General features: G+C 48.1%; 1 protein-coding gene and 1 long non-coding RNA gene across 10 annotated transcripts; one reads left to right on the top strand and one right to left on the bottom strand.

The window, feature by feature from the left end:
- The first annotated feature begins 51,590 nt into the window (after positions 1 to 51,590).
- On the top strand, positions 51,591 to 125,734 carry LOC139361166 (disco-interacting protein 2 homolog C-like). 6 transcript variants are annotated; one of them, XR_011618716.1, is made up of 6 exons: positions 51,591 to 54,062; positions 54,685 to 54,851; positions 54,954 to 55,042; positions 55,907 to 56,032; positions 60,600 to 60,697; positions 70,259 to 70,374. XR_011618716.1 is itself a non-coding variant. In XM_071089642.1 (4 exons), the coding sequence occupies exons 1-4, from the start codon at positions 56,011 to 56,013 to the stop codon at positions 124,023 to 124,025; spliced, it is 504 nt and encodes a 167-aa protein (XP_070945743.1). In that variant the 5' UTR covers positions 55,916 to 56,010; the 3' UTR covers positions 124,026 to 125,734. The 6 variants fall into 6 exon arrangements, 4 of the variants coding, with proteins under 4 accessions (XP_070945743.1, XP_070945745.1, XP_070945746.1 ...); XR_011618715.1 differs by lacking the exon at positions 70,259 to 70,374 and having other exon boundaries at positions 60,600 to 61,336; XM_071089642.1 differs by lacking the exons at positions 51,591 to 54,062; positions 54,685 to 54,851; positions 54,954 to 55,042; positions 60,600 to 60,697 and adding exons at positions 72,961 to 73,095; positions 123,889 to 125,734 and having other exon boundaries at positions 55,916 to 56,032; positions 70,259 to 70,468.
- On the bottom strand, positions 55,719 to 261,202 carry LOC139361167 (uncharacterized). Of its 4 annotated transcripts, none has more exons than XR_011618719.1 (7): positions 261,073 to 261,202; positions 183,401 to 183,518; positions 182,568 to 182,674; positions 59,529 to 59,886; positions 58,829 to 58,988; positions 58,399 to 58,567; positions 55,719 to 56,116 (listed from the first exon to the last, which is right to left on the bottom strand). It is a non-coding gene; the product is annotated as an uncharacterized lncRNA (long non-coding RNA). The 4 variants fall into 4 exon arrangements; XR_011618718.1 differs by lacking the exon at positions 261,073 to 261,202 and adding an exon at positions 206,896 to 207,273; XR_011618720.1 differs by lacking the exons at positions 182,568 to 182,674; positions 183,401 to 183,518.
- Between the last annotated feature and the right edge of the window lie 18,454 nt (positions 261,203 to 279,656).

Raw genomic sequence — 279,656 nt, 5'->3', positions numbered from 1 at the left:
CAGGTTGGAGACAGAAGTGCTCCTCCTCATGGGTTCTTTCTAGTTTGTGGATTTTTCCCAGTTTAGCTGAGCAGCCTGTCAGTGGAAATGTCGGGGATTACTAACATGTCTCCATTCTACAGAGCAGTCGATCAGCTTCCGATCCTGTAGTTGTTGGGGGCACCATTCCCGTCCTGTCAGTGCCGGCCCAGCGTGGAAGCCGCAGCCCGAGGCGCTGGGAAACCTGCGGGGCTGTCGCTGCCGGGGTTCTGATGAGAGTCGTGGGCTGGAAGAAAGATGTCCTTAGGGCAGAGCCTGGTGAGGAGGGGGTGCTGCTGTTGTAGCAGTACATGGAATTTCAAATGACAAATGAAACAAGCTTTTAATTATGACCAGAGCCCTATGCTCTGCATTTCTTCAAATGGAAATGTGCTGAAATGAATTTGCTCTTAATCGGTTGCCTCATGCAAGATGCAAGACGGAGGGCTGGGAGCAAAGTAGAATGTGGACTTCTCTACAGAGCTTCCTCCTCTCAGACTATAATCAGTTGGATGGTGCTACACAGGAATACGTGAGAATTCATGTGAGAAAGGTGATGGGTGCAGACCTGTGTGACCGGCAGGTGTTGGGGGGAGGTTTGAGAGAAGCTTTTGGCTGAAGTGGTGTCAGGTGCAGGTGCTGAAGTGTGATGTCTGTCTGGATGGAAGAGCATATGACTCTGGGCTGCGGGAAACAGATAAAGGAGGAGGTGGGCAGACGTGAATCGTGTCTTAGGAATGGTAGCAATTCAGGCAGACCCAGGATCAGGCTCCCACGGGGGGGAGGAGTGGATATCAGGTCCCAGGGAGCGTGGGGCGGGGGTCATGCCCAGGCCTCTGTGGGTCTTGCTCTTGTGTCAGCGGGACCCTGTGCTTGCCCTCCTTAAAACTTTCCTGATCCATAAAACGGGCATGACAAAATCCACCTTGTGACACTGAAGCTTAAATGAGATGATGTACATGGTGTCTTCCTTCCCTTCCTGACACATCCTAGACTCACAGCTATGGTAGCAGCGACAGACTGGATGGAATGCTGGAGCCGCTTTGTGCCTGGTGAAGCCACATGGATTTGTGCAGTGCTGGTGACTGTCTCTGAAAGCCTTTGGTCATGGCAGTGGCAGCCTGGAGTGGCTCTTGGCATACTTGAGTCTGTGGAGTGCAAGGTTGACTGGAGCTCCGAGGCCATTGATACTATCCAGGGGTGAGCTGATGAGGCCCTAAAACATGGGGGAAGGCCGAGAGGACTTGGCTGCCAGAAGCATTGTAGATTTCTGGCTTCGAGAACTTGCTGACTTATGGACATAGGAAGGTAAACCCAGATGGCTCCAAAATTGCAAGTCCAGAAGAAAGGTGGGAGGGTACAATTGCTGACTAGGTCATGGTTGCCCTGTCCCTTTGTTTCTGGCCATCGTTTCTCCTCCCTCCCCCTGCCTTTGTGGGCTGGAGGGCCTGAGCCTGCACAGCGGTCTATTTCATGATGACAATGGCCGATTATTACCCTGCAGTAAGAAGTCTCTCCATTTTATTTGGCAGCAGTAGTTAAACAAATTTAAGGAGTGATAGTGTAGTAGTATTTGGTTTCTTTGTGCTTTTTTTTTTTTTTTTTAGTGTCATTTAACTGAATGTTATTTCCAATTTCACTGATCACTTTGAGAGGCCAAAACATGCTTTGATTTGTTATTTTGTGTTTGAGCTAGTTTATTGCCTCACAGGAATGCCAATTATTCTGTTGTCACACATCATTAAGTATCTCAAATTGTGTTACTATAATACTTAGCTGAATTACCTCCCTTATTTTGGCTTTTAAAAATCTAAAATCTGTGTGAAACACAGCATGGTGCATCTCCATTGAGGGTTGTTGAGAAGTGTGACTTTTCCTGGCATGCTTGAAAATCAGTGACATTATTTTATAGAAACACTTTGTAACTGACAGCAAAGCTAGAAGCTCCTGTAAAGGGCAGGGTAGGCAACGTGTTATGCTTTGAGGGCCACAGAAGTCTCTGCATATATTTCTTTTGTGAAAACGTCAAAGTGTAAAAATCACTTCTGGTTCCCTGGCCAAGGCTCGGTCGGGGATCATGGTTTGCAGACCCTTGAGAGCAGCTTAGCTGAAAGCTGGTCTCCCATGGGGTGAGCAGGAGCCCACCTCATTGCTTCAGCCAGAAAGATGCTGCCCTCATGCTGGAATTTACTTCAAACAAACTTGAAAGCTCTGGCACCGCTGCTCATTTCCATACTGGTGCAGGCTATGTAAAATACAGAGGAAGCCTTGGCGTTTTGATTTTGTTACTCCTCTTGAAGGGCTCTGAGATGGCTCATCGCGAGTTAGAGATTTGCAGAAATGATCAAGCAGAGCTGCAGCCATCTTGCAGATCAAGTGAAGTTTTTTCTGAAAGCTTGTTACAGGCTTAAATTTCTGATCCCGTTCCATCCACTGATCTTGTATGATTGGTTTTGTTTTGCACCCATTTGGGTCTGTGAATCGTCTCCCCACCGTGGTAGAACTTTAGCTCTGATTTCATGTGTGAGTCGGTATCCTCACTCCTCTTCTGTGAGAAGAAAGCGCTGTAGCTCCTGCGTGGTTTCCGGCCCCTCCCTGCACGCGGATGGATTGGGAGGTATTTGTGGTGTGTGAACTAGCTACTCCCAGAGGCTCCTTGTTCACTCCCCTGGACCATACTCTTCCCTACTCCCATGGACTGCACTCCTCCCTCCTGGGGACGTGGTAGTTTCTGCTGTGCTTGTGCCAGCACGATAAGGCTGAGTGGCAGCTCCAGGGCTATGGCTGCTCACACAGCTGTGGCGTTAGTGCCGAGAACTGTGGGGATGCAGCTGTCCTTGCTGTGATGCTTCGAGTGTCACAGTCGGTATGGGAAACTGGGTGGGATGTGGACGTCCCAGGAAGGGACAGGAGCCTCCCCTCAGCCTCTGTCAAACACTTCTCAGCCAGGCATGGTGGCTCATGCCTGTAATCCCAGCGCTTTGGGAGGCCGGGGTGACCTGGCCCTGGTCTCAAGTTGTGGAGACCAGCTTGACCAATGTGGTAATTTTTGACGCATTAAGGATTAAGGAAAATGACTCTCACTCGTTCGCCTTGCTTTTCAATTGACGATTGGTATAGCCCAGTAGTCTGAACTTGTTAAGCAACCATTCTTACTGAAAGACTAATGTTTAAAAGTCTCTTCTTCTGGACATGTCTTTGGCTGCTGTAATCAAATGCAATGTAATCAGCACTGGTTAATGGCTTTCCTTGCTTGGCTAACAAATGCTCCTCAGAAACTTTGGTTTCTTGTTATTTTCATTTATAATTATGTTTTAAGCCTTCTAATTTTTCTAGCTTTCCTGTGAGTTGAGAATAATTGTGATGGGTGCTTAGTTTGGGATGTTGATGTACACTCTATGCCCAGCTACTATGCCATTGTGTGAACACTGGTTTGTCACTTTCTCATGAAGACTGATTTCACCTAGTTTGGTAAATTCTATTAATTTTAAGGAAGGGGGGTGGAATGCAACTTTACCATTACAGAAGGAACATAAAAACACGTGCTGCCTTCAGTCATGATGAATATGTAAGTCCGCGTCTGTGACTGCAGAAAACAGCAGCCCCAAATCTTAAAATCATGTGGATGCACCAAGCCCATCTGCAGGGCACTGTGGAGCAGCCTGCATTAGCCGAAGTTGGCCCACAAGCCCTGAGGGATGGTGTCAGAGTTATGATAAGGCTCTGACTTGGGATTAAACAGATCTCCAAATACTGTGATATTCTAAACAAAGACACGATACTGCCCAGGGAGCCCAGTGGGCACCTGTAGGCAGTGTAGGTGAGAAAAGGTTCCAAAGAAGATTCCTGCAGCTCAGCTAGGAGGATTCTGTAAGGCAGTAGACACATCAATGTTCACATAGGAGTGTTGAGCTATATTCATTCCTTTTAAGCAGCCAGGCTTGTGTGTGTCTTTAGGGGCACTCACATGGCGCCCCTTCCACCCTCACTGCTGGTTGTGCCTGTTTGATGTTGTGGATTTCTGTGTTAAGCGTGTCCACTCTACAAATGTATCTCTGTCTCCAGAATATTTTAGAGTAGACCATTTATTGTTTAAACGCTTGCTTTTAGTGAGGAAGAAATCTTTAAAACGGGCCATACAGACCCTGCTATAAATGTTGAACAATGGAATGTGTAATGTTTAACACGTAGTGTTTAAAGTAGAAGACAGTTTAATTTAGAAATCCTGTTGGAATGCCAACTTAAATTACCACCATCCGTACGCATATGGAAAACAATGAGAGTGAATGTGCAGAAATGGAATTTTGTCTATTTTGTAGAGATTCTGTAATGTATCAGGTACAAGCCTCACTTCATGATTTAAATGCATGAAGCTGAAATTACAAAACTTGACAAAAACATGCCTTTGAATAGTGAGCCTTTATCCTCCTTGAAATAGTGATTCATTCACTAAAAGGTCCACCTGCAACTTGGTCAAACACATTTGTTGCATTAGTTCTCAAGCGAGCTCAGTTTTCCAGACAGGGAGATTATTATTGCTTAAAGTTTGTCCTGATGATGTTGGTGAACAGGGAAAATCCTATGATGTGGATCCTCTGTGTGTGTTACACAGCAGACGCGGCCTGCCCAACCCTCTGCCTGTAACTGGGAACCTTGACTGTCAGGATCATTGTAGAGAACCTTGAGGAAAGCAAAACAAAAAGCCTCTGGAGTAGCAAAAGATGTAGCTGATTTCATGCAGTAAAACTTACACATTTTTCTTTAAAATGCATCCTTCGGAACCTCAGTTTGCTGATTATTTTAGAATCACTGTAGTCTGCTGACAGCAGTCGTGGGAACAGATGCATGGCCTGGCTGGTGCAGGAAGGTCTCAGAGCGGAGTCACACTGCTGACACCGAAGGAGGGGCTGGAGCCATCATGCTTGTGACTCGTGCAGATGGCCTTGGCTGACCTCCAGAAAAGGAAACGTCAGTATCCAAGGAGGAAAAAGTGTATTAATTTCATGAGTGTTTGCCTTCGCAGTGGCTAATACCCTGAGTTTGTGGCACCTACTATCTCTGGAATGAGGAGTCTTCCATTCCTGGCAGACAAGCTCTAGATGGGAACAGGAGCTGTGATTGCTGGATTAAAGAGGTTTCCTTCTTGGGGAGGTGGCCTTCGAGCCTGACATGAAGGAAGCTGTGACTGGCGGGAAAGGGCCTTGGAGACAGTGTATTTACCAGAAGGGTCAGTGACTGAGAACCATCCTGTTCCGAGTGTTGCCAGTCTGGTTCTAGAGTAAACTTGGGGAGAAACAGCCAAAAGCCTCGAGGAATATTCTGTGATGTTGATCACGTTTGGTAGATTTGTTGCTGAGACTCTGAAATGAGAAGCCCGGGAGGTGCAGGTCTATCAGGCCGTGGGACGTGGGGGAGCTGCTGCTTCAGGGGTTGGAGTCCCCGTGCCAGAGGCTCTGTCCCGTAGAGACTTTTGCACAGTGGGCAACTGCTGCCTCTGGTTGATTGTGAGTCCCCCAGATGAATACCCATGAAAGGTACCATGTCAGTAAAGAGTCAAACACTGGGAAGCATTTGGAGATTTATTCTGAGCCAAATGAGTTACCATGGCCCTTGATACTGCCCTCAGGAGATCCTAAGAACGTATTCCCGAGGTGGTCAGAGCCCAGCCTGGTTTTATAGCTTTTAGGGAGACATGAGACAATCGAGCAAATAAATGTAAGATGTACATGGGTTTGGTCTGGAAAGGTGGGACAACTGGAAGCAGGGGTGTCCAGGTCATAGGTAGATTCGAAAATTTCCTGATTGACAGTTGGTTAAGAGAGTTGTCAGATAAGGGATTGTGGAGACCAAGGCTTTGTCATGTGGAGGAAATCCTCCAGGTAGCTTTGGAGAGAATAAATTGTAAATGTTTCCCATCAGACTAAGCGTCTAAGTTCTGTCTAATTCCAGAAGGGAGGTGGGGTGATGAGGCAAGTCCGACCCCCCAGCGATCATGGCCTGGACTAGTTTTTCAGATTAGCTTTGGTATGCCCTTGTCAAAAGCAGGAGCTGTTCAGATGGCAAAAGTGGCTTTGAATTCTCATGTTTTTACAACCAGAAAGTGATTGTGTTTTTTTCTGTGGATGACAGCCAGTGTGGTAATTAATATTTTATTAGCAGATTAATTTGGAAGTCAATGTATTTTCAAGTATGTTAATTATTAAATCATCAAGAAACACAGAAGGGCTTGCTTTGAAACCAGCCTGAGAGTCAAGAGGCTCATCAAAGAAAACGATGGACTTGGGAGAACTGATTCACGTGTTTACTGCACCAAGTTTCAGGCATTATGAGAAGTCTGTGCTGGTACATTGTGACTTAAGAACTTAAAATTGATGGACTCTTAAGAGTGAGGCTTTTTTTTTCTTTCTTTTTTTTAAACGGTCAGCGTTTCTGTCTCCTGTGTTTTGTCTTCCAGCTGCGGAGCACTTTAGGTTTGTGTTCACGTGGTGTTGTTCCCTGAACCACCCGCTTTGCGGCTCCTCTGTCCTGCCCGCCTTGATCGCGTCTTCCCCGCCCCATGGGTTTTATCCTGAGGACTGTTCTCTGCTGCGTGGAGTGGAGCATCAGTGGACACTGGCTTTACCGACTCATTTTCTATGTAGCTCCCAGTTTCTCAAAATCATAATTGTCTTGGATTCCCTGTGAAACTGGGAGTCAGGCCTTGGGCACAGTGCTGGGTGGCCTTGGGTGCAGTACTGGGGCAGGAGGGAGAGATGAGAATAGGAAGCACGGGTTTGTCAGGGGAAGGAACCCTTTGCCACATTCCTGTGTCTGTTTTAGGTTAAAGATGAATGGCCGGGTGGTGGATGTCTCACCTGCTGTGGCTGGACCTCGCTGTGCTAAACCCTGAGCAGGGGCCCCAGCAAATGCCTCCTGCCAGGCCGGGGCCATAGGGCTGGGCTGCTGCCTCTGGGGTGGGTTGCCAAGTTGCTAGGGTCTGCACCGCTCCTGCGTGACCTGAGGGGCATGGGGGAAGCTGGTCTGTGCTCCTTACCTGGGAGAAGTTCAGCTCACCTGGGCCAGAGCCTCTGGGGAGGTATTAAGGCAGAGGCCTGGAATTCCTGCTTTCCCCAGACAGCAAGAAAGCTCAGTGTTGCACCTGCTCTGAGATGCCGTCAGCAGCCATGTACAGTTGACTTGAACATGAGGGAAGGTGCCAATTAAGCCGGCTCTGTGGAGAGCTTTGAGGAGTCCAGGCCCTGGGCCCCGGGCTTTTTAATATGTTCCTTCCTGAACAAAAAACAACAAAAGATCACTGTGGCTGATGCCGACTGCGTGGGGTAGGACATGCCGAGCTTGCGTGGGGCTTGCCCCTGAGTTTCCTTGGTGCTCCTCCCAGGACCCACGGACACCAGCCTTTCCAGGCCGAGGCTTGTCCTGTTTAGACCCTTGTTGGTGGGGTCTGTGGTCCTGGATCGAGGGCCCAAGCACTTCTTTCATGATTATAAATGATTCACCAGAGACGCAAGGCTGCGCCCAAACATCTCACGAGCATGAGATACAGCCAGTGTCGCTGCCGTAGGCTCATAATTCCAGTGGAAAGAAGAAATTTTACTTTTAATGTGCTCATGTGACTCAGATGCAAATATTTAATTCCCGTTCAACTTTCAAGACCTTGAGAACCTCTGAGATTCCTTGAAAGCTGTTCCTTTGCCCCACGACTAACTCTCCTGTGGAAGGAGGCTGGGGTGGTCCTCGGGGTCTGGAGTCCTGCTGCGTTCTCCAGGATCCCTTAGGTTTCATCATTAGTCCCAGCTCTTCAGCAGGTGGAGCTGATTGACTGACATTTCCCTTATATTGTTCTTGTGTTGCGTCAATTAACTTAGAATAATCAGTATTTACCAGAAATAATTGGCGAGATGGGAATTATTGGTGATTCCCTGACATAGGCATCCTGTATAGATAAGCGTGTTACACGGTGTCTGATTTCTGAGATGTTGGTCCAAACCTTCTCAGCAACACACTTTCAAGGGTAGATTCCTGTGCAGGAGCAGCTGCTTTTCCCCGAGACGCGGTGGCGGCCCCTGCACTGGCATGGCAGGGTGGGTGTGTGACTGGGCAGGGCTGGACCTGCTCCTGTCCGCCCCTGTGCTGGGCGCGTACCTCCGCACCACATGTGTGTCGAGGGTGCCTGCCTTTGTTCCCCCAGCTCGAACTCATAGAGTTGTATACCTTCCTGACACATTCCTGCACAGAGATGATTAGATCTGGGGGCTGAATCTCAATCTCACATGCATGTAGGTAAATTATTCACGTGAATGACTTGGGTGTTCCACGTTCAGGGTCAGGAGGCGCGGGGTGGGTTTGGAGACAACTGCCTGGCCTCAGGAAGTTTCTCTCAGAGCCTGTTTCTTTCTCTAGCAAAGTAAATGATGCCTTCCTCACGGGGCTTGACACACGCTCAGTACTCAGATGCTGTCTGGTCTTTATTATACTTGGTATTTGGGGAACAGCGTGGCTGGTAAGAAAATGCGTTATCTTTACAATTTATAGAATGTCACACAAGGCAAGCGTGAAACCGGGACTCTACCCTAATCTGAAGATGCTGGTGCTTACTCTTCTCCTGAAGCATTTTGTTGTCATTCTGGCGTGTGTCAGCCAAATCATATGACAGCACCGCATGCGTGATGCCAGCTCAGTTACCTTGGAACGGGGAGTCTGAGGTTGCCAGGGAGCATCCCTCCTGCTTCCAGCCTTTGGCGCTTTCTCTCTCTCCTTCCCTCTGTCCCTCCCTATCCCCCACTCCTCCTTACCACTCCTGCTCCCCTCCCTACACCCCTCACTTACTCTACAACAGACACCCAGACTTTGACAAATCCCAGCTGGGCCTATTTATCACTCAGTTGGGAAACCAGAGGGAAAGGGGCCCAGTCAGTTACTACAAAAATAGAGAATTGAAATAGAATGTGAGCTACTTTTGCGTATTTTTTATTTTAATCTGAATATAAAAGGCAAGTATCGACACAAAATGGGTGCTAACTGCGCCGCACTGCTCCAAGTCTGCCTTGTCGGGGCTCCGTGGGTTCCCACACCCTGGCCTCCTCTATGAGCATCTGGACACGCCGTGGCTGCAAACAGAGCATTCAGTTATGGTCCTTTGAATGTTGCAGAGTCATGTTTAATAAAAATCTTCACGTTTACCCACAGCCAAGTCTTGATTTAATAACAGGTACTGCAGGTCTCTGGGTGGGCCTGAGCCTCTGTTTTAGAAGCAGCCACACCATCCAAGGGTCAGGTCCGTGTGGGCTGGCAGGCGGCCTGGTCCTTGGAGCACAGGGTGGACCTGACCCAGTCCTGGCAGTGGGGGGCCTTGCAGTTCTAGGATGTAGTGATGCAACCTGTGGCATAAATAAAAAGCCTCATGTGCCCCCATGAGAAGCTGGGGCTTCCCCTCAGTACTGTGGTGTGCTGTGTTTGTGATCGTGCAGATGTAAAAGGGTGAGGGAGATGTCTAAAAACTAGGCTCCCAAAGACAGCCTTCATGTCTGGTGGTTTCATGTGTGTATGTACACCTGTTTGACGAGTGTACACCTTCACGCGTGCACCTGTTTCACGCATGTACACCTGTTTGTGCATGCGCCTGTTTCGCACTTGTGCCTGTTTCGCGTGTGTATGTGCCTGGGCGTTCACCTTGTATCGCGTCATACGTTGTATTTTATAGATTGGTTTTTTTCAGTTTGTATCGTGAGCTTGTAACGACTTTGTGAAGAAAAGAGGGGATCCTGGCAGCCTTTGGCTCTGAGAAACGTGATGTCACGGGAACAGATGAGACAGCCTGAGTGAGGCCAGCAGAGGCCATCGTGGCCTGGGAGTCCGTGCACATCCACTGTCTGTCACTGTGTGACAAGTGACCCCAAAACCTTGGGGCTTAAGACAAAGTACACATACGACTGTACAGCTTCTTCAGGTTGCAAATTCAGGGCAGCCTTGCTGAGCGGCTCTGGCCCAGTCCCCCGGGTCACTGATGTTGTCCAGAGCTGCAGCCATCTGTAGGCTCAGCTGGGCTGGAGGTTCTGCGCCAGGATGCTGTGCTGACGTGTCTGCGGGCAGAGGCCTGGTCCTCCACACCTGGTCCCTCCCTGGGGCTGCCAAGTGCATTCCTGCCCAGGGCCGCTCCTTTCCCCAGAGACGTAGCAGTGCTGGTCTTATGCCCAGCGTCAAGGTGGCCGGGTCAGGAGCAAAGACTTGTTTCCCCTACTCGGCGGCTACTCCTGCAGGGCTGGGAGACAGTGGAGGTCGCGCAGGAAGGTGTTCGCTGAAGACCGTGCTCTGTGACTTGACGGGTGTTCCTCCCAGGAGGGTGAAATGGAGACTGGACGCTGGGAGCGGCATCCTGCGTGACCCCACGTGTAGTGGGCTCACAGCAGAGCTAAGTCCTTCCTTTACAGATACTTTTCAGAGTTTGCCCGTCTTTAGATTCTCTGATTAACATATCTGAGGAGGGTCCCAGGAGTCTGCCACCTGCCAGGCCAAGGAGGTTCCCTACATGTGGCTGGTCACCTGACACCCTGAGAAACGTGACTCGAGAGGATCACCCGAGTTTCCTAAATGAGTCACCTGCCTTCTCTTCCCTTTGCTTTCATGCCTCCCCCAGGGTGGGTCAGTCCTGTCAGCCGCAGCGATACCTGCATGCTGGGGTTCCAAGGAGATTGGGGGTGTGTGTGGTCCCCCAGGGAGATTCGGTGACTGAGGATGCTGTCATAGCAGCCAACATGTCCTTATTGTTTTCACTTTGAATGAAGTTCAGTTACTAGGTTTTCTGAGGCACAATGATGTCCTTGTGAAAAATTGGTGATCAGGGAAGCAAGCAAGTGTGGGAAAATGATCCTGCCCTTAAATCTAAAAAATGATGAAACCGCAAAGAGCCCTGAAGAGCCCATGAACCTCCTCATGGGGCAGTGAGGAGACCGCTCAGTAATGGCTTGAAAAAAAATGAGATCATACTGAAGAAAAGGTACACTAAATTTTGGGTCTCCTATGGGTAAAGAGATTGTGGTTTACTTTTTGGAGGCATGCATTTATATACTTATTTTTCTTTGTTGGATTTAGAATTAGTTGAAATAATTGTGTTTTTTTAATTTAAAAAAATGGGGTATACGAAGTCTAATCCCTTTGTGATATTTCTGTACTGTGAGACTCCACATACAAAAGTGAAGCCCAGACTGTCTGTCTCTAACGAACCAGAGAGAGGTGGTCATCTCCTGCAGGCCGGTCTGGTCTCCAGGCATCTGGCCATCCTCCCAGTCTTGGGCACACCTGCATCACTGGTGCTTCCTGCCAGACTGTGACTCTGCCCAGGTTTCAGGAGCACCCGGAACTGTTTTCCTAGGGGCTCCTGCTTTGTCCTGGCTCCTGGAAGCACAGGCTATTGATGAAGGACTCTCCCCACTGCCAGGTAAATTGGTGATTGCCCCACAGTCTGTATTTCTTGCATGGGGCGCAGAGCGTCTGGGCGTGGTGTCCTGGCCCTGGAGCCAGATCTAGGACTGCCCGGCGGCCTTGCCTCCGCCCCTCATCTGGGAACAGGGTGGTGGGGAGGAGAAGGGAAGCAGGGTCTTGCCCCTTCTGCGTCTCGAGAACACGGGAACACATCGTCCCGTTGCCTCGCACCATTCACAGCCCAAGCTTGTGTGAAGTATTATTTTATAACCTCCCCTGACAATGATGTATTTTATATAAGCAGCACATAAAGTCATAATTTAATACCCTATCGAGGAGGATTAAACAATAAGGAGCAGATATCGCTGTAGAAAAGTTACTTTATCCGGGAAACATTTATCTACTGCAGGTGGATATGAACCATGGCTTCCTCCTCGGTGGCTCCTGACGAACCTGTGAGATTCTGTCCTGTTCGCCACTGTTAGTTATAAGCTACACCTTTCCTTCTATGATGTTAGTTACAAGCTCTACCTTTCCTTCTATGATGTTAGTTACAAGCTCTACCTTTCCTTCTATGATGTTTATTTCTTGCCTGTTCACCACTGTTACAGTTACAAGCTATTGCTTTCCTTCTGCGATGTGTATTTCTTCCCTATTCACCATTGTTAGTTACAAGCTATACCTTTTCTTCTGTGCTGTATATTTCTTGAAGGCATGGACTAAATCCTAATTCCACAGTATTTGATGCACACAGTCAAGAGATACTTGTTTGAATGAATGGATTAATGGAAAATAGAAGTGGTGACTTCACTTTTAATTCATTATGTCAAATTTTGTTTACACGGAAAATTTTATGGTCCTTTGGATAAACAGGGCCTCTGTGCAGGGTTGTTAGAGATTGTGAGAGTGCCTCAAATGGCTCTGTGGCTCTAGGCTCACAAAGGTCTTTCAGGGACTTGGTGGCGGCACCTGTGTTGAAAACTGAGTTCTGCAAATCCATTCGAGTGACCTGCCAGCACACACAATCCTACTTCCCAGTTGATTTCTGCACAGAGGCTTCTCCTGAATGCCCCAGGTGAACGTGGGTTTAGCCAGCACTACTGGGCTTCCACAGCAAGCCAGGGTGCTGCAGGGATGAGAGAGAAAGAGGGGCAGGACCAGGATCTTCCTGAGACCCAGTCCCCATGTGGGGACGCTGCCTGGCCTGGCTCTTCTGGGGGAGGTCAGGGAAATGATGGCATGGAGGGACTGTTGGCACGAGCTGCTTGCTCAAACATAGATCCCAGTTCTGTGTGAGAGGCAAAATAGAAATTTATGTGGATATCATCAGTAACATAGCAAATATGGGCTTCTTCACTAGGGTGGCTGACCCTCTTGCTCATCTGCTGAGCAAAGGCCAGGCCCAGCCTTCTGGGCCCCCATAGTGAGCTTTTCCCAAGCTCTGTCCACTCCGTGGAGATGGCCGGAGCCAGGGCAGACATGGGGTGTTTGCCACTTTTTTTTTTCTTTTTTGACATGGAGTCTTGCTCTGTTGCCCAGGCTGGAGTACAGTGGTGTGATCTGGGCTCAGTGCAAGCTCCGCCTCCCAGGTCACGCCATTCTCCTGCCTCACCGTCTCGAGTAGCTGCGACCCACAGGTGTCTGCCACCACACCAGGCTAGGTTTTTGCGTTTTTAGTAGAGACGAGGCTTCACCGTGTTAGCCAGGATGGTCTCAATCTCCTGACTTCGTGATCCACCCGCCTCGGCCTGCCAAAGTGCTGGGATTACAGGCATGAGCCACTGCACCCAAATATTTGTCAGTTTTTGAAAGCTACATTTAAAGAATGAAATAGAGCAAACAGAATTACTTCCTTTTGAATGTTTGATACTTAATCTACCAGAATACTTAAATACAGTTAATGTATTCAAATAATAAGAAAGAACTTTCCCTCCGCTTCCAAAGCAAAAGTATAAACAATCTTTTACTTGGCAGGGATTTCACTATGTTTCTTAAAAGCCAGCAAGCACTTTTCCTGAAATAGACCCGTCTCTTCCTCTGCATAGACCCTATGAACATTTTAGCTACATTTCTGCTGTATCTTGATGTGATAGATTATAGAAAATTCCTTGCTACTGGAACTTCACGATGCTTTCCTTTGAAACATCAAATAGAAAGTATGGATAGTAAATCTCAGATGAGATGCCATTCTCGGTCTTGGTAGAGCTGCCACCAACAGCCTCTGCCAATTACAACAGAGTGTGTCTCCCCAGCAACTAGGCTTAGATTGCAGACCGAGCCAGGATCACCCAGGATTCAGTGCAACATCTTCCAAAGCTGTAGCCACTGCTCTTGGAGGAGACTTGAGAAGCCCTCCCTTTGATGCCTGTGCATGGCTGTTCTCAGATCACAGCAGCTGCAGCAGCCTCTCGGAAGATGCCGGCAGGGGTGTCCTGGGTATTGACACCATGGCATGCGCCTGCAGTGTCTGAATGAAATGGGCCGTGAAAGTGAGCACCCTAGAGGAGTCCACAGCCACGTTTCAAAGGTGCAGTGGCCCGAGGTGAACCCCAGAGCACTGAGGAGCCTGGAGTTGACCTGTCACAATTCCATTGAGATAGCTGACTGAATTCCGTACCTGTGCGGGCAAAAGATGGCTATTTGCGCTTGGCCCCTTCCCAGGACAGGGCAAGGGAGGTTGTCTGTACAGCTAGTGGGAGCTTGACTCTGTTCACACTCGGGGCTGAGTCACGCTCCTTTCTGTGAGCCCAGGGAAGATAGACATGCCGAGCTCTCCTGGAAGAGGGCCCTGACGAGTGGAAGCTGAGCTTCAAGATGGTCGGCCTTGTGGTGTGCGTGGCGTGTTCGGAGTCGGTGTGTGCTGAGTGGGGGCCCGGCTGCTGCTGTCGCTATTGGGCTCAGCAGACGCTGCAGGGGACGTGGCTCCTGTGGTACTTGGTTTTCTCCTCACAGAGGTGGGTTTCCCTGCGGTGAAGGTGTTGGTGCTGTGGCAGGCAGCCTGGCAGGAGGAAAGGTGCTCGTGGGGTTATGCCCCGAGGCCCCCTTCCTCTTGAGGAGCAGGAAGGGGGTTTAGGACCCTGCTTCCAGCTGCGCTCCTTTGCTAGGTTCTTGGCCTCGGGGGCCGGGAGAAGCTGAGTGCAGGCCTGAAACCTGGACCCCTTCCACAGCCTCCGCGGCACTTGTGGTGGTATGCGGGACATGGCCCTTGGAACTCCAAGCCCTACCCTGGCATGCCCGCCCGTTGGGGCGTCTTGGGCCCCTGCTGTGTGCTAGGCTCCGTGGTGGGGTGGGCGGTAGCAAGGGCTGTGGGGTAGAGTGGACACGGTACGCGGATGATGATGAGAAGCATCAGGGAGGCAGTGAGAGCACAGCTGAGACTTGCAAGGAGGGGACTGGCTGTGGGTGTTGGGGCTCAGGGAGCTGCCTCTACCCAGAGCCACAGTGGCCAGTGAGGGCAGAGCAGGGGACCGAGGCCCAGGGAAGCCGTGTGTATGGTTCGCATCAGGTGTGCAGGTCTGCCGGGCTGTGCTGCCCTTCTCAGTCCTGGCTGGGCCTGGGGTCCCAGAGGGAACGGAGGGTCTTCGCATCTCCCTCCTCTTGCTTCCCTGCTGCTTCCTGGTCAAGGGATGCTTCTTTATTGCAACTCTGGCAGTTATTCTGCATATTAACAGGAGTTTCACAAAATCATAGGGGGAGAGGTGGACTAGGGATTCATTTTTTTTTCTCCCCCTGATTTTACACGGAGGCTTCTACTATGTCTTAGTGTGGAGGCAGAGTGCAGATGCTCTACAGTTCTCTGTCCAGGAAGAGAAGAGCTGCTGGGAAGTCACAGATCTGATCATTGCAATAGCACTGACATTTTTAAGTGGGAAAATGCTGATGTCTATAATAATCAGAGTAAAACTTCAGTAGCTTCAACATAAAGATGTCGAGATGATCTTAGAGCCATTTCGTCCCTAGATCCTTCTACAGTGTGGAGTGTGACATCTGTACCAGCCTCTGGTCAGTGGCCACCTGTGGGTAACTGAATGCTTGAAGTGTAAATGAGAACTTCTAATTTTATTTAATTTTAGTCAAATTTAAATAGCTATATGGGCCAGGCACCGTGGCTCATGCGTGTGTTCCCAGCAGTTTGGGAGGTCGAGGCGGGTGGATCATGTGAAGTCAGGTGTTCAAGACCAGCCTGGCCAACAAGGTGAAATCCCATCTGTACTTAAAAATATAAAAAATGAGTCGGGCGTGGGGACAGGCGCCTTTAATCCCAGCTACTCGGGAGGCCAAGGCAGAAAAATCACTTGAACTCGAGAGGCAGAGGTTGCAGCAAGCCGAGATCGAGCCACTGCACTCCAGCCTGGGTGACAGAGGGAGACTCTGTCTTAAGAAAAAAAAAAAGATTTTAAAAAACCCTACATGCCCCTAGTTGCTTCTGTAGGAGACGGCATGGTTCCCGAAGGTAGACTTTGTGTTGAGGACTCTGCAGCGTCAGGCTGGAGACAGTCTCCCTTCCTAGCAGCGTGGGCCGCTGGGCTGCTCTTCTACCAGAAGGGACAGTGGCGTCTCTGGTAGGTATCTGTGGACTCAGATCTGTGTGGATTAGTGACTTGTGTTACTCACAGATACATAATTTTATGGGTAAATGAATACCTGGACTGGCTGCAACTTCAGGGCGAGATTTGGGAGTAGGGAGTGAAAAGTGACGATGGAACCCTGGGCTTGTCCTGCCGTCCCCAGGACCCGGTCGGGGCGCCTTCTCGTCTGAAGTCCCAGCACGTGGTCAAGGTACCCCTCCCCTCTGAACCCCCCAGGAAGTGATCGGGGCACCAATCCCCTCTGAATCCCCCAGCACCTGGTCGGGGCGCCCCTCCCTTCTAAAGCCCCCAGACCTTCCTGGACTGCGGTGCTGCTTCTCCAAATTCTGCCCTTGGCTGTTTTCTAGGAATCACCTGTACCCGAACAGGCTGCGTGTGTCACTTCTTGTCGGATCTGGGGTGACGGTGAAGCTCATTTATCTTGTCTTCCTCCTCACGTGCCATATCTCACCTGTTGTCTGTCTGAGTTTGTGTGAGTGCGTGTTGTGCGTTCTCAGGCTGTACTCGGTGCTTAGGTGACAAGAACGTCTTAGAGCAATGGACTGTCTGCTCCAAAGGACGCTGTGCATGAATCGAGACACAGTTTACTTGTGGGGTTTCAATTTCCTGGGTGTTGGAGGCAATTAGGGGGAAACAAGGTCTAAAAAAGCCCCTGGGGATGAGGAAGGCAATAATGAAAAAAATTACTCTATACACACTTAGCAGTTGATTTAATTTGTAGGTGAATTTTGCATTTTGGGAACTACTAAAGCTATTGTTGGTAGGGATTCCTTGATGAGCTTCTTGTTTTCTGTCAGTAGAAAGTAAAGTGGATCGGTTTTGTCTTTAATTCTGACTGACTAGAATGTACTTCCTTTTTCCCCCCATTCACGTTAGGGTGGGGATTGGACTAGAAGAGCTGTAGGATATCTTTATTTCTGATCTTAAATGAATTTTTTCTTTACTCAGTTTTTTTTTGTTTGTTTTTTTTTGTTTTTTTTTTTTTTGGTGAGCTGTTACTTTTTCCTTCAATGCACCGTTCTTTGGTTTGGGAAACGGGCTCTATTTGTACCGCGCTTTAAATGTACACAGTGGTTCTAAATTGCTACTTTTCATTAAAGTTCGATATAACATCTTAAATAAAATGTCATCCATAATTGAGGCACAGTCTGAGGACTGGAGACCCCTCTTGTCACTTCCAGCCGTGTCTCCTTCCCTGGCCACGTTGTCCGTGGCCACATCTCCTCCCCCCACCACGCCGTGTCATCCCCCCACCACGTCACCTCTGGTCACATCAACTCCCTCCCGGCCACATCACCTCAGGCCTCACTGCCTGCCTCCCTGCCTCCCTGGTAGCCTCTGTGATTCCTGTCTACCCTCCCGTGGATCTGTTCAAGGCTCCTTCCCCGTTTTCTGCTCCTGAGTGGGTCTCGGGGCCTGGATGTTTCAGAGGATGCAAGTTTCTTCCCTTCCAGCAGCGGGTCTCTGAGCGAGAAGTCCAGAGAGGGCACTAAGCTCTCCTTACCCACCTGGGGGCCCCGAGCCCTGACCGCCGACCACCAGGGCTTTTCTGCAGGGTGTGGGGCAGACTCATGCGTGAATTGGACTAAAAAGTTGCTTCCAGGAATCCTTGTTTTAAGTGCTTTGGAGCAGAGATGGGGAGAGGGGACCACCGGGTTTGCTCAGAATTTGGCCCTGCTCACAGCCAATGAGGCAACATAAGCACCTCCTAAATGAAGCATTCCATACACTGATTTTACACATGACGGTTGTGATGACTGGAAAAGGCTTCACACAGTGAGTGAGTTTGAGCTGCATTTGAAGGAAGAACAGGTCCCTGTAGGTGGAAATGAAAGATAAGGGTGACCCAAGCCATCAGCAGCAGCGGGGGTGGGGTGGCGCCGACTCCCCATGGATGGTGGGTATGGCTGAAATGCAGGAGAGGGCAGGGGTGCGAAGGAACAGCAGGGCGGCAGTAAAATTCCCCTGCAGAGAGGGGACGTGACTGAGATATTACCACATGTATACAACTGAGAGATGATCTGAGGATGATTTCTGGGAGCCTATGGGAAGAGCACGTGGTCATCATCAGTTCCCGGGATCTCTTTTTATGAAGTGAAAACAGTCATGCCTCTGCCTATCTTGTGAGCTGTTAAGATCAAATCGGATAATCTTCAGCGAGCCTTGTAAATGCTAAAGGTTATGACAGAGTGTTCCAGCCCTCTTGTCTCCACCCTCCTTTCCTCCTGGGTAATGTGAACCCTGCTGGGTACCTCACTATCTGCCTGGCTTCCTGCTCCATAACGTGAGCCTTGAGTACTTGCTGGGTACCTCGCTGTGCACCTTCCTTCCTCAGTAACGTGAGCCCTGAGTATTTGCTGGATACCTCGCTGCCTGCCGTACAGCTGGCTGTAGAATTGTCAAATGCACTTGACTGGCACATAAACAAAAGTGCTCGCCAGGCCTTGGGAGGGCTTTCTGACATGTGGGTGCCTTCCGTTCCCTGTTAGGCTGGAGCTGCAGGAGCCCTCCTAGACCAGACAGAGGACCAAGGCTGTGGCCTCGGAGTGGGGACTGGGGAAGCTCCCTGGGTTTATTGTGTGGGTGAGAGCAAGCTTCAGTACCGCTGCGGCATTGGGATTCAGGGTTCCTTCTGGAATATTTTGAGTGAGAAACCTGAAGTGTGCAGAGGTGCGTCTTCTGTGGATTTTATGGTTATCTCTTGGGAGAGCACTGGTGCCTCTGAGCTATGAACCTGCAGAACCACTTCTTCCACTAACGGCCGCCTTTATATAAAGAATGACTTACAAAAGATGCCACTTCAGATGGAGGTATTTGCAGCTGTGGCCTGAAAAATGAACAAAATGACTTTCATCTCAAGGAAAGTACCTTACATTATTCCCAATGATAGGCATGTGAGTTTTCCAGTGAATATTAAAATATAAAAATCTTGTGTCTACCACTTTCTCATGTGATTAATGATGATATTGATGCGGTTTTTTTTCTTTCATATAACGAAATGTGTAAAAAGACAACCCACAGAACAGGATACATTATCACGATAAGGACCCGATATCAAGAATATATTTAAAAACTCTTAATAAAAATCCAGTTTAAAAATGGACAAAGGATTTGAATAGACATTCTCCAAAGAAAGACATATAAATGCCTTAAAAAGCACATGAGATGTTTAGCAGAATTCGTCATCTTAGAAATGGAAATCAAAAGTGCCGTGAGATACCACTTCACAACCACTGGGATGGGTAAAATCCCAGTATTGGACAGTGACATGGTGGTGAATTTGGGAAAACTGAAATCTTGATATATTGCTAGTGGGAAGGGAAGTAAAATGGTACAGTTGATTTGGAAAAGTCTGGCAGTTCCTCAGAAAAGTTAAGCATGAAATCACCGTACGACCCAGCAATTTCACTCCTAGGCATATGCCCAAGAAAATTGAAAACATTTTTACAAAAAAAAATCTTATGCAAGAATCTTCATAGCAGCATTATTCGTAGTAGTAGAAACAGTCCAGGTGTCTGTCAACAGGTCACTCACTGAGATTACACTCACCTTGGACGTGAAAGATGCCAGCACCGAAGGTCACGCCAAAGGTCACGCACTGTACGACTCTCCTCACAACAGGTGTCCAGAATGGGCAAATCGAGAGAAACGGAAGTTGGCTGGCGATTGCCAGGTGCTGGTGGAAGGAAGGAGCAGGTGCTGACTCTTAATGGGTTCAAGGTTTCTTTGGCCCGTGGTGAAAAAGTCCCAGAATTACATACTAGTGGTTGATGTGCAGTTTTGAGAATATGCTAAAAAGACTGAATTGTATCCTTTAATATTGGGGCTTTTGTGGTTTGTAAATTCCTTTCAATTTAAAAAGGAACTCAAGAACTTCTTTAGTGTTGATATTTACATGGTGAAAGAGACAGTATCCAAAACAAGTTACTATGTAACTCACGTCGCCAGAGTTAAACTTCATTTTCTGAGGATCTTAAAGGAAGTGTGTGAGCCTAGGAGACACAACGATCCTATACTAGATGTTGCACCCCATCTTACTGATTTCTATCTCACATAACCATATTCAGGGAAAACCGACATGTAAACGTGAGCTGAATGCTATGCAGAGGCACACTCCTCTTACCCGGATGATCTTTAGTGGCACAGTAAGAGATGAGGTCATAGCAACGTTAGTTTAGTTAGTTTAATTTCCATGGCAACAGGAATTTGGCACATCGGATGAGTTAGATCTCTCTGCACAGCTCCTAATGGGGTTGCCCATTTCTGTGTGGTGTCTGTGTATATTCTCGCTGTGGAAATAAGTGATAGCACCTGCACAAACACTGGCCCAGAAACGCGCACGAAGCTGGTGAAGGCAGAGGACAGGCAAGAGGGAAGCATGGCTCAGCCCTGGCAAAGAAGACCGTTATTCCGAACGCAGAAGATTCAGGAACACAATCTTTGGGAAGACTGGTGATGTCCGTGGATCTCACCGCTGTTGTGTTGTATCTCTGCAGCCAGTTACCGGAGCTGTGAGAACCGCACGTGTTGGTATTGGTGTCATCACTCAACGCTTCTGACTTTTCCTGGTGCTGAGGATGACTGCATGTGGCGGAAGCAAAGTACTGACCTAGCATGGATCATCAGATCCCAGTTCTTTTTTATGAAGGGGGGGGTAGGATTAGAACCACTCCCCCACACACACACTCCTCAATCCTATAAGAACTGGGATCTGATGATCTGTGCTGTCGAGAGAGGCAGGGTTAGAACACCCCACTCCCCAATCCCATTGTTGAAAAGAATAGTTGGCTTGGCAGGGTTTTTACTCCTAAGGTTGAAGCTGTGCATTTCTGGAGCCTGGGCTGTCAGTCATGGTGGCTGGGGAATGCTGGGGCTGTGGTCGTCCGGCCGCTGGCAGCCCTGCTGGTGGGTCCTGCCTCTTTGACACCGTTCATTTCTGAAGCTTGCTTTCCCCGGTGTTGGAAGTAGCAGCACTGGAGGAATGGCCGCCTTCCTACAGCGAAGCTCTGCCAGGAGAGGAGAAGACACGGAGCGTCTGTTCAAGGACGTGACGTTCTGGGCACCGCACTATGCGTTCTGTTTCTCAGCGGTGCCTCCTGGTTGATGTTACCATCACCTGGCATTTCCCAGGAGGTAACTCGCAGATGTCACACTGATGGAAAGCCGCAGCAGCGCGGTTCGAGTCCAGGGCCAGCTGGAGCACATCAGCAAGGTCAGGCTGGACACATGTGCTTGCTGACAGGAAAATGACAGGAAATATGTCATTTCAGGGAAATGACAGGAAATGTGCTTGCTGACAGGAAAATGAGAGGAAGACGACAGGAAAGAGTCCCATGAGGAGAGGAACCAGTGGATTCAAGGTAGGGAACCGAAGGAGAGAGCCATCACCGGGTGGGAGGCTCAGGAACCAGCAGGCAAGTGGGATGTGGCCTCAGGGTGCTGCTGGGTTGGTGAGGGGCCTTCTGTGACTTTTCTAAGAGTGCAGTCGGTTGTAGGGGTGGGTGCCGGCTCCCGCAGCTAAGAGCCAAGCGTCTTGCAGGAGACCAATGTGTGCACTGGGAGTTCCTAGTTGCGTGTCCCAGCATGTGGCCCAGAGGCCCCTGACAAGGCTCAGTGCACCAGGCACACAGTGGACTCTTGGTTCCTGACCCAACGAGGAAGTGAGGGAGTGAGTGAGGGCCGAGACACAGATGCAAGGATGCACAGGATGGGGTGCAGTCAGGTGGAGAGTCATGCTGTGGGGTCCGGGAGAGACGGGTTCGAGAATAAATGGGACTGGGTTGCAGTCAGGTGTAGAGTCATGCTGCTGGGGTCTGGGAAATGTGTTGTGTTTGCTTCTATGTGAACAGCGGGACCTGAGCATGTCTGTGCTTTGACATTTAATCTGTACACTATCCTTGGCAGGGTGTGTATCTCTGTGGCAGAGGACACCCCGGCCACAGTGGATGTCAGTGGCGGTGGCTGGACTCACGGTCCGTGAATGTTGCGTGATCGAACGTGTTTCGTACTTTCTCAGCTCCTGCCCAGGTGCCTCCCGAGTATCGGGTGCTATGGCTCCCCACACCCTTCCCATCTGTGTGTAGCATGACCACCATCTTCCTACCATGTGTTTGTGCTACCACGGCTGCCATGTCTAACGGGCGCTTTGCTTTCCAGCTACTTTCCTATAATCAAACCCTTGAACGACTTTGCCTGCGTTTCAGAGATGATAGGGTATTAGTCTTTCAAGATTGCTTTGAGGATTTCCAAAAGCAAATGCAACTTACAGGGTACAAGATATTGGAAATGACAGTAATTATAGATGACTTTTCTCAGTTTTTTGATTGTGGTAAAATTACATAGCACTCTATTTTTAAGTGTATGGTTTGGTGGCGTTAAGTGTGTTCACACTGTGGTGCCGCGATCACCGCCATCCATCTCCAGAACTTCCTGGTCTCCCCACGCTTGAAACTCGGTCTACCCAACACCAGCTCTCCTCCCGCCCCAGCTCTGGGAAGCACTACAGGTTGCTTACAAAATAGGCTTTTTCAGTAAGAGAAGGGGAAGGAAAAGAGCTCTAAAGACTGTCTTGAGATTTGAGGAAGTGTTTTAGGTTTTGCTGTCTGGTTCCCGGTGTAAAGGAACTATTGAAGACGTGGGAAGGTGAAGGTCTGTGATCTCAGGAAGTGCTGGGCTGGGCAGCTTTCCCGCTGTGACGGGGGCACTTGCCCTCAAACCTGCCTGAGATAATCGCGTGAGGATGATGCTGCCTTGTGACAGCTCTGAACTTGGTCTCCTTGAACGTTGCCAAGTACATAAGCTTTGGCGGTTACCGTCTAATGTCTTAGGGAGACCTAGAATTTGAACACTGTTGACTTTAGGACACACTCATTTTTATAACACTCTACCTGTTCTCATCAATAGGAAATATGCTGTGTCCTTTTTTTTCAATGCGTTAATATTCTGTGTTGTGGTGGCAGTAGTTGCAGCGGACGCTACTTCTGGTTCATGGTCATCGCCAAACACAAGCTTCTGGAAACCGTGTGAAAAATGAAGGGGAAAGTGCTTTTCTGCAAAGGGCTTTGTTGAACATCTTGTTTTTTTCTGGAATATCTGTTGTGGTGTAAAACGTTTTCATATTTAGGGGTTTGTAACGTGTTTTATACTGGTTAGCTTTGAAACCCCAAGTTTTTGCATGTCATGGGGCTGCTTTATCCTATTCTGTGATATAGCTGGTTTGCAAAACTATTGGTTATTTCACTTTAAAAACCAAAGCAACTTACAGATTGAGTGTGATTCCTGTAAGAATTTAATTGTAAAATTGATTTGTGTTCAATAAGCTTACTGGAATGGCTAGATCCGTGGACAAAAAGATAAGAACATGTCAAGTCTCTGGGCCAGGAAGGACTTCCAAATAATACAAGTGATACACAGTAATTTCTTAACAAATGGTTAGATTTAGTATATAACTGTTTAAAACCTCCATATTTTGTATTATAGCCATTCCACAGTGCCCATGGGGGTGGGCTGCAGGACTGCCTATGGAATCCAAGGTCTGTGGGCACTCAGGTCCCTGCAATAAAATGGCATCGTGTTTGCGTATGACATATGCACATCCTCCTGCAGACAGTCATGTCAGGGTTGCACGTAACAGCTATACCATGCACATGCCATGCGAGTAGTTGTTTAATGAATAATAAAGTCTGAATGCTTAGTACAAACACATTAAAAAAAAATCTTGATCTACGGTTGGTTGAATCCACAGGCCTGGAACCCCGGGAGAGAGTACAAACTCTAGAAGCAAAACGAACAAAGCACTTGAGGTCAGCAGTGACGGGTGTGGGATCACACTGAATCTCATGTGTTTTGCTGTCTGTGTCACTGTGTCCCGTGTAAACGGGAATCATTTGTAGCTTAAGGTAAAATAGGTAACAGGAAACACTACAGATTGGGCACGACGGCGCGCTCCTCACTACCCCGTGTTACAGCCCAGCATCTGCCTCCTGGGGAAGGATCTGTTCTGTGGGGAGACTAGATGTTGATGATTTCCAGATGTGTGAAGGGAAACGCCCTCCGAGAAGCGTGGCTTTGGCCGGAGCACATCAGACGAGAGTTAGCGTGGCATGGAGTTTCCACAGTGCCCCTCAGGCCTGCTGCTTCTCTCCTCTCCCCACCCCTGGCCCTGACTCTTACCAAGGGAGGAAAGTTCAGCTCCAGCTGAGCCCCGCACAGGGCTGTGGATCTCTAGGGCAGGTGCCACCTTTGCCTGAACAGGCTGTGTCAGAGGAGGGTCTGGCTGTACTTGAGCTGTGAGAGATGCTCTCAGAGATCCAACATCCTGCAAACCCAGGTGCTGAAGGTTCCTCCTCCACTGTCCTGCGGGGAAGGGGGTCTTATCCTGCTTCCCCTCAACCCGAGCTGACTTCTTGTCTGTTCTGTACACCTAGTTTTTCAGAGCAGTTATTGTTAATCATCTAGCAGACAAACACCATAAGGTGACAGCCTGGGAGGGTAGACGGCGCTGGAAGGTAGTTTTCTGAATAACAGCGTTCAGTTTCCTGTTTTGCCATCATTTGACCCAAGGCCCCTAGATAATTGAAATGTTGTCAGCAAAAACCCATTTTGTATCTGAGGTCCCCTCCCTTTTTTTAAGGAATGGGTGCAAACTTCTAACCAGGGACCTGACAAAAAAGAAGGATTTCTTTGCAAAGTGAATGTCGGGGATGGTTGGCATTTGCCAACTCTGACTAGCAGGGACCCAGGCTGCTTCCCTTCTGCTGCCCGACTCCAGACCCTCTAGCTCCTGCCCCTGTTCCCACCAGCAGGAAGAGGAGCGGGAAGGTGTCTTTTCCCCTTTAAGGGGATGAGGTGAGAGTTGCACCTGCCAGTTAGCTAGTCCCTGGGGTGATTCTCCAGCATGGGTGGGAGTTGGGTTTGGAGGCCTGAGCCCCGTGAAGCTGGGGTTGCTGTTCCCTGAGCAGCAGGAAACTGGACTCTGGGAAGTGGGGTCAGAGGGTAGCATCCTCAGGAGGGGCCTCTCGTCCCGTTTGACATCTTCACTGTAAAAGGGGGTGTGGGCTTCATGGTCCATTGACAAATAGAACGATATTTTTGTGTTGTTTTTTAAGCACATCGAATCCTAATTCCTTTGGCTTTTACTAAAGTGGCATTTTGTAATTCCACATGATTTCATTGATATACTCGCAGGAGAGAATGCTTCCTGTAAACCAGAAGGATCTCTGAGACGGTTCTCGGCCCATAGAGAGTTCATTTTCCCACGGTTAAAGACACAGTCTCAGGCGGGGTTGAGGACATACTGCGGCAGACTCAGGAAGTCCTGGACATGTGCCCAAGGTGTTTGGGGCACAACTTGGTCTTACACATTTTAGGGAGACGTGAGACATCAATATATGTGAGATGTACGTTGGTTCGGTCTAGGAAGGGAGGGACGGCTCGAAGCGGGGAGGGGTTTCCAGGTCACAGGTAGATCAGACAAATGCGTTTCTGGTGCACCTTTCCAGAGGAAGCAGCCAGATCCGCATTTATCTCCGTGTGCAGATGGGGACTTTGAATTCTCTCCTCTGTCCATGGGGAATTTCCTTGTGGATCGGTTGTGAGGGAGATATGTGGCTTTTTTTCCCCTCCCCCCGGTAGCTGTCTCTGTTCAGAAAAGCATGGGAGGCAGGTTTGCTCCAAGCTCTTCCTCACCTTGACGTCCCTTTAGCGTAGTGATTTTGGGGTCCTGAGATGTATTTTCAACTTCATGTTTCTGAACACACTGGCACTCTAAACAGTATTGTAGGAGGCATCTAACTTACTTAGAAAAAGAATCTATTTGGAAAGACTTGAGCACCTTCGTCCTTGAGAGAACCAAGCCTTTGTTTAGTTTGCTTTGCCCCGAGGCTATTACGCTGCCCCGGGCTGTGCGGCCTTAGAAAGCTGTGCCCCTGTGAGCTCCTGCCTGTGGAATCTGGTGACTTTGGAGTTAATCCAGCAGCTACATGTTTTGGAAAGCAGATTGCCTCTTAGTGTTGGTGATTATGATTCTAGCACTAGAATTTCAGTGTGTATTTTCCACCCTTCTTACTTTGTCTCCTCATACACTGAGATGCTGCTGCATTTGCTCTTAGGCTTCACTGAGGGAGGGTCAGTTCTCACCCTTTCTTAGATATTGACCTTGAACAGACAGAATCGAGATTCAGAAAAACTCTCGAGCTGTGAGAGTGTGCTGATATCTATGTAAGTGGGGTTCATGTGTCAAACTCAGGTTTAAGAAAAACCAATTCTAGGCTGGGCATAGTGACTCACACCTGTCATCCCAGCACCTTGGGAGGCTGAGGTGGGCAGTTCACTTTTGAGCCCAGGAATTTGAGACCAGCCTCGGCAACATAGCAAGACCCTGACTCTACAAAAAAATTAAATAGGAGTGGTGATGTATACCTGTGGGCCCAGCTACTCGGGAAGCTGAGGCTGGAGGATCACCCAAGCCTGGCAGGTTGAGGCTGCAGTGAACCATGATAGCATCACTGTACTTATGGTGCACTGTTCCTCAGTGCCAGAAGAACAACCACCCCCCCCCCACACACACAAAAGGTATCAATTCATGCAGTGGCCAGTTCTGCTGCGACCACCTGTTAAGGCTACTCTGGGCCTCACGGTGTGAGAAGAGTCTGTCCAGCGGCGAGAAGGAGTGGCTTGAAGGCCTAAAAGCCAGTTGTTGTGGTTCAGCATGACTGCGGGTGTGGAGTTGGGGGCAAGGCTCTCCATGGCATGAGTGGGTAAATGGATGGGCTTCCAGAAGGAGCCCCTGTGACTTTGCCTGGTTTACATCCGTCCAATACAAATCTACAGGCTCTTACTCTAGAAGCTTCTGCCAGGGCTGATGGACTGGCCTGGGCACAGAGGGTGCCCTCAGAGCCTCAGGGTGCCGTCTGGTTTAGGAAGAGCACTGAGTCACCTAGATCTAGGATTCAAGACACTACAAGAGGACTCGTCACACTCGGAGCTGCAGCCATCTGCATTCTAGACTTGGTTCTAGGCGAAGTATTTTGGAGCCTGTTGGTACCCTGTGTTCTGTTTATGTGTAAAACCAGTTAGAGTTATAACTAGTTAAAACCTATTTTTAAAATTTTGCCACAGAATATGGCAATTGTGGTGGAGCCTGGCCAGAGACCCCCACACTTGGACGCTGCCGCGTGCTGGGGCTGCAGGCGTTGACTGCATCGGCTGCCCCTCCCGGCGTGTCTGTGTTCTTGACACGGGAGCCCATCGAGGCTTGGCCTGTGGGACCCATGCAGCCGTTTGTCTCCGTGTGCCTCTGAGGTTCCGCAGACTTCACGGTCCCGTGGCAGAGTGTATGGTATCTGCTTGCATCCTGATTTCCCCAAACCCCAGGACAGGCCAAGAGTTCGTTACACACAACTGCAGAGGGCCCCGTGGTGTGGATTTGCGGTGACACAGCCCTTCCCCAGATCAGCCTTCGTCTCCAGAGTTAGCTTTAGCGTGATAGAAGCTTCCTTCAGACTGGGGGGCCCTGAAGCTTTGGTAGTAGGAATTCAGTGACCAGCACGGATGACATCCCATTTCTCTGTATTTTTAGCAATAGTTGTTAACATGACCACGAGATGTACAGAGGAAGGAAAAAGGAGGTTTTATTTTCAGAGTAACACTCTGTGCTTTGGGAAATGTGGTCTTGGGGGAGCTGTAAGCACACGCCCCTCAGGAGGAAAGGAGGCCGCGGCGTTACACGTTCCGGGGTTTGTTGGTTGTGTGTGTTCATCGGGCTCAAGGAATGTCTGAACCTTTACAGGGAAAGTGGGGTTTGTTCATCCAGTTCGTGTAATGTCTGAACACTTACAGGGAAAGTCTAGCACACATGCAGTGAGTTAACCTGTAACATCCATGTTCGCCTTGGGGCGAGCGTAACATTTGAAATGAGGTGGACTGGGCGTGTCATGTACAAAGGTGAGCTGTTGGGCGCAGACGTTTATGCGCAGCCTCAGTCACAGACAGGACTGGCTCAGGGTCTGCAGCTTGTGGTGGGAAAGGACACTCACGAGGCCATTCTGTCTAGTCGGGGCTGCCGGCAGGGTCCCAGGGTGGGGCGGCTGTCTGGTCAGCCAGCGTCTGGAGTCCACCCAGGTCCCGTGGGCAGCATTTCTCTAAACCAGGCTTCTGATTGTGGAGGAGACTTCATGCTGGTTAACACACTGTACAGGAGTAGTGCCGTGCAGCTTTGGGGTCGACCTTCCCTGTGATGCCTGTTACATTTCTCTTCAGACCTCATCATAGCCACAGAGATTGTACCTCGTCTGACAGCAGGGGGTGCCATGTTGATATAGTAATTTATTGTATTAAACTTTTTATTACGATATTAATCTTTTTTTTTTTCTTTTTAAAGAGATAGGGTATTGCTGTGTTACTCAAGCCAATCTTGAACTCCTGGCCTCAAGCAATCCTCCCACCTCGGCCTCTCAAAGTGCTGGGCTTATAGACGTGAGCCAGTGCGCCCAGCCTACAGCCATGTTTTTAAAACTCAGCACTTTAATAATCCTACTCCTTTCACCCCCTCAAGCAGGCTGGTTGGCCTTGTGCAAACTGGGGTGTCACGATCTTAGCCCCCCCTTTTATTTTTCGCTTTGGCCTCAAGATCTGATGAGAACAGCAGTTACAAAATGGGCATTAGGTGATTCTTCTGTTACTAAAGCCAGAATTCTCACTAGTTAGAGATGTTTGTCCCCAGGATCCCAGAAAGCTGCTTTGAATCAAGCCCGTAGCAAATAAGTAAGGAACTAAACTCTTGGTCCTCTGCTTAGTACCAGGGGAATGGGTTAGTCACTGATACTCTTTGATCTGTGCTCACGTGCTGCATGTCGTCACGGGAAGCAGAGTCGCCCTGTGGAATAAAGCCCAGTTCACGGTGGCAGGTCGAGATGCTCGGGGCTGTCAGTCCCTTATACAGCGGCAGACTTGGAGACTCAGCATCGCGTGCAGAGCCCGGGCAACCAGAGTGTATCCACTTTAGAGACCACACGGATGGTAGGTAAGGTGGACGTCCGGGCATATGGCCTTGATAGGCCCACTGCGAGGTGAATTAGGAATTCGTTAGCAAAGAAATCAAACTCGCCTGTGGGTCCCAGCTGCTTGGAAGGCTGAGGTGGGAGGATTGCTTGAGCCAGAAGGTCAAGGCCACGATGAGCCATGATTGTAATACTGCACTCCGGCCTGGGTGACATAGCGAGACTCTGACTCAAAAAAAAAAAGCAAAAAACAAAAAAACCCCCCAAACCTTACTCTTCATAGCAGGAGGGAGAATTTGTCAAAGTAACTGCAACAAAATCTTAGATGATATAATTTCAGTCGCTAAGTGAGCTGTCCAGCCCACGTGGCTGGCTCACAATGCAACAGAGCCAGGTGCTGCTGCAACTGCCCCGCCACCCGATCGCTTGTGGACATTTTCTGTTTCCCCATATCTCCCTTTTGGATACATAGCTCGCTACTTTATAGCTAAGCATCAGTAAAACAGGTTGTCTATTTTGAAAAGTAACTATTTTGTCTTTTAAGGACAGAAAATGAAGCCGGTGACAATAGCATGGCGACCTGGTGAATAGATTTAGAGGAATATTTAATACTTAGCACCACGCTGATCCCTTCTTCTCTCATGCTTAGTTACAGCTACCGCCTCCTAGGACAGAACACTTTGAGCTCTGTGAGTAGGAATTAAACATGTTCTAAATCAGAAGTTTTAGTTAAGCAGTATTTTATGTGAATGCCTAGATCCTAAGTGTTCACTGTACTGGTGTGTGGTGTTGAAGAAGGAAGGAGGGCTTGGGGCCGTATCTATGGTGCAGTGTCCGGGTTCCCATATGTGAGATGAGGGCCAAGAGACACGGCCTGGAAGGTTCAGACTGTGGGATTGAATGGATCTACCCACTCCTGGAAAGCCTCAAGTCTAACTTGACTTGGGCTGGTTTTAGGGAGATGGTGGCAGCGCTGTCCTCACAGGTTACCGGGAGGGGCTCTGGCACCGTCCCTGTCAGGTGTCTCATGATCAGTCCAGCTTGCTCATCTCAGAAGCTGCTGGTCGTGTTCTCACTCCTGTTGTTTGTTGCGTGTTATTTAGGTTCTGTTCATGTGGGGACCTAGGAAGTTCCACAGTGAGAGGAGAGCCGCTGAGCCGCCTTCCTGCCTGGACGCCAGCCCCACGGAGGACCGTAACTGCTTGAGGTTGGCTTCTGCCCCTGGCCTCACCTGTGGAGGCATTGATGCAGTGGTACTTTCTAAGCTCCTGGGACACACAGCGCTGTTGTGTGGATCCACAGGCCACTGTGGCATCCGAGCACGTGCTCCCGGAGGAGAGGACTCTGCGGGCACTGATAGTGGGAGCTGGCTGAGAGTCCAGCGAGTGAGACTCCCTGTGACGTGCACAGCTGCCATCTGCACAGCCCCTCCTGAGGCCAAGATGGTCGTGCGATAAATGCACAAAGCGCGTCTCCAGCAAAAAGCCGCCGAGTGTCCACATCCAGGATATCCATCACGGTGCCTTTTTGGTGTTAATACGATGAATGTGAGCAGCAGGTGGTCTGCGTTCTGGGTGTGTGTGACTGTGCCACTGCAGTTTTGTTCTCATGTCTTGATGAGCATGAACGGTTCCTGACGAGGGTAGGTAAGGATGCTGTGACCTGAGACTCTACAGTATTGTAGCTTGAGGAACCAAGGAGTTTTTCTCTTTTGCAAACCCATCAAGGAGGATATTCCAGGCTGGTGACTGCTCCATGAGGTATTCAGGGATCCAGGTTTCTTCCCGACCCCTGCTCTGCGTTCCCAGGGACACGGCTGTCCTTGCCGTGGTTAGGAATGGGTGATTACCACGCTGGCGTGGGAGGCTTAAGGTGAGAGTGGCCGTGATTTACCTAATCTACATAATAGCAGGGAGCTTGGGAGTAAAGTGTAGCCATGGCCTTGGAGGATGGATGATGGATATTGGTGAACGACTGGCTGCACTCACCGCAGCTGGCCCAGGAATGGGGAAGGATGGTTGAGTATGCCGTTCAACGGTACCTGGTTCTTTCAGATTTGACTTCCTTACGGATTTTCTGCTGTAAAGAGGAGAGAGCCTGTGGTTCTAGGCCAAGCATCTCACTCATCTCATAACATCTTGTATCCCTTAGCCAACATTTATGTCAAGTTTCAGAAGTCCTATCAAACTGGCAAGCATTTCTCAATTTGGTTTAACCATTGGATTTTATATCTGTGTCTGCATGTCTATTTTACATCTATGTGGTTATTTGACACTCTGTAGTACCTTTGTAATAGGTTCTATTTGGTGGAAGTTACTTTCAACAAACCCTTGCTGCTACTTGAATTTTCAAGGTTGCAAAGTAGAAAGGAGAGAATAAAAACCACATCTTCTCTAATTTTAAAATTTGTTGTTTCTCAAATCACACCAGAAGTACAGATATTACAAATTACAAAAGCAGCCAGAATCAAGTTTACGAGATTTCTGGGTGATTGTGGCTAATCAGCAGTATTTGCTGAGGTGTGTGCAGCAGAGCAACATGCCAAGAAGCCCGGGACGGGGGAGACTTGGGAGGCCAGGCTGTGACTTCGGAGGTGCTGTTGCCTCAGGGAGAGAAGCTAGATGTAGAGAGGATAAATGGCCACAGGTGTGACCACCGCCGTCCTTGCTGCGGTATGGAGGCCTTTGTACAGGGGCCTTTGTAGAGGGGCCTTTGTGAGCTGAGTTAAAAATCGAAATTGAGAGAGTGCAATGCATTCTTAGTTTTTAAAATAAAATGCTAATAGAGAACATTTTGTTTGTAAGAATGTAAAATGTTACATCTTTGGAATTTAAGAATAATTTGCTTCTGAGATCTTTGTGACTGAGATTTGAAATCTTAAGTATGGCTTTTTCTTCCATGTTTTATACATATGCACGTATACACATATATGTAAGGTATATAAAAGGAAAATAAGCGTGTCTGTATTCACATTTATATACACTTCCATAATGTGTATATTTCTAGTCACACATAGGTCTAAGAGACTACGACTTTACTTGATAACCATGAGAGGGTAATTAAATAATTTACCTGCTCTTAGCCTTGCTTTTGTATGTGAGCAGGGACCCTGCGAAACGTGCTTCCCACGTTCCAGGCCTCACACAGCCCGTGCCAGGTTTTGGAAGCAGGAGTTTGTCTGCAGCCACTTCGGGAAGCACGTGGTTGCCAGGATTGCCTGGAGCTCCAGGCTGTCTCCAGTCCCAGCCTCCTTGGGGTAGAAGCTGCCCTACCAGGGGCCTGGACATGGACGTTAGGGCCTGGAGCCAGGGACCGCTCCTGAAGCGGGGGGCTCTGCTCACAGCTGGGCATGAGAACCGAGGATAGGAGGTGGAAGCAGCCTCGGGCCAGTGCACGGCCTCCCTGAAGTGCTTGCGGGAAGCCCCAGCTGCATTTTGCTGACCCCATAGACAGCACCACACTCTGTGAGATCCCCCTGGCCCACCCCTCAGGTTCCTAAAATGATTAAGGTTTCCTGAGGTGCAAATTTTTAGGTCTAGGCTTAGTATGGGTTGACGCCCATAGGAGCAGGAGATCGTGGAAAGGTGGGAACCGGGGCTGGGAGGGTGGTGACCACGGCCAAACTGAGAACCGTGGTGGGCTGGGAGGTCCATCTTCTGCCTAAAGTGTTTTTCAAACTAAAAAACATAGTGTCTCAGGAGCATGAGAGGGCAGGCCACAGACGGGGAGAACGCATCTGTAAAAGACTCATCTGATAAAGGCTGTTATCCAAACCGTGCAAGGAACTCTGAAAACTCAACAAGAAAATGAACAACCTGATTAAAAATGGTCCAAAGACCTGGACAGATACCCTAACAAAGAAGATACACAGATGGCAAATCTACACGTGGAAACATGGCCCGCGTCTGATGTCATAGGGCGAGGCGTCGCTGTGCACCCATCGGCCTGGCCAAAACCCGAACTCCGACACTGCCGCGTGCTGGTGGGTGTGTGGGCATCAGGACCCTCACTCATCGCTGGGGGAAGTGGGGCAGCTGCTGTGGGAGGCAGCGTGGCGGTTTTCCGTGGAACTAAGCTCTCCGACCACAGGAGCAATCACAGTCCTGGACGTTTACTCGGAGGAGCTGAAAGTTTACTTCCATGCGGAAATGTGCACACAGACGTTGACAGCAGCTTTATAATTGCCAAAACTAGAAAGCAACCAAGATGCCCTTCAGTAGGTGAATGGATAAACTGTGGTATGTCAGATGCTGGGATATTATTCAGCACTAAAAAGAACTGGACCCCTAAGCCATGAAGACAAGGAACGATCTTAAACGCATGTTGCTAAGTGAGACTCCAATCTGGAAAGGCTGCCTGCTGTCTGAGTCCAACCACAGCACAGTCTGGAAAAGGCAAAGCTGTGGAGACAGTCAAATAGTCAGCGGTTGCCAGGGGTTGGGGAAAGGAGAGATGAATAGGAGGAGCATAGGGAATATGTAAGGTGGGAAACAACTCCAGGTGGGGCTTTCATGGGGGATGCATGCCGTTCCACGTCTGTGAAACCCACAGAGTGAGCAGCAGCAGGCCGAGTCCTCGTGTGAGCTGTGGACTGTGGGTGGTGGTGCCGTGTTGATGCGGGTCTGTCGGTCGTAGAGACATGCTGGTCAGGTGAGGGCAGAAGAATAATGGAGGCTGTACCTGTGCTGGGAAAGGAGATATGTGAGGACTCTCTGTACTTTCCTCTTGGTTTTGCTATGAACCAAAAACTGCTTTTAAAAATGTCTATTGAAAAGATAAACAAAAGAGTGCTGGCCAGACAACATCAGTGTGAGGGTGTGGCCTGTGTTCTACATTCAGAATTTCCGTTAGAATACACACATCTAAATTTTTCAAAGTTAAACCTTTGCATTAAGTAACTCGCTACCAAGTTACAGTATCAGCTTGAGCGCTGCCAGGATGGCCAGGATCCTGTATCCTGACCAGCTTCTCCCCTTACAGGTGCAGTTGACGTCCATGGCCACATCCCAGTAAGCAGCAGGGCTGGAATCAGGAGTCAGACTTTGCGGGACAGAGAGGAAGTGAGATCTGTAAGCACGTGGCTGAGGGCCGTCAGGGGGGAGCCCATGGCAGGGGGCCGGCAGGGATGACTTTTTGATCAATTTTCCTTATCACTGAGGCCATCTTAGACTTGGGGAGTTGGAGTCCCCACTCTCGGGTGCCTCAGACACCAAAGGCTGCTCGTAATCCTCAAGTTCCAGATGCCTCAGGGGAGGTACCTGGGTTGTTGGCTGCAGTTCCGTTATTTGCTGCTTGGTGGGATTTGCCCGCAGCATTTCTGGTTGTTTTTAAGAGCTGATGTTTGAGCTGCTTAAAATCACATATGGATGTCGATTTATCAATAAAAGTTAAGAATAGAATTTTGGTTCAAAGAGTTGTGAAAATGCTCAAGGTCGTGTACTAATGTATACATTACATTTGTGGAAATATCTAAAAGTCCAGGATTTATATTAAACACTTCTCTTGATTTTTGTAATATCTACCTGTCATTTTCCCATTTGATTAATAGATGTCAGAGGGCTTAAATTTTGAGTGCCTGAATTCACTGAAATTAAAACTTCTTACATCAAATGTAATTGAACTGAATGTAGCCAACAGTGCATGCTTTTATAAGTACTGATTAAAATATATATAAAAACACATATCCACGAACAAGCAGATGGGGGCAACATATTAAACCATGGAAGTAGAATTCGTATTCTTTGTTTTCTGAGAAGACAAATTTTTAAAAACCCAAGGGGTCTTATAACTGTCTAGTTTCCAACTTATTTACCCTAAAGTGGAAGATTGATAGCAGCAGAAGAGGAGATCCTGGGCCAGTGCAGGCTCTGGGAGCAGCGGGGTGAGTGCTGGAAGGAGCTGGCTGGAGGCAGAGCAGGGAGGTGCTCAGGCAGGCCAGGACGGCCTCAGGGCACGCGGCTCAGTGAGTGAGAAAAGGTTCACATTTCTTGGAGAGCCCTTGTCTCTGCCCACGGAAAACCCAAACTCCTTCCAGCTGGGATGTGCGTCTCATGTAAAAGTTGTTACTCCCAGAAAGAAAGCCAGTGGATATAGAAATTTGACGTATGCAGAAATTATTTCAAATTTGTTTCTAACCTTATCCTTTTCTTCCCCCATCTTAATGTGTGGTGACTTTCTGCAGGTGACGCACACATCTTAGGAGAGCGCTGTATTTCAGTTGCTGTTGGCTCTGATGTGACTTTGTGGTGTCCGATGTTCTGGTTCTGAGGTTCTGCCCAGAACGTGGCTCCTCCCTGCTGAGCGTTGCTTGTTGAAGGCCCGTGTGGAAACTTACCCTGTAAGCTCGTTGACCGCAGCAGTCTTGGTTCAGAAATCTTTGGACCTCCTGAGACTCCACACAACCTTCTAACCTTTCTAGCGTGACCTTTTCATTTTAGTGTTCCCCATTAACTCAGATGTTTTCCAGAAAGTAAGTAATCTGCTGAATGCAGGGTGGGAAGTGCCCTCCGTTGGCTCTGGGGAGAAGCATGGCTGTTTCTCCGGGTGGAGCTTCCCGCCCACCATGGTGTGCTCCAAGACGCAGCAGGGTTCCTTGGCAGAAGTAACCGTCGAAGGCCCGTGTCTCCGTGGCATGTTGGCTGTGGGTATGCGGCCTCGCGGCCATACCGGCCCCTCCCCATCAATGGCACCACGGAGAGGAGCAGGGGGAGGCCTGGGATCTGTCTCCAGAGTCACAGCTGTGCTTCCGAGACTGCGTCGTCCGTTTGTAACTAGACATGCAGAGAAAGTGTTGGAGATCAGCAGGAGACGGTGTCTGTCCCTAATGAGCTCAGGCGTGCCCTTGAGAGGGTCAGGTTTCTGTGCGGCTGATCTGGACTCAGCCTGGCTGTGGCAGTGCAGGCGACTGCTGGGCTTTGGCAAGGCTGCACCCACTGTCCGTCTGAAATGGCCCCCTTCCCTGGCTCGCGGTGCCAACTGGGCCCCCAGGCCTGATTTCCCGCCACGACGGAGGCCCTGTGTATGTGTCGGGGAAGGGGGAGGTGGGGGTCCTACTTTATTGCCGTATCCAATGCCACGCGGGGTCAGCGCTCGGGAAACACGTGCTGTGTGGGTCAGCGATTGAGTTCAGAAACCTGGAAAATTCAGCAGTGTAGGCTTTGGGCATGACCCGTCCAGCCTTGGGGCTCTTTCTTTCTCTGAATTTCCTTCCATGGCATCCTCCTCATCCCAGGGGCCCCTGTTCCCATATGGCTGTTGGCAGCTTCACAGGTTCCTCTGCCTCCCCTCCCGGGCCCTGGTGTGGCTGGGGCAGCTAGTGGCTGTGCAGACCACACAGCCAGTAGACAGTTGGTGCCAATGCCTTGGGCCTGGTTTACTTGAGTCAAGAACTGCAGTATATGGATGAGCTCACCCCGAATGCCTGAATCGGAAGGCCTTGGGTTGCAGAGGGGTGGGGGTTGGATATTGAAGGACACCTGCAAAGCAGAAGGGGAAATGACTGTGCTGGATGGACAGCTAGAGGAGTCTATGCAGAGCCTGGGACCCAGTGCAGACACAGAGCTGACATGGGCAATGCAGTGACACGGCCACCGTGGAAGTGGGCAAAGTTACAGTCTTCAGACCAATATGGAGGAGCTGGCCTAAAACGATTCTCATTTTCCTTTAATCCTAGCAATTGCTGGCTTACAGGGTGGGGGAGTGAGATCTGTGGTGGCCACGAGGAGAGACAGGGATTTTAATTAAACCCCTCTTTCTGGGAGAGGGGAGTAGCCATTTCTGTAGGGCGGTGAGAATCGTCATCTCAGGCAGCTCAGGCTGCTCTAACGAAACACCATTGACTGAGTGGCTTATGAACAACAGGAATTTGTTTCTCACAGTTCTAGCAGCTGGAAGGCAGGATCAGGGTGCCGCACGGGTGGATTCTGGTATGGGCTCCTTCCTGGTTGGCACACACCTTCTCTCTGGCCCTGACACAATGGGAGGGTGAGGGAGTTGCTGGGCCCCTTTCTGAGGCACAAATTCCATTCAAGGGTCTCCAGCCTCGGGAACTCATCACTTCCCAAAGACCTCCTGACGGCATCACATTGAGGGTGAGGATTTCAACCTGTGTTTTGAGGGGCAGGCAGGCAGTTTGTAACCGTCACCCTCTTTGTGTATTTGTGACTCAACATTGAGTCTGTGTTCAGCTCTCCAGAAGACAGAGCTTGTGTGGACACTGAGCAAGGTCAGAGCTGCAAGCATGTGCACATCGGGGGCAAGGGAGCTGCCAGGGGTGTGAGAAGGGGGTTTCAGCGTCAATCGGAGCTGCTTTCCCAGCAAATGTACTCATAAGTTATCCTGGCAACATTTGCTTTTCACGAAGAGTCGATGAGGCAGTGGGGGCAGCAGGCGGTGTTGCCAGAAGCTTGGAACTGATGAACAGCAGAGAAGGGGCAGAGGCCACAACCTTGGGGTGGTCAGCAGTGTCAGGTGTCTGCCCTCCAGGCCTCATGTCTGTGACTGTGCAGAGACCGAGCCGACCGGGGCTTGCCGGCCAGTGTGGCTCTCATACAGGTGATTATCGCGGTGTTCTTTCTATGTAATGTTCCCTCAACTCCATGCCCACCCCACCAATTTCTGTGCCTAGCAGAAATCATGCTGCGTTTCCTTGATGAAGCCTTGAGTTTCCTGTGGAGATGTAGGAATAGCATGATTTGGTTCACGTCAAAATACTTTGCAGTGAAGCTGCACGGAAGAGGATTCTAGGCTTCCATTTGACGTTTTCAACAATGCCTGAGTGTTACAGGACCGTCTTGCTTGTTAATAAAGCACCAGATGAAAAAGGCTACTGGTTAATAAAGGAGACTTTTTACATTAGCACAGAGAGGGTGGCTTGAGATAAATTCAGCGTAACGTAGGTGTGTTGGTAAGCCATCTAAAGGACCATCTCTCTGCTGGCGACACATGTTTCCCGGTATTGGTTTTGTTCTGAAAAAGGATGACTGGCATTCGGTAGAGTCATTCCAGAATTCACCTGGAAGGCGTCTACATGGTGCCTTGTTTTCTCCTGACATTCTGGGCACCACGAGGAATTATTCGTGTCTTCAGCACTAAGCAGGAGACTTTTCCTGAACATCTGCTCCTCTTTGGCGTTGTGGGTGTGAAGGGGTCAGAGTGACCCTGTCTTCATGGAGCTTTCAGACACCATGGGGATAGTGTGGCATGAGTGTCGGGCTCGGGTGGGAGGGAGACTTTCCCCAGAAAAGAGCTGCCGATTCCAGGACGGCCCTCGACCCCTCCTCCCTCTGTTCCTCTGCGTCATGTCTGAATTAAGGCTGTTCTATTGTAGCGGGGGTTTCATGTTAACTGGAAGTGTGATTTTTTTTTTACTGGGCAGTAAGTAAATTAATGGTACATTTGCCAAGGACAGCGAGGTTTGATCTGAAGAATCCAGTGGGGGAAAGGAGAAGGGGCTTGGCTGTGTGGGGATGTGTGTGATGGGAGCAGAATGGAGTAGCCATGCAGGCTCTTGGGATGGAGGGGCCACGCCCGCATTTCCATGGGGTCCGTCACTGTTTGTGCCACTAGACCTGAACCTCTGTGTCTACTTCTAACACCCGCATAATGAAGAAGCCCCTGATGGGCCTGAGTTGTTACTTCCCATGGCCATCACTGGGAAATGCCCTGGACGCCTCTCCTGGCTGGTGACGGCCCTGGGCCTGGACACTGGCTTTGTCCTGAGTTGCTGCTTCTTGTGGCCATCGCTGGGAAGTGCCCCGGACACCTCTCCTGGCTGGTGACGGCCCCAGGCCTGGACACTGGGTTCGTCCTGAGCTCTGCGAGGGGCTTGGGCTCCACGTGCAGCAGGCACCTGTGCATCCCTTTGGATGTGAGATGTTGGCGCTTGGCTTGTAGGTCATCGCGATCTGGGTGTGGTCAGGATCCAGTTCATCCTTTGGAGAGAGAGCACCTGCCCGGGGAATCCTCTGAGGTACATAATCATGCAGTGCCCTCACAGGATGCCCGGTCCTCCGAGAACTTCCCGCCATTCCCCTGGACCCGCAGGTATGGGAGTCAAGTGTGGTGTATGTGTCACGGGCAGGGATACTGAGGACACCACGTGCCTGCTCGTGCGAAGACCTGAAGCGCTGCGTGAGCTCGTTCCCAAGGGGCCGTTGGCATCTGGGGGCCTGTGGGTGTCCTTCCACTGGCAGGAAATAATGGGTGGCCCATGTTACCTTTTGTGTCTTTTTTTTTTTCTTCTTTGCCGAAAAGCCCTAATGCCAACGTCGCTGTCCTGCTATTGGAACCGCCCACCTCAGGCTCACTGGCCCTCCTGTTTCTGGGCTGCTGCAGTGTTGTGTTGGGATAACTGTGTTACCTTCGTTTGAATTTTCTTCCTGTTCTTTTGGAATAAGTGTTGATAGTTTGTGCTGCTTGTTCACCCCAGAGGCGAGGATGTCCTTTAGGCCTGGAGGAGCACAGCCCCTGCAGGGAGGTGCCGGGCCTCTGCCTCTCATGTCGTCCGCAGCCCTCTCCACACGTCTGCTCTTCGCTCCTCGTGCCCACGGCTGGGGTCATGGGCCGCTCGCTCTGCTGTTTGAGATCCTCGGAAAAGGTGTTTGCACTGAAGGGAGATTGGGGGTGTGTGGCTGATTTTAAATAGGAGGAAATGACGGTAACAGAATGAACAATGCCTAGCACTTAGTCTCAGGCTTGAGAAATTGTGTTTTAGAAGCAAGGTATCCCCAACTCCGGTTTTCTTCAAATTAAATCTTTTAAAGAGTCCACAAATATAAATAGTTAAAGCCTAAAACTATGCAAGAGAGGGCCTAGAGCCCAAATCACTGCCAACTCTGACTCCAAGACACCTCAGAAACTTGGTCCTCCTCCTCAGAGAACCCCGCTTCTGCTCCTCCTTCCACACTGCTCCCTCCACACTCCTCCCTCCACAGTGCTCCCTCCACACTCCTCCCTCCACACTCCTCCCTCCACACTCCTCCCTCCACACTCCTCCCTCCACACTCCTCCCTCCACACTCCTCCCTCCACACTCCTCTTCCGCCCCCTCCCCTTCTTCCTTCCCCTTCCCTTCTTCCTTCCTTCCTCCCCTTCTTCCTTCCTCCTTTCCTCCTCCCTCCTCTTCCTCCTCCCTCCTCTTCCCTCCTCTTCCCCCTCCCTCCTCTTCCCCCTCTTCCCCCTCCCTCCTCTTCCCCCTCTTCCCCCTCTTCCCCCCCTTCCCCCCCCTCCCCCCCCGTCCTTGGGCAACCTCCATGGAACTCTGGTTCAAAGTCACTGGTCTGTGGGGCCGCCCATTTGATAGACGAGCATGCTGGGGACCAGACACAAGTAACTGACTCAGACTCGAACAGAGGCTGACCCAGCTTGCATGCTGTCTCCTGCCTCCCGTAACACCGGGTTGTTCCTAATGGAAGAGAATCAATGATGCTGCTTCACTGATCTCCAGGGAAAACAGGTTGATAACAGGTTATAAACATGGGAATGTTTTGGAAAAAGCGTCGTCCACTTGTCAGCTCCATCTCTCCTGCCCAGAAGATGTAGGGAAAACCTGCCTTCAGCCCACCCTCATCCCATAACAGGACAGAGGACAAAGGGGCAGAGACCCAGGTCCTGTCGGTGCCCTCAGGAAACCCCCCATTTCCTCCTCATGGTGGAAGTGGAAACCATCCCACTGGACTAGATTTTCCCGGGAAGCCCCTCCACCCCGAAAGCAAGGAATCTGGTTTGAGCACACACCATTCTTGGTGTCATCACTTTCTGCAGCTGAACCCTGCATACGTGGCCCATTAATCTTGCTAGTCCAGTGTTACTGGGTCCTGGGAGTTTCTGTGGGCTGATAGCAGGTGTTTACCATTGTGTTTAGAGAGGAGAATAGAACTTTATTGTGTCGAAATCAGATGATAACCATTGCCATGTGATTCCTTGGGTTGGTTTGGGTGGGGGGTGCTCAATGCTTTTCCTGAGGCTAAGTTCTAGTTTGAGACCGTCTCTCTTTGTCGCCCAAGCTGGAGTGCAGTGGTGCGATCTTGGCTCACTGCAACCTCCGCCTCCTGGCTTCAAGCAGTTCTCCCTGCCTCAGCCTCCCAAGTAGCTGGGATTATAGGTGTGTGCCACCACACTTGGCTAATTACAAAAATGTTTAATATAGGCCGGGTTTTGCCATATTGGTCAGGCTGGTCTTGAACTCCTTGCCTCAAATGATCGACCCACCTTGCCCTCCTAAAATACTGGGATTACAGGCTTGAGCCACTGTGCCTGGCCTGATCCTAACACCTTTTAAAGCTGCCTTCATGTACCAAAATCCAGTCCTATGTTTGAAAATCAGTCTTGAAGAGCCTAGGAGGAGAGGGATAAGCTTCAGCTAGGTAAATAACTATGTATATGTTAAAAATATGGGCCAAAATCTACCCCAAATGTTAACTCTTCTGCTTTGCGTATTATATCCATTTATAGTTATTTCAGTACTAAGATTTTTAAAGATTCTTTTGATAATCATGGACAAATTACTATTAAAACTCAGCTGCATTTGTAACACTTCAAAGAACTAATTGGATGACATCATTTTTCCCAGAGGCATTTTGGATTGTTACATAATTAATGTTTATCTCTTTGCCAGAAATCTTTTTTTTTCTTTTCCAGAACAGATACCTGAAAAGAAACTTTCCTTTGCATTAAGTGTTATTTCACTGTATGACAATCAATTTTTGAACGTGAGAACAAGATCATCATGTATTTTGGGGATAATTCTCGCTTAATAGTGATAATGCTAAGTGTTAAAATTATGCAACAATTTGTTTCTTTGAAAATTACTATTTGCCTGCTCACCAGGTGGGAGCTGATGAGAACATGGATGTAAAACTTAAATTGTATTTAGCTTGTTTAAAAGAAGTTTAAAAAAAAAAAGCTTTTTTTGTTTGTTTGTTTTGTGCTACTACTGACGTTGCTTCGTTGTGGAAATGAGGTTATTGCAGGCACCTAGAATTTTATCTCCTTCACTTGTACAATGGGAAGAAATTCTCCAACAAGCACAGGAATCTGACTTTCTGATATTGAGACTCCTAGGCATCAAGCCCCGTGGAAGGGTTGATTACGTGAGCGTTGGCGTTGATGTGGGCACCCTCCAAGCCAGACGCAGGGAGCAGGGAAGGGCAGAACAGGCCCCTCAGGAGCCATGAGAAAATCAAGTGTTGGCAGCAGTGGTGAGGGTTGATGTCAGGGGCCAGGAGGAGGTGGCGAAGGGAGCATGTGCCTCAAGGCAGCCCTGGAACCTGCGGTCCCTGCAGTGAGATCTGATCTGCAGGGGATGTGGACGGCCACGTGGCGAGGTCCACAGACAGCCTGGACTTGGCTGCGTCAGAACTCTGGTGGACGTTGCAAACGGCCCCACAGGGTTGCAGTGCACATTCCTCGGACAGAGAGAAGACGCTTGTAACTGTTCTCGGCACGAAGCCAGCGCCCTGTGAACAGTGGCCACTGCTGTCGTGACTGAGTGCCGTCCAACTGGAGGCATTTGCTCTGCTCAGTTCACTTAATTGGGCCAGGAATGGGGTTGCCCTGCCTTCAACAAGCTTGACGCATTGAACGAGGACTCAGTCAGTAAAGTACTCTGTAAATACGCTCTCCTGGCTAGAGCGAGCAAAGCCCAGGGAGAGAGTGGTTCCTCAGTATTAGACAGGTGTTTGTGGTGGGGCCAGCTGTGCGGCTGCCAGAGCGAATGTGACCAGGAAGCCTCTGTCGCCCCGGAGGTGGCCAGCGTAACTGTTACACATGCCGTAGGTAGAAAGTGGGCACTGCTGGGAAACTTGCTCATGTTGCTGTTTGGAAATTCAAGGTTTCTGAGCATCCTACATCGAATTTGTACATTGCTGAGACTGTACACCTTTCAACACTTGTTTTTTCCTGCTTTTCAGATCCATACAACCTGGCATTTGGCCGTGGCTTCCAGGACAGGCTGGATGCAGAGTGAAGTCCTCTCCTCACTGTCAATCTTTGCACATGTCTTTCTTGAGAGTCTCCATTAGGTTTTTACTTAACTAGACTTTTAAAGTTGCCATGCACATAACTCTACCAGTTACAATCGTGAGCTAACATGGGTTTTTGGTTTTACTTTGATGAATGTTTAACATTTGCATGCTGGATGTGGGGGTGGAGGTCATTTATCTGCTTTTCATTTCCTTCTTGGTTATACTTAGTGTCTTTCGGGTAAGGTGTGGAAAGCCTGGTACAGGGTGAATTGCAGGCTGCAGTGTGGCGCGGTGGATGAGAGTCGCGGGCTGCAGTGCACAGTGGATGAGAGAGAAGCTATTTCCATCCTCGAGGGAAACACACAAGAAACAATTTAAAAAACTGATCGTCTAGCTTGCATGAGGTCCAACAAATTCAGTTTGCGAAGTTTAACTTCCAAGTTAACTTAGTAACTTTTCCCCTAAGTCATTAATTTAGTAGCTTATGTTTATTGCCTAAAGCAAGTCATAAATTCTGAAATGAATGACTAAACATGTAATAATTTAGTCATACAGCACCTGAAGGGAAAACTGCCAGTATGCTAAAATATTGGATACAGATGCTCAAAAAATATAATGTAGCATTCTTACAATGCATGTGCTTTTAGCAGGTAACTTGGTGAGTAGTTTTGAGCTATATTTGTAGGAATGTGTATCTTGAATACTTTAGGGTACCACTGCAGATGTGTGCTTGAGAGGTATAAATACTGAATGTTCTTCTCCCTTCCCTTAAATGAAAAACATTAGCTCCCTTCATTTTTATTTTTATTTCTTGAAGTGGACTCTCACTCTTGTTGCCCATGCTGGAGTGCAGTGACGCAATCTCGGCCCACTGCAACTTCCGCCTCCCGGGTTGAAGTGATTCTCCTGCCTCAGCCTCCCCGGTAGTTGAGATTACAGGCACCCACCACCATGCCCCGCTAATTTTTGTATTTTTATTAGAGATGGGGTTTTGCCACAGCGTCCAGGCTTGTCTCAAACTCATGACCTCAGGTGACCTGCCCACCTTGACCTCCCAAAGTGCTGGCATTACAGGCGTGAGCCACTGCTCCTGGCCAGCTCCCTTCTATAATGATTTATACAGTTGTTTTTGCTTTGTTTTTTTGAGACGGTGTCTCACTCTGTCGCCCAAGCTGGAGTGCAGTGATGCAAATCTTGGCTGACTGCAGCCTTCACCTCCTGGGTTCAGGTGATCCTCCCACCTCAGCTTCCTGAGTAGCTGGGACTAGACGCATGTCACCACGCCCAGCTTTTTTATTATTATTATTATTATTATTATTATTATTATTATTATTATTGGTATTTTTAGTAGAGACAGGGTTTTGCCATGTTTTCCAGGCTGGTCTGGAGCTCCTGGGCTGAAGCAATCTGCTGGCCTCAACCTCCGAAACTGCTGGGATTACAGGCGTGAGCACCACATTTGGCCCATTTTTTTTTTCTTCCTGGATTTGGAGTCGACTTTCAGAAAATCCTTCAACCTTGCAAGCTTAATTTTCCGTAAAAATATTCCTCTAGGATAAAAACAAGACACAAAGAAGTACGTGTGGACTGCAGTTAAAAATTTTCAACACAACTTAGGAAAGTTGACATTGACAAAGAGCAGGAGGCCGCTTCAGTGCCTTCTAGGCAGTGGGAATGGCGGTCTGTGGGCGACCCTAACATGTGCGGCGTCCTGAGACGTGATCGTGGTGTTCACGCTTTTACGGAGGGCTTCCCGGGAGTACCAGAGGCTGTTCTTCTGCAGTCGGCCAGCCAGGCAGCAGCTGCTGGAGAAGGAACAAACAGTAAAAGACAGATGTACACGGTGTTATTGTGGCAGAGAGGTTAAAACCAGGCTCACTTTGTTCTTACAGTTTTAAAAAGCTAATAATGAAGTCCTTAAATATGTTCAGGATTTCAAAGCAGTTGTGGGTGTGTCTGTGTCTCTAGCTCCCGTTCGGGTGCTTCCTGCGAAGAGAGCTCAGAGACGCCACCTTTCCTTGATGAGGTGACAGTGTCTGGAGAGGTGTGAACCCCGTGGTGGGGGGATGACTGACCTGGGGTGAGGCTGGGTCAGTGTGGGGATCCACCCCCACTCCACGTTCCTGTAGGGAATCCACAGTTCTAAGTCTTTATGATAGGGGTAAAATGAACCTGGAAGAGGTGTTATTTTTTAAGAAGTAAGTGCCATGCTCTTTTTTCCTCATACTTTTCCGTGTTTAAGCAGCATTGAAGGATAAGGCACTAGTAGCCTGTTGGTTTGGAAGCAATATTGTTGGTTATTTTACGTTGAATCTGACCTTAAGGTTGCCTGGTAACAGAAGTTTTCCTTTAACAACATGGGACTCTGTTGAATCTGTTGCCCCATTGGCTGAGCCGCCTGAAATCAGTGCCATGGCAGCTGAAGAGGCCTCTTCCCCATGGAGGAAGCCGCTGGATTGGCAGGAGGCACCGCCCTTGATTGAGGGAGTGAGGCGGGTTTGCAGGGACCCCACGTGGCCCCTGTGGCTCTCTCCTGCCCCCTGCTGGTTGGCCAAGCAGCCTCGCGACAGTGTGCTCATTGTGAATGTTCACTGGGGCAGGCTAAGGCTTTTGTTCCAGAAACACTGACTTCAGAAAGGGCCGGCTGTGTGTGTTGAGCATGGCAAGAAAGACTTAAGTGTGTCTTAAACCTCTTGAAGAACGCAAGTTGATGTTTCAAATGCATCTCGAAGGCTAATGACTTTGCTATGGTCAATATTCAGGAGAAAAGAAGGTTTGATGAAATAGAAAGACAGGAGTGGCAAGTGACGTGCTTGTGCCCTGTATGACTAAGCGATGTCCTGGCCGTTCCACACCACGACCTCTGAGCAGCCAGCCTGCAGATACTGGGTCAATTTAGATATCCCTGATCTCTGCAGAGGTTTGATAAGGTAGCCCAGGAGCAGTTAAACACAAACGCTGACTGGAAACCCTGGCACACGGAGGCACTGGAAACAGCAAGCTGCTATTAACATCATAGTGAGAGGCAATCGCCTGCTCTCTTAGGGGTGTCAGCTTCTTTTGCTTCTAGACGTTCATCTGCGTTACAATACAGTTTTGCTCAGTTTATCCCCATTACTCCGCTGTCTTCGCTGTTAAAGTCTCAGCCGGCACTTAGCTCTGACACTGCAGGAATTTCACTGTGCAGCTGACCAGGCCTACCTGGCTTGGCTGTAAAGCAGGCGAGAGCTTTCCGGAAGGCAGTGACTAGACCCCGAGGCAGGAAAGAGCGTTGCTGGTCCCCATACGGCAGTGCACCTGCAGCAGAGCGTGTACGTGCACGTTCAGGCTAAACAGGTGGAGAGAAGAAAACCACCTATGATAAGTCACTTAAAATGCCACACACCCAACCCTTGAGACCCTAGCACATAGAGTAATAGTGGTCTTGGAGATGGCAGGTGTGCTGAAGTCTGATTTTCTCACTTAGCTTTTCCAGCAGCGTTTTCCTCATCTCTAAGCTGGGGCTAACAACTGCCCTGCATAGATTTGTGCATGGAACCGTGCGTGTAAAGTGGGGTAGCCCCCAGGACCTAGGAAGGACTCGTGGTCAGTGTCGGCGGTCATGCGTGCTGTACGGGTCCCCCAGGAGGACCATTGCTACAGACAACTCCCTCCCTTCAATGTCACTGAATGTAAAAGGTGGGAGCTTGGCTTCTGATGTGTCTGGTTTGCTGCAGGCCGCGCTGCACCCCGTGGTTCCTGAGCCCTGAGCTAAAGTACGCCCTGCTGCATTGCCTGTGCCGCTTTTGCTGTGCAAGGAGAGCTCCTGCCCTGGGAAACTTCCTCGCACCTGACAAGCACCACAGTTTGCAGCAAGACCTGTCCGAAGCGTGGACTGCCAGGAGCCCCGCCTTGGCCCTGTCCTTTACAGGTTGGGAGCGACTTTGTGGGGTTTGTCGGCCCTTCTCTCAGGTGTCCTGTGTCTCATGGATCAGCCGACGAGCCCCGTCTGGAGGAGCACTCTGCAAAACGCTGCCGGCCACCCAGATCTCCTAGCGCAGAGTGAGGCCACATCTGCAGACTTGACCGCACAGAGTCCCGAGGCATTCGGCAAGAAGGGGAGTGGGATGTGTGTGAGATCCCACTGCGGAAGCCGGCTCTGCTCCGTACTCTGCGTGCGGGGTGCCTGATGTTCAGACCTGCTGTGTCTATCGGGGGCCATGGCGGGGTGGTGGGAGTGGGGGCAGGGAGCAGCGCGGATGGATCCAGGGAAGGACTTAGTTGAATCCCCGCTGCCCACATACTTTTTGCTGGTCTTGGACAAGCTCCCTAGTTTCTCTGGGCTTTCCGTTTGAAGACTAGGACGCCGCCCTAGTCTGAAGATGTCGGTGTGTGCGGGAATGCCTGGCGCAGTCACCATGGGTTTTCCTTCAGCCTCCTCCATGCCCCTCCCTGGGTCAATCAGTATCCATGCGTGCCACAAGTAAATTACAGTCCCTCCGAAAACCAGTTGACCCGAGTTTTATGGTCGAGCATGGTGAGTGTCCTTGCCAGGAAATGCCACTAGATGTCTTGGGCCTGCTCCTCTACCTCCACAGCAATCCCGGGAACAGGCTGGTTCAGGACGTGGGAGGTGGGAGTCGGTGTTGTACCTAGGACAGGCTGAAGTCAAAGGCTCATTTGCTCTGTGAGGGGTGATCAGGATGACACATCAAGAGGAGCCCCTTGGCTGACCCTGGAGGTGGACGGTCGGGTCGGATTGGTCGCCCTCCAGGACGTGTTTCGAGTGATGCCTTCCCTGGGTCACACAGCACTGATCTGTAGTGCACAACTTCCCAGCTCCAGCCAATCTGGTCTTGCCGTCTCCTTGTGCCTTGTGTTGGGCATGTGGAGGAGGAAGAAGTTTAACCCATCCCCTCTTTGGGAATGGCAGGGCAGTAACAAAGGTAGTTGATTTATACATGGCCATCCTCGTGAGGTGAGGACATGAAAGGTTTACTGCTTTCCTGGAAAGCTGCTCTGGGCGTCACCATCACTGATCATGGACAGCAGCTCAGAAGCCCGCTTAAGGTGCAGGGATGGACCGGCGCTGGTCCTGTCTGTGCCCAGGCTGTTGGTCACACCGACGGCCAGGCGATGGCTGCCTTTGCACGAAGCTGGGGTCAGAGTTAATTTGGGCAGTGTCGGCTTTGATTTAGGTCAAGATTGGTCAGTCTTCCTAAAATACTAGTCATGAAAGCTTTTATAGATTGTAGTTCTTTGGGAGGTTTCTATGTGGTTTTTAGACGTTTAAAGCATAGGGCCCATGGCCAGTGTTGAATGACATTTTGTTCAGTGTAACTGACAGGACACTGGACCTGAGTCCCAGGCCCGCCACCAGGTTCAGGGAGCTTCAGAGAGGGAGATGTTTGTGCTCAAGTTTTCGCAGTTGGGATGGGACATGGGCATGGGGCTGGAATGCTCTAACCTTCAATCTTCAGTCATCGGTATCACCTGTGCACACGCATATCGTTTTCAAAGATGGACGAGCCTTTGGGAAATAGCTGAAGACTTTTCCAGTTTTGAAAGAAGCCGGGATGACACTGGAAACGTCAGGTGTCTTAGCTGCTGATCAAGTCCATCACCACGCACTTGGTCCCTAACCTGGCACACCTCTGATCCCACACAGTGGGTGACCAGGTCCGTAACCTCAAAAGCTTCTGATTAGGCGCAGCTGGTGACTAGGTCTGTAATCTTTCTTGGCTCTGATTGGACAACAGCAGGTAACCTGGTCCCTAACCTCGCACACCTCTGATCATGCACAGCGGGGTGACCAGGTCCATAACCTCACATTTCTGTGCACAGCAGGTGAACAGGTCTCCAATCTCAAAAGCTTTTGATTGGATGCAGCTGGTGACTAGGTCTGTAACCTCGCATGGCTCTGATTGTGCAGAGCTGGTGACCAGGTCACTAACCACACACACCTCTATTCGTACACAGCGGGTGACCTGGTCCATCGCCTCACACCTCTGATTGTGCATAGCAGGTGACCAGGTCTGGAACCTTGCACACCTCTGATCGTGCACAATGGGTGACCAGGTCCATGACCTCACGCCTCTCTGCACAGTGGGTGACCAGGTCCATAACCTCACACCTCTGATCATGCACAGCTGGCGGGCGCAGGACCCACTTCAGTGAGGGGCTGACTTCCCAGGTGTGAAGGGGGAATGCTGTGTGGCTCGCTAAGCCCCTCCATGCTTTGGGGGCTCCAGGCTGTGGCCGGCAAGTAGGAGGTTGTCCCAGGAGGCTGCTGTGTGTTGGGGATGGGAGGCAGCTGCAGGGTGGAAGTAGGATGAAGTTGTAGGGGGGCACTGTGGGGGGGTGGGACGGGAGGTAACTGCAAGTTGGAAGTAGGATGTTGTCCCAGGAGGCTGCTGTGTGTGGGGGAGGGAGGAGGCAACTGCAGGGTGGTGTGGTGGTCCCCGTGCCACTGATTTCAGGTTAAAATAGAATGTGGACCTCTTTTTACCATAGTTTTTAATTACTCCGCTAGTTTGTGTTGCTGTCTCTTGCTGTGCAGTCCACAGTCTGACGTCTCTGTGGTCCCCATGTTTCCCTTCTGCTTGTGTTACCCGATCCTGTGGGTCAGCTGTGAGGAAACCACTCTCCACTCCTCATCTGGAGTGGCCTCGAGCTGGGTGTGCTGGTCTCCTTGTGGGCTAAAGTGTTCTTCTGTTACTGTTTTCTCTGTTTTTTGATGAAATTTAGCAGACTTGTGTATGGTGCAAACACTTTTAAGAATGTCTTTTGCCTTTATGGAAAAAACACCTGCATTGCTTTAAAATGAACCTTTCTTGTGTCTCCATCCTTCCCCATAGATCGCTCTGTGTTAGAAACTCGGTGGTGTGTGCGCTTCATGGCCTCATTCCATCAAGCACTGTAACCTCTGATTGCAAAAGTGACTGCACTCAAGGCAAAAAACTTTGCAAATGTTGAAAAGAATGAACAAAAACAACATATTGTTCTCTTGTCATCCTGAAATGGCTACTCTTAATATTTTGATGTAGTTCTTTCAATTCTTCTTAAGTAAAGTTGCTTCTAACACAAGCACTTTGATTATATTGATCAAATTATATTCAGGAAATAAGGAGAAAGTAAAAAGAATATCCAGTTTGGGGCAAAAAGGAAGACGACATAGAAAGAGGCTGTAAAACTCCCTGCAACTTGAAAAATGGGTTGTGGTGGCTGTGGTTTTGTTTTTACTGTGAGAGACCACAGGATTCTTCTTGGCACTGAAGGGCAATAAGATAATACCCTGTGTGTGTGCTGGTGGCTGTATAAACCGAGCCGCATGTCCTCTTTCGAAGCAGAGAAAGCATGATGTTTGAGGTAGTGGTTTGGTAACTTTTGGAAAGTCTGTTTGTAGGACTGCACTGCAGAGATTAGGTCAGTCTGAATTAGAATCGAATGATCTGTTCAGGCCTTGGGAGCTTTCTACACCGGGTGTACGCCTGTTCTGGATGTGGTGTAGAAGGAACAGGACTGGGAGGGTTTCTTGCTTCCCAGTCATAGAAATGCCTGCAATTATCACTGTTTGTTGTTTCTCGGGAAGCTATTTTGGGAAGGAAGTGTACGTTCCAAGGCTGCTGGTTGGCCTTTCATCACCCTGGGGGTCTTGGTGTGGGTCACGGGAGCCGTGACTGCTCACGCGTGCAGCTCTGTCTCCCTCGCTGCCGCGCCGGTAGACAGCTGGTCACCAACACAGTGTGTGTCCCAGTGGCCTTTGAGAAGAATTCTCTACATCATTTTTATACAAGGTCCTTTTTCCTTTCAATGTCAACATCGTGCCTTCTAGCCAAGCGATATGTTCTTGCAGAAACAGGAAGTGTGGCCCAAGTGAGAAATGAGGGAATTGATCCATAACTGCTATCAGTTTTTATAGAGTTGAGCCATTGTAATTTATACACAAACATGTTAAATCTGTAGAAGTGAGTCACGGTGCCAGACCCTCACAAATGCCGAATGTCTACGTGGGACCTCTCTTCTATCGGGTCCACATCACAAGAAGAAAAGTCGCTCAAATGCAGGACGGAGTGGACGTGAATCTCCGAAAACTCCATGAATCAGAGTGACTGCTTTCCCAATTGCTGGTCTCCCCATTTGAGGTTGTGAGATTCCCGTTCTGAAGCTCCTTCAATTTCCCAGCATCCATTTCACTCCTTCATGGAGATAACAGACTCACACTGATACCTTGTTCTCAGATTTTCTAATTAGAAAAAGCACATATTTCACAAGAATTGTCCAGCTAACTCACTCCTTAGCCTGGGGTAAGCCACATACCTCTTTTCTCTTTAAAATACTCACCTTTCAGAACTCTTGGTAAATAAGAATAGGAAGGTACCATGACTTTGGCCACAAGCAGTATTATGTATAATGTGCAAGTGAGTGCCTTGAGAGCCATGGTTGCTAAAAACAAATTTTCTCAGAAGAGAAAAATGTAAGCAGTTCTTTACATGATCGTTAATTTTGTTTTGCCTAAATAACATCTTGTCGTTGTACAGGGATACAGGACGTTGCTGAGTATTGACCGGGGCGAGTGGGTCCTGCTGCCCCACTGTGGGATCCTGAATATCGACAGGGGTGAGTGGGTCCTGCTGCCCCACTGTGTGTGACAAGCCCTTTGTTTCTGGCCTGGAAATGTCCTGGCTCTTTCAGTGCATTGGGGTGGTGCTGGCCCCCTTTGTTAGTTTGCATGTGAGGCAAAATCTCACGCCTTTCACTCTTGTTGACATACAGATGCCAAAGCTTTGAACAAATTCTTACTAAATCAAACCCAGAAATATGTAAAAGGGATAAGAATACCATGAACACTTAGAGTTTGTTCTCATGATCTGTAGTTTTGCATTGCACATTTGGCTCATCATTCAAAAATCAATGTAATTCACCACATTAACAAAAAATAAAGCAGAAAACCCATTTTATCCTCCCGGTAGACACTGGAAAACATCTGTTGAAATTTAATAGTCCTTATACGAATTTCCTATCACATCAGGAACAGAAGGGAACTTTCTCCATTTGATAAAGGCCACTCCTGAAAAACAAGAGCTGACCCCCCTCCTCGGTGGTGGCAGCCGGGGAGCTCTGCCCACAGTCAGGGGTGTCGGGAGCATGGCCATTCTCCGTGCTTCAGGTTCGCATGGTGCACACTGGGGCCCTCGTCCGTGAAGTTAGTTAGGAGAACTAAAAGGCATAAAGACTTGGAAGCAGGGGGAGATGCTTGATGTACAGAAGACACAGGGCCTTATTTAGAACATTTTAGGAAATGTACAAACAACCAGAAATGGTGTGAATTTTGCAAGCATGCAAGATGGACTCTTCGCAACAGATGTATACAGATGCCCAGTGGCCCATGAGAGGTGCTCACCAGGGAGTCATTGGGTAAGTACAACTTAAACCCACGAGGTTCCCCTTCACAAGAGTGGAGAAGGGAGGACAGTAGCAGGTGCTGGTGAAGATATGACAGACTGGATCTCAGACTGATGGAGACTTAAAATGGCACAGCCACTTCAGCAAATGTGGCAGTTTCTTTAAAAATGTGTACACTTACCATATGGCCCAGCAGGTATGCTGTAGACGTTCACCAAGGAGAGCAGAAAATGTGTGTCCTTGTAAAAGAATGCACATTATCTCCAGAGTAAATTGTCATAGCCAAGAACTGGAAACAACATAAATCTCTCTCATCTGGAGAAACATGAGCAAATTCTGATATATTCATACATTGTCCTAGTTCCCAGCAGGAAAAACGTACAAAATGCTGAAACCAAAACAGACAACGGGGATGAGTTCCAGGAGCCTTGAACTGAGCAGAGAGTGAACACCACGCCGTGGAGTCCATGTGACAATGGAGAATCTATGCGAGTCTCGGGTGACGGAAGAGCGCCAAGAACACTCCTCGAGAATGAACAGTGGCTGTCTCTTGAGGGCTGGGATTGACTGGGAGGGGACTTGTGGGAACTTTGATGCAAAAGATTTGATTAGGGTAATAGATTTCCATTTATCGAAATGCGCCAAGTGTACTCAAGATCTGAACATTTCACTGTGTATACTTTGTACTCCCTACCTTCCAAAAAAACAATGAAAAAATAATTACAAATGAGCACTGAACTCGATAGATTTTTCACCGTGGTATTAGATAGCAATTCTGAAAGCATTTCTGTATCTCCAGACTTAAGCAAATAAGCTTAATAAATCAGTGAATATATTGAGTGCTGCAGGTGCCAGGTTTCTTTCTTGGTAAGAGGTAGAAATAAGAAAAGGCCAAAGCCTGGAATGGATCACGTGGGATTAGGTTGCAGCAGGAGGTACAAGTATCAGCTGGTGGCTCCCGACAGATGTAGACAGGGATAGAAGTGCCTGTGGATGGGTGTGGGTGCACATGCGTGTACATGCGTGTGTGTGTTCTACTTGCCGGCAATGCCCAGCAGCACCCGGTGCCCACTCTTAGCTTCCAAACTCCGTTCTTCACTAGAAGGAGCCCTGGTCTAAGGGCTGGGGAATCCGGTGTCAAATCTGGGACCAGTTGAGCAACAGAACAAACCATTGTAACTATGAATCATAACCCACGAAGCCAGACTCCGTGAGTATATATGAACATATGTAAATGAATGCTGAAAGATAAAATTATTTTTCAGTGAATATGGAAGATCTAATGATTTAGAAGGAATGACAGGAAATCAGTGGATGCTAAAACTAGTAGTGGAGAATTCATGGAAAACAGAATATGCACATAGTGTCAGGGTGTCTCCTCCCAAATCTTAATTTCAACGCGAGAAGTAGCATCTTTGCTTTGGAGGCACTTAAGCACCACCTTCACTGAGTTGCCGATGTTAACATTGTCACGTAAGACAGACTTCTGCGGTGTCCCTGCTAAAATGCATACTCCTGAGTCTAGTCCGGAAGATACCAAAATAAAGGACAAGCTGTGAAATAACTGACCTGTATTCTTTAACATTTCCAATTTCAGGAAACACAAAACCTGAGAAACTTGGATGCTGGACGGGTAAAAATCACATGACAAATCAATTCATCATCCTGGATTGGATCGTAGAAGAAGACAAAGTAAGAAAATTATGGAGACAGTTGACAGCATTTGAAAGTGAACTTTGTATATGACAGTTAAATTTCCGGATCTTGAGGAAAGTGAATGTGAGAGCATATCCTTGTGTTTAGGAAATACGTTGAAACATTTAGGTATGGAAGGATATATAGTATCTGATATTTATTTTCATTTGACTTAGAAAATTCATGGGGGAGGGGGGAAAGCAGTGATGTAAGATAGGAGCAGTTGGGCCTAAGTTGAGCCTGGTAAGTTATGTGGAAATTCACTACGCTGGTCTTGCAGATTTTCTGTGTCTTTGAAATTACATCCAAAAAGTTTAAAACGGAGAATATGCAAAACAAAAAGCGATTTGTGCAAGTGAGTGGACTGTCACCTCATTGATCCCTTCAGTTTTCGGCCATGAGCCAAGTCAGTCACATAATGGTTTTTGACCTGGGAATTAGAAATAGTGGCCAGATGACCAGGCTCTTTATCTAGTTAGGGAGAGAAGTGTGCACAAAGGCTGACAAGACCAAGCAGTGCGATGAGCTGCTTGTGGGCGTGATGCTGAGGGTCTGGGTCTTGTCTCAGGTGGCAGCTTGGGGGTTTTAAGCCAGAAAGCCACGTCTGATTCTCTTTCAGTGGGATCATTCTCGCAGCTTCAGAGAAAACTGCCCCAACTCGTCTTCACTCACGCTGGCCATTTTTGGTGGTGGTGGTTTTATTCTGCTAACACCGTTCTCACTGACAGTTTAGGGCCTTTGAGCGGATTTTTGCCTGTGTCTCGAAGATTCTCGTCTTGACAGCCGGTATGTTTCATTCCTGTTGTTCTGATTCTGTGTTAAGAGGGTTCTTCCCTGGCTTCACAGTTTGGAGTTGCTGCTGCATCTGTCTCTGCTTTAATTCTCTAGCCCATCTATCACTTGTCTCATCCCTTAAGAAGTGGCCTGCGTGAGATGCCATGAGACTGTCTGCCTTATCACCACTGCGACCCCAACCCGTAGGGACTTACAGAGAAGGCATTCAGTGAATGTGTGGAATTAATGTAATGGGTTACTAGCCACAAAATGTCTTAATGGTTGTTTTAGTCCATTTCCATGCTGCTGATAAAGACATACCCGAAACTGGGAAGAAAAAGATTTAGTTGGCGTTGCGGTTCCGCATGGCTGGGGAGGCCTGAGAATCATGGTGGGAGGCGAAAGGCACTTCTTACATGTCAGCAGCAAGAGAAAACGAGGTAGAAGCAAAAGCGGAAACCCCGATAAGCCATCAGATCTCATGAGACTTATTCACTATCACGAGAATAGCACAGGAAAGACGGGACCCAGTGATTCAGTTACCTCTCCCTAAGTCCCTCCCACGACACATGGGGATTCTGGGATGTAGAATTCAAGTTGAGATTTGGGTGGGGACACAGCCAAACCATATCCATAGCCAACACAGTCCTGGCCCATGGCCGGTGTTGAGCTGAGCTGCGACCGGGGCTGTGTGAGTTGGGGTGCGAGGCGTGCACACGCCTCTCAACGGTACAGTGAAAGGATTTGGAGGCTCAAACGTGTGACCTACAAAGAATCTCCAAAGATCAAGGTGCATTCACCCTAAAAAGAAAAATCTCAGTGCAGTTTACACCCAGTGTTTGCTTGCGGATATGGATTCTACAGTAATAAAATGAATAATTAAAAGTCTGTGAATAAATTTTAATGTCTTTATGGAACTGTAAACACTGATTTTCTTTCCTCACCCACCCATCTGTTGGTGAGTTTCAGAAGGTGGATGAACCGTGCTGCGGGGACAGAGAGGAGGGTGCAGCTTGGCCTCTGGGACCTAAGCTGAGAACTGAGTGACTGAGCTCTCTCCATTTCAGACGTCCACACGGAAGCTGTCCAGGCGGCTCTGGCCAGACACAAAGAGCAGAAGATGGCGGTGCCTATGCCTTCCAAACGCAGGTCCCTGGTCGTGTAGACCTCCATGGACGCCTACACCCCTCCAGGTAAGGGACACGCTCCCCGACGCTGCCTCCTGAACATGCTGGGCGCCTCAGAATTGACCGCTAGCCCAGAAGTTGGGTTTTTGCCTTCAAAATCATGGTGCAGAAATGCAGATTTTGTGAACCAGAAGTCCGAAAACAGTGCATGAAAAGTAACACTATGTATCTGTATAAATACACATTTTTAACTTTTCATCAAGATTGATACATATGATACATACCAGTAAAATCTCACACAGTTTTATTCACTTAATTCCTTGTAGGGAAAAGGGAAGAGTTTGTAACCCTATGGGTGGAATTGGACTTTTCTTCTGATTAGGCTGTTGCATGCATATTCTCAAATCTTCAGATAAGTGTGCTACATTGTTGGATTGTTTTAGAACAAGCGAATTGGACAGTTTAGGCAGCTACCCGAATCAGGTCATAAACTTTGCCTGCAAGGTGCCAGCTAGTATTTTAGTTCCTGCAGGCCATAAGGTCTCTCACAACCACTCAACTCTGCCCTCAGCCATGGGTGACAGCAAGTGTGCGTATGACTGTGTACCCAGAAAACTTTATTTACAAGAACAACGGACCAGATTTGGTGCAGGGACCTGCCAACCCCTGATCTAAATTACTGAAGGTAATAGCCAATTTATATTTCTGCTATATAATACTGCTTTTCTTTAATCTTGAATTTTACGTAACTACCCCAATTCTCTATTTTCTCTGCCCAAATAATTATAAACTAGATCTCATGATCTTCACACCCAAGTAAAGCAGAAAGTTTAGTTATCCAGATACTTGTTAGAGACACGGATTGAACCTATGCTATTTGGTGTTTAGTTTCTGTGATTTTGATTCCAACATTATTCATGCCGTTGTTGCAAGCTTGTCTTCTCAAAGGACCTGAATCACCTTACATCCCACGTTGAAGCTACATATCACTTTAAATGACCCAGTATTTTTGCTCCAATACCAAAGAAACTTAAGGTACAATACGAATAGTTGAAAATGTACAACATTTTCGGGAGTATTTTTACTTCTGAAATTTAGCTTAGTCTTGGCAAGCAGTGAGACAGAAGGACGTGCTTCAGATCAGAGCTGAGGTCAAGCGTACGTCCACATTACTACAGGCAGCTCCTGAGTTTCACCTTTACATACCTTTACAAATGAAGGTACTGGAATTTAAAGGACAGAACTTAGAGTGCATCATTTTGGGTTTTCGTTGCTTTTTGTTTTGAGACAAGGTCTTGCTCTGTCACCAAGGTTGGAATTCAGCATCATGATGGCAGCTCTTGGCTCACTGCAGCTGTGACCACCTGGGCTCACGCGGTCCTCCCACTTCAACCTCAAGCAGCTGGGACCACAGGTGCTCGCCACCACACCCAGCTAATTTTTAAGTGTTTGTAGAGACAGGGTGTTCCTATGTTGTTTCTGTTTCTCATTGACACATAACGTGTTCTTCATCTAAAGAACGCAGTGCCAGCCAGGCAAGGGAGTGAATGCCATGCTAGCAAGTTGTTGACAAGGGAGCCCTTTCTGCCAACGTGCTCCCTTGGGCTCCTCCCTTTCCTTATTTTAATATTAAGCCACAGCACATAATGAAGGACTGGGCACGATAGCTCATGCCTATAACTCCAGTAATTTGGGAACCCAGGGCAGGTGTATGGCTTGAGCCCAAGGGTTCAAGGTCAGCCTGGACAACATGGCAAAATGTACAGAAATGCCTTTTGTACATCTTGTCTTCACCAAAAGTACAAAAAATTAGCTGAGCCTGGTGGTGTGCACCTGTAGTCCCAGCTACTTGGGAGGCTGAGGTGGGAGAATCACTTGAGCCCGGGAGGCAGAGGTTGCTGTCAGCTGAGATGGCACCACTGCACTCCAGCCGGGGCAACAGAGCAAGACCCCCATCTCAATTAGAAAAAAATAACGATAATAAATGCAGACTCTTTAAAAATGATTAGGCCAGGCATGGTGGCTCATGCCTCTAACCTCAGCAGTTTGGGAAGCCAAGGCAGGCAGATTGCTTGAGTTCCCAGCATTTGAGACTAGCCTGGGCAACATTCCAAAGCCCATCCCTGCAAAACATACAGAAATCAGCCAGGAATGGTGGTGTGTGCCTGTGGTCCCAGCTGCTCGGGAGGCTGGAGTGGGAGGATCAGGGTGCAGTGAGCCATGATCGTGCCACTGCACTCCAGCCTGGGCAACAGAGCAAGACCCTATCTCAAAAATAACATGCTTACTCCTGTTTGTTTAGTTAATGGTTATAATTTGCCAAAACTTATGGCAAAATAATTGTATTTGTATGTGTTCTTTGTGTAACTAACAACATGGACGTAAAATATTTCAAGGGTTGAAATATTTTAAACCAAATTTTTGGCACTAACCAGTATGTAAGGCAACGGGCATTTTTCTTGACCACTTTGTATAAGAGAAAAGACTTTGAAATGGAAGAAACAGTGCGGTTACGGTTATTTGCTTATTTCTCGTATTGAATCCAACCGCTGACAAATGTTACTGGGTCATGTGTGATGAATAACCTCCTTGTACAGATGTCTGCAAAATATAAAAGAATATTATTTGAAATGTTATTTTTGTGAAATATTTGGATTTGACCAACAGTTTTATATCAGCCATAAAGCATCCCTTGTAAATTTTCATCAGGAGTCCTCTTGATATATCATATGGGGCAGTTTTGTAAAATCGTAAATGTCAATATCATAAAAATTTTTTACTCCCAGCCTATTTGTGCTTAGCGATAGTTTGCATGTTTATTACCGTACTTACTTGATCCAAATCTTAGCTGCATTTTCTTACCTATTTTTCTTGGTTGTTGGTAACAGTGGTTAGATCTTACTCAGTTTCATTGCCCTTCAGAGAATGTTCTTGAAGTTTATCTTCTATGAAATGACTGGCTGCTGACCTGGATCCTAGTTTCTGGAGAAACTCTCATTAGGATTGTCGCAACGCTAGTATTCTATGGGTGAAACTTTCCTTTAGTTTCCGAATGTAAAGATAAAAGAATAATTTGCCCAAACTACTTCTAGCCATGATGAGAGAACAGGGACCCAAATCACCCATCTGCCCTAAACAACTGTAAAACTGCACAAAACGAATGAGGTGGCTGTTTTTAGTCTGTGACCACAGCTGTACCAGCCAGAACCTGAGGGCGAGGGCAGGAGAATGAATGAGATGCACCCACAGTACACTTGCCCTCTGGAGAACACCTGCAGACCGTGGTGCCGAGAGTTCAGGTGTGGGCGGAGTATGGCCATCCTACCACATCCAGAAGGCGGAGCTCGGAGAGAGCTCAGGTGTGGCGGAGCATGGCCACCCTACCACGTCCAGGAGGGGGAGATCAGAGAGAGCTCAGGTGTGGCGGAGCATGGCCATCCTACCATGTCCGGGAGGGGGAGATCAGAGAGAGCTCAGGTGTGGCGGAGCATGGCCGTCCTACCATGTCCGGGAGGGGGAGATCAGAGAGAGCTCAGGTGTGGGCGGAGCATGGCCATCTTACCACGTCCAGGAGGGGGAGACCCAAGTGGGTGCAGGATGGGAGCTCTCCACAGATTCACACCAACAGCGAATCCAACCAAGCCTGCCCATGTCACGATGACCCAGCCGTGCCTGTGCTAACTGCTAAAACAAGAGCTGGAAAGCTTCAGAGGGAGGTTAGGGATCCTGAGTGTGCTCAACAAGTTACCCACAATGTGTAATAGTCAGCAAATAATCACCGCATACACAGAGAAACGGGGGGTAGAATCTGTGGTCAAGAAAAAGGCAGTAAAAAGTGCACACACATGCAGGATGGTCTCTGTCACTCACCACATGCGGCGGCTGAGCACATGACGTGTGCCTGGTCTGAACTGGATTTGCTGCGTGAAAGACATGCCAGTTAATATAAAAAATAGAAAATATTGTATTTGTTTTTTTTTTTAATTTGAGACGGAGTCTAGCTCTGTTGCCCAGGCTAGAGTGCAGTGGCGTGATCTCGGCTCACTGCAATCTCCGCCTCCCGGGTTCATGCCATTCTCCTGCCTCAGCCTCCCAAGTTGCTGCCCGCTGCCACGCCTGGCTAATTTTTTGTATTTTTAGTAGGCACGGGGTTTCACCGTGTTAGCCAGGATGGTCTCGATCTCCCGATCTCGTGATCCACCCGCCTCGGCCTCCCAAAGTGCTGGGATTACAGACTTGAGCCACCGCATCCGGCCTATTTGTATTTCTTATTGCAAGTATAGTATGAGCATTTTGAGTTAAAAATATACCAGTAAAATTAATTATACCTGTTTATATATTTATATGAGGCTACAAGGAAGGTTATGAGGCTACAAGGAAGGTTTCAAGTTCTATAACAGGACTCTCATAATTCTGTTGGAAAGTGCCAGTCTACATGTCTGATACAGCAGAAAACTGAGTTTTTAAATCTGCAATTATAAATATTTAGGGAATCAGAGTACAACGTGTCAGAGAATGAAAATATTTTAATTCTTGAGCCAGAGGAAGGGAAGACACTTTTCACTATAATGGAGTTGGGGAATTTCAGGTTCTGTACACGATAATCTTGAGAATTGTCACTCCCTCCTCACAGGTAAAAAGCTGAGCAAACTGAAAAATCAGCAGCTCTTCTTAAACCTGCAAGAGACGTGAGGTCACCGGCAAGCCACTGTCCCCAGATTGGCTGGACAGGTAAAGCAGATGAATCACCATACACTGGAGCACAATGCTCCAAGGAACCCACGCTGGGATTGGAAACCCTGAACTGGAATTGACAAATTGCTGTGGTGAGGTGTGGCCACGTCTGAGAGTTAAAACCTCCAGGAGGCCTGTGCATATGGGTCTCATGCTTTTGTGAGTTGTATCATCAGAAGCTCAATCAGGTTCTCGAAGTAAACATCAGAGAAAAATCCCCTCATACTTACTACAGGGGAAAGAGAATAGGAATCATTTTTCAATATGCAAGTGCACTCTTCACTAGGTCCACCTTCCTGAGAAGCTAGTTAAGTGGAGACTAACCTGGTGGGATTTTATCAGAGCCTTCTGACCTGGGAGAAAGGGAAATACCCAACTCCAACCTCCAGAGCTGAAAAGCAGAAAAGAACGGAGTATCCAAGCACTATGGGACTTCCACAGAGGCATAAAATATGCATAACGGTAATACAAGGGGGAAGAAAGAGGAACAGAAGAAATATTTGTAACAGTAATAGCTGAATTTCCTCAGATTAATGCCAGACACCAAACCATAGATCCAGGAAGCTCAAGAAACACCAAGAAGGATAAATGTAAAAACGATGACGACAAAAACAAAACAAAACAAAAATAAACTCTATTTGGGCATAAAATATTGAAACTGTGGTGAATCAAAGATTAAAAAGCAAAGAAACCAGAGTAATCTCCTTCCCTATGGAGGATCAAAGATAAGAATTATTTTCAACTTCCCCTCAAAAACCATGAAAGCAAGAAGTGGAGTGAAGTATTTAAACTATTGAGAGGAAAAAAATTCCATTAACCTAGAAGTCTATACTCTGTGAAATTATCTTTCAAAAGTGAAGAAAAAGAAAAGACCTTCTCTGACAAAAATTGAAAAATTTGTTGCCGGTAGACCTGCCTTGCAAAAAATGTTCAAAGTTCTCTAGAGAAAATAGTAGAGGTCAGTAACTCAGCTGTGCACAAAGAAAGGAAGAGCACAGTCTGTTTACCGGGCTCACAGCTGTCATCCTAACACTCTGGGAGGCAAAGATGGGAGTAGAGCTGGAGGCCGCTTAGTTGAGACCAGCCTGGGCAACGTTGTGAGACTCTGTCTCATTAAAAAAAAGCCAAACGTGGTGGCCAACACCTATAGTGCCAGCTACTTTGAGAGGCTGAGACGGGTCACTTCTTGAGCCCAGGATCCCGTTCAAGGCTGCGGTGAGCTATAATGATGCTGCTCCGCTCCAGCCTGGGCAACAGAGAAAGACCTTGTCTGTTTAAAAAAATAAATAGAAAAAGAAAAAGCATTAAAGAAGAAATAGTGAAGGTAGAAGAAAATCTTTCATTTTTCTTAACAGTTCTAACTTAACAGTTCATTCATAATAGCGACAGTAAATATACTGTATTATATGCTTATGTATATGTCATATACACACACTTAAATATAAGTGAAATGAATGAGAGCAGTGATACCCAAGGGATGGGAGAGAGCAATTAGGAATTAGGGTTATTTTGTTATTATAGTGTGCTTGCATTATCAAGAAACCAGTGTAGTGTCATTTGAAAGTGGACTTGGGTTACTTGTAAATTTATATTGCAAATTCCAAGGCAGCCACTTAAAAAAAAAAAAAAAAAAGTAACTGATATGCTAAGAAAGGAAAGAAAATAAATCATAGAATATGCTCAATAAAGACCACAAGGAAAAAAAAGTGAAAGACAAAAACAAAGAACAAGGGCAACAAATAGAAAATAGTAACAAATATGGTAGATGTTAATTCAACTGTATATTATTACTTTCAATGTCAGTCCAAATGCACCGAACTATATATTATCTATAAGAAATCCACTTTAGATATAAAGACATACATATAGATCAACAGTAAAGGGATGGCAAAAGATATAAATGTTAACACTAATTTTTTGGTGTGCAATGGCCCGATATCTCACTGCAACCTCTGCCTTCCAGGTTCAAGTGATTCTCCCTCAGCCTCCCGAGTAGCTGGGATTACAGGCATTTGTCGTCATGCCTGGGTAATTTATTTATTTTTTCTATTTTTGTACAGATGGGATTTCACCGTGTTGGCCAGGCTGGTCTTGAACTCCTGACCTCAGGTGATCATTCTGCCTTGCCCTTCTAAAGTGCTGGGATTACAGGCATGAGCCACCGTGCCCGGCCAACACTCATTTTGAAAAATGGAAGTGGTGATATTAATTTTAGACAGAGTCGACTTTACATCAAGGAAAGTTACCAGAGATGACTATTACGTAATAAAGAGGTCAATACTCCAAGAAGATGTAACAATCCTTAAATGTACTTTTGCTAACAAAGTATCAGAATTCCAAAGTAAAAACAAACTTCAAGGAGAAATAATTAACCCACTATTATAGTTGGAGACGTTAACACCCCTTTATCAGAAATGGACCAATTCAGTAGCCAGAAAAGCAGTAAGGACAAAATTGAAATCGGCATCCTCAGTCAACTGTATATAACTGAAGTTTATAGACTATTTCCTCCAACAGCAGCAGAATACACAACATTCACCAAGACATACCATGTTGTGTTCCATTAAACACAGCTTAACACATTTAAAAGAATAGGAATCAAACAAGTATGTTCTCAACCACAGTAAAGTAGAAATCAATAATGGACGACTGGAAAATATATTAGGATATTAAACAGTACACTTATACATAATACATTGTTCAAGGAAGAAACCTGAAGATTTCTTTGAATTTTTGAAGTAAATGAAAATGAAAACTTGTTAAAATTTGTGAGCTGCAGTGACAGTAATGTTTATAGGGAAATTTATAGATTTAAATGCATACGTTAAAAATAAGATCTAAAATCAATCAGCTTCCACCTTCGAAAACTAGAAAAAGAACATCCAATTAAATTCTAAGCAGGAGACAAATAATGAAAGAGCAGAAATCAATACATTGAAAACAGAATATCAGTAGAGAAAAATCAATGAAACCAAAAGCTGGTTCTTTGAGAGAAAATCTGTAAGCCTCTAACAAGAAAAAGAAATACAGCAGATAAATTACCAATATCAGAAATGAAATAAGGGACATAACTACAGATCCCATGGACATTAAAAGGATAATAAAAATTATGAATAACTCTATGGCCACAAATTTGATAACGTGGATGAAATGAACCAATTTCTTTAAAGACAGAATTTGCCAAAATTTGAACAGGAAGAAACGATCTGTATGGGCCTGTATCTGTTAAATTGAATCAGTGGTTAATAAGCTTTCAAAATAGGAAGTGCCAGGCCCAGATGGGTTCACTGGTGAATTCTACCAAATATCTAAGAAGAAATTATACCAATTATCTACAATCTCTTTCAGAACATAGAAGCTGAGGAATACTTCTTAACTCATTCTATAGAGCCAGCATCATTTTAATATCAAATACCATTTTAATAACAAAATATTACAAGAAAACTACAGAACATCTCTCATGAACATAGATGCAGTAATCTTCAATAAAATATTAGCAAATCTAGCAAAAATTGTGCACTAAAACCACATGGAATTTCACGTATCCAAAGCCGGTTTAACATTGAAAAGCCAATTAACGTAATTCATCACATTAATGGGTCAAAGACTAACAGATGCCTCATCTAAGAAGATATAGAGATGGCAAATCGACGTATGAGATGATGCTTCACATCACGTGTCATAGAGAAATGCAGATGAAAGCAACAGTAAGATATCACTACACCAGAATCCAGAACACTATCAACACCAAAGCCTGTGAAGATGTGGAGCTGTGGGAATTCTCTCTCATTCATGGCGGGTCTTAATAAAAATAGAACAGCCTTTAGGAAGACAGATTGGTGGTTTCTTACAAAACTAACTATACTCTTACCATATGATAAAGCAATTACACTCCTTGGCATTTGCTCAAAGCAGTTGAAAACTTATGTCTACACACAAAAGCCTGCAAGTAGATATTTAGAGCAGCCTTATTCATAGTTGTCAAAACTTGGAAGCAACCAAAATGCCCCTCAGTAGGTGAATGTATAAGTGAGCTGTGGTACATCCAGACAATGGGATATTATTTGAGGCTGAAAATAAATGAGCTATCCATAAAAAGACACGGAGGAAACTTAAAGGGCATATTGCTAAGTGAAAGAAGCAATCTGAAAAGGTTGTTGTATGATTCCAGCTTTACAACATCCTGGAAAAGGCAAGACTATGGAGACTGTAAGAAGATCAGTTGTTGCCAGGGGGAGGCAGGGATGAATAGGCAGAGCAGGAGAGTTTTTAGTATCACGTGATCTCTGTATGATACTGTAATAGTGGATACATGTTATGCATTTGTCCAGAGCCATATATTGTACAACACCAAGAATGAACCCTGATGTGAATGATGGAGTTGGAGTGGTAATGATGTTTCACTGTAGAAGTATCAGTTGTGACAAATGTACCAGTCTGGTAGGCAATGTCCATGATAGGAGACGCTGTGCATATATAGGGTATACATGAGACATCACTATGAAGCTGGAAAATATGACACTGAGATGAAATGGCGCTGATGGGCTTAACAGGTTGGAGAAGGAAGATGAAGTCTGTGGGCTCGAAGGGAGATGAAAAGGAATTAACCAAAGTGAAGCCCAGAGAAACAAAATGGAAAGAAAAGCCAACAGAACCTCAAGCTCCTGTGATACGTCAATATACTTGTAATACAAGAAGGAAAAGAGAGAGAAGAGCAAGAACCTTTGAAAAAAGGAGTCAAAATTTTCTCAGATTGATGTCAAACACCTGTGTCCGGCCCCGAGAAGTTCAGTGAACTCCAAGCAGAACAAGTATAACAAGAAGCACATCCGAGTTCATGATAGCCAAAGTACTGAAATCCCAAGATTAAGAGGAGATCCTGAAAGGACTCAGAAGGAAAAGACACGTTACATACCAGAGAAGCATTTCAAAAACGCGTGACTTCTGTGAAGATACAGTGGAGACCAGAAGACCATGGAAAGACATTTTTTTAAAGCACTAAAAGCAGGAGAAAGGCCTGTCAACTCATATCCAGGGAAAATCTCCTTTATAAACAGGGGTGAAACAACACATTCCCAAATATGAAAGCTGAGAGAATGTGTTATCAGCAGAACTACACTATAAACGTGCTAAAGAATGTACCTGGCTGATTGCAAAGGATATCAGATGAAAGGTTAGCTCTACGGAAAAGAACCCTAGAAATCATAACAGTGCACTCTAAATTTTCTAGAATATAAAATCATAGAATATTTTACTCTGATTTTATGGTTTTTGGTTTTTTTATGATCTTATAATTTTATGATATAAAATCATACAATGTACACACTTCTCTATGCCTCCTTTACCTGTTTTGAAGTCCTTGCTGTACCATGCACCAGTAGTTTATTTCTTATTATTTATTTATATTCTATTTGATAGATATGACACATTCTGTTTATTCATTTACCAGTTGGTTATTCATTGTTTCCATATTCAGCTGCCATTGACATTAATGTACATATCTTTGTGTATGCATATAATTTCTTTTATCTTAAGTGGATGCCAAGTAGCATGATTGAGTCTTATTGTAAGTTTAGGTTTAGCTTTTTAAAAACTGCCAAATTATTTACAAAATAACTGCACCATTTCACATTTCCACCAGCAGCATATGCTCATCCCAGTTTCTCCACATCATCACCACCAATAGTTACTGTTATTTTTATTTTTGTCATTCTAATTGATGTGGAATGGTATATCATTGTGTATTTACTTTGCAACAATGAATGATGCTAAGCATTTTTAATGTGCTTATTAGCTTTTAATGTGCTAATTCCTATTCATAGCCATTTGTATATATTGGTAAAATGTTCAGATTTTTTGCTCATGTTGTAAATGGGTTGGTTGTCATCTTATGGGTTACAGGTGCCTTATGCAATCTGAATATAAGAGTTTTACAGATGTAACGTTTCTCAGTGAAAGAACAAACTACTATGTAGCAGACGGAACAAAGCCTTTCCCCCAAGATACCCAGGTCCTATTCCCCAGAACTTATGAACCTGTTGTCTGAAGTGGTTAAAAGGCATTTTGCAGCTGATTAATTTAAGATCTTGAGATGGGACCATTATCCTGGTTTAAGTAGGTAGACCCACTGTAATCAAGAAGGTCCTTAAAAGAGAAAAGAACTGGAGACTGGATTGATGCACTTTAAAGATGAAGAGGGGCCATGAGTCAGGGACACAGGTGGCCTCTAAAAGTTGGGAAAGGTAAAGAAATGGATTCTCCTTTGAAGCCTCCAGAAGGAACGTAGTTCTGCTGACACTTAGATTTTACACTTCTGACTTCTTCATCAATAGGATAATAGATTTGTCTTGTTATAAGCCACTAAGATCAAGGTAATTTGTTACATTAGTTATAGGGAGATAATCATCTTTTAAAACTTACTAGTTTTCTATTTTAATGAAGTCCATTTCACTAATTTTCATGGGTTGTGTCTTTGGGAGTTTTAGAAGTGTCATGGTCTTACTGTTCTTTCATTTAGGTCTGTGATCCATTTGGAGTTAATTTTTGTGTGTGCAGTAAAGATCTAAGTCGGATTTTTGTTTTCATTTGGTTTGGGGGATTCTTTCCCCCACGGTTTTTCTTTTTGGTGTGTGGGTACCCAGTTGCCACTGCAACATTTGTTGAAAAAACAAACTACCTTTCTTTTACTGAATTGTCTTGAGACCTTTGTCAAAAATAAATTAATCATAAATATAAGGCTTTATTTCTGAGTTTAATTCTGTTCCTTTGATGTATACATCTATTTTTGTGCTAATACCACTGCCTTAATAACTATGACTTTATGTAAAGTTTTGAAATCAGATAGTGAAGTCTTCCAACATTGTTTCCCTTTTTCAAATTTATTTTGGCTATTGTAGGTCCTTTGTATTTCCAGATAAAATTGAGAATAAGCTTTCCATTTCACACACAGCCTTCTGGGATTTTATTAGGCAGTGCCTTGAATTAATGGAACAGTTTTGGAAGAATTGTCTTGATAATGCTGCGTTTTCGAATTCACGATCATGAATCTGCCTCCATTTATTTAGTTTCCATTTATTTGGATCTTTAATGTCTCTCCGTAATGTTTTATAGTTGTCATTGTACACATTTTGCACCTTTTTGTTAGAAGTTCAGCTGAATGTCTTCTGCTTTTGATGCTATTGTGAATGGAACGATTTTCTTAATTTTATTTTCAGGTTTTTTATCGCTAGTATATGTATATCTTTATCTTGTGTCCTATGATCCCATCAAACTTTGTTTTAGTAATTTTTGGTGTACTTCTTGCCATTTTCTACATGCCAAAGTCAGGTCATCTATGAATAAAGACACTTTTATTCGTTTCTAATCTGGATGTCTTTATTACTAAACTTGTTAATTTATTTCACCAGCTAGAACCTGCCAGATAATGTTGAATAAAAGTGGCAAGAGGGGACATCTTTGTCTTGTTCTCCATCTTAGGGAAAACGCATTCTATTGTTTACCATTAAATACAATGTTAGCTGTGGCTTTTCATGAATGTACTTTAACAGGTTGAGGAAATTGCCTTCTATTCATGGTTTGTTGAGTTTCGTTCTCTTGAATTTGTCAGTACTTTTCTATGTCTCCTAAGGTTAACACGCGGTTCTACTCCGTAATTCTTTACCGCGTATGACATTAATTCAGTTTTGAATGTTAAATCAACCTGACTTCCTGTCCCCATGGTGTGTAATTCTAGTCACCACTGGTCATGCTGTATCATCCATTTCATATGCTGCTTGCTTGGTTTGCTGCTATTCTGTCGAGTGTCTATATCACATTATTCTGCAGGTTTCTTGGAAAAGGTAGGTGGGAGTGAGGAATGAAAGATTGGAAAGGGTTTTGAGAAGACGTTCTGGGGAGATGGTTGTGCTCCAAATGGACACCTGGTTGTGTACCTTTCTCAAAAGTCTCAAGGCTGTGTCAGTTTTACTTTTACTTTTATATAAATTGTGTAAGTTTTCTTAAAAGGCAGGGTCGGCCAGGCGCAGTGGCTCATGCCTGTAATCCCAGCACTTTGGGAGGCCAAGGCAGGCAGATCATGAGGTCACGAGGTCAGGAGATCGAGACCAGCCTGGCCAATATGGTGAAACCCCGTTTCTGCTAAAAATACAAGAATGAGCCAGGCATGGTGGCACTTGCCTATAATCTCAGCTACTTGGGAGGCTGAGGCAAGAGAATCACTTGAGCCGGGGAGTGACAGGTTACTGTGAGCAGAGATCACACCACTGCACCCCACCCTGGGCAACAGAGCAAGACTCTGTCTCAAAAGAAAAAAAAGCAAGATGATAGAGAATTTTCAGGCTCCTAATATTATTGCTTGTCTAACAAGTAAACTTTTTAAAAAATTCCCAAACAGCGTAAGTCATGTGACAGTGGTAATAAGTGTGAATATTGTTTGCCCTTACTGTCTTTTAAGAAGCAAACCAGTGTCTTAAGATTATTTGCTGTGACTCCTTCTCTCACCCAATGATCTGGAGCTGCTCACCTGAGCCAGCGCCTCCCATCACTCACTTGTAGGTAGGATTCTGAGTGTCATTCTTACGTTGAAGTTTAACAAATACAGCAGCAATTTATTCCCAAAAACCTTGGTGCTGCATGAAAAGTTATTAAATGAAAAATGTTCTCGCGAATTATAGTGAAAAAAGGGATGTATTTTCTCATAATCCAAGATATCCAATTTGTACAGATAGAAAAATCAATAATGACAATGTATAAGAAACGAATAGTGTAAAGGTGAATAGATTTGAGTGCAAAATGTAACATGAGGGTTTGTTGTGTGCCCCAGAGGAAAACGGGGAGGTGGAGGGGCCGCTCTATGTGAGGCACATTCTGCTTTCCCTCCTGTTACCATCATCAGCGTCTTGATCCTTAGAGAGCTGCATGGGTATCGAACACACCGATGTAGAAATAAATCAGCTGCATGGGTATCTAACACACTGACATAGAAAGAAATCAGTTGTATGGGTAACTAACACACAGACGCAGAAATCACCTGCATGGGTATCTAACACACCGATGTAGAAATAAATCAGCTCTATGGGTAACTAACACACAGATGCAAAAATCACCTGCAAGGGTATCTAACACACACACCAACGTAGAAATAAATCAGAGCCCAGAAGAGCATCTCAGGACTAACCGGGGCTAAACATAGTCACACTGAGACTCCTGAGAGCTGCACAGGCCCTCCGCCTCCCCTTGCCCTCTCACTTTCTGACACAAGAAAACACTTGGTTTCTTCCCAAACTGCTGTGTAGAGGAAATGTGTCAGTGCATCTTTGAGATGACAGTATCAAACATCTTATAGCATGTTTGTATAAGGTGCTTTGGAAGCAAAATTCATTATGCTAAAATAAATGGTTCATTATCTGAAAAGTGGTGTAAATTCTCAAGAGTGTCTACGGCAAAAAGTCATTAAACAACTGTTCAGACTTGCGTGAAGTAAATCTGTGTTGGAGGGACTGAGATTGTAGTGCCTGTTTTTGCTGCAACATATAGCAAATTGCCTTTCTTCTTACACAGATACCTCTTATGGCTCAGAAGATGAAGGCTCAGTGCAGGTGGACTCCCAGGGCGCCCCGACCTCCAGCCAGGGCAGCATCAAAGTGGAGCACTGGATCAGTCAGGCCATCCACGGCTCCACCACGTCCACCACCTCCTCGTCCTCCACGCAGAGCGGGGGCAGCAGAACTGCCCACAGGCTAGCGGATGTCATGGCCCAGACCCCCATGGGTGAGCACGCTTCACAGTGTCTTTCTGTGCCTGTTGTCTAAACCCCTTTGTGTGTGCACGTTTTCCTCTGTTTGTATCTTGGCTGTGGAATCCCTTAGTGGAAAGAGCGCAGAGCCCCTCTGGCCCCTGGGGTGCTTTGGTTGGATTGTTTCTGGAAGCTGCTGTACTGCTTTTCTCATGCCCAGGTTCCTCCCACAGCTGGAATTCCAGGGGCCTTGTTACTGGGGAATCCCGCAGCCATATCCGAATTCCAGGGGCCTTCTGTTTATAAGTCCTTTCGTGTTCCTGGGGAATCCTGCAGCCATATCCGCTTCTATCTTTTCTTCTCACTTATGCTCCTGCGTGAAACCTTAACAGTCCCAGTCAACAGGACAGGGTTTTAAAGTGTGCTCCTCCTGACCACGGGAGTCATTTAAGGAAACGAGGGCTTTAAGCACGGCCGCTTTACGCTGCTGTCTGCCACAGGTGTTCAGATTTCTTGGGCGTGGCGCCCTGTTTTGTGTAGGTTCTATGACAAGGGAGATCCTCTGTATTAGAAAAAGAGCAAAGTTAGGATCACTGCCCTACAACGTTTGAAGATGCCGTGGAAAAGGAGTGAAGTGAGAATTACTAGAGCTAGAGTCGACACGTGGGGGAGGCACGATGAGCCTCGCGTCGCTCTGCCTTTGAATGGTTCAGGAGAAAATGTTTTCCATCAAGTATGGGACTTGGGTTGAATAGGTTTTGGTGTGTGTCTCTATTAAAGCAGTAACCGGAGATGACTGTGTACCACGTCGCCGATAACGGAGCACGAGCCGCAGGCTCAGACCCTCCCGGCACCAGCTACCACAGGAAAGCCTGATCTCTGCAAAACCCTCAGTGGGAAGCAGGTGGACGTCATGTGTGATCAGATAGCCGACAGACACCCCAGAACCCCAGAATGTTCACTTCTAGATCACTGACTCCTTCACACCCAGAGGTGTTTGGGATTGACTTGGGTCCCAGCCCCTTCGGTGCTCACTGACACTGAAAGCGTCAACTGTTTTCTGTCTGGAACAGGAGTTTGCTGTCAGGAGAGCTGGGTCTGTCTCACTTTTCCCAATAACTGCTGCTGGGATCTTGAAGTCCCTTCTCCTGCTTTAGGCTTGAGTGAGGGAAAAAAAATTGAAAACAATAATTTTTCTCTCTCAACTGTTGTGAGTATAAAGGAGAAAACAGAAATACTCTTTAAAAGTTTGCAAAGTAGTACTCAAATGCAAAGCAGTGTTAAACTTCAGTTTGACACAGTTTCAGGAACATGTACACTCGTTTATGTGAATTAATAACCCTACCTGAAATCACAGCAGGCTAAACATTGAACAGAAATGTGTGACTGCTACGTATTTTTCCATAATAAAATTCCATGTGTATATTGGATTGCAGGATAGTGGCCAAGGCTCTGCCAGACGTGAACGGGGAGGCCAGACACCGCCTCTGCCACTTGGTGGAAGCATTTGTATCCTCGGATTTTATTCAATTTTAAGAAAATGCACAGAATCTTACCAAGGAAAACACATATTTTTGAATAAATGGATCACTGCACTTGGGCCTCCCTTTGTGGGTTTACCCTTTCAATACTGGAGGAAGTTTTAGTACAAAGAATTAATTTATCCAAACTATGAGGGGCTCCTAACTCATGTACGTCAGGGCTCAGTGTGACCCAAATGTAACTCTCGGGTGATCGCGTTCCGGTAATTTCTAATTGGGCACAAAGATAATCCTCCTAGACTATCTGGAAATTTTCTATAAGTTTGGGAGTTTTTTGGAAAAGCTGTGACAAAATAATGAAACTTGAAGAGCAGAAATATTTTGTGTGGCAAAAGAAGAGAAGTAAAAAGTCAGATGTGCATTTGACCTTCTGAGATAATCAGAAGCCTGTGAATGAGAACTTAGCATCTGTGATCATGTGTGCGTGAGTGTTCTAAGGAGTCCAGGCACAACATAGTCACACTGGCCAACCCCCCCGCCCCGATCCTACATGGTCATAGCCATTACTGTTCCCATTTGATGAAGAAACTGAGGCACGGAGAGCTTTAGGGACATCCCCAAATCCCCAGAAGTTTTCAGAGCTGGGTTTCCATTTCCAGGCCCTGGGCTCCAAAGCGCGAGTAAAGCCCTGGGCTGTGTGGACGGTGGCCGACAGGAAACGGGACCCTTCCATGAACACACACACGCTTCCTGGCGCCCTGCCATTGCCGGTCTAACGTTATTCTAGTTAAAATGCCGCTGACGTGGCTCCTGTTAGGAAATTGAGGTTTCACCGAACTCTACTCCATTTTCGGCAACATGAGTTATGCTGGGGTCCCCCTTTGTGCCAGATGTTTGTGGCAGACGTGGCTGAGATCAGCTTTGGCTTCTCACGGCACCCCCAGGGTGAGCGTCTGCGCTCCCGTCTCTTCCTGAGCTATGGCTTGCTCAACCTGCAGAGCAAACGCCACAACCACCAGAAACACTCATGATATGCTTCTTTACAGATAATCATTCTGCACCTCCTGACGTAACCACGTACACCTCAGAGCACTCCATACAGATGGAGCGACCACAGGGTTCCACGGGGTCCCGGACAGCGCCCAAGTACTGCAACGCCGAGCTCATGGAGACCGGGGATGGTATGTCCCAAAGCAGAGATGCGTTTTTTTCTGGGAAACGGTTTGTGCTGATGTCCCGTTCTGTGCCCGTGACTGGGTGTGTTTCTTCCTGGGGTGCAATCTGCTGCCATTTTATCTGCTGAATAACGAACAGTGGTTCAGCAACTGAGAAATTCTTGTTCAGGTGTTAAGGCCGTGAACAGTCACTTAGAAGGGCAAGATGAAGTTAAATGTACAACAGAATTACTGTTAGATGGGCCGATATGTTGCTTTAGACTTCGGAGGAAAGAGGGTCTTTTTATCCATGTTGGACAGAGATGTCAGCGACTTGGTAACAGGCTGCGGCCCAGGGCTGCTTCTTCCTTCCTGTGGCCTGGTCTTGGTATGTTCTGATTACAGCGGCGGTTTGTATCACCTAGCCGCTGTTCTATTTAAGTCTTAGTCCTTCCCCGGAGTCATAAGAGTCAGTGTAGAACCTAGCAGTGAATGAAATACAATGCCCCCGTGTGAAGCCTCATCGAGCAGCCTTGGAATGGCGTAATCTTGTAGTGCACGGGACTCGCAGGCGGACAAGGCGGCCTATCCGAGCCCCAACAGGTAGACACGGAGGACTATCGGAGCCGCAACAGGCACAGTGGACAGGCACAGTGGCCAGGGAGGACAGCGCGGTTTTGTGGATCCACAGGACACTGTGGCGTCCAAGCACGTGCTCCCAGAGGAGAGGACGCTGTGGGAGCTGATGCTGGGAGCTGGCTGAGATTCCAGCGAATAAGACTCCCTGTGACATGCACAGCTGCCATCTGCGCTGCAGCTCCTGATGCCAAGATGGTCGTGCGATAAATGCACAAAGCGCATCTCCAGCAAAAAGCCGCCAAGTGTCCACATCCAGGATATCCACCACGGTGGCTTTTTGGTGTTAATACGATGAATGTGAGCAGCAGGTGGTCTGTGTTGAGTGTGACTGTGCCACTGCAGTTTTGTTCTCATGTCTTGATGAGCATGAACGGTTCCTGACGAGGGTAGATAAGGATGCTGTGACCTGAGACTCTGCAGTATTGTAGCTTGAGGAACCAAGGAGTTTTTCTGTCTTGCAAAGCCGTCAGGGAGGATGTTCCAGGCTGGTGACTGCTCCATGAGGTATTCAGAGATCCAGGTTCCTTTCAGACCGCTGCTCTGTGTTCCCACGGACACGGCTGTCCTTGCTGTGGTTGGGACTGGGTGATTGCCACGCTGGCAGGGGTAGGCTTAAGGTGAGAGTGGCTAGGATTTACCTAATCTACATAATGACAGGGAGCCTGGGAGTAAAGTGTAGCCATGGCCTGGAGGATGGATGATGGATGTTGGTGAACGACTGTCTGCACTCACCTCAGCTGGCCGAGGGATGGGAAGGACGACTGATGATGCCGTTCAATGGTACCTGGTTCTTTCAGATTTGACTTCCTTATGGATTTTCTGCTGTAAAGAGGAGAGAGCCTGTGGTTCTAGGCCAAGCATCTCACTCATCTCATAACATCTTGTATCCCTTAGCCAACATTTTTGTCAAGTTTCAGAAGTCCTATCAAACTGGCAAGCATTTCTCAGTTTGGTTTAACCATTGGATTTTATATCTGTGTCTGCATGTCTATTTTACATCTATGTGGTTATTTGACACTCTGTAGTACCTTTGTAATAGGTTCTATTTGGTGGAAGTTACTCTCAACAAACCTTGCTGCTACTTGAATTTTCAAGGTTGCAAGTAGAAAGGAGAGAATAAAAACCACATCTTCTCTAATTTTAAAATTTGTTGTTCCTCAAATCACACCAGAAGTACAAATATTACAAATTATAAAAGCAGTCAGAATCGAGGTTAAGAGATTTCTGGGTGATTCTGGCTAATCAGCAGTATTTGCTGAGGTGTGTGCAGCAGAGCAACATGCCAAGAAGCCCGGGATGGGGAAGAGTTGGGAGGCCAGGCTGTGACTTCAGAGGTGCTGTTGCCTCAGGAAGAGGAGCTAGATGCAGAGAGGATAAATGACCACAGGTGTGACCACCGCCGTCCTTGCCGCGGTACGGGGGCCTTTGTATGGGGCCCTTTGTGAGCTGAGTTATGAACCAGATGAAGGCTGTGCAGGCGTGTGAGAATCCAGGCCAGACTCGACGGGTGGAGGCTTGGCAGAGGTGAGGGGCCAGGCAGCCTCGCTAAATGTGCAGTGGCTCACTGCAGACAGTGCCCATCAGTCGCCGGACAGACCGGCTTGAACTTCAGCCCCCATGGCAGCTGCCTTTACCTGTCTGCCTCCACCTTCTGAGGCCTATAGGCGTCGCAAATGTGTGGTTTTTAAACAGATTTGGATGAGTTGTTTTCTGCACAACACACTTTGACAGACGGAGGCTGGTTCTCCACAGTGGCCCCAGGGACTTGGCAGGGACTGGTGGGACAGAGCCTCAGAGCACAGCACCAGCTCCCTGGGAGAAGACGGTGCCCGTGGGACGGAAGAAAGAAGAGGCACACAGTGCTGAGGCGTGAACTCTAGTTTGCTCTTAGACATGACACACATGCCTTCTGGAAGTTTGCATGAAGCACTGCTAAAGCCACCAGTGCGGACAGGTCCTTAGATCAGGAGACCCAGAACACAGTTGTATTTGAAATCCTTCACATGCTGCAGTCTCTTCAAAGAGGACTACAAGTCATCTCTAATAATGTTGTAAAATTAATTTTTTATTAAGTGCCATGGCTTTTTTTTTTTTTTTTTTTTTTTTGTGGGGTAGGGCCGGTGTGTGACAGTAAAACAACAGACGCAGTGACACAGCTGGTGGGTGTTGGCTCTGGGCCCCAGTTGGGCAGTTGTATGAAAAGAAACCGAAAAGTCTCTACAGTGGTATGAACCGAAACACCTGGATTATGTGTTTTCATGTATTTGACATAAATGCACACATTTGTACGCTAAACGCACATTTTTCTATATGTAATAAAATTCACACCTTTAAATAGTTAACATATATTTTATTTTAGGACCTCCCCCACGATGTGAGGACTAATAGCCACCCCCTCTCCCCCCCGAATATTAAGAGCCACATCGCAGGGCGGTGAGGCACCCCTCGCGAGGTGGGGACTAATCGCCACCCCCTCTCCCCCTCTGGCTATTAGGAGTCACCTCGCAGGGGGGTGAGGCACCCCCACAAGGTGGGGACTAATAGCCACCCCTTCTCCTCCCGCTGGCTATTAGGGGCCATGGTGGACTCACAGCCTGTGTATGATATTGTGAGTAATATCATCTCCCTCTCTGGAAATTATGAACTCTTTCACAGATGGGTGTATACCCTCAGTGTGTACACCGTCAGAGGGTGTACACCCGTCTGTATTGGGAGTAATATCCTCTTCCTCCCTGAATGTTAAGAAGAATATCCCAGGACTGTTTGTACTCCCTGCATTATTGGGTGTCATATCTTCCTCTCCCACGTGGAAATTAGAAACAATATCACTGGGGGCATGTACACCTTCTGTAATATTTAAAGTAATATCCCCTTCCCTCCAGGATCATGGGAACAATATCCCTGGGGAGTGTACACTTTCTGCCATATATGTCATAATATCATCCCTCCCGCCTTGAAACATTATGAAGGACCATCTCACACGGGGTGTACAACCCTTGGTGCGGTATTGGGAATGCAATTATTCTCTTTTCCCCCGGCATATTTGGAAAAATATCAGAGTGAGTGTACCCCTCCTGCCATATGAGGATTACTATCCTCTTCTTCCTTTCTGGATATTAGAAAGAATATCACACGTGGGTTTGCACTTTCTTCGATATCTGGAGTCATGTCATCCTCTCTTGTTTTGAATGGCAAGAACAGTGCCTTGGGGGGGATGTACACACCCTGTCATATTGGGAGTAATATTACACTCTCCCCTCCTTGATAATTAGGAACAACATCCCATGCTCTCTGTCCCTGGATATTAAGAACAACATCACAGGTAGGTGTACACCCCCTGCGGTATTAGGAGTAATATGATTAATTATTAAACATCCATGATCGATATTAACAATTATCAATGATACTATTAATAGGATACTGTTATGGATAATTATTTTAAATATATGATTATGCATGCTTAAAATAATTGCTAATATTGTTATTTTATTACCAGCATCACTTAATATTGATTTAAGTAACAATTGCTGATATCATTATTTTATTAGTAGTGATATTACTACTGATTATTAATGCTAATCGTTAATATTTTTAACTATTTTACTATCTTTATTGTGATTATTAATGTCGATGATTACTCTTAATTTTTCTTATATTTATTAATATTAATAATTAATAGACTTGTTCCTGATATCCAGCGGGGAGAGGATGATATCACTCCCAATATCGAAGAAAGTGTACACCCCACTATGATGTTATTCCTAACAGCCAGGGGGTAGAGGATGACATTATTGAAACTATGGCAGTGGGTGTACATCCCTTCGGTCGTCTTGTTCCTTATATCCTGGGTGGGAGAGGATGATACAACTCCCAATATCGAAGGGGGCGTAGACCTCCCCCGTGATATTGTCCCTAACATCCAAAGGTGGAGAGGATGATATTTCTTCTGATTTTACAGGGGGTGTACACCACCCCTATGATATGGTTCCTAATATCCAGGGGGCGAGAGGATGATATTAGTCTCCATATTGCAGGAGGTGTACACTCCCTAGTGATATTGTTCCTAATATCCAGGGAGGGAGAGGACGATATCACTCCCAGTATCGCAGGGGGTGTACACCTCCTTGTGATATGGTTCCCTATATCCTGGGAGGGAGACGATGATACTAGTGGCAAAATCGCAGAGGGTGTACACACCCACTGTGATATTGTTCCAAATATCCAGAGGGAGAGAAAATGATATGACTCCCAATATCACAGGGGGTGTACATCCTCCTGTGATATTGTTTCTTATATTCAGGGGGAGAGGATGATATTACTCCCAATATCGCAGGGGTTGTACACACCTCCTGCGATATTGTTCCTAATATCCCGAAGGGGAGAGCATATTACTCTCAATATGGCAGTGGGTGGTACACCTCCATTGTAATATTGTTCTTAATATCCATGATGGGAGAGGATATGACTCCCAATATCGCAAGAAATGTACGGCCGCCTGTGATCGAGTTCCTAACATCTAGGTGGGGAGAGGATGATATTACTGCCCATATCGCAAGAGTTGTAAAACCCCTTCGATATTTTGCATACAGTCCTGAGGGGAGAGGATATTATTCCCGATAGCGAAGAAGGTATACACCCCCCTGTGACACTATGCTTAATATCCGCATTGGGAGACGATGACGTTACACCCAATATCACAGGGGATGTACACCCACCCTGGGATATTGTTCCTTATATTGAGAGGGGGAGAAGATGCTATTGCTCCCAGTGACGCAGGGGCTGTGGCTGTACACCCCTCCTGTGATATTGTTCTTAATATCCTAGGGAAGAGAGGATGGTACTACACCCAATATCTCATGGGCTGTACGGTGTCCGCTCAGAGATGTGTGGGGCTCTCTTACACAAGTAACTCCTTCTCTAACTTTAGCCACATGCTGGTCATCCAGGGGCCTCCTAAAATCCAGGAGTATAAAAACAAGTGGAATTTCTGAGAACCAAAGATGGCGCATGGCTCTGGTTGGGCTGCCACAGGCAGTTTTGTGAAAAGACAGAGATGTATTTCTCATAGTCCTGGAGTCTGGAGGTCCAAGGTCAAGGTGGGTTCAGGACTGGCTCCTCCTAAGGCATCTCTCCTTGACTGTCAGATGGCATCTTCTCTTGTGTCCTCGTGCCGTTGTCCCTCAATAGATGTCTGTGTCCTGATCTCTTCTTACAAGGGCATCAGTTCTAATGACTTCGTTACCTTCATCACCTCTTTAAAAGGCCTATCTCCACATACAGACACATTCTGAGGTCCTTGGTTAGGACTACAACCTGGGAATATTGGGGTATGCAATTAAACCTGAAGCAGATGGGGTCTTATAACCTGTGTCACCCAAGCTCATGCCAGAGCCCCATGAGGAAGCCCCAGGTCCCCCCTTTGATATGCTTTAGCTGTGTCCCCACCCAAATCCCGTCTTAAATTCTCATGTGTTGTGGGAGGATGGAAGTGATAATTTGACAGCAGAGAAGACAGTTGCTGCCAGGGAGGGGAGAGGGGACTCCAGACCTCCGAAGGTTGGAGGGTCCCAGGCCCTGGGCAGAGCAGGCAGCCCCACCCCTGTGACACCCCTGAGGATGGCTCAGGAGTCGGAAAAGGTGGAATCATATGTAGAGGCTGGTTGGGGAGATAGGAAGTTGTTGAATGAGTTTTTAAATATTTCCATCAAAATTCTTACTGCACCCTTGGTGTTGGTGGGGACCAGTGGCTTCTCCATGTGCCTGGCTTCTTCCTGGCTCTGACTCTGGGAGCCTGGCCTGGCCTAGGGCTGCTGGTTGGATTCATTGCTGGCAGCAGGTAGAAGGTGGAGGAGGGAGAGGAGCTGTCCTCAGTCCTCTCTTACTCATGCCTGTCCACGTTAGCAGCCCCTCCCCAGGCATCCCTTGCCCATAATCTGGGGAGTGCTATTCTCACTTCCCTTGGGCCCTGCCCACCGATCTCCAAAGAATCCCGTCAGTGAGTCCTTTTAATCACCTCTTTGCCTGTGACAAAGTCTTCTGGGACCTCCTGACTGATACAAGGGGAAGCCTGGCTATCTGTGCAACTTGTAAAAGTGAAGTGAGTCATTCACACTGGCATGTATCTACAAGTCACACAGCTTTGCAACTGGAGTGACTTTAAGCTCATCTAACCAAACCTTCCATGACAGATGAGGACACCCAGAATCATAGGATAGAAGTGACTTGCTCCCATCTGGGTCCGCCACGCTGAGACTCAAGCGCAGAGTCTAGCAAAGCACACTTCGTCCTCCCTTAGAAGGAAGATCCTACCCGCACGGCTTACCTCCAGCTACCCTAGGTCCCCCCACTCTCCCTTAGAGGGAAGTTCCTGCCAGCATGGCTCACCTCTACCTACTCTAGGTCTCCCCCACCCTCCCTTAGAAGGAAGGTCCTGCCAGTATGGCTCACCTCCACGTACCCTAGGTCTCCCCACCCTCCCTTAGAAGGAAGGTCCTGCCAGCATGGCTCACCTCCACCTACTCTGGGTTTCTCCCACCCTCCCTTAGAAGGAAGGTCTTAGAAGGCAGCACGGTTCACCCTCTCCTAACCTAGGTCTCCCCCACCCTCAGAGGGGAGTTTTTGGGTCAGTCACAAGACTACTCCGGACATCTGTAAGAACAAATGGTTTCCAGCACAGTCCTTTCCTGGGGTCTGCATTTTCCCTCTGGGATGCTTGGAAGTTGAAGGGGTCAGGCAATTCAAGTTCTCCCTGGTATCTCAGGGGCCACTGACACACAGGAAAATGTGCTGCTCTGCTCGCTGTTTGACTTTGATGGATGCAAATTTGTTCTAAATGAGCCTGACATTCATTAGCATGTAAACATATGTTACTGGTGGCGGCTCGCAGGGCCACATGCTGATGGATTTTATGGGCTGCCCCCGCCGGACATCACCAGGCTGCCTGGGTCTGTGCTGCTTCTGGCTGGGTCTGTGCTGCTTCTGGCTAAGGCTCCAGATGTTTTGGTGCACTGTGAAGTAGACATTTTCGCTACAGGGTTATGTTTTTTTCCAAAAAAGAAACACAGACAAATCTGTGAAAAGAACTTGAGTTTATGCGCCGATCTACTGGAAGGAGACTCTTAGAATGTCAGCTGCTCAGTGTCTGCTTTGACTCCCGGGCAGTTCTCTCTGTCCTGTGGCTCAGATTCTATGGGGCTGAATTATACATTTGATTCCAGTTCTGCTCAATATTTCCCCACAAGTAGTGCTGTGGATGCGACTGATGCCTTTAGAGATATCTGCAGCAGGAACAGTGCAGAGAATACAACACGCCATGCTAAAATATTTTGAGCTGAAAGCAATTAAGAAGCGCTCTGGCCTTCCCTCTAGTTTCTGAAAAGCACACAACATAATCATATTATACAAAGACAAAAGTGCCCTTTCTCCCCTCTCTGCCAGAAAGGACGCAGGTCAATCTCTGTAGACAACTTCAGACCCTTATTCAGGAAACAGCACCAGAGGAATTTACACAAAAATCTATCATTTATTGGCCTTCCCACAATTTGTTGCCCCCAATGACCCAAAGTCCTTTTACTTTGTCTTGGCACTTCTAGAAACATTTACTATCCTTGTTGAAGATGTTACATAAAAGAAAGGTCTGAGCTGTCTCTTTGAGATTCCCTCATTCCCTGTGTGTCTCCCATGTATATATGAAATATACATGCTAATAAGCCTCCGCTTGCTTTTTTGGGGGTTCATCTGTCTTTTGTTATAGGAACCCCAACCAATGAAGCTAAGATGGGTGGAAGAAAAGATTACATTTTTCTCCGCTGTAGTAGCATTATTCTAGCAATAGCATTCTTTTTTTTTTTTTTGTAGATTTCTGTTGAACACACACACACACACACACACACACACACACACACACACACACAGAGCAATGTAAAAAGAAAGAAGTGTGGGGAGTCCTGATGAAATTTTAAGTCCCAGAGATACCTAAATATGTTGAGAAGTTGTCTTTAAACATTGATTTTTTCCCACATTTATTCTCATATTTTTGATATTTTTTTCTTCTGAGATACCATTTCTAGATTGTTTTCTCTACATTTCCTTGCAAGTCCGAGAGAGTAGGCTGGTTAGTAGTGTGTCCAATGCACCACCTCTGTCCTGGTCAGTAAAGAAATGTAGAAATAGAGAGGGATGTGACAGTCACGCTACACAGAGATGGAAACACAGATATGAGGTAAATAAAAACACGTGAAAACCCAGCATTTCTGGAACTCTCACCTACTCCTGTGCCGATATTCATCCTTCAGCTCTGCCTCCATTCTTCCCTTCTTTTCTCATGCTATGGGGTCTGCTTTGGAAATGTTATCTACTTTCATTCTTCCAAAGTCAAGCTTCTAGCTTTGGTTGGAACTGCAGACCCATTTACTCATTCAGCAAATACTTTCTAAACACATGGATAGTCACTGAGAATACCGTGGTTCACCAACATGGCCGTGGCCCCTGCTCTCACGAACCTGCGGCCTGATGGGGAGAATGGGCACTAATATGACAATCACTCTAATGGGTTTCTGATGAAGAATTGAGGAAAGCGCACCAAAGAAAGGGAAGCGGGATTCTCTAAATTTATGCTGTAAAAGAATCTGGCGTATCTTGGGATGAGAGGTAGAAAACCGATGCATTCTGGAAAGTATGATCCCCTTGCAGTCTGGAGAGAAGTAGAGGTTGCTTGTTGAGGGGGGTGGAGTGTAGGGACACCACGGTCTGAACAGAGATGGGGGTGCGTGCAGAATGCCTCTTGCAGCAGGAATCAGGCACGTTCAAGGAAGTAAACACGGGAGAAAGTGGCACAAGACAAGAATGAAGGAAGGCAGGCAGGGGCTGGGAGATGATGGTAGATGCTTTATTCTTTTAATAACAGCAATAGGATGCTGTTGAAAGCACTTGAGGGAGGTGGGGAAGTGGGTATTGACATGTTTTGTGTTTGTAAAATTATCACATTGTCTTACCAAACTATACTCCCTATTTTTTATTTTTAAATTTTACTTTAAGTTCTTGGATACATGTGCAGGTCTGTTACATAGGTATACATGTGCCATGGTGGTTTGCTGCACCTGTCAACCCATCTAAGTTTTAAGCCCTGCATGCATGAAGTATTTGTCCTAATGCTCTCCCTCCTCTTGCCCCCACCCCCCAAGAGGCCCCCGTGTGTGTCGTTCCCCTCCCTGTGTCCATGTGATCTCATTGTACAACTCCCACTTATGAGAACATGTATGTGGTGGTTGGTTTTCTGTTCCTCTTTTAGTTTGCTGAGAATGATGGCTTCCAGCTTCATCCATGTCCCTGTAAAGGACAGGAACCCATTCTTTTTTATGGTTGCATAGTATTCCGTGGTATATACGTGCCACATTTTGTATATCCAGTGTATCATTGATGGGCACGAGATATCCTCCTAACATGTGATCCAGCAATTGCACTCTTCGGTATTTATCCAAAGGAGTTGAAAACTTGTGTTCACAGAAAAACCTGCACGTGGACATTTATAGAAGCTTTAATCATAATTGCTAATTTTATTCCAGCTTTATTCATAATTGCTCAAACTTGGAGGCAACGAAGAAACCAAAATGTTCTTCACTAGGTGAGTGGATAAATAACCTGTGATATATCCAAACAATGGCATATTCTTTAGCACTGAAAGGAAGTGAGCTGTCAAGCCATGAAAAGACACGTAGGGAACTTTAAACATGCACGGCTACACAAAAGAGGCCCATCGGAAAAGACTAAATACCGTAAGCTTCCAACTAAAGGACATTCTGAAATACTGTAAGCTTCCAACTAAAGGACATTCCGAAAAAGGCCAGACTATGGAGTGAAAATATTCGTGGTTCTCAGGTGTTGGGAAGAGGGAGAGATGATAAGGTGAACACGGAGATTTTTAGGATTTTAGTGCAACTGCTCTGTACGATGCTATCATGGTGGACACATGTCATGACATATTTGTTCAAACCCATAGAACCAGCACCAAGACAGAGCCCTCATGTAAACTGTGGACTCTGGGTGACAATATGTCAATGTAGGTCCTTCCATTATTACAAATGCTCCTTCTGGGCAGGAGTGTTGTTAGTGGGGGAGGCTGTGCACGTGGGGGAAGGGAAGGCATATAGAAGGACTCTCTGCACCTTTCCCTCAATTTTTCTGTGAACGTGAAACTGCCTAAAAGATAAAGTGTGTTTTTAAAAAATAAAGGAAAAAAAGGAAACAAAAAGTCCTCAGAAAAATCAAAGGAGAAAATGATCACACTGGGTGCTTCAGGTCAAAATGGAAGAACAAGGGCTGTATTTACCATCCCACCTGATGACTTTTTTCTCACTGCTTTTCAGCATTATTTTTGGAGTCTAGTCAGTGCAATAAGGCAAGTTGAAATATATAAAATGCACCCTTATTAGAAAATAAGATTTAAAACTATCTGTATCTGCAGGTGACATGATCACCTGTGTGGAAAATCTGCTGAAATCACAAAAAGCCACTAAAACTAATAATAATAAATTACTTACTAATAAGTGAGTTTGGAAAGTTTGCAAGATACAAGCTAAACACATAAGCAATATTTATTTCTTCATACACTGGCAAAGAAATAATTGGAAATGGAAATTTACAAAGCAATCTTATTTATAGCACATCAAAACATGAAATCCTTCAGACTAAAGCTGACAAAAGATGTGTAAGATCTATACACTGAAAAGCAGGCAGTGATGCTGAGATAAATTAAAGAACTAAATAAATGAAGTGATATACTGTGTTCATGGATCAGCAGGCTCAATATTGTTAAGATGTCAGTTCTGCGCTTGTGGATCAGAGGTTTAATGCAATTCCAATCAAAATCCCAGCATGATTTTATTTTTATTTTTATTTTCAGTAGAAATGAACTAGCGGATTCCAAAATATGTCCGGAAATTTAAAGAACCCAAAAGAGCTAAGGCAACTTGGAAAAAAACGGTGGAGGACTTACCTGAACTATAAAGATAGTGTGGTATTGCTATAATAAGAGAAAACTGGGTTAATGAAACCTCCTAGAGGGTCTAGTAATAATCTCACAAACACGTTACATATACATAGTGGATTTTTGAATAAAGGTTCAGAGACATTAAATTAGAGAAAGGACGATAATGATGATAGAAGGATTAAATACCGTAGGCCAAAAAGAGAAAAAAGAGCTCCTGTTAAATATCTTCACATTGTTGGTGTCACTCATGCAATTCAATTCACATTTTGTGGGTCTAAAAGTTGAACAGACTTCTTCATTCTCTTTCCCCAATTCACTCCACAGAGATGCTGGTGTCTTTCAGTGGAACTTGGAAGTTTGCTATTCTTCTTAAAATGACTCTCTTAGATCCTGTTTATGCAAGAAGTTGTGGGACTGTAACTTACAAATACTGTTCTAAACCTTGGAATCACACGTTCCCCTTTTTCTCTACTTATCGTTTCTAATCAGTTTCCCATTTCCTCTTTCTTCTTCATATTTACACTGCATTCCTTTTAGTTCAGGCTCTTGTTACCCCACTTGATCTCTTGATGTGGTCACCTGAATGTCCTTCGTGTTCCAGCCTCCTGGAATCCTTCCTTCATGACCCTGCAGAACTGCCCTCCAGACCCGCAGGTGTGACCCGGAATCAAGGATCTCAAAGCCGAGTGGGATCTGAAAGGCTATCTAGACCAATCCTCCATTACAGACGTAAACCTTTTGATGACTTCACTTCAGAGCCCAAAATATTTGCACTGCAGGCAGAATCACCGAAATCACTTAATGTGATGTTCAGCTTTCCCGTGGTATTTTCCTCTCTGCATCTCCCTACTTTCGGTCAGCCATTTCTCACTCATGACACCGAACCCTTCGTTCATATCACATTATTGTTCTTCTCCACACAGACTTATTTGTTTTCTGCCTGGGTTTTTTGTTACATTATTCCCTCTACTGGAAATACCATTTTGAAAGATCTGACTACAGAATTTTAACGTATTCCTCAGAATGACTCACATATCACATATTCGACCAAATGGCTGCAGATTCTGTCACCTCCTCTCTTATCCTACGGCAACCTGGAGAACGTTCTTCTCTTAGCCAATAGGATTTATCATGGTCCTTCTTTATCTCAACAATAGTTTAGCAGGACTGAGAACTGGGAAGTAGATTTTTTCTCCCAGGGGTGAGAACTGTCTTAGTTTAGCAGCTCTCCCTGGGTCTCCATTCTGGTTGTAGAAAAGCAGCCCATAGGGCACGGTGGGGAGGAGAAGGGGAACTAAGCTGTGTTACATGAAGATGGACAGTTGTGACCCTAACTCCGGGGTTGGGAGTTGAGGCCCCTAGGAAGGAGCAGCTGTAAGGATGAAGACGAGGCATAAAAAGTGATGGAGGCCGGGTGCGGTGACTCACGCCTGTAATCCCAGCACATTGGGAAGCCAACGTGGATGAATCACGAGGTCAAGAGTTCAAGACCAGTCTGACCAATATTGTGAACCCCTGTCTCTACCAAAAATACAAAAATTAGCTGGGTGTGGTGGCACATACCTGTAGTCCAGCTACTCGGGAGGCTGAGGCAGGAGAATCACTTGAACCTGGGAGATGGAGGTTGCAGTGAGCCAAGATCATGACACTGCACTCCAGCCTGAGTGACAGAGCGAGACTTCATCTCAAAAAAAAAAAAAAAAAAAAAAAAAAAAAAAAAAAAAAAAGATGCATAGTAACAAGACTGCCTGAGGAGAAGAGACAATCAGCAACCTTTTCCAGGGTGGGATGGCTGAAGACCCTTTAAGAACAAAGGTGTCTACTTTCCTTCTTTAGGATGCTCTATCGTGATTTAATGAACCCTCCCAATCTACTGTATTCAGTATTTGGCATGAGTCCATTTAGGGGAATTCTAGAAAACATAGCTGGCTGTTACCATCAGGTTAATGTAGATTGGGAGGTAGGGAAAAACCCCAGGAGACACGTAGGAAGGACAATACGTGAAAACAGAAGAAACTTGGAGTCAGTTCACCCTTCAAACAAAATCCAGTTTCCAGAAGACATTGTGAGGGCTGCTGGGTCTTCCTCACCTGAAGATGGGGGATTCCAGATAATTATACTTGAATCTCACAGGATGGGGTGATCACCACCAGCTCTCAAATGGGATGAGTTACAATATCTTCTATCGGGAGGTGGTAAATAAGAGGTTAGGTACATGTCTGTAGTCATCACAATTTTGTCAAGATTGCTCTTTTTACTTCCATGTCATAATGGAGTGCCAGATGCTTGTGGAAGTGATTGGCTCAGGGTCTCACCATTAAAAGTGGCAGAGGAAAGATTCCAACATGTTTTAAAAGCTGCAAACTGAGCTGACTCCCATCCATGCTGTCATACCGACTTTGAGATTTCAATCCTCCTGAAGGCAGGAAACTTATTCCATTTGCTTTTATACCCTCCATAACACTAGTGAGCAAGTTTTGCTCAAAGTAACATGGAATATTTTGCTGACTCAAGGGGAAAAAGAAGAGACTTAAATGACACCATCACAAGTCAACTTTCAAGGAACAGAGACATATGTAGCATTAGCTGTCTCAGTCAAATCAACATAAACATGCACGTTTATCCTTTACATGGGGGTAAGACAACAAACACAATTGAAAAAATGAGCCAAGTGTAAAAAATGTGTCACAAAGGGATGGATTTAGACAGGAGAGCAGTGAAGTAGGTTATAAAATGGTCAGCATAATCCATTTTAATGAATTATTAGCTGAAACATGCAAAGCATTTAGGATTTCTGGCAGAAGTGTACAAACACACCAAATGTTTGTCCGACATTTTCTTCACTGCCGCTGTCTTTCCACAGGGCTGGAGATGATGTTGACCAACAGCCTTGGGAGGAGAGGTTGCAGCTGAGCCCACACCCTCTCAAACTCCTTCAGACTGTTTCTGTTTTTGTAGACTACTTTACCATTAACAAATCCTAAGATTTACTCAAGCAGTACAGCAGTGGTTTGCCAGAGTTCAAATTTCTGATTCGAAGGAATCTGCACTCTGCCTGCCAGGATCGACTATTAATGGCTTCGTGCGTAGAGGAGCTGTGTCTTTGCTCACTACGGAACAGTATTGAGGCTTCGAAAGGTGTATTTTGCTGGTCACCTCCTGGTCATCCTTCTGCTCACCAAGAACAGATACTGTTCTCAGCCCCTTACATTTACAAGGTCGTTTAATTCTCACAAAGCCCTTTCAGATAGATGCGACTATTACCCCCCTTTTACAGAGGAGGAAATCGAGAGGCGGAGGACATAGGTGAATTGTCCCAGATCACAGAGCTGGCCATGGAGCTGGGACTTGCACCCGGCCAGCCTGGCTCCAGAGTTCACTGCCCTCCTCCTGTACAGCACGTGTGACCTGCAGTAATCACCGCCCAAACAGGCAGGCACTGCGGATAGCCAAGCACACCTCTTCCGACTTCAGCACGGAGGAAGGTTCGTTTTCATTCTGGTGTTCAGCTCAGTTAGGACTGTGTTTATCACCACAAGGACACACAACCCAGAAAGCTCAGTTCACGTGCCATTGCCTTCTACGGTCATGGTTTTCTACTTGTTGGCCTCATTTTCCTGCGCACTTGGCCTGCTGGGACGTGAATGATGCGTTACTACTTCTACAGAATGCAGGTGAGCAGGTAGCATGGCAAGGTGGGTGATTAGATAAGATTTCCCGACAGCTGGAAGCCTGAGGGAGACCCACGGTGGCCCCTTGTTATTCTTCGTGGACGAGCCGCCTCTGGGGTCGAGCGTGAGTCCCTCATCGCTGGTGCCAGGCGGTGTCACAGTTTTCAGCACCCAACAGCCAGGGCAGCTTCTCTCTGTCCAGCTCGCCCCGCCCCGCCCTGCCCCGCCCCGCCCTGCCCCGCCCTGCCCCTCTCCTTTAGTGAGAGAAGTTCTCTGACTCTTGGGATTTTGCAGTCAGAAGAGTGATCATTACAATTTTCATTCTGAATATTGTGGCCCTGCTGGACTGTGGTGCAACAGGCTCTTTCATGAAGATTGGCAGAGATGCTGACGGCTAGGGCATCGGGACCGAGGGGAGCGAGCAGGACTCATGGGATACAGCTCATAGAGAGAGGGAGCCATAGAAATGTGAGGCTGCTCTTCACATGGCCGCACTCTCTCCTGTGTCCTCCGTGGAACCTGTGGAGGGGGCGTTAGGCGCTGGCGCTCTCCGGGGCGTGAGCTCAGTCAGCAAGAGAACATCTGCCTTCCCACCCCCATCTCTGCAGCTGGTTCCTTTGCAGTTTTGATTTTTAGAATGAACGCAGCAACCTGCCCCATTCTGCTGATGCTGCAAAAAGGAGCTGGAAAAGAACGTGCACAGCTTCTCCAGTCTTAGCATTTGTTACCTTGTAGTTTGGGAAACTTTGCTGCCCCAGTACAAGAGTGTGCTGAGGATTCTATTATCCTGCTAGATTCTCCCAGGAGGTCAAGTTGAAAACGAGCTAGGTGCGCTCTCTGTCTCTGTTTCTCTTGTCTGTCTCGTCTGCCTGTTTCTCTGTTCCCCTTTTCCTCTCTTTCTTTCTTCTCTCTCCCTCCCTTCCTCCCTGGCTATTGCTGCAAAGAATATTCTTGAATTTGTTTCTCCATATCTTCTGCCTTTCCTTAGAATACATTCCTAAGAGTCTAGTCATTGTGAAAAGCAAACGGCCTTTAGATGTTTTCCAAATCTAACAGATGGGGGTCCTTTCAGACAGAGCTTCATTTTACACTTTTATCAAGAAGCCCGGGGCTCCCTGCTCGCCATGCTGCAGTCGCCCTCAGGAGCTTCATGGAGAGCAGAGGACTTGGGGCTACATCAAGGGCTGTCTTTTTTCCAGTGTCCGGAAGGTATACTTTGGGGGGGGCAGTTGAAGTACGAAAGTGACATCAGCACTTCATGTATGGGATGGGTCGATCAAGTACAGTGTGCACCAGACCCCCAGACTGGCGCTGGGTGGGGACAAAGGACTCCAGTTATTACAGGGTGGGTTGGGCAGGCGGCTGCCCAGCTCTGGGGACAGATGCGTCGGCTCTCAAAGCCCAGGTATCACCTCTCTGAGACTGCACAGCCCTCCTCACCCCTTCAGTTCCTGAAGGGAAAGGCCCCAGGAGACTCTGAGGTGAAGAATGCTCTTCCATTTTCAACTCACCCACCGTTAGGGTTCTGCCCCCTCTACCCTCCAGCCCCCCAACTGTGAAGTTCCCGGGGTCCCTGGCCAGTGACTTGCTGAAGCCTCACTCTCCAGGACCTCTGTAGAGAGGCACCCTACTCGAATGCATGCTTCTCCAGGAATATTTGCTCTGGTAACAGCTGAGAAGAAAAACCCATCTCTAACAGTTTGATTGCAGGTGGGTGGCCCCGGGGCAAGTGATTTTGGGAAGGTGGGGCTGGCTGGCGCCCTGTGTCCTGACTTTTCTTCTGAGCCTTTGCAAAACCACTTTTGAGAAAAGTAATCGGGGTGGGTACTCCTGGGTGGCATTTTCTTCTGAGTGAAAATCTAGAATTCCTGCAGTTGCGGGAGCTGTGGTTTTCTGTCAAGACCCCGTGGGGACCGAGGCTGCCCTTCTGTGTCCTGGCAGTGTGGGGCCTGTTTCTTATCCAGACTCTTCTTATCCAGAAGAGTCAGGTGCCTGGCCAGTGAACTGGCCAACTCCAATTTGTGTGTCATCGTATCGACCTAAAATGAAATACAAATAAAACGTCTCATTTCTGGCATGAAAGAGACCTAGGAAGGGCAGGCTTAGGGCCGGCTTCTTCACAATCCAACTGGAAGTAGGGTAGCCGGATCCTGGCATCCGTATCTCCTGCTGGGTGAGGGCCACAGGATCTCAGCGCCCAGGTGAGGCAACGATGTTGAAAGAGGCTTCAGAAGAACTGGGCCAGAACAGTGGAATCAAACGGAAAAGACTGTAAATTCAGCCAGCTTGGGGGAATGACCAGAAAGCATCTGTTGCCCCAGCAAGGATTGAAAACAAAGATTCCCAGCAACAGGGCCACAGCAAAGCTCTCTCAGCACACCTGTCCCGGACCGTCAGCTGATGAGAGCTTGTGATTGTGCCATCCAAGGAGACGTAGCTATTTGGTCTTCATCTGGTTCTGGGCACAGAGGGTCTAAGACCCTTGGAATCTTCAGAGTGTCAGAGTGCCTTTGTTTACTCAGGACAGGCCTGCGAGCTGGGGACCCTTAGGCAGCCTCAGGGTGGGTCTGGGGTTCAGACTAGAGGGCTGGATCTGTCAGTCTCCAACCCAATCTCTCACCTGGAGGGAGAGGGCTGGAGCTGAGTCAATCCCCAATAGCCAAAGATGTCATCAACCATGTCTATAGTGACCCCTCTAGAAAACCCTAAATGGTGGGGGTTGGAGAGCTTGCAGGTTGGGGAAAACCTTGACATTCTGGGAGGGCAGTATTCCCACTCCCCAGGGACAGAAGCACTTGCACTTGCAACCCGCCCCCGCCCCCCAGGCCTGGAGCAATGCACCTCTTCATCTGGCTGTTCACAGGTCCTTCATAGTGAACTGGTGACAGTAGGTAAAGGTGTTGCCCTGGGTGCCATGAGCCAGTCTGGCAAGTTAGGAGGACATGGCAAGCCTGATTTTTAGGTGGTCGGTCAGAAACAAGGGAGACCTGAAACTTGCCATTGGTGAAGTGGGGGCTGTCTCATGGGTCTGAGACCTTGACCTGTGCGGTCTGCCCTAATTTCAGACCTGAGTTCAGTTGTAGAATACACAGTTGGTGTCCAGAGGGGGTGAGAGAAACCGCACACTTGGTGTTAGAAGAGGTGGAATAGGTCATAGGGCCTTCCGTGTCACAGAGGGCGGCCTCATTTGTATTTGTTTCGCCTGTAGTTTATTAATGTGAGAGTACTTTATTCTTTGAAAGGCTTAGAATTAAGAATAGAGAGAATAAAAGAAATCAGCTTCATAGAATCCACACTTCTTGGTTTTTAGAAACAATTTGTTTCTAGTTTGCATTTTAAGTAATTGTAATATTTAATATCACAAATGTATTATTACATTGTAATTATAACTATTTTAAATATTACATATTACAATATTTAAGAGAATCTAGGTGTTTGAGCTTCCTGGATCTATGGTTTGGTGTCTGGCATTAATCTGAGGAAATTCAGCTATTACTGTTACAAATATTTCTTCTGTTCCTCTTTCTTCCCCCTTGTATTACCGTTATGCATATTTTATGCCTCTGTGGAAGTCCCATAGTGCTTGGATACTCCGTTCTTTTTTGCTTTTCAGCTCTGGAGGTTGGAGTTGGGTATTTCCCTTTCTCCCAGGTCAGAAGGCTCTGATAAAATCCCACCAGGTTAGTCTCCACTTAACTAGCTTCTCAGGAAGGTGGACCTAGTGAAGAGTGCACTTGCATATTGAAAAATGATTCCTATTCTCTTTCCCCTGTAGTAAGTATGAGGGGATTTTTCTCTGATGTTTACTTCGAGAACCTGATTGAGCTTCTGATGATACAACTCACAAAAGCATGAGACCCATAGGCACAGGCCTCCTGGAGGTTTTAACTCTCAGACGTGGCCACAGCTCACTGCAGCAATTTGTCAATTCCAGTTCAGGGTTTCCAATCCCAGCTTTGGTTCCTTGGAGCATTGTGCTCCAGTGTATGGTGATTCATCTGCTTTACCTGTCCAGCCAATCTACAGACAGTGGCTTGCCGGTAACCTCACTTCTCTTGCAGGTTTAAGAACTGCTGATTTTTCAGTTTGCTCAGATTTTTACCTGTGAGGAAGGAGTGACAATTCTCAAGATTATCATGTACGGAACCTGAAATTCCCCAACTCCATTATAGTGAAAAGTGTTTGCCCTTCCTCTGGCTCAAGAATTAAAACGTTTTCATTCTCTAACACGTTGTACTTTGATTCCCTAAATATTTATAATTATAGATTTAAAAACTCAGTTTTCTGCTGTATCAGACATCTAGACTGGCACTTTCCAACAGAATTGAGAGTCCTGTTATAGAACTTGAAACCTTCCTTGTAGCCTCATATAAATATATAAACTAGTATATTTTTAACTCAAAATGCTCATACTATACTTTCAATAAGAAATACAAATAGGCCAGATGCGGTGGCTCAAGTCTGTAATCCCAGCACTTTGGGAGGCCGAGGCGGGTGGATCACGAGATCAGGAGATCGAGACCATCCTGGGTAACACGGTGAAACCCCATCTCTACTAAAAATACAAAAAGTTAGCCAGGCGTTGTGGCGGGTGCATGTAATCCCAGCTACTTGGGAAGCTGAGGCAGGAGAATAACATGAACGCGGGAGGCGGAGTTTGCAGTGAGCCAAGATCACGCCACTGCACTCCAGCCTGGGCGACAGAGCAAGACTCCGTCTCAAAAAAAAAAAAAAAAATATATATATATATATATAATATATATATATATATATATAAAATATACATATATACACAAATACAGTATTTTCTATTTTTTATAGTAACTAGCATGTCTTTCACGCAGCAAATCCACTTCAGACCGGGCGCACTTCATGTGCTCAGCTGCCGCATGTGGTGAGTGACAGAGACCACCCTGCATGTGTGTGCGCTATTTTACTGCCTTTTTCTTGACCACAGATTCTACCTCCTGTTTCTCTGTGTATGCAGTGATGATTTGCTGAATATTACACATTGTGGGTAACTTGTTGAGCACACTCAGGATCCCTAACCTTCCTCTGAAGCTTTGCAGCTCCTGTTTTAGCAGCTAGCACAGGCACTGCTGGGTCATCGTGACATGGGCAGGCTTGGTTGGATTCGCTGTTGGTGTGAATCTGTGGAGAGCTCCAATCCTGCACCCACCAATCTCCCCCTCCTGGACCTGGTAGGAGGGCCATGCTCCGCCCACACCTGAGCTCTCGGTGCCACGATCTGCAGGTGTACTCCGGAGGACAAGTGTACTGTGGGTGCGTCTCATTCATTCTCCTGCCCTTGCCCTCAGGTTCTGGCTGGCACAGCTGTGGTCACAGACTAAAAACAGCCACCTCATTCGTTTTGTGCAGCTTTACAGTTGTTTGTGGCAGATGTGTGACTTCGGTCCCTGTTCCCTCATCATGGCTAGAACAAGTTTTGGCAAATTATTCCTGTATCTTTACATTTGAAAACTAAAGGAAAGTTTCACCCATAGAATATTAGTGTTGCCACAATCCTAATGAGAGTTTCTCCAGAAACTACGAGCCAGGTCAGCAGCCAGTCATTTCATAGAAGATAAACTTCAAGAACATTCTCTGAAGGGCAATGAAACTGAGTAAGATCTAAACACTGTTACCAGCAACCAAGAAAACTAGGTAAGAAAATGCAGCTAAGATTTGGACCTAGTAACTACGGTAATAAACATGCAAACTATCGCTAAGCACAAAATAGGCTGGGAGTAAAAAAATTTTATGATATTGACATTTATGATTTTACAAAACTGCCCCATGTGATACCAAGAGGACTCCTGATGAAAATTTACAAAGGATGCTTTATGGTTTATATAAAAATGTTAGTCAAATAAATCCAAACATTTCACAAAAATAACATTTCAAATATTCTTTTATATTTTGCAGACAATTAAGTTATCCATCATGCATGACCCAGTAACATTTCTCAGCGGTTGGATTCAATACGAGAAATAAGCAAATAACCGCAATGCTTCTTTCATTTCAAAGTCATTTCTCTTATAACAAGTGGTCAAGAAAAATGCCTGTTGCCTTACATACTGGTTAATGCCAAAAATTTGGCTTAAAATATTTCAAGTGGGTTATCCTTTTACGTCCATGTTGTTAGTTACACAAAGAACACATACAAATGCAATTTTTTTCCATAAGTTTTTGCAAATTATAAACTAAAGAAACAGGATTAAGCATTTTATTTTTTGAGATAGGGTCTAGCTCTGTTGCCCAGGCTGGAGTGCAGTGGCACGATCATGGCTCCCTGCAGCCTCAACCTCCCCCAGCCCAGGTGATTCTCCCATCCCAGCCTCCCAAGCAGCTGGGACCACAGGCACACACCACCATTCCCGGCTGATTTCTGTATGTTTTGTAGGGATGGGCTTTGGAATGTTGCCCAGGCTAGTCTCAAATGCTGGGAACTCAAGCAATCTGCCTGCCTTGGCTTCCCAAACTGCTGAGGTTAGAGGCATGAGCCACCATGCCTGGCCTAATCATTTCTAAAGAGTCTGTATTTATTATCGAGATGGGGGTCTTGTTCTGTTGCCCCAGCTGGAGTGCAGTGGTGCCATCTCAGCTGACAGCAACCTCTGCCTCCTGGGCTCAAGTGATTCTCCCACCTCAGCCTCCCAAGTAGCTGGGACTACAGGTGCACACCACCAGGCTCAGCTAATTTTTTGTACTTTTGGTGAAGACAAGATGTACAAAAGGCATTTCTGTACATTTTGCCATGTTGTCCAGGCTGACCTTGAACCCTTGGGCTCAAGCCATACACCTGCCCTGGGTTCCCAAATTACTGGAGTTATAGGCATGAGCTATCGTGCCCAGCCCTTCATTATGTGCTGTGGCTTAATTTAAAATAAGGAAAGGGAGGAGCCCAAGGGAGCACGTTGGCAGAAAGGGCTCCCTTGTCAACAACTTGCTAGCATGGCATTCACTCCCTTGCCTGGCTGGCACTGCGTTCTTTACATGAAGAACACGTCATGTGTCAATGAGAAACAGAAACAACATAGGAACACCCTGTCTCTACAAACACTTAAAAATTAGTTGGGTGTGGTGGCGAGCACCTGGGGTCCCAGCTGCCTGAGGTTGAAGTGGAAGGACCGCATGAGCCCAGGTGGTCACAGCTGCAGTGAGCCAAGAGCTGCCATCATGATGCTGAATTCCAACCTTGGTGACAGAGCAAGACCTTGTCTCAAAACAAAAAGCAACGAAAACCCAAAGTGATGCACTCTAAGTTCTGTCCTTTAAATTCCAGTACCTTCGTTTGTAAAGGTATGTAAAGGTGAAACTCAGGAGCTGCTTGCAGTCATGTGGACGTACGCTTGACCTCAGCTCTGATCTGAAGCACGTCCTTCTGTCTCACTGCTTGCCAAGACTAAGCTAAACTTCAGAAGTAAAAATACTCCCCCAAATGTTGTATATGTAGCTTCAACGTGGGATGTAAGGCGATTCAGGTCCTTTGAGAAGACAAGCTTGCAACAACGGCATGAATAATGTTGGAATCAAAATCACAGAAACTAAACACCAAATAGCATAGGTTCAATCCGTGTCTCTAACAAGTATCTGGATAACTAAACTTTCTGCTTTACTTGGGTGTGAAGATCATGTAATGTAGTTTATAATTATTTGGGCAGAGAAAATGGAGAATTAGGGTAGCTATGTAAAATTCAAGATTAAAGAAAAGCAGTATTATATAGCAGAAATATAAATTGGCTATTACCTTCAGTAATTTAGATCAGGGGTTGGCAGGTCCGTGCACCAAATCTGGTCCGTTGTTCTTGTAAATAAAGTTTTCTGGGTACACAGCCATACGCATTTGCTATCGCCCATGGCAGAGGGCAGAGTTGAGTGGTTGTGAGAGACCTTATGGCCTGCAGGAATTAAAACACTAGCTGGCACCTTGCAGGCAAAGTTTATGACCTGATTCGGGTAGCTGCCTAAACTGTCCAATTCGCTTGTTCTAAAACAATCCAACAATATAGCACACTTATCTGAAGATTTGAGAACACGCATGCACCAGCCTAATCAGAAGAAAAGTCCAATTCCACCCGGAGGGTTACGAACTCTTCCCTTTTCCCTACAAGGAATTAAATGAATAAAACTGTGTGAGATTTTACTGGTATGTATCGTATGTATGAATCTTGATGAAAACTTAAAAATGTGTATTTATACAGATACATAATGTTACTTTTCATACACTGTTTTCGGACTTCTGGTTCACAAAATCTGCATTTCTGCACCATGACTTTGAAGGCAGAAACCCGACTACTGGGCTAGTGGTCAATTCTGAGGCACCCAGCATGTTCAGGAGGCAGCGTCGGGGAGCGTGTCCCTTACCTGGAGGGGTGTAGGCGTCCATGGAGGTCTGCACGACCAGGGACCTGCGTTTGGAAGGCATAGGCACCGCCATCTTCTGCTCTTTGTGTCTGGCCAGAGCCGCCTGGACAGCTTCTGTGTGGACGTCTGAAACGCAGAGAGCTCAGTCAGTGCTCAGCTGAGGTCCCAGAGGCCAAGCTGCACCCTCCTCTCTGTCCCCGCAGCACGGTTCATCCACCTTCTGAAACTCACCAACAGATGGGTGGGTGAGGAAAGAAAATCAGTGTTTTCAGTTCCAGTAAAGACATTAAAATTTATTCACAGACTTTTTTCATTTTAATACTTTAGAATCCATATCCGCAAGCAATCACTGGGTGTAAACTGCACTGAGATTTTTCTTTTTAGGGTGAATGCACCTTGATCTTTGGAGATTCTTTGTAGGTCACACGTTTGAGCCTCCAAATCTTTTCACTGTACCGCTGAGAGGCGTTTGCACGCCTCGCACCCCAACTCACACAGCCCCGGTCGCAGCTCAGCTCAACACCGGCCATGGGCCAGGACTGTGTTGGCTATGGATATGGTTTGGCTGTGTCCCCACCCAAATCTCAACTTGAATTCTACATCCCAGAATCCCCATGTGTCGTGGGAGGGACTTAGGGAGAGGTAACTGAATCACTGGGTCCCGTCTTTCCTGTGCTATTCTCGTGATAGTGAATAAGTCTCATGAGATCTGATGGCTTATCGGGGTTTCCGCTTTTGCTTCTACCTCGTTTTCTCTTGCTGCTGACATGTAAGAAGTGCCTTTCGCCTCCCACCATGATTCTCAGGCCTCCCCAGCCATGCGGAACTGCAACGCCAACTAAATCTTTTTCTTCCCAGTTTCGGGTATGTCTTTATCAGCAGCATGGAAATGGACTAAAACAACCATTAAGACATTTTTGTGGCTATTAACCCATTACATTAATTCCACACATTCACTGAATGCCTTCTCTGTAAGTCCCTATGGGCTGGGGTCGCAGTGGTGATAAGGCAGACAGTCTCATGGCATCTCACGCAGGCCACTTGTTAAGGGATGAGACAAGTGGATAGATGGACTAGAGAATTAAAGCAGAGACAGATGCAGCAGCAACTCCAAACTGTGAAGCCAGGGAAGAACCCTCTTAACACAGAATCAGAACAACAGGAATGAAACATACCAGCTATCAAGACGAGAATCTTCGAGACACAGGCAAAAATCCGCTCAAAGGCCCTAAACTGTCAGTGAGAACGGTGTTAGCAGAATAAAACCACCACCACCAAAAATGGCCAGCGTGAGTGAAGACGAGTTGGGGCAGTTTTCTCTGAAGCTGCGAGAATGATCCCACTGAAAGGGAATCGGACGTGGCTTTCTGGCTTAAACCCCCCAAGCTGCCACCTCAGACAGGACCCAGACCCTCAGCATCATGCCCACAAGCAACTCACCACACTGCTTGGTCTTGGTCAGCCTTTGTGCACACTTCTCTCCCTAACTAGATAAAGAGCCTGGTCATCTGGCCACTATTTCTAATTCCCAGGTCAAAAACCACTATGTGACTGACTTGGCTCATGGCCGAAAACTGAAGGGATCAGTGAGGTGACAGTCCACTCACTTGCACAAATCGCTTTTTGTTTTGCATATTCTCCGTTTTAAACTTTTTGGATGTAATTTCAAAGACACAGAAAATCTGCAAGACCAGCGTAGTGAATTCCCACATAACTTACCAGGCTCAACTTAGGCCCAACTGCTCCTATCTTACATCACGGCTTTCCCCCCTCCCCCATGAATTTTCTAAGTCAAATGAAAATAAATTTCAGATACTATGTCCCTCCATACCTAAATGTTTCAGTGTATTTCCTAAACACAAGGATATGCTCTCACATTCATTTTCCTCAAGATCCGGAAATTTAACTGTCATATACAAAGTTCACTTTCAAATGCTGTCAACTGTCTCCATAATTTTCTTACTTTGTCTTCCTCTTTTACGATCCAATCCAGGATCATGAATTGATTTGTCATGTGATTTTTACCCGTCCAGCATCCAAGTTTCTCAGGTTTTGTGTTTCTTGAAATTGGAAATGTGAAAGAATACAGGTCAGTTATTTTACAGCTTGTCCTTTATTTTGGTATCTTCCGGACTAGACTCAGGAGTATGCATTTTAGCCGGGACACCGCCGAAGTCTGTCCTGTGTGACAATGTTAACAACGGCAACTCAGTGAAGGTGGTGCCTAAGTGCCTCCAAAGCAAAGATGCTACTTCTCGCGTTGAAATTAAGATTTGGGAGGAGACACCCTGACACTATGTGCATATTCTGTTTTCCATGAATTCTTCACTACTAGTTTTAGCAGCCACAGATTTCCTGTCATTCCTTCTAAATCATTAGATCTTCCATATTCACTGAAAAATAATTATTTTATCTTTCAGCATTCATTTACGTATGTCCATATGTACTCATGGAGTCTGGCTTCGTGGGTTATGATTCATAGTTACAATGGTTTGTTCTGTTGCTCAACTGGTCCCAGATTTGACACCGGATTCCCCAGCCCTTAGGCCAGGGCTCCTTCTAGTGAAGAACGGTGTTTAGAAGCTAAGAGTGGGCACCGGGTGCTGCTGGGCATTGCCGGCAAGTAGAACACACACACGCATGTACACGCATGTGCACCCACACCCATCCGCAGGCACTTCTGTCCCTGTCTACATCTGTCGGGAGCCACCAGCTTATACTTGTACCCCCTGCTGCAACCTAATCCCACGTGATCCATTCCAGGCTTTGGCCTTTTCTTATTTCTACCTCTTACCAAGAAAGAAACCTGGCACCTGCAGCACTCAATATATTCACTGATTTATTAAGCTTATTTGCTTAAGCCTGGAGATACAGAAATGCTTTCAGAATTGCTATCTAATACCACGGTGAAAAATCTATCGAGTTCAGTGCTCATTTGTAATTATTTTTTCATTGTTTTTTTGGAAGGTAGGGAGTACAAAGTATACACAGTGAAATGTTCAGCTCTTGAGTACACTTGGCACATTTCGATAAATGGAAATCTATTACCCTAATCAAATCTTTTGCATCAAAGTTCCCACAAGTCCCCTCCCAGTCAATCCCAGCCCTCAAGAGACAGCCACTGTTCATTCTCGAGGAGTGTTCTTGGCGCTCTTCCGTCACCCGAGACTCGCATAGATTCTCCGTTGTCACATGGACTCCACGGCGTGGTGTTCACTCTCTGCTCAGTTCAAGGCTCCTGGAACTCATCCCCGTTGTCTGTTTTGGTTTCAGCATTTTGTACGTTTTTCCTGCTGGGAACTAGGACAATGTATGAACATATCAGAATTTGCTCATGTTTCTCCAGATGAGAGAGATTTATGTTGTTTCCAGTTCTTGGCTATGACAATTTACTCTGGAGATAATGTGCATTCTTTTACAAGGACACACATTTTCTGCTCTCCTTGGTGAACGTCTACAGCATACCTGCTGGGCCATATGGTAAGTGTACACATTTTAAAGAAACTGCCACAGTTTGCTGAAGTGGCTGTGCCGTTTTAAGTCTCCTTCCGTCTGAGATCCAGTCTGTCATATCTTCACCAACACCTGCTACTGTCCTCCCTTCTCCACTCTTGTGAAGGGGAACCTCGTGGGTTTAAGTTGTACTTACCCAATGACTCCCTGGGTGAGCACCTCTCATGGGCCACTGGGCATCTGTATACATCTGTTGCGAAGAGTCCATCTTGCATGCTTGCAAAATTCACATCATTTCTGGTTGGTTGTACATTTCCTAAAATGTTCTAAATAAGGCCCTGTGTCTTCTGTACATCAAGCATCTCCCTGCTTCCAAGTCTTTATGCCTCTTAGTTCTCCTGACTCACTTCACAGACGAGGGCCCCAGTGCGCACCATGCGAACCTGAAGCACGGAGAATGGCCATGCTCCCGACACCCCTGACTGTGGGCAGAGCTTCCCGGCTGCCACCACCGAGGAGGGGGTACAGCTCTTGTTTCTCAAGAGTGGCCTTTATCAAACGGAGAAAGTTCCCTTCTGTTCCTGATGTGAAAGGAAATTCGTATAAGGACTATTAAATTTCAACAGATGTTTTCCAGTGTCTACCGAGAGGATAAAATAAATGGGTTTTCTGCTTTATTTTTTGTTAATGTGGTGAATTACATTGATTTTTGAATGATGAGCCAAATGTGCAATGCAAAACTACAGATCATGAGAACAAACTCTAAGTGTTCATTTTATTCTTATCTCTTTTACATATTTCTGGGTTTGATTTAGTAAGAATTTGTTCAAAGCTTTGGCATCTGTATGTCAATAAGAGTGAAAGGTGTGAGATTTTGCCTCGCATGCAAACTAACAAAGGGAGCCAACACCAGCCCAATGCACTGACGGAGCCGGCACATTTCCGGGCCAGAAACAAAGGGCTTGTCACACACAGTGGGGCAGCAGGACCCACTCACCCCTGTCGATATTCAGGATCACACAATGGGGCAGCGGAACCCACTCGCCCCCGTCAATACTCAGCAACGTCCTGTATCCCTGTACAACGACAAGATGTTATTTAGGCAAAACAAAATTAACGATCATGTAAAGAACTGCTTACATTTTTCTCTTCTGAGAAAATTTGTTTTTAGCAACCATGGCTCTCAAGGAACTCACTTGCACATTATACATAATACTGCTTGTGGCCAAAGTCATGGTACCTTCCTATTCTTAAATAATTTACCAAGAGTTCTGAAAGGTGAGTATTTTAAAGAGAAAAGAGGTATGTGGCTTACCCCAGGCTAAGGAGTGAGTTAGTTGGACAATTCTTGTGAAATATGTGCTTTTTCTAATTAGAAAATCTGAGAACAAGGTATCAGTGTGAGTCTGTTATCTCCATGAAGGAGTGAAATGGATGCTGGGAAATTGAAGGAGCTTCAGAACGGGAATCTCACAACCTCAAATGGGGAGACCAGCAATTGGGAAAGCAGTCACTCTGATTCATGGAGTTTTCAGAGATTCACGTCAACTCCGTGCTGCATTTGAGCGACTTTTCTTCTTGTGATGTGGACCCGATAGAAGAGAGTCCCACGTAGACATTCGGCATTTGTGAGGGTCTGGCACCGTGACTCACTTCTACAGATTTAACATGTTTGTGTATAAATTACAATGGCTCAACTCTATAAAAACTGATAGCAGTTATGGATCAATTCCCTCATTTCTCACTTGGGCCACACTTCCTGTTTCTGCAAGAACATATCGCTTGGCTAGAAGACACGATGTTGACATTGAAAGGAAAAAGGACCTTGTATAAAAATGATGTAGAGAATTCTTCTCAAAGGCCACTGGGACACACACTGTGTTGGTGACTAGCTGTCTACCAGCGCGGCAGCGAGAGAGACAGAGCTCCACTCGTGAGCAGTCACGGCTCCAGTGACCCACACCAAGACCCCCAGGGTGATGAAAGGCCAACCAGCAGCCTTGGAACGGACACTTCCTTCCTGAAATAGCTTCCCGAACCACAACAAACAGTGATAATTGCAGGCATTTCTATGACTGAGAAGCAAGAAACCCTCCCAGTCCTGTTCCTTCTACACCACATCCAGAACAGGCGTACACCCTGTGCAGAAAGCTCCCAAGGTCTGAACAGATCATTCGAATCTAATTCAGACTGACCTAATCTCTGCAGTGCAGTCCTACAAACAGACTTTCCAAAAGTTACCAAACCACTACCTCAAACCTCATGCTTTCTCTGCTTCGAAAGAGGACATGCGGCTCGGTTTATACAGCCACCAGCACACACACAGGGTATTATCTTATTGCCCTTCAGTGCCAAGAAGAATCCTGTGGTCTCTCACAGTAAAAACAAAACCACATCCACCACAACCCAGCTTTTCAAGTTGCAGGGAGTTTTACAGCCTCTTTCCATGTCGTCTTCCTTTTTGCCCCAAACTGGATATTCTTTTTACTTTCTCCTTATTTCCTGAATATAATTTGATCAATATAATCAAAGTGCTTGTGTTAGAAGCAACTTTACTTAAAAAGAATTGAAAGAACTACATCAAAATATTAAGAGTAGCCATTTCAGGGTGACAAGAGAACAATATATTGTTTTTGTTCATTATTTCCAACATTTGCAAAGTTTTTTGCCTTGAGTGTAGTCACTTTTGCGATCAGAGGTTACAGTGCTTGATGGAATGAGGCCATGAAGCGCACACACCACCGAGTTTCTAACACAGAGCAATCTATGGGGAAGGATGGAGACACAGGAAAGGTTCATTTTAAAGCAATGCAGGCGTTTTTTTCATAAAGGCAAAAGACATTTTTTAAAGTGTTTGCATCATACACAAGTCTGCTAAATTTGGTCAAAACACAGAGAAAACAGTAACAGAAGAACACTTTAGCCCACAAGGAGACCAGCACACCCAGCTTGAGACCACTCCAGATGAGGCGTGGAGAGTGGTTTCCTCACAGCTGACCCACAGGATCGGGTAACACAAGCAGAAGGGAAACATGGGGACCACAGAGACATCAGACTGTGGACTTCATAGCAAGAGACAGCAACACAAACTAGCGGAGTAATTAAAAACTATGGTAAAAAGAGGTCCGCATTCTATTTTAACCTGAAATCAGTGGCACGGGGACCACCACACCACCCTGCAGTTGCCTCCTCCCTCCCCCCCACACAGCAGCCTCCTGGGACAACATCCTACTTCCAACTTGCAGTTGCCTCCCGTCCCACCCCCCCCACAGTGGCCCCCTACGACAACATCATCCTACTTCCACCCTGCAGCTGCCTCCCATCCCCAACACACAGCAGCCTCCTGGGACAACCTCCTACTTGCCGGCCACAGCCTGGAGCCCCAAAGCATGGAGGGGCTTAGCGAGCCACACAACATTCCCCCTTCACACCTGGGAAGTCAGCCCCTCACTGAAGTGGGTCCTGCGCCCACCAGCTGTGCACGATCAGAGGTGTGAGGTTATGGACCTGGTCACCCACTGTGCAGAGAGGCGTGAGGTCACGGACCTAGTCGCCCGCTGTGCACGATCAGAGGTGTGCAAGGTTCCAGACCTGGTCACCTGCTATGCACAATCAGAGGTGTGAGGTGATGGACCCGGTCACCCGCTGGGTATGAATAGAGGTGTGGGTGGTTAGTGACCTGGTCACCAGCTCTGCACAATCAGAGCCATGCGAAGTTACAGACCTGGTCACCAGCTGCACCCAATCAGAAGCTTTTGAGGTTAGGGACCTGGTCACCTGCTGTGCACAGAAGTGTGAGGTTATGGACCTCGTCACCCGCTGTGCATGATCAGAGGTGGGCCAGGTTAGGGACCATGTGCGTGGTGATGGACCTGATCAGCAGCCAAGACACCTGACGTTTCCAGTGTCATCCCGGCTTCTTTCAAAACTGGAAAAGTCTTCAGATATTTCCCAAAAGCTTGTCCATCTTTGAAAACGATATGCGTGTGCACAGGTGATACCGATGACTGAAGATTGAAGTTGAGAGCATTCCAGCCCCATGCCCATGTCCCATCCCATCTGCGAAAACTTGAGCACAAACATCTCCCTCTCTGAAGCTCCCTGAACCCTGTGGCAGGCCTGAGACTCAGGTCCAGTGTCCTGTCAGTTACACTGAACAAAATGTAATTCAACACTGGCCATGGGCCCTGTGCTTTAAAAACCACATATAAATCTCCCAAAGAACTACAATCTATGAAAGCTTTCATGGCTAGTATTTTAGGAAGACTGATCAGTCTTGACCTAAATCAAAGCCGACACTGCCCAAATTCACTCTAACCCCAGCTTCGTGCACAGGCAGCCATCGCCTGGCCGTCAGGGTGACCAGCAGCCTGGGCACAGACAGGACCAGCGCCAGTCCCTCCCTGCACCTTAAGGGGGCTTCTGAGCTGCTGTCCATGATCAGTGATGGTGACGCCCAGAGCAGCTTTCCGGGAAAGCAGTAAACCTTTCAGGTCCTCACCTCACGAGGATGGCCATGTATAAATCAACCGCCTTTGTTACTGCCCTGCCATTCTCAAAGAGGGGATGGGTTAAACTTCTTTATCCACATGCCCAACACAAGGCACACCTGCTCCAGCACGAGGCTCATCTACTTAATCCCGGGAAACTCACACAACCCACAATCAGAGACCACACACAATCAGAGACCACACACAATCAGAGACCACACACAATCAGAGACCACACACAGAGACCCACACAATCAGAGGCCACAAAGAGGCCAGAGGCCACAATCAGAGACTATACACAATCACAGGATGTGCACAATCAGAGGCCATGCACAGTCTCTGCAACCTCATCAGAAACTGTTTCTGACCATTCACCTGAGGCCACCAAGTTTAAATGAGAGGCCCAGGTTTTAAAAGACAGCAGGAGTTCTCTGAAGGCAAACTCCGTGCATTCCACCATCAGCACCATTTGTGCCTGTCACGGTCAGGAAGAACCACAACCACGTCTCGGTGCCCTTGCAGTGCAGGGCGCTGCGTTTCTCCCCCTTTCCAAACCCGCGGCGGCTCCTGGCGACCCAGCGCCTCTGCTCAGCCACACGCCCCCAAGGCCTTCCTCCCTCACCCCACAGGGGAGCTCCCGCAGCCGGGCTATCTGGCTCATCACTCCGATTCAGTCACTTACACCCTCATTCCAGGCTGAAAATCTCTTCTGAAAATATCCAAATCTTATCCACGTCAGGCTCCATCTTTTCCCCAGAGCTCCTCATCCCCTCCAGAGCAGCAGCCCTGGTGCCCGTGCAGCCGGGGCCTGTGGGCAGATCCGTGGGCTCAGAATGCCCAGCCCCTCAGCCCCTCTGTGTGTCCCCTTACTCCCTGCTCCCTGGCGTTAATGCCCTCCGTCTTCGATTTCCTGATAGGCAAAAGGGGGTTAATTCTAAGAGTGCTAACCGAACTGGATCACTTAACACCATGTCGGGCCCAGAATACCCCTTGATCAATGACAGGTATTGCTGCGCTGTTACCATTGCGCTGGGTCCAGGTTTCCTGTGAGCCCTTTAGGCTCTTTGCCGTAAAGGCCACTCAATGGTCCTGTCCAAGCCTGTCTGTGGCAGATGGACAGGTGAGTGGCCGATGCACACGTGTGATGCTAAATGGGATCGTGCAAAGCTGGCCCTGCGTATTGTGGTCAACGTAAGAAAAAAGTCGCCCATGCTTGCTTGCTGCTGCCCTGCGGTGTCCAGAAGGAGCCGCTTAAAGGCAACTGCGCCGCACCTACCTTCTTGGAAGGAGACGGCAAGACCAGATTGGCTGGAGCTGGGAAGTTGTGCCCTACAGATCAGGGCTGCGTAACCCAGGGAAGGCATCACTCGAAACACGTGCTGGAGGGCAGCCAATCCGACCCGACCGTCCACCTCCAGGGTCAGCCATGGGGCTCCACTTGATGTGTCATCCTGATCACCCCTCACAGAGCAAATGAGCCTTGGACTTCAGCCTGTCCTAGGTACAACACCGACTCCCACCTCCCACGTCCTGAACCAGCCTGTTCCGGGGATTGCTGTGGAGGTAGAGGAGCAGGCCCAAGACATCTAGTGGCATTTCCTGGCAAGGACACTCACCATGCTCGACCATAAAACTCGGGTCAACTGGTTTTCGGAGGGACTGTAATTTACTTGTGGCACGCATGGATACTGATTGACCCAGGGAGGGGCACGGAGGAGGCTGAAGGAAAACCCATGGTGACTGCGCCAGGCATTCCCGCACACACCGACATCTTCAGACTAGGGCGGCGTCCTAGTCTTACAATCAAACCGAAAGCCCAGAGAAACTAGGGACCTTGTCCAAGACCAGCAACAGGTATGTGGGCAGCTGGGATTCAACTAAGTCCTTTCCTGGATCCATCCACGCTGCTCCCTGCCCCCACTCCCACCACCCCGCCATGGCCCCCGATAGACACAGCAGGTCTGAACATCAGGCACCCCGCACGCAGAGTACGGAGCAGAGCCGGCTTCCGCAGTGGGATCTCACACACATCCCACTCCCCTTCTTGCCGAATGCCTCGGGACTCTGTGCGGTCAAGTCTGCAGATGTGGCCTCACTCTGCGCTAGGAGATCTGGGTGGCCGGCAGCGTTTTGCAGAGTGCTACTCCAGACGGGGCTCGTCGGCTGATCCATGAGACACAGGACACCTGAGAGAAGGGCCGACAAACCCCACAAAGTCGCTCCCAACATGGAGAGGAGAGGACCACAGCGGGGCTCTCGCAGTCCACGCTTTGGACAGGTCTTGCTGCAAACTGTGGTGCTCGTCAGGCGCGAGGAAGTTTCCCAGGGCAGGAGCTCTAAGTGACACAGCAAAAGCGACACAGGCGATGCAGCAGGACGTACTTCAGCTCAGGGCTCAGGAACCACGGGGTGCAGCGTGGCCTACAGCAAACCAGACACATCAGAAGCCAATGTCCCACCTTTTACATTCAGTGACATTGAACGGAGGGAGTTATCTGTAGCAATCATCTTCCTGGGGGACCCGTACAGCACGCATGACCACCGACACTGACCACGAGTCCTTCCTAGGTCCTGGGGGCTACCCCACTTTACACGCACGGTTCCATGCACAAATCTACGCGTGGCAGTTGTTAGCCCCAGCTTAGAGATGAGGAAAACGCTGCTGGAAAAGCTAAGTGAGAAAATCAGACTTCAGCACACCTGCCATTTCCAAGACCACTACTGCTCTATGTGCTAGGGTCTCAAGGGTTGGGTGTGTGGCATTTTAAGTGACTAATTGTAGGTGATTTTCTTCTCTCCTACACCTGTTTAGCCTGAACGTGCACGTACATGCTCTGCTGCAGGTGCACTGCCCTATGTAGACCAGCAATGCTCTTTCCTGCCTCAGGTTCTCGTCACTGCCTTCCGGAAAATCTCACCTGCTTTACAGCCAAGCCAGGTAGGCCTGGTCAGCCGCACAGTGAAACTCCTGCAGTGTTAGAGCTAAGTGCTGGCTGAGACTTTAACAGCGAAGACAGTGGAGTAATGGGGATAAACTGAGCAAAACTGTATTGTAACGCAGATGAACGTCTAGAAGCAAAAGAAACTGACACCCCTGAGAGCAGGCGACTGTCTCTTACTATGATGTTAATAGCAGCTTGCTGTTTCCAGTGTCTCCGTGTGCCAGGGTTTCCAGTCAGCGTTTGTGTTTATCTGCTCTTGGGCTACCCGATCAAACCTCTGCAGAGATCAGGGATATCTAAATTGACCCAGTATCTGCAGGCTGGCTGCTCAGAGGCTGTGGTGTGGAACGGCCAGGACATCACTTAGTCATACGGGGCACAAGCACGTCCCTTGCCACTCCTGTCTTTCTGTTTCATCAAACCCTCTTTTCTCCTGAATATTGACCATAGCAAAGTCATTAGCCTTCGAGATGCATTTGAAACATCAACTTGCTTTGTTCAAGAGGTTTAAGACACACGTAAGTCTTTCTTGCCATGCTCAACACACACAGCCGGCCATTTCTGAAGTCAGTGTTTCTGGAACAAAAGCCTTGGCCTGCCCCAGTGAACATTCACACTGAGCACACTGTCGCAAGGCTGCTTGGCCAACCAGCAGGGGGCAGGAGAGAGCTGCAGGGGCCACGTGGGGTCCCTGCAAACCAGCCTCACTCCCTCAGTCAAGCGCGGTGCCTCCTGCCAATCCAGCGGCTTCCTCCAAGGGGAAGCGGCCTCTTCAGCTGCCACCACACTGATTTCAGACGGCTCAGCCAATGGGGCAACAGATTCAACAGAGGTCCATGTTGTTTAAGGAAAACTTCTGTTACCAGGCAACCTTAATGTCAGATTCAACGTAAAATAACCAACATTGTTTCCAAAACAACATGCTACTAGTGCCTTATCCTTCAATGCTGCTTAAACACGGAAAAGTATGAGGAAAAAAGAGCATGGCACTTACTTCTTAAAAAATAACACCTCTTCCAGGTTATTTTTACCCCTATCATAAAGACTTAGAACTATGGATTCCCTACAGGAATGTGGAGTGGGGTTGGATCCCCACACTGACCCAGACTCACCCCAGGTCAGTCATCCCCCCACCACGGGGTTCACACCTCTCCAGGCCCTGTCACCTCATCAAGGAAAGGTGGCGTCTCTGAGCTCTCTTCGCAGGAAGCACCCGAACGGGAGCTAGAGACACAGACACACCCACAACTACTTTGAAATCCTAAACATATTTAAGGACTTCATTATTAGTTTTTTAAAACTGTGAGAACAAAGTGACCCTGGTTTTAACCTCTCTGCCACAATAACACCGTGTACATCTGTCTTTTGCTATTTGTTCCTTCTCCAGCAGCTGCTGCCTGGCTGGCCGACTGCAGAAGAACAGCCTCTGGTACTCCCGGGAAGCCCTCGGTAAAAGCGTGAACACCACGATCACGTCTCAGGACGCCGCACATGTTAGGGTCGCCCACAGACCGCCATTCCCAGTGCCTAGAAGGCACTGAACGGGCCTCCTGCTCTTTGTAAATGTCAACTTTCCTAAGCTAAGTTTTGTTGAAAATTTTTAACTGCAGTCCACACGTACTTCTTTGTGTCTTGTTTTTATCCTAGAGGAATACTTTTATGGAAAATTAAGCTTGCAAGGTTGAAGGATTTTCTGAAAGTCGACTCCTAATCCTGGAAGAAAAAAAAAAATGGGCCAAATGTGGTGCTCACGCCTGTAATCCCAGCAGTTTCGGAGGTTGAGGCCAGGAGATTGCTTGAGCCCAGGAGCTCGAGACCAGCCTGGAAAACATGGCAAAACCCTGTCTCTACTAAAAATACCAATAATAATAATAATAAAGCTGGGCATGGTGACGTGTGTCTAGTCACAGCAACTCAGGAAGCTGAGGTGGGACGATCACCTGAGCCCAGGAGGTGAAGGCTGCAGTCAGCCCAGATTTGCATCACTGCACTCCAGCTTGGGCGACAGAGTGAGACACCGTCTCGAAAAAACGAAAAGCAAAAACAACTGTATAAATTATAGAAGGGAGCTGGCCAGGCGCAGTGGCTCACGCCTGTAATCGCAGCAATTTGGGAGGTCGAGGTGGGCAGATCACCTGAGGTCAGGAGTTTGAGACCAGCCTGGACACTATGGCAAAACCCCATCTCTAATAAAAATACAAAAATTAGCGGGGCATGGTGGTGGGTACCTGTAATCCCAACTACTGGGGAGGCTGAGGCAGGAGAATCACTTCAACCCTGGAGGCGGAAGTTGCAGTGGGCCGAGACTGCGTCACTGCACTCCAGCCTGGGCAACAAGAGTGAGAGTCCACTTCAAAAAATAAAAATAAAAATCAAGGGAGCTAATGTTTTTCATTTAAAGGAAGGGAGAAGAACATTCAGTATTTATACCTCTCAAGCACACATCTCCAGTGGTGTCCTAAAGTATTCAAGATACACATTCCTACAAATAGAGCTCAAAACTACTCACCAAGTTACATGCTAAAAGCACATGCATTGTAAGAATGCTACATTATATTTTTTGAGCATCTGTATCCAATATTTTAGCATACTGGCAGTTTTCCCTTCAGGTGCTGTATGCCTAAATTATTACATGTTTAGTCCTTCATTTTAGAATTTATGACTATTATGCTTTAGGCAATAAACATAAGCTACTAAATTAATGACTTAGGGGAAAAGTTACTAAGTTAACTTGGAAGTTAAACTTTGCAAACTGAATTTGTTGGACCTCATTCAAGCTAGATGATCAGTTTTTTAAATTGTTTCCTGTGTGTTTCCCTCCAGGATGGAAATAGCTTCACTCTCATCCACTGTGCACACTGCAGCCCACGCCTCTCGTCCACCGCACCACACTGCAGCCTGCAATTCACCCTGTACCAGGCTTTCCACACCGTACCTGAAAGTCACTAAGTATAACCAAGAAGGAAATGAAAAGCAGATAAATGACCTCCACCCCTACATCCAGCATGCAAATGTTAAACATTCATCAAAGTAAAACCAAAATCCCATGTTAGCTCACGATTGTAACTGGTAGAGTTATGTGCATGGCAATTTAAAAAGTCTAGTTAAGTAAAAACCTAATTGAGACTCTCAAGAAAGACATCTGCAAAGATTGACAGTGAGGAGAGGACTTCACTCTGCATCCAGCCTGTTCTGGAAGCCACGGCCAAATATCAGGTTGTATAGATCCGAAAAGCAGGAAAAAACAAGTGTCGAAAGGTGTACAGTCTCAGCAATGTACAAATTCGATGTAGGATGCTCAGAAACCTTGAATTTCCAATCAGGAAACAGCAGCATGAGCAAGTTTCCCAGCAGTGCCCACTTTCTACCTACGGCACGTGTAACAGTTACGCTGGCCACCTCCGGGGGAACAGAGGCTTCCTGGTCACATTCGCTCTGGCAGCCACACAGCTGGCCCCGCCAAACACCTGTCTAATACTGAGGAACCACTCTCTCCCTGGGCTTTGCTCACTCTAGCCAGGAGAGCATATTTACAGAGTACTTTACTGAGTCCTCGTTCAATGCGTCAAGCTTGTTGAAGGCAGGGCAACCCCATTCCTGGCCCAATTAAGTGAACTGAGCAGAGCAAATGCCTCCAGTTGCACGGCACTCAGTCACGACAGCAGTGGCCACTGTTCACAGGGCGCTGGCTTCGTGCCGAGAACAGTTACAAGCGTCTTCTCTCTGTCCGAGGAATGTGCACTGCAACCCTGTGGGGCCGTTTGCAACGTCCACCAGAGTTCTGAGGCAGCCAAGTCCAGGCTGTCCGTGGGCCTCGCCACATGGCCGTCCACATCCCCTGCAGATCAGACCTCACTGCAGGGACCACGGGTTCCAGGGCTGCCTTGAGGCACATGCTCCCTTCACCACCTCCTCCTGGCCCCTGACATCAACCCTCACCACTGCTGCCAACACTTGATTTTCTCATGGCTCCTGAGGGGCCTGTTCTGCCCTTCCCTGCTCCCTGCGTCCGGCTTGGAGGGTGCCCACATCAACGCCAACGCTCACGTAAATCACCAACCTATCCAAGGGGCTTGATGCCTAGGAGTCTCAATATCAGAAAGTCAGATTCCTGTGCTTGTTGGAGAATTTCTTCCCATTGTACAAGGAGATAAAATTCTAGGTGCCTGCAATAACCTCATTTCCACAACGAAGCAACTTCAGTAGTAGCACAAAACAAAACAAAAAAAAAAGCTTTTTTTCTTTAAAACTTCTTTTATACAAGCTAAATACAATTTAATTTTTACATCCACGTTCTCATCAGCTCCCACCTGGTGAGCAGGCAAATAGTAATTTTCAAAGAAACAAACTGTTGCATAATTTTAACACTTAGCATTATCACTATTAAGCAAGATTTATCCCCAAAATACATGATGATCTTGTTCTCACGTTCAAAAATTGATTGTCACACAGTGAAATAACACTTAATGCAAAGGAAATTTTCTTTTCAGGTATCTGTTCTGGAAAAGAAAAAAAAAGATTTCTGGCAAAGAGATAAACATTAATTATATAACAATCCAAAATGCCTCTGGGAAAAATGATGTCATCCAATTAGTTCTTTGAAGTGTTACAAATGCAGCTGAGTTTTAATAGTAATTTCTCCATAATTATCAAGAGTCTTTAAAAATCTTAGTGCTGAAATAACTATAAATGGATATAATACGCAAAGCAGAAGAGTTAACATTTGGGGTAGATTTTGGCCCATATTTTTAACATATGCATAGTTATTCACCTAGTTGAAGCTTATCCCTCTCCTCCTAGGCTCTTCAAGACTGATTTTCAAACATAGACTGGCTTTTGGTACATGAAGGCAGCTTTAAAAGATGTCAGGATCAGGCCGGGCACAGTGGCTGAAGCCTGTAATCCCAGTATTTTAGGAGGGCAAGGTGGGCCGATCATTTGAGGCAAGGAGTTCGAGACCAGCCTGACCAATATGGCAAAACCCAGCCTATATTAAATATTTTTGTAATTAGCCAAGCGTGGTGGCACACACCTATAATCCCAGCTACTTGGGAGGCTGAGGCAGGGAGAACTGCTTGAAACCAGGAGGCAGAGGTTGCAGTGAGCCAAGATCGCACCACTGCACTCCAGCTTGGGTGACAAAGAGAGACGGTCTCAAACTAGAACTTAGCCCTCAGGAAAAGCATTGAGCACCCCCCACCCAAACCAACCCAAGGAATCACATGGCAATGGTTATCATCTGATTTCGACAAATAAAGTTCTGTTCTCCCCTCTGAACACAATGGTAAACACCTGCCATCAGCCCACAGAAACTCCCAGGACCCAGTAACACTGGACTAGCAAGATCAATGGGCCACGTATGCAGGGTTCAGCAGCAGAAAGTCATGGCACCGAGAATGGTGTGTGCTCAAACCAGATTCCTTGCTTTCGGGGTGAAGGGGCTTCCCGGGAAAATCTAGTCCAGTGGGATGGTTTCCACTTCCACCATGAGGAGGAAATGGGGGGTTTCCTGAGGGCACCGACAGGACCTGGGTCTCTGCCCCTTTGTCCTCTGTCCTGTTATGGGATGAGGGTGGGCTGAAGGCAGGTTTCCCCTACATCTTCCGGGCAGGAGAGATGGAGCTGACAAGTGGACGACGCTTTTTCCAAAACATTCCCATGTTTATAACCTGTTATCAACCTGTTTTCCCTGGAGATCAGTGAAGCAGCATCATTGATTCTCTTCCATTAGGGACAACCCGGTGTTACGGGAGGCAGGAGACGACATGCGAGCTGGTCTGAGTCAGTCACTTGTGTCTGATCCCCAGCGTGGTCGTCTATCAAATGGGCGGCCCCACAGACCAGTGACTTTGAACCAGAGTTCCATGGAGGTTGCCCAAGGACAGGGAGGGGGAAGAGGGGGAAGAGGGGGAAGAGGAGGAAGAGGAGGGAGGAGGTAGAGGAGGGAGGGGGAAAGGGAGGAAGGAAGGAAGAAGGGGAGGAAGGAAGGAAGAAGGGGAGAGGAAGGAAGGAAGAAGGGGAGGAAGGAAGGAAGAAGGGGAGAGGAAGGAAGGAAGAAGGGGAGGAAGGAAGGAAGAAGGGGAGAGGAAGGAAGGAAGAAGGGAAAGGGAAGGAAGAAGGGGAGGCGGCGGAAGAGGAGTGTGGAGGGAGGAGTGTGGAGGGAGCACTGTGGAGGGAGCCCTGTGGAGGGAGCAGTGTGGAAGGAGGAGCAGAAGGGGGGTTCTCTGAGGAGGAGGGCCAAGTTTTTGAGGTGTCTTGGAGTCAGAGGTGGCAGTGGCTTGGGCTCTAGGCCCTCTGTTGCATAGTTTTAGGCTTTAACTATTTATATTTGTGGACTCTTTAAAAGATTTAATTTGAAGGAAACCGGAGTTGGGGATACCTTGCTTCTAAAACACAATTTCTCAAGCCTGAGACTAAGTGCTAGGCATTGCTCATTCTGTTACAATCATTTCCTCCTATTTAAAATCAGCCACACACCCCCAATCTCTCTTCAGGGCAAACATCTTTTCCGAGGATCTCAAACAGCAGAGCGAGCGGCCCGTGACCCCAGCCGTGGGCACGAGGAGTGAAGAGGAGACGTGTGGAGAGGGCTGCGGATGACATGAGAGGTAGAGGCCCGGCACCTCCCTCTAGGGGCTGTGCTCCTCCAGGCCTAAAGGACATCCTCGCCTCTGGGGTGAACAAGCAGCACAAACTATCAACACTTATTCCGAAAGAACAGGAAGAAAATTCAAACGAAGTTAATACAGTTACCCCAACACAACACTGCAGCAGCCCAGAAACAGGAGGGCCAGTGAGCCTGAGGTGGGCGGTTCCAATAGCAGGACAGCGACGTTGGCATTAGGGCTTTTCGGCAAAGAAAAAAAAAGACACAAAAGGTAACATGGGCCACCCATTATTTCCTGCCAGTGGAAAGACACCCACAGGCCCCCAGATGCCAACGGCCCCTTGGGAACGAGCTCAAGCAGCACTTCAGGTCTTCGCACGAGCAGGCACGTGGTGTCCTCAGTACCCCCGCCTGTGACACACACACCACACTTGACTCCCATACCTGAGGGTCCAGGGGAATGGCGGGAAGTTCTCGGGGGACCGGGCATCCTGTGAGGACACTGCATGACTATGTACCTCAGAGGGGTCCCTGGGCAGGTGCTCTCTCTCCAAAGGATGAACTGGATCCTGACCACACCCAGATTGCGCTGGCCTCCAAGCCGAGCGCCAACATCTCACATCCAAAGGGATGCACAGATGCCTGCTGCACGTGGAGCCAAAGCCCCTCGCAGAGCTCAGGACGAACCCAGTGTCCAGGCCTGGGGCCGTCACCAGCCAGGAGAGGTGTCCGGGGCACTTCCCAGCGATGGCCACAAGAAGAAACAACTCAGGACAAAGCCAGTGTCCAGCCCCAGGGCCGTCACCAGCCTGGAGAGGCGTCTGGGGCATTTCCCAGCGATGGCCATGGGAAGTAACAACTCAGGCCCATCAGGGGCTTCCTCACTATATGGGTGTTAGAAGTAGAGACAGAGGTTCAGGTCTAGTGGCACAAACAGCGACGGATCCCATGGAAATGTGGGCGTGGCCCCTCCATCCCAACAGCCTGCATGGCTACTCCATTCTGCTCCCATCACATACATCCCCACACAGCCAAGCCCCTTCTCCTTTCCCCCACTGGATTCATCAAATCAAACCTCGCTGTCCTTGGCAAATGTACCATTAATTTACTTACTGCCCAGTAAAAAAGCACACTTCCAGTTAACATGACACCCCCGCTACGATAGAACAGCCTTAATTCAGACATGACGCAGAGGAACAGAGGGAGGAGGGGTCGAGGGCCGTCCTGGAAACGGCAGCTGTTTTCTGGGGAAAGTCTCCCTCCCACCCGAGCCCGACACTCGTGCCACACTATCCCCATGGTGTCTGAAAACTCCATGAAGACAGGCTCACTCTGACCCCTTCACACCCACAACGCCAAAGAGGAGCAGGTGTTCAGGAAAAGTCTCCTGCTAGTGCTGAAGACAGGAATAATCCCTCGTGGTGCCCAGAATGTCAGGAGAAAACAAGGCACCATGTGGACGCCTTCCAGGTGAATTCTGGAATGACTCTGCCGAATGCCAGTCATCCTTTTACAGAACAAAACCAATACCGGAAAACATGTGTCACCAGCAGAGAGATGGTCCTTTTGAAGGCTTACCAACACACCTACGTTACGCTGAATTTATCTCAAGCCACCCTCTCTGTGCTAATGTAAAAAGTCTCCTTTATTAACCAGTAGCCTTTTTCATCTGGTGCTTTATTAACAAGCAAGACGGTCCTGTAACACTCAGGCATTGTTGAAAACGTCAAATGGAAGCCTAGAAACCTCTTCCGTGCAGCTTCACTGCAAAGTATTTTGACGTGAGCCAAATCATGCTATTCCTACATCTCCACAGGAAACTCAAGGCTTCATCAAGGAAACGCAGCATGATTTTTGCTAGGCACAGAAATTGGTGGGGTGGGCGTGGGGTTGAGGGAACATTACATAGAAAGCACAACGCGATAATCACCTGTATGAGAGCCACACTGGCCGGCAAGCCCCGGTCGGCTCGGTCTCTACACAGTCACAGACGTGAGGCCTGGAGGGCAGACACCTGGCACTGCTGACTACCCCAAGGTCGTGGCCTCTGCCCCTTCTCTGCTGCTCATCAGTTCCAAGCTTCTGGCAACACCGCCTGCTGCCCCCACTGCCTCATCGACTCTTCGTGAAAAGCAAATGTTGCCAGGATAGCTTATGAATACATTTGCCAGGAAAGCAGCTCCGATTGATGCTGAAACCCCGTTCTCACACCCCTGGCAGCTCCCTTGCCCCCGATGTGTACATGCTTGCAGCTCTGACCTTGCTCAGTGTCCACACAGGCTCTGTCCACTGGAAAGCCAAAGGCAGACTCAATGTTGAGTCAGAAATACACAAAGAGGGTGACGGTTACAAACTGCCTGCCTGCCCCTCAAAACACAGGTTGAAATCCTCAGCCTCAATGTGATGCTGTCAGGAGGTCTTTGGGAGGTGATGAGTTCCTGAGGCTGGAGACCCTTGAATGGGATTTGTGCCTCAGAAAGGGGCCCAGCAAATCCCTCACCCTCCCATTGTGTCAGGGCCAGAGAGAAGGTGTGTGCCAACCAGGAAAGAGCCCACACCAGAATTCACCCGTGCGGCACCTTGATCCTGCCTTCCAGCCGCTAGAACTGTGAGAAACAAATTCCTGTTGTTCATAAGCCGCTCAGTCAATGGTGTTTCGTTACAGCAGCCTGAGCTGCCTGAGATGACGATGCTCACCGCCCTACAGAAACGGCTACTCCCCTCTCCCAGAAAGAGGGGTTTAATTAAAATCCCTATCTCTCCTCGCGGCCACCACAGATCTCACTCCCCCACCCTGTAAGCCAGCAATTGTTAGGATTAAAGGAAAATGAGGATCGTTTTAGACCAGCCCCTCCATATCGGTCTGAAGCCTGTAACTTTGCCCACTTCCACGGTGGCCGTGTCACTGCATTGCCCATGTCAGCTGTGTCTGCACTGGGTCCCAGGCTCTGCACAGACTCCTCTAGCTGCCCATCAGCACAGCCATTTCCCCTTCTGCTTTGCAGGTTGTCCTTCAATATCCAACCCCCACCCCTCTGCAACCCAAGGCCTTCCGATCCAGGCATTCGGGGTGGGCTCAGCCATGTACTGCCGTCCTTGACTCAAGTAAACCAGGCCCAAGGCGTTGGCACCAATGATCTACTGGCTGTGGGGTCTGCACAGCTACTAGCTGCCCCAGCCACACCAGGGCCCGGGAGGGGAGGCAGAGGAACCTGTGAAGTTGCCAACAGCCATATGGGAACAGGGGCCCCTAGGATGAGGAGGATGCCATGGAAGGAAATTCAGAGAAAGAAAGAGCCCCAAGGCTGGACGGGTCATGCCCAAAGCCTACACTGCTGAATTTTCCAGGTTTCTGAACTCAATCGCTGACCCACACAGCACATGTTTCCTGAGTGCTGACCCCGCGTGGCATTGGATACGGCAATAAAGTAGGACCCCCACCTCCCCCATCCCCGACACATACACAAGGCCTCCGTCCTGGCGGGAAATCAGGCCTGGGGGCCCAGTTGGCACCGCGAGCCAGGGAAGGGGGACATTTCAGACGGATAGTGGGTGCAGCCTTGCCAAAGCCCAGCAGTCACCTGCACTGCCACAGCCAGGCTGAGTCCAGATCAGCCGCACAGAAACCTGACCCTCTCAAGGGCACGCCTGAGCTCATTAGGGACAGACACCGTCTCCTGCTGATCTCCAACACTTTCTCGGCATGTCTAGTTACAAACGGACGACGCAGTCTCGGAAGCACAGCTGTGACTCTGGAGACAGATCCCAGGCCTCCCCCTGCTCCTCTCCGTGGTGCCATTGATGGGGAGGGGCCGGTATGGCCGCGAGGTCCCATACCCACAGCCACCCTGCCACGGAGACGCAGGCCTTCGACGATTATTTCTGCCAAAGAACCCTGCTGCGTCTTGAAGCACACCATGGTGGGCGGGAAGCTCCACCCGGAGAAACAGCGATGCTTCTCCCCAGAGCCAACGGAGGGCACCCCGCACCGTGCATTCAGCAGATTACTTACATTCTAGAAAACATCTGGGTTAATGGGGAACAGTAAAATGAAAAGGACACACTAGAAAGGTTAGAAGGCTGTGTGAAGTCTCAGGAGGTCCAAAGGTTTCTTAACCAAGACTGCTGCGGTCAACGAGCTTACAGGGAAAGTTTCCACACGGGCCTTCAACAAGCAACGCTCAGCAGGGAGGAGCCACGTTCTGGGCAGAACCTCAGAACAAGAACATCGGACACCACAAAGTCACATCAGAGCCAACAGCAACTGAAATACAGCCCTCTCCTAAGATGTGTGCGTCACCTGCAGAAAGTCACCACACATTAAGATGGGGGAAGAAAAGGATAAGGTTAGAAACAAATTTGAAGTAATTTCTGCATACGTAAAATTTCTACATCCACTGGTTTTCTTTCTGGGAGTAACAACTTTTACATGAGATGCACATCCCCGTTGGAAGGAGTTTGGGTTTTCCGTGGGCAGAGTCAAGGGCTCTCCAAGAAATGTGAACCTTTTCTCACTCACTGAGCCGCGTGCCCTGAGGCCGTCCTGGCCTGTCTGAGCACCTCCCTGGCTCTGCCTCCAGCCAGCTCCTTCCAGCACTCACCCCGCTGCTCCCAGAGCCTGCACTGGCCCAGGATCTCCTCTTCTGCTGCTGTCAATCTTCCACTTTAGGGTAAATAAGTTGGAAACTAGAAAGTTATAAGACCCCTTAGCTTTTTAAAAATTTGTCTTCTCAGAAAACAATACTAATTCTACTTCCATGGTTTAATATGTTGCCCCCATCTGCATGTTCATGGATATGTGTTTTTATATATTTTTTGATCAGTACTTATAAAAGCATGCACTGTTGCTACATTCAGTTTAATTACATTTGATGTAAGAAGTTTTAATTTCAGTGAATTCAGGCACTCAAAATTTAAGCCCTCTGACATCTATTAATCAAATGGGAAAATGACAGGTAGATATTACAAAAATCAAGAGAAGTGTTTACTGTAAATCCTGCACTTTCAAATATTTCCACAAATGTAATGTATACATTAGTACATAACCTTGAGCATTTTCACAACTCTTTGCACTCAAATTCCATTCTTAACTTTTATAGATAAATCGACATCCATATGTGATTTTAAGCAGCTCAAACATCAGCTCTTAAAAACAATCAGAAATGTTGCGGGCAAATCCCACCGAGCAGCAAATAACGGAACTGTACCCAACAACCCAGGTACCTCCCCCTGAGGCATCTGGAACTTGAGCATTACAAGCAGCCTTTGGTTTCTGAGGCACCCGAGAGTGGGGACTCCCAACTCCCCAAGTCTAAGAAGGCCTCAGCGATAAGGAAAACTGGTCAAAAAGTCATCCCTGCCGGCTCCCTGCGCCACGGGCTCCTCCCTGCCCGCCCTCAGCCACGTGCTTACAAGATCTCACTTCCTCTCTGTCCCGCAAAGCCTGACTCCTGATTCCAGCCCTGCCGCTTACTGGGATGTGGCCATGGACGTCAACTGCACCTGTAAGGGGAGAAGCCTGTCAGGATACAGGATCCTGGCCATCCTGGCAGTGCTCAAGCTGATACTGTAGCTTGGTAGTGAGTTACTTAATGCAAAGGTTTAACTTTGAAAAATTTAGATACGTGTATTCTAAAAGGGAAATTCTGAACGTAGAACACAGGCCACACCCTCACACTGATGTTGTCTGGCCAGCACTTTTTTGTTTGCCTTTTCAATGACGTTTTTAAAAGCAGTTTTCGGTTCATAGCAAAATCAAGAGGAAAGTACAGAGAGTCCTCACATATCCTTTCCCAGCACAGGCACAGCCTCCATCATTCTCCTGCCCTCACCAGACCAGCATGTCTCTACGACCGACAGACCCGCATCAACACGGCACCACCACCCACAGTCCACAGCTCACACGAGGACTCGGCCTGCTGCTGCTCACTCTGTGGGTTTCACAGACGTGGAACGGCATGGATCCCCCATGAAAGCCCCACCTGGAGTTGCTGCCCCACCCTACACACCCCCTATGCTCCTCCCATTCATCTCTCCCCTCCCCAACCCCTGACAGCCGCTGATTGTTTTACTGTTTCCACAGCTTTGCCTTTTCCAGACTGTGCTGTGGTTGGACTCAGACAGCAGGCAGCCTTTCCAGATTGGAGTCTCACTTAGCAACATGCGTTTATGATCCTTCTGTGTCTTTTCATGGCTTAGGGGTCCAGTTCTTTTTAGTGCTGAATAATATCCCAGTATCTGACATACCACAGTTTATCCATTCACCTGCTGAAGGGCATCTTGGTTGCTTTCTAGTTTTGGCAATTATAAAGCTGCTGTCAATGTCTGTGTGCACATTTCCGCATGGAAGTAAACTTTTAGCTCCTCCGAGTAAACGGCCAGGACTGTGATTGCTCCTGTGGTCGGAGAGCTTAGTTCCACGGAAAACCGCCACGCTGCCTCCTACAGCAGCTGCCCCACTTCCCCCAGCGATGAGTGAGGGTCCTGATGCCTACACACCCACCAGCACGCGGCGGTGTCGGAGTTCGGGTTTTGGCCAGGCTGATGGCTGCACAGTAACGCCTCGCCCTATGACATAAGACGCAGGCCATGTTTCCACGTGTAGATTTGCCATCTGTGTATCTTCTTTGTTGGGGTATCTGTCCAGGTCTTTGGTCCATTTTTAATCAGGTTGTTCATTTTCTTGTTGAGTTTTGAGAGTTCCTTGCACGGTTTGGATAACAGCCTTTCTCAGATGAGTCTTTTACAGATGCGTTCTCCCCGTCTGTGGCCTGCCCTCTCATGCTCCTGAGACACTATGTTTTTTAGTTTGAAAAACACTTTAGACAGAAGATGGACCTCCCAGCCCACCACGGTTCTCAGTTTGGCCGTGGTCACCACCCTCCCAGCCCTGGTTCCCACCTTTCCACCATCTGCTGGTCCTATGGGTGTCAACCCATACTAAGTCCCTAACATATCTCCAATGATGGCAACGTCAAAGCAGGCAGTTTGCAGGTAGAAAGGAGCTGATGGAGGCCGGAGCAGAGTGTGAAGGCCAGCGGATTCATCCCTCGGGGACCGGCAGGCCTCTCAGATATCCCCCTGGGTCACCTCCCAAATGAAGTACCTGCTTTGGCCGTGGGCAGGAAGCAGGACCTGGCCCAGATCTCAGCATATTTCACCTGACATGGCATTTACAGGTGAGCCTCCATAACCGGAAACTCGACTCTCTGGGGAGAATGCATTTTCATTATCAAGGCTTTTAGGCTTTTAATTAAGAAACCAAAGAGCAGTGACTGGAGTGAGGATGCAGGGACTCTGGGTGACCCACACGCTCGTTTCCACCTGGCACGAAGGACCCTGGAGTGAGGGTACAGTGCCTGCTCTGAGTCACCAGCACACTCATCATTTCTACATAAAGAACCCTGTGAGTCTGTCCCAGGACTTTTTAGCCTAGACCTAAAAATTCACAGCTTTGGAAACCTTCATCATTTTAGGAACCTGAGGGGTGGGGCCAGGGGGATCTCACAGAGTGAGGTGCTGTCTATGGGGTCAGCAAAGTGCAGCTGGGGCTTCCCGCAAGCACTTCAGGGAGGCCGTGCACTGGCCCGAGGCTGGTTCCGCCTCCTATCCTCGGTTCTCATGCCCAGCCGTGAGGGGAGCCCCCCGCTTCAGGAGCGCTCCCTGGCTCCAGGCCCTAACGTCCATGTCCAGGCCCCTGGTAGGGCAGCTTCTACCCCAGGGAGGCTGGAACTGGAGACAGCCTGGAGCTCTAGGCAATCCTGGCAACCACATGCTTCCCGAAGTGGCTGCAGACAAACTCCTGCTTCCAAAACCTGGCACGGTCTGTGTGAGGCCTGGAACGCGGGAGGCGCGATTACCCTCTCATGGGTATCAAGTCAAGTCATAGTCTCTTAGACCTATGTGTGACTGGAAGTATACACATTATGGAAGTGTATATAAATGTGAATACAGACACGCTTATTTTCCTTTTATATACCTTACATATATGTGTATACGTGCATATGTATAAAACATGGAAGAAAAAACCATACTTAAGATTTCAAATCTCAGTCACAAAGATCTCAGAAGCAAATTATTATTCTTAAATTCTAAACAAAGATGTAACATTTTACATTCTTACAAACAAAACGTTCTCTATTAGCATTTTATTTTGAAAACTAAGAATGCATTGCACTCTCTCAATTTCGATTTTTAACTCAGCTCACAAAGGCCCCTGTACAAAGGCCTCTGTACCTCGGCAAGAATGGCGGTGGTCACACCTGTGGCCATTTATCCTCTCGACATCTAGCTCCTCTTCCTGAGGCAACAGCACCTCTGAAGTCACAGCCTGGCCTCCCAACTCTCCCCCGTCCCGGGCTTCTTGGCATTTTGCTCTGCTGCACACACCTCAGCAAATACTGCTGATTAGCCAGAATCGCCCAGAAATCTCTTAACCTTGATTCTGGCTGCTTTTGTAATTTGTAATATCTGTACTTCTGGTGTGATTTGAGAAACAACACATTTTAAAATTAGAGAAGATGTGGTTTTTATTCTCTCCTTTCTGCTTGCAACCTTGAAAATTCAAGTAGCAGCAAGGTTTGTTGAAAGTAACTTCCACCAAATAGAACCTATTACAAAGGTACTACAGAGTGTCAAATAACCACATAGATGTAAAATAGAGATGCAGACACAGATATAAAATCCAATGGTTAAACCAAATTGAGAAATGCTTGCCAGTTTGATAGGACTTCTAAAACTTGACATAAATGTTGGCTGAGGGATACAAGATGTTATGAGATGAGTGAGATGCTTGGCCTAGAACCACAGGCTCTCTCCTCTTTACAGCAGAAAATCCATAAGGAAGTCAAATCTGAAAGAACCAGGTACCGTTGAATGGCATACTCAGCCATCCTTCCCCATTCCTGGGCCAGCTGTGGTGAGTGCAGCCAGTCGTTCAGCAACATCCATCATCCATCCTCCAGGCCATGGCTACAATTTACTTCCAGGCTCCCTGTCATTATGTAGATTAGGTAAATCACTGCCACTCTCACCTTAAGCCTCCCCGCCAGCATGGTAATCATCCATTCCCAACCACGGCAAGGACAGCCGTGACCCTGGGAACGCAGAGCAGGGGTCGGGAAGAAACCTGGATCCCTGAATACCTCATGGAGCAGTCACCAGCCTGGAACATCCTCCTTGATGGGTTTGCAAGAGAGAAACACTCCTTGGTTCCTCAAGCTACAATACTGCAGTCTCAGGTCACAGCATCGTTACCTACCCTCGTCAGGAACCGTTCATGCTCATCAAGACATGAGAACAAAACTGCATTGGCACAGTCACACTCGACACAGACCACCTGCTGCTCACATTCATCGTATTAACACCTAAAAGCCACCGTGGTGGATATCCTGGATGTGGACACTCGGCGGCTTTTTGCTGGAGACGCGCTTTGTGCATTTATCGCACGACCATCTTGGCGTCAGGAGGGGCTGTGCAGGTGGCAGCTGTGCACGTCACAGGGAGTCTCACTCGCTGGACTCTCAGCCAGCTCCCACTATCAGTGCCCGCAGAGTCCTCTCCTCCGGGAGCACGTGCTTGGACGCCACAGTGGCCTGTGGATCCACACAACAGCACTGTGTGCCCCAGGAGCTTAGAAAGTAACACTGTATCAATGCCTCCACAGGTGAGGCCGGGGGCAGAAGCCAACCTCAAGCAGTTACGGTCCTCCGTGGGGCTGGCGTCCAGGCAGGAAGGCGGCTCAGCGGCTCTCCTCTCACTGTGAAACTTCCTAGGTCCCCACATGAACAGAACCCTAAATAACACGCAACAAACAACAGGAACGAGAATACGACCAGCAGCTTCCGAGATGAGCAAGCTGGACTGATCATGAGACACCTGACGGTGATGGTGCCAGAGCCCCTCCCAGTAACCTGTGAGGACAGCGCTGCCAGCATCTCCCTAAAACCAGCCCAAGTCAAGTTAGACTTGAGGCTTTCCAGGAGTGGGTAGATCCATTCAATCCCACAGTCTGAACCTTCCAGGCCGTGTCTCATGGCCCTCATCTCACATATGGGAACCCGGACGCTGCACCATAAACGCAGCCCCAAGCCCTCGTTCCTTCTTCAACACCACACACCAGTACAGTGAACGCTTAGGATCTGGGCATTCACATAAAATACTGCTTAACTAAAACTTCTGATTTAGAACATGTTGAATTCCTACTCACAGAGCTGAAAGTGTTCTGTCCTAGGAGGCGGTAGCTGTAACTAAGCATGAGAGAAGAAGGGATCAGAGTGGTGCCAAGTATTAAATATTCCTCTAAATCTATTCACCAGGTCGCCATGCTATTGTCACCTGCTTCATTTTCTGTCCTAAAAAGACAAAATAGTTACTTTTCAAAATAGACAACCTGTTTTACTGATGCTTAGCTATAAAGTAGCGAGCTACATATCCAAAAGGGAGATATGGGAAAACAGAAAATGTCCACAAGCGATCGGGTGAGGGGGCAGCTGCAGCAGCACCTGGCTCTGTTGCGTTGTGAGCCAGCCACGTGGGCTGGACAGCTCACTTAGCCACTGAAATTACATCGTCTAAGATTTTGTTGCAGTTACTTTGACAAATTCTCCCTCCTGCTATGAAGAGTAAGGTTTGGGGGTTTTTTGGTGTGTATTTTTGAGTCAGAGTCTCGCTATATCACCCAGGCCGGAGTGCAGTATTACAATCATGGCTCATCGCGGCCTTGACCTTCTGCCTCAAGCAATCCTCCCGCCTCAGCCTTCCAAGCAGCTGGGACCCAAAGGCGAGTTTGATTTCTTTGCTAACGAATTCCTAATTCACCTCGCAGTGGGCCTGTCAAGGCCATATGCCCGGACATCCACCTTGCCGACCGTCCATGTGGTCTCTAAGGTGGATGCACTCCGGTTGCCTGGGCTCTGCACGCGATACTGAGTCTCCAAGTCTGCCGCTGTATAAGGGACTGACAGCCCCAAGCGTCTCGACGCGCCACCTTGAGCCGGGCTTTATTCCACAGGGCGACTCTGCTTCCCGTGATGAGATGCAGCACGTGAGCACAGATCAAAGGGTATCAGCAACTAACCCATTCCCCTGGTACTAAGCAGAGGACCAAGAGTTTAGTTCCTTACTTATTTGCTACGGGCTTGATTCAAAACAGCTTTCTGGAATCCTGGGGACAAACACCTCTAACTGGTGAGAATTCTGGCTTTAGTAACGGAAGGATCACCTAAAGCCCATTTTGTAACTGCTGTTCTCATCAGAATTTGAGGCCAAAGGGAAAAATAAAAGGGGGGCTAAGATCGTGACACCCCAGTTTGCACAAGGCCAACCAGCCTGCTTGAGGGGGTAAAAGGAATAGGATTTTTAAACTGCTGAGTTTTAAAAACGTGGCTGTAGGCTGGGCGCACTGGCTCACGTCTATAAGCCCAGCACTTTGGGAGGCCGAGGTGGGAGGATTGCTTGAGGCCAGGAGTTCAAGACTGGCTTGAGTAACACAGCAATACCCTATCTCTTTAAAACGAAAAAAAAAAAGTTATTAAAGTAGTAATAAAAAGGTTAATACAATAAATTACTATGTCAACATTGCACCCCCTGCTGTCAGACGAGGTGCAATCTCTGTGGCTGTGAGGTCCGGAGAGAAATGTAACCGGCATCATAGGGAAGGTGGACCCCAAAGCCCCACAACATTACTCCTGTACAGTGTGTTAACCAGCATGAAGTCTCCTCCACAATCAGAAGCCTGTTTTGGAGGAACGCTGCCCACTGGACCTGGGTGGACTCCAGATGCCGGTCGACCAGACAGCCCCACCCTGGGACCCTGCCGGCAGCCCCGACTGGACAGAATGGCCTCATGAGTGTCCTTTCCTGCCACAGGCTGCAGACCCTGAGCCAGTCCTGGCTGTGACTGAGGCTGCGCATAAACGTCTGCGCCCAACAGCTCACCTTTGTACATGACACGCCCAGTCCACCTCATTTCAAATGTTACGCTCGCCCCAAGGCGAACATGGATGTTACAGGTTAACTCACTGCATGTGTGCTAGACTTTCCCTGTAAGTGTTCAGACATTGTACGAACCGGATGAACAAACCCCACTTTCCCTGTAAACGTTCAGACATTCCTTGAGCCCGATGAACACACACAGCCAACAAACCCCGGAACGTGTAATGCCGCGGCCTCCTCCCCTCCTGAGGGGCGTGTGCTTACAGCTCCCCCAAGACCACATTTCCCAAAGCACAGAGTGTTACTCTGAAAATAAAACCTCCTTTTTCCTTCCTCTGTACATCTCGTGGTCGTGTTAACAACTATTGCTACAAATGCAGAGAAACGGGGTATCATCCGTGCTGGTCACCGAATTCCTAGCACCAAAGCTTCAAGGCCCCCCAGTCTGAAGGAAGCTTCTATCACCCTAAAGCCAACTCTGGAGACGAAGGCCAAGCCGGGGAAATGCTGTGTCTCTGCAAATCCACGCCACGGGGCCCTCTGCAGTTGTGTGTAAGGAACTCTTGGTCTGTCCTGGGGTTTGGGGAAATCAGGATGCAAGCAGATTCCGTACGCTCTGCCACGGGACCGTGAAGTCTGTGGAACCTCAGAGGAACACGGAGACAAACGGTGGCACGATTCTCACAGGCCGAGCCTCGATGGGCGCCCGTGTCAAGAACACAGACACGCCGGGAGGGGCAGCCGATGCAGGCAAAGCCTGCAACTCCAGCAAGCAACAGCGTCTGAGTGTGGGGGTCTCTGGCCAGGCTCCACCACAACTGCCATATTCTGTGACAAAATTTTAAAAATAGGTTTTAACTAGTTATAACTCTAACTTGTTTTACACATAAACAGAACACAGGGTACTAACAGGCTCCAAAATACTTTGCCTAGAACCAAGTCTAGAATGCAGATGGATGCTGCTCCGAGTGTGAGGAGTCCCCTTGTAGTGCCATAAATCCTAGATCTAGGTGACTAAGCGCTCTTCCTAAACCAGATGGCACCATGAGGCTCTGAGGGCACCCTCTATCCCCAGGCCTGTCCATCAGCCCCTGCAGAAGCTTCTAGAGTAAGAGCCTGTGGATTTGTATTGGACGGATGTAAACCAGGCAAAGTCACAGGGGCTCGTCCTAGAAGCCTATCCATTTACCCACTCATGCCGTGGAGAGCCCTGCCCCCAACTCCACACCCGCAATCACGCTCAACCACAAGAACTGGCTTCTAGGCCCTCAAGCTACTCCCTCTCGACCCCGGACAGACGCTTCTCAAACCATGAGACCCACAGTAGTCTTAACAGGTGGTCCCAGCAGAACTGGCCACTGCATGAATTGATATTTTGTGTGTGTGGGGGGGTGGTTGTTCTTCTGTCACTCAGGCACAGTGCACCATAAGTACAGTGGTGCTATCATGGTTCACTGCAGCCTCAACCTGCCAGGCTTGGGTCATCCTCCAGCCTTAGCTTCCCGAGTAGCTGGGACCACAGGTGTACATCACCTGTCCTATTTAATTTTTTGTAGAGTCAGGGTCTTGCTATGTTCCCCAGGCTGGTCTTGAATTCCTGGGCTCAAAAGTGAACTGCCCAACTCAGCCTCCCAAGGTGCTGGGATGACAGGTGTGAGCCACTATGCCCAGCCTAGAATTGGTTTTTCTTAAACCTGAGTTTGACACATGAACCCGACTTACATAGATATCAGCACACTCTCACAACTCGAGAGTTTTCCTGAATCTCGATTCTGTCCATTCAAGGTCAATATCTAAGAAAGGGTGAGAACTGACCCTCCCTCAGTGAAGCCTAAGAGCAAATGCAGCAGCATCTCAGTGTATGAGGAGACAAAGTAAGAAGGGTGGAAAATACACACTGAAATCCTAGTGCTAGAATCATAATCACCAACACTTTAAGAGGGAATCTGCTTTCCAAAATATGTAGCTGCTGGATTAACTTCAAAGTCACCAGATTCCACAGGCAGTAGCTCACAGGGGCACAGCTTTCTAAGGCCGCACAGCCCGGGACAGCGTAACACCTCAGGGCAAAGCAAACTAAACAAAGGCTTGGTTCTCTCAAGGACGAAGGTGCTCAAGTGTTTCCAAATAGATTCTTCTTCTAAGTAAGTTAGATGCCTCCTACAACACTGTTTAGAGTGCCAGTGTATTCAGAAACATGAAGTTGAAAATACATCTCAGGACCCCAAAATCACTAAGGTAAAGGGACGTCAAGGTGAGGAAGAGCTTAGACCAAACCTGCCTCCCATGCTCTTCCTAACAGAGACAGCTACTGGGGGTGGGGGGAAAAGCCACGTACCTCTCTCACAACCGATCCACAAGGAAATTCCTCATGGACAGAGGACAGAACTCAAAGTCACCATCTGCACACGGAGATAAATGCGGATCTGACTGCTTCCTCTGGAAAGATGCACCAGAAATGCATTTGTCTGATCTACCTGTGACCTGGAAATCCCTCCCCGCTTCGAGCCGTCCATCCTTCCTAGACTGAACCAACGTACGTCTCACATGTATTGTTGTCTCACGTCTCCCTAAAATGTGTAAGACCAAGTTGTGCCCCAAACACCTTGGACACATGTCCAGGACCTCCTGAGGCTGCCGCAGTGTGTCCTCAAGCCCTCCTAAGGCTGTGTCTATAACCTTGGGAAAATGAACTCTCTATGGATCGAGGACTGTCGCAGAGATCCTTCTGGTTTACAGGAAGCATTCTCTCCTGCGAGTATATCAATGAAATCATGTGGAATTACAAAATGCCACTTTAGTAAAAGCCAAAGGAATTAGGGTTCTATGTGCTTCAAAAAAAAAAAGTAACGTTCTATTTGTCAATGGACCATGAAGCCCACACCCCCTTTTGCAGTGAAGATGTCAAACGGGACGAGAGGCCCATCCTGCGGATGCTACCCTCTGACCCCACTTCCCAGAGTCCAGTTTCCTGCTGCTCAGGGAACAGCAACCCCAGCTTCACGAGGCTCAGGCCTCCAAACCCAACTCCCACCCATGCTGGAGAATCACCCCAGGGACTAGCGAACTGGCAGGTGCAACTCTCACCTCATCCCCTTAAAGGGGAAAAGGCACCTTCCCGATCCTCTTCCTGCTGGTGGGAACAGGGGCAGGAGCTGGAGGGTCAGGAGTCGGGCGGCAGAACGGAAGCAGCCTGGGTCCCTGCTAGTCAGAGTTGGCAAATGCCAACCATCCCCGACATTCACTTTGCAAATAAATCCTTCTCTTTTGTCAGGTCCCTGGTTATAAGTTTGCACCCATAACTTAAAAAGAAAAAAAAAAAACCTCAGGTAAAAAATCGGTGTTTGGCTGACGGTATTTCAATTATCTTGGGGCCTTGGGTCAAATGACGGCAAAACAGGAAACTGAACGCTGTTATTCAGAAAACTACCTTCCAGCGCCGTCTACCCTCCCAGGCTGTCACCTTATGGTTGTTTGTCTGCTAGATGATTAACAATAACTGCTCTGAAAACCTAGGTGTACAGAACAGACAAGAAGTCAGCTCGGGTTGAGGGGAAGCAGGATAAGACCCCCTTCCCGCAGGATGGTGGAAGAGGAGGAACCTTCAGCACCTGGGTTTTCAGGATGCTGGATCTCTGAGAGCATCTCTCACAGCTCAAGTACAGCCAGACCCTCCTCTGACACAGCCTGCTCAGACGAAGGTGGCACCTGCCCTAGAGACCCACAGCCCTGTGCGGGGCTCAGCTGGAGCTGAACTTTCCTCCCTTGGTAAGAGTCAGGGCCAGGGGTGGGGAGAGGAGAGAAGCAGCAGGCCTGAGAGGCACTGTGGAAACTCCATGCCGCGCTAACTCTCATCTGATGTGCTCCGGCCAAAGCCACGCTTCTCGGAGGGAGTTTCCCTTCACACATCCGGAAATCATCAACATCTAGTCTCCCCACAGAACAGATCCTTCCCCAGGAGGCAGATGCTTGGCTGTAACACGGGGTAATGAGGGGGGCGCCTTCGTGCCCATTCTGTAGTGTTTCCTGTTACCTATTTTACTTTAAGCTACAAATGATTCCCGTTTACACGGGACACAGTGACACAGACAGCAAAACACATGAGATTCAGTGTGATCCCACACCCGTCACTGCTGACCTCAAGTGCTTTGTTCGTTTTGCTTCTAGAGTTTGTACTCTCTCCCGGGGTTCCAGGCCTGTGGATTCAACCAACCATAGATCAAGACTTTTTTTTAATGTGTTTGTACTAAGCATTCAGACTTTATTATTCATTAAACAACTACTCGCATGGCATGTGCATGGTATAGCTGTTACGAGCAACCCTGACATGACTGTCTGCAGGAGGATGTGCATATGTCATATGCAAACACGATGCCATTTTATTGCAGGGACCTGAGTGCCCACAGACCTTGGATTCCATAGGCAGTCCTGCAGCCCACCCCCATGGGCACTGTGGAATGGCTATAATAGAAAATATAGAGGTTTTAACCAGTTATATACTAAATCTAATTGTTAAGAAATTACCGTGTATCACTTGTATTATTTGGAAGTCCTTCCTGGCCCAGAGACTTGACATGTTCTTATCTTTTTGTCCAGGGATCTAGCCATTCCAGTAAGCTTATTGAACACAAATCAATTTTACAATTAAATTCTTACAGGAATCACACTCAATCTGTAAGCTGCTTTGGTTTTTAAAGTGAAATAACCAATAGTTTTGCAAACCAGCTATATCATAGAATAGGATAAAGCAGCCCCATGACATGCAAAAACATGGGGTTTCAAAGCTAACCAGTATAAAACACGTTACAAACCCCTAAATATGAAAACGTTTTACACCACAACAGATATTCCAGAAAAAAACAGGATGTTCAAAAAAGCCCTTTGCAGAAAAGCACTTTCCCCTTCATTTTTCACACGGTTTCCAGAAGCTTGTGTTTGGCGATGACCATGAACCAGAAGTAGCGTCCGCTGCAACTACTGCCACCACAACACAGAATATTAAGGCATTAAAAAAAAGGACACAGCATATTTCCTATTGTTGAGAACAGGTAGAGTGTTATAAAAATGAGAGTGTTCTAAAGTCAACAATGTTCAAATTCTAGGTCTCCCGCAGACACTAGACGGTAACCGCCAAAGCTTATGTACTTGGCAACGTTCAAGGAGACCAAGTTCAGAGCTGTCACAATGCAGCACCATCCTCACGCGATTATCTCAGGCGGGTTTGAGGGCAAGTGCCCCCGTCACAGTGGGAAAGCTGCCCAGCCCAGCATTTCCTGAGATCACAGACCTTCACCTTCCCACGTCTTCAATAGTTCCTTTACACCGGGAACCAGACAGCAAAACCTAAAACACTTCCTCAAATCTCAAGACAGTCTTTAGAGCTCTTTTCCTTGCCCCTTCTCTAACTGAAAAAGCCTATTTTGTAAGCAACCTGTAGTGCTTACCAGAGCTGGGGCGGAAGGAGAGCTGGTGTTGGGTAGACCGAGTTTCAAGCGTGGGGAGACCAGGAAGTTCTGGAGATGGATGGCGGTGATCGTGGCACCACAGTGTGAACACACTTAATGCCTCCAAACCATACACTTAAAAATAGAGTGCTATGTAATTTTACCGCAATCAATACACTGAGAAAACTCATCTATAATTACTGTCATTTCCAATATCTTGCACCCTGTAAGTTGCATTTGCTTTTGAAAATCCTCAGAGCAATCTTGAAAGACTAATACCCTAATCATCTCTGAAACGCAGGCAAAGTCGTTCAAGGGTTTGGTTATAGGAAAGTAGCTGGAAAGCAAAGCGCCCGTTAGACATGGCAGCCGTGGTAGCACAAACACATGGTAGGAAGATGGTGGTCATGCTACACACAGATGGGAAGGGTGTGGGGAGCCACAGCACCGGATACTCGGGAGGCACCTGGGCAGGAGCTGGGAATGTACCAAACGCGTTCGATCATGCAACATTCACGGACCGTGAGTCCAGCCACCGCCACTGACATCCACTGTGGCCGCGGTGTCCTCTGTCACAGAGATACACACCCTGCCAAGGATAGTGTACAGATTAAACGTCAAAGCACAGACATGCTCAGGTCCCGCTGTTCACATAGAAGCAAACACAACACATTTCCCAGACCCCAGCAGCATGACTCTCCACCTGACTGCAACCCGGTCCCATTTATTCTCGAACCCATCTCTCCCGGACCCCACAGCATGACTCTCCACCTGACTGCACCCCATCCTGTGCATCCTTGCATCTGTGTCTCGGCCCTCACTCACTCCCTCACTTCCTCGTTGGGTCAGGAACCAAAAGTCCACTGTGTCCCTGGTGCACTGAGCTTTGTCAGGGGCCTCTGGGCCGCATGCTGGGACACGCAACGAGGAACTCCCAGTGCACACGTTGGTCTCCTGCAAGACGCTTGGCTCTTATGTGCGGGAGCCGGGAGCCGGCACCCACCCCTACAATTGACTGCACTCTTAGAAAAGTCACAGAAGGCCCCTCACCAACCCAGCAGCACCCTGAGGCCACATCCCACTTGCCTGCTGGCTCCTGAGCCTCCCACCCTGTGATGACTCGCTCCTTCAGTTCCCCGCCTTGAATCCACTGGTTCCTCTCCTCATGGGCCTCTTTCCTGTCGTCTTCCTGTCATTTTCCTGTCAGCAAGCACATTTCCTGTCATTTCCCTGAAATGACATATTTCCTGTCATTTTCCTGTCAGCAAGCACATGTATCCAGCCTGACCTTGCTGATGTGCTCCAGCTGGCTCTGGACGTGAACCGCGCTGCTGCGGCTTTCCATCAGTGTGACATCTGCGAGTTACCTCCTGGGAAATGCCAGGTGATGGTAACATCAACCAAGAGGCACCGCTGAGAAGCAGAACGCATGGTGCGGTGCCCAGAACGTCACGTCCTTGAACAGACGCTCCGTGTCTTCTCCTCTTCTGCCAGAGCTTCACTGTAGGAAGGCGGCCATTCTTCCAGTGCTGCTACTTCCAACACCGGGGAAAGCAAGCTTCAGAAATGAACGGTGTCAAAGAGGCAGGACCCACCAGCAGGGCTGCTAGCGGCCGGACGACCGCAGCCCCAGCATTCCCCAGCCACCATGGCTGACAGCCCAGGCTCCAGAAATGCACAGCTTCAACCTTAGGAGAAAAAACCCTCCCAAGCCAACTATTATTTTCAACAATGGGATTGGGGAGTGGGGCGTTCTAACCCTGCCTCTCTCAACAGCACAGATCATCAGATCCCAGTTCTTATAGGATTGGGGAGTGTGGGGGGGTGGTTCTAATCCTGCCCCCCTTCATAAAAAAGAACTGGGATCTGATGATCTGTGCTAGGTCAGTACTTTGCTTCCGCCACATGCAGTCATCCTCAGCACCAGGAAAAGTCAGAAGCATTGAGTGATGATACCAATACCAACACGTGCGGTTCTGACAGCTCCGGTAACTCGCTGCACAGATACAACACAACAGCAGTGAGATCCACGGACATCAGCAGTCTTCCCAACGACTGTGTTCCTGAATCTTCTGCGATCGGAATAACGGTCTTCTTTGCCAGGGCTGAGCCATGCTTCCCTGTTGCCTGTCCTCTGCCTTCACCAGCTTCGTGCACGTTTCCGGGCAAGTGTTTGTGCAGGTGCTATCACTTATTTCCACAGCGAGAATATACACAGACACCATACAGAAATGGGCAACCCCATTAGGAGCTGTGCAGAGAGATCTAACTCATCAGATGTGCCAAATTTCTGTTGCCATAGAAATTTAACTAAACTAACGTTGCTATGACCTCATCTCTTACTGTGCCACTAAAGATCATCCGGGTAAGAGGAGTGTGCCTCTGCATAGCATTCAGCTCACGTTTACATGTCGGTTTTCCCTGAATATGGTTCTGTGAGATAGAAATCAGTAAGATGGGGTGTAACATCTAGTGTAGGATCGTTGTGTCTCCTAGGCTCACACACTTCCTTTAAGATCCTCAGAATATGAAGTTTAACTCTGTCGACGTGAGTTACATAGTAACTTCTTTTGGATACTGTCTCTTTCACCATCTAAATATCAACACCAAAGAAGTTCTTGAGTTCCTTTTTAAATTGAAAGGAATTTACAAACCATAAAAGCCCCAATATTAAAGGTTACAATTCAGTCTTTTTAGCACATTCTCAAAGCTGCACATCAACCACTAGTATGTAATTCTGGGACTTTTTCACCATGGGCCAAAGAAACCTTGAACCCATTAAGAGTCAGCACCTGCTCCTTCCTTCCGCCAGCACCTGGCAATCGCCAGCCGACTTCCGTTTCTCTGGATTTGCCCATTCTGGACATCTGTTGTGAGAAGAATTGTACAGTGCATGACCTTTGGCGTGACCTTCGGTGCTGACATCTTTCACGTCCAAGGTGAGTGGAATCTCACAGTGAGTGACCTGTTGACAGACACCTGGACTGTTTCTACTACTACACATAATGCTGCTATGAAGATTCTTGCATAAGATTTTTTTTTTTTTGTAAAAATGTTTTCAATTTTCTTGGGCATATGCCTAGGAGTGAAATTCCTGGGTCGTATGGTGATTTCATGCATAACTTTTCTGAGGAACTGCCAGACTTTTCCAAATCAACTGTACCATTTTACTTCCCTTCCCACTAGCAATATATCAAGATTTCAGTTTTCCCAAATTCACCACCAAGTCACTGTCCAATACTGGGATTTTACCCATCCAGTTGTTGTGAAGTGGTATCTCAGTGGTTTTGATTTCCATTTCTAAGATGACGAATTCTGCTCAACATCTCATGTTTTTGTTTTTTTTGTTTGTTTGTTTGTTTTTTGAGACGGAGTCTCGCTCTGTCGCCCAGCCTGGAGTGCAGTGGCCGGATCTCGGCTCACTGCAACCTCCGCCTCCCGGGTTTACGCCATTCTCCTGCCTCAGCCTCCCGAGTAGCTGGGACTACAGACGCTCGCCACCTCGCCCGGCTATTTTTTTGTATTTTTTTTACTAGAGACGGGGTTTCACCGGGTTAGCCAGGATGGTCTCGATCTCCTGACCTCGTGATCCGCCCGTCTCGGCCTCCCAAAGTGCTGGGATTACAGGCTTGAGCCACCGCGCCCGGCCCTCATTTGCTTTTTAAGGCATTTATATGTCTTTCTCTGGAGAATGTCTATTCAAATCCTTTTTCCATTTTTAAATTGGATTTTTATTAAGAGCTTTAAAATATATTCTTGATATCAGGTCCTTATCGTGATAATGTATCCTGTTCTGTGGGTTGTCTTTTTACTTTAATAGTATCCTCTGAAATGAACATTTTTAATTTTGATACCGTCTTTTTCCCTTCAGTTGCTTGTTATAGCTTTAGACGTCTCAGCCAAGGAAACATTGCCTAATCCAACCTAACAGTTTCTCGAGGATTCTCCCCTGAAGGTGTTATGGGCTGAACTGTCCCATTCCCCCCCCCCCCAAGATTCCCATGTTAAAGTCACAACCCCAAAAACTTAAAATGTCACTGTATTTAGATACAGGGCCTTAGCGTGGTAATTTAGGTCCCATAAGATCTCAAGAGTAGGCCCTGATCCAGAATGACTGGTGTTCTTTTAAGATAATTTAGACACAGTCCTTAGTGCTCCATGCACATAAGAGAAACCTGTGAAGACACAGAGAAGACGCCATCTACACAGCATGGGGTGAGGCCCCAGAGAATCCAACCCTGCCCGCACCTTGATCCCAGGCTTCCAGTCTCCAGGAAAAATGAAACAAGATGCTATTGTCTAAGTCAAACGGTCTGTGGTGTCCGTTATAGTACCCAGCAGACTGACAGAATGGGTCTCAGTCAGCTCCTTACGTTGGATTCATGTTGAGCTTTGCTTGTACGGTGAGGAAGGGTCCAGTCCATCCTTTTCCATGTGGATACCCAAGTTGTCCCGGCACCATTGAGTTGTGAAAGGCAAAAAGTAAAGCAACCCTTACCGTCCTTTCTCCATCAACAGATTAGAAGATACACTGAAGAATCGTGGACAATTTTGTCAGTTTAAGCCAGTGGTTTTCAAACTTTTGGGTCTCAGGAACACTTTGCACTTTATTAAAGAGCACAAAAAAGCTTTCTCATCAAGCCGGGAGTGGTGGCTGCTCATGCCTGTAATCCCAGCATTTTGGGAGGCAGAGGCAGGTGGATCACTTGAGGTCAGGAGTTCGAGACCGGCCTGGCCAACATGGTGAAACCCCGTCTCTACTAAAATACAAAAATTAGCCTGGCATGGTGCCGAACACCTGTAGTACCAGCTACTAGGGAGGCTGAGGCGGGAGAATAGCTTGAACTCAGGAGGCAGAGGTTGAAGTGAGCTGAGGTCACACCACCGCACTCCGGCCTGCGTGGCAGAGCAAGACTCCGTCTCAAAAAAAAAAAAAAAAAAAAAACATAATTTAGTTTCTTTTACAAGGATAAAGTCATTACATCTTAACACAGTCTTAAAGAAGAAACCATTTTCCAAAATAAGCAGCAGCGTGGCAACAGTTTGTGCTGCTGTGAAAACACCTAACATCTCTGCACCTCAGACAGCAGGATTCTCATGCCTGCATCTGCGTTCAGTGGGCTGCAGAGCCATGGCTGAAGTTTATGAAGAAAGTCCGACCCCATACTGATATACAATTAGGAAGCAGTATTTTCATTGTGTTTTCAGATCATTTTAGGTATTCTCTGCTGCCAAATGTAACAAGTGGCACTTCCGTACAGGCTGTCTGCAACACAGTCTGTGCTCTGGTCGACGGGCCTTTCTGCCCCAATTCCTTCTAAGTCGACTGGTCCGTCTTGCACTTGAATGGCTTTTACCAGCACACGATTTTGTAATCACACATTGGTTAGAAAATACTGGTTCAGAGTTATGAGCGGCTTCCACGTTTCATTATATGTCCAAAAAAAAAAAAAAAAAAAAAAAACCCCACATCAGTATCACCATCGATCACATGAGAAAGTGGTGGACACAAGATTTTTATGTTTTAATATTCGCTGGAAAGCTCAAATGTCTATCATTGGGAAAAATGTAAGGTACTTTCCTTGAGATGAAAGTCATTTTGTTCATTTTTCAGGCCACACCTGCAAATACCTCCATCTGAAGTGGCATCTTTTGTAAGTCATTCTTTATATAAAGGCGGCCGTTAGTGGAAGAAGTGGTTCTGCAGGTTCATAGTTCAGAGGCACCAGTGCTCTCCCAAGAGATAACCATAAAATCCACAGAAGACGCACCTGTGCACACTTCCTGTTTCTCACTCAGAACATTCCAGAAGGAACCCTGAATCCCAATGCCACAGCGGGACTGAAGTTTGCTCTCACCCACACAATAAACCCAGGGAGCTCCCCCAGCCCCCACCCCGCGGCCACAGCCTTGGTCCTCTATCTGGTCTAGGGGGGCTCCTGCAGCTCCAGCCTAACAAGGAACAGAAGGCACCTACATGTCACAAAGCCCTCCCAAGGCCCAGCGAGCACTTCTGCTTATGTGCCAGCCAAGTGCGTTTGACAATTCTACAGCCAGCTGTACGGCAGGTAGCGAGGTACCCAGCAAATACTCAGGGCTCACGTTACTAAGGAAGGTGCACAGCGAGGTACCCAGCAAGTACTCAAGGCTCACATTATGGAGGAGGAAACCAGGCAGATAGTGAGGTACCCAGCAGGGTTCACGTTACCCAGGAGGAAAGGAGGGTAGAGACAAGGGGGCTAGAACAGTCTGTCATAAGCTTTAGCATTTACAAGGCTCGCTGAAGATTATCTGATTTGATCGTCACAACAGCTCACAAGATAGGCAGAGGCAAGACTATTTTCACTTCATAAAAAGAGATCCCGAGAACTGATGATGACCACGTGCTCTTCCCACAGGCTCCCAGAAATCCTCCTCAAATCATCTCTCAGTTGTATACATGTGATAATATCTCAGTCACGTCCCCTCTCTGCAGGGGAATTTTACTGCCGCCCTGTTGTTCCTTCGCACCCCTGCCCTCTCCTGCATTTCAGCCATGCCCACCATCCATGGGGAGTCTGCACCACCCCACCCCCGCTGCTGCTGATGGCTTGGGTCACGCTTACCTTTCATTTCCACCTACAGGGACCTGTTCTTCCTTCAAATGCAGCTCAAACTCACTCATTGTGTGAAGCCTTTCTGTCATGTGTAAAATCAGTCTGTGGAATGCTTCATTTAGGAGGTGCTTATGTTGCCTCATTGGCTGTGATCAGGACCAAATTCTGAGCAAACCAGGTGGTCCCCTCTCCCCATCTCTGCTCCAGTGCACTCAAAACAAGGATTCCTGGAAGCATCTTTTTAGTCCAATTCATGCATGAGTCTGCCCCACACACTGCAGAAAAGCCCTGGTGGTCGGTGGTCAGGGCTCAGGGCCCCCCAGGTAGGTAAGGAGAGCTTAGTGCCCTCTCTGGAGTTGTCGCTCAGAGACCCGCGGCTGGAAGGGAAGAAACTTGCATCCTGTGAAACATCTAGGCCCCGAGACCCACTCAGGAGTGGAAAACGGGGAAGGAGCCTTGAACAGACCCTCGGGAGGGCAGACAGTGGGAGCCACGGAGGCCACCAGGAAGGAGGGAGGCAGGCAGTGAGGCCACAGGTGATGTGGCCGGGAGGGAGGTGTTGTGACCAGAGGTGAGGTGGTGGGCGGATGACACGGCGCGGTATGGGGAGGAGATGTGGCCAGGGGCAATGTGGCCAGGGAAGAAGACACAGCTGGAAGGAAGTGACAAGAGGGGTCTCCAGGCCCCAGACTGTGCCTGATTTATAGATGACATTTTACTTAAGATGTTATATCTAACTTTAAAGAAAAGTAGCAATTTCGACCATTGTGTACATTTAAAGCACGGTACAAATTGAGCACATTTCCCAAACCAAAGAACCGGGCATTGAAGAAAAAATTCATTTAAGATCAGAAATAAAGAGATCCTACAGCTCTTCCAGTCCAATCCCCACCCTAACGTGAATGGGGGGAAAAGGAAGTAGATTCTAGTCAGTCAGCATTAAAGGCAAAACCGATCCACTTTACTTTCTAGACAGAAAACAAGAAGCTCATCAAGGAATCCCTACAAACAGTAGCTTTAGTAGTTCCCGAAATGCAAAATTCACCTACAAAGTAAATCATCTGCTAAGTGTGTATAGAGTAATTTTTTTCATTATTGCCTTCCTGATCTGCAGGGGCTTTTTTAGACCTTGTTTCCCCTTAATTGCCTCCAACACCCAGGAAATTTAAACCCCACAAGTAAACTGCGTCTCGATTCATGCCCAGCGTCCTTTGGAGCAGACAGTCCGTTGCTCTAAGACGTTCTTGTCACCTAAGCACCGAGTACAGCCTGAGAACGCACAACACGCACTCACACAAACTCAGACAGTCAACAGGTGAGATACGGCACATGAGGAGGAAGACAAGATAAATGAGCTTCACTGACACCCCAGATCCGACAAGAAATGACACACGCAGCCTGCTCTGGTGCAGGTGACTCCTGGAAAACAGCCAAGGACAGCATTTGGAGAAGCAGCACCGCAGGCCAGGAGGGTCTGGGGGCTTAAGAAGGGAGGGGCGCCCCGACCAGGTACTGGGGGATTCAGAAGGGAGGGGTGCCCCGACTTCAGAGGGGATTGGTGCCCCGATCACTTCCTGGGGGCTTCAGAGGCAAGGGGTACCCTGACCACGTGCTGGGACTTCAGACGAGAAGGCACCCCGACCGGGTCCTGGGGGCAGCAGGACAAGCCCAGGGTTCCGTCGTCACTTTTCACTCCCTACTCCCGAATCTCGCCCTGAAGTTGCAGCCAGTCCAGGTATTCATTTACCCATAAAATTAAGTATCTGTGAGTAACACAAGTCACTAATCCACACAGATCTGAGTCTACAGATACCTCCCAGAGACGCCACCATCCCTTCTGGTAGAAGAACAGCCCAGGGGCCCACGCTGCTAGGAAGGGAGACTGTCTCCAGCCTGACGCTGCAGAGTCCTCAACACAAAGTCTACCTTCTGGAACCATGCCGTCTCCTACAGAGGCAACTAGGGGCATGTAGGGTTTTTTAAAATCTTTTTTTTTTCTTAAGACAGAGTCTCCCTCTGTCACCCAGGCTGGAGTGCAGTGGCTCGATCTCGGCTTGCTGCAACCTCTGCCTCTCGAGTTCAAGTGATTCTTCTGCCTCGGCCTCCCGAGTAGCTGGAATTACAGGCGCCTGTCACCGCGCCTGACTATTTTATTTATATTTTTAAGTACAGATGGGATTTCACCTTGTTGGCCAGGCTGGTCTTGAACACCTGACCTCACATGATCCACCCGCCTCGACCTCCCAAACTGCTGGGAATACACGCATGAGCCACGGTGCCCGGCCCATAGAGCTATTTAAATTTGACTAAAATTAAATAAAATTAGAAGTTCTCATTTACACTTCAAGCATTCAGTTACCCACAGGCGGCCACTGACCAGAGGCTGGTAGAGATGTCACACTCCACACTGCAGAAGGATCTAGGGACGAAATGGCTCTAAGATCATCTCAGAATCTTTATGTTGAAGCTACTGAAGTTTTACTCTGATTATTATAGACATCAGCATTCTCCCACTTAAAAATGTCAGTGTTATTGCAATGATCAGATCTGTGACTTCCCATCAGCTCTTCTCTTCCTGGATAGATAACTGTAGAGCATCTGCACTCTGCCTCCACACTAAGGGGTAGTAGAAGGCTCCGTGTAAAATCAGGGGGAGAAAAAAAATGAATCCCTAGTCCGCCTCTCCCCCTATGATTTTGTGAAACTCCTCTTAATATGCAGAATAACTGCCAGAGTTGCAATAAAGAAGCATCCGTTGACCAGGAAGCAGCAGGGAAGCAAGAGGAGGGAGATGCAAAGACCCTCCGTTCCCTCTGGGACCCCAGGCCCAGCCAGGACTGAGAAGGGCCGCACAGCCCGGCAGACCCGCACACCTGATGCGAACCATACACACGGCTTCCCTGGGCCTCGGTCCCCTGCTCTGCCCTCACTGGCCACTGTGGCTCTGGGTAGAGGCAGCTCCCTGAGCCCCAACACCCACAGCCAGTCCCCTCCTTGCAGGTCTCAGCTGTGCTCTCACTGCCTCCCTGACGCTTCTCATCATCCGCGTACCGTGTCCACTCTACCCCACAGCCCTTGCTACCGCCCACCCCACCACGGAGCCTAGCACACAGCAGGTGCCCAAGACGCCCCAGTGGGCGGGCATGCCAGGGTAGGGCTTGGAGTTCCAAGGGCCTCGTCCTGCATAACACCACAAACGCCACGGAGGCTGTGGAAGGGGTCCAGGTTTCAGGCCTGTACTCAGCTTCTCCTGGCCCCCGAGGCCAAGAACCTAGCAAGGGAGCGCAGCCGGAAGCAGGGTCCCAAACCCCCTTCATGCTCCTCAAGAGGAAGGGGGCTTCGGGGCACAACCCCACGAGCGTCTTCCTCCTGCCAGGCTGCCTGTCACAGCCCCGACACCTTCACAGCAGGGAAACCCACTCCTGTGAGGAGAAAACCACCAAGTACAACAGGAGCCACGTCCCCCGCAGCGTCTGCTGAGCCCAATAGCGACAGCAGCAGCCGGGCCCCCACTCAGCACACACCGACTCCGAACCCGCCACGCACACCACAAGGCCGACCATCTTGAAGCTCAGCTTCCACTCGTCAGGGCCCTCTTCCAGGAGAGCTCGGCATGTCTATCTTCCCTGGGCTCACAGAAAGGAGTGGGACCCAACCCCGAGTGTGCACAAAGTTAAGCTCCCACTAGCTGTGCAGACAACCTCCCTAGCCCTGGACTGAGAAGGGGCCAAGCGCAAACAGCCATATTTTGCCCGCACAGGTACGGAATTCAGTCAGCTCTCTCAATGAAGTCGTGACAGGTCAACTCCAGGCTCCTCAGTGCTCTGGGGTTCACCTCGGGCCACTGCACCTTTGAAACGTGGCTGTGGACTCCTCTAGGGTGCTCACTTTCACGGCCCATTTCATTCAGACACTGCAGGCCCCTACCGTGGTGTCACTACCCAGGACACCCCTGCTGGCATCCTCTGAGATGCTGCTGCAGCTGCTGTGATCTGAGAACAGCCATGCACAGGCATCAAAGGGAGGAATTCTCAAGTCTCCTCCAGGGGCAGTGACTACAGCTTTGAAAGACGTTGCACTGAATCCTGGGTGAGCCTGGCTTGGTCCGCAATCTAATCCGGGTTGCTGGGGAGACACACTCTGTTGTAATTGACAGAGGCTGTGGGTGGCAGCTCTACCAAGACTGATAATTGCAACTAGTCTGAGATTTACTATCCATACTTTCTATTTGATGTTTCAAAGGAAAGCATCGTGAAGTTCCAGTAGCAAGGAATTTTCTACAATCTATCACATTAAGATACAGCAGAAATGTAGCTAAAATGTTCATAGGGTCTATGCAGAGGAAGAGACGGGTCTATTTCAGGAAAAGTGCTTGCTGGCTTTTTAGAAACATAGTGAAATCCCTGACAAGTAAAAGGTTGTTTATACTTTTTCTTTGGAACAGAGGGAAAGTTCTTTCTTATTATTTGAATACATTAACTATATTTAAGTGTTCTGGTAGACTGAGTATTAAATATTCAAAAGGAAGTAATTCTGTTCGGTCTATTTCATTCTTTAAATGTAGCTTTCAAAAACTGACAAATACCTGGCCGGGTGCAGTGGCTCACGCCTGTAATCCCAGCACTTTGGGAGGCCGAGGCTGGTGGATCACGAGGTCAGGAGATTGAGACCATCCTGGCTAACACGGTGAAGCCCTGACTCTACTAAAAACGCAAAAAAATTAGCCTGGTGTTTTGGCGGACACCTGTGGCCCCAGCTACTCGAGAGACTGAGGCAGGAGAATGGCGTGAACCTGGGAGGTGGAGCTTGCACTGAGCCGAGATCACACCACTGCACTCCAGCCTGGGCGACAGAGCAAGACTCCATCTCAAAAAAGAAAAAATAAATAAAAAGTGGAAAACACCCCATATCTGCCCTGGCTCCGGCCATCTCCATGGAGTGGACAGAGCTTGAGAAAAGCTCACTGTGGAGGCGTAGAAGGCCAGGCCGGGCCGGGCCGGGCCTTTGCTCAGCAGATGAGCAAGAGGGTCAGCCACCCTAGTGAAGAAGCCCATGTTTGCTATGTTACTGATGATACCCACATAAATTTCTATTTGCCTCCCACACAGACCTGGGATCTATGTTTGAGCAAGCGACTCATACCAACAGTCCCTCCATGCCATCATTTCCCTGACCTCCCCAAGAAAAGCCAGGCCAGGCAGCGTCCCCACACGGGCACTGGGGCCCAGGAAGATCCTGGTCCTGCCCCTCTTCTCTCTCGTCCCTGCAGCACCCTGGCTTGCTGTGGAAGCCCAGCAGTGCTGGCTGAACCCACGTTCACCTGGGGCATTCAGAAGAAGCCTCTGTGCAGAAATCAACTGGGAAGGAGGGCTGTGTGTGCTGGTGCTGGCAGGTCACTCCAATGGATTTGCAGAACTCAGTTTTCAACACAGGTGCGCCACCAAGTCCCTCAAGCCCTTTGTGAGCCTAGAGCCACAGAGCCATTTGCGGCATTCTCACAATCTCTAACAACCCTGCACAGAGGCCCTGTTTTTCCAAAGGACCATAAAATTTTCCGTGTAGACAAAGTTTGACATAATGAAATAAAGTGAAGTCACCACTTCTATTTTCTATTAATCCATTCATTCAAACAAGTATCTCTTGAGTATGTGCATCGAATACTGTGGAATTAGGATTTAGTCCATGCCTTCAAGAAATATACATCACAGAAGAAAAGGTATAGCTTGTAACTAACAGTGCTGAACAGGCAAGAAATAAACATCATAGAAGGAAAGGTAGAGCTTGTAAGTAACGTCATAGAAGGAAAGGTGTAGCTTATAACTAACAGTGGTGAACAGGACAGAATTTCACAGGCTCATCAGGAGCCACCGAGGAGGAAGCCATGATTCACATCCACCTGCAGTAGATAAATGTTTCCCGGAGAAAGTAACTTTTCTACAGTGATATCTGCTCCTTATTGTTTAATCCTGCTCGATAGGGCATTAAATTACCACTTTATGTGCTGCTTATATAAAATACATCATTGTCAGGGGAGGTTATAAAATAATACTTCACACAAGCTTGGGCTGTGAATGGTGTGAGGCAATGGGACGATGTGTTCCCGTGTTCTCGAGACGCAGAAGGGTCAAGACCCTGCTTCCCTTCTCCTCCCCACCGCCCTGTTCCCAGATGAGGGGTGGAGGCAATGCCGCCGGGCAGTCCTAGAGCTGGCTCCAGGGCCAGGACAGCACGCCCAGACTCTCTGTGCCCCATGTGACAAATACAGACTGTGGGGCAATCACCAATTTACCTGGCAGTGGGGAGAGTCCTTCGTCAAAAGCCTGTGCTTCCAGGAGCCAGGACAAAGCAGGAGCCCCTAGGAAAACAGTTCCAGGTGCTCCTGAAACCTGGGCAGAGTCACAGTCTGGCAGGAAGCACCAGTGATGCAGGTGTGCCCAAGACTGGGAGGATGGCCAGATGCCTGGAGACCAGACCGGCCTGCAGGAGATGACCACCTCTCTCTGGTTCGTTAGAGACAGACAGTCTGGGCTTCACTTTTGTATGTGGAGTCTCACAGTACAGAAATATCACAAAGGGATTAGACTTCGTATACCCCATTTTTTTAAATTAAAAAAACACAATTATTTCAACTAATTCTAAATCCAACAAAGAAAAATAAATAAGTATATAAACGCATACATCCAAAATGTAAGCCACAATCTCTTTACCCATAGGAGACCCAAAATTTAGTTTACCTTTTCTTCAGTATTATCACTTTTTTTTTAAGCCATTACTGAGGTGTCTCCTCACCGCCCCATGAGGAGGTTCATGGGCTCTTCAGGGCTCTTTGCTGTTTCATCGTTTTTTAGATTTAAGGGCAGGATCATTTTCCCACACTTGCTTGCTTCCCTGATCACCAATTTTTCACAAGGACATCATTGTGCCTCAGAAAACCTAGTAACTGAACTTCATTCAAAGTGAAAACGATAGGGACATGTTGGCTGCTATGACAGCATCCTCAGTCACCGAATCTCCCTGGGGGACCCGACACACCCCCAAACTCCTTGGAACTCCAGCATGCAGGTATCGCTGTGGCGGACAGGACTGACCTACCCTGGGGGGGCATGAAAGCAAAGAGAAGAGAAAGCAGGTGACTCATTTAGGAAACTTCGGTGATTCTCTCGAGTCACGTTTCTCAAGGTGTCAGGGGAGAGCCACATGCAGGGAACCTCCTTGGCCTGGCAGGTGGCAGACTCCTGGGACCCTCCTCAGACACGTTAATCAGAGAATCTAAAGGCGGGTAGACTCTGAAAAGTATCTGTAAAGGAAGGACTTAGCTCTGCTGTGACCCCACTACACATGGGGTCACGCAGGATGCTGCTTCCGGCGTCCAGTCTCCATTTCACTCTCCTGGGAGGAACACCCATCAAGTCACAGAGCACGGTCTTCAGCGAACACCTTCCTGCGCGACCTCCACTGTCTCCCAGCCCTGCAGGAGTAGCCGCCGAGTAGGGGAAACAAGTCTTTGCTCCTGACCCGGCCACCTTGACGCTGGGCATAAGACCAGCACTGCTACGTCTCTGGGGAAAGGAGCGGCCCTGGGCAGGAATGCACTTGGCAGCCCCGGGGAGTGGCCAGGTGTGGACGACCAGGCCTCTGCCCGCAGACACGTCAGCACGGCATCCTGGAGCAGAACTTCCAGCCCAGCTGAGCCTACAGATGGCTGCAGCCCTGGACAGCATCTTCACAGTGACCCGGGGGACTGGGCCAGAGCCGCTCAGCAGGGCTGCCCTGAATTTCCAACCTGAAAAAGCTGTACAGTCGTACGTGTATGTTGCCTTAAGCCCCTAGGTTTTGGGGTCACTTGTCACACAGCGACAGACAGTGGATGTGCACGGACTCCCAAGGCCACGATGGCCTCTGCCGGCCTCACCCGGGCTGTCTCATCTGTTCCCGTGACATCACGTTTCTCAGAGCCAAAGGCTGCCAGGGCCCCCTCTTTTCTTCACGACGTCGTTACAAGCTCACGATACAAACTGAAAATACCCAATATGTAAAATACAACGTATGACGCAATACAGGGTGAACGCGCAGGCACATACACAGGAGAAACAGGCGCATGCGCGAAACAGGTGTATGAACACAGGAACAGGTGTACATGCATGAAAGAGGTGAACGTGTGAAGGTGCACACGCATCAAACACGTGTGCATATACACATGAAAGCACCAGACATGAAGGGCTGTCTTTGGGAGCCTGGTTTTTAGACATCTCCCTCACCCTTTTACATCTGCACGATCACAAACACAGCACACCACACTACTGAGGGGAAGCCCCAGCTTCTCATGGGGGCACATGAGGCTTTTTATTTATGCCACAGGTTGCATCACTACATCCTAGAACTGCAAGGCCCCCCACTGCCAGGACTGAGTCAGGTACACCCTGTGCTCCAAGGACCAGGCCGCCTGCCAGCCCATATGGACCTGCCCCTCAGATGGTGCAGCTGCTTCTAAAACAGAGGCTCAGCCCTACCCAGAGACCTGCAGTACCTGTTATTAAATCAAGACTTGGCTGTGGGTAAACGTGAAGATTTTTATTAAACATGACTCTGCAACATTCAAAGGACCATAACTGAATGCTCCTTTCACAGCCACGGCGTGTCCAGACTCTCATGGAGAAGGCCAGGGCGTGGGAACCCACGGAGCCCCGACAAAGCAGACTCGGAGCTGAGTGGCGCAGTTAGCACCGATTTTGTTTGACACTTGCCTTTTATATTCAGAATAAAATAAAAAACAAGACGCAAAAATAGCTCACATTCTATTTCAATTCTCTATTTTTGTAGTAACTGGGCCCCTTTCCCTCTGCTTTCCCAGCCAAGCGATAAATAGGCCCAGCTGGGATTTGTCAAAGTCTGGACCTCTGTTGTAGAGTAAGTGAGGAAGGTAGGGAGGGGAGCAGGAGTGGTGAGGAAGATTGGGGGATAGGGAGGGACAGAGGAAAGGAGAGAGAGAGAGAAACCCCCGAGGACTGGAGGCAGGAGGGATGCTCCCTGGCAGCCTCAGGTTCCCCATTCCAAGGTAACTGAGCTGGCATCACGCACGCGGTACCGTCATATGACTTGGCTGACACACGCCAGAATGACAACAAAATGCTTGAGGAGAAGACTAAGCACCAGCATCTTCAGATTAAGGTAGTGTCCCGGTTTCACGCTTGCCTTGTATGACATTGTATAAATTGTAAAGATAACACATTTTCTTACCAGCCACGCTGTTCCCCAAATACTAACTATAACAAAGATCAGACAGCATCTGAGTACTGAGCGTGTGTTAAGCCCGGTGAGGTAGGCATCATTTACTTTGCTAGAGAAAGAAACAGGCTCTGAGAGAAACTTCCTGAAGCCAGGCAGCTGTCTCCAAACCCACCTCGTGCCTCCTGACCCTGAAGGTGGAGGACCCAAGTCATTCACGTCAATAATTTACCTACATGCATGTCAGATTGAGATTCAGCCCCCAGATCTAATCATCTCTATGCAGGAATGTGTCAGGAAGGTATACAATTCTATGAATTCGACCTGGGGGAACAAAGGCAGGCACCCTGGACACAGATGTAGGGCGGAGATGGGCGCCCAGCGCAGGAGCATGTCCAGCCCTGCCCAGTCACACAGCCACCCTGCCATGCCAGTGCAGGAGCCGCCACCGCGTCTCGGGGAAAAGCAGCTTCTCCTGCACAGGAATCTACCCCTGAAAGTGTGCTCCTGAGAAGGTGTGGACCAACATCTCAGAAATTAGACACCGTGTAACACGCTTATCTATACAGGCTGCCTATGTCAGGGAATCACCAATAATTCCCATCTCGCCATCAATTATTTCTGGTAAATACTGGTTATTCTAAGTTAACTGAGGCAACACAAGAACAATATAATGGAAATGTCAGAGTCAATCAGCTCCATCTGCTGAAGAGCTGGGACTAATGATGAAACCTAAGGAATCCTGGAGAACGCAGCAGGATCCCAGACCCCGCGGACCACCCCAGCCTCCTTCCACAGGAGAGTTAGTCGTGGGGCCAAGGAACGGCTTTCCAAGGAATCTCAGAGGATCTCAAGGTCGTGAAAGTTTAATGGGAATTGAATATTTGCATCTGAGTCACACGAGCACATTAAAAGTAAAATTTCCTCTTTCCACTAGAATTATGAGCTTGCGGCGGCGACACTGGCTGTATCTCATGCTCGTGAGATGTTTGGGCACAGCCGTGCATCTCTGGTGAATCATTTATAATAATAGGAAAGAAGTGCTTGGGCCCTCGATCCAGGACCACAGACCCCACCAACGCTGGGAGGAGCACCAAGGAAACTCAGGGGCAAGCCCCACCCAAGCTCGGCATGTCCTACCCCACGCAGTCGACATCAGCCACAGGGATCTTTTGTTTTTTGTTCAGGAAGGAACATATTAAAAAGCCCGGGGCCCAGGGCCTGGACTCCTCAAAGCTCTCCACAGAGCCGGGTTAATTGGCACCTTCCGTCATGTTAAAATCAACTATATATGGCTGCTGAGGGCATCTCAGAGCAGGTGCAACGCTGAGCTTTCTTGCTGTCTGGGGAAAGCAGGAATTCCAGGCCTCTGCCTTCCTACCTCCCCAGAGGCTCTAGCCCAGATGAGCTCAACTTCTCCCAGGTGAGGAGCACAGAAAAGCTTCCCACATGCCCCTCAGGTCACACACGAGCGGTGCAGACCCTTGCACCTTGGCACGAGCCCTCCCAGAGGCAGAAGCCCAGCCCTGTGGCCCCGGCCTGGCAGGAGGCAGCTGCTGGGGCCCCTGCTCAGGGTTCAGCACAGCGAGGTCCAGCCACAGCAGGTGAGACATCCACCATCCGGCCATTCATCTTTAACCTAAAACAGACACAGGAATTTGGCAAGGGGTTCCTTCCCCTGACAAACCCATCCTTCCTGTTCTCATCTCTCCCTCCTGCCCCAGTACTGTGCCCAAGGCCTGACTCCCAGTTTCACAGGGAATCCAAGACAATTAAGATTTTGAGAAACTGGGAGCTACACAGAAAATGAGTCGGTAAAGCCAGTGTCCACTGATCCTCCCCTCCCCACAGCGGAGAACAGTCCTCGGGATAAAACCCACGGGGCAGGGAAGACACGATCAAGGTGGGCAGGACAGAGGAGCCACAAAGCAGGTGGTTCGGAGAACAAGGCCACGTGAACACAAAGCTAAAGTGCTCAGCGGCTGGAAGACAAAACACAGGAGACAGAAACACTGACCATTTAAAAAGAAAAGAAAAAAAAAAGCCTCACTCTTAAGAGTCCATCAAGATTTAAGTTCTCAAGTCACAATGTATCAGCACAGACTTCTCGTAATGTCTGAAACTTGGCACAGTAAACACGTGAATCAGTTCTCCCAAGTCCATCGTTTTCTTTGATGAGCCTCTTGAGTCTCAGGCTGGTTTCAAAGTAAGCCCTTCTCTGTTTGTTGATGATTTAATAATTAACATACTTGAAAACACATTGACTTCCAAATTAATCTGCTAATAAAATAATTACCACACTGGCTGTCATCCACAGAAAAAAACACAATCACTTTCTGGTTTTAAAAACATTAGAATTCGAAGCCCCTTTGCCCATCTGAACAGCCCCTGCTTTTGACAAGGGCATTCCAAAGCTAATCTGAAAAACTAGTCCAGGCCATGATCGCTGGGGCGTCGGACTTGCCTCATCACCCTACCTCCCTTCTGGAATTAGACAGAACTTAGACGCTTAGTCTGATGGGAAACATTTACAATCTATTCTCTCCAAAGCTACCTGGAGGATTTCCTCCACATGACAAAGCCTTGGTCTCCACAACCCCTTATCTGACAACTCTCTTAACCAACTGTCAATCAGGAAATTTTCGAATCTACCTATGACCTGGACACCCCTGCTTCCAGTTGTCCCACCTTTCCAGACCAAACCCATGTACATCTTACATTTATTTGATTGATTGTCTTATGCCTCCCTAAAAGCTATAAAACCAGGCTGGGCTCTGACCACCTTGGGAATACGTTCTTAGGATCTCCTGAGGGCAGTATCAAGGGCCATGGTAACTCATTTGGCTCAGAATAAATCTCCGAATGCTTCACAGAGTTTGACTCTTTGCTGACACGGTACCTTTCATGGGTATTCATCTGGGGGACTCACAATCAACCGGAGGCATCAGTTGCCCACTGTGCAGAAGTCTCTGCAGGACTGAGCCTCTGGCATGGGGACTCGAACCCCTGAAGCAGCAGCTGTCTCACGTCGCATGGCCTGATAGACCTGCACCTCCAGGGCTTCTCATTTCAGAGTCTCAGCAACAAATCTACCAAATGTCATCAACATCACAGAATATTCCTCGGGGCTTTTGGCTGTTGTTTCTCCCCAAGTTTACTCTAGAACCAGAATGGCAACACTCGGAACAGGATGGTTCTCAGTCACCGACCCTCCTGGTAAATACACTGTCTCCAAGGCCCTTTCCCGCCAGTCACAGCTTCCTTCATGTCAGGCTCGAAGACCACCTCCCCAAGAAGGAAACCTCTTCAATCCAGCAACCACAGCTCCTGTTCCCATCTAGAGCTTGTCTGCCAGGAAGGGAAGACTCCTCATTCCAGAGACAGCAGGTGCCACAAACTCAGGGTATTAGCCATTGCGAAGGCAAACACTCATGAAATTAATAGACGTTTTCCTCCTTGGATACTGACGTTTTCTCTTCTGGAGGTCAGCCAAGGCCATCTGCACGAGTCACGAGCGTGATGGCTCCAGCCCCTCCTTCAGTGTCAGGAGTGTGGCTCCGCTGAGACCCTCCTGCATCAGCCAGGCCATGCACCTGTTCCCACGACTGCTGTCAGCGGACTACAGCGATTCTAAGATAGTCAGCAAGCTGACGTTCCGAAGGAAGCATTTTAAAGAAAAATGTGTAAGTTTTATTGCATGAAATCAGCTACATCTTTTGCTACTCCAGAGGCTTGTTTTGCTTTCCTCAAGGTTCTCTACAATGATCCTGACAGTCAAGGTTCCCAGTTACAGGCAGAGGGTTGGGCAGGCCGCGTCTGATGTGTAACACACACAGAGGATCCACGTCAAAGGATTTTCCCTGTTCACCAACATCATCAGGACAAACTTTAAACAGTAATAATCTGTCTGTCTGGAAAACTGAGCTCACTTGAGGACTAATGCAACAAATGTATTTGACAAAGTTGCAGGTGGACGTTTTAGTGAATGAATCACTATTTCAAGGAGGATAAAGGCTCACTATTCAAAGGCATGTTTTTGTCAAGTTTTCTAATTTCAGCTTCATGCATTTAAATCATGAAGTGAGACTTGTACCTGATACATTACAGAATCTCTACAAAATAGACAAAATTCCAATTCTGTACCTTCACTCTCATTCTTTTCCATATGTGTACAGATGGTCGTAATTTAAGTTGGCATTGCAACAGGATTTCTAAATTAAACTGTCTTCTACTTTAAACACTACGTGTTAAACATTACACGTGCCATTGTTCAACATTTATAGCAGGGTCTGTATGGCCCATTTTAAAGATTTCTTCCTCACTAAAAACAAGCGTTTAAACAATAAATGGTCTACTCTAAAATATTCTAGAGACAGAGATACATTTGGAGAGTGGACACACTTAACACAGAAGTCCGCAACATCAAACAGGCACAACCGGCAGTGAGGGTGGAAAGCGCGCCATGTGAGTGCCCCTAAAAACACACACAAGCCTGGCTGCTTAAAAGGAATGAATATAGCTCAACACTCCTATGTGAACATTGATGTGTCTACTGCCTTACAGAATCCTCCTAGCTGAGCTGCAGGAATCTTCTTTGGAACCTTTTCTCACCTACACTGCCTACAGGTGCCCACTGGGCTCCCTGGGCAGTATCATGTCTTTGTTTAGAATATCACACTATTTGGAGGCCTGTTTAATCCCAAGTCAGAGCCTTATCATAACTCAGACACCATCCCTCAGGGCTTGTGGGCCAACTTCGGCTAATGCAGGCTGCTCCACAGTGCCCTGCAGATGGGCTTGGTGCATCCACACGATTTTAAGATTTGGGGCTGCCGTTTTCTGCAGTCACAGATGCGGACTTACAGATTCATCATGACTGAAGGCAGCACGTATTTTTATGTGCCTTCTGTAATGGTAATAATCATGGCAACATTTCCTCGATCCTTAGAAAAGCCTCCTAACAGCAGTTGCATTCCACCCCCTTCCTTAAAATTAATAGAATTTACCAAACTAGGTGAAATCAGTCTTCATGAGAAAGTGAGAAATCAGTGTTCACACAATGGCATAGTAGCTGGACATAGAGTGTACGTCAACATCCCAAACTAAGCACCCATCACAGTTATTCCCAACTTGCAGGAAAGCTAGAAAAATTTGAAGGCTTAAAACATAATTATAAATGAAAATAACAAGAAATCAAAGTTTTTGAGGAGCATTTGTTAGCCAAGCAAGGAAAGCCATTAACCAGTGCTGATTACATTGCATTTGATTACAGCAGCCAAAGACGTGTCAAGAGGAAGAGACTTTTAAAGATTAGTCTTTCGGTAAGAATGGTTGCTTAACAAGTTCAGACTACTGGGGTATACCAATTATCAATTAAAAAGCAAGGCAAACTAGTGAGAGTCATTTTCCTTAATCCTTAATGCGTCAAAAATTACCACATTGGCCAAGCTGGTCTCCAACTCCTGACCTCAGGTGATCTGCCCGCTCCGGCCTCCCAAAGTGCTGGGATTACAGGCGTGAGCCACCACGCCTGGCTGAGAACTGTTTGACAGAGGCTGAGGGGAGGCTCCTGTCCCTTCCTGGGACATCCACATCCCACCCAGTTTCCCATATCGACTATGACACTCGAAGCCTCACAGCAAGGGCAGCTGCATCCCCGCAGTTCTCTGCACTCATGCCACAGCTGCGTGAGCAGCCGCAGCCCTGGAGCTGCCACTCAGCCTTATCGTGCTGGCACAAGCACATCAGAGACTACCAAGCCCCCAAGAGGGAGGATTGGGGACCCAGGGGAGTGAACCAGGAGGGAGGAATGTGGCCCAGGAGAGTAGGGAGGAGTGGGGGCCCAGGGGAGTGAACTATGAGGGAGGCGTTGGGGCTCAGGGGAGTGAACCAGGAGGGAGGCGTGGGGGCCCAGGGCAGTGAACCAGGAGGGAGGAGGGTGGAGTTCGGCCCAAGGAGTGAACCAGGAGGGAGAAGTGTGGTCCAGGGGAGTGAGTCAGGAGGGAGGAGGGAGGAAAGCGGTCCAGGGAATGAAGCAGAAGGCTCTGGGGGTAGCAAGTTCACACACCACAAATACCTCCCAATCCATCCGCGTGCAGGGAGGGGATGGAAACCACACAGGACCTGCAGCACTTTCTCCTCGCAGATGAGGAGTGAGGATACCGACTCACGCACAATATCAGAGCTAAATTTCTACCACGGTGGGGAGACGCTTCATAGACCCAAATGGGTACAAAAAGAAACCAATCATACAAGATCAGTGGATGGAATGGGATCAGAAATTTAAGCCTGTAACGAGTTTTCAGAAAAAACTTCACTTGATCTGCAAGATGACTGCAGCTCTGCTTGATCATTTCTGCAAATGTCTAACTCGCGATGAGCCATCTCAGAGCCGTTCAAGAGGAGTAACAAAATCAAAACGCCAAGGCATCCTCCGTATTTTAGATAGCCTGCAACAGTATGGAAATGAGCAGCGGTGCCAGAGCTTTCAAGTTTGTTTGAAGTAAATTCCAGCATCAGGGCAGCATCTTCCTGGCTGAAGCAATGAGGTGGGCTCCTGCTCACCGCATGGGAGACCAGCTTTCAGCTAAACTGCTGTTAAGGGTCTGCAAACCATGATCCCCGACCGAGCCTTGGCCAGGGATTTTTACACGTTGAAGTTTTCACAAAAGAAATATATGCAGAGACTTCTGTGGCCCTCAAAGCATCACACGTTGCCTACTCTGCCCTTTACAGGAGCTTCTAGCTTTGCTGTCAGTTACAAAGTGTTTCTATAAAATAATGTCACTGATTCTCAAGCATGCCAGCAAAAGTCACACTTCTCAACAACCCTCAATGGAGATGCACCATCCTGTGTTTCACACAGATTTTAGATTTTTAAAAGCCAAAATAAGGGAGGTAATTCAGCTAAGTATTATAGTAACACAATTTGAGATACTTAATGATGTGTGACAACAGAATACTTGGCATTCCTGTGAGGCAATAAACTAGCTCAAACACAAAATAACAAATCAAAGCATGTTTTGGCCTCTCAAAGTGATCAGTGAAATTGGAAATAACATTCAGTTAAATGACACTAAAAAAAAAAAAAAAAAAAAAAACACAAACAAAACAAATACTACTACACCATCACTCCTTAAATTTATTTAACTACTGCTGCCAAATAAAATGGAGAGACTTCTTACTGCAGGGTAATAATCGGCCATTGTCATCATGAAATAGACCGCTGTGCAGGCTCAGGCCCTCCAGCCCACAAAGGCAGGGGGAGGGAGGAGAAACGATGGCCAGAAACAAAGGGACAGGGCAACCATGACCTAGTCAGCAATTGTACCCTCCCACCTTTCTTCTGGACTTACAATTTTGGAGCCATCTGGGTTTACCTTCCTATGTCCATAAGTCAGCAAGTTCTCGAAGCCAGAAATCTACAATGCTTCTGGCAGCCAAGTCCTCTCGGCCTTCCCCCCATGTTTTAGGGCCTCATCAGCTCACCCCTGGATAGTATCAATGGCCCCGGAGCTCCAGTCAACCTTGCACTCCACAGACTCAAGTATGCCAGGAGCCACTCCAGGCTGCCACTGCCATGACCAAAGGCTTTCAGAGACAGTCGCCAGCACTGCACAAATCCATGTGGCTTCACCAGGCGCAAAGGGGCTCCAGCATTCCATCCAGTCTGTCGCTGCTACCATAGCTGTGAGTCTAGGATGTGTCAGGAAGGGAAGGAAGACACCATGTACATCATCTCATTTAAGCTTCAGTGTCACAAGGTGGATTTTGTCGTGCCCGTTTTATGGATCAGGAAAGTTTTAAGGAGGGCAAGCACAGGGCCCTGCTGACACAAGAGCAAGACCCGCAGAGGCCTGGGCATGACCCCCGCCCCACGCTCCCTGGGTCCTGATATCCACTCCTCCCCCGTGGGAGCCTGATCCTGGGTCTGCCTGAATTGCTACCATTCCTAAGACACGACTCACGTCTGTCCACCTCCTCCTCTATCTGTTTCCCGCAGCCCAGAGGCGTGTGTGCTCTTCCATCCAGACAGACATCACACTTCAGCACCTGCATCTGACATCACTTCAGCCAAAAGCTTCTCTCAAACCTCCCCCACACCTGCCGGTCACACAGGTCTGCACCCATCACCTTTCTCACACGAATTCTCACATATTCCTGTGTAGCACCATCCAACTGATGATAGTCTGGGAGGAGGAAGCTTTGTAGATAAGTCCACGTTCTACTTTGCTCCCAGCCCTCCGTCTTGCGTCTTGCATGAGGCAACCGATTAACAGCAATTTCATTTCAGCACAACATTTCCATTTGAAGAAACGCAGAGCATAGGGCTCTGGTCATAATTAAAAGCTTGTTTCATTTGTCATTTGAAATTCCATGTACTGCTGCAACAGCAGCACCCCCTCCTCGCCAGGCTCTGCCCTAAGGACATCTTTCTTCCAGCGCTCGATTCCCATCAGAACCCTGGCAGTGAGAGCCCTGCAGGTTTCCCAGCGCCTCGGGCTGCGGCTTCCACGCTGGGCCGGCACTGACAGGACCGGAATGGTGCCCCCAACAACTACAGGATTGGAAGCTGGTCGACTGCTCTGTAGAATGGAGACATGTTAGTAATCCCCGACATTTCCACTGACAGGCTGCTCAGGTAAACTGGGAAAAATCCACAAACTAGAAAGAATCCATGGGGAGGAGCACTTCTGTCTCCAACCTGGCAGCAAACGGTGGCTGTGCAGACGATCTCTTCAGGAAAACTATCGACTGTATCTCAGGTCAACAACAGCCCCGCTGAGGGCCAAAAAATCAGCTCCCCCTGGCCCTCACTTCCTAAGGGTCAGCCCTCCCAGGCCACCTCTCCTGGAAGATCAGCTCTGACGCACCCACGACGGTCAGGAACCGGCTCTGGGACACATTTCCCAGGCTCCTGCCCACCACCCTCTCTCTTCTTCCTCCTCCATCTCCCTCTTCACTCCCATCCGCCCTCCCCCTTTCGCTTCCTTTCTCTCCTTTCCTCTCCCTCCCTCATTTCCTTTCAGCCCTCACCTTCCTCACTGCACTTCCCTATGCAACTCAGCGGACGCATTCTCAGGTCAGTAGAGTTTTCTTTCACTCTGTTTTTATTGCAATGATCATTCTTAATGAACAGAAACCTGTTTCGGACCATGTGGATGCCACCTCCTGACCAACTGCTGCCCCGCGGCTCCGTGTCCACTCAGTGACCTCACGGCGCAGGTGCCCAGCAGTATGGCTGTGACCAGGGGTAGCAACATTGGACATGAGAGAGGTATCCCAGCCAAGAGGCCCTGCAAAGCCTCCCCGGCAAACCGGAGCAAGGCCCAGGGCGGTAGGGAGAGCGCCGTGCTCACGATGTAGGCAGTTCAGCTTCCGCAAACTGTCCATCGACTGCAACTTACTTTGTTTCCATGGTTACAAAAGAACCATAAGCATTCTGAAATATGTTCTCGGTTTCATGTTTGCGAAATCTAAGCAACATTATAAGAAAAATCACTGAATTCTGCCTGAGGCTCTAGGGGTGTTTTCCTCTCTGAAAGGAGCCCCCTTCCAGGACTTGGGATTGAGTGACAGCCTTCAAAAATCACGGTTATCCTGGTGGTAACAGGGAACTCCTCAGCCCGCCAGGAGCTGGGGCCCTCGACAGCCCCCATGGCTCCAGACGCCAGTGTTCTAAGGATCACACATGTGCAGATAGCAAAGCTTGCTGCACACACGCCAGGTGCTAACAAGCCCCAAACGTCTCACTCATACTTGCTAACCACATCGCTTCTCTCAGCCTCCACGGCGTTTCACACTCTGCCTTTATATAGAGATGAACCATGCGTCCTGAGCGCTACAAAGATTCAACTCCTTCCGGGAAGAGGGGTGCATCTTTCCATCACGGGGTCCTCACTCCAGCTGGCACAGGATTTGCAGAGTGGGCGAGTCTAATGTTGATGACACTTTCTCAATATTCCCTTCACACCCCTCCAAAAACAAGAGTGCTGCCAGCTTCTTACCGACGTTGTAATGAGCAAAATATTTCTCTCTTATTTGTCACTTTTTAACGTAATACTAGTGAAGAATGTGACTCTGCATGTACACTGTAAGCACCCACACCGTGAACATTCTGCTCTCCTGTGACTGTATTCACAGGTCACAGGGACAAAACTTCTCCATAGTAGCCTATATATATATATATATATATTTATATATATATATTTACATATATATTTATATATATATATTTTTTTAACATGACTTCCACTCATCTGAAAGTCACAGATGTAGCTTTTCCTTCATAAAAAGATCCAAATGATACACAAACCAGGTTTAATAAACACATTGGTCCAGGTGGGAAAATGACCCCTCAGTCTCCCTCCCCTCAAAGACCAGGGCAGCCAGGAAACTGCGCTCTCCAGTAAATGACAGCCGGCAGGATTCCCTAAATAAGCAGCCGGAAGAGTCCCATCTCGCAGAGCACACCTTTCAAGACTCAAGATGCCCCCGGCTCCCTGAATATCCGACGAAGAACAGGGCTACCCAACGGAGGACTGAGGCAGTAAACAAACATGTATTTGGCCGGGGGCGGCGGCTTATGCTTGTAATCCCAGAACTTTGGGAGAAGGAAGCAGGCAGATCACAAGGTCAGGCGATCGAGACCATCCTGGCTAACACGATGAAACCCCCGTCTCTACCAAAAATACAAAAAATTAGCCAGGCGTGCTGGCGGACACCTGTAGTCCCGCGTACTCGGGAGGCTGAGGCAGGAGAATGGCGTGAAGCCAGGAGGCGGAGTTTGCAGAGAGGTAAGATCACACCACTGTACTCCAGCCTCGGCGACAGAGCAAGACTCCGTCTGAAAAAAATAAAATAAATAAAATTTTAAAAGTTTTCAGCAAATAGCATCATCGACCCACAAATGAGAGGTACCGTTTTCATTCTAGGAGGGAAACACTACAAAGCACGTATATTTTAGCCCTGTAAGTGAATTCTTCGGGCATTCCTGTGTCCGCTATCAAATGCAGCACATCACCTCAAAAGGCAAAGTTCTATAAGTCACATCCAAGGAAGGGAAAAATCATTCTAAGTTTTAGCCATCCAGTAAGAACCTGATCCAGAGAAGCCTACTTGTTCCAGACTCTAAGCAGCAATATATTGCTACAATGTAATGAAAACAAAGGGATAATTAAGAAAATTTCAATGCTAATAAAAGGCAAAAACATAATTAGATTTATTCTACTCTAGACAGAGCAGCCGGGCAGTTCACCCATACGTTATGAACGTTGCTGTTTTTCAGACAGGGTCCCAACTCTGTCAAGGCTTGACAGCAGGGGCGTGATCTCCACTCACTGCAAGGTCCGCCTCCCAGGCTCAAGCGATTCTCTTCAGCCTCTGGAGTAGCCGGGACTACAGGTGTGCAGCCATCATGCCCAGCTAATTTGTGTGTTTTCCGTAGAGATGGGATTTCACCAGGTTGCCCAGGCTGGTTCCCTGGGTCTCGAGTTCTGAGGCTCAAGCAATCCGCCCGTCTTGGCCTCCCAAAGCCCTGGGATTACAGGCGTGAGCCATCACGCCTGGCCCCTTTTTTTTTCTTTCCTTTTTAAGCGATTAATGTGCTTCAGAGTCTTGTAGGCATTTAAAAAAAAAAAAAAAAAAGAACAAGCAAATTCTGTAAGGGAAAGAAACCATTAACATGTTTTACACACCTCAAAACTCAAAACAGAAATACTAAGAATAAAATGTATTTTATTCACAGAGGCATTCTTAAAGTTCTGTAAAAGTGACACCATGGACACCACCACATCACAGACGAGTGTGGCAGGACTGCTCAGATTCAGAACACATTCTAAACAGTCCTCCTGCCACTTTCCTCAGTGGGAACACTTTATTCTGTCTTTTATTCAAATTAAGTATCTTGCAAGGGAGTTGAAGAAAACTGCAGAGCGGATTTTAAAACTTCAATGCTTTTCTCAATTTTCGTCACATTCTGATGCATTTTTACCTACTACACGGCCAATAAGTTTAAAGCTTTTTGCATCGATAAAGACAATGCTCCTTGTAGCAATAGGCTTTTTCTTTTCTATACAAAGATCTATAACTTAAGCTAGTAAACTGGGCATTTCACAAAGATTTTGCACAATTCCTAGCACAGATTTTAGCAAAATAAAACCATTATCTTTCTGCAATTAAATAACCAAACATAGGAAACTGCACAGTTAAAATAACCATTCCATTATTTTATATAAACACAAATGATAAAGGAGAGTATGCGTTGGAAAACAGTGTTTCCATAAGCTAATGATGAAGCAGAAGACAGTTCCTCAGCCTCATATGACATTTGACAACCGAAGTACTCTGGCCCAAGCCCAGCCCGGTTAAATGGAGGGGAAGTAAACATGTGACCGACCGTGGTGGGGCACTGTGTTAGCCACAGTCCAGGAAAGAACAGCTGACATGTTTCTTCTTCATGGGAAAACTGAAACATACTCGAGACACCTTAATTCTTTAAAACACAGTCTGCCCCAGTACTAACCTTAAGCTCCCATTGATAAAGATTGCGATAACCAGAGGTGTTTATCCAGGCCCTCGAAAATCACGGACATGGTACATACACAACATTTTCAAACGCTCAATGCTGCCAGTATGTTAAATGCGCTGTGATACCGGAGGTCTTGTGCAGGACCAGAAGCATCGCAGCCTGGTTACCTTCCTGGTGTTCAATGCTTTGTATGTGCAAAGTCTGCTGTTACAATTTACTGGGCTTAATGTCATTCAGTTTGTCACAGAAGAGAGCTATGACATTTACTTAATTCCACACACAGATTCTCAAAAGTTCATCTTCCACCAATGACCGCTCTGTCCACAAGACAGCGGAGGGAAGACCCAGGAAAGGCCTGGGAGATGCCAGGTGCTCACAAACTGGTATCAGTCTGCTGGTTCTGGCTTAAAGGAAAACAGACATAGAAGAAACTAAAAGGACTCACTACATCTAATATCACAATGTTCTCAACTTTACCTTAGCCAAAAATAAAAGCGGAATAGCAAAACTACTCCAGGGCATGATTCCAGGGCTAATCTGAAACATGAAATATTTAGAAGACAAAGCTTATTGTGAGTGCAATTAATATACACATAAAACGCTGGTTTCGCAAAACCCAGTCTTTGCGATTGCTTTTATAAAAAGTAAAATTCTCATGAGGATCACATACACTAACTGATTTTCAAATGAAGGGACTGGTAAACTTCAGGGCATATGATTTCTGCCACACACGAGGGGAGCAGTGAGAGAGAAGAGCTAGGAACAAGTGTGCTGAAGCTGTCCTAGGACTGAAATTCAGTTTCTGCCAAAACAAAAACACAGGAGGCTGTCAACTTCGATAGCAAGCTCTGCTTGAGAGCGTCAAGATGTTAAAATTGCAAAGGGGCTTCTCCCTGCTATAGGCACGCGTGATCCTTGCAAAAACATAGCTCAGCATCATCAAAAATCAGGAAAGAACACAAGCTTTCCAGACACGAAATCCAAGAGCAGAAGGGAGCAGAGTCCAAGCTTGCTCGGCAGAACTGTTCCCGGACAACAGCACAGAGGACGTCACAGGGAGGGCAGGGCAAGCAAGAGCAGCTTCCGTGATGCCGCAAGCAGGGCCTGAGCCAGGAGAGCAGTCTCCTCCAACCTGACAAGGAGGCGCGAGGAGCCACAGAGAAGTCAATTCAGGGTCTTTTTCAGAAAGGGGCAACAATGAGAAAATCTGGTCTTACCCAACCACCCCCCACCCACGGTAACAGCTAAACTCGCACGTGCGTCTGTCACGTTCCCCAACCCCTCTTGCAGATGCTCTTCCTGCACCCGGGTGCCTGTCTCCGTGCTGCTCCTGAGGCCACACCTATTGCCATCCAGTAGTGACCACGAATTCACCTTTGTCCGGGCGAAGCAAACGCAGAGTTCACACACTCTTGTACAGGTTTGCTGGCCGAGAATCTAACCGAGCTGTCCAATTCCAGATGTGCTGGTACCAAGGAGAACGCTCGATGTCCGGCATTTATAAACGGTATCAGTGGGTTCTCCTGGGACTCCCAGGCAGCCGAACGAGGGAGGGAGCTGTTGCCCCGTTGCCCCGAGCCAAAGCAGCGCTGCGAGGCAAACACCACAGGCCACATCACACTCGAGCACCGACTCTTGACCGTTGCTCGTTTGTGTGTTCAGAGTTCAGGGTACAGGCGACAGACAGGCCTGATCTCAGCCATGGGACAGCAGTGATTGCCCACAAGTCCCGTATCTAAGCCCCGACTTGCCCATCGGCCTTCCTTCAGGAACAATGCCCACCTCACAGTGCTGCCATGAACGCTAAGTCAGCACGTATATACACAACCAGATTCATTGCAATTGTGCTTTCTACCCCAAGTTAATACAACCAGGTGCTATCATCGAGACTGAATAACCAATATTAGAACAGAAGGTCAGGCCAGCGATGGTGGCTCAGACCTGTAATCCCAGCACTTTGGGAAGCTGAGGTGGGTGGATCACTTGAGGTCAGGAGTTGCAGACCAGCTTGGCCAACATGGCAAAACCCCATCTCTACTAAAAATAATTTATCCAGACATGGTGGCACACACCCTGTAACCCCAGCTACTAGGGAGGCTGAGGCATAAGAATCGCGTGAACCTGTGACGTAGAGGTTGCAGTGAATGGAGATTGTACTCCTGGGCTCCACCCTTCCAGCCTGGGTGACAGAGCAAGATTCTAATAAAACAATAAAAGGTCAAGATGAGAACTGATTGCCAAGGTCCACAGTCCATATACTTAAAACATAAAATTCATTAGCTAGTACTTGATCAAGTTGCTGCTTTCTTCATTACAATCTTGTATATCCTTCTAACACGGCTCAAAATGTTTACATTTGAACACACCTCGAGTATAACAAAAAATAAAGTGCCTGTATTTCACAAACGAGCAATTTCCAGTAAGGCTGCATCCTGCTCTAGTTAATCCTTTGACAACGTAAAACTGAGCCTTCCTGACACAGCACTGACACATGGTACAAGAAGAATGACCTCCAATTAAATCGCTAGATTTAGAGAACACGTAAATATAGTTTATCACTAATTCACTAGCCATTAGCAAGATTTTAAAGGAAGAAAAATCATCAGGACTGTAACTAGGAATAAAGGCAAAAATAAACATGAAGAAATTAGTCACGTTTAAATCAATACCCTTTCTGTGAGGCCGTAACAAAGTATACACAGCAGGGGCACAAACTGTCATGCTGAACTGTCACCAAGCTCTCTATGAAGGTAGTAAGAGCGTCCCAAGTCGCAGAGCCTCGTCTTCCTATTTAAACCCTAAACAGCCAACACCACTCAGCATGCAGTGAGAGCTCTGAAAGCTCAGAGGAATGCATGATGGGATGAAGGGCCCTAGCCCTGCCATCACCCTGCTGCTTATTAAAAATATAAAACAAACCCCTGCCTTCAAGGTGCCCAGATCTAACTAGTACAAGGTTTTGCTTTTAACAAGTTAACTACGAATGATGAAGACTCTCAACAGCTGTGTGAAATGTAAGGCAACCTCATAAGAGGAACTTGGCTGAGACTAAACCCAGAGATGGTTTTTTAACTACAGAAGAGGAAAGAACTGAAGAACCTTACAGAAAGTTGACAGCAATTTCTATTTCTCTATGGTAGAACCTGGAATTTACCTTTGAGACAGACTGCCCTTCTGTTCTGAAAAATCAGATTATTCTTGCAATCCTCCATCAGGACTGAAATTCCCAAAGGCATGGAAAACCAAGTACTAATTTTAACCCTCACCCCCCCAAAAAAAACTACCTATGATCTTAGATGTGAGATTTAGTATTCTCAAATTCCAAATTTGGAAATATTTTGCACAAAGTCCTTATTTTCCCTGTTTACTTGAAAGCTCTCTATTCTTTTGTCCTAAACATCTTCCTTCTCATCCTTCCAAACAATATCTGAAGATGAACTTACATATCGTTTTCAACGTTACAAAGAAGATACTACATTTGTCATGAACTGTTTATATTCACAGCTCTAGGAGGGATTTTGCTACATTGTGAGGAATAACACGAGGCAGTTAATACGCCACGAATAAAGAACAGTAGAAAGTGGACACATTTCCTGATGAGTGCCGATTTCTCATTGAGCTGCTGACAAAGTTATAATACAGAAAGCTAGACAGCTGCTGTGTTAGTTCTACCTCACTTAAGTGACCGAGTCATTGTTGTTTCGGTTCCCTCTCTCGTCTGGGGATGAGACACACCTCACAGAGCTGTTTATGATTTCAGGAACACACACATCAATGAAGTGACTGTTCCTAAATCATTGCAAAGGGTAGAGTAACCTGCCAAATTTCAACTAGGTTGTAACAAACAACTGTTTTCATCCTACACGCTCCGGTGCCAGCAAGATGGTGCGTTCTCGGATCCCTGCGGGAGCCCTATTCCTGGTGCCATAGAGCGCACACACACATTTACATCCACATAATGTACGTATATGGCACACTGTAACACGTGTACCTGCATAGAGCGTACACACATCCGAATACGTAGAGTGTACATAAGTGCACTACGTGCATACAGAGTGCACACACATCCAGATCCATGTAGGGTACATGCATAGAGTGTACACACATCGAAATATATATAGTGTACAAACAAGTTCACTATGTGTGTACAAGCACAGAGCATACACACATCCATATAGCAAATGTACATAGGTATGCTAACATGTATGTACATGCAGAGCATGTACACACGTCTATATGCATACAGTGTACACAGGTATACTATAACCTGTATGTACATGCATATGGCATACACATGCACATCCGTATGTACACAGGTATGCTATTTGCTATATGTATACACATGCATATAACATACATTCTTATCCAATGTACGTAGGTGCACTACAGCATGCATACACATGTGCAGTGTACACATATGCACATGTATACAATGTACATCAGTACACTAACGTATAAAACGTATACACATATGCGATAGTGTACATACATATGCAGCATGTATACGTATTATTGTGTACATATCCAGAAGTTTATTCAGTGTGCATAGTGTACATGCATGCTTGTGTGCACATATGTATATATACATCTGCAGAAATAATGTGCACATACCCACATGGTGCACGTACACAGGTATGTATATGGCATTAAATACATGCATGTATGTACACATGTAGAACAGATAGGTGTCCAACTAGTGTGCATATAATCATCCCCGTAGATACACACATATACACATGTACATGCATGCCTACAGCATGCACGTGTGTAGGACACAAATGTAGTGTACATACCTATACACTGTAAATACATGCAGTGGAAATACACGTAGTATGTGTACACCACATACACACATGTACATTTATACAGTACACATACACCGAGACCCAGAACGGGTCATGAGTATTAACACGGCGCAAACGCTTCCAGTTCTACCTAAGTGAATTTTTTTCAAACTATAATAGAACTCATATAAAAAGGGTTTTTAAGGAAATCAATACAGCTAGTGACAAAAACAGTGGGAAGGGCACAACCACTTTCCCTCAGAGTTCTGGGCCTGACCGTGGAAGTTCAGAGGTTTCCTAATGCAGTACACATCAGAACTGACTCACAATGAAGCACTCCTTAAAAATTAAAAATGTGTCCTCATGTTTTGGCCTTTGAGACAAAGCCTCTTAGTTAATCGAGTTCTGACTGAATTTGACTCACAGTACTCTGGCAGATTCTTCATTTTCTGGTGAGACAGACGAATGTCCCAGGGTGAGGGCAATGCCAGCCGTTTCAGGGTCAGCTTTTCGAGGAGCGAAGTCTGGCAGAACACAATCCAACACCATAGTAGGATCCCCCACCCAGCCACTTAGACGCTTTCTGGTACTTACTCTGTCTGCTTGTTTCCCTTTCTTGAATTCAGCTGGGGGGAGAAAAAAAACCAAAAAAAATCAAAACCGAAAACAAACAGCCCATGTGTTTGTGTGTCTGAAAAGTGAATACATCCACATCCAACTTTCTAAATGATACACGGCAGGTGTTGATGGTCACCAACCAGTGGCCACTGTTGACAAAATACAAAGTCATCTGCAAACATGAACGAGTTTCTAGGAATACAAAAGTCAAGGGAATTTACTTCACATATTAAAGCTCTCAAGGGTGCTCATCAAAAATATATTTAGAGGTTTTCCTTTCAAGTTATTTTTGAAGATTTTTAAGTTGCAATACTTAAAAGCCTCTGGGAAAAGAAAGGATACAGGTATCTGGAAGATTTATACTAAATGATTTTCATGTCTTTTTGATAAAGTTAAATAAGGTCAGCCTTGAAGTAATGGCTTCCACTACTCTGAGGCTGTGGATGGAATCCACACCACCACCAGACAATTGAATAAACAGCAAGGCTGCAGCACACACAGGACACAGGCAGTGAGCCAGCCTGACTAGTTGTCAGCTTCTGGGTCAGTTCTACCCAGTTCTGGCCAGGCCCCACTGGAGATGAAAACCTGCCCTTTAGAAGCCTTCAAACCCCACCTTTCAAAATCTAATCCTCTTCAACTGAGGCCCAAGTCCAAAAATCTACTGACATCTTAGCCCGCGTTAGGCCAGCTGTCCCCCAGCCTTTTTGGCACCAGGGATGGGTTTCATGGAAGACAATTTTTCTGGGGGGTGGTTTTGAATTGCAACTGTTGCACCTCAGGTCAGGCAGCGGATCCTCATAAGCAGCACCTCCGAGATCTCTCACAAGCAGTTTACGATAGGGTCCCAGCGCCTAGCAGAACACACAGCTAATGATAGGGTCACAACACCTAGGAGAACATGCGGCTTATGATAGGGCTCCAGCACCTAGGAGAACAGGCGACTTAGGAGAGGGTCCCAGCACCTAGGAGAACAGGTATTAAATGAGTTGGCAAAGCCAAAATCCACCGGATCTACCACTCCAAAGCAAACATACACCACTGCCCAATATTGATGTGAGCCAAAAACAGGGAAGTCCTGAGGGCCCACACTGACCACAGCCAGACACCACTTCTGCAAGAAGCAAGCACGCACCTAGAGATCACCAGTGATGACCCAGGAGAGCAGCTTTGAGCAGAGACAAAGGTGAAGGAGAGGCACATGGGCCAGGGTGCTGGGTGTGCCCGTCTTTGTGACCTCACTGAGATTGCTGACCTCTGGCCCTTGGTGTCCCTTCCTGTGGAGGTAGCAGCCCCCAAATCCCTGCCTCCCTTCAGCACTGACTGAGGCGGCCCTGAAGTCTCCCCAGGGCTGAGACTGTTTCTAAATCCTGTTAACTGCACACCCACATGAAAAACAAAAAACAAAATATCAAGTATGCAGACAGGAAAATAAAAATACGTGAATCCTCCCTTATTCAACAGGCATTTAAAAAGTAACAGGAAAATTGTGATAGTCTTTAAACAACCACCAGCTATCACGTCCTCTTGAAATGTTTTAGCTAATCAGGAACATCTTTACCAAGCACTTGTGTGTTCAGGAAATCAGTTGACAGGTCCCAAATAACCTCGGAGCCTGCGACCTGACCCCCACTCACGCACATCACCTCTCCAGAGGAACGTGTCCTGGACACCTTTCAAATGGTGAGGAACAGGAACAAGGGTAGCTTTCCCTCAACACCACAAAACAAGCTCGACCCCGAGGAGCCCGGAGAACAGCGACGTTTGTTTAGATGCTTTCCCACTGTCCTTGTCAGAGCAAACATTCCCATCCCACACCGCCCAGTGTTTAACTCTCCCTGGGATACCAGCAGCCGTCAACCCTCAACAAGCTGGAAACAGAGGCCAAGCTGATAGGAGGCCTCTCTCCATTCCTTACTGAATTCGCTCAGGACACGGATGTTCCCAAACACATATGGCCCCGAGTATTCCACACCTGGGGAACATTCAAACAGCAGACTCTGCAAAGACGTTCCCCTAAAGAGAAACTCAGTTTCTAACTTCCCTTAGGGAAAAACAGGAGACCCAGAACTTTCCAGAAAATCAAGTGTGAGAGGAAGACACTCACCTCTGGCACTTCCTAAACCTGCCTTCCCGCGGGTGCTCAGGGATGTCCCCGCGACAGCCCCGTCCACCCAGGACGGCAGCAGGGCTCAGGCAGCCAGCACCTGGGCAGCTGGCGAAGCAACCCCAGGGTGAAAACGCCATCCCAGGCACCACTTCCCGGAGCCCCTCAGCAAGAAAAACAGAGGTGGGACAGAACCGAGGGCTGACTCGAGGCTGGGGAGCCACAGACCCGCACAGCTCAATCATCGGACATGCTCTTCTGTGGACAGAGCCCAGGGAGAGGCCAGCACAGAGACCCTCGTGCCGGCTCCACAGGACAGCGTCCTCCAGGGCTGCAAGTTTGTGATCACAGCTTCAGAATTTGGTTCCAGAATCTTCCGGAATCAAAGACGCACCAAACTGTAAAGCTGCCAGGACAGCAGGGCCCAGGAGCAGGCTCAGGGGAGGACCACTTAGAAACCCCACACACAGCATACACGTGTGCATGCTTACTCCACACATGCCACCGCTTCACCCAATAGTATACACGCAAACGCATGTATGTACTCCATACACACCCTCAAATACACTCACCAAATATGATGCGTGTACACACTCCACACACACCCTCAAATACATACGACACACATGAACATGCTCACTCCACCCACACCTGCTAAATACACTCAACCACACATGCACAAACGTGACACACGTGCACACTCATTCCGGACGTCACACCCCTCACCAAGTACACAGGTGCACACACCTCCAAGTTCAGAACCTGTAGACTCCACAAGCTTTGGTTTCCCCCACTGTTTCTCTCATCACATGAGATCCACACACAGGTGTCATTTACTGACATCTAACACCCGGGGAGGCCCTTAGACAGAACTGCAGTCACAAGTCGGCTTCATTCAGGCATTCATCACCAGCCTCCTGAAGCCACCTCCTGTCCCCAGGGGGAGCGGGGGCCGAGACCGGAGACGTCTCTGGGCTTACAGATCCCCAGGCTGGCAACCCAGCGAAATGAGGAGGGCTGGGCCACGGCCCTGGAGGGAGACGGGTACTGGCTCAAGTATGCGGAACATGAGTCCTCATTTCCAGACAGTGTCACCTACGACAGCGTCAGGTGAAAGCCAGTGGTTTGGCATTCCTGGGATAGACAGTTCTGGAAATACAAGGGAAGCTTTTTACTCCTCCCCTCTGAACACATGAGGTCCATGGTCCCCTCACATCTAACACTGGGAATCCGAATCGGTGACTCCTTGTCCACCTGAGGACCACCCAAGAGGATCCACACACCTGCTACAACAGCAGCACCGCACCTGGTCTGCAGGGGAGCAAAGCAAATCCCACCTTTATGACTAAAACTGGATTACCCTGACACTGGCAGCCTGCAGTGTGTGTATCGTCAAGCCCCCACGTCTGTGCCACCTGCAAGAGGAACACAAGCCCTTAGTCCCAGGTTCTCAGGACGGCCTGTGAGGTAGATGCTGGCACCTTCCCATCTCCCAGGGGAGAGGAGAGAAGGCCACGGTCAGGGCTTGCATATCAGGAGGGTCGGGATTCAAACCCCATCTGCCTCACAAAGCAGCCCTTACCATTCAAGTGACTTCTATCATCAGCCTTAAAATGTACCACAGTTACCAGCAATTCTGAGTGCTGTTCCTTGGGACATCATAAGCAAACATTTTGTTAGAAAGGTTTTGCCAAATCTGCTTTCAAAATCCTATGCTATGAAATGACTAATGAAAATTTGAGCTATGAAATAAAGTACATAGTTAAATGAATCCCAAAATGACTATCGCGAAGGAAGTTTTAACTTGAAGTGAAAAATATCCTCCAAATGACATCAGCCAGAATTATCTTCAATCATTACTGATCCCATACGCTTCAGGAATTATACAGCATCATCTCAGATATGAACTTAAAACCATTAGCTGAATGCACATTTCAGCACAACCAAAGTTCTGCTATAATAAGCAGCACAGGCGTCTCTGGAGAGGATTTTAATTGGGACTACAAACGATGTGCACGATCGTGGTAAGAGGTTTCATGCTGGCTGTTCTCCAAGGTGCGACACAGAGAAACACCACTAACCTCAAAGACACCTGCTGCTTTGTAATGAGATGAGAGACGATGTGGACGGACTACTGTAAATATTCGAAAAGGAGAAACAATGCAAGGAAAGAATCGTATCAGTTACCCTTTACATTCTTAGAAAAAAACGATTTTTCTTTTGGGATGATTTTAAAAGAAAATGACATTTCTGGATTTTTTTTAACTTTTCTTTCTGAGACAGGGTCTTGGCTCTGTCGCCAAGATTGGAGTACAGTGGAGCAATAGCAGCTCACTGTAGCCTTAAGTGATCTTCCCACCTCAGCCTCCAGAGTACCAGGGACCACAGGCACGCACCACCACACTCAGCTAACTTCTGTTATACAGATGGGGTCTTGCTATGATGTCCAGGCTGGTCTTCAACCCCTTGGCCTCAAGTGATCCTCCTGTCTTGACCTCACAAAGATTTAGCCTAAGCGACCATGTCTTATCGGAAAACAGACATTAGAGCAAATGCATTTCTGTAAGATTTTCTACCTCTTTTCACTGGAGAAAAAGGTAACTTGCCTCCAAGGGTCGGAGACAAAGACGTTACTGCAGACAAGAGCGCTGTGCATCCCGGGAACCGCTACACCACGAGGCACGGCCGTGCACACTGGACGCAGGAGTAACAAACGAGGCTAGCACAGGCCGATGCTGGCCCTCTCCAGAAGCAGGCCTATCCTTCCTCCTCTCCTCAGCCCCCTCTCCCTTCAGGCCTCAGTGGCTGCTGACAGCGGAGAGGCCACAACTAGAGGAGGCTCTCAACTCCACCAGGGACAGGAGTCCCGGACGCTGGGGACTCAACTGCTGTCCTCCGCATCCACCTCCTTCTGGTCCAGCCTTCTCAGGAGCCAGGCGTGGCCACTTTGACCCTCTTTTCCCTTCTGTGGCTCCTACAAAAAACCAGTCAGAGAGCCCAGGCTGCCTTGCACTCCAGGGATACCTGGCACAGGCCCCCTCCATGTCCTTATCCAAGCTCCTGGGGCCAGAAGGGTCTTGCAATATTTCACTTTCCAGTTGACCATCCCCAGCCTGAAATCCAAAGTGCTGCGAAGAGCATTTCCTTCGAGTGTCATGAGGAAGCTCAGAATGTTTCAGGTTTTGGAGCATTTTGGAGTAGGGACTCTCAGCCTTAATTTGAACCTCTTCAAGGAAGCCACACACTGAAGCCCCCGATGTCCACCCTACACAATCCCAGCACACCATCTGAAGTCCTCAGCAACAGATTTTCTTTCTTCAAAAATAACCACAAGTCACAAACTCACACGCAATCACAGAAGGGGGTTGTGGACACCCACACAGATGATGAAATTTAACTGTCACATTTTTACCTAGGTAATTTAAAGTCATTCCTCAAAACACACCTGTTTTACTGAGTTGCATTTTAAGGTGAACACACACAAATCATTTCAGGGAAACAAACGTCACTTTGGGCTGCGTGTGGTTTCTTGACTCCCGTGAATAACTCAGCGTTCACCCTCACTTCTGGATAAGGGAGACGATGCAAAGAAAACTGTTAAAACAAAGACATGAAAACAAGTTTAAGAAGGGTTTGAAAGGTTCCTCCTGTCCTCCTGGAGGGGAGACGAGGATGCCTGGAAAGCTCACGGGGGACAGGAGCACAGCCTCCTCGGTGTGTCATGGACGCTGCCTCACCAAGGGGAGAGGATGATGCCTGGAAGGCTCACAGGGGTGGGAGCACAGCCTCCTCAGTGCTTTCCACACTCAGCAGCTTCAGAAATTCCTGCAGAAGCAGAACACATCATGAGAACTGAGACTGGAACACCCCAAAGAAAGGGATGAGGGGTCAAAAAAAGCATTCGATCATTACCAAGGAGCGCGGGCATGAAGCCGCTTCAAAGACCGTGTGAGAAGTCACTCATAGGCGTTTCAGAAAATAAGGGTAGTGCGAGATTGCTCGATCAGCTCAAACAGGCTGCCGTCCCTCAGGCCATGAAGTCCCTGAGATGAGCCTGTCACTGAGCAGAAGTCACTCGCATCTCTGCCAGAGAAAGTACTACAAGCTGACACATAACCTCATGAAACCTAGGCTTCAGCCGGTCAACAGTGAGTCTGACATGGTACATCCCTCCAGATAGTTAAAGACCCCAGGGGTTCATCGGACAACCTCGAAGGGCTGTGTCTGTCCAGCTCCTTTTCCAAGTTCTGGATGATTTTTCCTAATGCACTATAAGCAGCATGTTCCAATAGAGATGTAATTAACTGGATGGGTGTCCTCTTAATTTTGAAATTAGAAACACACTTGGCCAGGCACGGTGGCTCATGCCTGTGATCTCAGTACTTTGGGTGGCTGAGACAGCTGGACTGCTTAAGTCCAGGAGTTCAAGTCCAGCCTGGGCAACATTGCAAAACTCCATCTCTACAAAAAATACAAAACTAAGTCAGGCATGGGGACACATGGAACATGTGCCTGTGGGTCCTGGCTACTCAGGAGACTGAGGCAGGAAGATCACTTGAGCCTGGGAGGTTGAGGCTGTAGTAAGCTGTGCTCACACCACTGCCTGGGCAACAAAAAGGTTTTTTTGCCTGTCTCAAAAAAACCAAAGAGAAAAAGAATTATATACCTGACTAGGCCAAAATAAAAGAGGCCTTCGCTGCCTACATAAAGGGCTTTCAGAATTCACTTCCATCCTTAGGAAAGGGGGCCAACACCAGGCTGTGTCCCTTAAGATGCCCTGTCTCATATGGGAAAAAAAATCAAGAGAAATCAAATAAAGGCCATAAAATACATCAGTTTCAACACTAAAATTTGATAGTATGCTTTAAATTGAAGATGAGTTAAGTCACATTTCCAAACCTCTGAAAGCACGGTTACTGGGAGGGAATGGTTTGCAACACACAAACGCAGCTCTGTAAAAGTGCCCAGGCTGGATGAAGGCTCAAACGTCAGTGCAAGGAGAAAGTCTGAACAAACTCTCTCCTGCCCTGCTGCTGTCCTCTTCCAAAACACACTGTTTATCTGTCAGTTTAGAACAAGGCCTAGGGAGGTGGGAGGCAGGCCTGGGAGGGTCACCTAGCATCCAAGCCCCTCATCCACACAACTGCACGAGGCTGAGCTGAGCAGTACACACAAACACAACTAATTCTCCCCAAAAAGAAGACGGAAGGCAGCACACTGCCATGCCAGGCACCCTGCAGATGAGAAGATTGAGGGGAGCCAGAGGTACCTTTAATCTTGCTTGCATGGTGGAGGGAGAGGAATAATGCCACTCACTTGAGTGTTGCACAATTCTTTCTAGCACTGAGTGGCAGAAAACAAAAATTATAGATGCTTCCTCAGATAAATGTTTCTGAAGAACTGAACATAAATTACGTTCAGGAAATAGCATTATGAATGTCTCAAGTGCTTCTGTTTTCAATAATCCCAGAGTAATTCTATAAACCCGGGAATCAGTCTCACCCAACTCCAGGATCACAGCCCAGGTGACGTGGGCACACATATCCTGAAGCTCCAATACTCAACTAAAGTGGGGCGAGTGAAAATGATCCTGGGTATAATTTACACGGACACAGGAAGGTGGCTGAGCCCCAAACCCCTAAACCAGGAAGACCAGTGTCCTTCAGGGGCCTCACCTCTGTCCTTTCGCAGCCTCTGGGAACCACCACTCTGCTCTCTACTGACACAAACGCCCCTCCCAAGGTACAACACCAGGAAGATCATCATTCAAAACTGAGGAACGTGGCAGAACAAAGCTGTCAGGAGATTTTAATCACCAACACCACTTGTTACATGACCCAAAGATGATTAAAATCCCAGGCCCTTCAAGACTGAATGCTATCTATACTTAAATGCATTTCATCACCATATTGGGGGTTATTCCTTTGTTATGCTGCAAATATATCCAACTGCTGTAAAAGGAAAAGGCAATTTGTTAACGAAGCTTCTTGGAGTGTCTCAACAGGCCTCGAGGTAGCATAAAAGGCAGGACTTCCTGGCAGAAACGCTCAGCTCTGAGGTCAGGTGGAGTTCTTGAGCACCAACCAAGGCAAAATAAGGTCGAAGACCACACCACACTTTCCTCAATCACATCTTCATTCCACCTTTCCTTCTATTTCTCACGACTTCACTGGGAGAAATTGTGCTAAAAGAAAATGGAAACACAGACATACATAGGAGACCCTACAGATGCTGAGAATGGGTGCAGCCATCACAGTCCGAATGTCCTTTCAGGGCCATCTGACCTGGCTGGGATCCAAGTATCCGAGGGCAGGATTGTATGTCAGACCCGTGAAGCCAAGATTACAGCCACTGAACGGCAGTTTTCCATCCCACGGAAACCGGCCTTGCTAGGGGCTTCCTCGGGGACCACCGACCTCAAGCCACCACCCGTCAACTACTTCAACTAACCTACATCATGGCAGAGGCCTCCCTAGGCAGACCAGCCCTGCCCAAGTCCTGCTTCATGGCAAACCCTCCAGACAAACGTCCTTGGCCTCTTCCGGGAGGCTGTGCTCGGAAGGTGCCCTCATTTACTTCTGTGGCTCTGAGACATTTAACTAGAGCCCAACACATTTCTTCCTGTTCACATAGTATTGAGTTGAAAGATTTTTATGAGTAAACTTTCACTGGGAAAAATACCATTTCAGGAGCCCCAGTGACCACAATGAAAATGTTTTTACCTTCCCTTACGTGACATCGGCAACGCCAGGTCCAGGAAACGTTCTGGATCTCAGATAATGGCAAATCCACTCATAGTAAGTCTTGGTCTTGTTTCACAAGCTATCAAATGCTGCCCAGAAGCAGGAAAAACCCCACAACGTGGCAGGGAGGGGCGACCAGCGTGAGTTCTAAGGCCAGACCACCCGGGTCTGCCGACAGCGTGGTGAGGGGCAAACAGTGCAGGGTCTAAGGCCAGACCGCCCGAGTCCCGCTGACAGTGTGGCTTCAGGAGTTTCCTAAACCCTCTGCTCTCCAAGTTTCATGTCAGAAAAATGCAGTGATAACCGTGTCCACCTCGTTTAAATATGTGTATATATACACACACATATATATATACTCCAAACCTACAGCCCTATAAAGGTCATTAATCCTAGTTATCCTCAAGGCATTGAGCGATCAATAATGAGCCATCCCCCTGGCTGCTGACCTGCCTCAGCCCCACCCTCCGGAAACCCCGCATCCACACCAGCCACACAGGATGAGGCCAGGGAAGGAGCAGGACTGTGTCTTGGGAACTTAAACTCTGGAAGCTGAGTTAAATCAGTGCCGCTCAAATCTTGTCACCAACTATCTTGTTAAATTGGGAGATTCCATCTCTGGGGATCTTGAAGGAACCTGAGGTTCTACATTGAGTGAGATGAGCACTCGTGCTGCAATGAGACGGCAGGGAAAGCAACCGAATCTGGGGTCGCAGCTGCCTGAGGCTTGGGTCCCACCGGGAAAGTGGCACCAGGGCCCTCAGGACTGTGGCGGAGTTCCCAGGAGGCAAGTCCCGGTGCAGAGACTCATGGACCCAAAGATTGCTCCAGGGCCAGGAGGGGCTGCTGCGCTGACAGCCACGAGGCAGGCAGCCTTCGAGCTCCTCCAGCTGCCATCCTGCAGGCAGGGAGGACAGTGCCCAGACCACCCTGGGGCTCCCCCCAGCCTGCCAGGCTGGTACTCTTACTCCAGCCACTGACAAGAGTCCCCATGTTGCAAGCTAGGTTGAAACAGTGCCTCAGGCCTCGGGGCACATGCACCCCCCTGCAGGGCTGGGATGGCTATTCCCACACATCCCCAACTCACAGCAAAACTTAAAAATGAAAGTTGGAAGATACAGCCAGGAAACCAATGCTCAAGAAGCAACTCCAGGGTGACTCTTCCTAGAGCTATTGCTATTGAACATCTTTAAAAACATTTCCAGGGTGACTTCCTAGAGCAATTGCTGTTGAAAATCTTTAAAATTCTTCATTTCAAAATTAGCTTTTATTACACTGTCTTCCCTATTCTACCAAGACTCTAGAAAACAAAACCATTACAATTTCCAATTCTATCTTATAGCAAGTTAGAAATACACGTTTCCTCAAAGGATTCTACATGTTTCCTTGGCAATATCCTTTCCACGCCCCGTACTACTGCCCACAACAGAGAAGGCTTTTCCAACCCAACCCAACCCAACCCAACCCAACCCAAGGGCCCTGAGACAGGCCCCTAACGAATTGTCTACAAACTCTTGAAACAGGCTTGCCCTGACAAATCATCTGCAAACTCCATCTTCCATTAAAGACAGTACCGAAAATGAGCATATTACCACTTTTTAAAAATTACTGTAAAGTGGACAGTGTTCAGTTCTGTGAATTTCGGCACAATATTCCCATAATCATCATCACACAAGCAGAACAGTCCAACAGCCCCAAACCCACTCACGGGGCCTCATAAGCATACCCTCCCATTCTCAGCAACCACCCTCTCCGTGTCCTCCCATGACTCGGGTCTATCTTTTGCGAGCGTTGTGGCAAAACACTCGCAAAATCACAATTTCCTGGGCATCGTGCTTGGAGGTGCACCCAGGGTGTCCTGTGATCAACAGCCAGGCCTCGGGGCTGCTGGGTATTTATTATTCCACATATGGCTGTGGCACATTGTAACCTGTTTTGGACAACCATAGACAGCGCTATTAACATCTGGGCACAGCTTTTCTTAAACATCAGATTCTGTTTCTCTAGGGTAAATACCCAGGATTGGGGTCACTGGGACCCACGTTTGTGTGAGTTCAGTTTTGTAAGAAACCGCCAAGCTGTCTGCACCGTGCTGAACCCCAGCATCGCACAGGAGTCCCGACTGCCCGTCCTCACCAGCACCTGGGGCTGTTGGAAGACCTTAGTCAGGCGGCTCCAGCAGGGGTGTGAACAAATTCACTGCGGCTTCGGTGCACATCTCGGTGCAACCAGTCATGCTGAAGGTCATTTCAGATGCTTTCGGGCCATCCTCCCGTCCTTCTCAGCGAAGCATCTGTTCAGGTCTCTTCCGCTTTTAAGTCAGGTGGTTTGTTCTCTGTCATGAGCCGTGGGAGTCCTGTGCATTCTGGATACGAGTCCTTTGCCGGCTGCATGGTTCGTAGACATCTTCTCCCCATCTATCGAAAATGTGTCTCTTCAATTCCCTAGGGGTGTCTTTTATATTAGAAGTTTAATTCTGATGAGTCTTACCTACTTGTTTTCTTCCTTGATTATGGATCACGGTATGGCTAAGAGCTCTCACCCTAGGTCTCCACAATTTCCCTTTCTTTTGTAGTTTGGTATTTTACATTCAGGCCTATGGTCCACCTTAATTTTCATACAGGAATTTCTCCCTGTTTTCACTCTTTTGCATACAGCTGTCCCATAATTCCAGCACCATTTGTTGAAAAGACTCAAATTCCACTGAACTGCTTTTGTGTCTTTGGATCTGTTCTGGACTCCACTCTGTCAGCTGACCCGTGTGTCCATCCTGAGCATAATTTATGACTTTAGTGGCTGTCTCTGTGAAAAAAAGTAACTCTGTCTGGAAGCAAAAACTACATTAGAAGTGCTCTAAATAAGATTCTTCCTGTTGTCAGGAGAGCAAAGCCACTGCCCTAAGCAGAGGTGAGGCCTCAACAGCTCCCAGGCACAACCTTAACACACAATGGGGAAGGGAATTCATTTCAAGGGCCACAACGTGAGACCAGCATAGCCATGAAAACTGCAATAATTTCACAACAGAATGAAATTCATAAAGAATTGCTGAGAAGCGTGTGATAAGTTACATAAATCACTGTTCCTTAAATTCTGACGGTTGACTAGAACAGAAATAGCTTCACGGTACAGTTCAAACAGAAAAAGCTAGGTAGGGGTGGTTTCCACACCACACAGGGCCTGCAGGAAAGGGACACTCTTCCTCTAAATGGGAGATCCCGGGAGTGATGTGATAAACCATGGTGAGAGGCAAGGAATTGTGCAAGCTGGACTCGCGGCCTTGGCCCCACCACGGAGCCTGTGTCCATGAACGACGAGGCTCAAATGTCAGGCTGGGGCAACCGAGGCAGTTATCAGGGGACAAGAAAACGAGCGCACGGTGGAGGCAAAGGTCTGATATCGCGCGGCAACTTCGAGTCCAGTGGGACAAACTGACTCAAAATACAGGTTTCAAACATCACCACAGAGAGCTATTCCTCGGCTCTGGAAAGGCTAAGTGACTAATGCCCACACTGAGCATCTGCTCCCAGAGACGACCCTGGTGACCTAAGGGCCAGCTGCTCCGAACCCGCCCCGAACCTCAGTGAGGAACTTTGTTGGTATCTTACAGCACATTGACATGTTCCCTTAAAATCTGGTATTTCATCAACAATGCAGGCGCCAGCTTTGACTCATACACATTTCGATTAAACAAGATAATTTACACCCTGACCGTGCCAGGTAAGAGGTTTACTACAATCTTTAAACAGAGCCAGAGGCTACAGTCTGCTCCTACACAACACCATGTCTCTACAAGTTCGACGAGTTTTTACTTTCCATGTCTTCACTTGCCTAGTGCTAGAAAGCAGATTAAAAACAGAAGGAACCCAGAAACACTATTGAATGAGACTCAAATATCTTGCAGTCATCATTGAGATGAGATGTTTATTAAACAGAAATGTTCTCCCCTGTAGAAAGCAGCACATATCAACACGCACCGATAACTGTCGCCAGCATTCCAGATCATCTTCCCTTCCATGGCCACAGTGCAGGGCAATGGACCACGCACACCTGCAGACCCACGGAAAGCGGGGTGACACGGCCGATTCTTGTAGCGAGCAGGCCAGGGTGCACTCAAAGAGCATCTCTTTCCAGAGGTCTGCCATGGAAAGTTACACATTTATTCCACGAGTTAATGGCACTGCACCGAACATTTCTGTAAGAGTCTCTAAGCAAGTATTTCCTTCTGCCTACAATGGCCCGACACAAACTGAAAAAGCTCTTGGAACTGCCAAAGACTTCAGTATCCCCTTAACTATTGTCATGCACATCCATGTGAAGAGACCACCAAACAGGCTTTGTGAGTGCAACATGGCTGTTCATTTCACCAGGGTGCAGGCGGGCTGAGTCCAAAGAGTCAGCGAAGGGAGCTAAGTGTGGGGCCGTTTTATAGGATTTGGTTAGGTAAAGGAATATTAGTCAAAGGGGGCTTGTTCTCTGGCGGGCAGGAGTGGGGGTCACAAGGTGCTCAGTGGGGGAGCTTTTTGAGCCAGGATGATCCTGGAAAAGGAATTTCACACACACACAAAATCATCGCTTAAGGCAAGGACTGGCCATTTTCACTTATTTCTGGTAGAATGTTATCAGTTAAGTCCAGGCAGGGCATTTGCACTTTTGTGATTCTTCAGTTACTTCAGGCCATCTGGGCGTATATACGTGCAAGTCACAGGGGACGCGATGGCTTGGCTTGGGCTCAGACGCCTGACAACTATAGTCTTTACTTTTAAGGTGTGGGGTAAGATCATATAATCCCCAACTAGGCTCCTGATGCTGTGTGTGGCATCCAGCAACAGCACGTTCCATTCCTGGATTACATTTGACTCAAGAGTCCACAGTGAGAACGATTTCTGGTGAATGAAACACCAGGCAGGAGGGTGATTCCGCTGGGCAGCTCTTCACACACAGCCCAGGAGCTGAGGGGAGAGGAACAGGCCCACGCGCGTCCACCGTGCTCACGCCCCCTTCGACTACCCCCCACTCCTAGAGGCCCGGACCCAAGGGAAATCTGACCTGAAAATGGGCAAACCCTCACTTTGGCAGAGAGACAGGGACTCGGGGCCACAACTTGACCTCAGAGCAACACAAGTGCAGACACAGCACCCCAGGACACCCTCCCCACCCAAATTCAAGGAGGAAAACCAACGCCCCGCCCCCTTGCGGAAACCCCCGGCTGCTGGAGCAGACGCCTGCCGGCGTGTGCAGCCTCTCCCGTCCCACGTTCCGGGCTCAACACCTGTGCCTCAGCCCTGGCACTGCTCGCCACACCCACAGGTGTGCCAGGAGGGGCAGGTCCTAAGGTCTCCACTGCACCAAAGTCTGCAAGGCAAAGGGGCCGCTCCCTCCAGCAGGAGTCCAGAAGCACACACTGCACCAGCGTCAAGGCGTGAGAATTCTCCCCTCGGTCTCCGAGTCTCCAGTCTGTTGCCCGCCACGGTTTTCTGCCAACGGCGAGGCCCAAGCTGGGCGGCACATTTGGTTCTCACCATTTCCCTTGTCAAATCAATACTGCAAACATATCCAATTCATCCTGTCACTAAAAATGAAATAATCCGCCATCTCCATCACAGATGATGCAATCAGGTTTTCATTACCGGGTTTTTGTTTTGTTTAGTTTTTTGGTTTTTTTCTATTTTGAGATGGAGTTTCTGCTCTGTCGCCCAGGGTGGAGTGCAGTGGTGCGATCTTGGCTCCCTGCAACCTCTGCCTCCCGGGTACAAGTGATTCTCCTGCCTCAGCCTCCCAAGTAGCTGGGATTACAGGTGCCTGCCACCATGCCCGGCTAATTTTCATCTTTTCAGTACAGACGGGGTTTCACCATGTTCACCAGTCTGGTCTCGAACTCCTAACCTCAGGGGATCCACCTGCCTCCTTCTCTCAAAGTGCTGGAATTACAGGCATAAGCCACCACTCCCGACCATTACTGGTGTAATTTCTAAGCCACTCTCTCACACCCACTCCCTTTTTTTTTTTTTTTTTTTTTTTTTTTTTTAAGAACCAGCTTTATGCCTATATTTTTTCCAAGAGAACCAGTTACCCCATTTCAAGTACAAATAAGACACGGTGTTTAAAAACCAAAAATGCCCATTTGCACAGAAGTCTCCAAATACCCAGTCGATTTAAGCCTTGAGAATAAGATCAAGCTGTTGGCTGAATACAACTTCCCTTTCCATCTGTCTGCCTGTGAGTTAGACACAAGGATGAAGCCACGAGCTAGGGACATAAAGGCAGGAACCAAGGTAGCGGAGACTCCAAATAAAAGCTGGAAGACCAACACAAATGCACCACACCCTGCACACCCTCCTCTCCTTCCTTTTCAGAATTTCCAGAGGATGAAACAGGGACCTTCTCAGACGTCCCACGATGCAGGCGGCCAGAGGGGAAGGCGGCGGCAGCCTGAATGAGGCGACCGGGAAATCACATTCCACAAACAGAAATTCTCCATGTGCTTTACATCCTCTGTCTCTGAAGAACTATGCCAGGCTAACAGTCGCTAGAAAACCGCATTCAAGTGTCATTTCCCATTTCAAGCAAAGAAAACAGTGGTGGGGCATGAGGGAAAAACATAGCCATGTGTTCTGGGCTATTAAAATAAGGTTTTTTCTGTTATAAACGTATAATTTTACATTCTCAGATTTCTGTATAATTGATATGCTTCCTAATTAGCAGACATAGTAATAAAAAGTGAATTCCAAGTGTAAGATCGGAGGAACCGTTCACATGGCTTCAGGTTCTGCTACTGTGTTTCAACTTAAGAAAATGGTTCTGTGTGTTGGTAACAAGGCCTGAGAGTCTGTGTGAGAGTCTGTGTGGCTGTAATCAGGGTTCGTGTTGGCTCCCTAGCAGAGGATGTTACACTGTTACATTATCTTCTACAAAAAATCCTGAAAAAATGAAGGCTGAATAGACATACACACCCACCCAAAATAATCCAAATGTCCACCGATATGAAAAACAGATGAATTACGGCTTCCATCGTGGAATATTCTTCAGCAGTGAAAACAAACTATAGCCACAGGTGCCAACTAGGATAAAGACAACCTTTTAAACACGCTTAAAGTGAACTGACTAGGCCGAATTCCTTGATTACAGGCATCTGCTCCAAAAGGGTACTGTTATTAATCCTGTGATGTAGAATGATAGTTAGCAACCCTGTTTCGGGGCACATCTAGAAAAAAGCAAAATAATGACTACACAATTTTAAATTCTTTGTAAATTATAACTATTACTATGAAAATTCTAAAAATGTGAAAATCTTCCCAACTGTTATTGGACACGCTTCAAAATAAATACCCTGGCATTGCTTGCCACACCCACAGTTGTGTCAAAATAAATGAAAATATAGCCCAAGGTAGTAGAACTGAAACCTGAAGATGTACGAGCCGTCCCTGTCTCGCTATCTATACATCGGGTAGAAATTTAAGAGCAGGTAGTGACACTGCAATGCAAGGCTCAAACCAACTGGGTATTTGGAAACTTCTATGCAAAGTGGCATTTTCGGTTTTTAAACACGGTGTTATTTGTACTTCAAACAGGTAACTGTTTGGTTCCCTTGGAAAAAATATAGCCATAAACCTGGTTTTTTAAAAAAAATACGGGAGTGGGTATGAGAGAGAGTAGCTTAGAAATTTTAAAAGTATCAGCAGGGAGCAGTGGCTCATGCCTGTCATCCCAGCACTTTGAGAGGTAGGCCCAAGGGGCCTTTGAGGACACCGGTCTCCTCTGCTGCCTGCCTGCTGGACTGACCCCCCAGGACATTCACTGGGTTTCCACCCCTGTCTCATTCAACATCCCAAGGGTGGTCTTCATCCTCGTCTGGGGCTCAGCTCTGCCCCAATTTCCTAAATCTCTGCCTTCAGAGCCTGAAAACACCCACACCCAGGGTCACCCTAAGTCCAAGTTTACCCCAGAGGGTCCCAATTTTATGTTTTCCAGGCATCGCCTTAGTGATAATTTATCCTGTAAATTCCAACTGCCTTCACACCTCACCCCTGCTGTCTCCCAGCAGAACCCACTCAGATGCACATGCCCCAGACCCACACCCAGGTCTGTACATGCTGCCCTGCTCTACCCATGTGGGGACCACCTCTCTTTCTTGAGGAATCAGCTGGCGATCATCTCCTTGTGGAGGGCTGCCCTGACTTCCAACTCTCTCCAGCAAAGGCAGAAGCCATCCTCGGTATTTCCCCAAAACTCAGGCCAAGTATGAAGATGGCGCAGATGCTAGCTGTGCCTGGGATGCCATGGGCACGGTCCCCAGATACTCTGCACATGGCCCGGTGCACCGCCTGAACACAGCAAGTGCTGAAGAAACAAAACTGACGTGCACTGACCTCTGATAGGGCCTCCTTCACCATCCACATCTGTCTCCCCTCTGGACAGTAAAATCCACAAGACACGGAGGGCTTGTCTCACTCATCTTCAAACTCCCAGGGTCACCCTGGTAGGTAAAGGGGACTCAAATGTCTTCTGAAGGAAGCGGCTGGTTAGCTGCCAAGTTAAAGGGCCTCTGAAATTCAGAGCTCTGCATAGCAGTCCAGCACACTTTATTATGAATGACTCCAACCACAGCAGAAGTGGCCGTGGAACCAGTGCTAACCAATTCAGGGTTTGTTCACTGTTTCTCAGTTCATTATCACAACGCATTCTCACAGAGCAGCTGCGCACAGATCCTCAGACATCTACACAGAGTGGGACGATGGCGCCAAGTCACGTCAACGTCCTGTTGCAGACTGGGAGACAGCAGTCAGACACGGACCCAGGTAGAGCACAGACCTCGCGTTAAATCGGCTCCGTGTAAACAGCACTCCCTGCCAGGCCCTTTCCTATCTGCACAGCTTCTACAAATTCAACTCTCGCACCTGACACCTAAGAATACTGCACACCCCCATGTGAATCCCCTACTCACCTCCCAAAATGACCCGCCATGGCCGAGTACAAAAACTTTCAACATAAGGGAACTGGAGGGCATGTGGGGCTTTCTCGAGTCCCTGCTGCCTCCTGATGGGAGGGCCCAATGCTTCACACCCCTAGTGAAGGGCGGGTCTCTTCGGCCCCCCGGCTTTGACCTGGAGCTTAAATCAGCATTAACTAATTTCACCTTCCAGGACCAACTTCAAAGGCCTGCAAAGCCAGAGAAGGGAGAGGAGATGGAACACGCCCTCACCTCAGATCTGCTGCAAGCACACACTTCTCAGATGCGTCCCAAGGTGCACAGCGTGTCCGATGCCTGTTTCACATCCACCGACCTGCAGGTCTTCTATGTGGCATCAGCCTCCTGGGCACTGGGAACAAGAGGTATAATGGCAAGTCCCTTCTGCAGCAAAGCTGAGGCAAAGGGACCCAACACATTGGAACTGACCTTTTTCTGACAGTATCAAAACAGAAGGAAAATACTGTACAGTCAACTCCCCCTCACGCAGGTTTATTTACCTGTGACTCAGAGGCCATGACAGAGAACTTCAGGTTCTTACCGATTCCTATTTTCCCCATCCAGGAAGCCTTTGTTTTTAATATCGTACGAACTTGCCATTTTGTAGGCCAAAAACAGCAAATACTGGCAGTTTCCTACAGTTCAACTGAATAAAATATGATCATGGCCTTTTGTGAAACCATGAAGAAAAGGTGGATATCTCAATATGTGTTTCCAGACTGGCTTTGTTCCTGAAGCGGTAACTCTGTTCACTCAGGATATTAGACACTGAAGAATAAACATCAATATCCCACCAAGAAAACCAAAGGAATGAAATAATTTTGCATCCACCTTGGAACCTTTTTAGGACAAGGCAGGACACAAACTTCTAAAAAGCTGCAATTGTCCCTCTGTATACACAGGGACATGGATTCCAGAACACGCCCCGAGTTTACCCAAATCTACGTATCCACAGGACCCCACGGCCACCCTATGGAACCACATGTAGGAAACGTCGGCCCTCCACAAAGCCAGGTTTTTTCAGTAAGGGTTTGGTTGGAAAAAAAATTAACATAAGTGATCCTTCGAAGCTCAAAACCCATGTTGTTCAGGGTCAGCTGCATTTATTACTTGTGTCATATCTGAGGCCTGAAAGCCATCATTCTCGATACCTTAATGTGACGGTTAACAAACTAACTGTTCCGATTAGAAAGAGGAAAAAGCTTATTTTTAAGCTGACAATGAGAGTGGATGCGGCTACGGTGAACGGAGAACAGACCTAAGCAAGCACCAAGGCTGGGGTGACTGCCTGTGCTCAGACCCACCAGGGCCTGTTCTTCCATCTCCCTCTGCTGAAAGGGATAACCTCCTTCTCCCCCACGACTAAAGGGCCTTTTTAAAATATTCACACGAGAAGTGCTATGAAAAGTTGAAAGGTCACAGATAACATTTTTAAAAATAAACATTAACGTAAGCATTTAATTTTCGTATAAGGAGTAAGGAAAGGATCCAGCTTCAGCTTTCTACTTATGGCTAGCCAATTTTCCCAGCACCATTTATTAAATAGGGAATCCTTTCCCCATTTCTTGTTTCTCTCAGGTTTGTCAAAGATCAGATGGCTGTAGATGTGTGGTATTATTTCTGAGGACTCTGTTCTGTTCCATTGGTCTATATCTCTGTTTTGGTACCAGTACCATGCTGTTTTGGTTACTGTAGCCTTGTAGTAGAGTTTGAAGTCAGGTAGCATGATGCCTCCAGCTTTGTTCTTTTGACTTAGGATTGTCTTGGAGATGCGGGCTCTTTTTTGGTTCCATATGAACTTTAAAGCAGTTTTTTCATACGAACATTCATTCAAGATGGATTAGAGACTTAAATGTTAGACCTAGTACCATAAAAATCCTAGAGGAAAACCTAGGTAGTACCATTCAGGACATAGGCATGGGCAAAGATTTCATGTCTAAAACACCAAAAGCAACGGCAGCAAAAGCCAAAATTGACAAATGGGATCTCATTAAACTAAAGAGCTTCTGCACAGCAAAAGAAACTACCATCAGAGTGAACAGGCAACCTACAGAATGGGAGAAAATTTTTGCAATCTACTCATCTGACAAAGGGCTAATATCCAGAACCTACAAAGAACTCCAACAAATTTACAAGAAAAAAACAAACAACCCCATCAAAAAGTGGGCAAAGGATATGAACAGACATTTCTCAAAAGAAGACATTCATACAGCCAACAGACACATGAAAAAATGCTCATCATCACTGGCCATCAGAGAAATGCAAATCAAAACCACAATGAGATACCATCTCACACCAGTTAGAATGGCGATCATTAAAAAGTCAGGAAACAACAGGTGCTGGAGAGGATGTGGAGAAATAGGAACACTTTTATACTGTTGGTGGGATTGTAAACCAGTTCAACCATTATGGAAAACAGTATGGCGATTCCTCAAGGATCTAGAACTAGATGTACCATATGACCCAGCCATCCCATTACTGGGTATATACCCAAAGGATTATAAATTATGCTGCTATAAAGACACATGCACACGTATGTTTATTGCGGCACTATTCACAATAGCAAAGACTTGGAATCAACCCAAATGTCCATCAGTGACAGACTGGATTAAGAAAATGTGGCACATATGCACCATGGAATACTATGCAGCCATCAAAAAGGATGAGTTTGTGTCCTTTGTAGGGACATGGATGCAGCTGGAAACCATCCTTCTTAGCAAACTATCACAAGAAGAGAAAACCAAACACCGCATGTTCTCACTCATAGGTGGGAACTGAACAATGAGATCACTTGGACTCGGGAAGGGGAACATCACACACCGGGGCCTATCATGGGGAGGGGGGAGGGGGGAGGGATTGCATTGGGAGTTATACCTGATGTAAATGACGAGTTGATGGGTGCTGACGAGTTGATGGGTGCTGACGAGTTGATGGGTGCAGCACACCAACAAGGCACAAGTATACATATGTAACAAACCTGCACGTTATGCACATGTACCTTAGAACTTAAAGTATAATAATAATAAATTAAAAAAAAAAAAAACGTAAGCATTTAACAAGCCCATTACGATTTAAAGGAAAAAAAAAAAACGGTATTAAGTTCCTGAGTGCAGGGGCTCATGGCCGTAATCCCAGCACTTTGGGTGGCCGAGGTGGGCGCATCACCTGAGGTCAAGAGTTTAAGACCAGCCTGGCCAACATGGTGAAACCCCTTCTCTAACGAAAATACAAAAATTAGCCAGGCATGGTGGCGGAAGCCTGTAGCCCCAGTTACTTGGGAGGCTGAGGGAGGAGAATCACTTGAACCCGGGAGGGAGAGTTTGCAATGAGCCAAGATCGTGCCATTGCACGTCAGCCTGGGCGTTGAGTGTGAAACTCCATCCCAAAAAGAAAAAAAAATATAAAGTTTTCCTTCCAATGAACCTATCATTCAGCCACCGAGGTATCCTATAGCTACTTATTCAGCCATGAGATACACCACAGGCGATATAGGCGAACAGGACACAGTTCTTCCCTTCAAGAAGGCTGCACCCTCAACAGAACGGAGGCACATACTCCGAATGGAATCAGCATAGGGAACAGATGCTGCTGCAGGTTGAACTGGCTGCACAGAGCACCCACTCAGGTGTCTGAGAAACAAGGAGCCGCTGGTGCCATCACCTTCCATACCTGAGCTGGGACAGTGGGGAGCCTCTCATCACCAGGGACAAAGAGCCCCAGAACCACACAACGAGCTTACAAACTCACCAAGGCGATGACTGAGCAATGTGTGTGGAGTGATGCGAACACGCAGATGTCAGGGCCACGCGCGGCATTGGTTTTGTGCATCAACCTGAGCATGCCCGGGGTGCCCAGATGGCTGGTTCTGCATTATTTCTGTGTGAGATGCATGTTTGTCTCTGGACTGAGTGGAGACCCATCCTCGCCGGTGTGGGGGGCACGACCCTATCCCCCCAGGGCCCGAGTAAAACAGCAAGGCGGGGAAAACTGGGTTCACTCCACCTCTCTGGCTGATGGGCCAGTGACATCTGTCTTCTGCAGCCCGTGCTCCTGGGTCTCAGCTCCTCAGACCCTGGTCGGATCTGCAACCTCCGCTTCTCAAGTCTTCAAGCCACACCCTCTCAGGACTATAGCTTGCAGGCTGTGGGTCCTGGGGCTTCTTGGACTCTGTAGCCCCTGCAGCAGGCCTCGCCCTGGAGACACACGCACACCTGGCTGGCTGTCTCTCTGGAAGCCCTGACTAAAAGTCGCCCCTAAAAGTGGTCTTCAGGGTTTCTTTCTAGCCCTAAGATCCCAGCGCCCCTCCTACAATTCTAGGCGGAAAGGTGAACGGAGACCAATGGACAGAGGTGTGTGCGAGGACACGCCAGGCAGCAGCACTGGGCAGGAGGGCACTAACGCTCACTAAGCAAAGAATCAATGCTGCTTGCCACAAAAATGAGAGCAGTAAAGATTTCTTCAAACAGAAATGAGTTTGTTTCATGATTTGCTCTTAATACATAAGAAAGCATAAAAGTAGGCCTATTAACAATTACGTAAGTCTTTACAGGCCCTTGAACTACTTCTGTCCCTTTGTGTTTTTATAGAAAATAAGCCTGAGGTTAAAGAGAATAACGTCACTGGCCACAGCTGGGGCCACGCGAGGACACAGCTTATACCCCTGAGGTCCCTGGGTGCCCCATATCCTTCCCTTGCTATTTATGGAAATATGGGAGAAACCAGGAGGTCTGAGCGTGGACATGGCCGTGCTCCCAGGGGCCGAGGAAAGCACCCATCTGTCCAGTCTTCCCTCCACCCCGCGGTTTCCTCTTACTCAGACTCTTGGGCTGACGTGGCTCATGCACTCAGCAGCGCCATCATTAAACGTTTAGCTTTGCATCACGAGGGCCTCCTCTGGCCTCCTCTGACCACTCCTCAACTTGCAGTCAGCACTAGTCTGCAGGACACGCGTGGACAAAGTTGATGGATCACGGCCCCCAACGAGGAAGGTGCCAGGCAAGGAGTCGGAGAGCCGGGGATGGAGCAGCCCTCACCCAGGGAGGCGAAGGCCAACAGCGGCCACCACCGAGGGCCTCCCTTCCCACCCTGAGGGCAGCTCACCCAGGGAAGCGAAGGCCGACACCGGCCACCACTGATGGCCTCGAGGGCTCTCCCCACCCAGAAGGCAGCTGCGATCACATTTCCCATAGCACCAAGAGACCCCTGTATTGAGCACAAACCTTTCCAACCTTCGAATCAATAAGGAATCACAACACAGACATTCCCTCAATCCAAATGGCCAGCCCACAAAACAGACACGCAATTATACACATTTCTTGTGGGAAAATCAGTCAGTCCCTGGGGCCTCGCGCCAGGGGTGGGGGAGCATCATGGGGAGACGCCCCAGCCCCAGCCTGGTTCCTCCCTCTACAGCTCCTTTTCCCTCCTCTTCCCCCCACCCCTTCCCACCCCCTCCTAGCCTCAGAGGCTCCTTCCTCAAATTCTTTCCCCTTGATGAAGTCATTCATGCCCAAAATACAAGGCAAAGTCATGGGGGCTCAAGAGAAAATCCATACCGTGGCTCGCGTTTTAGATTCTCTTAAGTTTGAGAATAACCAAGCAAGAATCTTTGGCATGTGAATGTGGTCTGAAGGCATCTGAGCACAATGCCCGGCACTGGCCCGGAGTGGATCATGGGTGTCTCGGACATCTTCGCAACTCTACACCAATTATTTTGAAACACACCAGCAGAATAGAACCATGTGAATAGCTGCTTCTTAGTTAAAAGTAGGAAGAGACTCCAAAAGCTGCCCTCAAGGAACATCCTTCCCACCAGGAGTTTTCTGCATCGGGCCCTTCAGGCACAGGCAAGGCCCCCGGGCCCAACTCCCTCATCCCTGCGTCACAAAGCAGCAAAGACGGTGGGGAATAAAGCAAACGAAGGAGTCAGTCCCGCCCAAAACGGGCTCCAGAAGCCACAGCCACTCTCCCAGTGTGGGAGCCAAGTTCAGAGACCTGGAAACACCAGCGTTCCCAGGGAGGAGGGCAGAACAACAATGCCATTTCCCTCTAGTTTAGGGAGACACCACCCCACGTCCTCTAGCCTTGATAGAAGAGAGACTTCACATAAATGATTTCAATGACTCCACCACACACAGAAAGTGGGCTAGGGGCTAACACACCCATATAAATGCCTGGCAAAAACACATTAAATGAACACACAGATAAGCAAGGTTCTCCTGTTATCCACCAAATATTCAGAAACAAATCCAGTAAGCAATCTCTTTGCAATCAAAAGACCAATTCAGAGGTGCAGATTAAAAATAAACATACAACTGAACCCTTAATACACCAAGAACCAATTTCCACGGAAGTGTTATCACATCACCACCTCCCAGCTGAAGGAAGCAGCACTGGCCACTGACCAGCTGTTCACTCATGGGTCAGTGAACGAAAGGCAGTGCTGTCCAGGACAACGATGAGATGTTAACCTGAAAAGGGCAAAATTGCAGAGGCTGGAGGGACCTCCCAGGTAACCTGGCCCCCTCAGTGGACAGAGGACCCCCGTGGGGCCACAGAGCCCAGAGCTCCAGTGTGTTCGGGGAAAGCACTCAACTGCAAACCTGATGATGTCCGAATGCCTTCTGCCCTTCTGCGTCTCTGCCCCACTAACAGGGAATCCGTGAATGCTAAGGAAATGTAACTCATTTTACAATATATGTAGATTTTTAGCAAATTAAAGATAAACAGTGACAAACTTTGAGAATTAACCAAAATATAGTTCAGTGAATGCCCAAACTCATAGCTAGTCTCCAAGAGGTGATAAGCTGTGTGTGGTGGTTAACGCCTGTAAATCCCAGCAGTTGGGGAGGCTGAGGCAGGAGAATCACTTGAGCCTAGAAGGTTGGGGTTGCAGAGAGCTGTCATTGTACTACTGCACCCAGCCTGAGAAACAGAGTGAGACTGTCAAAAACAAACAAACAAAAACAAATTAAAGGAGTTCAAATGAACTCGCCCATACCCTTTAAATTTTCATTTGGGTACATGGGGTGATCTAGTTCCTTTTTCCCTTGCAATACATGAATAATCTAATAATTAAATATAATCTAACAATTATATGGGAAAATTTAATTATTTTCCCATTTCATTATTCCCTATCTCAGGGAAAAAGTTAAAAGTATTCCCTATTTCAGGGAAAAAGCTAAAAATCATTTTAAACCTTCCTTCCACAAAACAGTATACTCAGTCATCTCTATCTGCTTTATCATGTGGAATTCAGCTTCACACGCTTACAATGCAGTTTTTGTTAAACAGCGTTTCTGTAGACAGGCAAGAGAAAGAAACACTTGGTCTATGTAGAAGCAGCAGAAGACACGTTTTAACAGAAAAGGGAGAAGATACCACCGTGTGAATCTGGAAATTCTGTCCTCATCTTGTCCACACACACAGAAAACACCCAAGCACGTGCCTAGTGTCCAACAAGAGCACAGAAAGGATAGGGATCCCTCCAGTTGTTTAATGACCAGCCCCACTTGTCACCGCCACATAACAAAATCCGCACGGCAACTTCAGCACGTTTCATTCACGATTCCACGGAAATCAGGCTGAAGAACATACAGATGTTTTGCCCACATTTAAAAATCCAAGTGTGGGACTCAGAAATAAAACAAATTATGGGTTCACTTCACTTTTCCAAATTTTTACTTGGAGAAATCTATAAAGTTCTTGTCAGTTACATCCTTAAGGTTTTCAATAATTTTTCAATGCAAAGATCGGGCAAGACTTGTAAAGAGGTACACACATACGGCCCAGCGCGGTGGCTCACACCTATGATCCCAGCACTTTGGGAGGCCGAAGTGGACAGATCAAGAGATCAGGAAACCGAGACCATCCTGGCTAACACGGTGAAACCCCGTCTCTACTAAAAATACAAACAATTAGCCAGGCGTGGTGGCGGGTGCCTGTAGTCCCAGCTACTTGGGAGGCTGAGGCTGGAGAATTGCATGAACCCGGGAGGCAGAGCTTGCAGTGAGCTGAGATTGCACCACCGCACTCCAGCCTGGGTGACAGAGGGAAACTGTCTCAAAAAAAACAAAGGAGGTACACACATTCATGCCACATTCTTCTCTCAAACAGACAGGCCCTTTCTTAAGATTCCAGAAGTAAATGTGGTTGTCACCCTGCTTTTGAGAGGATGGGCTGTGTTTTTTTTTTCTTTTTTTTTCTTGAGACAGAGTCTCACTCTGTCGCCCAGGCTGGAGTGCAGTGGCCGGATCTCAGCTCACTGCAAGCTCCGCCTCCCGGGCTTACGCCATTCTCCTGCCTCAGCCTCCCGAGTAGCTGGGACTACAGGCGCCCGCCACCTCGCCCGGCTAAACAGACTTTCCTCCATGCACCAAGGATGCACCATGGGGGCAGTGCTGCCCCCGCCTCCCCAGTCTCTGCTCAGGGTGGGGCAAGGGGAGCTCCGTTGTCTCCCGTATACACCGTCAACAGGCCAGGTGCTCAGAAGGAGGCTTCCAGGACTCGCTGTAGGCATTCGTCAGCAGGGCAGGCAGTGCCTCGTGCTGGTGGGCATCCAGCAGTAAGGGAGTCTTGCACTTCACTCCCTGGGCCCAGCCCCTGAAAGAGGGGAAAGAGACACCTGTATCGTAACTCATGTGTATTTATAGACACACAGAGACTCTGCAGTGCAAGGTGCAGAACTAGAAGGAATCATGGAAATAAGAGGGAAGACATTTGGTGACGACTGGCAGAGCCACCTCAAGCCTCAGCACTTCCTGCCGGAGCCCTCACTGACCAGACTCCTCCAGGGTCACTGCCACTGCCTTGCCCAGCTCATGACAGGGCAGACAGTGACAGAGCCTCAGAACAACCTCCCACTCTTTCCTCACCAGCCCAGGGTACGAGCTGTTCATGAGTGTCCCAAAGCCTGAATGCGGGAACACAGAGGTGACTGAGCAGAAAGGGGGACAGCCACAATGGCCGCGGGTGTGCAGACATTGCGGGGCACCCCAGCAGCCCTTTCCGTCTTAAAGAGGACGGCCACTGGTGTGTGGATGCTCCCGCGTGACCCAGCCGTCCTTTCCATCTTATAGGGGAATGGCCACGGGTGTGCAGATATTCCCAGGTGCTCCAGAGACCTTTTCACCTTAAGGAGATTTTCACAGTCTCATATCAGTCTCCAAACTATTCAGTGAGGTTGGAGGAGTATCACTGTGGACCAACACTGATTGACACCAAGTAAGGGCAATTTTATAACCATGTCTCAACCATGAAACCATCAGGTCTTTGGCCATCTGGTCTAAGCTTTTTCTGTAACAAAGTTGGATAATTAAGTTGAACTTTGGTTTTCCAAAGCTTGTTACAGAAACCACATCTTCCTAGGTGTGGCTCTGTGGTGTCACGAGGGCTCTGGCGTGCTCTGAAATGAATTTGCCACTTCAGCCTACACTCTACTCCCTTGTTTGATTAAAGAAACCCAAAAAGCAGAATTTGTTTTGGCCAATCGCGTGCTGACCCATCATTGCATCATAGAAAGCAAAGTCATACAGATCAATTCATTATTACCACTCCAAAGGTTTAGTAAATCTCCAGATAATCAGGCAAACATTTTAAGAAGCTACATTAAGGTTTACAATACTCAAAATTTAAAACTACATCCATGCTTCAAAAAACCACCATTCCCATTTTAGATGGCCAAATGCATATGAGAAAGAAAGAAACGTGCTGAGCGCATTTTTTGGGTAATCTTATGGAGAAACTGCCACTTTAAAAATGGCTCTAGTCCCTGGCTCCAGATGGGTGTGGTGGGTTGCCTCACTCAATTTCAACTCCACCTGAAGCTGGGACACTAGAAATCCATTCCCACACTCCAGGGCACCAGAATTCCCACTTCTGGAAACAGCCAGGAATGCAGACCTGTAGCAGAGAATTCTTTCCTGCCCACCCTAACTGTCCTCTGTGGAAGGCGACAGTCAAAGACAAGTCCATCCCCCTAGGCGCAAATGCACCACGAAGAACCATTTCAAGGTGGGAAGTGATTGATCAGTGGGAACAGGCAGTTTAGCTAATCACTTATAAGGCAGAGAAGGGGGGTTTGAAGGCCTGTACCTGGTCTTGTCCTCGGTAAATGGTCATCCCACCAGTCAGCCTAAGCCACATGGGAACGGGCTTCTTGAAGTAAAAGTGGGGGCGCAGTTGTGGGGAAGGGGAATGTCTTAACCATCACTGTTTTGAAGGATCACAGGGCTCAGGCAATGTTCAGTATTATCACACACCAAGGTTTTTACAGTCTGAAGAAAACTACAGTCCTAAGGTGTCAGTTCTCAAAGTCCTTAAGTTCCTCCTGCTAAGATTCCCAGAGGGTCTCCACTTCTTGCACCGAACCCCAACTTGCACAGGCACCTGCGTCCTTCTCCTGCAGCAAATGCAGATAAGAAGCTGTGGCTCTGCTGCAGTAATGATGCCATGCAGCCCTAACACCCCAGCAGAGCAATGGCTCTGGCCTGAATGTCCCCAAAACCTCATGCTGAAACCATCTCCGAAGGGATACATTAAGAGGTGTGGCCTTTGGGAGGTCCTGCTCTCGGGACTAGGGTTGGTGTCCTTCTTGGGAGGCCTGGAGGAGCCCTCCTGCTCCTCCACCACGTGAGTTCTGACGAGATGACCGCTGCCACGCAAGACCCGGCGAGATGCTGCCGTCTGTGAGCCACAGGCCCTGGGGCACCAGATGTGCAGGTGCCTTGACCTTGGACTGCCTTGACCTTGGACTTTCCAGCTTCCAGAGCTGTGAGCAATAAATGTCTCTTTACAAATCACCCAATCGACAGCAGCCGGACAGAGACAGTAATGTCACAACATGAGTCACTTTCTCAGTGGGCCAGAGGACTCCCCATGAGCCACCACTGTAAAGCAAGAACTCCCTGGAGGATGGAAAGGGGGTCACAAGGAATTCTACCCAGCACCAGGGTGTCTGTCCTTTCTTGCAGGAAGACAGCTGAGCCATGGCAGGAAACTACAGGGTGGGTGGGGCTGGACAGTAATGTGTCACCTGCTCATCTAAGCCTCAGTCTCCTGCCTCTCATCACGACAGTGGGGGTAACACCCCCCTCACCTGAGCTGTTGGGGGAGGTAAGAGTGCTGGGTGATTAACAATTGTTAGTTCCACAGAAATAAGGCAAAGAATCTGCCCCATGTCTTATAAAACCAAATCAGCCCAGGAATTCCACATCACTACTAATTTGCATGGGAAAATACCAGATTCTCCTAAGTTCTGGCATGTCATTTGTATTAATAAAGTTTGCAGAGTTTTCACATACTAAGTATATAAAACAGGAAAATAAATCATGCAATTTGGAGGCTGAAGCAGGAGACTCACTTGAGCACAGGCAGTGGAGGTTGCAGTGAGCCGAGGCCTCGCCACTGTACTCCAGAGTCTGGGTGATAGAACGAGACTCCATCTCAAAAAATAAAAAAAAAAAAAAGATTTTGCTTCTTCATACTAGTAAAGTGGGCAGACTCTACATGCCAACTCTTATTCAAAGGTCGCCTAACACTGACTCAGGAACTGTGGCTCTGATGTGCTTGGAGTTTTAATCCTAACAGTGTTAAAGACCACTCCCCCAGGAGCTCTGAACAAGTACTCCAGGTATACGCTGAACAAGACCACACACTCTGACCGAAATCTAACTTCCCAGACCCAAACTACAGAACCACAGAAGACACTGCTTCTGTCCAACTTTTTGTTCTGCCATCGTTTGTGTCCATTATTTCCTACAAACCATCTCATTAGAATTTAGGGCACACAAAAGGCCAATACAACAGGGTTACTTTTCAAAGGTTTGGAGGTGAAGAACAGATACAATGCATTAGCTTCCTATTGCTGCTGCAACAAATTACCACAAATGCAAACCTCCTCTCAGCCCTGGGAGTCAGGAGTCCCAGGGCTGAAGTCAAGGGCTCAGTAGCTTGTATTCCTGCCTGGAGTCTCCCAATTCATAGAAGCCACCATGCAGCTTGGCTCACAGCCCCACACCCCTCCTACCACTGCCCCGGCCTCAGCCCTGCACCCCTCCGGACCCTGCCCCTGCCCCACACTTGCTCTCACCCCCACAGCCCTCTGGCCTCTATCTCATCCTCAGGTCTCCTCCTCTGAGGCAGACCCTCGTACTGCCTTCTCAAAAGGCACATGTGAAGACACTGGACCCGCCTGGACAACCCAGGGTCCTCCGCCATCTCACTGTCCGTTACACTCACATCTGCAAAGCCTCTTTTGCCATGGAAACTTCATTATACCAACAATCATTTAACAAGTCCATTATAATGATGTGAAAATTGGCATTGTTTTCCTCCTAATGAACAGATCAGTCACCCATGTAACCTATAAATATTTGACTATTAAATATACAATACTGTAGGAGACAGAGATGAGGAAGACGGTTCCTCCCTGAAAGACGACTGGACCCTAGACGGAGGGATAAACATTCTGAACAGAATCAACGTAACTCAACATTTGAGTCGGAGAGGTCAAGCAATAAGACGTTCAAAAAAGCAACCAGAAAGTATGTACTGTGCCTGTAGTTCACATCTGCGCCTGGCGTCATGAGCACGAGCGTGCGGACACGCACACAGGGCCCAAGTGTAAGATCAAATATAAGGAGCTTTCCACTGTAGTATTTAACTAGATCTTATTACAAAATAGCCTCCTGATTTTTATCCAAAAAGTTCTCTGTAATTAAGGAAATTAATTTTCCCCTAAAAGGCATTTCTCTAGCTATCATTCCATATAAACTAAATGGGCATATTAAAGAAAAAAGACAAATGTTTGACTTCGGGGGTTTGCCTACGACTTGGATAAGCATGATTTTCTTCTGGCCAAGCAGGGAGCAGCTGGACCAGACTGGAGGGAAGGAAGAACAAATTTCCACTCTGACCTCAGTTGGGCACCAGAGTCTTCCCTGTCAGAATGTGGGTGTGGTGCTTCCCACACACCAGCCTCTGACGAAACTCAGCCCAAGGGTGTGGGAAAAGGCTGTCTACTTCTGAAAAATCTACAAAGTGCAGACACATCAAAAGCTTCAGAAGACTGTAAAGGGCCAAGGAGACCACTACACCCTTGGAGTTTACAGAAAATGGTCAGCATCACACGTGCCTGAGGTCCAGGGTCAGCTCCCGGCTGCCGCGACGCCGTGAACGCAGCCCTGGCTTCCCCTCTGATGCAGAGAGCTGGTCACTCTGCCGGCAGCACTCAGAGCTCAGAACATTCTAGAGGAAAGCAACGTGTCCCTTTTAAAATGGGGAACCGGGGCAGCACAACTGAAGCTCTACGACTGTCTCAACTACTGGGTTTCGGGGTAGCATTAGGAAATCGTGAGAATCCAAATCTCAATTTCATACAGATTCCATATTCACTGCAGGTTCCAGAATTTCCTGAGACATTCTTCCAATTTATCACTCAGGATTCCCTTGCCAAAGCTAATAAAGTCTACATTCCTTACGGAAAACCCACCATAAGCACCACCACAAATAAGATCAACTGACTGACGCCCGCCCTTCGCACCAAACATAGAAACTGTTACTCACACAAGACTGTGCTGGAGGCAGCTCTCAGCTGAAGCCGAATCCGTGAGACTTCATTATCCCCCATTTTGGATCGAGTGTGAAGACTGTCAGCAAACCAGGGCCCCAGTGTAAAGCAGAGAACAGATCCTCTGATGCCTGCCTGAACATTTCCTTCCCACCTCTGTCTTGGATATTGAACACCCTCAGAGCTACTGAGTCACCCACATTTGCAGGTCATTTATCCAGCCACCAGGATAACACAACTATGCGATAAAAATGCCTTCTCAGGGCTTTGTCATACTCAACAAAGAAGCTCAGAAGGCTAGGTAAGCGCAAGAAAGGGGGAAGCGTCCTCCAAACAGACAAAAACCAAGGAAAACCGTGCAGAGACTCGAGAGAGAGAGCAGAAACACAGCCCGCTGTAGCCTTTCAGGTCCTGCTGGCCGCAGCCCTGCGTTAGGTGGCACCATTTCCACAGATGCATCCTGCTGGGCCCACTTGAAAGGTCCCGCTTGCGAGACACTCACCCCCACTTCCAGCTCCTGCAAGACCCGCTGCAGCCCCACTCCATCCTGGGGGCCGACTGTGCAAGTCTTCCCGGCGAGACCCTTCAGAGCCTACTCAGTGTCTGAGACTGGGAAGCACCAAGGATCCAGAAAGGCACAATCCCGTTCTCCTCGTGCTGCTTTCTGGGTTCCAAGTTGTCTAACGGGTCCTGCATAAACCCCGGGCTGGGGAGCCAGCCAGGGCCCAGCAGCACCCAGCTCATGCGCTCCACTCACCCCACAGAGGACCACGGAGGCCCCAGCATGCTCTGTCCGCGGGGCAAGACACCAGAAACAGCCACAGTTCAGGGTTCTGCCACCCGCCCCGCTGCCGTCATTACCTCCTGGGATCTGAATTCTCATTGGTTGCAAAGGTGATCCCACAGCTCCGCTGCCTTAATTACCTGCTGGGATCTGAAATTGTATTGGTTGGAAAGGGGATCTCATTGCTCAAGCACTCCCTGCTGCCTCCTTGCAAACAACATAAAAAATCCAAAACCCCTTGTAAAGAACGTTTACTATAACCTCAAAACAAGACACATCCCGAGACCAAGGAAGATACACACGCACATCTGACACCCGGTGGACGTCAGTGACCGACGCTACGGCTTCAGTGTGGCGTGTGAAGCAGGAGGCCTGTCACGGTGACTCAGGCTGGGGTCTGAATGGGGGTCTTCCAAGCAACTAGGCAACCAGGACGCACACCCCAAAACCCAAGTCCCCGCACTCATGTACCTGGCAGTAATGCTGCGTGGCCATCGACACCAGTTGTGAACCAAGACCGATCTGTGTCCTGTGGCCCTCACAACGTCCGTACATGCCTGGGCCCAGCACAGGCCCGCACGGCACCCTGCTCGCCTCCAGTGGGGCTCTCTCCTGCCAAAGGGGATGGCCCTGAAGTCCGTTGAGATTTCCAAAGCTCTACAAAGTCGTGCTTCCTCCTGCTTGTTCAGAAGGCCTAAAGCCCTGAAGACACCAGTGAGAATTGACCTAGCCTCTTAAGGCAGCTCAAATACCTAAAACACAGGAACGCTGGACCTCTCTGCCCTCGAGAGCAGCCGATAACACACTGGGCTAAGCAGAAGGTACAGATGTCACATCCAGAAGCCAGTGGCGCTCAAGATTGCATTCCAGGAGCCGCCCATGTGAGTCCCTCCAAGGCTTCCAAGTCCCACTTGATTGTTTTCATCGTATCTCTATAACATCAGAGACATTATATCTCACGGTATCTATGAGATCGTCTCCACTTTTATGAGCACATATGCTCCCTGACTTACCATGGGATGAAACTGTTCCAATAAACCCAGCGTAAGCTGAAAATATCCTAAATAGAAAGTGCATTTGACATCATAGTTTCAACTTACAACGGGTTCATCCAGAGGCAGCCCATCTTGGGCCAAACAATGCACTGAGTGTGACTAGTTCACACCATCACACGGTTGAAAAAAAAAATCAGATATGTAACAATTGGGAGCCAGGGACCCTCTGTATTGGGGCTCCTGTCTTCAGAGACAACGGAAACCTCTTCTTAGACAAGAATCACAATTTATAATCCTCAAAATGTTAAACTTAGTTTAACAATCTAGACGTTCAAACAAAGCCAAAGTAGGCCCACAAGGCCGTTTGTGCCCTTCACTAAGATGCACGACTCTGTAATAACCCTCACCACAGCCCCTCAGGGTGGGTTCCACAGGCAGTTGAGGCTTGTGGCTACGGACACTAACGAAACCAAAATCAGAGTACGCAGGTGCAGTCAAGTCATATGACTTCTCCACTAGCATATGCACAAATGTTCATCAGCAAATCTCATCTTCGCTTTACCTCCCTCCCATGACCTAAAAAGGAGTCCACTACACACACCCATACACACACACACCACTTCAAAAACATAATTAGTACTTGCATTCAATTCTGGGCATTCGGAATAGACCTAATGGGTGATTAAATCTTTCCTCCAACCCATTGCTTAGTCTTCTTAGAGGATGAAGGATTTTGCATAACACAAGTCAACATATAAAAGATCTGCTATAGAAACAGACTTTCAAGTGGTCCTCATTAGAGTGATTCAACTAATATACAAAGGACCCAACACACAGCACAGTGTATATTAGAAGAATGATTAATTTGTTCCCCTAAAAATCCTAATATCTACACAGAAAAAATACCCAATACACATTTTATCATTCTTTACCAGTATAGTCATACAAAGGAGTATCACAAAAGCAAAAGAACAGATTTGGTTTGACTCACAGTTCTAAGTTTAATATAAAATTGCTAAAACCACCAAGACAAACATGACTATGAAATATTTAACGATCTTCACCTAAATTCAAGTCACCATTCAACCACCAATACCTCTGCTCTCCTTACGGGAACTTTCCAAAAGTAAATTCTGGAATTAACAGGACAAAATTTTCTGGTGATAGAAATTAGGAAGAAATTGGTTGAAGGCCGTTCCTTGGCTGTCAAACTTTTTCTCAATAATATTTTGTAAAAGAAAAGCGTCAAACAGATCTTTACATTAACTTACAATCTATCAAGCAATACTGGAGCAAGCTTTAAATATTAGCCACATTCTGTCAGGGCTGACTAACATTAAATCAGTATCAGTCTCATGTCTTGTAGGATCCACAGCTCATCTTCTTAAAACCACTTAAGATTTCATAATTAACTCAATTAAACAATGTAAGTCATCTCCTTGATCTTTGACATGAAGGGGTCATTTTCCCCCAAAATAGTACCTCTTTCCTTGACATGATTTAATCTGTGGTTAGAGTATTTAACAGGATTTCTTCCCTTCTTAGAAAATAAAATATACACCTTTCCAATATGAAAAACTCTAACTGATAATGCCATAGCTTACCCAGGTCAAAAGCATTTTTTTTTTTTTTTTTTTTTTTTTGAGACGGAGTCTCGCTCTGTCGCCCAGCTCAGGCTGGAGTGCAGTGGAGCGATCTCGGCTCACTGCAAGCTCCGCCTCCCGGGTTCACGCCATTCTCCTGCCTCAGCCTCCCGAGTAGCTGGGACTACAGGCGCCCACAACCGCGCCCGGCTAATTTTTTGTATTTTTAGTAGAGACAGGGTTTCACCGTGGTCTCGATCTCCTGACCTTGTGATCCGCCCGCCTCGGCCTCCCAAAGTGCTGGGATTACAGGCGTGAGCCACCGCGCGTTAAAAAAAGAACCTAACTGCATCTTTGGACCTTATGTGAGGTAGTGTCCAGGGTCACTGGGACCTCTACTTGGCCAGTGTAGCTGGGTACCAATTAAAGACAGAAACCCAAGCATTCACTCAAAGCCCCTTCCCAGCTGTTCATCCTAGTGGAAGAAGCCAGGAGTACAAACGAATGCGGCATTCTACGGAGGGCTTTGGGGATAGGCTGCTTGAGAACATCAAAGTGGCTCACGTCCCCCGAGTATAAAGCCAGTGACTGCTCTCAGCTTCCATCCACAGTAGCCAAGGTCTGGAATCACCTGAGTGCCCGTCAACAGGGGATGAAGGGAACGTGGCCCGAACACACACAGGAGCAATACTCCACCACACAGCGGAGAGCCCTGTCATCCGCAGCAGCATGGATGGAGTTGGAGGACATTACGTTAAGCAAACGAGTCAAGCAAGGAAACGGCGCATGTTCTCACTCATAAGCAGGAGCTGAGAGCAGATCTCATGGAGGCCAAAAGTAGGTGGTCAACAGGGCCCAGCAGAGCCCACTCATAAGTAGGATGGGCAGAGGCTGGTAATGTGCACAAACACACAGCCTAATGGGAACACGAGACCTACTATTGATAAATCAGCAGGGGGATGGCAGTGGGTCATCTACTGTGTATTTCAAAACAGCTAGGAGAGAATAACTTAACATAACCAGCACAAGGAAAAGAAACTAAAGTGAAAGACATCCCAAGTACACAGATTTCATCAATATAGGGGTGAATCAAGGTATCACATGCACTCTGAAAATATGTACGTATATTGTGTATCAACAGAAACAAAAACCAATGACAGAACCATTTGCGAAGCACGTGCAGGAGAAGAATGGGAAGCCTGACATGGTGTGGCTCTGTGTCCCCACCCAAATCTCATGCTGAACTCTAACCCTATGTTGGAGGTGAGCCCTGGTGGGAGGTGATTGACTCATGGGGGTGGTTTCTAATGGTTTAGCATAATCCCCCAAGTGCTGTCCTCATGATCGTTCTCCTGAGATCTGGTTGTTTGGAGGTGCATGGCACCTTCCCCTTCACTCTCTCTCCCCTTCCAGCCATGTGAAGACATGCCGGCCTCCCCTTCACCTTCCACTCTGATTGTAAGTTTCCCCAGATGTAGAAGCCTGTACAACCCACAGAACTGTATGCCGATTAAACATTTTTTTCCTTATTACCCAGCCTCAGATAGTTCTTTATAGCAGTGGAACAACAGTACAGCCCTCAGGACCAGCAATGTTTTCCTTCTACCCAGCGGCCAACAAGGTCCTACACCGTAGCTGGTTTTCCAAAGCTTTGCCAGAATGCTGAAGCTGTTTTGGGGATACTAACTTTCCCCATCTCTGGCAAACCAGATGGGGCATCCTATTTGCCTCTTACCACCTTTCTCAGAGAAACCCCACCTCTGAAACAGCCTCCACCAGGGGCCTCCTTCAGCAGCAACAAAGCTGAGTGTTCCTTGCACTTCCCTTCTTCTGAACAAGTAAACATCTTAAGCTTGTTTTTCCATCTTCCCAGCTCATTGAAAAAAAATCTTATGCTTTCTATTTTCCTGACACACACACATGGAAGAGAAGTGCCGTGAGGGCAGGGGCTCTTGTTTTCCCGGATCTGAGCCTGGCCCTCAAACACTAGCCGAATTCATACTAACACGATATCCAGAGGCAGAAATGCAAATATCCATATGACTTCAAATACCCTAAGGACCTAACAGGCCGAGTGGCCCATGTAACTATGGTGTGCTGGGCCATTCAACTGGTGTCCAAATCCCTGTCCAATTGAGCTCTTTAATTTCGAGACTTTTCAGACAGCTGTTTTGTTGTTGTTGTTGTTCTGTTTTGTTTTTATTAAAGGGATATGTTACAATTATAATCAAGAATATCCCAGGCCGAGTGTGGTGGCTCTTGCCTGTAATCCCAGCACTTTGGGAGGCCAAGGTGAGCGAATCACCTGAGGTCAGGAGTTCAAGAACAGCCTGGCCAACATGTTGAAACCCCATCTCTACTAATACAAAAATGAACCAGCCATGGTGGCAGGCACTTATAATCCCAGCTACTCAGGAGGCTGAGGCAGGAGAATGGCATGAACCAAGAGGTGAGGCTGCAGTGAGCCAAGATCGTGCCACTGCATTCCAGCCTGGGCAACGCAGCAAGACTGTCTCAAAAAAATAAAAATAAACCAATACTCCCAGTTAGTTCTTCACCAATGTCAGATACATCAGTTTCAAGAAAAATATGAAAGCATGTTTTTATATTTGTGTTGAATTTAACCATATCTTTTAACCATACCTTTTAAGAAGATATGAAGATAGAACTTCCTCAAGGATTGGGGGAGAGAAAAGCAGTTAAGAAAATCTTAAAACCTCAGGAGAAAAACAAGTATGGGTTAAGACCTCAAGGCAAAACTTTTTCTTTGCACTTTGATTTCAAAAGAACAGAGATGCCCAAATTATGAACTCTCCCATCTGCATTTTATATTCGTCTGTGTCCTTTGAAAGGCTGGAGATGGGATCCCAGGTATTTACTTGGGATGCCAGAAGAGATGCAGCTTCACCCCCCCGACCTCCATGGTTTGCTTAGCCCCTTCACCAGTGGATCTCACCAACAGATGACACATCCACGCCTCATCCATGGCAGCACAGAAAACCACTTGGAAGACAGCCACTCCCACCAAGCTTCCTGACTTTGGTGTTTAAAATCTGCATCATTTAAAATCTGCATCTCATACGTGAGATTACACTCCTCCGAACAACGACATTGCCACTGTCATTTCACCCAAAAGGGCTTTAGGAAGTGACACGCCGTCCAGACGCCAGAGGTCGCCGGCCGCCTTACTCTAGCCTAATTCCTTTGTGCCTGTATGGAGGCTTCACAGATACAGCCCATTAATGACTGTATGAGAAGCTCAGGGCATAGACGAACTCAGTGCTGAATTTTTTCCATTTATCACCCTTTGTTTTGTCCAGAAGACAGCTGAGAAAGGCGGGGGCAGATCATCTCCTCGAGTGTAATGACTCTAGCCACTTCTCTTCACCCCAGGTCACCACTCAGTCAACACCCTTTTGAGAAACCAAAGCAATTCTGTTCCCTTCACTCTGGGTTCCAAGCACTAAATTCCTCCGTTTTATCAATTAGATTATCAAGCAGCCGTTTGTAATCTGGACTGCAATCTGATACGAAATTTAAAGCTAATTTAAGTTGCGGTAATAGCTCCTATTCACATTATAGATAAGGCATGAATGAAAACTTTAATCTGTTCATAGGACCAACTTTGTAAACAAACCAATTATTCAAGCAATGATTGTCTTCAGTTAGATGCAAATTACTTTGCTCATAAAAGATTTTCCAGTAGGAATTTTTAAATCCATGGTCTGTCTTTTCTGAGCCTGTCTCTACACCTTCCCCTGAGTGCACAGCAGGACTTCTCAGGGCATCCCATCAGCAGACCCACTGAAGAGAATAAGCCCGCAGCCCGCAGCCCAGGAATCAAGTCCGAGCCCCAGCAGCCCCTCGTCCAGCCGGGGCTTCCTCACCAGCACAGCACCCAGAGGTCTTCCAGGTTTAATGCCACGTGTGCGTGGAAAGTAGAGTGCTGGAAGGAACACAATAGACATTCAACAATGCAAATTCCCCCCTGGAACAGCCCAGCAATCCTCTGTACCTTCCCCCAAAGTACCCATGCTAGGCAGGCGTAGAGTCCAATGGGGGTGCCTAGGAATCGGCATTTAACACTATTCTGATGAATAAAAGTTTGAGAGGTCGGCCAGCGAGAGGCTGTCGTGGCCTCCACTCATTTGCAGGCTCTGAAGAGACACAGATTCAGGTAACAGGCCAGACAGGACAGGACAAGGATGGGGAGGTGGAGGGCAAATTCCATGGACCACCATCCGCCCCGCCATCCCCACTGAGACTCCGTGATTTAAAGAGAGGCAAAGCCAGGGAGAAAAGATGCCCGCACCACACGAGCGACTGAGATTTCACCTAAAGCACGCAGCATGTGGCTGAGGGCCAAGGTTGGGCAAGCCAGGAGCACACAACGAGGTTCACTGGCCCAGAGATGTCTCCCACACCCACACCCCGTGCAGACCTCCCAAGCACTGCCTGTGTCTCCTGCCTGGTTTAGTTCCTCCCCGCCTTCTACTGTGTTGGTTTCTCAGCCGCCACCCACCACCACACAACCCTCTCTACAAGCTTGGTGGACTGAAAAGAGCGGGGGCGGGTAAGATCTGGGCTCTGGGGCCAACGTCCTGCCCGAGACATTAGTTCCAACCCGCCTAGCTGTGATGTGAGCCCCCGAGATTTCTCAAATGTGAGATGGGAAGGTAACTGAACCCACTCACCAGGACGGCTGTGCAGACTGAGATTACATATAGCCACACCTCGGCATCCACCACACGTGGGACCCCAGTCGTGTTGCCCCTGATGGGAATCCCTCTATCTATGCCCCTTCTGCTACCAGAGCCAACTCCCAGCAGTAGCTGTGGAGGGTGCATCCTCTATTCCCACTCCACTCACCTCCCATCGCTCCACGCAGTGACCTGCCACGCAGCGGCCACCAGCAAATCCGGCCCCACTGGATAACCGACCACCAGCCCCCCCTCACTTTGGGGCGTCTTCCACTTGCAGTTCCGAAGCAGGCCGAGAAACCGCCCTCAAGGGCAGTCACCTGTTCCTTATTGCATGTAATGACCTGCCACACAGGACCACCAGCAAACCCAGCTCCACCATCCAGGCTCCTGTGGATTAACCGAACCCCCACTCCCCACCTTGGAGCGTCTTCCACTTGCGGTTCTGAAGGGGGCCGAGAAACCGCTCTCAAGGGAACTCACCTGTTTCTTATTGCACGTAATGACCTGCCAAGCAGGGCCACCAGCAAACCCAGCTTCACCGTCCAGGTTCTGGTGGGTAACTGCCCCCGTCCCCCGCTTCCTCCTGGGGTGTCTGGGAGGCTCAGAAACCGCCCTCCATGGGCACTCACCTGTTCCTTATTGCACTAATACCTCATTTACAGAAATCCACTTTGACTTTCCAGCACTGCAGTTGTGACAATTTAGCAATCCTGCTTGCAAGCTACAAGAGCTTGAGGTCACGTCCACCTCACCAGTATCCCAGAGACCCAGCACTATCCCACTGTGTTTAAAATTCCAAAATACTCCTGCAAAATGCTACTGGCATTTGCTTTGCACATAAAATGTTAAAAACCTTCAAGTGAAACAAATATCTTCAACAGTTTGATACAACGACATGTGAGTTACACATCTGCCAAGTTGTAAAGCCTCATGCATTTATAACATTTTATGTACGGTGAAATGGTTCATTAATATAAATTATGAGAATCTCTAAGAAACAGGTTTCTTCTGGCATTAGATGACCAAAGGAAAACTGGGTTCTGGCTGGCTTGCGGGCCTGTAGAGACAGACATATCTGCTGACACAACCAAGCTCCTTCCCACTGATGTGGCCTCATCCCAGGCCCCTCACCCGGATGCCTGCAGGCCCCTGGAGGAGCAAGCTCACCTGTCCACATTTCTCAAATGCACAGCTGTTGCTCACACTGCAGATAGAGTTCAAGGCACGAGCAGGCCGCCACGCTAAAAATACCACGCAGCGTCCACGCCAGGTGACGGTGGTTTTCACTCCATCCCAAAGCCCCAGGTATGAGTTTACAGCCATGATTACCACATGGATTTTTGGACCCTCAAGACATACTTTGTTTCCTTTTATGCAACAAAGTTAAAAGACTATCACTCAGATATAGGCTCTGAAACTGTGGAATAATTGTTTGGGAACAGAGCCTCTGCCAGATCAGGATTAGCACTTGGGACAACACCCCGTGACCTCGGTCCAAACCCATCCAGACCAGAAGCCTCCCGCACTGTAATTTCTGTGGATTTCTGTAAACAAGGTATTACTGCAATAAGGAATAGATGAGTGCCCTTGGAGGGCAGTTTCTGAGCCTCCTAACCACACGGCCACGTTCAGGCTGAAGCCGCACCACCTCCAGAAACACTGTCCCTCGCCGAGGTGTGCCTGGCTTCTCCCTTTTTCCAAAACTTAACAAAACCTGAAAAGGACAGGTCTGTGTAGAAAAACACAAACTACTTGCGATTCCTCTTCCCAGTTCAGGCTGTAGGAAGCTCGTCTCGGCCCTCACCGTGTTCTGACTGTGGCTTGGTTCCCATAAGAAATAAAGTCAGAATTCTAGTCCCTGTCTCCTGGGCAGTGTGGCAGGCATACATACCTTCAGTTATATGAGGAAAGGCGTGGCGAGCCCCCTTCCTTCAGTAAAACTGCAGAGTTCCCAGAACCCCGATGCCATCCCCCTCACACCACTGTGAACACCTGGACAGAGCACATTTCAATGCGTGCACCTTTGTGGGCTAGTTTTCTATTTCTCCACTAAATCACCCCAAATTTAGCGCCCTAAACACTGACTTATTTTCTCACATTTCTGGAAGCTGGAGTCCAAAACAGGTCCCACCATCTAACGTCGAAGTGGCGGCAGGGCTGGCTCTGGGGAAGCGACCGTCTCCTTGCCTCCCGCAGCCTCTAGAGGCTTCTGCATCCCCTGGTCCATATGGCACCCACTGTCTTCAGGACCCACAGCGGCTCTGACGGCCCCTCAACTGGAAGACGCAGAAACGTCAGGAGACCGGGATCTAGTGCTAGGGCCAAGCCTCCCCACCCTCCCAGCTCCTCACACACTCCCGTGTGAGCTAATATAGATTCCACTTTAACTAGTGTCACCTGTGTAAGGGGTAAGTGCCCAGCTGTGAACTGGTTAACCTCGCCCACACAAACCCCGAGAATAAACTCACAGGCCATGGACCACTCCACAAGCAATAAGTGACCACCTACTCAGGGACCTCCATGCCCCAGCAGAGCCCTCCGGTACCTCCTTGTGAGCTCAGACTGGCGGCAGGGGTCTGCAGCGCCACAGGGCCCTGGATAAAAAAGACAGCTCCCATGTCGGGAGGCACCCGCCCGCGGTTGGGTTCCCAGTACTTTAATTGCCCAGGTGGACAAGCCGCGCTGCATGCAACCCCATCACCAGAATAACGGCTGCACGTGGCGAGTGCACGGGTGGCCACCACTCAGCCCAGCTGGCCGCGCTAAGCACATCACCACCGTGACGCCCAATCAGACTCAACTGCTGGAACAGTCCCGGCATCGGCCCCCAACAACATTCTGGATCACAATTCAGAGTAGTGATTGCGATCAGAGCCACACGTGGCTGAATGTTTTTACAGGAGGACGCCACAGCTGGACTGACGCCACAGCTGGATCTGGCTGGACTGAGAGCATTTCCCACTGGACATTCTTACAACACCATTTTATTTGCGCTTTATTAAACTTCTATGGCTTTTTTCTGCTTATCTACTTTATGGGAGTGTTTCTTGTTCTTCTGACTGCGGTGATACTTCAAGCTACAACTATCAATGTGTAAATTACTTTGGAAGTCGCCTTATCATTAAACATTTCACAAGCAAGCAGTCAGAGGCACCTAACCCGGAGGCCTCTTTTCTTCTCTGAGCCAAACCTACCTTGGACTCAAAGAAAACGGCACATGGAAAGGGGCTGGATCTCCAGCACCCATTCCTAGGGAGCCTCCTGGGGAGAAGATATGGAGGGAGAAGCCCTGGGTTATGGCACTGTCGTACTAAAGAAAAGTCTATTTGGGTAATGTAAGCACCAGACTTAAGAGATTAAGCAAACCATGAAAAGAAACCACTAACCACAGCTTCTCCAAAACAGAACTAAACTCCCTTTAGTTTGAATTGGAAAAGCAGAAGTGATGATCAGGATACAAAAAAAAAAAAAAAAAAAAAAAAGAAATGACACAGTATCTGAACACAGGAGAATAATCAAGGGCCACTGTCTCTTCCTGTGTCAGTGGGAGCCTCGCATCTAAGCTGGATTTAGAAGGTTGCTACTTTGGACTGAAAGGTATCCCCAACTCTAGTTTGCAAGCAAGTGGAGCAGAATGCTTCATTTATTTCAAGGTTTAGCGGTAAAGCTCTGCAACTCTCACAACCATTTTAATTGGTGTGAATTTTAAAGTGACTCAATCTGTTGGCTGGAGTATCTAACGGCTTAACCACGGGGTCACGTTGGAAAATTTTTCCAATTGCTTTTGTTTTTCCTACTGAAGATGCATTTGAATGTTCTTGTAGTTTGCAGTTGGCTGGTTCTGATGTTTGGTCCTGAGGAAGCCCAAGTATCCGTAGAGGAAGAATCTGAAACCTCAAGCCACTCGAGTGCTGTCTGGGCAGATGGAGACCCCAACCCGAGGGCCACTGACGGGCTCAGCATGGGCGCAGGGCCGCCCGATGCAACAGGCCACGTATTTGCCGGTTACAAAACATCATAAGCACACACCCCCAGGTGTGCACACACACTCTGTACACATCTGTCCCTATCAACACCAGCACACACCCCCAGGTGTGCACACACGCTCTGTACACGCTCACGTCTGTCCATGCCAACAACAGCATACACCCCGAGGTGTGCACACACGCTCTGTACACATCTGTCCCTGCCAATGCCAGCACACATCCCCAAGGTGTGCACACACATTCCATACGCGCTCACATCTGTCCCTGCCAACGCCAGCATACACCGCCAAGGTGTGCACACACGCTCTGTACACACTCACATCCCTCCCTGCCAATATGAGCACACATTCCCAGGGGTGCACACAGGCTCTGCACATACTCATGTCTGTCCCTGCAGCCTGAGTCAAACAGTCACAGAGAGGCAGAGGAGGAGGAAGAAGGATGCGATGGGCACTAAGGTCCTGGGCCAGTTCCCCTCCCTACCTCGGGAGAGACCCCTCATGTGATCCTGCCATCACTCACCCTTCCACCTTCATCCTCCATCCTCCCACAGGGATCAGGAGGATGCCCACTGCACAGAGCTGTGATGAGCATGAACAGAAGATGGCAGGAGCTCACGCCAAGGTGCTGAGCACGGGGCCTACGGAGTGCTTCTTTCTGCTGTGGCTGACATCATCAAACAGAGACTGACACAGCTTCTGCAGAGAATGCCACTTGCTAAGAAACTGAAACGTGTGACCTAGGAGCCTGTGAAGGTCTAAGAACAAACCAACAAACCAAACGGTTTTGTTTGTTTTTCAAACACCATAGCCTGTTTTTTCTTTTTTATCATGCTCTACCTTGGGTATCATTTAGTTTAATTTCAAAGTAAGTCCAATAATTACACAAAATCACAGGACCGAGCATGGAGCATTGTTTCACTTCATGTCCTCCAGCCTTTAGGACACATTAAGGAAAGACATGATTCCAGGATTCCCATTAGAAAGGCTGCCCTGAGGCACCTGCTGGGGCAGCCAAATTGCAGCTGTTGATGCTGCCCCCAAACTGCTTGGATGAAGCAGAAGATTCCGGAGGTCTCCTTTCTTCTGCCCCTTGTCCAGGAGAGAAGGTGGGGGGAGAAAGGTGAGAGAAGATAGGAAGAAGGAGGGGGGAAGGAGGGAGAGAGGAGGGGAGAGGGAGGGAGAGAGGAGGGGGGAGGGAGGGATAGGGAGAGGGAGGGAGGAGGGGCATGTTCCATCCACCAAGGCAGCTACACTGCAGAGAGAATGGAGGGTGTGTTGCCTCTCAGGACAGCAAGTTCAAGCTGTTTATAATTGTTAGCGTAAACAGTGACCAGCTGAGGACAGGGCTGTCATTGGAGTTGACGTTTTATTTTCATAGTTGATATTGGGGACCTGGACCTAAAGCAGCGTGCCTTGCCCTTTTGCCAGATGGGCCTATGCTTCTCTATACTTGAGTCTATTTGACTAAATACCCGATATTGACTAGGAATTATGACGTGTAGGATACCCCTTACCACAGTAACATCAAACTCATATTCTAAATGCAATTTATTCAGGGACTGGCTTCTAACTCTGGGTGGGAATGTTAAGCTCAGTCCAGTTCAATTCAGTAAGCATTTATCAAGAAACTCCTAGACGAAGAGCTCTGTTAGACACTGGGTATGGGGTGATGGGGATACGAAGATGTGGAATTAGAACTCGAGAAGCTCAAATGTTTCCATTTAATTCCCTAATGCAATTACTAAGCTTCAACCTGATGTCTGTAATATCTAAATTCACTTTTTCTTTATTCCAGTTCTACATAACAAAGCACAAATAATCACAGAGGAATGATTCTGTGTTGGACTATTCAGTGGACAGAGAAGAGCATTCTGACCGGCGTGAGACACTGTCTTCCTTCCCAGGGAGCCCGTGAGGTGGCTGCACAGAGCACACGCGTGAAGATTCAGGAACACGAGCATCAGGTGATGGGAGGGGCACGGAGGCAGCACCAGAAAGATGCCTGCCGAGGGGCCGCTGCAGCCAGGCTGGCCGGGAAGGTCACGGGAGTGGGCGCAGGCATCTCCCTCCAGCCGCACTTGGTTTTCATGAGGACGCGTGCACGGAAGGGGATGACACCGAAATGCTGTGGCGCTGAGGGGAGGAAGGGAGGGACACAGGGCCGACGGCTGGCCCCCACCCCTTCCATCCCTGCCCCTATGAACGCTGCCAAAATCAGCCCCAACGGGGAGAAATGAGGTGGGTGAGAGAGGTGGACAGACTTGGCTTCCATGGAATTCACAGATTCCAGTCATTAAAAATCCCTTCTGAGTTTTCACCTGGAAAACTTTGCCAATGTACTTAGGGACAAGAGGCGGAAGATGAAGCCAACACAATTGGGCTCAAACTGCCACCCTTCTCCTTCTCTCTTCATCCACCACCCTCCCTGGGCCCCTGAGTGTGAGAACCAGGAGCTGCACAGCCCAAGGGTGCAGCCCCTGACCAGAGGAGGGAGCCGCACGGCGGGGCCCCCAGCACGTGGATGGCAGGATCTGTGCTATGTCAGTCCCAGGGCCCCAAGCAGAGAAGGCCTGGGGCTCCCAGCTGAAGTTTTGCTGTCTACTCTCTCACCAAAGTCAAGAAGGACTGAGTGGGACCAACGCTGCACCTGGCGGCTCCTCAGTGGCTGCCGATGTGGTCCTCACGCTGCAGGTGAGACCCTCTAGGGAAGCCCAGACAGTGGCGAGAATCACAGCCAGGAGTGCTCCAGTTGCCCCAAAACTCCAGCATAGCCTGAGGAAGGCAGCGCCCGCTCAGATCCCCGTGCAGGCTTGTGTGGCACACTGGTGAGGCACACAGCACCAGAACATGGCACTTTAAGTGGCTTTGTGGGGTGTAGGAACACAAAGTGTGGTCTGGAGTGGCTCAGAAGTCAGTCCCACCAGCCTGTGGGACCCGGACGGCCCCTTTGGACGTGGCTGGAGTCTCTCCAGGGCGGGCTCCAAAGTCCCAAGGATGAGGTGAGCGTCGGTCTTGCTCTGAGGAAGGCCCCTGACAAGTATCCTGAACATGCAGGTACACAGCTGGCTGACTCATCTGAAGGGACCTGCTGAGCTACGAGCTAGGGACAGCTAGAGAAAACTGCGTGAACCTTTGTGACTACTCACAGGTAGGTAGCTACTGCCTGAGACACAAAGGTAAAGAATTAACCTGAAACTGCATATTATAAAACTTATTTTTAAATGATGGCGCTTAATTGAAAAGACTCCCAAAGAATACTGCATTAGAAAGCGACAGAGTGAAACCGTGAGGCTGACCACAGGAGTCCCTGGAAATTTCACCAAATGTTGTGTCAAAACTGGGAAACAGAAGAACTGCACCTGATGAAACATTCCATTAATCACTCGAGTCCTCCCCACATACGAAGCTATGTAAAAAGTGTTCCCAGAAGGTAAAGTGAGCAGGAGGGCTGTGAACACACAAAGAGAGAGCCACTTCGTCCACGGACCACAACAAAAGAAACGCTAATGAGTGCCGACGACACGCTGGAGTCCAGGGCTCTGGGCGCAGCTGGGACGGGGACACTCAGGGTCCCACTGTCCAGATGGGAAACCAGGGTGGAAACACCAGGGAGCCTGTCCCAGGGTGCAGAGCTAGTGAACAGTGGTTCATACTGCGACAATCCCAGCTGCCAGGCTCTGGGGCTCCTCGGGACAGAATCCTGTTGACTTCACTCTGGGGTGCGAGAGGCGGCAGCATCCCCCAAAGGCACCTGGAGAAGTGGTGTTACCCTCCATCCCCTGTCCCCGGCGTTACCCTCCATGCCCCTGTCCCTGGCGTTACCCTCCGTCCCCCTGTCCCTGGTGTTACCCTACGTCCTCTGTCCCCAGTGTTGCTCACCATCCTCCTCACCTCCAGGCCCCTCTCCCTGTCCTCCCTCATTTTCCTGTTCAGCCAGAGCACATCATGTCTCTTCCCTTTTCAAGAGACTCAGCTGCACCCAGAGGCATTCCAGCCTATTCGGGATGGGGCACACACCCTGGGGAAATGCCAGCAAAGGGCCGGAAGGGCCTGAAACCCTCTCACTGTCGCCCAGGAAGGATGGAAGAGCCCACGGTCACGCTGATTGTCAGGCAGGATGAAAACTTCTGTGTCCGAAATGTTCTTTTCACTGGAACTGTTTGGACCATTCATGAACGAATCAGTTAAATACCAGCAAGTGCCACTCCCACTTATTCTCTGGCTACAGTTTTCCACCCACCAGCAACCACACTCCTAGGAATTATCCCTAACGCAGAATCAGCGCCTTGTGCCTTTAGGAAAACCTCTTTCTCTCCAGCTTTGTCCTCCTTCCACAAAAGGTGCCTCTGACTGCCTCACTCGCTGTATCAGGATTTCACTCGGCTATGGAGGAAAATCTGCGTGGGGCTCAGAGGTGGGTGGTCCCTGCATCGGCAGCAGGTCTGTGACATCCTCCGAGGAGCCTGGCCCAGGCCTGCCTCACACGCCAGGACTCTGCCTTCTGGCCCTCGGGCCCCCGAAGCTGCTTTCCCTCCAGGTGTCATGCCCCGGGCAAGAAGGCCGGACCAGGGCCCAGGGCTGCTGTGGGTCGGGAAAGCCTCCTGACACCTCCCACTCCAGGACTCCCCATCAGCATCCCAGCATCTGGACCTGTGTCACCAGCCGCTCCGCCGTACTAGAGAATTGGATTTTCAGCTGGGTGTGCTGCTTCCCTAAACAAAGTAGGGTGTTGTTACTCAGGAAAAAGGAAAAAATTGGCATCTTCTTGGCAACCCTGCGACATCCAGCCACCGGTTCTCACCACCCCAGAGATGTCCACCCAGGGCAGATAGTGTCTTCAACCGAGCGCCACTGACCCAGAAGTGCAGTAATTAGTACACTTTCACCAGAATCACCCACTCCTTCACCTTTACACCCAAGAAAAACATGTTTGCCAGGCAAATTAGATGTCCAGGAGGTGTAAGGAAACCCCAAGCCTGCTTTAAGCCTCAGACTTTTGAGACCGTTGAGGGCTGTGCGCACAAGAGCAAGGCTGCACCCGAAAGCTCTGCTCCTGCCAGACGTCATGGACAGACCACACGGCTCAGCCACATGGACCCTTCCAGGACTTCACGAGAGGGACCTCCGTGGTACATGCAATGATGTGCACTTCGTTCAGCCTCGAACAGACCACGCCCTCGTTACAGGGTCGGTGGTCCACCTCCTGCCATCAGCCCCCCACCTCACCGAGGGTCTGTGTCTGCATCTGAAAGAACTTTGCTGTTTTACCTGGGTACCAAAATGCAGCATCGCGATGTTTAAAGGTCTTTAAATATCAACACTCCGGGTGCAGTCCTTGTCACTTTAATGCGGTCACTCGATGCAGGCCTCACTCACAACTCTGAGGTAGCTCATACCTTCCCTACCTAACCAAGGAAGAAACGAAGGCATGGAAGGTGCAGCTCCTAAGGAGCAGATTAGGATTCAAACCAGTGATCTTCGTCACATGCTGACCTACCTCTCAGGCTGAGATAACGTTGAAAATTAACCAGGTAGAACAGCGTTCCATAAATCAGCTGGAAATGGTCCTTGTGGATGGGCCTGTGGTTACTCCCTGAAGAACAAGACCATTAGCCCAAAAATCCACCTGTGTCACACTCAAATGTTTACATATACAATTATTTTTAAAATAACCCAATCAAGCATGTTCACAGCCATTTAGAGCCATATAGATTGTCTGCTTCGCTGACAATCAACCCAAGACCTCTGTCGGCAAAGGCCACGGTGCCGGGTCCAGAGAAGGCGGGACAGAGACACAAGCAGACACAAGCAGGAACCTCTCCATCCCTGGGAGCCTCGCTCTGATCGGTCCGCGAGGACACGGTACAGACCGCGGGGCACAGGCAGACGGCAGGCCAGGAGAAGGGGCTGCATTGCCGGGAGGCAGTGCTTTGAGCTCTAATGGATGGAACACAGCTAACCAGTGAAGGTGGAGAGAGGGCACCCGTCTGAGAGCATGTAGAAGCAGCAAAGCACAGCCAGCCTCGGGGAACCAGAAGCCACAGGGACATCAGGTTGGGTGCTGCTATCTGCCGGCCACCGGCTGGGGGACTGTACTGGGCCTGGAGGGACATCCCTGACACTCCCCACCAGATGCCAGGGGCACCCCCAGCCCCAGGTGAGAACCACGGATCCCATGGCGAATGAGGCCAGCCTGTGGGAAGTGGGGCTGGGACAGCTCTGTACAGCCTAATAGGAAAGTTGGGTTCTATTTTGTGGGGTTTTGGTCACGCCGATGGCTAGTCACGGCTGTCCATCAGGAAGTGATTTGAGGACAGACTAGAGAAGGGGCTGCCAAGACCAGCGGAGCATTCGCTGTCTGGGTCCAAGGAAAAGGAAATAAAGGCTGGCGATATGACAGTGGCGGGGGGGGGGGAGCACAGAGCAAAGGAACTGGTGGAGACACAGGGCTGGCCCCGCACAGGGCTTTGAGCAGCTACCCGGGGGTCGTCCTATTAATTCTCCTCATGGCCCCAAGAGGCGGCTGTGAGGATCCATCTCCTGAGGACAGAACTGCTCCAGAGCCACACAGCGAGGATCCACAGAACCAAGATCCGGGCCAGCTCCAAAGCGGGTGAACTTGACCCCTCAGCCATGGTCCTAAGACAGGGATCGGAGTCCCCTGGACACACAGACACAGGAACTGCAGGAAGGGGAAACGGATGCCCCGGACTAGTGGCGGGACCCAGGGTTTCAGCCCTCCAGGGCCACTGGGACCAGCCACTGCACAGGTGGACACACGGTGCTTTAACCCGCGCTGGGGGAAGGAGCCCACACTCTCAGGGTGGAGACCGCAGCTTGATCGGGCCAGCCTCCCTGCTGGGCACAGCCTGAGCCACACAGGATGCTGAGGTGCCCCAACGTTGGGGTGCTCAGAGCCACTCAGCTGAGATCGTGGTGCCTTCTGTAACCACCCTCCATTCTTTATGGCATAGATCTGGACTCCATCCTTTGTAATGTGTGGGGTTCTAGGAAGAGGCTGGCCAGCCGGGGAAGTGTCCTGGGCTCTGTCCCAGTGATGACGAACTTGGCTCCCCACAAGGGCGGCCTGTTCACCACAGTGACCCCCGGGGACCACGCCTGCACCCACCTTGCTGAAGATAATTCACTTCTCATCCGTGAAAGAATAAAGCTAGACTAACTCAATTTCACACTCACTTCCAACTTTAACAACTTGTGTTAGGAAATCAAAGACAAGGACTCTGACCACGTCACAAAACCAGGAAGCAAAACCCGAGACTAACGGAATGATGCCACCTTCGCAGTTCCGAGCTTTACTAGTTGTTTTTCTTTTCTGGTCTGTTTTTCTCTTTTGGTTTAAATAATTAAAGACCCTTGTTGACAAGAAAAAAAATTCTCTATGAAACTAAAAAAAGTGGTTCTAATTAAACATTTAAACATTCTTCCATATGCTTTATAAACAGTTGAAATTACAGCTCTACTTAGTGTTAAGTACTTTAACCAAATGATAGGTTAATTATACAGACTGGCAATTATAAAAAATAAGGCTACATATTCATGGCATCATGAATAATTAATAAGAACCTTTTGATTTCATTCGGACCAGGGATTCTGTGCTAATAGGCTCTCAGCTGTCTTGAAATAACGGTGAAATTTTAAAATTACTTTTGTACTTAAATATGTCCCCAAAGTGAAGCACAGCGGCTAACATCCACCATGGTGCCCAGCAGAGCTACCCGCCCTACTATGGCAGACACCCTGATACCCGAGGGCTGCATCCCGGGGCTGTACTGGTGCAGAGAACGTTCAGGAAACAGACCAGGTGGCAGGAGGGGGTCTTGTCCTCAAGGAACCTCATGAGTCTTGCTAGGGAGACAAACAGCGAGAGAATGTAACCGGCAGCCACGGAATCCGGACAGCGATACCCAGGCCCCGCCATGCATACCCCCTGGCTGGCACCTCCCTGAGACCCGTCTGGCACAGGCAGCGGCAGGGTCCGGCCCTTGGAGCGCAGGGATGGCAGAGCAGGGCCATCAAAGCGGGTGGCATGCCGACAGCGGCTTCTCCGAAAGAGCTCCTGGCTCTCAGGGAGTTGAGGGCTCCTCAATGGGAAATTCTGGCTGAGCTCCAGGGGAAAGCGGGTGGGAGGCCCGTCTCTTCTGTCCCCATCTCCTCTGCCCCAACCCCGGAAGAGGGTCAGATATCAATGCTAACTCTTGTGCTGACTCAATTAATTCAAACAATTCAGAAAACAAACTTCCTTTAAGTATTAATTTCCTAAAAAGAACTAACATGAATTCAAATAATTCACATAATTAAAATGATTTTAATTGCTAATTTAATTAAAACATCTCCGTTTTCACAGCATCATGTACCCTGGTACTTTCTCCTTATTGCATTTCCCATCTTCCAGGGCAGGTTTCCTTCCACCCAGGGCAGCAGCGACTCTGGTGTCTCGGGTATTCCCAGGCTTCCGTCAGCCCCTGGGGGGCTTACAGTTCTGCAGCGGTCTCCATCCTCATTAATCTGCATAAGAACATCCGTCCGCAGGGATGTCCTGTGGCCCCGTGGCCACATCTGACGTGCAGCTAAACGCTGGGCGTGTCGCCTGGTGACAGCAGATGACACAACTGTGGGCAAGGTAGCACCTCTGGGCGCCGACACTCTCGATGAGTTTTTTACAAGACCATTCTTTAATGGGTGAACCCCGACAGGAAACACTAAAGATTGTTTTTAACTATTTTTATATCGAGACAAATCTTTGTCAAACGTTCACTCAATGCTAAATGTCACTTCTCCAGCCAACCCCTTTAAGAATACCTAAAACTTAAGACTGGAATGACGCTTTCAAACACATACTCTACTCATGCATTCCCGGGAGCAGAGAGCAACTTAATGTTTTCACGCTACACAGGCATGAAGTTTGGCGAAGGCATTTTAATATTTTTACCTGAATATTTTAATAAAATCAAAAGATCATTTTCACTCTAATACTCTACTTAGAATGTAATTTTCCATTAAATAAACAGTCAGTGTTCAGTAACCCACATGCCGATAAACTTTTGAAAACTTTAGAAAGTATTAAGTATAATCAAAGATTACTTTTAATTTTCGAGCTGGTAAGAGCCTGTGTCAGGGAACAGAGTTGAGATTGAAGAGATAAAAGCACGATGATTTTCTTAAAGAAAAGCGAAATTCGTAAAAGAGACCAGGTGATTATATAAAGAAACACAGAATCCGTTTTCAGAAATGGCAAACATTGACCACAGAACACCAGTGTTGCCCGTGATGAGAGAAACAGTTAAAAGGAAGAATTCACGGTGGCCCAGCATAGATCAGGTGTGGGAGGACAGAGACGTGATGAAATGATCCTCCTTCTAACTTCCCAGAAAGGCACAAATCTTCTAACTTCCCAGAAAGGCACAAATGGCCAGCACTGTAACTGAAGACCATGCAGGCACCAGTGTGAACTCAGACTCCATGGCCAGCACCGTAACTGGAGACCACATGGGCAATGGTGTGAACTCAGACCCCACGGCCCGCACCGTAACTGGAGACCACACGGGCACCAGTGTGAACTCAGACCCGACGGCACCTGCCTGGGCTGCTCCAGCCACCACCAAAACCTGTTCTGCAGCTGAACTGGAAGCTGATTCTGGAAGGAACTGAGGAGCATGAGGACGAGATCCTTCTACCTCAACAGGGATCAATTTTTTAATGATTTCTTTCTTTTAGAAAACTGTTAATAAAATACTTTGTTCTAAAATGACCAGGATTTCAGCAGCCTCTACATTCCTTCATGTCAGTCAAAGCTTAGGCACGTGGGTTACTTCACTGTTCGCGACACCCTTTTGAAATAAAACCCGGGGCCGCCTGTGTACCCAAGAGCCTGGGCACTGAACATTCAGACAAAACGTTCAGGGCGAGAGTGTTCACGTCCCAGCGGTGCGGTAGAGTGGATGGGGGGAGTTCGAGCCACAGGTGGCCACGCCTCCCCTGCCTCCGGCCAGTGCCCACTGCTCACGCACTCCTTCCTCGGCCCATCCTGAGCCACGGGGCCCTCGCGTAACCAAGGCCACTGCGGTACCTCCAGGAACAAACTGGTTACAGGTGGACTGCTCTCTACGCAACGTACAAAGATTGTTTTTAAAAATGCTCGTCTCTGGAACTTATCCCAGTAACAGGCTAGATTAAGAAAACTGACTAAAAACAGTAGGAAGAAAAACTCACTCTACCCGTTGAGGCAAGAGAAATGCACACAGCCTCTGAAATAACTGCAGAGGAGTTTTCCTGGGTTAGGTACGCGGTGGGGTGACCCTACCCCATAGCGGGGCGATGGCACACGGTGGGAACCAAGGAACATCTCCGAGTAAATGCAGGAAAATGCACTCAACTCCCAAACAGAGAGAGAAACTGCTTTTTTCCTTAAAAGCTTCTCTCTTTTATTCTCAGAAAGACTCTCTTTGGTGTCTTGACTGCTGAAGGGACAAGCCTGTCATCCCCAGAAAGCAGCCCTGGACAGTCTCCAGATCCTATGGCCCTCAGGCCCACCTTGCCTACTGATGATCCCACATTACGAAACCTGATCATCAGAAAAAGCCTCCCAGTCCGCAGCTCACCAGTGACATTTTATTCAGGGAAATGCTCATAAAAACCTGGGGCTCTGTGTAAACGCTGTCCCCTAGGTACTGAGGCTCCACACAGATGGCACACAGGGAGACAGGCCTCACCCCTTCCTGGTGCCCCATGTCTCTCCTCACATTTTATTAGCTGAGTTTTGTGGCGGTTTGTTACTTTTAACCTGACTGTCCAAGGCAGCTGCACTAAACTAATTGTCCAGGACAGATCCACTCATAATGACCATCAGCTCAGAGTTGGAAGTAGCACTGGAGAATGAGGTGGTATCAGGGCACTATGCTTCCCTGCCCTCTTTTCCAGGGATGTCAAGTAAGTTTCTGCCATGGCTGATGATGTCAGCACTACACTAACATTAGTTCAATGGCAGGCCACCAATTAATACTTAATGAACAATGCCCTTAAGAGCAAAACCCTTTCTCTGCCAAAAATACAAAAATTTAGCTGGACGTGGTGGTGAGCGCCTATAATCTCAGCTACTGGGGGACTGAGGCAGGAGAATTGTTTGAACCCAGAAGGCAGAGTTTGCAGTGAGCCGAGATTGCACCATTGCACTCCAGCCTGGGCAACAAGAGTGAGACTCCATCTCAAAAAAAAAAAAAAAAAAAAAAAAAAAAAAAAAAAAAAAGAAAGAAAGAAAGAAAGAAAGAAAGAAAGAAAGAAAGAAAGAAAGGATTCTCACAACACTGTCAACATCTTCAGTTCTTTCCAAGGATAGCGTAAAATTATCGCACACAACATAAACCCAATTAGATCAACGTTCTCTCCTCACCAATCCATACCTAAATCCTTATTTCAAACTGGCACCCAATTTTTCACAATTTAAGAAGACTGAGAGGAATAACCATGAACAAGCAAGGTTTACACAGACGTCAGTCTTCCCAACTCTCGCTCAGGAGCTCACCCCAAACTCCTCCTGTGGAATCAGCCCGGATAACAGTTCCTGGTGGCCGCACAAGAACAGAGGGTCCCACGAACCCACGACAGACCCCACCATTCAGCCCCAGGCAGAGGAGGGAGGTGGACGGTCACGAAAGACAGTAAAGCAGGGAACTGTGATTCTTCTGAGTTAATGCAGGTGATTGGGCCAAAAAACAAGGCACATCCACCTGTGAATGGGGTGAGCTCCCAGCTGGCTGTGCAGAGGCTGTAGATATGAAGGAACTCACTTCCCTGCACACTGAAGTGCATCAGCATCTCCACATCGACCGCACCTGGGCTCTGCTCGCCCCTCACAAACTAAGATGACAGTGGCTGATTCTGGACAGAATGTCAAGGACAGATGGACAGACATCCTGGACAGACACTGTACAGAGACCAGGGGCTGGGCAGGGGGAAGCGGCACAGCCTTGGGGCCAGCAGGGGCGAGGCCAGGAAGCCTCGGTGAAGGCCTGCATCTCCTCATCCAACAGAAGCAGGAGGGGCCACCCAGTGAGGGCTGCAGCTGCGGTGAAGTGGCCAGTGGGACATAGCAGGAGGCCGTGGCCAGCCTTACCCCCAGCCCAGGAGGAGGGGCCCAGCTGCGGGCACTGCCCCGGGAGCCAGCATCCTGAGCCCCAGGAAAGGTGGGAAATTGCCCCTGGGCACTGGGTGCTCAGGCTGGAGGTGGTGAGACCTCGAGGCCCTGCATTCGGGGAGGCGAGGGCAGAGATGGCCAAACTGCAGCTCAGTGAAGGGCTTTGTCAGGAAAGGCCCCCAGAGGCTGCCTCACCAGCCAGGGGGAGGTTACTTCCAGCCCGGAGGCTCAACAGGGCCCTCGGTGGTGATGCTTAACCTTGTCCTCTGACAGAGGACCATCGAGACAGAGTCACTCAAACCTCTGCCAAGCTCTGCACCCAAATGAAGCTGTTGCCACAGACGCTGAGGCAGGTAGTGCTCATCTAAACTCTGTACAAGTGGTTTATTTAGCCAGTTCTCCAAATTCTTAATGACAAACCACACTAAACGTGTGTTTTCAGTATCACCTATGTTCATAGCTATGTATAAAATAACTATCACAAGGAAAACTAGGTGGTGAACCCAGGAGGAGGAAATCCCCACGACGAGTCGAGAGAACACCAAAGGACTGTTGGCTCTTCCCGGCTGAACCCAAGAGCGCTTGGCTGGGCTCACTTCCGTTCTAATTTCCAGATTTATTTTTACTTTCCCGCATTTTCATTATGAAAGTGTTCAAACATATTTAAAAAGTGGAAGAACAGTACAACGAGTGCTCAAGTTTTCTCCACGTGGAGCTCCAACAACTGCTAACATTTCGTTAGATTTGCTTTCTCACTCTCTCTGTAGATCAGACAGAGAGACAGATTTGTTTCTCCTCTGGAGCCACTTGAAGGTGAGAGGCTCCTGCTGCCTCACCGAGTCCTCAGGCACACATTCCCTAGGAATAAGGGCCCCTCTGCAGCCGCAGTACCATCATCGGCAGACAAGAACGATTTCAGAGCATCGTTGTCCAGGTTATGTTCAGGTAGCACAATCGTTCCGAAAACGTCTTTTCTATCCGGGCCACACACTGTGCTGAGTGACTCTCCTTCCCCGTCTTAGTCAGGGACAGCCTTGCACCCCTTTTATCTGTGATCTTCACTTTTCGAGAGTCCGGGGCCATTGTCCTGCAGAATATCCCCTACCCCAGAGGCATCTGTTTCTAGGGCCATCATGAAATTCCCTACTATGCACCTCCATTCCCTGTAAACAGGAAATTTCAGTCTCGAGGCGCGATCACCTTCTGTCAAATGCTTCTCGGCAGCTTCCGGGTGAGGCTGCTGGTTCACGAGGGGCGCGAGCTCCTACTCCTGGTCACTGACGGCACGGCCGCGACCAGCACCACACCCCGAATCAGAAACGTCTGGAGGGGCCGCGGGCAGCCGAGACACCTGGAGGTGTGAACGGCACAGGCGTGGGGCAAGAATAAGGTCAAATCATAACGGAACGTCTGATTCCAGACAGTCCCACCTGGGTAAGATGTGACATCTCTCTAGCAAGTATCTGAAGCCAGAAAGTACGACAGAAAATTCACGACCTGCCTTCGTTCAGCCAGGCTGCTCTAACAACACACCACAGGCTGGGCAGGGGCTGGCAAATGACACAAGTTCATTTCTCACAGCTCTCAGTCTCAGTCTCAGGCTGGGAAGTCCATAGTCAAGGCCTGACAGGTTTGCCTGGTGAGGGCTTCCTGGTTCATAGACGGCGCTTCTCACTGGGTCCGCACACCGTGGAAGGAGCGAGGGAGCTCTCTGTAGTCTCTTTTTTGAGGACACAAATCTCATTTATGAGACCCTCACGACCTCCTCACCGCCCAAAGCTCCGCCTCCTAGCACTATCTCCTCGCGGGTGAGGATTCCAACTTGTGAATCTTGGGGAGACACAAACATTACAAAAGCCCATCATTTAATTTTTTTTAAAGGCATTTTTGCTTCTGCAAAGTCTCAAGATAAAATCAAAAGAAAGAGGTCTGGGTCAATCCACACAGTTCTCCCAAAAAGGGAAGTGATCAATTGCCACCACTTTTTATCCGAGACCTGCTGGGTGCCCCCGTCTGCATGACTGATTCTAAATCACCATCCTCTCCTCTGCCACTCAGAGGTCAGAGTCAGTCCAGAGCTTAACAGCAAGGCAGAGCTGACTGAATGACACCAGCTAATCCAGTAAGACAAGCCAAGACTCCTGCCCAAGGCCTAATCCTTCCCCCAGGGAAATATGGAAGGGCCAGACACCTGGCAGCCCTTCCTTCCTGCTCTAAAACTCCAGAGACACAGCCCCGCCAGGTGTGTGCCTTGGGCAATGCACGGTAATGTCAGCTGGGCACCGAGTCTGAGAACATGCTCTCAAGTAAAAATGAAAACAAGACTGCTGAGAAAAGTTCATGCTTAATCACCTCTGGGCTAAATTCTAAATGCAATGTTATTTCAGAGCTAGGTGGAAGTAATTCCTTAAAAATATATATGACCAGTGACTAGCAACCAGGGTAAGTACTCAATATGTGTTTGATGAATAAATGAATTTTTAAAATTTATGGAAAGAGCACGCTCTATTTAGGAGAATTCTATTTAATTGGATGTCCTAACTAGACAGTGGTTCCTTCGTGCTGACAGCAGAGTTTGTTTCAGTTAACTCAAAAAATGGTAAGTCACTCTAAAGGAAAACCAAAAGGCTTTACAGAGAATCAAATTATGGTGCCAATTCAACTGTGCATGGCAATTTCACCTTAATATTTAAATTCTCGAAGCACCATACTCAGAAAACAAGACATAACATACATAAATGCATCGACTAAAGCACCATCATCTAGAATTTGACAAAGTTTGACTGTGAGTTTCAAGAAAAGGGCTGATGAGGCCAAGAAGTTCCTTCCCCTCTCCCTTTACCTCCCATTTTGGTGACCAACTTAACGCAGAAAAATTCCTGTTTCAGGTTTGCAGACATTGGAACAATCCTGGTATCTATTCCCCCAAGACACCAACAGGCTGAAGTCTGCAGGGTGCACACATTGAAAAATCACAGGAGCACTAGAGTGGTGGAAAGAGGTGCCCGTGAAGACGTCATCCTTTCTAAGACAGGGTCTGATTCCGCCTCCGGGCCCTTTTGCAAAAAGCCATTGGTACAAATTCACAGCCACCAGGAGGAAACACGCAAAAGACCCCACTGCCCTCCTGGCTTCCCAGAAGGCCTCAGAAGGACGAGACACGGAGCCTGCGTGCAATCCTGGAACCTCCTCCCGGCATTCAGTTTGACATGTGTCACTTGTTTGACTGATGGAGGTCCCACAATGGGCACAAGGAGACCCGTCAGGTCAAGAGGGTGCTGCTCGGCTCATGGTCCACACATGCGGACCTGTCAGGTCAGGATGCCTGGCTCATGGCCCACACATCGGGATGTGTCAGGTCGGGAGGGTGCTGCGCAGCTCTCAGTATCAGCCACATATGCACATTCTCCACTGAAGCCACTGCATGAAACCACTGCATGAAGCCACGCTGGAAGCACTTTCTGGCAGGTTTAGGAGGCTCGTGTCCAAGGTCACTAAACACATGGCAAGCTCGCCTTGGAGGCATTTTACTTTGCTTATGACAATGAAGCATTCTCATTGCACTGAATAGAGCACGCTTTCTTGTTCAGTGCCTCGTTGAAATAGGCATTTTGTACCTGTCTTACAGATTACATCAAGGCCCTAATACATTTAGACCCTTGTCTCAGGTACACACAAAGCAGCGGCATCTCTAGAACGTGTTTTGGACCACGGGAGGAAAACAAATCGCAGCATTATCGATTGATGTTGCTTAAAGTGTATTTCCAAATGTTTCTCCCGAGCCCGGCCTGTGTTCACGGCTTCCGCTGACCACACGCCATCTGCTGGGCACTCTGTGCACTTTCTCCCACACCCGCCACGCCTGTGGTCCTGTGCTTATCCCTCCACACGTCCCCACGTGGCTAAATCTCCCACACTCACCACGCCTGTGGGCCTGTGCCTGTCCCTCCAGGCGTCCGCACCTACCACGCGGCTAACGCACACTTCCTACAGGCGGCAAGTGCCTGAACATCCCCATGGCTGGAGGGGCTTTGGGTAGGTTCTACAGAACCCACAGACAGGCATGGCCACCCCGTCCACGGCCACCAGAGGCTTTGCTTTGTCTCTAGAGGTGCCCTTCGATGAGGCGACACGGCAGATGACCCAGTGTTAGGTAACTAAGACTCAGGAAATCACGGCCGTCTTACCTTTAGAACTCACCTCTCTCCCCAGCACTACATCGCGAAGGGTGGGTCGCCAGAGTTGGGGAAGAGATGCCCAAGGCTCCCTCCTGCCCTGACAAGCTGGGACACTGCTCCCCTCCGTTGGTTTCTCACCGCACTTCAATAAACTGAGCTCACAGCAAGAGGCGGGCATGGGCTGAGTAGAAACACACAGCAGACCCCGGGTGGGCAGGACGGAGGACGAGGGTGCTCGCGGAGACGAGGGTGTACCCCAGGAAGAAGGTGCACGCGGGGTAGAGGGTGCGCGCGGGGAAGAGGGTGCACAGGCCCCGAGAACCTGGTGGCAGCAAGGCCGGTCAAGGCTGAACTCCAACAGAGGCAGCAGCAACGGTGTTGGGCAAGTCACAGAGAAAGCACCACCCAGAGGGGCTGCATGAACCAGCAGCGACCCCAACCCAACGTGCTCATCGGACTGGGCACACGCACACGCTGTGGACACGTGTGAATATGTTCCAATTAACGTGATGTTACGTAATAGTTAACAATGTTAACCCCACGACTTCATTACATGGCATCTGGCACATTGAGACTTTTTATTCTGTCTCTCTTCCTATACAAAGAAGTGGAAAATAGGTCCAAGATCATTCACAACAAATTATTGCTAATTGAAAAAAAAAAAAAATTCCTACCCTCACCTTGGAGGATCTCAAGGCAACACCTCGTTCTTTGAGGTCATGGTTTGGACGCTCTCCGGATCCCTAGGTGGGTCTGAAACTGCAAGGAATCCCCAAATGGGCAGTTTTGGGGCCAGCACGGACGCCAGCCGTACATCCAGGCAGGTCTTGGCAGGTTGCTCCGTGACTTCGGCTGGTTCACTAACCTTTTCTTGCACTCAGAACCCGCCAGGAACGAGGGCACTGGCCCGCACGTCTCTGCTCCCAAGGCTACATCCCCTATGTTCCGCTGCACTCTGGGTTCCATGCCTTAGATCCCAGGCACCTTAAAGTTGACGTTTCCCCACCAGCCCTCATGAAGTTGATACTCAGATAACGTCCTTCCTCTCCCACCTGGTCAGTACCCAGGGAGAAAGGAACACGGGTCTCAGTTTGATTTTCTGCCAGTCCATCGAAAAAACAGCTGGCCAGCAGCACTGGTGCACAGCACTGCCAGGTTACCCGTGACGAAAACAAAGCAAAACTAGATATACTCAAGTCAGCTGCGGCAAGTGCTTCTACATCCCTGCTCCAACAAGGAAAGACAGGAGGCCAGGAGTGTGGCTCACACCTCTTGTCCTTCCTTGTTGGGTCAGGGGTACAGAAGCATTTTGGGAGACTGAGGCAGGACAAATGCTTGAATTTGAGACCAGCCTGGGCAACATAGCAAGACCCATCTCTACAAAAAAAAAAAAAAAAAAAATTAGCCAGGTATGGTATCATGCCCGTAGTCCCAGATACTCAGGGGGCTGAGGTGAGACGATCACCTGAGTCCAGGAGGCGGAGGTTGCAGGGAGCCAAGATTGCACCACTGCACTCCAGCCTGGGCATCAGGGTGAGACCCTGTATCAAAAAAAAGAAAAAACAAAAAACAAAAAAAAGATAAGAAATACAGGAGACCACTAATAATTCCAAATAGCGCCTGCTAATTTGAAATCTTTTCCAGATATGGTGAAGGAAATCATTTTTCTTCCTACGCCCATTCTAAGGAAACGTTTCTATTTTTCTGCTATACAATTTGGTAACCTGCCATTTCAGATCCTGGCCTCTTTAAGCAGGACTTGCTGGAGTGCCAGCAAAGCAGCGCTCTGAAACCTCAGCATCCTCAGGCCCACCTGGAGGGCAGGTGAAGGATGCTGGGCCTCCACCTCCAAAAGTCACACTGGGGTGGGGCAGATCTGGGGTGAGGCAGGGTTTGCATTTCTAGTCTAGGGCCACACCACCCTAAACACGCCCATCTCATCTAATGCATACCAGAGGGAGAAGCCACGTAGGGCAAGTCACAGAGCAAGCGTCCAGGCACCAGGTCACCGGTTGTCTATTTAAATGCAAACCCGTCAAACAGCTTAAGTCAAACAGGTTCACCCTCCTAACACACTGGCCAACACAGCTAGTGATAAATATCACTGCTGTTAGACCTTCTGCTCACTGATGACCAGAGCAATGGCCTGAAACATCAAAGCTGAAGGGTGTGTGCTATGGTCAGAGCTCTGCACACCCCCATCCCAGGCCATCTCACACGGGTGCCTTCACTGGCACCGGGGTCTCACAGACCAGCTCCACGCTCACACTTACTGGGACGCAACCACCCTTTCAGCCCTTCATGCATCTGTACCCTATAGCAGTGTTCAAGGGAGGCTAATTTAAGTAAGAAATGTAATACGCACATCTGTGAACTCTTCCTCCATATCCACTGAGTGGCCATCCAGAAACAGAAATATTAAAAAGAAAAAGAAGATTTAAGAGTCAAACACAGGGCCGGGTGCAGTGGCCCATGCCTGTAATCTCAGCACTTTGGGAGGCCAAGGCGGGCGGATCACATGGGGCCAAGAGTTTAAGACCAGCCGACCAACATGGCAAAATCCTGTCTCTACTAAAAATACAAAAATCAGCCAGGCATGGTGGCACATGCCTGTAATCCCAGCTACTAGGGGGGCTGAGGCAAGAGAATTGCTCGAACTGAAAGGCGGAGGTTGCAGTGAGTGGAGGTTGCAGTGAGCCTAGATCATGACACTGCACTTCAATCTGGACGACAGAGCAAGACTCCGTCTCAAAAAAACAAAAACAGGCCAGGCACGGTGGCTCACGCCTGCAATCCCAGCACTTCAGGAGGCCAAGGCGGGTGGATCACAATGTCAGGAGATCGAGACCATCCTGCTTAACACTGTGAAACCCCGTCTCTACTAAAAATACAAAAAATTTAGCAGGGCGTGGTGCGGGCACCTGTAGTCCCAGCTACTCGGGAGGCTGAGGCAGGAGAATGGTGTGAACACGGGAGGCGGAGCTTTCAGTGAGCCTGGATCGCGCCACTGCACTCCAGCCTGGGTGACAGAGAGAGACTCCATCTCAAAAAAAATAACAACAACAACAACAACAAAAACACAGAAACTCGTGGAACAAGCCCTTGCCCCACTCCATGTCAGCTGTGCTGTGCCACCCAGGAGCATGCAAAGCTCAAAGAGTCATCCACCTGCCTTGCGTAAATGATGTCAATACTCGAATCACAGAGACTGAGATTCCCTAGCCCTCGCCATGTGCATGTCACTCACAAGCAGGCATGAGGACCCCCGCAATTCACAGGGAATCCCTCTGGCCATCTGATGACCATACATTCATAAATAAAAAGCATTAATTCCAGCTGGGTTGCAGAGGTGTACACATCAATACTTGTTACTGTTCACAAATGTTCCACTTGAGGATGGAGTGACGTTACAGAATTGGGAAGAACTTCACAGACAGACGAGGGGTGCATTTAAGGAAAAAGTGTAAGGAAAAGGTGAGAAAATGGAATATGCTAACCTCTGTCTTTTCATCACCTTCTAAATCTTATGATTCCAGTTCTGTTCATTCTGCAGTGAAAAATAACAAGTGATTCACATTCAGACACAAGGTGGCTTAGGAAACTGTGGCTGTTTTACAAAGATGAAACAATTTAGAAGATCAGGATTCCATGAACGTACTTACTTAAAGAGAGAAGAGACTGGGAGTTACACACCAACTTACCAAGGCTGTCCCGAAGTCCAGGAGCCCCTTAGGAGAACAGAGAATGTGCAGCCTCCACAGACCAATGCAGGTGGCTGGGCCCAAGAGTGGGGACGGGGAGGCTGCAGGAGGCTTGCAGAGGGAGCTGTACCGCCAGCCACTCGCAGAAATTCCTAATTAAACCCTGACGGCAACTCTGTTTAGTGAATTGTCTCCTGGTCACTAAGAAGAGTGAAGCTGTTGAAAGCCTGCAGCCAACCCTCTGGATAACAGTTGAGATGTATTTTAGAGAAGGAAATGATCCTGTCACAATCCCAGTCCTGCCCACAGCTGCAAGCACATCCTGGGAGTGCGGCTTCTTGCTCTGTCAGCACCAGAGCCCACCGTAGAGCCACACGGGTTCTGCCCGACGTTCCCACTTCAGGGAGTCTGGGCAGGTGCAGCTGAAACAGCACCTGGGGGGCAACCTCCAACCCCACTTCTCAAAAGTACATGCAGAGGCAGACAGAATAAAACGCGGCCCTCGAGCCCCAGACATAAAGTTTGGCACGGGCATCTGTGAAACAAGAACAAAAGTCGCATGGGAAAGTGAGCACAAAAATGAAAAAAATAACAGAATTACATACAGCGAAGATGGATGAGATGGGGAGGATTGCGAGGAAGTTGAGAAAGGGACCGAGGACCTGAAGGGGCACATAAGGGCTGGACATTCCCGACAAGGTAACAAACACACCTCTGGATGAGGTGGGACATCATCTTCATTATGGAAATAAAGGGGAAAAGCCTGAAAACATCAGTTTCCTACCACGAAGCAAAAATCAAACTGGCTTCAGGCTTCTCCTCTACAACACTGGGTTCCAAAAGATGAGGATGTGGCATCCGTGGGGTCTTGAGGGAGAGCTGGCACAAACGTCCCAGAGCTGCCGTCTCCAGAAGCAGCTGAAACAGCCTCAGATCCAGTAAACTCTTGTCTTGAAAAATCTATCAGAGTACACCCCCTTATCAAAGGGATGCGTGGCTGCAGGGGTTGTGGTGTAAGGCAATTTAGAAATCTTACTCCGTGCAGACCCTAAACTTGGGAGGCTGCTGGTCACACCCTGGGAGGACCTCAGCCAGCGGGAAGCCCTGTGCCTCCTCTCTGCTCCATCTCTAATGCCAAGAAACATTTTATGCATAAAATTACGTTATTTCCAATTTGTTAAATTGTATATATTAAGTCCATAAAGAGACCAAGAAAATGTATAAAAACATTGATGACTTCACGGTGGTATTATAATTAATTTTTTTTTTTTTTTTTTTTTTTGAGACGGAGTCTCGCTCTGTAGCCCAGGCTGGAGTGCAGTGGCCGGATCTCAGCTCACTGCAAGCTCCGCCTCCCGGGTTCACGCCATTCTCCGGCCTCAGCCTCCCGAGTAGCTGGGACTACAGGCGCCCGCCACCTCGCCCGGCTAGTTTTTTGTATTTCTTAGTAGAGACGGGGTTTCACCGTGTTATCCAGGACGGTCTCGATCTCCTGACCTCGTGATCCACCCGTCTCGGCCTCCCAAAGTGCTGGGATTACAGGCTTGAGCCACCGCGCCCGGCCATTATAATTAATTTTTAAACAAAACATGTTGTCTAAAATATCCAGACTGAAAAAATACTCCTTTTAGCAAGAAAGGTGCTTTTAAAGTCACTATAAACAATTATATATCCATCCTACGAACGTGGCCTTAAAATAAAAAGTGAAGAGCAAAAACAGCAGAAGGAAGTGCATGAATATGTTGATAACGTTTATCTCTGAATGGGGGGGGGGCTGTTTTGACTTCCATTTCCTTATGTTTGAAGTGTCACCTCTGTAATGTAATAATAGAGCAAACACCATAGTTGAGGAAACACTGCTGCCCACTAGGACATAAACCAAGTCTCCTCCAAAATGCTGCGACCCCAACCTCTGATTTTATCTTTTAAATCAGCTAGGTTTTCTCCCCTAAAAAGAAGCATATTGTATCATTACTCTTTAAAGTTAGGTGACTTAACAGGCATACAGACTTAAACACCTTCTGGAAAGGTGATGTGTCAAGTTTAACTAAGATTTGTTTTGTTCTGAAAAGAGCAGGGGCACGTTCCCAGGTGAGGGGACTCCAGGAAACACTGGCTGTGTCCGATGGGCCCTCACCTGGAGAAACAAGCGCTCGACGCCTCCACCCTCCACCCGGACTCAGCAGGAAAGGGGTGCAGAGCTGAAGACAGACTCGTCTATAGAAACCCCAAGGGCTGTTTCCAGGAGCTACTCGCTGTCCCGTGCCGCTGCACCCTGCCCCCCTGTGCAGGTACCGGAGCTGCTGTCCAGCCTTTCCCAGGCTCTCCACGCCTCCTTCCACCCCACGTCAACCTGCACCACCCAACTCCCCACCGTCTCTTACTGACCACCGGCCTCAACTCCCGCATAGCCTGGAAACTGCAAAGCTGCCTGGCAGCAAGAGGGGACGGGCAGCGAACGCACCAGCCAGGTGGCACCTGCTCCCACCAGACTGCAGGGTCACAGCGCCTGCCTCATGGAGCCGTTGTTATGCACAAGTACACTGGGAAATCAATGCAGCTTTAGCTTTACTTTGGTGCTAAATTAACTTTATAACACTTGGTTATAACATCCATTAATTTTTACAGCAATTACTAAAATAACAACTCATAATGCATTCATTTACCATATTCAGAAAAGCAACTGAAAAACCAAACACACAGTAGAATTTTATAGGACTGTAGTAGTTTTTGTTAGGTTGTCAAATTATTTTAAGCTCAAAATTAAAGTAATCAAATCTGTGACTCTCAACTGGGGGAGGTGGGCACACACAGAGAGGGGAAGTTAAAATCCTTTTTTTCTTCCAAACCTCACACAGACCCACTCGGCTGGTCATTTCCATTGCTGGAATTATGTCCTGTTCCTTAGGTTAAAAACAACTGCCTTTATGCCTATTAAAAATAATGTTTCTTCCTTTCCTGAGTGATTGTGAAATGAGCCATGGTGGCAAGGTAGGCACGAACAGAGGGAAACTGAGTCCATGTCCACATTTGATGGTGGGCAAGAACAGAAGGAAATTGGGTCCACACCCACATTTGATGGTGGGTGAGAACAGAAGGTAACTAGGTCCACATCTATATTTGATGGTGGGCAAGAACAGAGGGAACCTGAATCCGTGCCCACATTTGATGGTGGGCAAGAACAGAGGGAAAGTGTGTCCAAGTCCACATTTGATGGTTAGCAAGAACAGGGGGAAGCTGGGTCCACGTCCACATTTGATGGTGGGAGAGAACGGGGGAAACTGGGTCCACGTCCACGTTTGATGATGGGCGAGAACACGGGGAAACTGGGTCAACGTCCACATTTGATGATGGGCGAGACCAGGGGGAAACTGAGTCCACGTCCACATTTGATGGTGGGAGAGAACAGGGGAAAACTCGGTCCACGTCCACATTTGATGGTGGCTTTTAATGCACTGCAGCCTGTGTCCCCTTGACCTTCACGAATTTTCAGGTAGTAAGAAAGCAATTTTTCTTACTGGAAAGGAGAAAACTAAGTGGCTGCAAAGTAATATAATTTCCTTAAAGCAAAACAACAGAGAACCAACTTTGACTTTTTCCACATTACCCAGTAATTCTAAGACTAAGGGTTTTGTCATGTTACAGCAAATGCCGTTCATTAGGGGGAAATTGGAAGTCAGAACAGTGTGTGCTATTCAAATTCTCAATGAATAATTAACTCAAATGGGTTCAGAGTGCTACAAAATGAAATTAATTTGTTTTTAGTTTAACCCCAAATCCCCAATCCCTTGCCAAATGATCCTCTATGTATCCTACATAAAGGACAGGGTCTTTCTGGCAGAAAACCATTAAAAGTTTTTATTTGCAGTAAGAGAAGCATGCCTTCTTATCAAACAGGTGCATGGCCCCCTTGCGGGGGGGTCACCCATCACCTGCATCCCCGTGTGTCACGGTGTTGCCGCACACCATTAACGCATCAAAATGGAAAAGGAAATGTAAGCAGTGTTTGCTGTCCAAAGTTCACGTCAACAACTCCTTGTTATGAAGGCACTTCTGAGCCTTTCCTCCTGCATCTGGGAGCTGCCGGCAACCCAGTTCCAGGAGAGAAAATAGCTCGACACCTCCTGCAGCCTATGGAGTCCTCTTGTTGGGACAAGGTCCCCCCAGAAGAGAGGAGCCCCCAGCAGGGTCAACACTGGAGGTCCTGGGGGTGGGTGGTGCTGGGGAGGCCACGCGGGGAGGGCTGTTCCCTGTTCCCTTCCCCTCAGGAGACAGCTGGCCCAAGGTGACACAGCACCGGATGGGATTTCAGGGTCAGGGACCACGGAGCCCGGGGCTGTGGACCACACCAGCCCACGGCCACTGTGTGCCCCAGACCAACACGAGAAGAGTGCAGACCAACAACATCTTCGTCTACGGTAGGTGTCACGGTTATCGTTCCTAAGAGAGTCCACGGCCACTTCTACCAGGTGCCCTCCACTCTTCCCCTGCCCCAGCTTGTCCCCCTGTGACAGCCGTGTCTCTGAGAACGGGGTGTGGAGCCAGGGGGAAAACACAAAATAAACCACCTGCTACTAGAAACAGCCTCGCTGTCCTCAGGGAGCCGGTCCCGGTGCCAGCCTCGCTGTCCTCAAGGAGTCGATCCCGGGGCCAGCCTCGCTGGACTCAGGGAGTCGGTTCCAGGACCCCATGGACACCAAATCCAGGCACATTCAAGCCCCACAGGTGGACCTGCCGAACCTGCGTGTACAAAGAGTCGGCCCTCCGACACGCGTTTCACATGGCAGGAACGCTGTATTTTCTGCGTGTACAAAGAATCAGCCCGCCGACATGCGTTTCACGTGGCAGAACACTGTATTTTCTCCCTGAGTTTGGTTGAAAAAATCCACCTATAAGTTGACCCGCAAAGCTCAAGCTTGTGTTGGACAAGAGTCACCTGTATGCAATTAACACTGATTCCTACCAACAATATCCAAATCTTATCATGACCAGCACGATAAACAGAATGAGCAAAATTTAAAAACTAATGCAGAGTTTTTTCCTGCTAGTTGGCGCACTGCGTATCCCCTGTGGGAAAGACAACACTGGCTGCTGACCAAACTCCACCGGCCTCTTCCTCCATCCTGAGGGCATCTTCCTCCATCCTGACAGCAGCCTGGGCTTACCTCAGTCCCAGGGCGGGGGAGGAGGACACACTGTGCACCCTCCCAGCTCTCCTCCGCCCCTTCCCTCAGGCTGGCCCAAGAGCAGCCTGGACAGTCAGGTGCTCGGGACACCGAGCTGCCCCTCCTCGGCCCACAGCCTCAGGCCACCTGTCTCATCTGTGACTGAGAAACAGCTGCAGCTGGAGGCGGGAGGCGGGACACGCTGGCATGGCCAGCCCGAGCTGCTCTGATCACTCAAGCTTCACTTTCATCACTTGCTCTACCAAATAAACTAGAATAAAATACGCCACGTCCTCCTTTGCACACACTCCCAAGCCTCCCATCCCACTTCCCGGCGCTGACCCCATAAGAACACTTTCTGCGCCTTTCCAGGTATTTTCTATCCTCCTCAAGCACAGAGCCACATTCAGAGTGAATTTTTTTTTTTTTTTAACAGAAACGGCACCAGGGCAGATGATGTTTTTTTGTACCATTTCTTTAGTTTCTTGGGCATTTTCCGCACCAGGACAGATGGGCTCTGCTCTCCTTCCTCCCCACCGAAAGCTGCCTCATAGCAGCCACACACAGAGCTGTAAGCCCTCGCAAGACTGTGGGTGTCTCGGGGTGCCCCACGTCCCCAAAGACCAAGGGGTCACAGATCCACACTGTCCAACAACACTTCAGACATGGCCTCGAGCCTGGGAATCCTGCTGGCCAGCCCAGGCCAGCAAAAGAATAGAGGTGTGAGAGGTAACATTTGCACTTCTTAAAAAAAAAAAAAAAAAAAAAAGGCAGATATTCAGTGCCACATTTAAAATGATCATGGCGGCCAGGCACAGTGGCTCATGTGTGTAATGTCAGCACTTTGGGAGGCCAAGGTTGGCAGATCACTTGAGGTCAGGAGTTCAAGACCAGCCTGGCCAACACAGTGAGACCCCTGTCTCTACGAAAAATACAAAAATTAGCTGGGCATGGTGGCAAGCACATGTAATCCCAGCTACTTGGGAGGCTGAGACACAAGATTCTCTTGAACCCTGGAAGCAGAGGTTACAGTGAGCTGAGATTATGCCACTGCAATCCAGCCTGGGTGACAGAGCAAGACTCTGTCTCAAAAATAAAAATAATAAATAATAACAAAAGAAAAAATATATATGCATTCCTAGTCCCTTGGAGCTGCAGCAACAAAGCTGGTGATATATTTTGGGTGTTTCTAATCAATGTTTTCCATGAGCTACACTGCAAGTCTCAACCTTGACCCTGCTACAGTAATCCTCTATTACAAATTAAAACAAGAGCCATAACTCTGTCTCCTACTAAAATATTCTAATTGAGACATGTTAACAGAATACATTTCTTTGGGTGAGAAAGTATCCACCAGGGTGGGGAACAGACGGCCCACCGATTGTGCTGTGGCCCTAACCACCAAGGACTCATGAATCATCCACAGCAAGGCTGGTGACTCAAAAAGAACACTAAATTGCTCTTTGACATTAATTCTTAAACCTTGAGAAACCAAAGTTCTCTTTGTAACAGACTTGAAAAAGGATGAAGTCAGAAGTAGCTCAGCAGAGATGCACCAACTCTTACCTGGGAGAGACACCCCTTGCTAATCACGTCTGGATTAACGGATGTGCTAAAAGCATCTCTTCCAACAGAGACACAGACTGCAAACAGGAATGCCATGAACACCTTCCCCAGATAACCCAGTCCTGACCCATCCACCCCTCAGGAGGTCCCTAGGCAAGTCCAATAAGGAAATGACCCCACAGCAGATTCAGGTGCAGGCAGTGAGGGTAGTAGCGTCAGGGAATTCCGCCGTAAACCTTGGCAGCACGCAGGGAGGTGTACCAAGCTGGACAGGTGAAGTCAGAAGTGCAGGATGATCTGGCCATTCCAAATATGCAGGGCATTCCAATTTTGTTAAAATGAAACCCAGCCTTTGAAAAGGCCTGGACTTCCCACAATGTGTGGTATTTATAGTGTGGAGGGCACTGTAGAGAAGTTATCAGAGGGTTCATGACGGCAAGATCCACGGAGGCTCTGCCATGTGCCAGGCATGAGACAACAATTTACATAAAACACCTCATTTCACCCTACACAGAGTCCACAGACTGCTCCACAGTCTCCCAGGTAAGAGTTGGTGCATCTCTGCTGAGCTACTTCTGACTTCATCCTTTCTCAACTGCTTCATGTTTCACCCTACACAGAGTCCACAGACTGCCCCACATTTCACCCTACACAGAGTCCACAGACTGCCCCACATTTCACCCTACACAGAGTCCACAGACTGCCCCACATTTCACCCTACACAGAGTCCACAGACTGCTCCACATTTCACCCTACACAGAGTCCACAGACTGCTCCACATTTCACCCTACACAGAGTCCACAGACTGCTCCACATTTCACCCTACACAGAGTCCACAGACTGCCCCACATTTCACCCTACACAGTCCACAGACTGCTCCACATTTCACCCTACACAGAGTCCACAGACTGCCCCACATTTCACCCTACACAGTCCACAGACTGCTCCACATTTCACCCTACACAGAGTCCACAGACTGCTCCACATTTCACCCTACACAGAGTCCACAGACTGCTCCACATTTCACCCTACACAGAGTCCACAGACTGCCCCACATTTCAGCCTACACAGAGTACAGAGACTGCTTCACTGAATACTACCAAAGGGGACCATCAAATGATCCCCAAGAAGTAATGAGCGCCTTAAAAGTAAGAAAGCCAACCTCCTCCCCCTCTCTTAACTCCCTCTCCTCATTTCTGCAGAACCAAAGAAATATGAAGGGCCAGTGACGCCCCACTGAAGAACGCTCTCCTGGTGGTTACACTCTGTACATAGGGAGCACAACACTGCTCCGTGCTGCATGAGGCTACTATTCTATACTACACTAGTACGATCTGTTTGTTCTATTCTATACTATTCCATTCTCTATGATAGAATACTACAGCTTCATTCCATACTATAAAATACTGTACTATCTGTTCTATTCTATTCTATTTTCTTCTATACAGAAAGGAGTTAGCCAGCTTGCTTTAGGCAGACAGTAAGGGAAGGGTCCCAGAGAGCCTCCAGTCCATGTTTTGTGCAGATAGGGGGACTTGCACGGGGGGCTCGCCTAAACATGCTCACAGCAGACTAAGGGTCCCCATGCACACGAGGGAATGGGGTGAAACCACCAGATATTTGCTCCTTAGACAGCGAGCCCAGCCCCATCAGCTTCTATATAAAAGCCCTTGTAGTCAACTGGGAAGGGGGCGACCAGCCACCTGCTCTCAGGACCCCTCTTTTTGCTGAGAGCTTAACTTTTAGCTTAACGAGTTCCACTGCACTCACTCTTCGATGTCCCCGTGCCTGTTTCTTCCTGGTCATGAGACAAGAACCTGGACCCAGCTGAGCTAAAGAGCAAAACTCCTGCATCAGTGCTACAGAACACTATCCTCTCTGTTCTGTGCCATGCGACTCTACTATTCCACACCACACTACGTAATATTAATACTATGCTGTGTGTTCTAATCTAGATTGTATTATGCTATGCAATACTACGTCATTAGTTCAACTGTATACTCTACAATACTATCCCACTTGTTCTATTCTAGACCATGTAATATGATTTTTCCTATTGTATACTATACTACATAATGTTACACTGTTTCTTCTATTCTATGCTACCCTATATAACATTATGCTATTTGTTCTATTCTGCGCTACTCTATATAATTCTATTCTGTTTGTTCCATTCTATACAATACCTTGCATCATTTTACCATGTTCCACGATACAAGAGTAGAGTCAGTTATACTTTCATCATCTCTTTTCCAAGCTCTTACCCAGTAAGAAATGTGATGTTTTACTATGCCTCACATAAAATGCACATTTCATGATAATCAATGCCATTTCCTATGGTTGTAGGATTCTGTCTCTATGATTCTACTGATACGGCTTCTTTGGGCTTTTCTTTAAGTCCTTTGCAGTGTCTGGTTTCCTAGTGAAAAGATGACTAAGGTCCCGATAAGATCCTACAAAACCAGCATTCACACAGGCTCACCTGTGTGCACTCTGCTGGACTCCGTGTTGAAGGAGTGACAGGAAGACAGACGGCTGTCGGTGGATGGGAGGCAACAAGCACAGAGTAGATTCCAGAACTGAGACAGGTACCAAGGCTCTGGCACAGCTGAGGGTCGATCCCAATTCTAGCCTCTCACAGAAAGGCAGAGGAGACTTAGCACAAAGAGCACGGAACTTTGCTTTAATAAAGCAAATGCTTACCATCCACTGTGAGGAGCTCAAGGAGAAATGGCAGTAGGCTCTACTAATGATACTGCTTTAAAAAATGGAAGGGAGAGGGTACCTTTTCACATGGGCCATGTGGAAAGTTGGCTGAACCTGCCGCTGGACCTGACACTGGACCTGCCGCTGGACCTGCCCCAGGACCTGCCCCTGGACCTGCCGCTGGACCTCTTCCTGGACCTGATGCTGGACCTACCGCTGGACCTGATGCTGGACCTGACGCTGGACCTGCCCTTGGACCTGCCACTCGGTCTGCTATTGGACTGCTAACAAATGCTGCAGATTTTTATGGAGAGAAAAGTACAATGCTTCTGAGAGCAGCTGTCCCAGCTCTGGGAAGCCGGCAGAAAAAGGGAGCAGCAGAGACGCTGGTATCATTCAGTGGGCAGAGTCAATGACCCTCCTCTAAGTCCAGCAAAGCTCAACCTGCATGTCTGCAACTAGAAATACCAATCATAAGCCAGACCTCCTGGCAAATACCATTGACCCGCTGTAATTCTGTGTGGTGTATTATGTCCCATGTACAGGAAATCATTCACAAAGCCTTTAACCAGGAAGTACTAACATGACTTTTAATGCAATATAACAGCTTTGCACCCATTTAACATATATTTAACCCCAGTGGTATATTTAAATATATATTTTATAGAACATCAGGCATGTTTACCTAATGGCTCGAACTTTCACAATGTCTCTCTCCCTGAGAGGACAGCGGAGGATCCCATGCACTGTCTCCAGGAACATGCCCCTCCCAGAGAGGATTCACAAATCAAATGTGCACATGCATGCATGCACAGACACATATCACACACACACATACACATGGACACGCACACCTACATGCAATACATACATTCACACATGCACACACATTCACATAATCACATAATACCACCACATAACACATGCATACACATACACACAACACTCAAACACACACGCACAAACATACAACACTCAAACACACACGAACAAGCATACACACAACACTCAAACACACATGCATATACGTACACATTCTGACACACATACATATGTAAATGCGTAGACATAACTTGCACAAATATACATGTATAACTATATACACATGAGCATCCATTCATGCCTACTTGCACATATGTGCAGTCGTGCCTAAACATGTAACACATGCACACACATACATGCAACACAAATACACATGCACACATATACACATGCATGCACATGTACATTACACGCAAAGGCACACATACATGCACAACACATATACATGCAATATACACTTTCATACACATAAATGCAAACACACATACTTATATACATCCCTCAAAGACCCCATTATTCAATTCTAAACAAAGTGGTTTATCCCCCAAATGTACCTTCCCGTAATTAATAAGCTCTACTGCACATTTCTTGTTTCAAATAATGAGGTCTCACACACAGCACACACACATTTATACTCCAATACGTGTGAACATATAAATAGAAATAGGCACACGTGCACGAAGACCCTCTTCTGTAAAGGTATTCTCAAACTTGAACTGAACGAATTCTGCTAATTATAGTCAGAGTCAGCAAAGATATATATTTGACCTCGGAATGAATATACTCGTTCTTTTCGTTACCCCTGGCAACAGCAAGAATGTAAAACAGAGTAGTGCGATACCATGTCACTTATTCAATCCCACTTCCTGGGATCTGACCCACTTGGAATAGCGTTTCTGTCTGAGTGATTTCCTTCTGACTGAAATCATGAGATAATTCCTTCTCTTCCTGCTTTCTCTTTCCCAGGCCTTTTCACTGCCCTTTCATCATCTCGGAAACTAAATCATACTTGTCAAAATGGAACGCAAAGAAACAGCCTTAGGAGAGAATCCCACAATGGAATGGACCCAAGAGAGGAAAAAATATTCTTTTTGAAAATGTACAAAAGGAAAAGTCAAGAGGCCTGGGTTCCCTCTCATGACAGAAACAGACGTCAGCATAGCAGGTCGCTCAGCACAGTTCAGCTCTGTGTATGAAACAGAGATTCTAGTCCTTGTCCCTGTTTCAAGTTCTGTGTATGAAACAGATTCTAGCCCTTGTCCCTGTTTCATGATGTTGCAGTGAAGGTAACAAAACAGACAAAGGGCACAGGCTGCAGAAAAGGATTTTAAAAGGATGACTTTTAAAATGTGAGCCTGCTTTTCAAGGGCACAATGAGGACATTTTCAAGTATATTAAAGCTGATTTATAAGAGATGGGTATAAAGACTCTACAAGGTCATTAGACTTTAGACTTACAAAGAAAACAAATCACATTCTCCTAGCATCACCAGTCAGGTGTTCCACAAATACTAAGAATAGCCACTGCAACGGGGTCCACTATGAGGGGTCAAAACATAACCCATGAAGCATGGCCGAGAGCTCCTATAACCTGATTTCTAGGAATCTAATTTTAAACATCCTCACAGCTAGCACATCACAAAAATACAGAGCTCCAAATGCTGTAACACAAGTGCTAACAACACCTAGCCAAAAATATACGAGGCATTTCAGGCAAAAATCCCAGAATCAGAAGAACACAAGTTTTCTAAGTTCTTCAAAAGCCGGTGCTGGTTGAGGCTCTTCTGCAGACTTCAACAAAAGACACGCTAGAATTAGCCATTGACGGTAACCCTGAGTCAACACGCACAGTGTTCGGAAAAGCACAAGGCCTGCTCCGGCTTGAGACCCTGGGAACTTTCTCTGGACCGCACCGAGTGGACGACTTTGAGAACTCAAAATAACCAACAACCAGTCCATGAACAGGGAAAGAAGACTGCAGCCTCCCTGGGGACCTGGCTCCATGCCTGCCACCTTTCTTCCGGATACCTTTGCCCTTCCTGGCTCCCTCCTCCACCTGGAGATGCTCTGGGTTCAGACCCCTCTCCAGTTGTGTCTCGGTCCACAGCTGGCTACCTGTGTGAAGCACCAGGCCTTGAAGGACCATCTCCACCTGCTTCCTGCACTCACTTCCCACCCACTTCCACCATGACACCCAGGCTCTGGCTGCTCTCAGGGATCAGGGCCGCCAGGCTCCCCTCACAGGCTCCAACTGGAGTCCTGCCCCCTGGTTTTCAGCAACACTTGGGACTTTCTCCTGGAAACTCTCGGCTCTGGGCTTTCGTGAACTGCGCCATCCAGCTCTTCTCTGGACTCTAAGCAGGGCCTTTTCTGGGTCTTCCAACCCTTCCTCCATTTCCAAATGTGGGCTTTCCTTTGGCCTCCTCTCTCCAGACATGCACGCCTCACACTCTGGCTACTTGACCTGCACTTCTACCTAAGAGGCTCCCAAATGCTCCCTGCTCCAGATTTTCCCCAAGCCTCCTCCTGTATTTCCAAACTTGCAGCTTGCAGTGGTGTCTCTAAGTATTTCTGAGTCAGGTCCACACTTGCTTCTCCTGATTTCCGGCAAAGCGCAACGGCGACCTCGGGGTGCAGACTCGCAGCTTCATCCGCCTTCCTGTACTCCCTCTTCCCCTCCTGACCCAGGCACCGAATTGCTCAGCTCACTGGCTGCCTTCTATCCTCCTCCGGCCACGGCGAGTGCCCTGCATGAGCCTGCCCTGTCACCCCCCGGCTCCACGGCATGCCGCACATCAGAGACACGATTCTCTCCGAAACCCTCAGTGGTTCCCTAGTATCCCACAGGTAAGGACTTCCACATTCTGGCCCCAATCTAACTTTCTGGCCTCAGATATGCACATGCATATTTTATCTATGCAAAGAGAGTACAGGTCTCACACCCGCTCTCATTCCTGGGCTCCTAGCTCCTCTTAAAGGTGCTGTATGAGGTACCTATGCACTTTCCAAACACTAACTGAATATGCGCTTGGAGAACACTTACTTGATAATTTTGTGGCATTGTCGGATAACGTGGACAAAGTGAGAACTACGCAGGTGTGTGGATGCTGCCTTGCCCAGACCTCACTTACCCAGACACTCCCAGATGCTCAAGGTGACCAGCCCTATTGGTGCACAGGCAGGCACAGGCTGCACCCCCACAGCTGGGCCCCACGAGCTGAACTATAATTACGAAGCTGCTGTTTGCTCCTAAATCTGTTTATGCTGGTGCATTTGTTACACATTACTGAAACCAATAAAGTATGACTCCAAAGAGTGAATAATTGTATGAAAACTAAGTTGGATGCCTTTCAAAGACTTAATATAGGGGAATTTTTTTTTCATTTTAATCTTTTTAAAATGGCTATCAAATTAGGTGTGAGCAAAAAATATATACAATGTTTGAGGAAATAATTTTTAACGGTTTCATATCTAACATACCTTGCTTCTCTTGTGTTGCCTATTCTCTTCTAGAAGAATAAAAACTGTGGCAGGCCTGCGATGGCTGTGGTTGAGGAAAGAGGCCACAGCCACAGCCAGCAGAACCATGCTCAGCAGCAGCCTAGCCCCGCGTGGAAGAGGCGTGAACACCCTCGGGAGAGGTGGATGTGCACTAACGGTTCCCAGCTCTGACCTCTTTGATAAACTGAATGCAGTGATTGGTTTTATCTGAACGTCAGACAAAAGGGTGTCTACGTCCAGGAAAGACTCTAAACACTCTGGACGCTGCTGGGGCAGATGGTGACCTTGACCCAGTGATACCACTCTCCAGTGGGCAGTCAACCCAGTCTCCTAATCGTAAAGGACATTCATAGCAACACTACGAAAAAGAAACACTACTGTTCTGACCCAGAAAAGTGAAATTTAAAACATAAAATGCACAGGTTCTAACTAAGAGGCAGACAGACCGGGCACGGTGGCTCACGCCTGTAATCCCAACCCCTTGGAAGGCCAAGGCGGGTGGATCACTTGAGGTCACGAGTTCGAGACCAGCCTGGTCAACATGGTGAAACCCCATCTCTACTAAAAATGCAAAAATTACCCGGATGTGGTGGCGGGCACCTGTAATCCCAGCTACCTAGGAGGCTGAAGCAGGAGAATTGCTTGAACCTGGGAGGTGGAGGTTGCAGTGAGCCAAGATCACACCACCGCACTCTAGCCTGGGCAACTCCTTCTCAAAAAAAAATAACGTAAAATAAAATAAAAGGCAGACAAACAAAGGAGATTTCCTCTGATCTTAAAAACAGAAGTATTTGGTTCACAGCGTGGATAATTGAAGATCTGCATAGAAATCACCTAGGGTCCCGCCTTCCCTCACAACAGACTGGGATAGAGGGAAGGAGGGCAGGAGGTGGGCCCCTTGTCCACGAGAGCCTCCTCCCACCCCATCCCCTTCCTCAGGAGGGCAGCCTGCCCAGTGCAGGCTCCCTTCTCCCCAGGTAAGACCCTGGCGTCTCTACAGGAACACCCACCTCCCTTCCCTGCAATCCACTCCAGCTGCTCACGGCCAGTCAAGGGGGGCGCTCTTGAGGGAGGAGCAAACGGTTTCGAGGACAGCCTGAACTCCAACGTCCCAGGTGTGGCTTGCCAGGAAGCACAGAGGAAGGATGCAGGTCTCGAGAAGGAGGAGGCGCAGGAGGACGATGAGAGAGAAGAGAGAGAGACAAGAGAGGCAGACTGCCCAGCGGGGGGCTGAGCACAGGACCTGGCTGAGGCCTCCTGGGGAGGGGCAGAGGCAAACTGGCTGCTGCTTCTAGGCTGCTCGGGAAGATACAAGCTCGAAGGGGCTGCAAGGCAGGACTCACTGAGGAGCAGTCATGTGGATGCCCCGCCTCTCACATGGCACACACTGACAACATGCAACTCACATGCAACACAACACAACACGCATGTACAATGTGCTTATACAACACTGACAACACACACTGCACACAAACACACACAACCTATACAACACATACCCAATACATGCAACTCACAACACAATGTGCATTTATAACACACTCATACGACACATAACCAATACATGCAACTCACAACACACATGTGCGTACAACACACTCATACACACATACAGCACACGTAAGTTACATACAACACAACACGCATGAACAATGCACTCATACAGCACACACAACACACAACTCACATACAACATGCACATGCAACACACTCATACAACACACAACACTCATACAACACACAACACACGTAACTCACAACACAACATGCACACACAACACTCATACAACATACATACAATACATGCAACTCACAACATACACATACAACACACTCATACAGCTCACGTACAACACATGCAACTCACGTTCAACACAACATGCACGTACAACACACTCGTACAACACAACACTCATACAATGTACACACAATACATGCAACTCACAACACAACATACACATACAATACACTCATACAACACATACAACACATGCAACTCACGCACAACACAGCATGCACGTACAACACACTCATACAACATATAACACATACAACATACACACAACACACGCAACTCAACACAAATACATGTACAATTCACTCACAACACACAACACTCATACAACACACAACACATGCAACACATAAACACATGTACAACACACTGATACAACACACAACACTCATACATCACACACAATACATGCAACTCATATACGACATACACATACACACATACAACACACAACACTCATACAACATACAAAGCATGCAACTCACAAATACACGCACAACACACTCATACAACACACAACACTCAAACGTACAATAAGTGCAACTCAACACAATATGCACATACAACACACATACAACCCATGCAACTCACATACAACACAACACACTCATACAACACATTCATACAACACACACTATACAGATTCTAAGTATGAAATAGAAAACAGCACACGCACAGTTTCTAAATTCGATGAAAACTTTTTTCAAGAAAGTCGTCCAACATTCAAACTGGTACCATGTCCTCATTTTCAGCTGCTGTTCAGATTCAAGCATTTTTATCATCTACTCTATGAATTATAATAATACAGCATAAACCCATTTTTCATTTTACACCCACTTTGCCGTGGGGTACTCCAAAACAGGGGCCAGGAGCCTCAGAGTCGTCCCTCGGAACAAAACACAACCGACACTCAGAGGCCAGGACGGGAACTCGGGGGGTGACACACACTCTCTCATCTGCAGAGCTCTGCTTCAAATACTTTACACGTAACCAGGGCTGGAACGGGTTGGTGAGGGTACAGACATGGCAAACTGAGAAGAAACTGGCAGGTGGAGAAAGATCAGTCAAAATCCAAGGAAAAATGCTGAACATTTTCCACAAATAGTTCACACAACAGATGATACTCAGGCTACTGAAAGTTTATTGAGAGGGGTCTTGCTCCAAAGAAAAAGTTCTCTCCCAAAGTTATCAAAGATTCACAGCAGGCACCTGCCCCCAACACACCATCTTCCGAGGGCCTAGGAGTCAAAAAGAAGGTAAGACAGTAGTAAGGGTACAGGGGGAGGAGAGCGGGAGGGGACCGAGAACTCGGAACCAAGAGATGGGCGGACACTGAATGCCTGACTCCAAGGTTATCACCTCAGAAAACAAGTCTGTTTAAGTCCGTAGTAACAGTGTTAGTACTTTCACTGAACCTGCACTCAACACTGGAGAACCTCCCTGTGTTATGAAGACGATCTGAAAAATAACATTAATTCACAATGTAGAGTGATGATTCAGCCACAGAAAATAAAACTGACATAATCCACTACAAGTCACACTATGTCTTTCTTTAAGACTGGTTTATGATGCAGAAAAGAGGCAGTTTGAGATCTAAAATACTTAAACTGGCAAACACCTTGTTTCCCTGAATTCTCACAACCGTGGCATCAGCTAGAGTAAGACAGAGTGGTTTTCAGAGCTTCCAGAACAGCAGAACAGATCAATCATAAATATGCAAAAGTGATCTGAAAACAGAATTAATTAATATTCCACGTTTTGGCTTAAACTAGTCATGTGATTTCCAATAAGTGGGAAATATTCACACCAATTTTTATAAGAAAGTTCAATGTGAACACATAGTACAGAACATTGCCTTTGTTTTAGAATTTATTTATTTAATATGACAATTTCATTTGTATTTAGTTATTCTTGATGTTGAATGCTCATCTTTATTAATGATGAGCTACCCATTTTCTGACTGAGGAAACAGAAAGTTGTCACTACCTAACAGCAATACTCAAAACAGCCTGTATGAAAGGAAAAGGTATATCTGTGTGCACACAGATGCATACACATGCATACACGTACCTATACATGTACACACGCGTGTACATATGTGCATACACATACACGTGTGTGCATGAGCACACATGCATGCACACATATGCACATACATGCATACACACGCATATGCACATACACGTACACTCATATACACACGTACACATGCACACACATACATGCATATACACGTGCACATGGACACGTGGACACGCACATACACACGCATACACACATGCACACACATGCATGCGTACATGCATACGTAAGTACCATCTCAGGTATGTGGATTCAAAATTCTGATGCAAACAAGAATAATTACAAAACAAGGTAGGGTGTCAACAAGTGAGAATTGAGATGAAAGTTCTGATACGTTCCAGAGACAATACGGGAGGTCGTCACATCACATAAATATCTTACCCATTTTAAACATGACAATTCCTGCCAACATCGGCCTGGATTAAGATGATTTCATTGACATAAGGAACAGAAAATATAGTATTTATTCTAATGAGATTCTGTAATCATTACATTATTTTCACAATTATAAGTAATCACTAAATAACTTCCTCCCAAGGGTCTAAAAATAAAAATAAGATAACAAAAGAAGGTCACAGTCCTGACAGCTTTATCATGCAAATCACAACTGTGAAAATTAAGCATGTTTTTGAGACTATGCCCTCCTCAAATATCCTTCATGGAATTTTGTACCAGTAATGGCTGGTAATTAATTGTTATACCAGCTGGAAAGTATATCATTGGGGGTACATGAAGTAAACATGTAAAGAGAAATGAACACACACACTTGAACCCAGGCCTCATTTCACAACTATTTCCTACTTTCGATTTGCTTAGTTTACTTCATGAGGTACCTCGAGGAGAGAAAGCAGAGCTGAGATCTGCCCCGAGGCTGCTTCGGGAAGAGCTGGGTGGGCACCAAGACCCTCAGACCGAGGGCTGAGCTGCGTGGCTATGACCCCATCACTGCAGCTCCCCAAGCGTGTGTCCCTGTGTGTCACGCAAACCCCTGCCACACAGGTGACACACGCCACACGCCTGACACAGGCTCAGCACACAGGGAGCGATCAGTAAGTGGTGACTAGAGAGAAGCGACGGCCTTCAGCGTGGATGGAGGAAACAGGCCACAGACTCACAGAGGAAACACCACAGATCCACAGACGGAGAAAACACCACAGACGCACGGACGGAGGAAACACCACAGACGCATGGAGGGAAGAAAAGTGCCACAGACGCACAGAGGGAGGAAAAGTGCCACAGACGCAGGGACGAAAGAAACGCCACTGACGCACGGATGGAAGAAATGCCACAGACGCATGGACGGAGAAAACGTGCCACAGAGGCACACACGGAGAAAACAGTCCACAGATGCACGAACAGAGGAAACGCCACAGACGCACGGACGGAGGAAACAGGGCAGAGACGCCCATACACCAGTGTGGAACGTCGGACAGGAACGTCCCGGCCATGCACTGTCCACTCCCCCTAGAGACTTCCCACCCCAGAGCACTCAGGATGGCTGTGGAGCGCCTGCCACGCACCCCAGAGGCGAAGCTGGGGAGCCAGAGATGAGCAGGTTCACGTCCATCAAATGCAGCTGCAATCCCTGTAATAACTGCAGGTCACTATTAAACAGAAGGGCACTTCACTTGGAATAAAAGCACTCTGCATAAAAGAACTAAAGATTGGCTGGAGACAGCTTAGAAACCATCACCATTATTCTTGTTAGTGACAGCGAAGCTTCAAGAGTGGTCACTTTTCCTGTAGAAATCCCACAGAGGTGATTCCTGGAACTCATTTAGAATATTTCTTTCCCAGAAACCACACAACCAAGAACTTAATAGTGCCGTCTCTTGACCAGAAAGATTCAGATTTCTGATGAAACTAAACCCTGTCCAGCCTCCTGATTCTAGAAGATGCTATACAGAAAAGCTAACTCAAAGGGGTCTCATTTCTTTTGTCATCCACGACACATAAAAAAATTTTTTAAATATACAAAAAATGTAGGAATTGTACAGTGAATACCCATGTGTCTACCCCCTGGATCACAGACCAGATTTAAATGTAAAGTTCTAAAGGTTCCCAGCTAAGGAAATGTGCAGTGTAAGCCTCTACCTGGTTAGAACCAAGGGGAATGGAATGAGCTTTCCCCAGCCTTGCTGCTCAGCTGGGAGGGGCTGCCACAGCTCAGCCACCCCACCCCAGAGCACCCAGGATGGCTGTGAGTTCCTGCCACCCACCCCAGAGGTGAAGCTGGATCCCCAATCGCGGTGTTAAGAATGAGCCAGCCTTTAGAGGCCATGTGGTCTATACTTGAATAGAAAATGTTCCAGGAAACTAAAGATTCCAATGCGTGCACTGAATTCCTAACCATTTGAAACCCAGGCTCCTCATCTATACACGAAGAACAACGCTCTCTCCTGGGAAAGCATTTCAGAAGGACGAAAAAGGATCCACATGAGAGCAGCTGAAAACTACAAGGCATCATGCAATTATAAGCCTTTTTCTATATCTTTGTTTCAAGGAATGTCAGCATTCTAAATATTGCAGTTCATCCCACATCACCTTTCAGGAGCAAATCATAACGATCAAAACTATCAGCAGAATCACTACCAGCTCAGTCGCCATGTGCTTCTTCTTCCTGCATGACAATTCCTGCAGAACGATGGGACCATCCAAGAATGGCTCCCTGCCATCATGTGCCCATTCTCCTTCCCCAGGGGGCTATTCCTGTACTCACGGGGCATGGGAAACCTGTATAACGCCACCAGAAAGTCCTTGTTTGACTTACACACTTCCCAGAAGGGCTGATTTTATCCAGAATCCTAACTGTGTCAAACACTAAACCTAAGAAATCATCAAGAAACCAAGGAAATGTAAGGCCATGTCCTGCCCCGGGTGCATGGCTACTAGGGGAGAAATAGAAAATGAGACATGAAAGGAAACTTTTAAGATATTCAGACCATCACTGGATGATTCCAGGAACCCATTACAGATCATTGCTGTTCCTAATAACAGGAAAGAAATTCTAAAATCCCAACAGGCATGGTGAGTCCCTCACTTGCATGAAGTCAAAATAATAATCCATCACTCTCTTCAAAAGGACAAAAGAAAAACTCTACTTCCTCTTCATATTAATTTGTGTACAAGCGACTTAAGTGAGAAAATCTTAATGTCTGGACTGTGATATCAATAGCAAAATAATCCCAAGATTCCCAATTAAAAGATAGAGACGGCCTGAATGAATTTAAAACAAGAAAAACCGACTATATGCTGCCTACAAAAAACTCAGTTCAGCTGCAAAGACACACATAGACTAAATGTGAAGGGATGGAAAAACACATTCCACATTAATGGAAATCAAAAGTAAGCAAGAGTAGCCATATTTATTTCAGATCAATCACAATTTAAGTCAAAAACTGTAAAAAGGAGACAAAAAGGTAATTATATAATAAAGAGATCAAAATAGCAAAAGGATATAACAATTACGAGTATATGTGCACCCAACAACAAAGCACTCAGATATATAAAGCAAATATTAGTAGATCTAAATAGAGAGAGAGGTCGGGCGTGGTGCCTCACGCCCATAATCCCAGCATTTTGGGAGGGATGTGGAGGCAGGTGGATCACCTGAGGTCAGGAGTTTAAGACCAGCCTGGCCAATATGGTGAAACCCTGTCTCTACTAATACAAAAAATTAGCCCAGCATGGTGGCACATGCCTGTAATCCCAGCTACTTGGGAGGCTGAGGCAGGAGAATCACTTGAACTCAGGAGGTGGAGGTTGCAATGAGTTGAGATTGCACCTCTGCCCTCCAGCCTAGGAAACAAGAGCAAAACTCTGTCTCAAATAAATTTATATATACATATATATGTATAGAGAGAGACAGGGAGACACCAACACAACAATAGTAGGAGCTTCAAAATCCCACTGTCAGTACTGGAGGTCATCTAGACAAAAAATAACAACAAAACATCAAATTTAAAGTCCAGTGTAGACCAAATGGACCTAACAGACATTTACAGAACATTTCATCCAACAGATACAAAATGCACATTCTTCTCAGCACATGGAACATTCTCTAGAATCCACCACATGCTAGGCTACAAAAGAATTCTCAATACATTTTTTCTAAAATTGAAATAACATCTAGGATATTCTCAGACTCTAACAGAATAAAGCTATAAATCAACAACAAGGAACAGACACTTCTCAAAAGAAGACATTTATGCAGCCAATAGAGACATGAAAAAATGCTCATAATATAGAATGAGACCACCACTTCTCCTGTTGTCTTTCCCAGCTTTTCCCTGTCTCCCCTTTTCCCTAGTTTATAAGACAGGAGAAGGGGGAGAAAACAAAAAGTTAGAAAGAAACAGAAGTAAGATAAATAGCTAGACGACCTTGGCACCACCACCTAGCCCTGGTGGTTAAAATAATAATAATAATATTAACCCCTGACCAAAACTACTAGTGTTATCTGTAAATTCCAGACATTGTTTGAGAAAGCAGTGTAAAACGTTTTGTTCTGTTAGCTGATACATGTAGCCTCCCATCATGTTTTGTCTGAGGCTAGTCCTGCTACAATAATCACTCGCCATCAGAGAAATGCAAATCAAAACCACAATGAGATACCATCTCACACCAGTTAGAATGGTGATCATTAAAAAGTCAGGAAACAACAGGTGCTGGAGAGGATGTGGAGAAATAGGAACACTTTTACACTGTTGGTGGGACGGTAAACTAGTTCAACCATTGTGGAAGACAGTGTGGTGATTCCTCAAGGATCTAGTACTAGAAATACCATTTGACCCAGCCATCCCAATACTGGGTATATACCCAAAGGATTATAAATCATGTTTCTATAAAGACACATGCACACGTATGTTTATTGCGGCACTATTCACAACAGCAAAGACTTGGAACTAACCCAAATATCCGTCAATGACAGACTGGATTAAGAAAATGTGGCACATATACACCATGGTATACTATGCAGCCATAAAAAAGGATGAGTTCATGTCCTTTGTAGGGACATGGATGGAGCTGGAAACCATCATTCTCAGCAAACTATCGCAAGGACAGAAAACTAAACACCGCATGTTCTCACTCATAGGTGGGAAATGAACAGTGAGATCACTTGGACACAGGAAAGGAAACATCACACACTGGGGCCTGTTGTGGGGAGGGGGGAGGAGGGAGGGGGGAGGGATAGCATTAGGAGATATACCTAATGTAAATGATGAGTTAATGCGTGCAGCATACCAACTTGGCACGCGAATACATAGGTAATAAACCCGCACATTGTGAACATGTACCCTAGAACACAAAGTTTAATTTTAAAAAAAATCAACAACAAGGAGAACTTTCAAAACTGTATAAATACATAGAAATTAAACAATATGCCCTTGAATAGCCAATGGGTCAATGAAGAAATGAAGAAGGAAATTTAAAAATTTCTTGAAATAAATGAAAACAGAAACACAACATATCAAAGTTTATGGTATACAGCAAAAGCAGTATTAAGAGGAAAGTTTATAACAATGAACTCCTACATTTAAAAAACAGATTTAAAATAAACAACCTAACAAGGAACTGCAATGAGCTAGAAGAGCAAGAACAAATCAAATCCAAAAGTGGTAGAAGAAAAGAAATAACAAAGATCAAAGAGGAACTAAATAAACTTGAAACTAACAAATATAAAAATGAAGAAAAAAATGTTGGTTTTTTGAAAAGATAAATAAAATAGACAAACCATTAGCTACACTAAGCAAACAAAAAGAAATCCGAAAGAAATAAAATTAGAAACAGAAAAGGAGAATGACAGTTGATACCACAGAAATACAAGGGATCATTACAGACTATTTTGAACAACTATATGTCAACAGATTGGAAAACCTAGAAGAAATGGATAAATTCCCGGACACATACAACCTACCAAGATGGAACCAAGAAGAAACGGAAATCCTAAAACAGACCAATAATGAGTAACATGTATGACTAAGTAATAATAAAAAGTCTCCCAACAAAGAAAAGCCCAGAACTAGGTGACTTCGCAGCTGAATTCTACACATTTTTGTTTCAATTCTTCTCAAACTATTCCAAAAGTATTGAAGAGGAGGGAATCCTGCCAAGTTCATTCTTCAAGACCAGCATTACCCTGATACCAAAATAAGACAAGGACACAATAAAAAGAGAAAACTATAGGTCAATATCCCTGATGAACACAGATGCAAAAATCCTCAACAAAATACTAACAAACTGAATCCAACAGCAAATCAAAAAGATTATACACCATGATCAAGTGGGATTTATCCCAGGATGCAAGGATTGCTGAACAAACACAAATCAATAATCATGCTACATCACATCAACAGAATTAAGGACAAAAACCATAATATCATTTCGATAGATACAGAAAAAGCATTTGATAAAATTCAACGCTGCTTCATGATAGAAAGTCTCAACAAAAGAGGCACTGAAGGAAAAATACCTCAACACAATAAAGGCTATATGTGACAAACCCACAGCTAACATAATGGGGAATGGGGAAACACTAAGAGCTTTTTCTCTGAGATCTGTAACAAGACAAGGACGCCCACTTGTGCCACTCCTATTCAACACAGCACTGAACGTCCTAGTCAAGAGCAGTCAGGCAAGAGAAAGAAATCAAGGGCACCCAAAGTGGAAAGGAGGCACTCTAATTGTCTGTTTTCAGACAATGTGCTCCTATATATTAAAAAAAAAAAAAAAGACTCCAGCAAAAATCTCTTTGAACTGATAAACAAATTCAGTAAAGTTACAGAATACAAAATCAACATATAAAAATCAGTAGCATTTCTATAGACCAACAATGAGCCAGTGAAAAAAGAAATCAAGAAAGCAATCCCATTTAACTACAAAAATATAAAATAAAAATAAAAATACCTCAGAAGAAATCTAACCAAGAAGGTTAAAGATCTCTATGAGGAAAACGATATTCTACCCTCGGAAGGTAGAACAGTGGCTTCTAGAGACAGGAAAGGGCGGCGGGAAGGCAGAAAGCGAGAGGTTGTCTAATGGATACAAAATTACATCTAGATAGTAAAAATAAGGGTTAGTGTGCTATAGCCTTGTAGGGTGACTATAGTTTACAATTTATTGTATATTTTCAAGCAGCTAGAAGAGAGGATTTTAAATATTCCCAGCATTAAGAAATGACAAATGTTTGAGATGATGGACATGCTAATTACCCTGAGTTGCTAATTACACACGAAAAACATGTATTGAAATATCATACTGTATCCCATGGATATGTACTATAATGTGTCCATTAAAAATAATAATTGTTAAAAACCCAAGGGTCATTTCTCATGTGTCCTATGTCAGTGTTGTGGTCCATTGGTGGAGACCTAGCCATTTGCAAGTAAGACTATAGTCACTTGAGCTGAAAGCAAATGAATCGTCACAAAAATTACCACTGGCACCAAGTCTTCTTTCCAGAATTTCCTGCCCACAGCACTGCCACAGTCACTGTGGGCAGGAAAGACACACTAGCACCCAAGTTTCAACCCCAGTACAGTTGATGCTTTTATTTCTCTGGTTTGGAATAGGTGTGTGTTCATAATTTACGTTTACTCCAACTGTCCCCTTGCTTAAATAGCTTCTTAAGGATAACTTCCTCTTACTAAATCTCAACAGCTTCTGAGCATCCGTTATATTCTCCAAAGTAAATAAAAAGAGAAAATGTGTTGAAAGCCTGATAATGTTCACTTAAGAATCCAGCATGATGTACAGCTTGAAATGGCTACTCCACCTTGTTCCTTTACATGACTTTTAAAGTAGCCCCAGTTATTATACATAATTGAAGTCATAATTTCTGCAATACCATTAGGTCCACGAACGGTGGGGCCAGGGGACTTCAAAGTCTGTCTCCGATTTTTTTTTTTTTAAAAAAAGGAAAGCTCATGAGAGTAGGTAATGAAAATAAATATTCACACAACTCGGAACAGGGGATGGTGAAACATAAAGCTCCAGCCTGGCACAGGTGTCCAGCCAGTGAGGGTGGGGACACAGACTCATACGGTCCCCACAATCCCTCAAAAATGCCACAGACAGGTGGGTGGCCTGAGACAGAGCCAGGCTCCGAATTCCGGGAGCTGTCTGGCTCATGTGCACCTCATGTGGTCCACACTGCACGAGGATGCCCAACGTCACCAGTCCCGGTGCAGAACACAAGAATGCCCCATGGCATGAGCCCCCGCTGCACAGCATAGCCCGAAGGTGCCAGCTCAGACTCCTACACACGCTGGTCACCAAGGCACTGCCCTCCAGGAAGGAGGACCCCAGAGGTCGTGGCAGGGTGAGCTTCTGCTCTTCATCATCCGCGAGCAGAGGGGAAAGTCCCAGCAGACATTTGGGGAGCCTCTACACGTGGTTCTGGGACTCTGAGTGGAGGTTCAAAGATGTCCCCAGGTACGCCAGACTCAAACCTAAAAAAGACCCATTCTTCCAGATATGCCCAGACTGGAACCTATATAGGCCATCCTTCCTAGCTTTTCTCTGGAAAAGCAGGCTTAAAAGAGTATCGACTAAAAGGGGCCACCAGGAAGACAGAAGTCCTATCTTTAAAAAAAGATTTTTTTTTTTTTTTTAAAAGAGGCACTGAGGCTCTGACCCATCTGAGCACAGAGTACATGCTCGGCAGCCTCTGTCAGAGCAGAGCAAGTACACACATGCTCTCCATGCCCTGTGCTCCCAGCACCCGTGCTCCCCGCACCCATGCTTCACACGCCCGTGCTCCCCACACCCGTTCTCCCCGCACTGTGCTCCCTGCGCCCATGCTCCCTACACCTATCTGTGCTCCCCATGCCTATGCTCCCTGCAGCCGTGCTCCCCGCACTGTGCTCCCTGCGCCCATGTCTGCTCCTCGAGCTCTCTTCCACTGGTTTCCTCTGTACATCCCTCTTGATAGTCACTGTCACCTCGAATCACCTGGCTAAATGGAGGTAAAGAAAAAGTCTAGAGTAGCACATTGGAGGACAGAGTGGAAGTGGCTATTTACCAAGCAGGGCTATGAGATGAGCGCATCTGATCCCCATTAATCCTGACGGTCAGTTGATTAGCCCTGTTCAACAGCTGGGGACACTGAGGTGTGGAAGGACGGGCTTGCTTACCCCAGACGATGCTGACAGTGTGGGCCCAGCCCAGTCCCACAGCCACCAGGAGGAGGCTCCTCACTGGGCAGGCGCGGAGGTGCAGCCCAGAGAACGCTTGGGACCCTGGCACAGACTCCTCAGGAAGGAAACAGAGAAAGGCCCACAGAGACTCAAGCAGCACAAAAGAAGGTCACCCACAAGTTAAAAATAGATGTTTGTGCTTTACCGTCCCAGAGTGCTAAAAATCCAACCCACTCACACGCACAGCCTGACGTGAGCCTGGCCTCCTGCAGCACTGGGCTAAGCGAGAGACGTACCTGCCTCTCTCCCGACAATAGCAGACTTGGCAGCTATTCTTCAATGTACTTGACACGCTTCTGTGAGGATTAAGCGACACTCTGTCGACACTGGCTAAGTTTAATCCTGACACAGCCAACCATCTAGATCTGCAGTGAACAAACAACTTACTTTGGATGATTCTGCCACTAACAAAGACCCTGAATCTCCCACCAAAGCTTAGTGACACGACTTACCTTTCTGTTTTCATTTCAGGTACACTGGCCCACATGATCTAATTTACCTGCTGATAATGCCTTGGAAAGACCACCAGGGGGCCCCACACCATTTTCAGCTTTAGAGGGATGTGAATTTCCCTTTGATGAGAAAGGTGATGGGGAAATAAAACAAGGATCCAAAACAGATGCCTGTGTGTTTCCTGGGAGTGATAAAGTCAGGAACTGCCTCTGTGTATCAGGCGAGGGAGTAACAGAGACAATGGCACCAACTCCTGAGACAGAGGACCTGATGCATGGTGCAGCCACCGCCTGTGGCCAAGGAAATTCCAGGGAACGTAGACCCCAGTTGTATGGTACAGCCACCATGTGCGACCACAGAGATTCCAGGAATGCAGACCCTCAGTCACATGGTACAGCCACTATCTGCAGCCACAGAAATTCCAGAGAACGCAGACCCTCAGACACATGGTACAGCCACTATCTATGGCCATGGAAATTCCAAGGAATGCAGACCCTCAGTCACATGGTACAGCCACCATATATGGCCACGGAAATTCCGAGGAATGCATACCCCAGTCGCATGGTGCAGCCACAGCCTGCAGCCACAGAAATTCTGGAGAACGCAGACCCCAGTCGCATGGTATAGCCACTACCTATGGCCATGGAAATTCCAGAGAACAGAGACCCTCATTCCCATGGTACAGCCACCAACTATGGCCACGGAAATTCACGGGAACGCAGACCCTCAGTTACATGGTACAGCTACCACCTGTGGTCACAGAAATCCTGGGGAACACAGACTCCAGTCGCATGGTGCAGCTACCACCTGTGGTCATAGAAATCCTGGGGAACACAGACTCCAGTCGCATGGTGCAGCCACCATCTGCAGTCACGGAAATTCCAGGGAATGCAGACCCCAGTCACATGGTACAGCCACCATCTATGGCCACGGAAATTCCAGGGAACATAGACACCAGTCGCATGGTGCAGCCACCACCTGTGGCCATGGAAATTCTGGGGAATGCAGGCCCCAGTCTCTAAAGTATGAACTTCACTGCAGTGAATGTGGAAGAGTTTCTCTCTGTGCAGAGCTCAGTATCCAGAAGGGGAGATGGCCCCAGGAATGCCTTCCTCCTCTTCAGAGCTCAGGGCCTAGGGCTGACACCCTTGGGAGGGGTCCTTGTTCAGCAATTGTGCCTGTGGAGGGTCCCCCAACACTCACCGTGCACCTCCTAGGAGCGGAGGCTACAACAGGGAGCCAGAGACCAAGCTCTGCTCAGACAACAGTGAGCTGATGGCCTTCCACTCTAAGTTCAACAGGGACCCAGGGACCAAGCTCTGCTCAGACAACAGTGAGTTGATGGCCTTCCACTCTAAGTTCAACAGGGACCCAGGGACCAAGCTCTGCTCAGACAATAGTGAGCAGATGGCCTTCCACTCTAAGTTCAACAGGGACCCAGGGACAAAGTTCTGCTGAGACAACAGTGAACTGATGGCCTTCCACTCTAAGTTCCAACTGCATGGAATGTGTATTCCATGAATGCTTGTTAAATGAATGATTCATATAAGGTCATCTGTGCTGACCTTTGCTGGTCTGCTGACTGTGAGCTTCAGAGCATAGGCCTCATTCCTGGAGCAGCCAGCTCTTCCCAGAGCGACAGCCGCTGCAGGGCAAAGCCCAGAGCTTGTCCTGCAGCAACACACTCAGGACCCTGCGCTGGGCACGCTGGGGGCCTCTCCAGCAGAAGATCCCCAGCCCTGACCGTGCAATACCAGTGAACCCCAGGGGAGTCCCAAGTGCTCAAAATCGTGTAAATGTCCATTGTGATTTAACATATCAATTTTAGAAGAAAGGGCATATTGCCACCTCCCTCCTCAAACTAGGGACTATAAATCGATCCATCACCCTAACTGAGACTCTGCCTTAAATTCTGCTAAAACTACCATCCAAACACTCAAATTTACATTAGCGTTAAGGGAAAAAAAAAACTAAACCAAACACCTGTAAGAAACGGTCAAGTAACCTGTGATACATCAACCCAAAGATTAAACATGAAAACAATGAAGTAGCAAGATATTAAAAGAATATAAACTCTATGTACATCATGGCCCAAGGTTCTAAAATTACACAGAGACAAAGACTGGAATGGAAGGGGGATATGTTTACAGATACATTTTTTATTTTTTAATTTTTAATATTACTTCTCTAATGTATGATTTGACTAACCAGATAATTCAGCAAAAAATAAAAAAATTAATTGTGCCTATAGATAAATATGTAAAGAATCCTTTTCTTTGATGCCAATGGAATTAGTTTGGGTCTGACCCACAGTCTTCAATCTTTTAATTAAGACACAAAAATCATCTTTCAACCTGTTAGGAAAAAAAGAAGAAAAAGATTGAAAACCAGGAGCCCAGAAGAAAAGGACTCGCTATGTATCACAGCGTCTCTCCACGCCTCTCCACCCCGGACAGTGCTCCCTCTTTCCCCATTTTCATACCTACTGCACAAAACACTTAGTAAAGAACTATCTCAATTCATGAGTCACACAGCACAAAGGGCCAGTGTCTCTGCCAAACATACCCTGCAGCCCCAAAACGAAGAGGCAACTGGTTCCTTCCTTCCTCAGTGAAGGAAGAATGAGAGGCTCACACCTCAATGTCTTAGCACTTTCCTGCTTTGTTGGTTTCCAGGGCTTATTAAAATTAACCACCCACCCCCCCCCCCCCGCGGATATTGAAGAAAGAAAGCAGGAAGGTTGTGCACGCTTCCAAGAGGCAGAGCCCTGCTTCCGCAGCCACCTCTGTCTTTCTACCCACAGCAGCCGGGTTTACCAATTAGTATCCCTTAAAGAGCAGTTTATGCTCATCGCGAACAAATGGATGCAATTGCTTCTTTTGAGATGCAGCAAGTTTTGGGCCCTCAGCAAAAAAAAAAAAAAAAGAAAGAAAGAAAGAAAGAAAGAGAAAAAACAGGGCACTGGCACAACAGTCATAACCTCTGCGTGGCACACACACAGAAGGAAAGTTAAAGCCCTGCAGGCGGAGGCGTTCGGAAAGGGAAGGTGGAAGCAGGAAGGACGCCCATGGGATAGAGTGGTCAGAAACAGACCACCTCACCAAAGGGCGCCTTAGACGTTCCAGAGGACAAAATGCCCCTCTTTCCAGGGTAAACACCCATTTGCCAAACTCAGCCAGTGACGGCAAGCAGGAGTTTGCTTTTTTTTTAAGGCGTCTGAGTAACGATGACAAGAGCAAGAAATGAGCTTAATAATGGGACTGACAGGGCCCTGGGCTGGTGACTCAGCTGATGTGCACAGCATCAAAACCCAGGTTCCTCAGTGCGCTCCCTCTGCAGTTCAGGACAGCACTACAACTCACCCCATCAATCACTGCTTAAAAAATCAGTTCTAAAAAAAGACGACCCATTTGAAAGCAGCTGGAGGAGGAAGACAGAGAGTGTCTCACAGAATCCAACCGCTTGTAGCCTCGGAACCATAACAAGAATATGAAACTAGCGGGTCCAGTGTGAGGCAGAACAGAGACGCCGTCACGGCTCTCAGGAGGCTGGGCAGGAAGCGCATGGCTCAGGCCCTGCAACGCCCTAAGGGCGCCTGGAGCAGCCCACAGGCCTGTGTCCTTCGTGTGGGTTCACCTTCCTAGTTTCCTGGGTAAATTCAATGTACAGCATTTATTCGCCAAGAAAAGAACATTCAAATCAAACTACTGTCATAACTCTGAAGGGCTCTTAACACTCCAGTCCACACGTTCAAAAGCCCACAGATATCAGTGCTGCCACTGTGCAGGTAACAATGTTTTGGATGCATCATGCACGTAACCAGTAACGATGTTTTCATGTTTTCCGTAGCCATCTCATTCAGGATACTAAAATGATCTGTGACGACTTGATACTTAGTTATCTGTGATTTTCAGATAGATTTAACAAGGCTACCTGGCCAAGAAGGCCTCACCCTCCTGAACCCGGGCACCGGTGCCCCTACGTGCACCCGGGGGCTGGGGAGCGCAGTCTCCACCACCTCTCGCTCTTCAATGTTAAATGTCCTCCCGGAGCGCCTGCGTCGTGGGCCCAGGCTCGGCCCCTCCTGGAGAGCCCTTTCCACATTACAGGACAGGGGAAGCCCAGAGCCCGCGCTGCGGCGCCGCTGACGTCCTGGAGTCCCCGCTTCCTGGTCCTTCCCGTCCGCGGAGGCTGGCGGGGAGGGCCTGGGACCCATTTTAGTTTTCGGTTTTGTCACGAGCCGGAAGGCGACAGCACATGCGAGCGCAGGAAACCCTTTTTTAAAATCTTCCAGCGGAAACGCGAGGGGCTGCCGGACTGCCTCGGAGACGCCAAGCGGGAACCCAGAGCACCCCTGCCGTTTCCCGCATTGCAGCAGCCGGGACCCCGCCCACGCCGCGGGGGGCCCGAGGCGACAGGAGGCCCGCCGGGATCCGGCCGTTTCTTCCTCGACATGCTGGGGGGTGGCGTGGGGCGGAGTTGGGGGGCGGGGGCAACTTAAGAAGTGATCGCGCTGTACCCAGGATTCGGAGGGGAAGCCCGGCGCCATCCTACAGCTCAGAGGCAGAACGACCCCGGAAGGTGTTCCAGGCGACCCCCTCTACCAGGCTCAATTTAAAACATAAACCGGAGAGGGTGGAAAGCTCACTATTTTCCGAATGGAGGTTCCTACCGCCATGTTCCTTCCTCCTCCGCCCCACCCGGCAAGGACCCCGGGGCTGCCTTGCCGGCTCCCGCCGCCCCGCAGGTACCCCTGCCGCTCCCGGGCACGGGCTTCTCCCCAGTTCTTCCCATCGCTTCCCCGCTCTTCTCCCCAGTTCTTCCCATCGCTTCCCCACCTTTCCCCGGGTCCTCCCATCGCTTCCCCCTCTTCTGCCCGGTTCCCCCATCCCCTTCCCCTGTTCTCCCCTTCTCCCTCTTCTCCCCTTCTCCGTCCGTCCCTCCCTCGCCGCCCAGAGTGGGGCGCGCACCTTGAGCATGTCCCCCGCTGGTCAGCACGCCGATGGCCTTGCCGGCCCCGGAGAGGTGCTCCAGGAACTTCCGCAAGGAGCCCTTGGGGGCCCGGGAGTCGTCCGCGTCCAAGGCGAGGAGGCCCAGGGCAGCCGCCAGTCCGGGTGCGCAGCAGGCAATGGAGACCCTGCCGCCGCGCGCCCGACTCGGAAACGCTGCCCCGCCCGCGCCCCCGCCCGGCCCTAGCGTCGAAGGGCTTTGACGGGCGGGGCCCAAGCGCACAGGAGGGGCTGCGGGGGTGGGGGCGCGGCTAGGGGCAGGGGCAGGGGGAGGGAAAGGGGCAGAGAAAGGGGCAGGGGCTGGCCGGGGGCGGGTGTGGGCAGGAGGACCTACGCGGGGGTCGTCGTAGGTGGCTGCCGCGCTAGCGGTGGGTGAGGTCGCGGAGGCGGGGGTAGCACCACAAGTGGGCGGAGTCCCTGGGGGTGGGGCCGCGTTGCCGGTGCGCTAGCCTCGCGGGTGCGTTGGAGGACTCTGGTTGGGGCCTTTAGAGATGCCCGGAGCGCCACAGGTGGGGGCAGGGGCAGCGACCGGGGGAGGGGAGACCGCAAGGGGGCGGGGTCACATCGTTCGCTAGGCGAGCCAAGGCAGGGCGGAATAGAACGCCGGGAGCATCTCCCGGGGTCGGGGGGGCAAGGGAGACCGTGAGTGGGCGCGAACGCCGGGGCTGGTGGAAACCCCGCACTTGCGGGGAGCGCCGGTGGCGGGGCGGGGTGGAATTGGGGCGCGGAGACCCCACCTGGACGCGGAGGCTCGCGGCAGGCCCGGTAGATCCGGCTGTTGTCAGCGCCGAGCCCGGCCGGGCGCACAGCTTCTTGGTGGCGGCAGGATTCCTCCTGGGGCTGCGCTAGGAGCCTCTGCGGGCGGCTTCCTCGATCCCCGCCCCCACGTTTTCTCTGCAGCCTGAGGTCGAGAAGGACGCACGGAGAGTGGATCCTCCAGGTGGTGGGAAAAGCTGAGCGCGGCGAACTTAGCTATGACGAAGCTGCGATTTCCCGGGTCCACGGGGTCTGTGGCGCTCCCGGGCCCCCAGCCCGTCCCGTGGGGAGAAGAATCCTTGGGGTGGGGGAGAGTATCGGGGCGCTACCCTCAGAGACGCCTGGGCGCGCGAAAGTCAGAGTGGGACAGGAGGAGGCGCAACGGGACTGACCTGGCGGGGAGGCGGGACGACCCTTCCTCCCTACGAACAGGCGCGCTGCTGTACGCTGTGCCGACCTCGGCTGACTTCACCGGCCAACTCCACGGGCTGAAATACGCACATCCAAAGTGCTGTGCCAGTTGCCCATCCACAGCTTAGCAGCCTGGTGCCAGTTACCTGCGATGGGAGAGGGAGCAGCCCCTACAAAAGCACGGGCTTATGGGATCCCGGTTCCTTCAGTGCTCACCCCACGAAGAAGGGCTCCCAAACGGCCCCACTCGAGGGCTTTCCGGAGGATGGTCCTGCGCAGTGGGTGTTTGTTGAACAGATAGGAAACAACAAAAGAGACTAAGAAGAGGTTTGTTCTGTGAACCCGGGAAAGTGAAGCAATCGCAAAGGAGAGTCTCACCAAAGGGCAATCCTGGGGAAAAGATGGAGAGGCATGGATTTTTCTTGGATGTGTGCCTCATCCTGGGGCTCATCCTGCTGAGCATCAAATATTCATTGCAAAAGAGGAAAAAAATATATATGCTGCAGACAATGCTGGATGGTCTAATCTCTCCCTTGGCCAGAATTAACGGCGAAATTCCTAACCCCTCGTGGTCCCCAGCATCACCTGTCCTATGCACACCCCCATTAAACCACTGAAGTCCAGTTCCTGGGAGCTCAGCCAGGAAATGTGTAGTTTTAAACAAACCACCTAGGTTATCCTGATGAATGCAAAGTCAGAGAGCGCTGCTCTCATGCAGTGAACCTGAGCATTATTCTATTAATTAAAAGGGAGAGGCGAATCCTGGCTGTCTTAAGGTGGCAGTTGAGTGGCCTTTGCCTTCTGGCGGGCAGAAGAGCAGACCGAGGCTCTAAGCACCTGCACCCACAGTTGGGCTCAGGATCTGTGCTGGAGAATAGAAGGGCTAATTTAATTATTCATGCCTTTTTAGAGCATGTTACATGTGGAGAAGGTGGGCCACACTGAATTTTATTTTAGCCAAATACCCGTTATCTCATACAATTGATATTTTTATATTGAACATTAGGGGATTGGTCATTTGTCATCAAATTGTCTGTAATACAGAAAATGATAGATACAACCTAACAGTTCAAACATGATGAGTTAAATAAATGATGGTAAAAATATGCGCTGCAATAATATTTAGTTGCTGTTACCACTACAAAGATATGTGTCTACTGACATGGAAATATGTTCAGGACATACAAATAAGTGAAAAGGCAGGCCTAGACGCAGTGCGAGCCTGTGTGTGAGTGCGTGCGTGTGTGTGTGTGTGTGTGTGTGTGTGTGAGTCTGCATACATATGTAAATGTTTCTGAGCATTTTATTTCCTTTCTTTTGCTTAGTATAGGCAATGCCATTTTTCTCTGCGATGAACAGGTATTGTTTAGGGAATAGAAATAGCTAATGAAAAACAATAAAATTTAGAGTGTCAAGACCCCCAAAGTTATCGATTATGTTCAAAAGTTTGTCTGTGTATAAGGGCTGGGGTCAGGGTGGTCACTGACGGTCCTCACACATCTGTTCTTATGAGTTTGGCCCATTGCTCAGTCAGTCAGGGAATTAACATATATTAATATATACCTGTAGCAAAGATGGAAAAGAATAGCTATGGCTTTTTTTTTTTTTTTGAAAGTCATGTATTTCAATGTTGCTACAACTAGAGGTTTTTGTTTTTGTTTTTTTTTTTTAACTTTGGCCTTAGCAATGAATCTTCTAATTCAAGAGGAAGATATTACATGCCGTGCTGACCGTACAGCTTCCACCTAGTAGGACCTGAGGTGTGTGCTTGTTCTTTATTGTCCCTTGACAGATTACTCCAAAGGCCCACACCAGCACACACTTATACCCCAGGAATGATTACTCCTTGGGCCAGGAGTTCAGGCAGGCTTCACTGGGCCCTCTGCCCCAGGGGCTCTCCAGGGCTGCAGCAGGTGTCTGCCTAGGGCTGCTGTGACTTCTGAAGGCTCAGGCTCATCAGGGGAGGAGCTGCTTCCATGCTCACTTCTGTGTTGCTGGCAGGATTCTGTTGCTTGCAGGCTGTTGGACTGAAGGCCCCAGTCTCTCTGTGGCATCAGCTTCAGGTTACCCTCTGCCCTGGGCGGGTGACTGACTTTGCCAGAACTAGCACCTACCAAGAGCCAGGGGGAGAGTTCCAGTGGACAGAACCTCAGCTCCTCCCAATCCAATCTCAGGAGAGACCGCCATCTCTTTTGCCTGGTTCTATTCATCAGAAGTGAGCCGCTGAGTCCAGCCCTCTTCTAGGGTATGGCTGTGAACACTAGAGACAGCGGCCAAGGGGAGCCACTTGGGAGGGTGGTGCTGCCTGGGACCTGCCTAGGACAAGGTGAAGGAGAACATGCATAGGGACAGCTGCCCTTCCCACTTCCCCTCAGTGGTGAGCGCAGGAGTTGCCGATGTGCCCTAAAGGAGTTCTGGCATCCCAGGAGGGAAGCAGCTCCCAGCCATGAGGACACCATGACCCAGTGCCCCAGCATGTGGGGCTGCACATCCCAGGGCTACCTGAGCTGCAGCCTCTTCCCCTTCTCTGCTGTCTCGGCCTGTGCATGGAGTGGGCATCTCAAATCTGCAGGGGCCAAACTGAGCTCAGGCCTCTGCACCCCCCACACAACCCCCCATCGCTCAGTCTTCCTTACCTCAGCTCCTGGTGACTCCATCCTCCCAGGGGCTCAGGCTGAAGCCTTGCAGTGCTCTTCCACCCTGGCATCTAAGTCCCTCAGGAAAGTCCCCATTGGCTCTTCATTGCATCTGGAGCCACTAGGGCCAGGCCACCACCTTTGACCTGGACCGAAACAGGCTCCCTCCTCATCCCCTGCTCTGCCCCAACCTCCACCCCACCTCCATGTCTCGGGTGTCCTCAGCTTCAAAGTCAGGGTGCACCTATCAGGATGTAATTCAGGCATCTTCTCTGCTGACTCGGAGTCACAGACCCCACACAAGCCACACTGGCCTGTCCTCTGGTCCCTTCAGATCCTGGTGCTGCCCAGAGGCCCATGCAGGCACCCGACAACCTCAGGCCTAGCCTGCTCTTTCCTCAACCCAGGCCCTCCTCTCCCTACCGACTCTGCCCACTTTCCACAGGTCTGTCCTGCAAGGTCTCCTGCACTGTGAGGCCTCCCCAGATCACCCTCTTAGAAATTTTGGGCTCCATGCACACTCCTGTTCCCTCCCTGCTGCTCTTAAAACATCCTCGTCAGTGTCACACATGGGGCATTTCACCTATCTGCTGGGCTTCTCGAAAGGTCCCCTGGCTGAACTCTGAATGCTGTGGATTCAGAGATCTTTGACTATTCCCTGCTGCAGTCCCAGGGCAACAGCAGAGCCCAGGACGGAGTGAACCTGTCATGGGTGCTGCTGAATGAATGAATGAAGGAGGGAGTGAGTGAGTGAGTGAGTGAAGGAGTAAATGAGTGAGTAAATGAGTGAATGGGTGAGTGAGTGTCAGTCAGTGAATGAGTGAGTGAGTGGATGAGGGAAGGAGAAATGAGTGAGTGAGTGGGTAAATGACTGAATGAGTGACCGTGAGTGAGTGAATGAATTGCCAAGGGAGTCAATGAGTGAATGAGTGAGTGAGTGAATGGGTGAGTGAATAAGTGAGTAAGTGAATGAATGAGCGTCTTAGTGAATGAGTGAGTGAATAAGCAAGTGAATAAGTGAGTGAATGAGTGAGTGACCAAGGGAATAAATGAGTGATGAGTGAGTGAGTGAGTGAATGAATGAGTGAGTGAGTGAATGAATGAGTGACTTAGTGAATGGGTGAGTGGGTGAATGAGTGAGTGAACAGATGAGTGGGTGAGTGAGTGAATGGGTGAGGGAAAGAGTGAGTGAATGAGTCAGTGAGCGAACAAGTGAATGAGGGAGTGAAGAATTGAGTGAGTGAATGAACAAGTGAGTGAGTGAATGAGTCAATAAATGAGTGAGTGTGTGAGTAAAGGATGAGTGAATGAGTGAGTGAAGAGGTGAATGAGTGAGTGAATGAGTGAATGATTTGAGTGAGTGAATGATTGAGTGAATGAATGAGGAAATGAATGAGTGAGTGAATAAGTGAGTGAATGAGTGAGTGAATGAGTGAATGGGTGAGTGAGTGAAAGGGTGAGTTAGGGAATGACTGAGTGAGTGAATGAGGGAATGAATGAGTGAATGAATGGGTGAGTGAATGAGTGAGTGAGTGAGTGAATGGGTCAGTGAATGAGTGAGTGAATGAGTAAATGAACGAGCAAGTGAGTAAAAGGGTGAGTGAATGAGTGAGTGAGCGAGTGAAGGAGTGAATGAGTGAATGAGTGAGTGAGTGAATGAGTTAACGAGTGAATGAATGAGTGAGTGAATGAGTGAGTGGGTCGCTCAGAGGAGATGAGGACAGGAGTTGCCCTCTGACTGCTACAGTAGACAGGAGCTGAAGGAGTCTGAAGGGTGGGATGTGCTCACTCGGTACATACACCCTGCTCCACACATCCCCAGAGAAACCTAGTCTCACCAGAGTGGTCGCTTGAGAATTATTAGTAACAACCTTTTTCCCAATATTTCATATATGCAGGATGATTTCTTACTTTCCTTGAAAATGCCAATCGTTTTTTGGACTTGGAATTCTCCACTGCTGGTCCACGCCACTGTATTCTCCCATAGGGGTATCCCCCGAGTTGGAGAAAGAGTCATTCCCAGGAATGGATAAAAGCCAGAAGGGCATCATCAGGTGGGGCACCTTCTCCTATCATCCTCCCCTTCCTGTCTGGGTTACCCTGAGTGACTTGGTTTGGAGGTCTACAAAATGCGGACATATCAAATTTAGATAAAAGCCTAAGCAGTTTAAGAGGTTGCAGTGCTAGCAGGAAGGTCTTTGGCTCCCGGCACCCTCCTCCTGTCCAGTCTCTGCTGGACCCAGGACTCTGACTCCACCTTCGGCCTTGGGGGTTTCCTCCCTTCCTTCCCAGCCACTGAGCCGGCTTGGGCTAATCTGCAACCGCAGAGGTGCAGCCCTCCTCCTTTCCTCCTGCCTCTTCCTCTCTTCTCACTTTCCTTCTGCTTCTTTCAGGACTTTGGAAAGTCCAAGAATAAGCAAAACTGTAGACCAGAAAACGCTGCCTTGAGCCCATTCCCCTCCCAGCAGCTTCCCTTCAGACTCCTTGATCTTGAAAACTTATTTTGCTTCGTATCTAGATGCTAAACTTTATATAGAAAACAGGTGGGGTTGGTTTCTTGGCCGGGTACAGTGACTCACACCTATAACCCCAGCGCTTTAGAGGCCAAGGGGGAACGATTGCTTGAGGTCACATGTTTGAGACTAGCCTGGGCAACACAGGGAGACCTCGTCTCTACAAAAATTCAAAAAAAAAAAAATTACCTGGAGCGATGGCACATCTGTAGTCCCAGGTACTTGGGAGGTCGAGGCAGGAGGATCACTTGAACTCAGGAGTTTGAGATAACAGTGAGCTATGATTATATCACTGCACTCCAGCTTGAGTAAGAGAGTGAGACACTATCTCCTAAAAAAATAAAAATAAAAAGTGCTGGAGTCCAAGCCCACAGCCAATTGCGACATGTAGATCTTTCATTTTTATAATCCGCCTCTCTTGACTAAGTGCCAAATGACACTTTCATTGTGTGCAACTACTTCCACTTTTGACTGGCTTCTCTTTCCTTATGTATTAAGAATCAGGTTGCATAGAGTTCTGAGAAAATAAAATAATAAATCAGCTGCGTGCCATGGCTCATGTCTATAATCTCAGCACTTTAGGAGGCTGACACAAGGATTGCTTGAGACCAGGAGTTTGAGACCCGCTTTGGCCACATAACGAGATCCTGTCTCTACAAAAAATAAAAATAAAACGTTAGCAGGACATGGTGGCACACCTGCAGTCCCAGCTACTCAGGTGGTGGAGGCCTGAGGATTGGCTCGAGCCTGGGAGGTTGAGACTGCAGTGAGCCGTGATCATACCACTACACTTTGGCCTGAGTGACACAGTGAGACTCTATTTCTAAATAATATAATATAATATAATATAATATAATATAATATAATATAATATAATATAAAAACAGATGGAAGCTTCCCAAGACTTTGATGCAGAAACAGGTCGCCCTGAACCAATTAAAATTAATGTCCAAAAACCGGAAAGAAATGAAAGAAAGAAGTTGGATTATTTCTGTAAAGTATGAGGCCACTACAAGTTTTACTTTCTCTAGGACATTTTCTCAGTGGTGTCAACTGAAGTCCACTTCACAGAATGACTTCATCCCCTGAGCACGTTGGAGAACGATGATTAAAGAGACTTCCTGGCACTCCCGATATTTTTAGTGTCACATGGAAGCAGCAAGAGTCATATGTGTGAAACAGGTGGTATTAAAGCGGAAGACATTGGTTTGTTCTTTCATGAACATCATCGGAACATTTCTCTAACGACTAGCGTTATGTCAGAAAATGGGGAGAGAGAGACGGTTGTTTATTGGCAAATAAGTTACATAAATTTCCCAGTTAGAAAAACAATCATGATTTTAGTCTTGTCAGATGAAGTCAGATATGCCCTATGCTTCAGTTATGGAATGCTACCTCTGTATATTGATTGACCAGTATCTTCCACAGACCTGTGATCTGTCGCTGTGTATAAGCTTGAATTCATAACTACCAGTCCTTGAAGCTCCCTTGCTTCCTGCGCTGAACTGAAGTGGCTCCCAACTGAGGCATTCAAGGGAAAACTCACTGAAATATTTGAAACCACCGCCATGAACAAGAATGCTCTTCCTGTATGCTAGGATGTACACCCAGAGCGTTATCTCATTAGTTGTATATGCCAGCATCCCGCAGGATCTTTTACCTTTTTTGGGTGTCAACTTCGAGATTCTGATGTAAGCTGCAGACCTCTTCCTCTTCCAGGCGGGCTGGAGGAGAAGGCTGGGCTGGAGAGGAAGGCTGGGCTGGAGGACAAGAGTGGGCAGGAGGGAAGGGTGGGCTGGAGGGGAAGGGTGGGCTGGAGGAAAATGGTGGGCAGGAGGGGAGAGAGCGAACCTGTGGTCTTCCTCACGTTGCAAGAGAAAGAGAGCAGATGGGGAAGGATCAGTTACGTCTTCATCTCACATGCGGTAAATCAGTCCTCTACATAAGCCTTTATATAAGATAAGGTGAACATAGACCAGCTTCCTGTGGAGATGTAGCTATCTGTAACTATCTGCTTAGGAACAAAAGGAAAGGCAGTTTCTTGCATGATTCAGCTTCCAACTTAATGATTTTTTTTCCGTTTTGGCTGTGAGTTGGGGTCCCGAGGCTTTATTTTTCCCTGTACACTATATTGTATGTGAAAATTGTTGTTTGGGACCTAAAGTTGTTTACTTACTCCACCTGCATCCGTTAGCTCAATTTCCATTTGGAGTGGCTTCTGGAAGGCTGGAATTGAAATCCACCAGTGCCCATTTCAAGGTATTCCCAACATTGCCTGGGAAAAAGGAGCCCGGATACGCTTCCCTGTGGATGCAGGTCAGTCATCATAACGCACAGAAACAGCGTTGACCTCAGCCTGGAGCCATCGTCCTGAAAGGGGATTCTTCTCAGCTCGGGCCCGAGACTGATCCCTGAGAAGCGGCTGCTCCATCCCTGAACCCTTCCTGCTTATGTCTCCTTACTTCCTAGTTATCACGACATTCAGGCTCAGGATGCCACAGGCCTATCCCACTGGAAGCTGCCGAGGTGCCTCCTGCCACTCAGGACGCCCGGCACAGCAGCAGGATCAAGGGACCAGCAGGGAAGAGGCTGCAGTGATTTGGGGGAACAGCCCGAAAATCACCTGGAGCCTGGTGGCAGGTGGTCCCACCTCCTCCCCAATATTAGGTCCCAGAGAAAATGACAATATGAGCAGCTCACGTCACCATTATTAGCAGAGTCTTTTTATTCTTTCCTTAATTTTTTGCCATTAAATGGAGCTCTATAGGCCCATTTTCTTTTTTCTTTTTTTTTTTTTTAGACACAGTCTTGTTCTGTTGCCCAGGCTGGAGTGCAGTGAAGCGATATCGGCTCACTACAAGCTCGGCCTTCCGGGTTCACGCCATTCTCCTGCCTCAGCCTCCCGAGTAGCTGGGACTACAGGGCCCCATCACCATGTATGGCTAATTTTTTGTATTTTTAGTAGAGACGGTGTTTCACTGTGTTAGCCAGGATGGTCTCGATCTCCTGACCTCGTGATCCACCTGTCTCAGACTCCCAAAGTGCTGGGATTACAGGCATGAGCCACCCCGCCAGGCCTATAGGCCCATTTTCTGCTTTTAATGCCACCAATACATGAAATTCCAGAGCTGCTTCTGTGAAACATACTTTCATTTTCATTATTTTATTATTCATTACATTAATTCTAGTATTTTATTCTCTTTGTTTTTTTAAGAACTTCAGCGAGAGAGGGGCTATCCCTGCTGCCTTGTGGCTGCAGAAGGAGAGAGAAGGAGCCTCTCCTAAAAAGGGTTTCATGAAAGCCCTGAGGCGAGATACTCACTTCAGAGGGTTCAGGACAAGGACACTCACTTTGTTCTGTGTGGTGTGGAGACACGGGTGAGCGTTCCTCAGTGACACCAACTGGTTCCCTCTTGTCCTCAGCTGCCAGTGCCCTGGGCCATGTCATTTGGACAAAACAATTTTCCATGTCCTGCCATCCATTCCACGGAGGCAGGAGAAAAGGGTCTGGAGGCAGGAACATAAGGCCGATTCACCTTGACTTCCGAGAACGAAATCAAATGGAAACTCTTGCGGTATGACAAGAAATATCCTCTCCATTTACACAGGGCTTACACCGAGTACATGACTTTGTAATTTTACTTCATCCTCTTCATTTACGTAGGGTACACACCAAGTAACCAATGGAAACCTCGAGAGGGGATTTAAGCCCTAGAAACTTCAGTAACGGGCCCCCTGTGCTCAGGCGCTCTCACCCTGTGGAGCGTGCTTTCATTTTCCGTAAATGTCTGCTTTGCTGCTTCATTCTTTCCTTGCTCCATTTTTGCATTGCGTCCAATTCTTGGTTCAAGGCACCAACAACCTGGACACTTTCAACCAGTAACATTATCTTAATATCTTGTTTTAAAACTGAATTCTGTTTTTCATCTGTTCACCTAGTTTTTAGAAAATAACAATGAAATACCAATTGGAGCTTACCACAGCTTAATAGGAGGGTCACTATGAGCTATACAACAGGTTTGATGTTTAAAAGTTTGCAACAATTTTTATTGCTCTTTCATTTACAAACTACAGTAAACATTTAGTTTTTTATGTTTAATTATGAAATATATGACACCTAAGAGTCTATAAAATTTGGCTGGGCATGGTGGCTCATGTCTGTAAGCCCAGCACTTCCGGAGGCTGAGGCGGGTGGATCATTTGAGGTCAGGTGTTTAAGACCAGCCTGGCCAATGTGGTGAAACCCGTCTCTACTAAAAAAATACAAAAAGTTAGCTGAGCATCATGGCAGGCACCTGTGATCCCAGCTACTCGGGAGGCTGAGGTGGGAGAGTTGTTTGAACCCAGGAGATAGAAGTTGCAGCGAGCCAAGATCGTGCCATTACACTCTAGCCTGGGCTACATGAGCAAAACTCCGCCTCAAAAGCAAACAAACAAACAAAACTGAATGCATAATCTGATAGATTAATAATTGCGCTGTTGTCATCATGCATTAGCATCGAGTGTCTTGAAAGGCTACAATGCGCCCTTCTTTCATCACCTGGGTCTCCCTTCTTCACCCAGACATAGGACTAATGTGTTAATGTTTGTCTTGCTTTTCATAAGTTATATCATTTCTCTGTATATTATTCAGCCATGTCATATGTTATAGTTTGTGAACTGTATGTGGAATAGCAGTGTATTTTTCAGTAATTTCCTTTGTTCACTGTAATTTTTCATTGCTGATGCTTCTAACGGCAGTTCATTTTCACAGCTGTATCATATTCCACAATGTGACTATGCCAGCTTTTTTCCTTGATAGAGATGTATTTGGGTGGCTTTCAAGTGTTTTCTATGTCTACAATCACTGCCTAAATATTCTTGCCCCGTATGTGTCTCTTGGAGAAGGCAGTGCAAAGGCATTTCTGGGGCAGACATGCCTGAGAAGGCAAGTGTGAGGCCACAGAGGGGGGTGTCTAGCTTTTTATGAAATACAGTCTCTTAACGGGAGCAACAGCAGTGGATACTTTGCCAGCAGTTGATCTTTTCCACATTTTGGATTTTTGTGGCTCTGCTCAATTTGTTTCTTGAATTATTGGATGTATCCACAGTACTTTGTTTACTTATGTTTTGTAACTTTTTGCACAGGGACTTATCTTTCTTGGAATTTTAAGTGGGGAGATATTTTGAGGACAGGGTTGCATTGTTTCAGCAAAGATGTTCACTCACATGGGGTAGAGGTGAAGTTAGCAGCCGCCTGGTGCCACATCGATTTGACCCATGCTCTCGAGGTCTTCCAGCATGAACTCCTGGAGGATTGTTTCTCATCGGTTCTCAGGGTCAGTGGTTTTCCTTCCACCCAGCACCAATGCAGGGACAGCTGCTCTCCTTGCTGCTCCTGCTCTGAGGTGGGCTTTTATTTTAAGTCTAAGATGTCAGATTTCTGACCTCATTTTGGAGAGACATCCGGTTTTGTTTCTGATGCCCCATCCTCTGTGCAACTGTCTAAACAGAAAAATAAATTCCACTTTGGTTCCCGCCAATTCCTTATCGACTGCTGTGGATTCCATCCTTCAATGCCAGCCCAGTAATGCACTTACAAAGATGCATTTTTGTAGGTTTTACCCAACATCTCAGTTGTTTTCGTTGGGAAAGCTATTTAGTGTCCCTTATGTTGAAAGTTGGAAGCGCCTGGCAGCACTATAGGTGAGAGAGCTGCTCTTCCCCCTTTTCATCATCTTCACGCTGGGTCCAGGCCTTCTTCACTCTGTGATTAAGATGCCACAATGGGCCGGGCATGGTGGCTCATGCCTGTAATCTTAGCACTTTAGAAGGCCAAGGTGGGTGAATCACCCGAGGCCAGGGGTTCAAGACCAACCTTGCCAACATGGTGAAACTCCGTCTCTACTAAGAGTACGAAAAATTAGCCCGGCATGGTGGTGGGTGCCTGTAATCCCAGCTACTCTGGAAGCTGAGGCAGGAGAATCACTTGAACCCAGGAAGTGGTGGTTGCAGTGAGCTGAGATCGCGCCATTGCACTCCAGCCTGGGCAACAGAGTGAGACTCCATCTCAAAATAAATAAATAAATAAACAAAAAAATAAATAGCTGCTATGGCCTCTGAGCTGCTTGCTCTGCCTCTGGCATCCATTCTCATGCCCCACATTAGCAGAGATGCACTCACATCCAGTGGGAAGGCAGGGCGACTGAAGGACTGTTATTATTAACAAGAAAGATAAAATAATTCTGAGGATAATGTATAATTCTGTTTCCTAGAAATATAAAAATGCTCTGATAAATTATTAGAATTAACAAAATTCAGTTTAGCACTCATGTTCCAAATGATCACCAACTTTAATATGTCAGCAGTAGCAAGACTAAATAATAAGAGGGAGTGAGGGGGTTCACTCACAAGGGCCAGGCCTCTGCAGAGAGGGCAAGAAGGTCGACTCACTCTGCAGCTTCCTGGCCCATCATCATTTTCCATGGTGAGAGGCTTATGGGGCCTGGCCCTCCCTCTCCTGCCTGGGGCCTCCAGCCTAGTCTCAGGGCTGAGCAAGGAATAAGCCCCATTTAGGTCATTTCCTCACTTGACCTTCTTCTGGACTGAAACGCATTTGCTTTCCGAGTGCTCATCAGGGAGCCGCACATAGAAGCCCTTGTTTTCTCCCCAATGCTGACTGATTCTGGGTTCGAAGATGCCCCCATTCCCCTGACTCCTTGGACGCTGCATCTTTGGCTTTCACTCCAAGATTTTGACCTCAGTTAAGGGTTCAGAAACTCTCTTTTTAAACTTTATTCTCAGATTGGTTTTCTAAAAGTCAGGCCAAAAAAAAAAAAAAGACACATAAAGTGGGCGAGTCAAGTGTGAGTGTAACGTTCCGAGGATGAAGCCGAGCATACACGAACCTCTGTGAGGGCGGCGTCTGTGCTCAGGAGTCATGTTCATCCCAGAGCTTCCCAGGACACAGACCTAAACAAAAGAAAAAAAAGGAGGATAACAGAAGTGAATGCTAAGATTCAACATAAAATCCCATTTTTTTGGTGAATGCGTTTTCCCCTTAATTTCTAGGCATTTGGCATCATGGAAATAGAACAGCAGCATCTTCTACCTGCATGGCCGAGCTTTTTCAGGTGGGCAGAATAAACCAGGACAGTATACAGATCAGAGGGCAGGTTGGCAGGTGTGGATGGCCACAGAGGATGTGGGATGATCCTAAGGGGCCTTTCTACCATGATGTGTATGGGATGCAGGGAGGAGACAGAGAAGCAGGCAGGGAGACAGGGGGCGGGGGAGAGTGGGAGAGAGAGAGAGAGAGAGAAAGGGGGAGATAGAGAGGGAGAAAGGGAGGGAGGGAGAGACAGAGAGAGGGAGAGAGAGAGAAAGGGATGGATAGAGGGATGGAGGGAAGGACATAGAGAGGGAGAAAGAGAGAGAGGGAGAGAGAGAAGGAGAGAGGACCAATTCACCACTTTTGTCCAAAAAACCAGGCAAATGTCTGGAGCCCAAGCGTACCTTCTCTAAAGGGTTTTGGAGCATATTGTTTTTAATTCCCTTATTCCTGCAGCTCTTCCAGAATATGACCATCTTCTGACTGTTCTATTCCTTTCTTTCTTTTTTTCTTTTATTAAATACACTCCTATAATTTGAGCTTGTTTTCCTATCTTGTAAGCTATATCCTGGCAACATTCCAAGAATGAGTCTAATTTTATTGTTTTATTTATTTATTTAAACATTTTTCTTTTTCTTTAAGAATGATTCTAGAAGTGGAATTTCTTGCCCATGGATGCAATTGTGAGGACATTTGTAAAGCTCTTGTCCAATGCCAGTCCGGAAGACTGGTCCCGAGAAGGCTCCTTGAGCAAGAGGGGGTCTGCTGCACAGCTCCCGGTAGGCACCTGTGCCACTGATCTGGGTTGGCAGGATGCCACGCTCCAAAGGTGGCCTCACAGCCTGGGACGTCGGTGTCCTAGAACAGCCCTGAGGTCCTATTTTGCCCCTCCTGCCATTGTTCCTTCTTCCCTGATGTCATTCTGCTTCTAGGAGGACTTCCTTTAGGTTCCTGTGACCTGGCCTTCTGTTTGATTCATACTGAGCTGTCTTAGTTCATTCAGGCTGCTATGACAAAGTGCCATAGACTGGGACGTTTATTTAATTATTTATTTATTTATTTATTTATTTATTTTGAAATGGAGCCTTGCTCTGTTGCTCAGGCTGGAGAGCAGTGGTGCGATCTCGGTTGACTGCAAGCTCCACCTCCCGAGTTCAAGTGATTTTCCTGCCTCAGCCTCCTGAGAAGCTGGGACTACAGGTGCCCACCACCATACCTGGCATTTCTTTTTTTTTTTTTGTATTTTTAGTAGAGATTTGGTTTCATCATGTTGGCCAGGATGGTCTCGATTTTTTGACCTCTTGATCCACTTGGCTTAGCCTTCCAAAGTGCTGTGATTACAAGCGTGAGCCACTGTGCCTGACCTAGACTGAGTGATTTATGAACAATGGATACTAATTTCTCACAGTCTGGAGGCTGAGAGTCCAAGGTCAATGGAGTGGCAGACTTAGTGTCTGGCGAGGGCTGCTTTCTGCTTCATCAAAGGAACCATCTCACACCACCCTCCCACGGTTCAGGAGCAAGTCAGCTTTCCAGGGTCCCTTTTACTAATCTCATTCTGGCTCCGAGAAGCCAGGAGGGCGGGCCAGGGGTGGCTGCCAAGGGCTCGAAGGCGGGGGGTGCCTCACCCGCCAGTGATGGGGCTCCCAGAAGTAAGGGGGGCGGGCCGGAAGTGGCGGCGGGGAGCCCGATCGGGGGGCGTGCCTGCAACCCCAGCGATGGGGCTCCCAGAAGCCACGGCGGCGAGCCGAGGGTGGCGGCTGGGAGCCCGATCGCCGGGGGTGCCTGCACCCCAGGCGATGGGACTCCCAGAAGCCAGGGGGGGCCGGACGGGGTGGGAGCGGGGAACCTCATCTGGATATTTGGAAGAGTATCACAAGGGTTGTACAGTGTCTGTGATACTGAGAGTAATATCAGTCTCTCGGTGTTGCAATATTGAGAAGGATGAAACAGGGTGGATGTCCACCCTGTGCCACATTGCGAGTAATATCAGCCTGTCCCCTCCATGTACATTAGGAACAATATCCCAGACTGGGTGTATGCCTCTAGCGGTACAGAGTGCAATATCATCCTTTCCCTTCCAGGATAGTAATAACAATATCACCGGGCGGGAGCACACAACCTGCGAATCATTATCATCCTCTACCCTTCCGTATACTAGGAACAATATCTCAGAAGAGCTATACCCTCTGTGCCATATTGGGATTAATAGCAGGCACCCCCCGCGATCGGGCTCCCAGCCGCCACCCCCGGCCCGCCCCCCTGGCTCCTGGGAGCCCCATCGCCGGGGGTGCAGGCACCCCCCGCGATCGGGCTCCCAGCCGCCACCCCCGGCCCGCCCCCCTGGCTCCTGGGAGCCCCATAGCCGGGGGTGCAGGCACCCCCCGCGATCGGGCTCCCAGCCGCCACCCCCCGGCCCGCCCCCCTGGCTCCTGGGAGCCCCAACGCCGGGGGTGCAGGCACCCCCCGCGATCGGGCTCCTAGCCGCCACCCCCCGGCCCGCGCCCCTGACTAATGGGAGCCCCATCGCCGGGGGTTCAGGCACCCCCCGCGATCGGGCTCCCAGCCGCCACCCCCGGCCCGCCCCCCGGCTTCTGGGAGCCCCATCGCCGGGGGTGCAGGCACCCCCCGCGATCGGGCTCCAGCCGCCACCCCCGGCCCGCCCCCCGGCTTCTGGGAGCCCCATCGCCGGGGGTGCAGGCAACCCCCGAGATCGGGCTCCAGGCCGCCACCCCCGGCCCGCCCCCCTGGCTTCTGGGAGCCTTGTGGACCCCCAGCCTCTTTCTCATATTCCGAGTAATATCATCTCCCCAACGGAAAATTTCAACTCCTTCTCAGACGATTGTACACCCCCAGTGTGCACACCCTCAGAGGGAGTAACCCCCTCTGTATTAGGAGTCACATCAGCTTCTTCCTCCCTGAATATTCAGAACAGTATCCCACCGTTGTTTCTACTTCCAGTGAAACTGATTGTCATATCCTCCTCTCCCAAGCAGAAGTTGGAAACTCTGTCACGGGGGGTGTACACCGTTGTGATATAGAAATTAACCTCGTCCTCTCCCGGGTTTACATCAGGAGCAAGTTTATTAATCTTTAATATTAATAATTATATTAATATTAATAATAATTATTGATATTAATGAGCACAATAAAGAGAGTAAAAATGAATACTGTTTTAAAAGGTTAACCATTTGTAATCATAATTATTAGTAATATCACTATTAATAATATTATGATATTAGCAATTAATGTGACTTAAATCAATACCCAGTGATGCTGGGAATACAATAATGATTAGTATTAGGAACTAATAATATTATTAGATGACATTAATATTAATAATTAATTGAAAGCAGGCATAATCATGTATTGAAAATCATAATCCATAATTAATAATGGTATCTTATGAATTTTTAGTATCATTGATAATTATTAAAATCGATCATTGATGATTAATAATCATATTATTATTCCTCATTCCACAGGAAGTGTAAACCTACTTGTGATTCTGTTCTTAATAACCAGGGTCGGAAAGCAGGACTTTAGTTTTAATATCGCAGTAGGTGTACACTCACCACGTGACACTGATCCTAATATGAACGGGGGTAGAGTATCACATGACTCCAATTATAGCAATGGATGGATAGCTACGTGGTAATATTGCTCCTAATATTCCCGGAAGAAGCCTTTGCTATTAGTCCGAATATGGCACTGAGGGGACAGTTTTTCTGAGATATAGATCCTAGTATACGGAGTTGGAGAGGATGATAATAATTCACAGGCTGTGTGCTCCCGCCCAGTAATATTGTAATTACTATCCTGGGAGGGAGAGGATGATATTGCACTCTGTACAGCAGGAGGCGTACACCCAGTCTGGGATATTGTTCGTAATACCCATGGAGGGGACAGGCTGATACTACTCGCAATGTGGCACAGGGTGGACATTCACCCTGTTTCATCCTTCTCAATATTCCAAGGCCGAGAGACAGATATTAATCTCAGAATTACAGACACTGGACAACCCCTTGTGATATTCTTCCAAATATCCAGATCAGGTTACCAGGAGCCACCCCCGGAAGGCCCCCCTGGCTTCTGGAGCCCCATCGCTGGGGGGTCAGGCACCCCCCGCGATCGGGCTCCCAGCCGCCACCCCCGGCCCGCCCCCCTGGCTTCTGGAGCCCCATCGCCGGGGGTGAGGCACGCCCCCCGATCGGGCTCCCAGCCGCCACCCCCTGACGGCCCCCCTGGCTTCTGGGAGCCCCATCGCGGGGGGGTCAGGCACCCCCCGCGATCGGTCTCACAGCCGCCACAACCGGCCCGCCCCCCTGGCTTCTGGGAGCCCCATCCCCGGGGGGTCAGGCACCCCCCGCGATCGGGCTCTCAGCCGCCACCTCCGGCCCCCCCCCCGGATTCTGGGAGCCCCATCGCCGGGGGTGCAGGCACGCCCCCTGATCGGGCTCCCAGCCGCCACCCCCGGCCCGCCCCCCTGGCTCCAGGGAGCCCCATCGCCGAGGGTGCAGGCACCCCCGGCGATCGGGCTCCCAGCCGCCACCCCCGGCCCGCCCCCCTGGCTCCTGGGAGCCCCATCGCCGGGGGTGCAGGCGCCCCCCACGATCGGGCTCCCAGCCGCCACCCCCGGCCCGCCCCCCTGGCTCCTGGGAGCCCCATCGCCGGGGGTGCAGGCGCCCCCCGCGTTCGGGCTCCCAGCCGCCACCCCCGGCCCGCCACCCTGGCTCCTGGGAGCCCCATCGCCGGGGGTGCAGGCGCCCCCCGCGTTCGGGCTCCCAGCCGCCACCCCCGGCCCGCCCCCCTGGCTCCTGGGAGCCCCATCGCCGGGGGTGCAGGCGCCCCCCGCGATCGGGCTCCCAGCCGCCACCCCCGGCCCGCCCCCCTGGCTCCTGGGAGCCCCATCGCCGGGGGTGCAGGCGCCCCCCGCGATCGGGCTCCCAGCCGCCACCCCCGGCCCGCCCCCCTGGCTTCTGGGAGCCCCATCGCCGGGGGTGCAGGCGCCCCCCGCGATCGGGCTCCCAGCCGCCACCCCCCGGCCCGCCACCCTGGATTCTGGGAGCCCCATCGCAGGGGGTGCAGGCGCCCCCCGCGATCGGGCTCCCAGCCGCCACCCCCGGCCCGCCCCCCTGA

The sequence above is a fragment of the Macaca nemestrina genome, assembly GCF_043159975.1.
Source record: "Macaca nemestrina isolate mMacNem1 chromosome 13 unlocalized genomic scaffold, mMacNem.hap1 SUPER_13_unloc_1, whole genome shotgun sequence".
Classification (NCBI taxonomy): Eukaryota; Metazoa; Chordata; class Mammalia; order Primates; family Cercopithecidae; genus Macaca; species Macaca nemestrina.
The sequence above is the reverse complement of the archived record's forward strand: the minus strand, read 5'-3'. Positions and strand labels throughout refer to the sequence as shown.

Coding starts and splice junctions, on each gene's coding strand:
- LOC139361166 (XM_071089642.1), top strand. CDS start 56,011: ATGGACGCCTACACCCCTCCAG. Junction 56,033..70,258: donor GGACGCCTACACCCCTCCAG/GTAAGGGACACG, acceptor CTTCTTACACAG/ATACCTCTTATGGCTCAGAA. Junction 70,469..72,960: donor CATGGCCCAGACCCCCATGG/GTGAGCACGCTT, acceptor GCTTCTTTACAG/ATAATCATTCTGCACCTCCT.